Genomic DNA, 288,358 nt, shown 5'->3' with positions numbered 1-288,358 from the left:
GAACCACTCTTAAAACCACTAGTAAAAAGAACGTCATGCCTGAGATGCAACGGTCATGGTCCCTAGTGTTAAACACTAAAGAGAACATTTGCACCTTTGATGATTCAGTCTTAATAAACCAGTTACTTGAAATAGAGCACAATACGTTGCTATATTTCTAATAGCTCACTTATTATTATTCCACCATGTAAATGTCATGATTCTGATTCTGTCTTTTTCCATGATCATGTTTTGAGTTTCCTGTTTTATTTTGTTAGGTTCCTTGGTTTCCCGTTTCGTGCTTCTCCCTCTGTTCTTCACTCTTGATTGCTCCATTGGTTTCTCCTTGTGCGCTCTGCCCTCATTAGTTTCACCTGTGTCTCGTCACCTCTGCCCATGTGTGTACACATCCCCGCCTTTCCCTTTGTTCCCAGTTGTGTTGTTTTTGTTACCAAGCCAACTTTTTTTGTCCTCCCGCCTTGTTTTTAGACTCCTTGTGTATTTTTCTGTTTAGATTTGGAGCACCTGCCTATCTCTGCGGCGCTTTTAGTTAGATATTGTTATTGGATCCTTTTTGTCTCCATATTTTGCCTCATCACCTACTGTCCTGCATCTGGGTCCTATCACAACCCTACCCTTTTCTCAGTTAAACATCCACCTAGATTAAAGAAAAAATAATTAAAAAAAAAAAAACTTTGCTTGTGGTGAATTTTCCTCCCAAGAATGTTTATGTAGACAAACAAATTTCTACTTGAATGTTTAAGATTGCAGACTCTCCCTCCTCTCTCCCTCTCTTTCTGGCGGAGATTTATATTCCCACAGTGTGTTCTCCCCCGCTACCCCAGTGACTGCAAGACCACCAGTTTTTCACACACGGAGACGCACACATGCCCAATGACAATGTGACATTGACATAGTGCAGTTGAATACCTTATGTGAGGGTGAGCGATGGCCCACTCACCCTGATGGCTGCTGTCATAAGGTGTGTGCGTGCGTGCACACTGTATCTGAGCAGCAGTGGAAATAGAATTATATCCCAGCTCACATGAAACCTCGACAGAACAGAAAGACGGGTCAAACACCAGGGGACCGAGAGAATAATAAGCAGGAATACTGACATGCACACACCCTTCAGGGAAGCAGGTCTTCGCTGCTCCATCACTTACATTCATGAAAGATACTCACACATGACTTTGTGAGGCTGAGCTGGGCTGACACACACACACACACACTCACGCACACACACGTGAACATGAGAACTGGGCAGGGATTCAGAGACACAGATTGAAGGTGATTATAATTCACAGTGAAGTCTGGCTGGTTTACTTATCTCCAGCTCATCCATCTATTTGTGTGTGTGCACGTGTGGTTGAGCACTCATCAAGGTAGCAGTAGGAAAAAATACACGGTGGACATATAAATCACAAAGATAGGGGAAGTTGGAAAGGGAGAAAGGGGAGGAAATAACGCCTAACCAGCGAGGAAGAGGTGAAAGAAGAATGAATGATGGGAATAAAAGGGAATATTGGAAGATAATTAAAGAGGTCTAGTAAAATGCCAGTTTCATGTTTTGTTAAATGGCAGGTTAGAAAAGTGAGTTTGATTCATTCGCGAACGTTATTCTCAAATTTTGCCACTAAATCTTGTATGCTATAGGTGGCTGTCACTCAACTTCCTGCCTCAGTGAACACTGTTCAGGAAAGGTGACATATATTTTTCTTGTGTAAACAAAAGCAGGGCTTCTGGAGACACTTGGACTAGTCAGGAACCTATATGTCCAATCATTTTGACATCACATGAATATACAATGACCAACAAAGCTGTTCTATTGAGACTGAAAGTATCAAAATATCAAGAATTATCAAGACTTTGTGGCAACTAGCGTCTGTATGTTTGAGATTATAAAGAACCGTAGGCGGTGCAACCTGATTTCAAAATCAGCCAGCAGTCAAAAACTCATACATAAGGGATCTATTTTATTAGAGTCTTCTAGTGATGCCAGTCACTGACTATAGGTTAAACCAGGGTCCTTCAATGTTTTTCAGGCCAAGGACCCCAAACTGATGGGGAGATTAAGTAGGGACCCCCTACCTACTATATGTGTTCTATATAAGACTCAGCCTAGCGCTATTTAAAAGATGATAATAATAATGTATATTTATAAAGTCATTCATTTCAATATTAAGCTGAATGAGTGAAGTGCTGACTGAAAGATAACATCATCTGCCTTCATTTATCCCTTTACTGAAATATGTTGGATTCATATATATATATATATATATTCAAAAAAATTAAATTAATGGGGGAAAATTAAAAAATATATGAAAACATTTCCCCTGCAGTACCTCCATGGACACCCTAGGGGTTGACTGACTACATGCAAACTGACCAAGGTAAATTTTGTACAGAGCATACAGGATACAAACCAAATTAACCACAAAACTCCCTTTCAAGTTTACTTACAAAGCTTTCAAGTGTGGGTGGTTATTTGCATCTTCAAAATTTAGAATTACTATTATTTTTATTATTCAAGTCATAATGATGCCGGGACATTGTTGGGGAGTCAGCGTAGAAGTCGGAAAGGGCAGAATTCCTGAGAAAGAAATGATTGTTGCGTGTTTACTCCCCAGAGACGGACGCTGGCTTCCAAACATGTTAGAACAAAAGAAGACCAATCATGTTTAAACTTTCTAACACGTCTCTGAGAACTTTCCAGAGAGTTTTACTACGGATGCTCATTTGCAAGCTTTGAGGGTTCCATGGAGCTTTTCATCTTCCTTCACGTGCCACATGTGTACCACACACACTCAAATGATGAATGGAGGTGTGTGCGAAAGGGCTCCTCTGCTGCACACCAGTGACACATCGTCGCGGCATACTTTTATCACTAATCGATGTAGATGACACCATTTTTTTTACACACTGTCACCAATGATCAATGAGAATTATGCCATGCTTTTTAACTGTCACCGGTAATCAATGAGGGTGGCGCCATCATCTGCATCTCCTGATCATTACAACCAGCAATCAATAAAAATGCTGGCTCGGGATGACACATGATTATCATATACTAGCGGTTCATGATGATAGGTTGATACGTGCGTGCGTGCATGTGTGTGTGTGTGTGTGTGTGTGCAGACGACTGACTGCAGGAGGGAGCTCGCGACAACAAAAATACAGATGAACGCAGCTGGAAAGAATTTGACACAGAAAGAGAGATCAGGAAGTGGAGCGGCCATATTTCAAACCATCAATCTGTCAAGATTATTAAAACAGTACACTAGACACAACAACACAACACCTCCCTTCCTTCCTTCCTTCCTCTTCTTTAATGAAGCACTGCAGGTTATGAAAAGTTGACGAGTTCATCGCTGCGCGTTGGCACTTCCACAGCAGTTTGTAGCAGCTTGTGTTTAAACAAACGACACTGGAAGATGAAACTGATGCATAAGTATCAAAAAGTGTAGTTCCTCAAACGGCCACTTAATGCCCAAAAGTGTGAAAACCTGGAAAAAATGGTTTGGTCTCTTTAACAAACGTGAACCCTTTTATAACAAACAGATTGATTAAACACCATGATGTCGCCTGAGTTTCAAGTTGCACTTGAACGTAACTCAAAGACTACTGCCAGGCAGGTAGTGCACATGAAAAGAAATTCCTCCTCTGAGAAACCTTAAGAGCTACTATTAACTCAGAGTCTGCCCATGTGAGCTGTTGAACAGAACTGGCCTCTGCTGAATCGTGCTGATAATGATTCTAATTAAAATAATACATTTATTTATCACACTGATCACTACACTTTCTTCATTCTAGATGATCCTGGGGTTGTGAAAATATTAGTTAAAAGCAAGAAACACTCTGTGTACGGCCTTTTTAACTTTTTCATTTGGTTTAATTTCTTTTCATAAACTGGTTCGCTGGGCTGAACAGCCAATCAGAGGGATCTGAACTCTTTCCACGGCCAATTCAACACACCAGCCTGAATGAAAATCCGGTGACAACTTGTGCTGGTGGTGCATGAAAGAGCAGAAAAATTCAGGTGCGTGACACAGGTTGTTAGTTGTCTGTCTTGGCACCACCTGCCCACCTTAGCTCCACTCAGGATCCACTACTTTGACCATTTCTGATTAGCTGGGAGGCAGGTGGAGTCATAAACTGACAAGGTGGCGATGGCCAGAGCGCCCGTGCTGGGCTTCAAAGTTCTGTTGGTGTCTGAGTGGGTCCATTATCCATCATCCGTATGCCGCCTTCAAATGGGGCTGTGTTCAGGAGAAACAAGAGGGCATGTTCCTCTGGAGGCCTAGCATGAGGAAAACGTTGTTATTCCTAATGGGTTTTAATGGTCTTTTTTTTGTTGTTGTTATTAAATACTGACACTACCACTTGGATCCCAAGCATATTGTGCCAAGTGTTTCGTTTTAAGGCAGCATTAAATTTGCCTGTATTTTTAGCTGCAGATGTCCAATTTCTGACATTTCTGACGTAGTGTGGTGGTGGTGGACATGATGTTCATTATTCTTGCAATGAATAAATCTGAGCTGAAGTCATCGTTTCAGCCGCCCTCAAAGATCTTGTGCTTTTTTTTGCATTTACATCCTCACTTTTCTGACATCATCATCATCGCGGGTCGCTGATAAGAGGATGGGAGTTTCATCTGTGGTGGAGCGCATAATAATTAATGTTTCCTTTGCAACTGTTATCTTAGAAGCAGACGTGTACTGGGTGTGGTGCTCCTGTAAAAACATGAAAAATGCACTGTTTCCCTGGACCCCTCATCTCATCGCTGTGTGAGAACACGTGTTATTTATTTCATTTACTTAACCGGGATGAACTTTGCAGCCAAGGCCAGTCTCTTCCCAGGGGTTTTACAAATGCAGAAATGTGATGAAAATCTCCGAAAGAGATTATTTTCTCATTCATTTTGCTTTACATCTCTTCAGAAAACTTTCCCATCCCATTTAACAGCCAACAAGCTTCTTAGAGTTGTTATTTTAACCTCTGTCACTGACGGCCCTTTTTCACCCATGAACAATTGCGTCTTCTTGAACCTTGAAACGAGACGGGGCTTATTCCCCCGTCTTCCTGCGTGGCGCGCTCGCTCCAGCAGTTGACCCCACATTCTCCACATGAGATAACTATGAAAATAACTCACTGTCTCTTTTTCTAGCTCGTGCAACAACGGAGGCACAGACAGAGCAGAAAACTAGACACAGGAAGTGGACTGATAGAGAGTGAATGAGGGACACCGCGGTGGGACGGAAAGAGGCAGGCAAACTAACGGAGACCACACAGCAATCATGCCAGTCACAGACCATCACCAAAAGGTGAGCAGGCCATCTGTGACTCTGTCTGCCTGGAAAGTGACTAGCCTTCAAAACAGGAAATAGCCAATATCGCACTAATACACTCGGGGAACACACTGAAAGCTCTGCTGGGCATTTATTTTTGGACATGACCTGTGTGTGTGTGTGTGTTTGTGGGTTTGTTTGAATGTCTGTGTGTGTCTCTGTCCATGTTTTCCCTGGTGTATGCGTTTGAATGTCACAGTTGATCATGAATAATGATCGGAAACAACAATTTTCCAAATTACTCTGACCACTGTGGATGGGTGGAGGTGATTGACAAGACTTAAACACTCACACATATTATCTTTATGAGGACCTTCCATTGACACGATGGGACACAATTCCCAGCCCCTTACCCTCACCTCAATTATCTCAGCTAAGTAGCTAACCCTGAACTCTTCCCCTAACCTCAACCTAAGTGTCACCTTAACTTTAAAACATTGTAAGGACCAGCCGAAATGTCTCCACAACATTAGTTTTACATGAAAAGAGTCAGTTTCAGAAGAACCCTGGCTGGAAACGTGACTCTGGAGGGATAACCCAGAAAAAATAAATAAATAAATAAATCAGGTCAGTGGACACCTTTAAATCTCTCCATAAAACCTACTTTTGTTGAAGAGCCTTTTCTGGTTTTAACTGAGTTCCAACTGAGATTTCATTTTATTTTTTAATTCTATTTTTATCCATTAATTATGTTATTGTGCCTGTCCTTAAAATCCCAGAACCAGTCTTCGTTAAGGACATTTGTAAAGTCCTAGAAAAAAATATTATTAATAATAATATTAACAGTTACCCCTCACAAGTTAATAAAGCCAGGGACACACACATCTTCTTCCTTCCAGAATCAGAAAATTCCCTCTTTGCAGAGAAATCACTGAAGTCTGATTTTTCATTTTGTTTGTTTTGAAGAATAAAAGCTTATGTTAAACTTCTACACTGGTTTAGTAGGAGATTCGCTCAGTGTTCGCTGCTGTCACTGTATTTGAATCTACCTCTAGGTGGCACTGTTGCACAGCACAGACACACTGAAGAGCACGAAGAGGGGCTGCCAGCTGGGAGCTGTTTGTCTGCTGCACTTTTTGCAACTAAAGTGCATGATTAGTAGCAGCAAATGGTAAGCTGTAAACTAACTGTGCATCTACACGTACTGCATGTTATACACTTGCGAGCCAATATGAATCTGTGTGTAAATCTACTATGAAGTTTTAGGTATTAAATGTTTACAGTAAAAGAACTGACCTTTCCTTTTAGATTTGAATTGGTCCCAATATGCAATATGTCTACACAGATCACATCACATAATAATTGGTATAAAATAACAAGTACATTTCAGGATTTGTATAAGGCTAAAAAAACTGTGCTTGTTCAGATGGATGCTTCTCGAATAATGAAAGCTAAATATCAAAGGTCTTTTCTCAGTCTGACTCTTTCTCACCCACTCTTTGCGCACATGTGTGTGGGCGAGTGTGGGTGGTGGTTCACACAAATGAGCATGCAACTGTGAACTCAAGCTGGATTTCTTTTACCAGCAGTTCCAATGAAAGGCTGCTTCCTCTCTGGCTCCTAATGAAAAAGTGAGTCTCTTTTGTTTTTCCCTGTCCTTTTTCACTCTCATTACATGAGTTGGTCTTTATTATCAAAACTTGTTTAACCTGCGGACAGCCCATCCTTGAGACATAGCGTACACGTACAAAAATGGCTCCCCCCAGTAGAAGATGGATCAGTCTGAGGAGTAATCGTGCATGGACGTGCACATGCAGTAGCCATGACATGCGTTAGGCCCCTTCCTGACTGTCCTCTAAGGAGACAGTGCCCTTTAGCCTCTAATATCCCCGCGTCTGTCTGGGTGTCATCATTTCTCATGCCGCTGAGCTGTTAGTGGCAGACAGTCAGGGTCAGACCACACCAAGACATCAGTCTGCTTGCTTGGTGATAGTTGATGTCATTCCGTTATTAACAGCATTAACAGTGCAACAATGCAGCATTGACACTGGACAAGAATAAACACTGATATTGTAAATTAACACACGACAATGACTTTATCATCTAACCCAGAGAAACAGTGTGATTTGGAGACTTCTTTTCTAATGCAAAAGCTCACAAAATTACAAGCAATCACACTTGTCTATTTCTCTCCATTCAATTTTGCCATATTCAGTCACGCACAAAGACACAGAAAAGAACACATCCATAAGTAAGTCCTCGATTTCTCCGTTTGAGACCCCATCACCCTTGAACTTTCTCAAGTATTCTCACAGTTGCCACTGCTCTTCTTCTTCATCACCAAGGAGGCCAGGACAGTGGCCAGAGCAGTTTTGGTCTCAAATACCGCATTTGTAGATTATTTTTTTATTTTTATTTTTTTTTTGGAATCACAGCCTGCTGCTGGCTAAAAGGTTTTTCGATTTAATCCCATCCAGCCCATTTTATGGCGTGTATAGGGAATTCTATGTGACCAGAATTGTGAATTAACACGGGTTGGCTGTAGTGGGGCCATTTCCACAGATGCCACTAAATATATATATATATATATTTCATTAATTGCAGCTATACTGGGGATGTTTGTAATACAACTGCAAGCTGGAAAAATGTCATGCTCTGCTAGAACACTTTCAAGGCCATAGGTATAAGTGCGCAAGCACGCGGGTAAAAGTTTCATTTAATACTATTATACTGGTTTTCTTTAGATGGCCTTGCGTACCCTGGGAATGGTCAGGTTTTTTAAGCATCCCGTCTTTGTGATTGTGTATGTATACATCAAAAACCTGGGTATAGGGGCATATTGTGTGGTTTTGTTTTTTTTTTTTTTTTTTCAGAAATCTCTTTATGCCAGCTGTAGTACTCTGAAGCTGACAGCTGGCGACTACTTGCCATGATGCAGTTTTAGCCAAGCGTCACGTAAAAAGAAACAAAGGCGTTTTTTTAGCAATTAGGAAACTGAAATTTGTCTTTCCCTGATTATAAGGGGGGAAAAGCATGCATGAAATAACCACCTGGAGATAAAGAAGACGGCTAAAGAATGTGTGGTGACATGGCCATGAGCAACAGATGCTGACACATCAAGCTGATTTGCTAACGTTAGCTTGTATAATATACAGCAGGTAAAATAAGTATGGAACTCACCAACATTTTTCATGCAAAGAAATCAAACCTTAGATATCCATATTGTGTAATATAATAGAATGACACAGGGAAAAGTGACTTCTATACGCCTCCCGTATAAATCCTTTCATGGCCTACGTCACTATGATGTCATGGCATTAGCTGGAGGCAGAACAGGTGAACGCTTGAGGTGAACACTGTCACTTTCAACAATGAAAATGTTGTCTTGTTGTAGTTTTTGGTGCCAAAACTGACAAACTTGAAGTTTTATCACATACCAGCTACTACCAGTCATAGATAACTTTGGTTTGGCTTTGGCAAAGTCCTGAGGATTTTGTCCTCAAATCGTCAAATCATCCATCCAGTGAGTGAGAGTGTAGGGGTCAGTGAATATAGTTCCATCATTCAGTGTCAACTTTTTAAAATAACACTCACAGTCTCAGGGAGTGAGAGTATCAGTATATTCTCTAAAATATTTTTCCCTCGTCCATTCTTGCCAAAACAGTCCATTGAAATATGCAAACCACCACTTACAAGCTATAGTGCTTGAGATGTTTTGCCTCCAGTTAAGCCCCGCCCCTCAAAAAAGCATTACTTCCCTTAGCAAAAAGTAATTTATTCAAGTGTACTACGAGTTTACTTATGTTATACTAAAACAGAGCTAGTGTACTTGAAGTTTACTTTTTATGTACTATATTTTATATACTTAAGAAACGTATAGTGAAGTACACTTGGCTGTTTCAGTTTTTTTTAACCTCATATAAGTAGTTTGTACATTGATCTGTGAATCTTTACATACGGGTCTGTCTGATTTAGTAAGTACTTCAACTAAAACACAACATAGTTTGGCACGTGAACAAAACACAGACATTTGATGGGAACACGTTTGTTTAAAAATAATCAAGTCATTAATTAAAGGAAGTGTACCATCTTTCAAGCATACAGCACTGTTGTATCTCTCGTTTAGTCTGTCATAGTTTTTTGACTGTGATACAGAAATCCATCGACCAAAAAACGGTTGTAAGACCAGAAGCAGTTAGATTTTCACACATATTTGCAATGGCAAGCCTATGATATTATATATATGTAAAAATTCTGTGTATTCGTGTTGTCTCGCAGCCGATCTTGCAGGCCGAGCCAAATGAAAACGAACATGGTTGAATTTTCTTGAACATGCATTTGACCAGAAGTGACGTCATCCGGAAGCGCCGGATACTAGGGGCGAGCATATCTGGTACCGACAGAGGAAAGGAGAAGGAGGAAAAGACAAACAGTACCTAAAATGTAATTTTCAGCATTAGGATACCACAATGGCATTTGCCATTTATTATTTCAAAGACAAGACTGTGGAAGTTGGGAAGATTTCATGGATGAGTCCTGACAACTAGCAACAATGTCCAAAATGAATCACCCAGTGCCCTTATCTAGAAGATGAAGATGGATGGATGGAGGTAAAGTGGGACAATTAAGGCAGGAAAAAAGTCAGACCGTCCAGCCCTTTTTCCCAGCAAAAGTTTTAATGTTTGTTGCCTTTTTCAAAAGTGCTGATGTGTAAAGCATTTGACCTACATGATTAGCCTGTGGTAGTTTCTCTCGTGGTTTTTCCATAGGTTTGAATAATCCTGATAAACTATCCTTCATGTCTCTTCGACATGTGTGTTAACTGTGGATGGTGAATAAAAATAACATTGAAGTAATGTTTTGTTTTGTGTGTGTGTTTTTTTCACTCACAGTCCATGCTCAGACGAAGATCCCTGACACCACCATGCAAGGTGTGAGACGAATCATAAGAAAGAAATGCAACATATAAGCTATGCCAAGCACGTAACGGAAAACAAGTCATAAAAGTAGCGTTTCAGTTTCTATCGAGTTTTTTTAATCTTTTGTTCCAAAGATGTGTACTTTTCTTTTACCTTTTTTTTGACAAGGAAGGAAGAATATTTCACGTATATAAATAATATGCTACAAGTAATATGCTAAGCAAACTTACAAGTACACTTGAAGTATAACAAATAAACTAGTAAAAAATTCTAAGTTTATTAAAGTATACTTCAATAAACTAAAATGTGGACTAGAAGTATATACCTAGTACACTAGTAGTATATAGTTGTACTTTTGTAAACATAAAATGATACTTAAAGTATACTTTAACAAACTAAAAGTGTTCCAATGTAGTCCAAAAAAGTATTAAATTAATACACTTTCTAGTACACTACAAGTACATGGTCCATATTATACTTGATACACTTACACTCACACTCAAGAACTTAATAAAATGAACTTCAAGTATAGTACTTTTTGCTAAGGGTTATCGTTTTCTTGGAAACAATTTTACCTCCTAATTCCAGGTCTTTTGAAACTTTCCACAAGTGGCCCTTGGCTCTTGGACAACTGTTCTGATAATTGTTTTTACTCCTCTGTCACAAATCTTGCAAGGAGCACCTGTTCGTGCACAGTTTATGGTGAAATGATGTTGTTTCCACTTTCAGATTGGAGCTTCTGTAATCAGCATATTTTGCAACAATAAGGCTGTGCGGCTCTTGAGAAAGCTCTTTGGCTTTACCCATCATGAGATATTTCTTGTGTGACACCTTAGCAATGAGACACTTTTTTATAGACCAGCACTTGGAACTGAACCAGCTGATATTAATTTGCAGTGACACTGCTGATAGATTTCAGCTGGTGCCTTGGCTTTCTGTGCTTTTTTGCATCTCCATTTCTTTATGTGTTCAATATTTTTCCCATTCCATTTCATTCCATTGCCAACATCCAATGAAAATTTCATGTCAGTAGCACCTTTAGAAATATATTTAGTGATAAAAATGCTGACATGTTCAATACTTATTTTACCCACTGTATATCCTCACTATTTCTCATTCAGCTCCCGGATATGATCAAAAACTACAATAAGCCTCCTAACTGGTCACGTGGATTTTCATGGAAACATCATAAATGAGTGACAGATTAACAGTGATGTGAAATCAAAATGCTAGATAGAGGAAGACTGCTAGCTGTGAGATATAAATCAAAATGTTCAAAAATGCGGCTTTGCAAATTATTGAGGAAATGTCGATTACTGCGGAAGGAAATTCTTCCAACACATTGTGTACACCTCCTCAAGGATAAATCTAATGTGTTGACCAGTGTAGTAGTTATTGTATGTAAGTGAATCGATTCATCAATCACTTTTTGTCTGCACGTCGTCATCATTCCGCTTGGTAATGCTATAAAGACTCCACAGACTCAAGCCAAGACGGCAGAGGGTCGACACACAAATACACACACCATTAGTAGAGTTTGGTGAGCCTCCCTGCATACAGACTACCTGATTAAACCAATCATTGCCTTGCCGCTGGCTCATATGTAACACTAAGGAGAAGAAGGGTAGATGGATGGATGGAGGGAGCAATGCAGGGTGGGGTCAGTGGAGGGGGGGATTGGGGAAGACAGATTGACTGAGAGGAGCTGACTTATATCTAAATTTGGCGTAAGCATCCAATGATACCGGTGTACATTGTCCTAACATCATTTACAACAGAATATCAGGCTGCAAAGACAGTCAAAGACAGTATGTGGGATGCCAGCGTGGAGGGGGCAGACAAAGAAGAGAGAAAAAGAAGGTTTGATTTAACTTCCAAAACAGGATGACGCTTTTTATTAGAGCGGAGGACGAGTAAATAAACTGTGAGAGTGGGACGTGGAGGAGGACAGGAGAATGGATGAAGGAGGAGATTGATAAATGGGGGGAATATGTGCAGGGATGGCAGGGTGTGGTACTGCGGAGAGGGATAAGGCTAGGATAAAGAGGGATGAAAAAGGGTAAGAGTGGGAGGGATCAAAGCGGCTTGTGTGGGGAATAATATGTTGCAGGGGAGGAGAAAGGGAAGGTAAGCACACAGCACGGTGGAAGCAGTGCAGGATGCTGGGTGATAAATGATGATGAAGGGAAGCTGGATGAGGGATGTGCCAAGAAAAACAATGATCAGTGGTTATCCACACACTTAAATGATACCATTCTTAAATGTTGCATCTTATCATCACAATATCAAGAGTTCTAATCAGTATTGCTTGATGAAGCAACACTGTGGTTTGTTGTGGGAGCACATGATGTGGTGCAATACTGCAGATCCAACCATCAGTTGACGCTTGTTCATTTAAATGTGGCAACACTGCAATGTCGGTTGTATGTCCTGTCCCTTTGGTCTGTTTTCCTCATTTGTTGGCTATTCTTTTAATCCTGTCTCTATTTATCTACTAATTAGTTCATCTTTTTGGATCCTTGAACGGGTGTTATCACTTTCTTTAGCGTGTGCATTCTACTTGCCTTTCAGTGCTGAGTGGCCAGATTGTTTTTTCGACTTCCAGTAGTTTTGCTTTCCAGCCACTCCTTCAGTTGACATTTAGCTCATTTTTCATGTGCTTTCAAGTGCTTGGCACCTAGACTTTTTGTCTGTTGCCTTAGTTTTTGCCTTTTGCCTGCTCCCTGGAGTTTGCCAATCGCTTGGACTTTCGAACACTGTATCATCTTGTAAAAAAATAAAAACGCTCACTTTTTGTTTACCTGATGTTTGGGACCTATATTATGAGATGGTTTACTCAAATCTTTTTGCATTTTTGACATTTGGGCAGATATAAACGAGCAGCAACTCTCTGCTAAGCTGTAGGGACCTGAGGGATCTAAATTTGCCTACTAAACTGTATGCACCTTTACATACCTCCCTCCTTCATTCTCCCTCCTTGTCTCTCTTAGTATTAATATCATAATCATTGTTATTATCTGTATAGTTATTATTGTTACTATTTTTGCAATCACTGAAGTTACTGTTATTACTGCCACAAGACTTATCACTGGAATTACCATTATTACTACTCACTGGCGTTTTTGGCTTGGAAATTCTGGTCGGACCATCCAGGAAAATCTTATAATGCAATCCAAGTGAGAGAGGTGACCTCTGCACTTGACAACAACTGGTGATGACAAAATTGCAGCTGAATAATGCCATCACACAAACAATGCCAATCTGACGTCATATATTTTCATATCAATAGCGCCGCCAAACGTCAGTGTTCAAGATCTCATTATATTGAATACAATAAAAAACACAATGCATGGCTCATAGCGTGAATGGCACACACCAATACACATCAACCATAATACATAGTCACGATAAACAGACATTTCACCTCCACAGACAGGTAAACAGCTCCATGAGGTTGTGTCCCCCCACATACACACTCACACACCTATCGCCAGTTATGCTTTACACAAATTCCACTATAATTCAAATGATATGTAAACTACATTATTAATTCCATTTAGATTAAAAATGAATTAGACTCAGAAAGTGCCTTTTTGACGAGCTCCCGGTTAACTACGTTTCCGTTTTGAACCACTCCTGGTTAAATTACCTTGTTTTGTCTTTTCCTTCTTGAGAAATAATTAACTCCTCAGGTCGATGTGGTCCCAAACCTTTTATCTCCAACTTCTGCTCAAAAGGTAAAGTCCCTTCTCATCATGCAATGAATGAAATGTGAATTAGCCACTAGTATGTTACATGCTACGTTAGCCAAGCTAGCAAGATCTGTGCAGTCCCCGTCCCTTGCTTCAAATCAGCCAATGAGAAGCACTACTATTGGACACGACTACTTTTACTCACCACTACTATTACTATTACTATATTATCATTGTTTTAATCGTTATAATAGAAATGGTATAATTGTAGTGTGCTTAACGTTGTTATCATTACTACAGACACACACACAGACTTACACAGCCACCAAATTTTGATTACAATCAGTATGTTGTTTGATGTGTGTATGCAATTTTATCTAAGAGTAAGTTTCAAGCGATGAAAAAGATACAAACAAGAATTTTAGGCAAATAAAATAGAAAGTGAACAATATTGCAGACAACAAACACCCTCTGAGGAGTAAGTTCAACTGCTCTTCATAGCACACTTTAAATAGTCATTAGTTTGTCAGTAACTGGACACCCAGCAGCAGTACAATATGTAAACACATTGTGCCAAGGTATTGTACAATATCTCTTTACAATACTTCGAGGTGCAGCTATTTCAAATAGCCCTCACTTTATTTGAGTGTTTTTGGTGAACGACAGAAGAACTAAGCTTAGAAACAAGAAAAACAAAAAACTGCATTGCACTTTTACAGTGCTTTTCTACATTAGAGGCACCCATTCACACACAGTTATGGCAGAGCTACCATGCAAGGGGTCATTTTTACTGTCTTGGCCAAGGTCACTTTGGCATGCGGAGGAACCAGGGATCAAACTTCCAGCGGACCAATTAGTGGACAATCTACTCTACCACCTGAGCCACAGCCACCCTGATTCTCATGTTGAGGTTGGCAATACTTATCTAATACATGTATTGAGAACTTTGCCACTGAACATAGCATACTATATAGAAATAGAATAGCTGAATTTGTTGACAAATTTTAAAAAGTTAGATAATTTGATCACTTGTGCAGAAAGGAAGATAAAATAGGGTAAAACGTGGGCAGCAGAGACACTTTTAAAACAAGTTGTGGAGTGGAAAGAGTGGCGAATGGAGGGAGGAAACAATGGATTGATAGATGGTCCAGACACGACATGGGGTCTGACTAATGGTAAACCGAGGTGGCAGAATGGACAGAAAGAGCTGGAAGGGAGGACGGTGAGCCACAGATGGATGGGCAGAGTGTCACGCTGCTTAACTAATGTTTCCCAGGCCTGTAGTTCAATTCCTTCTCAGAATTAAAGCCCCATCGATCACCCCTGTGCGCCTCGTTAGCAGCGAAGCCCTAACCAATCCCAACACAACCATTTACAATTTAAGTAAGATGGAAGACGAAGCTTTTATCTGCCTGTGCTCCTCACTGTCCACCTATCGGTCATTCTCTGTCTGATTCTTCCTTACACCAAGGTCTCTGCCTTGCACAATCACATGCACACAGAATGTATGAAATGCATGATCACATCCAAAAACCATCCGGGGTGCAGTCAACTTAGAGTCTGCTGCAGAGAAACATGTAACAGAGCCCAAGACTGTGTATTATCTTTCCACTGAATTGTCACACAGTTAACCAGAGCTGTGTGATTTAATAAGACTTACCTGGCCATTAAACTCTATATCCCTGCTTGGTCCTGGGTAGACTCTATCAAGGCACACGTGATTACATGGTATATAGCTGTAGCCTAATTAAAATTGTGCTATTCGTTTCCCCCGCTTTTCTCCATTATTTGTAATATATACATATATCTCAGTGTCGGGCAATGGCCCAGCAGCCAGCTAATAATGACTGGGTTGTATTTCACGCAATTCAATTTCAGTGATGAACTGCAGAAGGTCTTAATTGCCTTTGGGTTTGCTTTCTACAGAGCTGAGTCATATTCTGCAGACCATGAAGGAAATTGGAACATTTTTCTTCAACCGTTTGATATTTACAGCATAATTATCCATATGGCACCAACTCTTTAACGGACGAACGTAACCCTTTTAGTATAATTATATGTTTAAGTTGCTTTGGCCATGCCATTTAAAGAAAAAGACAGGGGAGTAAAGAGTTCATAGTACATCTGCATATGTACTGACACAAACTACAGTGCATCAAAATGTCCAACAATATAAAAAAATAGACCTGTTTCATGGCACTTACAGGAAAGTACAGGTAGGTGTGTTAATGTTGAGTGTCCCAGCATACCCTAAAAGTGAACCAGCATACATTAAAATGGGTTAATGCAGCCGTCAGTGGTGCGTCTCGGTGTTCAAAATGCCAAAATGTCTTGCATTTGCATCACGTATCTTCATACATTTCAACTTTATTCGACCTTTTTCCTCTTGGGCTGCTTCGCTGACTTCACTCCTAACGAAACAAAAAAAGCTAACGAATCTCCACGAACCTCAATTGTTAAACTTAATCGTCATGGCTGTATAGCAATGTTTGAATTTTACAAAAGCTTAATTGAGGGCCTCACTCTTTAAGTGAGAGGTTTGTGTGCAAGTCCCAGCCTGGTAGCGTTTGCCTCGCCATCACCCACCCCCTCACTCTTAACCTCTTTGTCCATTTTTTAAGTGGCTACCAAGATGGTGACGCCCAGAGCCTCCGCACTGAGCTTCAAACCGCCCTTTGAGGTCGCAAAGGTTTCATCCATCTTTATGTACAGTCAGTGGTTTGTACTGGGAGCATTTCTGCCTGATAAGAATAAGATAACCAACTCTCCCTCCCTTATTACTTACACTCCCCTAATCTTTGTCACCTAGCCTGCTCCCTTTCTTTACCGCTCCATCTTTACTTTGCATCACTTTCTCTTTCCATCCGCCTGTTGGCCTTTGCTGACGGTGGCCATTATTAAAAGCCGTCCTGTCAGATCTGACGGTTGTGTCTTTTATTGATGTCCCTTCATTACTTATTATCATTGAGTGTCTGTATTAGTGCTGACTGGCCAGAAACTGACTGGTACTCACATGCGTACATGGATATACTGCACCAAGCTATATATATATATACATACATATGTGTGTGTGTGTGTGTGTGTGTATAGTGAGGGTCAGAAGAAAGATGCAGGTTGTAAAGTTGCAGAAGCTTGCGACTGCCTCTTTCCCAAACCTTTGCTATATGGTGTTAATCGAAATGGATTTCATAGTTGAAAGGCTGGATTGTGATGTGATGTTTTTTTACAACAGTTAATATAAATTATCCTCTACACACGCACACACCCTTTACCCAGCCGTTACTGTTAACACAAGACTGATTTATAGGTCACAGGGTACGGCTGCTGTTTATGCTACAGCTACCTCCCACGTTCTCACGTGAGAATACCATACAGCGTCAAAGTTATCCGACAGATGCCTTTTATGAGTCCAACACTTGTTCTTCTGTTCCTTTTATCGGATCTCACACACACACACACGGAAGTGCTCCCCCTTTGTTTGTGTATGTACTTGTCTGTGTTGTCTTAGTGTTTGGTTACGTGCCTCAGGAAGCCATGTTGGATGTCCTCATAGATCTCAGAGTGCGAAGTTGAAAAGATAACACAGCGCGCTAGCTCAATGGACTCGAACACTGAATTCAATTCCACTAGGGAAAGGGTACGATAAAGTAAATTAAACTTTATTTTTTTTAAATTAAAAAGTCTTTCGACACACCACCTAACATAACTGCTGGACAATTTATTTTCATGGGACTTTCGATTTTATCTGCAGCTTATTCTACACACAAACAATGCCCTGCGGAACATGTGGGTATTTATATTGCAAATTTCTCACAGATGTACCATAACAGGCACACAATGAGCCCTCGTGAGGTTTCTGCAAATTCACAACCACAAAGCTTGTGGGAGTGCCTGCATTTACCTTTTTTGGTTATGTGTCTAGACAACTCGAATTTAATTTGAACACAGAACAGGGTGCGGCGGCCATTCCCCATAACGGCAGACACTCAGTATTTAAGTATACAAACTTTCCATTAAATGACCTAACCATCTGCAAAGCTACAAATATTCTCACGTCAGTCCATATCGTAACACTTCCATCTCTGTGTCCCGTGCATATTCACGTGTAACATCCTGGAACTCTTCTAATCGATACTGGTTTTGTTTGGTTTTATTACCCCAAAGAATACACTACTCCAATGTTTCTCATCACTTGCTCCTTGAAAATCCACAATTCATTCTCTTTTTCTTAAACTTGTTTCAACTCTTAGGGGAAACATCTGACCCTGTTAGCTGCTAAATGTTCCAGGGGAGGTAGCGGCACAGGAAGTCAAAATAATTTGTTAAATAACGCTTTAAAGCTCCACAGATGGTTCTCTATGGAGATCTGTGGAGTCGGATAATGTTTTTTTTTGGTCAATACAAACAACATCTTTTACATCAGTTAATACACATTCATGTGAGTTATGGACAAATGATTATGTATGATCCATAAAAATATTAATCTATGCAGCTTTGAAGCAGATCCCTTTTGGGAGTGCACAGTACAAATCTTCAGCGTTTTTATATTCAGGTTGCAACCTTGGATTTTATGTGACTAGATGACTACAAAGCATCCTGATCTTCCTTTAATGGGACAGAGGCTCCATTGACAAACACCACAGGTTCAGCGCTTGTGGGGTTGCACCAGTAAAATAATAAAAAGGCTGTGGGTTTGAAGTCTTGCAAACTAATTACAGTGTGATGAATTTGTCCTGGAACAACAAGCAGCATCTGAATGCTGCCTTGTCTACTTGACTGATTACGCTGAACAACCTCCTCCTTCATCCATCATACATCTTTATGGCTTCTGTGGGGAATGGCTTGCGGATGTGCTCAGCTCTTGAACGGTTTGTGTGTCTCTTTGTTGCAGATCGGTACACACACATAGGCAGGGCAATGGGCCGGTGAGAGCATGCATGGCTTTGTGTGTCGGGAGAGGTGTGGTCAGGCAATTAACCAGCTGTGCTAACGATCATCTCACTGCAGAATCACACGATGTTTTACAGCACCATACAGCACTTTACTGCCTTTGTTGTCACGGTGATATAGTATTCTCCACCATAAAGTGCTGATACTGGGTGATTGTTTTGGCCTCTCCAGACGCGCTCCTTTTCTTTTTTTCTTGCACACACACACACACACACACACACACAATGCAAATGTATTCTCTTTGCTTTGCTCACACACATATACACACATTATTTTATAGCTTGTGTATTTTTTATGGCCAGAGTCTACTGGTCTGCCCTGGGACCAATCTCAAGCCGTAGATCTCCCTTATCATAAAATGAGTGTGGCGTGGTGTAAGGCTGTGGTAGCCATGCTGGAAATCCCCCATCTCCTCTGCAGATACCCTTCATTAATCCCAACCACGGCAACTCATTCTTTCAACTGTCAGCAGGATCAACTCAAAATGGACCGAGGTCCAGCTGTGGCAAACTGGGGTTTCTAATGTTCTTGATAGTTGCTAGAGAAATAAAGGAAATATATTGAGGCTTAATTGTTTACAGCGCTGTTTTTACATTTTGTTTTAGCGCAGCAGTGGTTAGGACGTGTCTACGCAGCATTGCACAGGAAACTGGCCGAATAAATGCTTCTCACTTGATACTGGGGTTATCAATGGAAACTGGTGTTTTAGATTGTATGAACAGGCCAGGTATCTACCTATATCCTTTGACCTGGATCTCATGGAATACTGTTGGAAACTTTTTGGAAGATAAATAAAAAATAAATTGTAGGAGCCAAATTGTAAATTTTTTGTTTCTTGTGGGTGTTCGCTGTCTATATAATCAGGTGGGTTAACTGGCGCAGGTGCGCACACTGGGGAAGCGACACGGTTTTTGACCGTTTGATGTTTTTCTTGGGGTTGGTACACTTACACCTGCACTTATAGCCAGTGCGCAGATGGTGACAAGGAAGCCACCATATTGTCTTTATTTATTTTAGTTAAATTCTCATTAATCATGTTATTCGGGGAGAGGCAAATGGAACAAGGAAGAATTGCTGTTGACTTGGTGATGGGTTGTTACCTCACAGGTGAAAATAGGTGAAAAATACGTTTCAAAAAAGAAGAAGATGCGAATGAGTGTGGTTTTGCTTTCAATACACTGATCTCCCAGAATCACATTGCATCCGCCTCATCGTGCAGATCATCGTGAATCTTGGTGCCATTTCTTCCCCAGGTCATTTTGCACATGCACCTGGCCACCCACGCAACGTAAAAGAAAACATAAGTCAACGGACCAGGCCATTAATGTCTTCAACAGTTTGAACCGCAGCAGCTGTTGGCTCAGACCACACAGGCCAGTCTTCGCTCTCCATGTGCATTAATGGCCGCCACCTTTCTTTCCTGGGATCACTTTGGATTGCAGAATGGAAACAGTAGCATTGTTCTGGAGATGCTCTGACCCAGCTGTAAAGCCAGTTTGGCTCTTGTCAAAGTCACTCTTATCCTGCATCAGCTTTGAGAAGAAAATGCTCACTTGCTGCCTAAAATATCCAACTCACTTACATGCGCCATGTCGACCAGATAAGTAGTGTTATTCACTTAACCTGTAAGTGGTCATAATCTTATGACTGATAAGTGTACATGGTTGTAAACTCTGTATTTAGCGATATTAGTGTGGTGTTAACCCTTTAAAGCCTGAATGTACTGCTGGTGACACGATAAAGCACGCGGAAGTACCGTAACTCTCAGTGGTCTGCTCTATTGACAAAATTCAAAGTGTGGCTGAACACTGGGAAGTTGTGCTTTTGTCTGGAAGACCTTTGTGACATCTCAAGGGTGTTAGCAACAAATTCCTTTGAATTTTGTCCTTTGGTGAGTTATGGTAATTCAAATACCGCAACCTTTTTTTTTAATGCGGAGGCGGATGTTCAGGTCTTAAAATAAATAATAAAATAATGACATTTTGGAATTTTGGGGGAATTTCTCGGAATTTAAAATCTTCAAAGTATCATCCCATCTTTAAATTAGTGCAGGGATTTTGTGTCTGAGTTCACTCTGATTCCTCTCACACAGAACTATCCTCACACACAAGCACACCAGCAGGGGAGAGGGCGACAGCAACAGATGCTGCCCCTGACAAACCATTACGTCGGCATAAGCACCACCATAAACAAACCCTTGAGGTAATATCAAGAAAAGTTTGCTGACAAGATGCTCGTTAACGCTGTTTGTCGACTTCCCGTTGCCGCTGTTTACTCTTTAAGCTGCTGGCTAATTCCTTCACCGTCCGCTGTACCTGCTGCACATATGTAAAGTTACACATCGGCATTTCTCATTTCTCAACTCCTTCTTCTCTGGAGTGGCAGGGGATATTGTTGTGTATCTATGCGTGCTGCTGTGTGTGAAAAGCACGAAATAAAGTAGCGGCATGTTTGTCTATATATGTGTGTGTGTGTGTTTTAGCCTCTTGCTGGTGTATGGATTTATCTGCAAGTGCCTTACAGGCTGCCTTTGGACGTGTATTTATTCAGTGTGTGTGTGTGTGTGTGTGTGTGCTGCCTGCACGGTGTCTTAATTAATCTCTGTCATTAATAATTTAATCATGGCTTTTTGTTTAATAAACAGTTTGGCAGTGATGTATTGCGGCTGGGTCAGGTAATTTGATTGGCGGTGGAAATGAGCTGGGTATGCATATGCCTCTCTCTCTCCCCCTCTCTCCCTCTCTCTCTCTCTTTCTCTCTCTCTCTCTCTCCCTCCCAGAGATATTACTGTTGGCATTCAGGACCGGCGAGTGTGCACACACCACAGGGGGAGGGCAATTACGCTAAGATGCCATAATGATCAGTGATGGATGTAGAGAGAGCACATTTCAGCTAATGGAATAACACTGCAGGAAAAAAAAAAAAAGAAAAAAAATCAGCGAAGAAAATTTTCAGAATTACTTTATATTACAAAGTACATTTCCATCAGTGTCTCTTCAGCTTTCATTAAGGGACCCAAAATGGGGTTATATGCTTTTTTTCCCCCTCCCTGTTCTGCCCCACTACATTTAAACAACCTGGGTCCTAGGTCGATGTAGAATTCACTCGGCGGTTCCGACTATCAACACTAGATGGCACTCTTTAATAGTCTGCTTTAAACTACTTCAGACTTGCTTCTTTTACTTCTTTTTCTGCCATCATACCTCTCTTCTTACTTAAATGTCACCTACCTGCATGAAAAGTGCCTGTTCATAAACAGCACACACTGTGCATCACAAGGTTTACTGGACAGTTTCATTTGATTAATGGTAAAGTGACATGTTCTTCGTCAAATGAACACATACACACAATGAAGAGAGTAATGTGGATGGATTTGCTTTTGGGCCGTTCAAATACTGTAGATTATTTCAGCAAAGAATAGTGTTTTGTAAAAATCCTGATGGAAAATCACAGTGAGAGGAGAGTAGTAATGGTTTTATTCCATCAGAAGGACATAAATCAGGTTTCTTTTGAGCTCCTGTGTGAGTGTGTAACAGGCCACTGCCGTCTTGTGTAACTGGCCTACTGCAGTGGGCCGGCTCAAGGCGAGGGAGGCATGCTGTTTGGTCCATTTGACTCGCTAAGGCTGCAGCACTGTAGAGACTGTAACCCTCTGTGCGGATTTTGTGCGTGACCTTTTGACAGCGGCATACAGCCTATACTGTACATGAGCGTCTAAAGGCAAAGATGACAGTGAAGAACCCTGTATGTAAAAAGACTGGGATTTAAGAGGACAGCTGTTTTTGTGTACTGTATGTGCACAGACAGAATTCCCACATGTTTGGGGTATGTCTACTACAACTTAAGGAGTTTGCACAACACGTCAACCATGAAACTTCCATCTGTGAATAAAGTTTTTTGAAGACGCTGAATATTCTTCGTTTTCAGATGCCTTTTTGACTACTTAGAGCCACCATACGTCTAAAAAAGCTTGTGCATTCCTGCATTAAACCTCCAGGAGCTCTTTTGGGATTGTGAAATTATGATCCACTTTTCAATGAGCGGTTCCAGTTGTGCTTGCAGCTTGTGAATTTCACATATTTTCTTTATCAGCATGTGAAGCTCTCCGTGTTGGACAGGTTTCAAATTTTCATTTTCCTTTTCCCCTAGAATTGAGAGAACAAGCAAAATCACCCCAGACATTTTGAATTGTCATTATGGAGTCCACGTTGAAGGTTTCCGTGGTCCTTTATTCGTCGAAAAGAGTTTGGAACCTGACTGCAATGGCGCAGTCTGACAATTAGAGAGGATGACCCCCAAATGGTGGGTCCCAAAGGTGCTGGGTGGAGTTCATAGACGTTCTTCCATGAACGACTCAACTGTAAAAACCATTTCAGACAAGTTTTCAACCGTTATTTCCTTCACTCTCTAATACTAGCGTGCAGCCATCACTCACATGTACTGTTACATGCAGTCCAGAGCTGTAAGCTTTTGGACAGATTCACATTTTTGTTCTTCAGGCTGAGTGCTTCGCCACATTCAAGTTGAAATGTGGTTAATGGATACTCTAATGGATACCACACTAAAGTGGCATGTGCATGGTTTTCAAAGTGCGAGGGTTCACACATAACTCGCAGATGACTGAGAGCCGAGAGCTGCCATTTAGACCGAGCCGGCGCCGAGCTGTTAATATGAGAAATTAAAGAACCGTACGGAGATTATAATCAACATCTGGGTGGAAGCAGGTGAGCACAAGCAAATGACAGACTCAGGAGTAAGACTTCGCGGATAAGTGGAAAATCGTTTGCACAAGATAAAACCTCTTCGCATCAAATTGAGAAGTTCGGAAGGCTCTGCAGGAGGTAGGGGAAACTTTATGGCTGCCTCAGAAAACTCACCGGAAGATTCAAACAATCAATAAGCCTACAAAAAAAAAAAAAAAACAGAAAGGCAGGTTTTAAGTTCTCCAAATATACAAAAAGAAACTTGTAAAGTTCTGGAACAAGGTATGGACTGATGAAATATATATCGAAATGATGGAAAGAGTGGTAAAAAAATGTATACAGCTTATTGCTAAAGGACGCTACCTCATCTGTGTTCACCCATCTCCGTTCTTATAACCCCCTCTCAGACGCTGCGGTGCATGAATTTAATATCCTCCATTGCATCAGTTATATTTCACAGATGAAAACAATATATGCGCTGCCATCCATGGGGGAAAAAAATGTGAAATTTAAAATATGTTCTTTGGCATGTGTCTGCAGATAGTGGTGGGGAGGCAGATGTTTTTGTTGGCCAGAAAGAAGTTCCTGATACTGATTAGCCAGTTAATTCCACACTACTAAAGGAAAAAAAAGGAAGAGACGAACACAGTTGTTGACGGTCAAACATGTGAATAAGTGGTGGTTAAAGTCCCATATGCTACATTTCTTCTCTGTCTGTTTCACGCCTCTGTAATATTCTGGTTAACAACGCTTTGTAAGACTCGAGACGATTCAACTGAGACCATGAAAGTATGTGTGGGGGGTAGGTGGGGGGGGGGGACCAGTGCCTGCAGATGTTGCAGAGTTGTTGCCATGCCCAAACTCACTTTGTCTGCATTTTATTAATTCCTTTTGATGCTTGCAAGAATCTGGATTTCCAAAAATAATTAAGGCTGAGAGGAGTGGGGGGAAAAGGAGAGAGAAGGAATATGGTTACCTGGGGCCATGCTGGGAGCCTGCAGTTTGAAGCGCAGCTTCAGGGTAAAGACAAGTGGAAATAAGTGAGAAAATGAGCGCGAGAGTGAAATAAGAGCCGGAGCTGTCTCTAAGGCTCTGTGTGGAGCGTGCCATTCAGTTTATACTGTGCCAAAGATGAATTGCACAACGGAATTTTGGAGTAGTCTTTCACTTTGCCTTATGTGTGATATTTCTTTGTTGTGAACCAGTGTTGCAAGTGTTGCATAAATACAATCAGGGCCTATACGATATAAGATTGTCTGACAATGACAATGAATAAAGCGGTTGTTTCATTCAAATGGCCAAGCCTCCATGTTAATTCCATAGGTTATTTCATTTCCATGCACATAGAATAGCTTTGATTTTAAATACACTGTTCTAGTGTGTGATTTTTGAAGTAGTTTCAGTACATATGACATAATATGGGTCAAAATACGATAATTTGAAAGCGACGGTATGGTGTTTCTTCATTTCCCATATGGCAACACCGCTGTGTTGCCATAGGGGAAATGCTCTCTAACGTTCTTTCTTTGTCCATTATACTGCCACAACAAATACAGGCATTATTAACTTCTAATATCAGGTTTTCCTTTTGTTTTGAGGAAAAAGCCATCTGATGTGGGAGCTATTAAGCAGTCGTGCCTGGAGTCGATAAATTGGTAATACTGTGGTTAAGAATTCTTCAATGTCGCCTTGCTCCATCAAACACGCAGACCACGTGGTGTTTCTCTCAGACACTTTAATTCTTTATTTAACATCCTGAGATCCTGCGTCCTCATATGGGGACATTAAGTTTTAGGTTTGTGGCAGCTTATTCTGCTTCATTTAAACTTTTATCCTTAAATAGATACTAGTCAGTGTAAAAACACGATTTCAGCAGATTCATCCTGCAGTCGATCATGTAACAAAAGTGAAAAAATGTGCAAAACCTCATCAAATTTTACAGTTTAATACTTTAATATGCTTTAATATAATATTGAGTGAAATACTCCTTGTTTTTCCCCCCAAAAAACTACTTCCTAATCAAAGACGATGTTTAGTTATTACAATTCTTAGGTCCTAACAATCCTAAATAAAGAGAAATTGAGAAATTAAAAATAATAGCAAACAAATGCTCTGGTCTCAGGAAGTTAAGGTCAGAAACAGTAAGTTTGGAAGTGCAAAATGTTACATTTTGTCTACGTCTTGGAACGTCGGTTGTCAGATTGTTCCCACAGACATTTGCTTCACTTTGCACAAGGATTCATTGGAAAAATAAATGTTTCCAAGAGTAGGGGGAGAAGCATCAGGGGGCCAGTGATTTTTCTCCACTGTTGAAGCCAGAACAAAGATCTTTGTTATATTCCCCATTTTTCAGTCCATATAGAAGATTTCATGGCTACGTTCAGAAAACATGAAATTTTTTTTAGTAAGCACATTGATATTTTTATTGATATTGTAACAGTATGTCAAAAATACTGTAGGCAATTATGCTATTAGGCTAGAAGTGCATTTACAATAGCATGAGTGCTGATATTTTTAGTGTGAACTGATCTGCATGAACTGAACCATGCGCCATAGCTCTGTTTATATGCTGCTCTTACTTTAGATTAGAAAAATTAGAAGTTGGTGTGTTCATCGTTTACTGAGCCCACTAGCTGTGGTCAACAGTTTATAGATGCATGTACCTTGGGTCTCTTTATGTCATCAGTCCATTTTCATCCAGATTGGGGTGTCACTTGCAGCTAATCAGAGTAAATCTACCATCAATTTCTCAGCAACATCTTCCAGCTCCTCTTGAGGGCACCCCGATGCATTTCCAGGTCAAATGGGATGTGAAATTCCTGAGGTGTGATCTGGGTCTGCTTCTGGATCTTGTTGTCATTGCCCAGACTGCCTCCGCAGGGAGGTGTCTGCACAGGCATAGTATCAAATGCTTGTCCCTACTAACTTGCTTTTAACCCAAATATGACTTTGGCACTGCTATGTCATTATATTGTAGTGGCCACCATATGTCTGAAGGTTTCGTCACTCACCCAAGTAGCTTCTTCAACTCCAGTGGACTGGTGGGAAGTTGAGTTTAACATAGGATATTTGGATACTTGGGTTTGTTTGTCCCTTGACCACATTCTCGAGGTGTGAATGGGGTTTGAAACTTCATTGGGACAGAAGTTAAGAATGTATTGTAAATTCAATTAAAAATACCAAAAAAAGGCCAAAACTCAAAAAACAAGAAGTCATGTGGAGCTGAACCGAAACGCAGAGTTACATGAACATGTTCATGGGTACGTGGATAAAGAGGACTTATTAAAGAACAGGGTAGAGGGTGTGCTTGTGTTACTGTTTGAGTTTTTGTTCAGGAAATAAAAGTTTATCCACAGTTTTCTGACTTTTTTCTTCTTTCTTTCTTTTTTCCTCTTTCGCATTGTACTTTCCCAAGAAAGCAAGACACAAACAGGAAACAAAACGGGATTATGGAAAAAATTTAAAGTTCAATCTTATGTGAAAACAAAAGGTTCTAAAGTCAATACCATGACTCATATATTGCAAGTATACTGAGTTGCTGTCTATACATGAGAATACAATTAAAAGTTAAAGTGTCAATCTGAGATATTTTCCTTTAATGACATGTCTGACTGTCCCCATCTACTCCCATGTGAGGTGATGGTAATTGGATGTTTGGGGTGTGGCCTTGTTCCTGAACCTAAGTTATCATTTGTTGGCAAATCAACCAGAACTGAAATGTAAAAAAATGTGTGTGCAGATTATATTGAAAGACTACGGGAAAGACAGCTCCTTGCTAATAACACCATTATACTAGTCACATGTCTAAATAAAAACAAAACAGTGACAAGGGCAAGAGTTGTTTTTCTTTTTGTACTCGTCACAGCTGAACAGATTAAGTGACACATTCTTCCCTCGAGATTTGACTGCTTTGTTGAACATGTGATTAATGAGACTAACAGCATGCTGCTAGTTTCAGTTTGACGGTGCGGATGATGCAGAACATACTGTACTGATACATGTCAGTATACTGCAATTTCCCCCCATGAACTACGCTTTATTAATCCTTACAGAAATTAGAAATGCATGCAATTCTTTTGAAATGCGAGACACGCTGTGTGCGTAGCATGTAGTGTTGCGTGAGATTTTCGTTTGTATACGCTCATTTATGTGCGTCCAGGACTATACGTGTGCAAGCGCCTGTGCTTGACTGTCAGGAAGGCTCATTAGCTGGTGGAATCACAGCGGTAGGTATACAGAGAGGGTCCACTGTCCCTCTGGAGAGAAAGAATGAACAGATGTTTACTGGGGAAGAAAGTGTAAAATAATGGAGGACAGGGGCCACAGCAGAAAATCACACACAAAGACACACTGTACACGTGAGACAGCCTTAACACAAGCAGGCGGAAACACATGTACTGAGAGGTAAAACATGAAGCCAGTGAGCAGAGTGGTATGGACTCAACGAGGAAATGACTTAACAAACATTTTCATCCACATTTCAGTGCTTTGGTTTAAATTCACATGGATCTGAAATGTTAACCTCTATATCATAGGTCTTCAACAGGGGGTCCGTGACCCCTGGGGGGTTTGCGAAGGTACAAATTTAAAGAGAGCCTATTCAGTCCTCAGGTGAAATCCCATGTATGTATGTATGAATGTATATTTTAGGTATGTTTATGGCAGTTGCATGGCCACCTACTGTTGCACATGTTTGAAATAAAAAACAAATGAATATTTGAACATGTGCAATGTTTGAATAGCTTAATACTGAGTGCAAAATGAAAATAATAATGTATATTTATAAATAGCACTAGGTCGAGTTTAATATAGAACACATATAGTAGGTGGGGCGTCCCTACTTAATCTCTCCATCAGTGTGGGGGTCCGTGGCCTGAAGAACCTTGCTCTCTATGCAAGAAGAGGATGTTCCCCATCAGAATAATTATGATAAGAAGGGAGTCATTTAGCTGCAGAGATTCAGTCATCTTTCAGTATGTTATCTCGTATATTTACTCAGTCAGATGGTGCTTTCACACCTACATTTTGATGGCAGTAATACGATATGCTGATATGATATGTTTCAATGTCAATGCCCAAATGAATCCAACTGTTTCAGAAAACAAACTAAGTATAAAAGCACCCTAAGAAATCTGGAGAAACTGGTTTAAACCTATTTTTTTCCCACTTGGGGTCTGAGCTTCCATCAAATGTCACCCAGTCGTCTCAGGTTGGCGAAAGGCTTTGTCTGTTTCTGCATTATGAACGTTATCTACAAAAAAAAAAAATCTAAAATAACGGCTATCTTCTGGCAGCTGGGGCGCTGACAAAATACTGTGAAATAACAGAAAATTACTTTCTCATAAAAATATGGTTATTTTCCATAATTAAAATACAGTTTAGAGATTTTGTTTATTTTTACATTGTTTTTAATGTTTAATTAAAAACATTTTGACATTTTAAAACAAAACTATAAATATGGTCAATAAATGTTGTAATACAAATAATAAGCTTAAATTTACATAAATGTAAATGTGTTGCTGAAGCCTATCCCAGTTGTCATTGGGCGATGTACACCCTGGCTAAGGAGAGACAAACTACCATTCGCTTAGTGCAGGGGATGGCAACCTGCAGCAGCTCTTTCATCCCTCTGCTGTGGATTTATCCAGAATAGAATAGCAACAACTATTCATTCTGCATTTAATGAGCAAGAGCTCAACAACTAAATGACATTGAATGCCACACCACTCATGCTCATGGTTGTACCATCAACCAAAAACACCAAACTAGCACAGTACATTTTCAGCACATCGAGTATTTAATTCAAATGTATTTGATTTTAGTTTGTTTGGTTTTTTAAATAAAATTCTAAAATTCTATTTTAAATAAAATACTTTTAAAGTTCAATTTAACAGTTTAATTTCTTAAATAACAGACAAATAATTGTCAAAACAGTACATCTGTAGATATATTTTAACAATGTTTATATATATGTGTGTGTATTTTTAAATGTTTGTTTTGTAAAAGAACAGAAACATCGCATTTTTTCATAGTTACAATTATATTATGTTGTTTTACATTTTACATGCAAAATCAGTCTATTTTTGTCATGGTATTTTAAAAATACAGATTTTTTTTTAATTATACAGTAAAATTATATTATATTACATTTTTTTTTTTTTTTTACAGTGTAGTATCTTGTAGAAGGTTCCAGGTGAGAGAAAGGCTGGTTACACCATGGACATGCAGGTTGTCAGTCCATTTCAGGTTAACACAGAGACAAACAGCCTTTTTAAACACATGCATGCACACTAAAAGGCTATTTTAGAATCAGTATTGACACCCACGTCTTTGGACTGTTGGAGGAAGACCTGGAGAAAACCTACTCAGGCACGGGGAGAACGCGTACACTCCACACATAAAGGCCTTCTTGTTGTGGGGTGTTTCGGGTGCCCCCAAGGTAACGCCAATAAAATATAGATTGGGATATGTGAAATAACAATGACACACTTGCCAGATAATTAAATATTTAGAGAGATCATTCAACTGGTTCAACTGTTGAAAATGTGATTGGGAACCGGCCACAGCCGGTTCCCAATCACATTTTCCAGGTCAGCAGGTCATCACTATTACTATGACATAACAGCATACTGTATGAAAGACATAAAAGTGAGGATAGATCATTAGTATCAAATAGAAAGTAAGGCATATTCAGTATCTCAGGGGTAACCTTAGCTTAGGTTTTGTTGAAAGCCATGACTAGACTTGACTGGAATCTGTGATATCTAGCTAGAATTCCAAATGGACTCAAGTATTCAGCTAGTACCCAGAATAAGAAGCACCGTAGTTAAAGAGTGGATGGTTGGTGTAAACTTTAGATGATATTACTGCATAATTTACCTAATTTAACCATTTCAACTTTTTTTTTTTCTGGTTTCTGATTCTAATAAAGACATTTTTTCTGCACATATTTGCCCTGCATGGCATGAACATGACAAGTTCCCCAAGACAGAAGCACGGTGGTATTACACGTTTGAAAGCACGAACAGAGCTGGGATCGATGTCGGCAGCCATGTTGAAAAAGGGGTCCATCTCAGCCTGTCTTGGTCACATCTGTTTATTGAATTAATTCATTGCTTTCAATGACTGAAAAAGATCTATTCTGACTGGTGTTTCTGGGCATTGTGTAGCTGACTTAATTCAGTAATTCATAGTAATCTGCAATTGTACTACACCACTACACTGTAATCAAAGCATCAAGATTCATTGCAAGGCACATGCTGGACTTTATTAAATGCATTATCGGGGCACAAAACTATGAAGCACATCACAAAGAGAAGACGAGAGAATTAAAAGTTTGTTCGCAATTTTAGGTAATTAAACGTCATGCATGCTGGGTCATGGCAAGAGCCAGTCCTTTGTGCTCTGATTGGCTTAATCAGCTTTTGAAGTAGGAAATTACTCCTTCAGTGAGATTGTGTAATTTCTTAGAGTGCGAGGAGAATGGCTTAATCAAATATAATCAGAATGGAATAATAAGGACTTATCTGCGGCATAACGATACAATGGAATATTCTTTACAATGAGAAATGGCAGCTTATGGGACTGCACATAGATCTACAGCATAATATTACCCATAACCTGCCTATTGGATTTACATTTAGTGTTTGTTTTTCAGTATTAACGGGAAGAATGACTTCACAACAGCGGCAACCTGTTCCGCCTTAAACCAGCTGATTATGGAAGCAGCTGCAGCGGAGGAGCAGATCGAACCGACTTGCGCACACCTCTGAATCCCTCAGTTGTCATGGGTACCTAGGTGATTAAAATAACCACAGTTATTTGTTCACCCACTTCTACTTCCTTTCCTGTACTTTTTCTTTTGCAGTTTTACATCTTTTTATTCTAATACCATGCATTTATTCAGATTTTTGCCTCTTCTGTCTGTTTATCTGTCTTCAGATGGACTCACAAACCCATAAGTGCCTGCCTCCCCTCTTTTCCTTGGCCAATCCGGCAAACTTATTGAACTGGACGTCTTTTTGAGCACACACCCATAGGGACACACAAGCTGTCAGGTTTAAACACAGAAACCGGCGCAAGGGACAAGCAGCGCGCTCGCAACAAAGAACACACGCACAAAGAGCACACACAGAGCCCACACAGTGCCAATCCACTTAACCAAACCACTCTCTTCCTGAAAACGGCTGATTTGAGCCCCCGCAGCCCCTAATCATCCAATCAGGGACAGAGCAATCTCCTCCCCACTGGGCCCTATCTGAGCCTTTCGTTCAGGTTCCTCTGTTCCCGTGGCGATGGCAAGGCTGAGTCGTGTTCAGAGCGTCCTGCCACTCATTCCGGGCACGTTCAGAGGGGCTTTCCCTGGCCAGTTCATTTATATGGTTCTCTGTGGTGCACCGGGCTGCTGTGAGAAGTGAACAACGCCCGTCAAGATCACACATCTTCAATTTTGCTTCAATTTTTTTCCCACCTTTATTTATATTTTTGCTGTAACTGACGGCTACAGTCACCTTCCAAATCCACACAAATTAAATGCATATATAATAGATGGATAGAGGACTTAATCATCTGGACTGAAAGGGAAAAGAGAATGACAATTAAACTTTGTTAGCTATTTTGGATTGTTAAATGCAGTGCCTGCTGGGTCACGGCTACAGCCAGTCCTTTGTGCTCTGATTGGCTTAATTAGCTTTTGAAGTAGGAAATTACCCCTTCAATGAGATCGTGTGATTTCTGAGGGTGTGGAGAGAAAGTCTTAATCAAATATAATCAGACTGGAGTAATTAGGACTTTTATCAGTAGCAAAGAGTGACTATATAATGTGCTTTTGAATAACAACTGTCCCAATAATGGGACTGCTGATGTATGGTGGTAAGATTATTTTTCACACTTTATTCAAGCAAAATGAATGGAAATGACTCCGAGTGCATTTACAGTTGCAGCCTTGCCTTTATTCTTCTCATTAATCATTGTTTTTACATAATTGGTATTCTGGGGTAATTTGTAAAGATCTACGACTATATGAAGGTGGCACACTGTAGAGAATGCAAGTTCACAGGCTTTAAATACTGTTGTAGCAGCGACTGGATATTTTCCGTCATCAAAAACTGAAAATCTGAAGGCCTTGTGTCATTTTGACTGACTGCATTGAGGGCAACGTGATCTGAGTCACTGAGTCATAATTCTAAGTAGTACAGAACAAGACATACGGTCTAGCAGATGACTCTAATCTCCACCACAAGTAGACCACCTGTAGATTTACTCTGTTCCAGATGATGGCAAGTGTATATTAAAGGGACATGTCACCCCTATGTGAAATGGGTAAGAGTAGGATAAGTGAGAAAAGTGTTAAATTAGTCCAGGCATTGTTCTAATCCAGTAGTGCAGCTGTTAGTTTTAGCTTAGCATAGGCACTGTAATGTAGTGTTGCCAATTAGCAAGTCGTTAGCAAAACTGATAAATGAACAAGATTTTTCCAAATTACTTCTTGTGACCTGCACATTCACATCCAGTACAAACGCCAATACACAAATGGATTGTCTTGGGCAGATATAGACTTGGAACTATATTTCGGCAAAGCACCGGTAAAGCACTACTGCACCTGAAAACCACTCACACCGGTATGTTGACGGAAATTGGCGGTTTTCAGGTGCTGTGTATTTGCAGCTGGCACTGGTACAGATCACAAAAATAATTAGAAAAACAAAATCTTGAGGTAATTTATCACTTTTGCGAACGACTGGCTAATTGGCAACACTAGATTTCACTGCCGATGCTGAGTTAAAAGCTAAGAGATGCACTACCGGATGACGACAATAACTGGGGTGAAACCAACTCTGGGGGATACAGATGAATGAATCATCTTGTCTTCTCAATCACAGCCTTATTGTCTTGCTAGCTTTAGACATTGCATCAGTAGGCCATTTTAGTGTCTGGAGTTTTGTTTAAAAGCCTAACAGTTGTACTTTAGCCATATGGATTTCATCCATGTCTCAACTCAATACAGAGAAAATAAGTGACCTCTATTGTACCAAGTCATTTCGGCTACTCCACGGTCCTCAGATGATGTACATGTCTACGATGCTGTTACTCTTAAGTCCATTACTTCATAAAGCCTACTAGAAATGATTTGATTAGCCCGGCAGGTCTTTGCCAAGGCACAACTTTCCATCACAAAAAAGAAGAAAAAAAAAAAAACAGAGAGCTGGGAAGTTAGTCTGTCTTCCAGGCTTCCACACATGAAATGAATATATTAGGGATTAATGTATCTGAGGGCAAAAACCAAGAATAAACAGTGATAGCATTTACCAGACATTTACCAGACCATGGCTGCTAAGGCGAGTGGTAGCAAACGGACACAGCACCTGGGAGCACTAATCGAGGAAAGCAAGGTGGTCAGCAATACAGCTGCACTGAGTCTGCAAATTCTCTTCTGTTTTATTCATTCTTGTCGTGGTTGAGCTTTTTGGAAAATGAATAAATGGCATGAAATAATTAAATGAATGTGAAAATGACAGGCTTTGAGATTTGGAAATTATAATTTTTGCAACCTTGTCCCTCAAAATGACAGACGAAATGAAAGTGTAGTGCAGCATTCAGGATTATATCATCTTTTGCTGAAGTAAAACTGGAAACACAGCACTGTAACAACCCTCGGTTAAGAGTAAGTGTCACGAGAGAAAGTGTCACAGTTTATAACATGAATAAATGTTGTGTTCATGTAATCAAAATCTCAAATGTCATCAGTAACTATGAATGCGAAGTTAATTTAGTAGAGTGTAAAGTACAGTTCTCCCCTCAGCTCATTTACAAATGCATCAAATTTATGCTTAAGCTGATACTAAGGTTGAGTCAATTAGTTCCTTTTGGCATTCAAGCTACCAGCAAATACATCTGGGTGAACGAGTGGACAGGTAGAGGTAAACCATGCACCACAGAAGAAGATCAAGCTCTGCCCTGGACGGAGCAGAAGCAAAGTGCATTGTGCAGGTGGTCAGGGGTTGGTGTCAGGGTGTTCGCAACCGCAAAATGTCGCTTTTGTTTGGACTGATATTGCCATCTGTTCATTTCAGTGTCACGAAAACAGCCTCTAACGCGCTCCGTGTGAAAGGGGGTAAAGAAAACCAGGACGAGCTTTTAGAAATAAAAGGGAGCGGGGGGGAGGCGGGGAAGGAGGGCAGGTGGAATTAGCTTTATATCCTCTGACAGTGAAAAGGGATGTAATTAGAGAGGAGCAATCTCCCTTCCATATCTCTCTGTCTTTCTCTACCTGTACTCTCACTCGGCCCCCATCTCAATCACCCTCTCTCTCTCTCTCACTCTTTCTTTTTGCCCATCTCTGAAATGTTTTGCCCATTTGATTTTCTCCTTTTCATGCTCCATAATGGCACATTGAGAAACCTCCATCCACCCTCATCCCCATCCTCCTCTTTTCTTCCATTATCCCCCCCTTTGTCCTCTACTTTTTCCTCCACGTCCACCTCCTTCCTGCCTGCCCCGTCTCCCACTTTCCACCTCACTCTATCTCATTACTCCGGAGGGGCCACCATGCTGTGATCCTGGCCATCAGTAATGGCTCATGGCCTCGGTGGATGGGAGATTGCAAATGTAGCACAGATGAAATATTAGGTGGTGACTGAGATTGTGTAAATCAATGGCTTATGAAGGCTGACCGGGCTCCTTCATCCCCTCACGCAAGCACATCCGAGGCTCGGCCCGTCCTCCCTATTATCCCTCACTCCATGGGCCAGCCTCCCTTTTCTTTTGTTGGTAAATCACTCGCTCTCTGTTCTTTCAGTTCATCATTAACATCCCACTATTTTCTCTATGGCTCATTTTATAAATACACCCCATCTCTCCCTTTTCTCTCTCGGCTCTCAGTTTGTTTCTCCCACCTCCCTCCCATTGATGGGATTTGATAATGAGGGCCACGACTTGGTCGTCATTTTTAGCCTCTTCCCTCTTTTCCTCCCCCCCTGCTCTTCCTCTTATCTGCCTCTCTTTGCAGCAGAAGGTAGATAATGGGGATCAGAGAGTGTGTGTTGCTTCCATTAAAGCCCCTGAAGGTTCATAAACCAAATCACAAATCAAACAAAAGTGCAAAGCCGGAGCAGAAAGGACTCCGGATTATAGCAGCCGGAGTCTCCAAGCAGGGTTTAGTAATGTCTCGATGAAATTAGCGAGGGAACCATCATTTAAATAATAACTATAAGGGTTGGAAAATTACTTTAATGTGGCCGCCTGAGCCAAATTTTGCACAAGTTGTACATGTACAAGCCCACAGGTGTACGCTAAAGTCAGCAAACAGGAACGCACCGAGCCGGCACGCATATTCTACATCATGAATGTGATTCACCAGCAGTTCATCAATACTGCTGCCACTGTCAGACTTTTGAAACCCTACCTGCTGATCCGTGAACATTCACTTTCACATTTTAATCTGTTACATTTGTTCCTTCTTTATCTGTTCCTCTCATCTATTCCCATCACGTTCTATTGTCTGTCTCCCTTTTTCAGTTGCTGTTTTTCAGTGCTCCTCCATCTCGCCACTCAATCTTGAGTCCGGCATCGCAGTAAGATCATGATTTTCAGAGCAAATCTGCGAGGACCACAGGGGAAAACGCAGACATACAAGCTGCCCTTAAAGTATGTAAAAACATTCATTTGGCAATTAGTTTGGATTGCTTACGTTATTGAAGGCCCTGTTTGATATTAATTGAAGGTTCATTTTAATGGACGAATTATTAACTGGTCGTTTCTCTCAGTCTTTGTTCTGCTTGTTTTTGAGAAACCATGCTTCCACGGTTAATTACACAGTAAACTGGCCTTTGCATAATAACCTGTAATTGTAAATAAATACATGAATTGCTTTCACCATCAGTTCTCGCTATTCAGAGGCAGAATTAGTTGTTCAAAGATTTAAATGCACACTTGAAATGTGCAACGATCAGCCACAACATTATGACAGGCAAAGTAAATAACATTGACCATCTTGTGACAATACAGTGTTCTGCTGGGAAACCTTTGGACCTGGCGTTCATGTGGATGCTACTTATACACAGCTGTTTTGGAGGCACAAGGGAGACCGACACAAAATTAGGAAGGTGGTCATAATGTTGTGGCTGGTTGGTGTCGTTTACGGTAATGACAAAGTATTGGATGTCGACATATAACACATCACCCTGGTAGTTCATGCAGGTGACAGAGAAGAGTGTATAATCGCTTGGGTTGTAAGTGTAATGCAGGGTTTGCTTTTGTTTACTCGTGACATTAGCACTAAAGGAAAGTGTTAATTTCCTGTTAAATCAACCTTAACACCTTTTGCAGCTCGCTCACAGTTTGAGCTTGACACTGGCAAAACACTGACACCACTTAAATGCCTCACTTTAAATGTTGGAATTATACAAAAAAAGCTGCAGCTCCAAATGAGCTCATTAGAAGAGGATGTGCAGCCAAGATGATGGAATTTTATCTAAGCTCATTCAGTGAACCACTGTGTGTACGTGTGGTTTCTCTGAACTAATGTTAACTAATCTAAATATATCTTGACATTTTGGCCAAAATGCCCCCAGTCCATTTCCTTCCTAAGAATCAATATGTTCTTATTCCACAGTAATAAATATGTAAAAGTGAAATACCATTGGACAAAAATAACTTTGACTGCTTTCCCAAATGTCACCATATATTTGTATTAGTATTGTTCTGTAGTTCGAATCAAGCTAAACAGCCTGAGTGCTTTTTGTAGATGATTACTGAGCACCTCCTTGTTGTTGTGGGGAGTGTTGTACTTCAATTTACAAAAATTCCAAGCACACATAGTTATTGATTGCCCGCAAATGCCAAGGAGGGGCTGTTATGATTTTATTCGATGCTTCAGCAAAATGCAAAGAGGTTGTGTGTAGGGCGAAACTTTCAAGTCATATTGCGCTTCTCCACACTTTTGGGTAGAACTGTTCAAGAGGAAGTGCGTCTTTTTATGTGGCGTCGCCTATAATGTGGCCAATCTTATCACTCAGTGAAATCCTTGTAGCTCCATACACGGAGGCAAAACATAATCTTTCTGGCCTGGTGAATGTCTAGTTCAGTGTTTTCTAACATTTCTTCTCTGGAGACTTTTACTTGTATCTAAGAAAAGCCAATTTCTCACCTCAAGTGACATATTGTGACAAGGCTGGTCTTGTCCTACATAAACAAACAGAGCTAAGGATTCTGATGGGTCATCTGTACATCTTCCTTTTTCATAAAGTACATGTTTTTCCATAAAATAATGATGTTCCAATGTAGGAGAAGAGGGGTTTCGGGGACTTCTGATTATCAAGTAAGTGTTGTCATGACTTAACACTGCAATCCGAAGAAAGGAGAATGTCTTGCCCAAGACCCTGAACTAGAAATAACATATCTGAAGACACTTCAGCATGTGGACCTGATCCACAGTGAGAAATTGTTTAATTCCCTGCAAGCTGGCTGAGTCACTCATGAGAGAATTCTCAAATGTAGGACTGGGACAAATTTGGGTGCTCTCAGATCGAACAGTTTAAGGGATTGTCTGAGGGTAACTACCAACTAGGGATCTCCTTTAAGAACTATATCCCTTTGAGGGCTTTTATGGGTTTGCATTTGCACCTCCAATAGGAGCCCAGTGTACACTTACATCAGAACACCTTGTATTCTTATGTCGCTAAAGGTTCCTTGAGTACTGAAAAGGTAGACTCCGTAGCCTGGAATATGAGCAAAAATGGACTTGTGAAGACTAAAATACAGACTCACAAAAAAGAAATCGCTTTCCTCAACAATTGCAGGAACAATGAAGAAGTTCCAGTAGTCTGAAAGCACCCACTTTTTACATAAATATTAGAACTCTACAGACAGAAATTCACCCTAACCTCTCTTTGGGTACCATGAAGAAAATACAAAAGTTCTAAAAGTTAAACATTTGTCCTGTCTTAATCCATTTTCATATTATTTTTTTTTCATATTATTTCTTTATGCACCACATTCTTCGTTCCTTCTGCTTATTCAAACCTGTTTTGACAACAAGACACATTTGAGAGTGGTCTGGACACATTCCTTTAGTAGTAGTGGTATTAGTAGTAATAGTAATAGTAGTCCTTACACGGTACTAACAGCCCAGCTGCAGTTAAAAGGACCAAGGAGTTTAATGAGCAAAAGTTTACACCAGCTAGAGTGGAGTTCTTCAAAGAAACCCATGAGTCTACAGAGGCCGGCTGGCAAACACTGGTAAATGCCTGCTAATGACGTCTACATCAACGTCACGATGACGTTGATGTACCTGCCTGCTACATTCTGATTTTGTCACTGGACTTCCTGTCAGACTGTGTCATTGTAAAAGCTCCAGGGCTGCGAGCTGCTTAAAAACAGAGCAAAGTTTTGGTCTACTCCCATAAGAGACCGATCTCTGAAGGGCAGACGTTTTTGTCCATGTTCTCAATCAAACAAATCAAATGTGTTGTTGCATGATCATTAATAGAAGCACATAGGTGAATAGGTCCTATGGCATGTTTGGGAATTCGCACGATTGTGCATGTGCAGCTGTGTTTATATACAGCTTGTATAGCGATATGGCGCACTTTTTTATCCATCATGGTTGCGATCTGGCAAGACCGTGAGATCTGCAAGCTGTTCTGCATCTGTGGAGAAGAGGAGATTCAGCGCATTTAAATGTGTAATAATTAAACGACGTTGATGATGTATGAAAAGAGACTGCACTCAATGCGAAACAAGACCAAAGGCGAGTCGACCCGGGTCTGAAAATCCCATGTGAACCCGGTATTTTCGATGTGAAAGGGGTAATAGACAGCAGCTGTTACAATGTTGTACTGCGCCCCAAATGATGTCGGTGTTTGCACACATAGCGTTAAACTGATCTGTGGTGGCTCCAGATGCACATGGAGATCCATTTTAAGTTTGTGTGACCACAGGTGCTTTAACCTGGATACTTCTGATCAGCTCATTGAGGAAATGTGTTGATAGAAGGTCTGAGCAAGGCCAAAGGTCCCTACGTGGACTTGACTCCGTGGTCTCAGGAATCCTATCAGGCTGCCAATCCACAGTGTTTATATTGTCCTCTGAATAATCAAGAAGTTTCATGTAGAATGTAGAAAAGGCTATACTATGACATTGAGGACCATCATTAAAGTCATTGTGATCACAGTCAGACATCTGTCACCATTTTAGTTTTGCAGCCTTGGTGTTGCTGCTGCTGAGCTTCTCCAATCCCAGGAGGATGTAACATCTTCACAAGGTTGTGCCTGTGTTTTTGGAGCAAACTCATATTAGCAGTTTATCAGAGGACAGAGTTTTCTTTCTGCCACACACACCCCCAACACACTCCCACTTTATCTACCTCCATCATCATCTTTCCTGCTTTCTCCATTTCTCATCTATCATTCTCTCACTCGCCTCCCCCCACCCCTCCATCTCTTCCTGTCCCCAGTGTTCATTGCCACATTGAGTTTTCACAGGAATTTGAGCATGAATCTTTAATTAGCAACAGCTGCTGTTCTTGTGTGTTCACGAGTGTGTCTGCGGGTGAGTTTGTGCGAGTCTGGTGGATGCTAACTATTCTCACAGGCTCACTGTCACCTCAATCACAGTCTCACACGCCAAGCCGCCTGCCAAACAGCGCGACGAACACGCCAATAATGCACACATGTGTGCGCGGGCAACGTTAAGCGTCCAAATTCACTTATATATGCACGTCCACACTTGAATGCACATGACACTTGCATCCATCACTTGCCACGCGCGCACACACATTGTCTATGTACATTTTTCAGTCTCCTTGGCCCTCTTCCTCTCGGTATTTTTCGTCTCTTCTCCTTGTTCTCTGTTTCTCTCTCTTTTTGTCCTCATTTGCTCAGCTGTTAGCTATGAATTATGTATAATATCCTTATGGAGTGAGAAAAGTTAGCTCGGGGCTATCATTCCCCACTTAAGGATCATTAGTTGTGTCTTTGCACCAATTAGAGCTTGGTGGCAAATCAGGTTCTTTGTGCAGCCATCTAACTCCTGCATAATGCAGCTCAATGCACCTGTTACTGTCACTGATTTTGTTGTGCTTCTTCTACAAACAGTATGTTAAAGATGAACGGGGGCTAACAAACTAAATTGCCCCTGCTTTTCATTTTTGTTGTCAAGGTCCAGGCCAAGGAAACGATAATAGCCTCGTATAAAAATGCAGCTCGGAACAGACCTAAAGATTTAACTGTGATAAATAACATAAAAGTTTGAGAATATGTATACACTGTATTGTTGCTTTTTAATTCTCGTCACAGAGCTGTAACACACACGGCAGACAGCGTACCTCCGTGCTCCGTCTTCTTTCGTCAGTGCAACCATCTTTTTTTTTCAGGTGCGTCAGCCGAATGTCATGCTCAGTAGAGATCACAACTTAACTTTGATAGTCATGCATCATCCCAACATTACTGTAGCAAATGTTGGCATAATCATAAACACAGGTCAACAACTGACATTTTTGATCCCACTGACTCATGTCACGCATTGACACTGACAGTAGCTGCATTTCTGTTACAGTTTTTTGTGAAATAAAAGTGATATTTCTAAAATTTCAATAAAGCACAATTGCGCTTTTTTACGTGTTTCCATTGAAAGGTGTTTTGCAAACTCTTGTAAAGTCTCGTCTCCCAATATCCCTTCACTTTGAGGAAGATAGACTTCAAATGAACTGGTCACATGACCCCCTGCGTCATCTCCGGGGGCGCCGGTGACGGTGAAGTGAGAAAAAAGTTTTTCCATTGAGCTTTTGCAGTGAACTTTTATATCGATATGTCTGTAGGTGTAGGTGTTTTCATTACCAGTTTTTTATTGTGATATTTAGATTCTGCGCATTTCTAGGGGTAAAGGAAACACAGCAACTAATGTTTTAGGTTCTTTGTCTTTTTGTTTTATTTTCAAGACAGGGCATGAAGAAAGGGTGCCAGGCGGACTGCAAATCACTACTATAACTTGTTTTATTTCATTATTTTATTTATTGTTCACAGCAGTGCCCCCTCCAGCAGGGACCGCCTATATCTGGAGCTGGCCCTGCGGTGACGTAATTGTTATTCATAAAAACTCAAGGAGACCTTTAGACTTTTAACTTTTTAAAATCCACTACACACACATATAGCAGCCCTTCCATCAGATGTGATGTGCATCTAGCTGTGATGCTAAACATCTGCATCTTAACATTGTTATCTTAAGCTTTTCACCTCTTAAGTACAGCTACTTCCACGGCACTAGACTCTGTCCTGTTGGTACTTCACTGATGTGTCTCGTATCCATACCCAGCTGTGGTTACGTTTTGCCTTACATGGGAAAAGGATGAGAACCATCGTATCAGCGTCCTCTACAAATGAAAGGGTGGTTAAAACAAAAGCAGTGATCTGTGATCAACGCAGGCCAAAAGCAACTGGGGCGGAGCGTAAATTAACTATTGCTCTTTCTGCTTCATTGATAAGTAGCCACTGATTGGTTCGATCCGTGGCTGTTGCCAGGATCAGACCCTTAACTTTTCAGTCACAAGGCGGTTGTTTTTCTAACCACGGTGCCACCTTGCCATGTGAGAAAACAAGTTGTTCTATTTACGCCACTAGGTTCTGTCTCTTCTTCGGGTTCTTCTCCCCTCCCTTATTCCCTTATTCTCTTTCACCAGTCTTGCCAGGACTGGATTTTATTTTGCTGACTTCAAGGCAATTTATGGGATAAATGTCATCCTTTCTATTATGCTAACACGACTGCCCTTCATGCTTTACACACACACACACACACACACACACACACACACACACACAAACACACACACACACACACACATCCAGATTCAGAATTTGTGCAAGCCTGTCCCCCGTTAGCACCTCGGCCACATGTACGCTGGGTGTCATTTTGTTGCCACGGTAACGGACCATAAACTCATGTCTTGCCAGCCCTTTGATGGTCACACAGCAGCCAGTTATTTTCTCTGTTAATCGTGACTCACGGAAGAAAACAATAGGCGCATCTGAGGCACGGCTGCAGCCGTGTGATATTGCTTGACATGCTACATTTGAAGCATTGATTGCAGTTGGGAATCCCCACTGAGATTTACATAAAATGTGCTTTATGTTGCATAAAACTAGAATGCATCATGATGCAAGCCAGCCAGCATGACCCCCCATGTACCTTCCCCACCAAAACCTAGAGTTACAAAGGCAGTGAAGCTCAGAATTTAATGGAGAAGTTGTTTAAAAAGTGTCCGACGAGAGGGTAACAAAGGACAAGGTGCTATTATTACAAGAGGACAAGCTCAAAAGTGGTAGTTGATGGAGGGGGGGATATGGAGGGAAGGATGGGTAGAGAAAAATGGTGGGAGGTAATGATTGGGAAAGAGAAGCAGAGAAAAGGTAGGAGGTGTAAAAGAAGATGAAACCTGTTAAAGGTCAAAGAAGGGCCCGGCCTCTCCAAAGACAAATGGGAACAAACCCTCCTCAAAGGAAGAGAACTGATACTAAAATAACACGCTCTTCCTTTGTTCTGCTCTGTCAAAGCTTTCCATCAGGCTACCATTGCTCTGCTCAGCGGAAACTAACGAACACATTGTTTATCTCTCATCTTCACTTCTCCTTTATTTATCGCCTCTGTATTATCTCCCTTTTCACAGGAGGTAAGGATTTGTTTTACCAGGCTTATATAAGCCCTTAGACTCCAAGAGGAAGTTCATCTCTGACAGAGGATATGCGAAACACTAATATTTTCAAAGTTATAAATTCAGATTAACTGCGCGGGGAGAGTTTTACACGGAGATAGAAGGGGAGAGGTGCCGGCCACGGAGAGCTTCCTCTTGTTTTGTTCTCTTCGGAAGTTTGCACAGGTCATGTGGTCACGTGTTTTCTGCTTTACAGAAAAAAAAAGAACAAAAATAAAAAATAAAAACAGTGCCATCTATATCTCCTGGAAGGTTAAAGGGTCAGACTCCGAGAAGCACTATTGATCCGATGTAGCATTAACATTCCTGCTGACGCCTTCAAAATGCAGTGGCTGTCAGTGAAGTGCGCCCGATGCCACAAGGCCAGGCCGAGACGCAGGCATGGGCAGAGAATTACAATAGATGATTAGGACGTTTTCTGTGGTAATACATCACAGCTTTCTCTGCTCCATGCTGGTTCAGTAAGGCTGCTACTCTGTTGCTTTCGTTTTGGCCGAGGGGCGTTTTTCCAAAATTGCACCTGAAAGTACAGTAATGAAAAAAGGAGAGAAAGAAAGAAAGAAAGAAAGAAAGAAAGAAAGAAAGAAAGAAAGAAAGAAAGAAAGAAAGAAAGAAAGAAATCAAAAATGTGAAAGCTCTAAAAGGTCAGTGTGTGTGTGTGTGTCTATGAGCTCAGCCAACAATCATGCTCGAATGCCAAACGAAACACACTTTTCTTGTTTCTTTCATTCTGTAACCACTTAAACCGTTCTCTGCTACTTCTTTGTCTCAGTTTCTGTTCTGCCTCTTCTCTGACCTGTTCAAACCATGACCCGTTGACACCACCACCCCCCTAACCCCAGCAATAACCTTTAAAAAAAAAAAAAAAAAAAAAGTTGACTGGCCAGCTCCCAACTCGCAAACAGCAGCAGAGGAGGAAGAAAGAAATGCGGTGTGAAAAAAGAAGGATATGATTTCCTGCGGTTGCAGGAGCGCCACACTCTCGGGCCAATCATATATTATTCATTTTGACGAGGCACACAGTAATATCTCACACACTGTGGACGCAAGGCTTCTGTTTCATCCGAGGGAACAGAGGAATGGAACTGTATATGAGGGGACTATGGAAATATTGTTCCTAACAAATAGATCTGTTGGTGTTTTCAGAGCTCGCTTCAGCCACGTGGAATCGCGTACGAAGTTGAATATACATTATTCCTCTAAAATAAATTCACTTCTCCTCACAGCCAGGTTTGAATATTTTCAGTTTGCCTTCTTTGGGCCATAGCTCTTCAGCGTTTACCATTTGTATTTTTCCCCTCGATCCTCTCTACGCGCAGGACAAATTTTGTCCCTCACTGGGAGATAGAGAAATAACAACATCATGTGCACTTTGCACTGGCAGACCCGGGCCTGATTTACACAGTTAATTACAGTGTAATCTGGTGTGCACAAAGACATGCAGGACACACTGTATCTTGTTGCCTCCCTGGTTGTCTTGAAAACATGTGTTTGAGGTGGAGGACGGGAAAAAGAACAGCGTGTGAGAGAAAGTGTAATTGGAGGAAACAGACTGACATTAAAGCCCAACATTTTCTACAAAATACAAAGATCTAATAGGACTTTTTCTTTTTCTCTCCAAGGATTACTGCTCTGTAAGGAGCAGGCATCTCGTCAGAGTGAACTCTAGGGGGAGCACTTACCTCAGTCCACCAAGTCTGATTGAATGGCTGTTGTTAATTTTTTTACTACCCTGTCTTTGCTGAAAAGAAATGGATAAAAGAAGGATGTCATATAGTGAGCTGTTAGAGTTTTTTTTATTATTACATTTGTGCACCCTCCCCACACAGAGCTTACACTTGTTCTTTTAATTTTAAAACGAATGACATTTCTTGCTTTGAAAGATCCCCATTTACTGCTCTTTTCATCCATTAAAGTGAATCACAGCCCATTTTAGTGAGTCTCATAAATTGGCCGAGCTCAAACATGAGAGCTTTCATTTTACATTTTACAATTTAGCCAAATTTAGCAATGTTTTGGCCTATATTTGAGATGTGCCGATGTAAATCACTTCAATCATTCGTTGTAATCATACAAACTCTTGTGTAGAACATTTTGTCCTCTGTCCTTGTCGTTTATCTGTCATCACACGTGATTGGTTGAACAGTGTGCACGTCAACACAACATTCAGTCAGAGCATGAAGTCCCCATAGACAAGCAGCCGCTGGTTTCTTAGCTATGGGAGTTGGCTCCCATCATTCTCTTTCTGGCGAATCAAAAAGTTACGTGCACACAAATAGAGTACATAAAAATACTTAAATGAGAGTTAGTAACTCAATGGATATCACAGTGATAATGGTGTTACGCTGAACCATAGTGATCTCTGTAACCCACTAAGCAAAGAATAAATATGAGAAGATGGTCTGTAGGAGGCGGAGGTAAGGAGGATGTTCTTGGACACCCAGAGAAGTCAACGGAGAAATGAAGTTTGGACCAATCGCAGTTGTCACTAGGGCTGGGCGTTTCAATCCAAATATTGATAGCATCAAAACCAAGGCCAGTATCGGTATCGGACCAATACTAGCGTGATGAGAGCGATACTTTGGTTACAGTTTCTCTCCTATACGTCCAGTGAATCACTCCTCACAGAGTTCATATGAGTGCAGCTTCTCTCCAAGTCATGGCAGGAGCTTCTACATCCTCACCTGTAGCAAAAACCAGCAGCATCATACAGCTGGCACCAAAGCTGTTACTGAAATGCGGTGGTATTCCAAAGAGAAGACAATTACGCGGGATGCAGACCCACTTCTGTGCAGAAAATGAATGAGCCAACATTTCCCTCTCCAAGCATGTATTATTACATTGTTGTTTTTATTTACTTTTTTGTTTGCTTGCTATCGGATCGATACCAAAATTCCCAGTATCGCCCAACACTGGTTGTCACAGTCGGTGCCACCACAGCATGTAGTTGCATTTTTTGGGGTGAACATGTTAGGCATGAACACGTCAGACAGGGTAGGGTATGGAACCTGATAAACAGGAAGCAGAGAAGTTCAGTCTAAAGTTTGGTGCAGCAGAACGAGGGAAACACGGGGTCGACCCGGAGGCAGGCCGCAGGAATCCACTCCAGAATTGACACGAAGGTCAACAGGTGGCAATTCTCTTGTAGTCGAGCAGGATTCCAGCAGCGAGGATGATGACCCTCGGGAGATATAGATGGAGTACGACCGTAAAGGTGGAGACCCCTCAAAGCTGGGCAGGATGCTGGTGCAGAAGACCCTCCAGGGCTGGAGCACGGGAGCAGGGAGGCAGGGAAATCGTCAGCCTCATGCGAAGATGAGCAGAGTCGTCATCAGGAACAGAAAAAGAGAGGTCTGCAGCAACAGGAACAGCGACATCTGCGGGATCAGGAACAGGATCAGAGGGCTCAGGAGGATCAGGAACTGGAACGAGACGACACGGAACGACATGAAAGGGAACAGAGTTGTAAGATAAGATAAGATAATCCTTTATTTATCCCACAGTGGGGGTCTCAGGGAAGGAGGAGGTTGAGGAGGTGCCAGCTGGGTTGGACAGCAAACGTCCAGCTCTGCACATGAAGTAAACTACAGCACAAATGGCAAGAGATGGTTGGGGTGGATGGAAGGCATACAGGGCACATAGCTGGAGCTACACAGAACGCTGATTACCCATCAACTTGCAACTTAGTTGAATGGAAATAAAATTTCTATGAACAGTTTTACCTGAACCTAAGGTTGCATTTTTTTATTGCATTAATACTCGAAAAGGATCGAACCATTTGCATACAGGAAGCACACAATAAATGATTCCTTACCATTGGTGCCATTTCCAGGACAGCTTAAGAGTTTTCACACTTACAGTAGGTGGATCTCTAGAAGTGCATATAAATATTATCCTCCAGCTTAAGGGCATCAACGCATTGCATTCAGTGGAAATTTCTTTGAACTGCTTTGGGATTAATCCAAAGCAAGAGTCTGTGTCAATCTCTGCTATTATTCACGACGACAATGTTGGGATGAATGGAGCAGGCCAAGACATTTGCAGTAAGATGGTGTGCTTAACATAACAAAGGGATGTTTTTCCCCGCATCTTATTCTGTTTTTCTGAAAAACCCTGATTTTATTCAGGCCGTCACTCAGTTAGCTATCATCTCTTGTTTCCATTGCCTTGTTGTTAAAGCCCCCAAAAGCCAGGATCTACGTACCCTTCACATCATCTTTCTTTCTTTCTTTCTTTCTTTCTTGCTTTTTCCTGCCCATCTATCTATTTGCCTTTCTCTTTGTTTCTCCCTTTCCTCTCTGAGGATTTGCCCCAGACATAAATGTTTAGCATATGCACTTATTTATTTATTTGTTTTTCATTTGCATGAGAGCAGAGGGTGTGTGTGTGCGTGTGTGGACGAGGGAGGGGGGGTGCGGCCCGAATAAGAGAGGTCAAAGTATAAGGATGATGTGGTTATGGGTTTGCAATTAATGAATTTCCATACGGTAATAGGGAGTGTTTGGCAGGCAAAATGCTGCTCCCAGATGGGAAGACGGCTGACCTCTGACAAATGGACTGATCACAGAAGCAGGCAGAGGAGGCGAAAGAGAGGCTGACCTTAGAGAAAACAGGCCGTTCTCCCACTTAATTTCACAGACACTCATTTACAGACGTTTTCATAAGAGAGACCGCGAAGGGAAAGAGATTAAATTGCTTCATGCATTGATAATATCGTATATTTTGTATTAGACGGAGGCAGGACGGAGCCGGAGACAGGGAGAGGGAGCGAGATCAACACGCTGACCAATCTCTGGGCGATCTCCTTAATTTCACAGGCGCTCATTTACAGCCGTTTTCAGGAGAGAGAGAGAGATTAAATTGCTTCATGCATCGAAAATGTCATATTTTTTGTAAAAGAGTGAGGAGGGAGATAGAGGGCGTGAACCCGCTGGTCTTTTGGTCTGCAATTCCTCTGAATCCAATGCAGAGTTGGACTGCTCCCCGTTCCACTGCGCTATTCATCAGCTCGCATCAAATTCTTATTGCAGTGAAAAGGCCGCATTGATTTAAATGACCAGGCTGGTGAAATTACATTTTTCTTATCATCTACAAATCCCATGAAAATATCAAAACCAACAATGAATTGATTCTGCGCCTGCGACTGTGGTCATATTTGGTTGCAAATGTTTATGTTTTTCTCTGTCACAGTTAAAGAGTCCGTGTCTCCAAGTGTGTTTGTGTGGAGACAGCAGTATATGCTGGGACAATTGGTTGATCTGCTGACTGTAAAATGATCCGAGATGGAATCACTGCTGTTCAGGGACACATCTGAATCCCTGTATGTAGGTCTTCATTTGTGTAGATGTAACTTTGCCACAGGTAAAGTGTCACTTATTTTCTGTTGTTTCTTTCATTTACAGAACAACATTTATTTTCCTTGTCTATGTGCACCTTCCTGTCTTGGTCTACCGGTCTACACGGAGCCTACAATGCTATAGAGGGCTACATCACTGAAAGCATTTATCCTCCTGAGACCCTGCGTCCTCATGTGGGGACGTTTAGTTTGAGGTTTGAGGCAGATTATTCTGCTTCATTTAAACTGTTATCCTCATAACTAGATACTAGTTGGTGTAAAAAAAAAAGACAGCAGTCATTTCAGGAGATTCATTCTGCAGCTGATCACATAACAAAAGTCGACAAAGGTGGAAAACCTCATTAAATATAGTTGAAAGTTATAAATTCACTAATTAGCAAGTACTTGATTGAGGACGTTGGGACTTCACTATTTGCAATTCTGCAATGTTCAGACATTTTGTCAAATATTGGCGACTTCATTGTAAGACTGAGTGAAATAATCCACACGTGAGGACATCGTGTTTTTCCAAAAAACACTTCCGGTTCAAAGACGATGCTTAGTTTTTGCAGTTCTTAATGAAATTAAAAATGCATACCAAACTAAAAAGCTCAGGACTCAGGAGGTTATACCTGTCTGTTGGTCTGCAATTAAGCCATGAAAACACTAGGCAGAAACAAGTCAGCTGTGTTGAGTTTCACTTTGTACCTCCCAAAGTGGGGACCACAGCTGAGGTCTTGGAGCTTAGGGTAATAAATGTGGATCAGCAGTTACTTTCACAGAAATGACAGCAACTCAGAACACACACGAGTAGATGGTTTGTAGGAGGCTGAACAAGGCCGGAGAACTTTCCGAGCTTGACACACGTGAACAAGGAAATGCCTTTTGGACCAATCACAGCTGCCAGTTGCTGGAACGTGTGATTATATTTCGTGGGAGGTGCACGTCAGGTTATGCCATAGAAGTGACATTGATGTGATGTTAACATTATTAAGCTTCAGCCCAATCTAAAGGTAATTCCTCTGCTGTTGTGCTGCTATTTTTAAAGGTTGTTCAGATCATGTGTATTCAGTCTGTGGAGCATAATGCCTCCAGGTTAGTTGGTTAGTTAGCACGGATGACCCAGCACCTCTGTTAGGTCTACCCAGTAACCCAACTATAAAAAGTCCCCAGTCAATAATACCACGCATTGTGGTATCAATGCTTGTAAACCGACCAAAGCGTTTAATGCCCTAGGTGAGTGCACTATCATGCTGTGCTAGCTATAGTAGGCCCAGATACAAGTCAGTGAAACGGAAGGTGATACTAACTTTCTTAGCTGGCAGTCCTGTCTATTGTTGACGAGTTAGACAGATGTCAAATCTGATCTTTTCTGTGGTGTGTTTCTACAGGTCCTATTTTGCAGATTGGAGGATACCTGCCACTTTTTGCTTCTCCTTTCAGAAGAGCGCTCCATTTCCTGGCAGACTTTGTGCCTTAGCTGTGGGATAAATAACATGTAAAGCGTGTTCTTGGCCAGCGAGAAATCCGGAGGGTCTCGCTACTCATGCCGTGAAACCGAACTTTTGTTCATCTGTGGGCCTCAGTTGGGGTGACCTCAGTTGTGAGGTCAGAGAGCCACCAAGAGCAAGAAAGTAAGAAGCAAACAAGAGAGAGGTAAACAGGGGAGCTGAGATTTATTTAATCCAATCAGAGACAAAGGCCATGACATTGCATTATTTCCCAACCGTGGGAATCTGAATGCAAGGGGGCAGTACTTGTATCACACCTAGAATTAAAATGGGTCTCCAGCCAGCTGTTCTGCTGTTTCAGAACCAAGAACAGACACTTGCTGTGTGTGCTTTTTCTTGCTTTTAATGTGAACATGGCTGTGGTTGTGTGTGTGTGTGTGTGTGTTCTTTCTCAATGAATGTAGCAGAATTCATTCTTACACTTACAGCAGAGAACCCCTTTGAGTAGGTGGTGCTTTAATGTGACCCAGGACACATTGTGTGTTCACAGTACCAAAGGAATTTGGTCAAATATGACCCAGACCACCTTCACATGAGATCGGATCATTCAAATGCGTCCTGGGTGTGCTCACACCTGTATGTTAAGCTGCCCGCTTGAGATCGGATTCCCCAGGATGGATATTGATGCAGGGTCTGACTGGGGTCATAGTCTAGACGGACTGGGGTTAATTCCCACAATTCAATTTAGATAATTCGCAGTGTGATAGGTAAAACTACACATTATTTGCTGATATTTAACTGAGGAAAACTTTCAAAATATACAGTATATCTATTCAGTATACTCTGAATGTAAGCATTCTGCTTGTGATCCGAAAAGCAGATTTTGTTGTTTTCCTCAGTTTTATGCTTTTATTTTACCCTAGCTGTAATTTCCTGTCTGTTTTGACACGCTTGATCAACCCGCAGCTCTTTGGATTCAAACACAAGCATTCACCGAAGCCAACTTCTCCCCAAACATGCCTTAAAAAACATCTTGATTCAATCCTGATCCAATTTTCAAGTTAAATGTCTATTTCTCTGGCATAAATGAAGTTAAGTCATCTTTCCAATTTGTATTTTCCCACTGCAGTCACAGTCGGGCTTGGCGTATTGCTACTTTTTGCTACTTTTTTTTTTCTTTCTGTGACATCAGCGGTTAAAGGAGCACAGTCACATGATAAAAATACACACATGAGAACACACACACATTCGCACAAACTAATAGGTTTCTGGAGCTGTCGGAATAATTCTCTGCTTGTTATACACACATAATTAGTTTTGAAAGTAGCTTTCCATGAATATAGTATCAATTACTTCCTCGCGCTTCGTTATCCTCCTCGGAGACAGGTGGATTTAGTTGGCTCACATTTTCTGATGTGACAGTGTGTTAATTGAGCTATTAGGCAAAGGTGCGTGCGTGAGTGTGTTCTCGCGAAAGAGAAGGAGAGAGAGAGAGACGCAAGGTGCATTCAGTTTGTGTGTGCGGGTGCATGTTCACAGGTGTTTGGTCATATTTTCCCTCTTTCTTGTCTAATTAACACCTGCTAACCAACCAGACTGGTAGGTGTGTAATTCAGGTGTATTTGTTCAAATTTTCTGAAACATTAGGTAACACAAATCATTCCAGTCATTTTGATAGTGATCTTCTTTAAAAACACACAAAAGACACAAAGCTAAAATACACTTCACATCCATGGCAGCCTAATATAAAATAAAACATTTATGAGAATGTGCCTCATTATGGGCATTTGCAGTTTAAGCTACCTGTGGCATAAGTAAAAGGGTACTCATGTCATCTTTGGTAGTATTTAATACTTCCAATTAGCAGTTTTGCCACCACGTATACAGTACATGCACAAACATGCAAGGACTTTGTGAGCACACTTTGAGCAGTGAGCAGACTTTAGGTGTTTGCATAAGGACGTGGGAATCGAACTAGACCTGCTTCCACTCTGCCATGTTACTGGAAAGGACGGAACGACTCTAAAGAGGACTTGTCACATTGAAGCGGTGGCCGCCAAAGCTTCTCTGACATGGGAAAGGATTGGAAAGGGGTGAGAGAGTGGTATTCAGTCGGTTGCAATGAGCAACCTCTCAACTAGATGCCAGTAAATCCCGCACCCTGGACCTTTAAGTAGCAATTCCAAATTCAGTTTATTTAGTCAGATTCAGAGCTTTTATTTCGGTCCACAGGACCCAGTGAAAGCCTAACCCATATCTACCTTCATCTGGCCGGAGAAATGGTTGTGACATCTATAATTTGCTAACACTGTTGTCCAGTGATCTGCAATTTCTTTTCAAATCTGGCTCTGGGGTGGCTTGATAGCAATAGAAAGCAGTGTTCTACGACAAACTAATTCTCCTATTCACTAATGAACTCAATTAAAATTTCCTTATTTTCCTAAGATTGTATTAATCATTATCGAGTCACATAAGAACTCATGAACTTAAATCACTTCTATTTATAAAATAGCAAAATTCCAATTAATTCTGCTAAACATGCAAACCGCTTCTTTAGGGTGGAAGCCAGACTAACTTTCTTGCTCACAGCTTTGCTGTGGAGTAACAGCAATCTGTGTGCCATGCAGTTGAATTTGTTTACAACAAAATGGCTCTGATTGGTTGTACGACTATCCAAACGCGTGTATGGTAATTTCTTCTCTTTACAAGCTGAAAACATGTCCCATAATGAAATCCAAATGGCGTGTTGCTACACCTTTATTCTGATAAGTTCTGAGTCAGGCTGCGCCTGACTACACCGGCTCAGTAATTCAGTTGTGATTGATGCTAATTTGGGGGAGGGGGGGGTGGAATAGAAAAAAAAAAAAAAAAAAAAGAGGTTAAACGAAAAGCCACCGAATTTTCTACACATTTTTCTCTCATGGAGATGCTTATTCTGCTGCTGAATATTCAGTGGTATCTGCCTGGACTGAGACCTTATTTGGATGCAGTCAATCAAATCTTGCACAGAGCAGCAATGTCAGCAGACGGCAGAGCACACTGTCACTGAGCCAAAGAGCAGCCTGCTACACATGAGCCACAGACTTTGAACAACACACTGGCTTTTTGGCTGAAGTCTCCTCTCTATCTGCTGGAACTCACACTCACAAACACACATTATGTCCTGCACAGTGAACAAAACAAGAGCTCTCTTACGTTAGATAGCTAATTAGTTCCCCAGTCACGGGTTAAAAAGAACGGTTTACTTTGGGGCAGATTTCCACAACATTTTCAACAATTTCATCCACCCATGCGTTCATCCATCCATCACATGTTCTGGATTCCCAGTGATGCTAGAAATGGTTTTTATTCTGCTCTTGATAGAAGCAAGGTTCAGATGTGACACATTGAAGATCTCTGCAGGGACACCGGGTGATCGATGTGGCTACTATTACTAGTGTGTGTGTCAGAGCATGTAGTGGAGGGCTCTATTGACAGCGTGCTATTCTTTCCACTGTGCAGTGGGATATGGGGTTTGACCATTTGTGTGTGCGAATGCGTGTGTATGGGACTCGGGTTTAGGGGGTTGTGGACCGATCGAAATCTCCCTGCTGACAAGTTCTAATATCGACCTGTCTGTATCTGTGCCCTCGCCCCACACACAGACATCTTACAGCAGACTATAAGAAGCAGGAAGTGTCTTTCAGTAACGCATTGAGCTCCAAGGAAGGGCATTTATACTGTTAATATAACTTATTGATTAGAGCTGGGGATTTAGAATGCATCACAGAGCAGGCAGAGTAATGTGAACAGAAAATTAATAATGTGCAGACAAGAAGTCATTATTGAAGACACTGATATTGATATTTCAGTATTTGACGTGCATTCTTTATTGCACAAAATTGCAGTTTACAATTTAAGTTCACTCATTTGTCAGCTAACATTATTTAATGCACCCAGTTTCGGTAATGGATTTTACGGCTGCGGATGTGCTGTGCTGTGCAAATGCAACCAAGTCCAAATCCATCCTTCTCCACTGAGCTGTCCAAATGCACAAACAAGGCAAATTAAATTCATGTTATTTGATTTTTTAGCACATTTTACATTGTCACTGGTGGGCAGAAAACAGGCTGTTAAAATGATCCTGACAAATATCCCTGTAGAAGGCTGAGGGTGGTCGTGATGATGGTAAGCGACTTATTTACAGATCCAGGAGAGAATGTTAGCATTTATTTAGGGTCTAATTTAGAGTCATAGTCTATTCACCATCTGTTATGGAGGTCAGCATACGCATCAAAATGCCCTTTGACCTCCATGATCAGACCTTCATGTGAACAGTCCCAGCTTCACAGTAAATATAATTGGACAATGGCTGAAGTTAATTTCCTCATTCATGGAAGCTGTCGCCTTTGCCGTTGTTTGACCTGTAACATCTCCACCCATGCTTCACGTCTTTGCCCATTTTTGAAATAGCTCAGGACGTAGAGAGGCCGTAGGCGGAGGTTGGGTGCCACATTTCAGTCAGGAAATTTACCACCACCAGGGTGTGACTGTGCGAGCGGAAGCATCTTTGAGTATTTAGAAAACCGAAGCATTATTATTATTATATGTGATCAACTGTATTTAAAGAGCACATGATTTTAAAGGTAATTTCTTTTTAGGAGCTTTGTGACTGTAAATGGTCTGTCGTCCAGCACAGAAGATATATAGTCTTGTTATATCCAGCCTATTTTTATTCAATTCAATTCAATAAATCATTTACAGCCATAGTAGTTTGACTATGGTCATTTTCAATGGTCAAGTCAGTCACACAGATTATCTCATTATAATGGCACCTGTCAGTGGGTGGGATATCACACAGTAGGTGCACCTTTTCCTTTCAAATTTTGACATGCTAGAAGCATGTACAATTCACACATGGAAGGATCTGAGCATCTCTGACTAGGGCCAAATTGTGATGGCTGGATGACTGGGTAAGAGCTTGTCCAAAATTGCAGCTTTAGTGAGGTGTTCCCAATCCACAGTGATCAATGGCTATCAAAAGAGGACAGGAAAGGGAAAACTCTCTGAATTCTGAGAACACATGTATGGTCTAGTAGCACAAAGTGTATTCCATCAACATTAAGCCACACGGCTTGCCTTAAACTACAGCTCAGTTAAATTGTGCTGTGTTTGTGGGTGGTACAGCGTAGTGTATCTCACTCCAGATGCGGCTACCACTCCTCCTCACCTTTCAGAGCTTTCTGATGATACATTTGAGGCTAGTAACATGATGGATGATGAACATTGATATTCAGTGTTCTTTTGGTGGCAGTAGGGGGTGATGGAGAAACTGAACAAAGGAAAAAATATGATGTGTCCACATAATCAAGCGCTTTCATGTCCAGTGCGTAGTGCGCGTGCACCTTGATGTGTGTGTGCGCGTTTCCATCCTACATGCATTGCGCCAGCATCTCATAATGCTCTCATCTCCCCCACTGTGCTCTTTCATTTCCTTTTTTTTTTTTTTTTTTTAAACCATGTTCTACCACAGTGATTTGTTTGCCAGGGACTGGATGCACCTGGCCCAACAGCAGGGAAGCATTCACATCCTAGCGCGTTCACTGTAGTTCCTAACAGTTCATAATGGAGGAGGCACGACACAGAACACTGCTGAGGTTAGGACTCTAACATATGGGGTGAGGAGGGGGAATGAACAGCCATATGGATCAACTGAGCTGGGTTTGAAAATGGACTGCGTGTGTGTCTCTGAATAAAACATGAAATCGAAATCTTGTTTTGGTGGATAGCGGATAAAAAGATTACTTAAAATGGTGAAATACTGTGTATAGAATGTGTATGAATCAGTTTCAAAATGTGAAGCCGAGGTCTGTTAGTTCTGTTTTTCCCCTGACGTTGCACAGCTGTAGTTACTGTATATATAGCTGTTGTTAGCCACTTTCTTCAGCTTCTGTCTGATGAGAAATGTGCATGTAACTAATTATTATTTACCCACACTTGTTTGTGTTGGTTTGTTTCTTGATTATAAGGCATCGTCTTTCCCACGTTGAGGGCTTTGTCTTCCTTGACTTTGTAAGAATAGGCTGCCGGTTTAGTTAATTATGTTTTTTCTTGTTTATGTTAGCCAAGAGTTGAGTGGATACTTTCCTGGTTACATTTGCTTTGTTTGTTGTGTTGATTGTTGCCCACCCTTGTATTTCAACAAATTGATGTCAAGTTTCATTAATCTTTCAGTATTCTCCATGTCTGCTTAGACGACAGGAAGGGTTGGTTTGTTCCTTTTGTGTGTTTTGGTTGGTCTTTGCTTCCTTCAACCTCTACAAGAAGCTTGGGAGCTTGAAGACTCTGTGTAGCATCTCAGCTGTTGTCTTTGGACAGCATGCTTCTGAACAGAGATCACAGATGTTGTTACTGGATTCTGCTGGAGCCAGTTCTTCCTGACGTTGCTATCACTGCAGCCTTCTTCTTTGCTCTTTGCCCACTGTTACAATGTCTGGTTGGTGAGCCATCACCAGTTTGTTAGTCTGTATCTGGAAGTCCTGCGGGATCTTGGTCCGCCCTTCTAAGGTGTCTCCCATTTTGACCTATGGTCATCCAGTCCATACTCTGCACAGATCTTTCTATAAACTATTCAAGCACCTGGGTAATGGCGTTCCATGCATGTCTTACCTGCTACTTACATCTAACTGCTGTAAATGTACCTGTTTGTTTCAGGGCCATCTTTGCCCTAGGGAGCACCTAAGGACTCCTAATGTGGTATCTTGCTCTGTTGCCATGATGAGTGCTCCTGTGCTATCTTTTCAGCACAGGCTTTTCCAGGCACTGGGGTATATATATATCCTCCACTTCTGTTACCAAGCAGGGGTTTATCCTCCCATGTTAGTTCCTGCTCTTCATTTCTTCATTCTTCCCATTTGGTAAGTGTCTGGTTATGGCTGCTTTCCTCTTAATAATTTGTCCTTTTTATCCTTGCTGGTCTCCAAGGCACTTGCAGTTGTCAACATCTACAACGTTCTCCATGCAGCTTGTTCTACAGATATCCTTGGCCTTTTACTCACCAGACCTATCACAGCGATGACAGCAGAAGCCTAATAACGTTAACAATGGTTCCGTTCACTGTCCCATTAAGCCACGGCAGTGGCTATGTTTGCATAATCACAATTACACTAACAATCAGAACAAAAGACGTCTCATCTAACCACCTCAGTCAGAACACTCCTGATTGCCTGATTGAGCCGGTTCAAAATGAAAATATTACCCCCTAACAATCATGTAAACACTTGATCCAGTCAGTTCTCTCTGGTGGAATAAGTAAATTCTCTCTGTGCGTATGTGGTGACACATTAGAACATTAGATGGTGTAAAGGGAGTTTCTGGGAGGAACAGAAACAGGGTGGAGACAATGTGCACAGTTACTGTGTGTTTGAAAAGATGAACATCGGCAGATTTGAAGCTGAAGCTGAGCCACCAAAAAAGTGTTTATGTAAATCTGACAACAATCTTAGACAACACTTGGTCCCTGAAGTTGAAAATGGAATTAAACCATTGTGACATAAAGGGTACAACCTTGACAACATTAAATATCTTCCATGAAAATGACAACGGGCAGAGTTGTATTAAATTTAAATGGATGGGAACAAAAAAAAGAGGAAAATAAAAAAGGAAAATAAAAATGTATTTTTCTGTAATTCCTCTGGATGAAAAAGAATGCAAGTGAGTCTTGTACTTTCATGTTTTATTTTATTTTAATTAGCCCTGTATGTTTAATGTGTGTGACTATAAATAATAATATATTCATCTGTAATGTGTTCTACAGTTATCATACAACAAAGAAACAAAGAAAATAAAAGTGCTCATCCATGAACTTCTCAGTCAGTTTATACAGTACATTTCAGAATTCATATCCAAGAAGATTATTCTAGCGTACTTCCAACTTTCAACCTTGCATTTCAGAAAGAAAGAAGAAAAATGCACGCAGGCACAATGCTCCTCCTCCCCAGGGGTTGATTAACAGCAATGGAATTCAGTGACCCAGAAACTAAATCTAGCCCAAATCAATTAGCAGACATACACAGGAATACATTTGAGCTGCTAATTACAAAGTCCAACTCCTCCTCACAGGGAGGGGCTTCCCTTTGAAGATGTACCAAACCCTGAAAGGCCAAAATCTTTTGTAAACACAGTATTTTTTTTTTTTTTTTGGCTTCACATTATGATGCTAAACCGGTGTCGGACACTAGAAGATGTTCAAGGACTTGCTAAGGTTTCAAGGTCCGTCAAATGCAAATCTGAAGTCTGCTGTATTAATGTGGATTAGAGCTTTGACTTTAAATATACCCCAAAATTACAAATTATAATTACTCTCACTTAATGTATGCCATTTCTATGTTTTATTTAAAGGTGAAATATAATCACCACATATTACTAAGAACATTTAAAACAACATTCTGTTATATTTCAGTCAAGCTGGCAGAAATTGTGTTTTTAGTTTTCTCACAATATTTGACTTAACTCTAAGGTTACTAACCATATTCCCAGAGTGTTTTGGTTATTGTAATTTTGCTTTTTTTGTTGCACAATTTGCAATGAATACTTCAATCAAGCAACAGAATCCAGTCATAATACACCAAATAAAAGACACAAGATTAATGAACTATTGTTTCAGTTTTATCGACCTTTGAGGAAAATAAAGAGAACGCTGTGGGTCTTTTCACTGCAGACTCTTTTGATTTGTGTTATTGGAAAAGGCACAGATGTTACAAACAACCTTAATGGGGACGCTGTGGTGTGATCAGATCCAGGACCCTGAAAACAAACGTTGATTTCATTAACAGCACCAGTGCTTCTAATGCGCCGTGCAAGAATGTATTCCATTACAAAAGATCTGCAGTAAACCAGTTTTCAGAAAATATCATGTCCAAAAATAAGCTATACTTTTACTTCACTGATCAATATTTTGAACTCAGAAGAAAATGAGGCCACTTGTCCCTTTAGTGCTTTAGCATCTTTCATGTCATTGTTTTGGAGAATAAAACAAGATACATTTATTGGCTTTGACCTCCATCAAGCAGCAAGGAACATAGGTCCAAAAGAAAGTTAATGATGCTTCATGTCTGCAAAAGATGTAGACTTGTAATGGATTTTTTTTCCCACAGTGGACACATTGACTTGTTTTTTTTTTCATGAAAAGAGTATGAGAGACAAATTTCATTGCATTAAGTATTACCGTAATCCATGAGAATGACTAATACAGTACAATACTGCACCTAGAATTACCTGACTTAAACTGAAGAGTATAACTGATACTACCTAAATCACACGTGAACACATTTGCAACTTGTTGAGGTGAAATACATTAATTGTGGTCTGGTCTAGGTGGGTGGTACATGTCTAAGTAACATCCACATGAATGCCAGGTCCTAAAAGTTTCCCAGCAGAACATTTGCTATGTCGCATGATGGTCAATGTTATCAATTTCTCCTGTCAGTGGTTTTAATGTTGTGGCTGACCTTCACCACCTTGAAGTTGAGGAAACACTGGAGACATAACAATAACTGCAATACAACTATAAATATAATAAATAAAATTCAGTTAATAAAATACGTCAAAATTTGTTAAAAGTCGGACTATAAGTAAATAAAATAAAATAACCAGATTAAAATGTAATATATACAACATTATAGAACAAATTAAATTCAATAAATAACCAGACTAAAAGGAAAATAAAATTCAGTTGAAAGCAAGACTACTCTTCTTGTCATCTATCCAACACTGTATATGAGTGCAGATGAAACAACAGTCTATCGTTAGTTAACACTGACAACAGTTTTATAATCATTTACCTTATGACATAATTTCTTCCTATTTTGTCAGTGATAGTCTACACTACTTGATATTTTGACGCTAAATACCATAACATTTAGTACAGGAACCCTATATTAGAGTGCATTTTCACTAGTGTACCTAATGAACTGGAGATGACCGTCACTGTCCGCTCCAGCTCGCTGCTGTGAGTCCCAGCTGAGACTAGTGGCTCCATGAGTTGAGCGTTAATTGGAGCGCTTCCCCTTTAAGAAAGTGACAGCGAGCGGCGGCGGAGGAGCTGGGTCGGGAACTGGACAGGAACTGGTCAGGAACTCGGGAACTGGACGGGAACTGGTGAGGACGCCAGTGAAGGAATCCCAAAACTTTTTTCCAAGCACACAGTGCAGCGGTCTGCTCACTCTTTCAGTTTTATCACCGAACGTGAAAACAACACCCCCGCCTCTGTCCCGTATCTGCCCGCGGTGAAGTAAATGCAAACGACCGCCTGGAGGTAAACAAAAAAAAAAAAAAAAAAAGGAAAAAAAGAGGAAACTTCCGGGAGGGGGAAACTTAGGGAAGGATGAGCTGCATCCCTCCCTCCAAACTTCAGCTAAGGTGGCTAACGTTAGCTTGCTAGCTTTGAAGTGGAAGTTTGGACAAACTTTTGTGTGGCGTTAATGAACTAACTTAGCTGTTCCGTGCCGTGCCGTGCCGTGGCGGAGAGAGGTGTGCAGGGAGCAGGGAGGGAATAGTCGCAGCGAGCCGCTCTCATCCTCGGCTCGGTGGCGTTGTAGCCGGGGCAGGTCACAGAGTCCAGCTAGTGGGGTTTTTTTTAGCCAGGCGGTGCTAGCTGAGTGAGGTGAAGCACAAGTTAAGAGAAATGACACGACACACTTCTCGTTTAGCTCCACCATGAACGGGCTGCGGTGCTTTAAGGGAACCCCGTGTGAGATTTGACCCGCCGAGGTGCTCCAGGAGACGAGAAGAGACGAGGGGGGACGAGCAGCTACGACCATGGTTTCCATCTCACGAGGAGGTAAAAATATGAGAGCTGGATGAACTGCTGCTCACTGACACTGCTGACCTGGTGACTCTGTCTTGGACAACTTTTAAAATCGCTTTGGCTTTCAAAGAAGCTGGGTTTGGATCACTTTGGATGTTAAAGCCACTCATCATCAGTATCACCATTTTTTTTTGTTTACTTTTTGAATTCATCCTTTTTTTCTGTCCCTGCACTTTTTTTTTTTTTTTTTTATCATCAAGTCTTTCTCGGGGAGCATCTTTCACTTTGTTATGATCGTTTATCATCGACCGCGACCAGAGGGCCCGCGTCTTGGGTGAAGTCGAGGGTGCTATGATGAAAGTGACGGTGACTTTTGGGCAGACGGGCGTGGTGGTGCCCTGCAAGGAGGGGTGGACGGTGAGGGACCTCATCCAGCAAGCCACGCAGAGATACAGGAAACTCCTGGAGCAGGTATGGCCCACAAGTTTGTAAAGCAGGGGGTGTCAAAGTCATTTCAGTTCAGGGGTCACGTACCCCGTTTGATCTCAAGGGGGCCTGGACCAATAACACGAGAGCTTATTAACCTGTGAACAATCATAACACCTGTGTTTGGATTTAGTTACTAAACAAGCATTGCATTTTCTGTGTAGTCCTTGGTCATCATTAGCAGTGTTTCCATTACAGTTTTTCGCAAAATAAAAGCGACATCTCTGAAATTTCAATAAAGTTTGGTACGCGTTTCCATTGAAAGGTGTTTTGCAAATGACCTGCAAATCTTGTCTCAAAGTCTTGTCTCGTGATATCCCATAATTCTTCACTTTGATTAAGAATGAAAGAATTCAAATGGTCACATGACCCCCGTGTCATCTCCAGTGGTCGGGGAATGTGTCCATACGTCTGAAGGGCCACCTCATGAGAGAGTAGACGTGTTTTAGCGATATTTGATACATTTTTCAAAATGTAGGCGTTTCCATTACCATTTTTTTATTGCGATATTTAGGCTTTGTGCATTTCTAGGGGGGATGGAAATGCAACAGATGTCTTTCTTTCGAATTCTTCAAAAGTTTTGTGCCTACAGTCATCTTCATGTCCGCAATTCAAAACTGTGTGAAACCTTGGAATAGGAGTTACTTTCATTGGAAGAATTGCAGTTAATGTCTTCAGTGTAATTTTTTGTGCTTTCGCTGGCCGTTTTTGGCCCACGGGCCGAACCCCATCTTTGCTGCTGGCGCTCACTGTTCTCCTCCTGGGATAAGAAATGGTGCGACGCAGAACCGCATTGGTATTTTTTTTTTTGTGTGCGACTGATCCCTCTAGCACCGCTTTTCATTTCTTACATGGTCTGTAATTGTAACTGTAGAATAGCATGCCATTGCCAGCGACACCAGAAAGACCAGTGCGCTCAAGAAAATGAACAAAAAGCAGTTTTCTCTCCCTCGGAGTCTGTCTGACCTTCGAGCTGTCGGCTGGCTGCATTATTCATGGGGAGGAGCAGTTTTGCAATAATGTGCTAAGGTTTTCATGAACTCCAGAAAGACGGAGAAGGTGGTGAGATAAGTTTTTATGAAGCTGCGCTTTCATAACATTTTGAGGTTTTCCCTGAAGTCATAAAAGAATAATTTTGAGCTCTGTCATTTTTATATCATGAAAGGAGCATATGATTTTCACGTTCCAAAGTCTTGGGAAATTACACGAAGCCGCGGAGGTCCAGTTCTCCATAATTGCTGTATGAAAAATTAAAAGCATATCTGATATGAATTGTGATGGTCCAGACAGGAGCAGGGGGCCCGAGTCATTTCCAATTTAGTTGTGAGTGTAAAATGCAAATGACTCCTGTCTTGTGATTCCTTTATGGCTGCTGTTGATTCCCAGCGCTGCTCTAAGGGCAGGAACCCCATGACCCCCATCACACAACCAAATCTTCTCAGTGACTTGCTTCATATTGGGTCCATTATTCAAAAGGCACAGCAGTCATATGGATAGATAGCCTCTGTTGTGATTGAGGAAGAGATTCTGAAGCCGTGTGTGTGTGTGTGTGTGCGCGCTTATGTGAGACAGCACTTGAAGATGCACTCATTTTTTTCTACCTTTCTATTTTCCTTGCTCCCTGCACCCTTTCTCCCTTTTAATCTGCTTTCACCTATCCACACACAGAAGCTCTCCTCCCAGCGCATCTGTGCCCCCCCCCCTTCATCTTATTTATCTTTGTCATCTTTTGCGTGATGCTCGTCCCCTCCTCACCTTCCTCAATGCTGTGCACACAGCCAAAACTCGCTTCCCCTTTTTTTTTTTTGAACCTTCCTCTTTGAATACTTCCTCCTCCAACTCCTCCGTCTTCACGTGTTGCCGTGTGTCACTGGGAAGCAGAGATTCATAACCCACATCGGAAAGTAGCGAAGCTGACTGAATGGACAGACGGATAGAGACAGGCAGGAGGAGTGATATACGCAAAAGTGCTGTTTATCATCGATTGAAGTGGTATGTTTACAATGTTTTGTATAAAGGGCCCATTGTGCTGTCCAGTCGCATGCCGGTCAAGCCTGGTTAACTATCTCTACAAGTTTCTTTTTGTTCAGCTTATAAGTCACAAATCTGAACCATTCATGCCACTTGGATAATTCTGCTGTCTGCTGCAGAAGATTAATTCAATTTTGAAATTGAGTTTATATGCAATTTCAGCTGAATCAGTGCAAAATTCAAATCTGAGGAGTTTCAGAACGACAAAGAAAATGTTAATACGCAGTGTGGTACGCTGCACTTCATCTTTGGCGTCATACGGGAGCGACCAAATTTTAGGCAGTAATGTTCACTGTGAAGCAGAGTGTTTGATCCATACATGTTTTCCTGTGTAATTATCCGCCTCCCACCCCCCTCCTCTATTGATTTGTTAAGGCTGAGCGATAGGTCCAAAATAAAACATCGATTTCTTTTCTCCCCCCAGTGTTACTGGCGATTCACGTTGTTATTAGCTTAACTTTTTCTTTCTGTATGATTCAACACAAAATGCGTTTTACAAATGTTTGTATCTATTCAAGCTATGTGGCATAGGTAGTATTCAAAATCAAGGAAATATAAGTAAAGTAAAGCGCTCCTGCTATGGAAATGATTTTCACACTGCAAACTAAAGTTACATTTAGTATTTTTGGTAATCAAAAATGACCTCAATGTGAGTGAGTATTCATCAACAGTAAAGTGACGTTGCTGAGCGGAAGAACAAGATAAGAACAGCATCCCTGACAGTCATAAATAAATGGACGCTCAGGCAGCGTCCTTTGTTCTGTTGGTCCAGAGGTCTGGTTGTTGAACACAACAACGCTTATAACAGAAACGTCCGCAAAACATTTCTGGAAACCATAATTGTTGCTCTTGTAAACGAGTAACCCAACCATCCTGTGATGAAATGTCATCGTTTCTGTAATTTGCTGCTATTGGTGCGTCGTCTGGTTTTGTTAGAAGTGACACTGTAAAATGTGTTGCTAAAGTCTGTTGCTTCTTAGTTGTGGTTTTCCAAAGGAAACATCCCTTCTTCACCACAGAGAAGTGGGCAGCGTTTAGGTGACAAAGAGAAAAAATTTAGTTATTTTGATTCCCTCTATGTGTCAATGAAATTCTTTCTTTCGTCTGTTTTCTTTCTCTGCTCTCCCACAGGTCTCCCACACCTTTGTCAGCGTTTCTTGGCCTTTCCCTCTCTTACTACCCTGGTATTTCACTTCCTACGTCTGGCTAGCTGTTTTCGTCTTTGCTTCTTTGGTATTTTAAATATTCTGCTCTTGTTTGTTTTCAGTTTTTTCATACTACCTTTTCACGACTTGCGGTTGCCAACTCCTGCAATTCCTCCTCCTCCCCCTCTTGTTCCTCCTCTCTGGGAGCCTCCTTAGTTTTTCCCTCATCTTCCCTACTGTTAGTTTTGTGTCTGTTTTCCTTGCTTTCTTCTTGTCACTCAGACATTTTTCTGCAACACTAATCTGTTGTAGCTGTATAATTATGGCTGTTAATGTGTTTCAGGATCAGAAAGCCAGGATGTGTTTGTGTTGTAGATCAGTCCAGTCCCTAATCCTCCTCCCAGTGCTTGGCAAATCATATTTTGAAGCCGTCACAAAGACAGCTTGCTTTCTGCCTCTCTCTCCCTCTCTCCCTCCTCCCTATCAGCCTCATCCTACTTAGAGAGTACACTGCTTGTATTTAAACATTTTATTATCTCGTGTGTTCCTGCATACAACCCATACAGTTAAGTGCAGTCCTGCCTATCAGCCGCGTTGTTAGGAGTTCCCACAGCGAGGCTTAAGAGGAGCTAATGCTTAGTCAAAGCTATGTTTTGGTGATCTTGAAAAGAGTTGGTAAATCCTCGAGATTTAGTTCAAAGTGGAGTTTCAGAGAGGATTTATTCTGTGTTTTAGTTTCGCGTTGATCAGAGCCCAATAATTTGAATTTGTGTGCACCTTTGTGTTCCTCAGTACGAAACCAGAAACTCAGAGGAGAAACAAGTAGGATTACAAAGTAGAAGGCAACAAGAAAGGGCTGATTTTTTTCTGTGTGTGGCACACAGGAGATTATACTGTTCTACTGCAATGAAGTCTTCTCTAAGTATGCACTTTTGAGCTGAATGTTTGGAGGTAAAGCTCAAAATAAAGAGCTCACAAGGAATACAAGGAGTACAACTTTATCGTGATACTATTCCCTGTTCCAGTTTGAGTAGTGCAAATGTGGGCGAAAGCAACGCAACTTAATTAAGATTTCCTCTGACTATTAATTATCTTTTCATCAAAAGACATTTTAGCTACCTCGTAATAAGGGTCTGTAAAATTCATCTCACTCACTTTTGTATGGTCTCATCTTGACGTCACTTGCTTACCTCGTTACTTTTGGTGCCACCGGTTTAAGAAACGCTCCCAGAGTTGTTTGTAGGTCTGTCATTTTCCATGACATCCGTTTATCAATGCCATAAAAAATTGGGCTTCATGTAGACGCTCCAGGCGCTGAGATGTAGCCTGTCAATGGAGTGGCTAATGGTGCGTTCTGTCACCGTGATTGACAGCTTTGACATTGTTTCAAAAAGATATCATGGAAAATATTTGGTTAACGCACAACTTGGTACAGCTTACGGATATATTACAGAATTTATTTGTATAGACTATTTAAAACTGCTAGGAGAGAAACAAAAAACTCTTGAAAGAAATGCGTGTATTGGATCGTATGTAGCCAGTATGAATGTACTGAAATCAGGCCATCGCATCCACTCAGTAATGTAAGTTAAACTATGTAAAGCTGAAGGTTTGAGAGTTAGAAGTGCAGATAAGTCTGCCAATAACCTGAAATTAAGAAGTATGTTATTATTAGGTTGTCATCAACCCCACTTAATACATCAGTGAGCTAAGTGCACAATGAACCGTAATTATTTGTTACAAAACCAGGAAGAAAATAGGTCCCGCTGACAGGAACAGTATAATGTAGAGCTATCACTCTGGATAGAGGAACAAAGTCGCGGCGGTAACAGACATTGACTGGGTCAAGAAAAAAAATAACACTCTGGTCTTGTTGGGAGGAGGCTGTAGGGAAATGTGCAAAAGTTTTGAAGAATTCAAAACAAAGACAATGAATACAAGCAGAAAGATAGCTTAGATAACAGAGAGGAGGGGAAGAGCTGCCCAGAATGATTTTCATTTGGGTGTAGCCAGGAAGTAATCCTCTTGTTGTTGACTTGACTTCTCAAATCTCTGGCCAAATCGACAAGTGTGGCTGTTTGTTATAAACCGACTCCTGTGGTTAAGTGAAATGCTGTATTATGAATACCCAAGCGCATTACAAATAAAATAGGCCTTTTTTTTTTTTTGCCTAAACACTGAAAATAAAATTAAAAACAGATCATATCACCATTCCAAATACATTAAATTACCATTTTAGAGGTTTCCAGATTAGAGGCCAGTGATTAGAATGTGTACATAAAGGGTCTCGTGTTCTCTTTGCTGTTGTCCATCCTTCTAAGATCTGAAAAGCTGTTTAAGGGCTTCAAGAGTCTGGCAAAGAAATAATTGGAACTTTTCAAATGATTGAAAACAATTCATTGGAAAATTAATAACTATACAGATTTACACAGATTTGACCTGTATTTCTTGGCAAACCAAAAAACATAATTTGAGCAGAACTGCAGCTTGTGCTCTGGAGTCTTGAACCAAAGTTGTGCTGGCTTGGACACAGTGGCGTTAAACAGACAAAAGACAGCTTTTCAGGAGAAGAACCCTGGATAAATCGAGTAGCACATAAATTGCCCATCATATCAAAGAGGTCCTGAAGATGAGATACTGTGAGGCCATCTGTCCGAAAGCTGCAGCTGAAGTTGAACTGTGAGTTTGAACTCTGAGTGGACCTGTTAACAAGACAATGATCACCAGCGAATCCACCAAGTCCTGGCTCGAGAATAGAGAAATAAAGGGGTGTGGAAAACTAGAATCCTACCAAAGTGCTTTAGGGGGATTTGAAATGGGCAGTACAAGCATGTACTCATACAAGAAGTTGGACTGGTTACACGTTGCTCTCAGTGTGCCTAAATAGAGTATATAAGGAGGAAAAAGAGTGACAAAGGGATGATAAATAAAGCTGATGTGGACAAGTTTGACTGTACTTACAGAAAGAACTATTTGTAGTAAGCTAAAAAAAAAAAAAACATCTCTGCTGTTCATCTACAGTTCAAATATGAGTAGATGTGTTGGTGATGTGCTGTTGTGGGCGGATTGTCTCTGATTGTTAAGGGCTCATCAAAGCGATGACCTGTGGGAAGGAGCTGCTTCTGTATCTGGTTCTTTTGACCCACTTTGTTCTGTAGCACCTACCAGAGAGGAGGCGCTGGAACAAGTTATGCTCCGGGTGCGATAGATCTACAGTGATGCGTCCTGCCCATTTCCTGACTCTGGATGTTTATACATCCTGCGTAGAGTGCAGCCAGGCCCCGGTGATTTTTTTACTTATTTATTTATTTGTATATCTGTTGACCTGATGGTCCTTTGCAGTCTGTTCCTGTCCAGTTTGGCGCCCGATCCAAACCAGACGGTGATGGACGTGCAGAGAGCAGGCTGGATTATTGCTGCGTGGAACGGGATCAGCCGCTGCCGAGGCAGGTTTAGCTTCCTGAGCTGGCGCAAGGAGCACATCCTCTGCTGGGCATTTTTGTCGATGCCGTCTGCGTTGGGTGCCAGCTCGTCACTGCCTCAAATAGACCTATGACCGATGTGTTGTCTGCATGCCTAAGGACTTTTATAGAGGGGTCTTTTTGTTAATGTTCCTTGCGTTGTTCCAGTATTCAGACACTGTTTCAAAGAAGGTCAAATGTTTGTCTAAATCTGTAAAACTTCCACTCATTTCGCCATTTTCCTGCATATTTTCCACAAAACTATACTCATCTTTTGACTTCACACTCTTTATCTAAGGAATAAAAGCATGAAAGCGCTGCCCTTTGTGAGTCGGTGGATGGCTTACAGCATTCCTGTGGATACTTTTGTGCACATACAGTCTGTAAGGTGGATGTGCATGAAAGGGCTCCAGCCTCTCTGGGTGTGTACTGTAGTTCTAGCAGCCAGGGGAGGAATGCTGAAGAGGCGTGGCCAAACAAGCTGATAAAATCGTAAAACATCCTGGCCCCGTGCCCGAGCGCAGGCAATTATTTGTGAGTGCGAGGGAGAGCCGGGGAGGAGACGCGTGCCCCCTTCTATGCAGACACACCGCAGGAATGTGTTAATTGAGCTTGACGTCCGTTGTATTTTATCCCATTCTGTCCTTTTCGAGAACCGTCTCTTACGTTGTGCTGTTTGACATTAGAAATAGAAAGCGTGTTGCCTGAAATTAGATGCGACGGAACTAAAGGGGCGCACGCTCAGGACCGAGCCTCAGCTGCTCGATGGCTGTGATGATTCCAGGTCTCTGGATTAGAATGACAAATGTGACTTTTTCTAGTGGAACTGCTTTTGTCCGCCACGGATTGTAGTATTTATCTGAACGTGTGCGGAATAAATGCCTTACACATTTGTATGTACAGAGCGAGCAACAGAGTTTACTTATAGTGAGCCTTGGATCAGTTTTTTTTTTTTTTTTCGGTGTACCAAAGTCTACTTGTTTGCACCACCCCCAGGTTTGACAGCAGCATGCATACCAAACTCTTGTGTCAACGGACCAACTAGAAAGGCTTTCTGTTCTGAGATAACAGATGGAGGTGACCTGGGGAGTTTTACCACATACCTAAAAATAATAAATATTCTACAGTGTTTTCACTCCGGTGGGACTTTACTCCATCGTCTATTAATCATCTCCAGATCATGCCATGAGAATCAAAAAGCCTTGCTTATCTGAAATGTTATCAGGCACAACACTGTATTAAGTGCTAATCCCCCTGCTTTTTGGATTAGATCAGCGTGTTTACAACTCTTAGTTTTAATCTTGTCATATCTGGATGTCCCTCCAGGTTTTTAAACCACTAGACTTGGAGGGACAAAATTTCTGAAGAACACGTTATCAGATCAGATGAGTTTCCTCACAGCTCTTATCTCTCTAAGCCTCTTTTTTTTTTTTTTTTTTTTTTTTTTTTTGTCTTTTTAGCTGCGTGGCTTGGCTACTGTAATAAATGACCCAAAGCCGGCAGCAGGTCACCAAAGGAATGGGGCTCTTGGATGTGGATATTTGTATCATTATCATGGGCTGATTCCTGCTGTAGTTAAAACACAATAATCACTAAGGATTCTGTTGCCTTAGTTTACAACTGCAGCCATCTGTTTAAACAGAGAGGCAGGAACATCTTTTCTCTGTGCTAACATAAAACGTGGTGATTAAAGTAGGGCTACAACTAGCTTTCACTTAACCTCTGATTGTTTTATTATTTTTCAGGTGGTTTATAAAATGAAAAAAACTCTATTAGGTTCTTTGTTTTGTTGAAGCTGCTGTAATTTATCAGATAGCCGGTTTAGAATGAAATGAAGAAAAGCATGCAGGTTTGCATTTGTGATTGTTCACAAACTTTGAAATTATTTCAGTTGCTTGATATGTGATACTACACTGTATTGATTAAATAATGAATCATTAAAATGATGTGATTATTGTTAATTGATGAATTGTTTCAGCACTATAGTGGTAATACAGGAAGAAAGGAACAGACCAGATGAAATGAGTTAAAAAGCACCTGTGTCAAACGGTCCGTCTAAAGCTAGTTTTTGGCCCATGAACCCCTGAGGCTTTAATTTGGACCTGACATCCATAGCTTGGCTTTGTTCTCCTTACATTTGAGTTCACTGAAACAACTGTTAAGCCTAATGTTCGTTTGTCGTCTTTCCTATTAAGAATTGTGGTAGGCGTCTCTTGTGAAGGCATAGCCTTGCTTGTGCTTTATTTGGCTAGCACTTGAATTGGTGAGACGTTATACGCAATGACTAAGATCAAAAAGATCCTAAATAATCTTTACCTTTACCTAACACTTCTCATGTGTTTTCCCAGAGTTAGAGACATAGATGTCCTAATACTTTGACTGATGGTGCCAGAGAAGGTCAAGCCTATGTAAAGAAGATTAATAAAACATTGCAAATTGCACCGTTTGATGTTTTTTTCTCTTATGCTTTGCATGTGGCCCGCGTTGCAATCAAGTCCGTGTTACGACTGAGTCATGCTGTGAATTCCAGCAGGAAGGGTGGGAGCAGGAGAGAGGGACAGTTCATCGCCATGAACGGTCACATTGTCAGAGTCTTGTGTAACAGGGACATCCTTGCATTCAACACAATAGAAAAACATGTTGGTTATATTTAAATGCGTGGGCTATATTTAACGCATGCATGTTTGTTAGTGACTCGTATACATGTCAGCTGTCATGTCAGGTTTTATGTTGATGTCAGAGATCCCTGAGAAAAACATACAAGTGGACCACATCTCCATTGATTAATTAAAAAACAATGATGAACGAATGTTTTCCTGTTACTTCCTGTGTTACTGTTGCTAGGTTGGACATGCGGGCATCCATTCCCGTAGAAAAATGTTGAAAACCTGACTCTGGAGGAGGCTAACGCTAACAACTGTGCTAACATTTGGTAGAAACCGTCTGATTGGTGGTCAGCAGACGAGTTGGAAGGCCAACACAGGGCCAGTCGAAAAGGACTTGTTTTATTTTTACAACTTACCGCTTAACGTTTATGAAAATAGATGTTTAGTTATAGGTCTATACTGTAGGTATTTATGTAGTAAATGTAAATGTAGTGGAAATGAGTATTGTCATAGCAACCATTAGCATCTGCTAAAGGAAGTCAGCAGAAATTGTGATGCTGCCCAACACAAAGCACTGTAACAGTCTAATTTACTGGTTTCCAAATCAGTGTGAACTGAAAACGTTTGATATAAAGGAATTCTACAACCATCACTTACTAAAACACTTTTTATGTGGAAAAGCCTTCACGCATATATTCATGGAACACACCGTTCCTCGTCCCATCTTACACTCTCACTAATGCGACTTGTTGAAAGGCGCTGACGGTCACCTGACCCTGAAGGAGTGATTTAATGTGACACCGCTCTGTAATGTTCTCAGTCGTACCCTTCCTTAGGCTGTGTGTGGCTTTTGTGTAGCTGCGTGTGTGTGTATGCAATTGTGCATCGTCTCAATGTTTTGTTCAACAACCAGCTCTATGTAGTCAGCTGTCCAGTACAGTGTTGGTGTCATTAATCACAGGCCCAACACAGCGGGGAAAGGGAGTGAGGGGAGAGCGAGAGAGGGAGAGAGCGTGGGCCATACTGGAGTTATAATCCGTACGTGGCAGCTATGGAAAGATGTGGACGAAAGGAACAAAGTAGGGAGCAGAGATGAGAGAGAAGTGGAACGTAAAAGACAGGGGTACATGAATGAGAAGCACAAAGAGGGAGGTGGTGAGCAGCAGAGAAGGCACTCGTTACTGTCTACTCATGCTCAGTGTCTCTAGGAAACAAAAATGTACTTTCTGTCATTTGTGGTAATGGCTACCTTTAGTCAGAACTAGTCAGCCCTCTCTGCACCTGTCATTACATTTCACTGTTTTGTTTCTGCTGCTATCGCTTTGTTCCGACTCCGCTCTACAGATTTAGATTTTCAGCTTGAGTTAGAATTATAGGAAGCTCAACCGACTGAGCAGGCACCCCACCGACTGAGGCTCTAGCCCCAACTGCAGTGGCACTTTTTCAATTCCCGCCTGTGCATGTAGTCCAGTCTCTTTGGTCACTTTTCTGCCTGTGTCTTTCTACTGATGACTATCCAGGCGATGCAAAGAAGGCTTGGTGTTTGGTGGTAGGGGGGTCTGTTTTTCTGGTCACCTTTTAACAGCAAGACATTACAAAGTGCTTAATACCAAGTCAAGACATTGAAACCAAGTCACAAGTCATTACCAAAAAGAAAATACAAATTTAAAGCTGATCAGTGCAGTGTTAGATATTGTCCAAACATTTTTGCGTTTTTTTAATGCAGCAGCAAAGGAAGATAGATATGTGAAGCATAACAAACGAGTGTATTTAGTTGTGCAGGGTTGCACAGTTCTTAACTGGGAACCAAATCAGAAATATATTATCCCTTTAAAGCCTGATCATATCGCTGGTGATTCATTAAAGTACCAAGGTTTTGAATTACCGCCCTATTGACACACAGGGAAGTTGTGCTTTTGTCTGGAGGACCTTCATGACATCCCAAGGATATAACTAACTTCACTTTTACTAACAAATTCCTCCAAATAACTCTGTCTTCCTTAGGCTCCCTGGTCCTCCCTTCCCAACCTGTAGCCAACAGCAGCGTAAACTGTAAAAAATGTTTATGTGCAGGTGAATGTTCAGGTCTTAAAGGGTTATCACCTTAAACCATTCAATGCTTTACAAACCCATAGCAGTACTTTTGCAATCAGTTGTGCCATTGCATTGGACTGGTTTCATCCACTCTCTGGTCTTAGTACGGACCTTAGTAGTAGATATCTAGATCAATCATCTAATTTCAACGCCCTGTGAAGTTTTTTTCTTTATCTTGCTTTCTAATATAGTGTTAAAGCATGTAGGAGTTGAACAAAAGACCTGTGTGAACTCATACTTTCAGATTCTGTCATTTCCCATCAACACAAATCAGGCCCTGTCCTTTAAAGTAGAAGTGAAACTAGTTTGGCACTGAGCAGGCAAATGCCACCTAGCCTGTGTAGTATTATGTTCCTGTCTACAATGTTAAACGCAGCAGAGATCCACTAATACCAAGACTTTACCTATATTTGTTTTCACTGTATTGAAGATAGTAATACAACCAGTCAGTGTTTGTAGTATCGAAGGGGACAACCTCTAAACTATTGTTGATATCCACAAATGTGTTCAGATGTTGAAATACACATGGACATTCACTGTAGGGATAGTGATGACTCTGTTCACAGATTTCTAATGTTTGTGTCCTGTGTTACAGGAAGGAGATTTCCTGGTTCGCACTCATCACGTTGAATACTGTGACGGGGGGATTCTGGACCCGGATGATGTACTCAGTGATCTGGTGGAAGACAAGGACAAGGTAGGAACTTCCAAGGCAGAATGTGGTGTTGTATTTCTGCTTTTGATTTGCAGTGTCTCTGCTTCCTTTTATGTAAAATGCTGCCAGGGGTTGAGTTTTGGCTTAAAGCTGTAGAGCAAATCTTTACCTAAATCTTTAACTTAAATGACGTGTTTCCTCAGTGGCCATTAATAAACAAACTACACAGATATGTTTGTTACTGGATAGCTCTTGTTTTCATAGTGATATTGTATTGTGTTTAAGTATTGTCTTTATCCCTGAAATCATTTTATACATATAATGCATGCACTAGTTTTTGGTAAGTAGTGTATCACTGTGCGTGTGTGCAGAATGTGTCTGTATTTTTACTGATGTTTGAGCAGGTATTGTTGTGCAGTGTGTGAATGTGTGTGTTAAGAGTATTGAGCTGCAGTGGCCTGTAGATATTGCATCTTGAGCAAAATTCAAAGGTAAAGGTTTTAACTTGTCATTAGCATTAGACAACGTCATTAACAATCCACTTGAGGGGAAACCCGATCCATACAGTCCTTATCCTCCCCTGATGAATGTGTCATTTTTCATTTCACCTCTCGGGCAACTCTGTGATATTCATGCTCTCTCATAGACTCAGGCATTATTAGAATCTGATCAATTTGCTTAGATTAAGAACTTTTTGAACCGTGGCTTAGCACCTTATGAATCTTGAACTCTCTTGGTGGCTCTGCACATTAAAACAGTGTTAACACATATATTATAATGAGCCTCTGTTCCTTGGTGAACTGAATCTTTCATTTAGGTCACCGCTAGACAAAGTGGGGAAAAACCTGCTGGCTAGAAAGTGTAATGTACAGTGTATTTCCCTGTCCTCGGCTCATATATGTGCCTTGAAGGATATATGAATACTGCAGGATTTGTTAGAAATTTTCTGAACTAATTAAGAACAAAGTTGCTGTAGTTGGCAATTTCTCTCGAGGCTCTGAGAACCTTTGGGAAGAACCACCCTTTCTCTTTAACTGGGCCTCTGTTCCTCTGATCTTCTCAAAAATAATCACTCTTTTTTTGATTTTTTTGAGCAACATATTTCTCTTATTGAGAGTGTAGCTGCAGCCAAATGAAAACAATTTATAATTTTGTTTTATAATAATTCTGTGCGTGAGCTCTCCATTAGAAATATGTGTAACGAGGACTTCCTGTACTGTAAAGAAATAATATTCACACTTGACAGTTTTAGAAGCACTTATAGTTTAGATTGTTCTCTGCGCTGAATGAATTTTCCTGATGAGCCCTCATGCTCTCAGAATGGATCATTACATGACACACTAAGCCGCCATATGAGTCAGGCATTACTATTATGAGAGCCTGTTGCCATGGTTTTGGAAAGATTCAGAGAGCCACATGTGCTGGTCCCGCTGTTAGCTAGTTGTCACTTGTCCTGTGCTACTGTGATCGTGTTTGCAGGACTTTTTCATGTGGAGGTGTTAGAGTCTCCAATTGCACCCAAGAGTCAGTGAGTGTGAGCTGTGCTGGCTTTACAGTTACCAGATTATTATGAAGGCTTTAAAGTATGTTATTAGTGTGGATCTATAGGTTAGGGCTGTTTTTTTTTTTTTTTTAAACCAGACCCAAAAAGGTATGTTCAAACCATAGCCTGTATAAATATGGACAGTGCATCCCCACTTCCTCACATTGGTCAAACTGACGCTATTTTCGCGTAGATATGGGCAGCGGCCATCTTGTGACTTTGGAGTCTAATCAGTATAATTCATGAATGGAGCCACTTGGAGCCGTGGTATTGACGGCCTGGCCACATTACCTCCAGACTGACTTGCGTTTCTATTAATTAATACTACGCCCTGCCCAACCTCCACCACTTACAAGGAAATGTTGGATTATACACTGCGCTTTTAAAAAATTGTTTTCACATCTCTTTGTCCCACTGGACTGCTTTACGGAGCAGTTGGCATGACAACTAGTGGTTGCCATCGTGGCGACGTTAAGGTATAGAAACATCCTACGTCTATAGTGTCAAATAACTTACTAAAACAAGACTTATCCTAAAATTTACACTTGAACATGCATCAACATTATATTAACTACCTAAAGGAGGTATGACCTATACTGCAACCAGTCACCAGGGGGAGCTATACTTGCTTTGGTTTCAGTTTTGAGGCGCTGTTCCGCCGTCCATATTTATACTGTGTATGATTTAAACCCATTTTTTGAGTGTCTGAATTAATGTGTTGTATAGTGTAGCTACACAAATGAGCAGTTCACTTCCTCCTGCTGATTCCTGCTGTCAAGGGGCTAGACTACCAATGAGTCATTTCAGGTTTTCTTTCTGGCTGGAGGCATTATGTTTTTGGGTTCTAATGAACCCTATTTCTCAAGAACTACTACAAGGGATATCTTGACACAGCCTTTCATTCAAAGTCAAAACGTTCACACATTCAAAGTCACAAAATGTTACATGACTGTCTAATAGTATGAAGTGTGATGGAATATCAAAGGTTAACATTACTAAGACATCATTATATTCTGCATAGAAAACGTTTCAGCTTGAGTGGTTGCTGGAACCGTACTGCTCTGAAGTCATAATTGTAGTTTCCTCCTAGAAAAACGGGCACATGCAATGACATTTCAGAGTTATAATAAAAAAACGTGCTAGCAAACTATTTCCTCTTTACACATTCAGAAAGTTCAACTTCACTTTTAATTAATCTTGGTCTCCATCAACTCCTGTGGTTCATATGTGGCTGAGGGGGAAAGATAACCTACCACTGAAATGTTGGTCTGCCCTTTCATTGCGGACAGGACAGAGGAACCATTAAGCTTTGATGCCGTGAGAGTAGGAGTATCAGTCTTAGTTAAAGTTAAGTTTCAGATAAGCGCTTAATGATTTGAATAGATGTCTTTGTCAAAGCCAGTCTAACAGGTTTCAGTTTGAACATTATCAAGCTAAATGAGACTGTCGTAGAGCAACTACTGAACATTTTTGGCTCAATTCCGCACTGAACGCTCTTTCCTCTCACGCAGAAATGATAGCAACGCTTTTTGGTTACATCCCTAGAGCTGCAAAACTATACAAACTGTACAAATATCACCTTTCTGTACTAGTACACAAATAAAGACCTGCACACTTATTCCCCCAAAATACACGTATTGTTAGTCAGACAGAGACACACACACACACACACATAAAAAAATAAACTGTACAGAATGATACCCAGCAATACAGCCTTCTGAGCAGCAGAGATTGCATATGAAATGAAAGTGTGAAATATTCATTGGATTCTGAAGCGAGGCTCTCATAGTATTACTGAGCTGAGCTGAATAAATGGCTCCTAATCCCAGATGAGTGTTTTACTGTAGGCAGCCTCAGACTGTGTGGCTTTAGGTTTATAACCACAAAGAAAACAGACGATATTTGAGGTCTGCTGGAGATGGAGGTCAAAAACACAGTTTAAAAAAAACCTCGGCTGCTACACATCCAAGCTGCAGATAGAGCGCTCACATTTTTGAATGTTTGAAGTGGTTTTCATGTAGCAGCTGTGGACAAATGTGGGCGTGTTTTCTTTAGGGCTCATTTCCATCTGCTACGAACACTTGGTCTGTATCTAGATAACGGCATCGGATCCATCAGCCTATTCATTTATACCTCGTGTTAAAATACGTTCTAATCATCTAGATTCTCCCTCTACTGTAATCAGATCTCTGTATGCAGATGAGTTGGAGTGCCTAGATAACAAACATGGCAGATCTCAGGTCAAGTGAAGCAATTAGCTAATGGTACTGCTGACATTTGCATGTATTATCTACCTCCGTGCGACTAGGCAGTAAACCGTTCCAAAGGCCGGGATTAGTGGGTGGTTCCTCAACCCCATCCCATCCTCTAAGAAAATGATACAGGTGGAAGTAGTTGAGGGTAATGTGGGATGACTTTTTGTGTGTCGTTTTCCTTTGTAGCACCACCCAACACCCTCACAACCTCCCACCCCCACCTTTTTTCTCCATTACCCTAATGTCTTTCTTGCACGTTGTTTTTCAAGCCCACTCACAGCTTTATGCCAAAGAAAATGAAAAGTAAGCAGAAAATATGGATTCCCATCAGCATTTTCTATGTTGCTGGAAGTGTAATTCCTAATGTACTTTTGCCGTCTTGGAAGTATGCAGAAACTGACTCGGAGGCACCGGAGTTTGTTTTAAAAGGTTAGCTGGTAATGGAGAGATGGGGGAGAAGCACTGTTGCCTTGTGTGATATTGATGTTTGCTCGGGGACATTAATGTCACATACACTTGATCAGACGGGCCCACACATACTGTACCCACACCCACACCCATACACAAACCCGTGTTTCTGTCTTTGTGAGGACCTTGCATTGACATATTCTATTCCCTGGCCCTTTACCATCCCAACTAATTGCCTAACCCTAAACCTAACTGTGACCTAATCTTGACCTTTTACCCTAAAACTATGTCTTAAGAGGTTCAAACCCGCAATTAGTTGAGGAGCCCAGCAACAAAAGCCTCGCAATAACAAAATGTACCCACAACATTAGTATTCCATGAAAAATCCACCTCCACAACTTGATAAAATAAGACCGCACATGTCCAGATAAAGGCGTACATCAAGCTTCACTGATAACATTAATGAGAGAAAGCCTTCTCTGACCACAACACAGCTGTGGTTATTATATCTATTCAAATGGATCCACATTAAACCCCCATTCATTAACATGTACCATTTTACATTATCAAAAAAACGAAGATTTATTATCGAGTTTCTGTCTAAATCACTGCAAGAGATGTAACATGGCAATTCTGGTATCTCTGCAAACTTGTAGTTCAGCTACACTCGTACATGTCATATGCAGATACAGTAAAGACTGGTCTGTTAATACACGCTGACTGTCAGTGCAGACTGATATATGTGTTAGTGTCCTGCAATTTACCAATGAGGCCGTAGCCTCATCAAATATAATTTACAATTTGGCTAATGGCTGATTCCTAGGTTTATGGTCCCTCTACCCTTCTCAAGGACCTGTCACGCATACAAAAGTCAGCTCATCAAAGAAAACAAACACGAGACTCATGTGTATGATTAAAAAATGATTTAATTAATGTTTATTCCATTCTGAAGGACTAAGAAAGGCAAGATTGCACCTAGATTGCACCTAGATTGCACCTAGATTGCTCGTACCAATGCACACAATGCACACACATGCACACACATGCAAACATACAACACACAGGCTGACATTTACTTGTACATTGTGGTTTTACATGGATCATTATGTCATGGTATCCACTAGCTGGTCCAAGTGTCAGCAAATGTGGATTTAATGAAAAAGGATGATGTGATGTCAAAAGGCTTGTTTTTGAATCATGCTGGTTGACGATCCTCTACAATGTCACGTCACGCTTGACCTGACTACAACTTGTGTGTCCTCAGTGACGCTTTAGATATCTTCAAGGAAAGTCTCCATGCCTTTGTGGCACAGCTTTCCTATTATATATGATTTTTTATTTCTGTTTCTGTGCAGTCTCCGACACCCATCATTGTAGCTAATGTGATAATTTAGTTGCCCTGAACGACTTGTATTTTTCCAAGACGCAATTCAGTTGCTTCGAGTGACTTCAAATGACACACACACAGCGGGATACCCAGTGAATGAAAGCAGTTCATTGTGCGAAAGCAATAAGACGCGATGCTTTCTTTGGAGGGAGGTCAATATTATTCTCGTCGGTTGGCGACTTCTTAATGCCTATGGAGAGCTGACGGGGCAAAGGTGGCTAGGGTACTGTTATTTAATGTGTGTGTGTGTGTGTGTGTGTGTGAGAGAGTGAGAGAGCGACAGGGAGATAGACAAGTGTGTTTATCCATCCTGTTCATTCACTTAACCTTTGTAAGCTGACATCACACTTGGAAAGGAAAATATATTTGAACTCAGTTGCCCTAAAAGATCTATTGATAAATATGATTAGGACAGGCTGGAAAAACAGCAAGAAGAGGAGAAAAATGCTGCGTTCCGCCATTATTCATTTCAGTAGGTCAAATGAAATTCTATATCTTTTAAAAGTTTAATAATAAATAGAAATAAATGCATGGGCAAATGAACTTTGAGCCGATACATGGCTCATACATTTTAAAGAAAAGTAGCATGGCTGAATGAAAGGATTATTTTGTTTAATGCCAGCTATTTTTTATTTATTTTATTTTAAACTTAATTCAGTTTCAGCCAAGCAGTCAGACACAAAGTCTGGTACAAATACAAACAACATTACCAGACATATTGGGAGTGATTGACATGTGTTTTCATTGGTTGAAATAATCTAATCTATAATCTACAACCGCTGCAAAGTTGAGATGCAGGCCTAGTAAAACATCATCAGGAACACAGCACATCGTGAATATAAAAGCTTTTCATTAGACGGACTGAGTCTGGGGTTAAGCCCAGTCAGCCCTGCGAGCCAGAGATAACACAACAGCCGTGGTCTTAAGGTGAGGGGTGACTTGTGTGTGGTGCACGAAGACGTTCATCGAGGAGGGAGCAAAGAGCAGACGGCAGATATGTGGTGAAACAGTTCGGTTTATTGGTGAAAAACAAAAGGTTCCACTTCCACCGCATGGAATTAACACTGCTCGACCTTGCAGCGAGGCTCAACAATAACATGTGGAGGCAGAAAGTTAAACTTCTACACACGGAAATGTTGCTTCTCTGGGTTGAAATGAAGACAAACTGTTCCAACGCATCTATTCTATGTCAGTGTAGAAATGACTTATTTTATGAATTTTAGTAAAGTGGCTGCACATTGTTCAAAATCTGTTTGAATATGACATGTGTAGATACAATAATTGGTCCTCTTTCTGACATTTAACAATGATTGCAGATATATCACTGCGATTCTGCGACAGATATGTGCGATAAATTTGTGGCACAGTCCCATGCAGCCATACGTGATGGTCACATGTAGGGACAGTTTGTACAGCTATTTATTGGTAATCGTGGGAATGGGAATGAATCATCAATCTGGCATGTGTGTGATGTAGTTTTATACATCTGGCCCCAAGTCTGCTCACACTGCGCACAGCTGGAGATTCAATAGTGTTTATTCGTTTTAGCTCGGCTGATTATTTTGATAAAAGGTATTTCTAACAACAGATGTGGGCTTACTGCGAGCTAGCTCCCCCACCCCGCCTCTAGTCAGCTGTGTTTGTAACTTTTCTAATCTCAGAATGCCTAGTCTCTGAGAATGTCACCATTCTCTTGGTTGGTTCTTATCTAATGTTATCTTTACAGCCTGCGCTGATGTGTATAGTGATGTGTATGATACACAAGTGAATAACACCGCTGCTAAAGCTATTGTGCTGCCATTACTTCTTAGACAAGATGGGCTGGGTTTCACTCCCAACAATGCATCAAGTCAAATTTATCTCCATACTCTATCTTGTACATGCTGCAGAATCTGAAGTAAATCGCTACCATTGTTCACCAGAGGTCAGATGTTGAATTGTGAACATTTCCTCTTGTGGAATATTTGGAGTTGGATGTAATGGGGGGAAGAATAAAAGTTCCTTCATTGTTATGTGACAAGTGAATTGAAATTGGAAATTCCCTCTTTAATAAAACTTGAATTAGAAGTCGTTCAGCGAGCCTTAATGATACTGGCACAGCTACAGAAAAAAGTCCTCATTTATTAATGCGTGACACAATACCAATATGATTATTAAGCTGAACATGAAGGTGCGGTGTCAACAGTGAGATTTGTTGGATGTCTGTGTGTTTTAAGCTCGGGGTTTGTGTTACATTGGCTGGGATTAAAATGTTGTGATTAAATGTGGACTGTGTCAGAGGCCACCGGCACAAATTAATGCTTCTCAATATGTCATGTCATATTGCAGGTTTTTCTAATCCCTTTCAAGTCCCGTTGTGCTGATTTGGGTCATGGCTCAATAAATGTTGTCAACGCGCGGCACGCGCACACGCATATGAACCGCCTATCTTAACACATATGAGTCCAGTCAAACACTGCCTGACTGTCTATTGTTTTCATTATCTTGTCACGCCAGAACAAGCAGCTGCGAATAATCACATTGCAACTGCATTGTATTTACTAAACAACGCTCAATCAAGTTTCTGTCTGCGCATATATACTGTACGGACTTAATGTTCAAGTAATTTATGATGGAAACGGGAGAGGAGGATTATGGGGCATTGTGCATAATAACCCTTCCAACAGGGTCATAATTGCCTCATTTTCACTGGCTTGTGTTTTGTTCATCAGAATGACAGAACTAAGCTGGTGAGAAAGAAGAGGGATGGAAAGGGAATGGGGAAGGGAAATGAGATGGGACAGATATGTGCAGCAGTGGAAGAGCTGGATGGAGAGTTGAGGAGACGGCAAGAAAGAGAAACCCTGAAACGGACAAAAAGGGCAATGTGAATGATAAAAAATGCACAACATGGTATCAGCTTTTTGCATGACATTGATATAGTACCAAAAGTTGTTCTACCTGCTTCTAAGTTTTCTGTTGTACGTAGCGCCATGTTAGCTTAGCAGTATTCCATTCGTTCATCTCCACGAATGGACACATTCTACAGTTTACATACATACATACGTAATCAGGCATAACATTATGACCACCTTCCTAATATTGTGTAGGTCTCCCTTGTGCCTCCAAAACAGTTGTGACTCATCAGAGAATGGACATGGGTCTTCTGAGGGTGTCCTGTCTTAGTGTCTAGTAACAGGATGTTGCTAGTGGGGGCCTTTGGATCCTATGGGTTGTCGTTCCTAAAGCGTGTTTGAGTGTGTGTGTGTGTGTGTGTGTGTGTGTGTGTGTGTGTGTGTGTGTCAGGCTGCATCCTGCCTGGGATGGCTACTGCCATTGCTATGGAGTGGGGATGTCTGGTCTGGTCTAGGTGAGTGATACATATCTAAGTAACATCCACATGAATGCCACAAGATGATCAGATGTAATTAATTTCTCCTTTCAGTGGTCATAATGTTATGCCTGATAGGTTTATGTCATACACACATGGACAGATGACAATGTAACAGCATCCAAAATATTAAATTATATTATACCCAAACAAAACAACAGCTATATTTGGACGTAAAACGCATGCTTTCAACTAAACACAGCTATTATTTCCACTAAGTCCCACAGCCAAACTATTTATCATAGGGATTAATGTCTAAATGTTCATATTCCACATACTGTAAATGCTATTATGAGCTCACACAATAAGTGATGACAGCAATCAGTCTGGAAATGATGCAGCACATGCATTAGCTAAGCTGTGTGTTTATTTCTGTCTGCCTATGTGCACTTCCACATAAACTCTGCAGCATCTTCACATTAGAATGTCTCACTCACGATAGTGAAAAATTGAGAAGCATCACGTCCAGTAAAAGCAGCCTTAATGCCCTTGCATGTGTAAGTTAGAAAGGCTGTGCTTACGCTGAAAGACAGAAATAAACGGCCGCATTCTGCAGAGTTATGTGCCAGAAGTAGAAGCTGGATATTACCACTGATAAGCACAGTTTTCACATTCTGTGTTGGAAAACTGTAGAGAAGAAGCAAAGAATATAAAAGCGAGGGAACAGTTTGCTATGAAAAAGGAACCTGATCTCAATAATTTCCTCCTTAGTGCAGACAATCTTTTGAATTTCATTCATGTCAATTCTTAAAATCTAACTAGCGGATACATCACATTTCAGTAGCCGACACAGGATAAAAAGGATAAATGCCTGTAAATGAGTAAAACCTAAAATAATAATATTCATACTTTGTTACAGTTGTTAATTTTAGTCGGTCGCTGACTTCTGACACCAGACTGGAGTACAGTTCAAATGAGGAAACGAACACAAGGCAGCAAACAAAACCAAACAATTAAAACAGAAGTAAGCTTCCCATTTAAAAGCAAACAATGACTCAACGCAGGTTATATTTCACTTCCTCCGCCTCAGATACTTCCTCACATTCGCTAATTTACTGTTATCTGTTTAGATAGTGCAGTGGTGGAACTGCTTTACACTTTGCCCTGATGCATGTGAGGTTTCTTCTGGACCCACTCTTCTTGTTTTGTTGTTTGTTTTTTAATGAAAACTTTGTTTCCTCAACTTTTAGTTGAGAAAATAAAGTAGAAAGTTAATCTTGCCTGCAAATTGTAAAGCCATCTATCTCACTATACAAACACTGCAGAAGCTGTCTCTATGAATGTTTGTCTGTCCCTGCTCTGCTCCTACCACCCACCGCGCCGTGAAATGCCAACGTGGGCCAAGAAAACAGAAAGCAAACCGCACTAACAAAAGAGAGAGTTGGAAAAAAAACAAAAAAAGGGTATAACCAGATCATTATTTAAATATTAAAGGAACTGGGATGTGAACTGCTAACCTTATTATCTTCTTGAGCAAATTGCTTTGGCTGCCTGGAAAACTGACACACATGGGGGGAATCGCACACTATGTGCTCCCCATTGAGTTGTCAGGAGTCCACCAACTGTCCATCTCCACGTCTCCAAGTCAGGCTGAGTTAACTCAACAGCCAGCCAGTATAATCACCAGACATGCTTCAAGTTTCATCAGTTGCAATTTAGACACATTTTCCTTGAAAACTAAACCGTTGTGGCATTGTACTCCTGATTGAACTGAGTTTCTTTGAGAAGTTGCCCACTGGAGAACCCCAAGAATACCAAAGAGCCTCACAGGGCCTTCTGTCTTCTGATGCCAAGTGTCTGTTCCAGCATAATCTGGTGTGACGTTATTCAAGTGCAGATCAGTGGAAGGATACAAGATATTCAAATGCACTGAATATGAAATTTGTTGCCCATTACTGAACAAGAAATAGAAACATACTGGGAATGTCCAAATGATATTAAATGATTGACTTGAGCACATAGACACAGACAAAAAAGTACCTGCATGAACCCGGTACTGCTGTCCATAATCTGGGACATTGTTTAATGTTCATAAAAGTTAGACGTTGTTGACCTCACTTCTTTTTCCTCACTGTAGAATTTTGTCTGGACCAAAAAGCTAACAGCAACAACTTAGGCTAGAGAAGAAGCAGCTAGCCTAAAACCCGACGTATGGTACAGATCTGATAATGACTGGAAAATAAAGATAGTCATACAAGGATATGTAAAAATTTGTACACTGGATGTTTCATGAGGTCATAACAAAGTAGAGTATCTGCAGTAGATGTTAATGAGGTTCACAGGTCTTGTACAACTCGTTATAGCTTAAAGTTAATATACACCATAGGGTTATTTATAAAGGTGCATGAGTTTGCAAATTGGTTACTTATTTTGGTCAAACCATCCAGTTAAGCGTTTTTGTGATACAAAACAAAATAGAAATCTTTAGGGAAGAGCTTAGATGAATTATTATTCTTTTAATTCTTGATTAGAGATTGACCGATATGGATTTTTTTTAGGGCCGATACTTTTATTTTTTATTTTTATTTTTTACATCAGCATTGGCTGATCCGTTATTTGGAGCCACTACCGCTTATTCTCCCTCTACTTACAAGATAAAAAAAAATGACACAGTGGTAACAAATGTTACATCTAAACACAGACATTTATTGACAACAACTCATACTTAACAACAACAATAAAAGTTTCCAAAAAATAAATAAATAAAAAAATAATCAAAAGAAAAAGTTTTATTTTTATTTCCATCTCTTATTTTTAGGGGTGCTCGACGCGCCGTCAGTATGAGCGTTTTCCAGCTTTCAGCTGCACGCACTCGGCTAGCGGGGGAGGTTCAATGTATGGGCTGTCCGGGTCCTCAGCGTCTCCAGCAACACAGGGCTGCCTGTGGATGCGCCTGTCTGTAAATCTTACCAGGAAAAAAAAAATATATACATATATGTATCAGTGAACGCACCGTGTATTGTCCGATACTGATACCAGTTAAAAAACGGAAATATCGGCCCCATATAACGGCCGACCGATATATATCAGTCAATCTCTATTCTTAATTAACTGCAGAGCTATTTAACTTCTCCTACTTCTTTCTTCCAAGTAGGAGATACTACTGGCTGATACTAAATATTAAATATTAAAATGAGCATGACTAGAACTAGAAATGGGTCCCGCAGTGCATGTTTGTGTGTGCACATCCTTAAAACTCACATTTGTGTTAACTGGTGCATATAGGGATGCCAGTGCCTATATCAACAAAGTGTCTTTCATTATCAATGTACTTGAAATAGTGTGTACCTTAAATGCATTTGATTTGTAGTGGCGAAGTGTGCTCTTTGTGTGTGCAAATCACCTCCTAAAATGCAATGCCCTTCCTTGTCTCACACACACACGCACACACACACAAACACACACAAACACCACTTAACCCATCAGGAGCACAATGAGTGCAAACCTTTAATGTCATATATCCTCATATGCTACATGCACGTCATGTTCCGCTTGACGACATACACAGATGGGTAATATTATATTACTTGTGTGGCACATTTTGAATAGGTCTGTAATGTTCCATTAGTTTGATTGCTTACAACCCGCCACACATGACGGACACAAACAATAAAAGCAGAACAGAGGAAAAATTAAATGGCTGTTTTAATGCTTTAATTTAATGGTTTAAATTTAATGTCGCTCATTTACGAACCAAGTGACGTGATTAGATCGTTCTGCGTAGGCACAGATACACTTCTGCTTTACACACACGCGCGCACGCAGACTGACACTCTTCAAAAGCGGTGGAGTGGAATAATGGACAAGGCAACGGAATAGTGGGCAGATTTTATCATTCACACTCTCTTAACTACCAGCCATCTGCTAAATGCACGCGTTCTTGTCTTACTGTTTGCGAGAGTGTGCACGCGTGTTTACGAGTGCACACGCACACTGATGGATGGATGGGTCGTGTAGTAAGTCACCGAGGAAGTTTCATTCAAACAGAACTGCATATTGTGTTCAAATCAATAAAGAAAAACAGAAAACAACACGCATGGTTTAGAGTGTATTTCACTGGATTGTTATAAAATATCAGCCTATACCTTGTTACCAATGCAAATGCATGCTAAAGAGTATGTCTAGTATCTTGTGGCTGTAGAGTTAGCACAGCAATGCACCTGGTTTGTGCTGTTGATTTAGTACTTTCTTTTTTCTAATTTTGGTCTAAATTTGCTCATACAAAGGTTTAAATTTACAGAAGTGCGAAATGAAAAACGCCTGCTACTATGGTAGCCTTAAACATTAATATTAACTGATATTTTAATATAGATGCGCCTTAGCCTCAATCCTCTCCCAATTAATGGTCATTTTTCCTAAAGGTCACCCAGGCTCTGCTCATGTATCATTATCTCCGTGTTACACTGAGAGGTTGCTCATTATGACGGGATAAAGAGGAGACAACAGTGGGATCTCACCATAATGAGCCTAAATGCTCCCTCTCACATGTCCGCTCCTCGCCACCTCTTTGTGCCGCCTTTCAGTCCGTCCTCAATTTGTCCCGGCTTTTTGTCCCTGCGCACTCTTTCTCTGTCTTAGTTAACAGTACCCGTCAATCTGTTAAATCATCTAGTTAATGCCAAGCTGTTTCTTTTCCTGGCTCCCTTTGTTCTGTCTTTGTTCCTCGAACATGGCTCTCCCCTCGCCGTGTCCTGAGTTCTCCTCGAGTATTTAGTACTTCTCTGGCCTCCCCCCTTTCCTCTCACCCCCTTACTTCCCATTCGCCGCATACCTCTTTCTTTCACCCTTTCCCTCTAATGAATCCAATCATTTTTGAGTCACACCTTAGTGTGCGGGCATGTGTGTGTGCGTGGGCCCTTCATTTGTCAAAGGCACATACAGATGGGATCCAGACCTGGTACATATGTTGACCCTTAGCCAGAAACCAAGGGGGTTAATTGAGTAATGGCATTTGTGAGAGAGGGAGAGGATACTAGGAGGGAGGATTCATCAGAAAGACAGAAAAGAGATGACGAGAATGAAGGCATTAGGAGAGTGAGGGAGACGGATAGGGGCAATTTGTGAAAGCATATGAAAGGAGAAGCTAGAGGTTTCGGTAGAGAAAGGGGTTAATTGCTAGAATGAATAAATTGTAACACAGAAGGAGGCTGGTAATTAAAGAGCTGTGGACGAGACAGGGAAATAAAGACAAATGTGAGGTTAATGGTGACAGTTTGTGAGATGGGCATGAGGTGACAGCGTGAGGCAGCTCACCAGCAGGACTTGAAAGATTGACTCTAACTGATAGTGAAAGGGTTAACACAGTGACTGTAATGAAACGGGGAGGGTGGAAGTGAAAGGGTTAATTACCAGCGTAATAAATGATGGAGCCTTTAGACTTCATGAACCTTAATTAAGAAAACACTGCTGCACCTGGGACCCACCTAGAATAGATGGATGCACGGTACTGCATGAAATTGTGTGTTTGCGTTACTAATTATTATTGTCCACATAATCATCGACTCATTGTGATGAAGAATTATCCTAATGAAGTGAATATGGGCTCTGTGGCGTTGGACAAACTAAATGATCAAATCGCCAAGAACAGGTCCAGGTCGGCGAAATTGAATGAATAAATCTTTTTAATGTCTGGTTGTTCTTTTTCTCTGTCTCGAGTCGTAAAGACATTTAGATTTAATTTTAGATTTGACGACAAAGCCACACATGATACTTTATCCATTCAAATTAATTGAGCACTTTTTGGTCTTCTGATTGGTCTGCTTACCAGCAGTTGCAGGTCTCAGACCCTTTGTCAAGCCTTGACTTCCTAGATTACTGTTGCTAGGGTTATACACACAGTAGCCATGCGGGTGTACATTCCCATAGAAAAGGCTGAGAGATAATTTGGTGTGTTGCAACGATGCTAATGTTGGAAAAAATCTCTTTTTTTTTTTTTCACCACCTTTAAGTTTTTATGTGTAGTTACTCCTTTCGCTGAACCTGTAGTTTCTGCTTGTACATATTTGCCATTTTTGAAGAATCACATTCATGAGTTTTGACACTAACAGTTTTTCACAGTTCCCACATGCCGACGCGACACATGACTTTGCATCAGTTTTTCACCTCCATGGATGGAAGTTGGGATGGTCACCGATAAGATCTTATTGATACTGATGCCATTATCGATTCTGCTTATCGATTCCCTTACCAGTTCTTCCTGTGAATTTTTGGTTCAGAAAAAGTAGGTGTTTGTGGTTTTGTGTAAACAACAGAAATTTTATTGAGTTTCTAAACAAGGGACGCCTCGAATTTGATTAAACATCTGACGACGCATAACATTTTTGTTTTAAAAGCCGGGAAGTGTATCATCTTTGGTAGCCTGCCAGACCCCAAACCAGTGGAGTTGGCAGCATCGCTGAAGAGGAGAGCAGTTGATACACTGCTGCTTTTATTGTGATAATTATGACGGTTTGTTGTGAATTTTATTTTATATTGGTTAATTTTCTTTCTTAATTGTATTTATATTATTTTAATTAAATTTAGTTCTTTTCAACTTGTACCTCGCAAAATGCCATAAAAATAAAAGGCACCATTTTTTGGAAAGTTCGTATGTTTTCCATTCTTTAAGCACCAGTATCAGATAAAACCTTAACGCTCCTCATCCCAAGTCTTCACTTACAACTTCAGTCCAAACTTCCTCATGAACTTCTTTCCACCAAGTCATCAAAAAACACAACAGCGTTTACAAGATGTTGCCTTTCAAAATAACTCCCTGAAATGTCGGCGCATAAGAAATAATTGAATTACTTTTTAGTGCATGAGAACAGTCAAGTCAGCTGAGGTGATGACAGCGCGCAGATTTGTGGAAATGCATCCTGAAGCCTGGAAGCTCTGAAGTCCTGCCAGCTCATTCAGTAGCTCATTATTGTTACGGCGTAACAGTAGAGACGGTAAAATTTGCTGCCTGATCTAATGACTTAAAAGCCTCCAGTCGTAGTCGTCTGAGGGTGTTATGCTTTGTGCTCCGGGAAGCCTCGAGTTATTTCAGAGAACGTTTTGAAATCGACCAGTAGGATTGGACGAGGTGCGGGCTAATCTGAAACTTCATTTCGAGACTTCTGCTCCTGTTCTCTTGGCAGTCCGTAATCTCTATTAACGTAGATTGTGCCTTTAAGTACACATCATTTAATGTCAAAGTGGACGGGATTTATGGTCTCGCGAATAGACGATACGATCTGTTTGAAGGACTAATGTAATCAGTGTGTTGACCACAAGCTTTACTCTTCACCTCAATCATAGAGATGTTAGAAGGAGCAGCTCGCGTGTCGGCCCCTTTCGGAGGGAACTGCAGCCTGCGTGATGTGTGTGTGATATGTGGCTAATGTGCGTGCGGACGCTGAGATTTATTTTGTGTATCTCATGTGTTATCGCTCGCACGTCGGTGTGCACGCGCGCTAATCTACCGGCAGTTAGCAGAAAGATTTAAATACATTGACAGAGTAATGCGCTGGGCGGTGAGAGCTTTACAAAGAGTGAACCTGCCTCTGAATGTGTGAGTGATGATAACAGGCTCATTTAATTGCCTAACCCCACACACACACACACACACACGCTCACACACTCACACAAAGTCGTGTATCCATGGCTTCAGAGGACGTTGAATTGACTTAAATTCATTTTCGGCAGACCTAATCTTTCCCATTGCTTCCGTGAGCCCAAACCTTATTTGTCCTATGGGGGGTTTGCTTTTTGTCCACATAATCTGACCGATTAAACAGATTTAGATTAGATTTAACTTGAGTAACACTGGACCATTCGCACACATCATCAGCGTCCTAAGTAGGCGTCGCATCATTTTTGTCATGAGCAGTGAGCACATAGGGGTAACTGTAATGGAGCTGGTGGGAGAAAGGAAATAAATGAGCAGTCAGGGAGAGAAATACTTCCATAGCTAATAGGAGTTGAGAGGTCAGGGGTATGTGCATTGATCTGGGCAGAATCATACTTCACCAAAATCCCTCATTTTTTTTCCCTCTCCTCCTACAGTTAGTGTTGACTTCGGCTTTCAAAAACTGTTCCAAAGTCATTTTCCTTTGAGAAAAGCCAATCCATTGATCCAGTAGCTTCTTGTTACTTGAAGTTAAGTTCAGTGCAGCTGCCAAGTTAGAGATAATATTTGAAAGTTTGAAGTAGAAGACAGGAGCCTTTTTATTTTCGGCTGCTCAGCAGATGCTTTGTAGAAGACCTGGTCATCTCGCATGCCGTTGCTATGAGACTGGTCACATGTCTGGGCGCCTGCTGTTAAAAGTCTGCCTGACACTGCTGTCAGGTACATCCAAAGGCTCCATAATTTAATTGGAAATATAATTTGATGTTGACCACCTGTTGATTGTGCTTTTTTTTTTTATAGACTTGTGGGCTGGGTTTACCAAAAAAATGTGAATGAGGCTTTACATTAGAAGCTTATAGACATGTTTGATAGTCAGAGCATAGTCTAAGGTCAAAACAATGTTTTTATGTTACATATTAATTATAGATCAGGTCAGTTTGGACTATAAAGCATTTACATACATGTAACATTGTTAATTTGACATAGTGAAAGAATCGCCTTGTTGTGTAGGATTGGTGGAAGTATTTTCTTTGCGTGTTTTGAAGCCAAGATTGATTGTTCTCCTTCAGCTCTAAAGCAGATAAGCTGCCTGGGGGTCAGGAGACAACCTTTCTACACTTAACCCCATAATCCCCAAAGTGGTTCCAGATTATATACATGTGAATTGGTTATAGCAGCTGTCCGCCATTGTATAAAACAGCATAGCAACCCTCCATCAAATGTGTTTAAATCTTAGCAGTTAACTTCCAAGCTACACGGTAGTAAAGGCAGATGACCTAAATATCCAACTCCTAAAATAAAAAAAAAAATTAAACTTAAACGATGACATCATGTTTTCCACTCATTTTATCAGTCCTCTTACCTTTTACTAGTAGCAGGTTTGATTTAATCTATGAGTGTGTTTGCAGCAATGTGTGTGTACAGCACTGATCTGGGTTTAGGACTGTTGGCTGATGGTTATTACTACTTAGCATTTTGACATGTTAATCGTCAGATAACAACGCTCTTTGTGTACGCGACTGTGAAACTGTGTCTTCGAGAACACGACGTGTACGGGTGTGTCCGTGACCTAATCGGTCACATCTGACAGACGGCAAATCCTGCTTCAAAAGCCACTCAGACATGCATTGTTGTGTGGAGAGGCAATTGAATGAGATAAGATGTTGAGGGGGGAAGGAAGGAAGGCTGAGGGAAAGAAGGTTGGATGAATGAGCTATCGGTAGGTGGTCAGTGGACTAAACCTTGACACTGATTTGACGACTTCTGAGGGTTCTATGTGCGGTGGTTTTAACATCAGTAAGTCCTTTGGACATCTATGGTATACAAGTTCCAATGTGATTGTACCACATGGACAAAGTAAGGTCCTTAAAAGAAAGGTGTCGGGTTTTCGAGGGAGATATTTAAAAATTGTTTGTCATGTTTTGACTGATCAAACTGAACCAGTTCATACACAGAACACTGGAACGTCCAGTCACACTCTTTGCTGTTACTCCATTTTTGATTCAGTTGTTTCCTGGTTTTCTAAAATCAAAATTTACCACAGTTTTTACCAATAACAAAACAGTTTCAATCAATGTGAGATACTTTAAATATTGGATCATATTACATGTTACATATTACAAAAGGGACATTCACTTTCAGCCCTACCCTCTCTTTTTTTGGAAATGTGCATTAAAAACAATGCACCTTTGTGACCTGAGTTGGTATTTTAAAGCAACAATGATGAGTTTTTGATTAGACATTGATTCATCTTAATGATAGTCTTGTTAGTGCGAAGGCTTTTCCGAGATGCCCAAATTCAATGTCAAGAATCTGCATTGGGGTTAATGCGGGATATTTTATTAACCCTAAACTAATGTCATTCTTTTTTCCAGTTCGACTCTATTTTATTCAGAGCTAAATCCCACAGTGCAAACATTTCACTGCATAATAAACTGCAAATCAGTGAGAGAGATCTGACACTTCAATGGGCAAAAATACACAGATTTGCTCAGCTCAAACAATTATGACTCACTTATCTCAGTTGAGGGAGCAGTCTCTCATTTTTAGCCAACCCTGACCGCTGCTTTCACCTGTCAGAATCACAAAGAGCTGCTGACAGATGGCTGACTGACGTTAATTCTGTGAGTTAACTTCTCTCCTGGGGTTTGTGCGCTCCCCGCAGACTCACAACCCAACCGAAATGACTCTAGTTCGGATTGGGGCCAGAAAACTTGACCAGCATATCTATATCAAAGAGGGAAGATTAAGTATTAAAAACACCTCAGGCATGATATGAACTGTAACGAGGGAACTGCTGAAACGCGCAGTCATCCCCCTTATCAGATGTCAGCTTTAAGTTGCCTCAGACTTCGTCACCTCTTGCAAACACCAATTAATGTTTAGAGTAACCTTCATGAAATCTTTATCAGACAGTGTCTCATATTTAATATGCAATAACTTATTTACTTCCTTGTGTTCAGAATGTTTCGTGCGTTTTTCTCTGGTTAATAGGCTCTTCTGGTTTGCGACTGCTGTCATGTAGACTGCTACTGGTAGATCATTGAGAATATGGCTTGCACAGAATGTGTCCATCTGTGCCACTGTGTCTCTCCATAATGCCGTTCCATATGGCCAAGTGTGGTCTACACACAGCCTCAGGGAGATGGTGGTAGATGGTTAACACACACACACACACACGGACACTCATGCTCACACACAGATATTGCTTACCAGCATAAATGCATATATGTCGGGGCACAAACGATCACGCGGGCCCGTGCAAATTCGGATGCAGACAAGCACACGCGCCATCTGCAAAACTGCGGAAACAGAAGTTGTCATTATATTTTGGCTTTGTGACAGACACCGAAGTTCTGCCTGTCTGAAGTTCACAAAGTCACTGAATATTTGTACTGCCGCTGCCGATGGAAGTCGCTATAGTTTTGATGGTTTAAATCTCTCTCCTTTGTGTGTCTCTAACAATACATCTGTAGAATGCCTTTCCGGTATTTTTGTTCTGGCTATCTGCTGTCTGCATCTAACAGTTGGTACTGTATGTCGACGACCCCACTCTCTACGTCTTTATGTCTGTGTCTCTCATTCTTCACAGTATTTTTGTCCCCATTCATCTTTTTCTCTCTGTCTGTTTTGTCTGCATTTCTCATTCTCTGCTGAGAGGTAAGGTGACTGGAGATCAATAGAGGGTGAGCGCACACATGCTCTGAGACCTACACATGCACAGACTTTAAACTGCTGAGCAGGAGAATTTCATTCATCCATATTCTCCATACAGAGACAGCACCATCCTAATTATCGATTACCACTGCAATATATATCGATTGGAGAAGAGAGGTCATACTCAGATGTGTGTGCTCGTGTGTGTGTGTAGACATTTCGGTCCCTGTCAGTTTGTGCGCAGTGTATGTGTATGTAATGCTTTTTTTATATCATGGTTGGGATGAGTATGTAGACAGGCTGCAGTGTGTCTATTAGTCCCTGACAAAGGACACTTCTCAGTGAAACTGTACTATAGCAACAAGGATTTTCTGAATCAGTTTGATTCCAATTTGTTTTATTAAGAGATTTTTCAGTTTTGAAATATATTTGCTGGCTATGAAAGAGATTTGCCATTAGTTTTGTATATACACATTATTGCCAAAAGTATTCGCTCACCTGCTTTTACATGCATATGAACTTAAGTGACATCCCATTCAGGGAGGTCAGGAATCCCTGAAGGCCAGTCAAGTTCTTCCACACCATACTCACTTATGGACCTTGGTTTGTGCACTGGTACACAGTCATGTTGGAACAGGGAGGGGTCGTCCCCAAACTGTTCCCACAAAGTTGGGAGCAAGGCTTGTCCAAAATCTCTTGGTATGCTGAAGCATTCAGGGTTCCTGTCACTGAAACTAAGAGGCCAAGTTCATCTCCTGAAAAACAACCCCACACCATAACCGCCCCTCCACCGATCTTCACACTTGGCACAATGCAGTCAGACCAGTACCGTTCCCCTGGCAACCTCCAAACCCAGATTGGTCCATCAGATTGGCAGATGGAGAAGAGTGATTGGTAATTCTAGAGAACGTGTCCACTGCTCTAGAGTCCAGTGGCGGCGTGCACCACCACTGCATCTGACTCTTTGCATTGCACTTGGTGATGTATGGTCATCGAAACCCATTCCATGCAGCTCTCATCATACTGTTCTTGAGCTAATCTGAAGGCCACATGAAGTTTGGAGGTCTGTAGTGACTGACTATGCAAAACGTTGGTGACCTCTGCGCACTATGCGCCTCAGAATCCACTGACCACACTCATTTTACGTGACCTGCCACTTCGTGTTTGAGTTGCTGTCGTTCCCAATCACTTTCCAGTCACTTCCACTTTATTATAATACCACTCACAGTTGACTGTGGAATATTTAGTAGTGAGGACATTTCACAACTGGAATTCACTGAGCTCCTTAGAGTGACCCATTCGTTCACAAATGTTTGTAGAAGCATGCCTAGATTTTATACACCTGTGGCCATGGAAGTGATTGGAACACCTATTTACTCGAATAATGAGCATTGTTTCCATTGCATTAAAATCCCGTGGGATCAGGGCAACAGATTAGTTTCATTATAAGTTCATTTTGTCAGCAGCAAAACTCAGTTAATTCCTGTGTAAAACTTTGATTTCAGAGCATGTGAAATGCATGAATGTTTTTTTGGTCCATAATTGGACCATTGCCAGCTCAGTTGGACGGTTCTGACCTCCAAGTTGTCCATTAATTCCTCATTATGAATACCTCAAAGGACATTATCCCACTGCCATGGCCGCTTTCCTGGGGAGTAAAATGAAGAGCATTAATTTAATATTCTCTGGTCCTGCCCTCGTCACGGATTGTCCCTTCTATAAATTACTATATGTATATCCTCTTGCACATGTTTCTGACCTGTTCTTTCGCTCTCCGTACTTAAAATAGTTAAATAGTAGCATGAGAGAATACATCAAGGGACATGGGAGACAAAAAAAAAATCTGAAATAATAAACTAGTTGTCTCAAACAGAGCATCGAGTTTGACAGAGTAAGCGCGGGTGTATCAGATTCATGTGTTAATCAATAAGCTCTTTGTTGCTGTGTGGGTGTATCCAATAGAGCAAAGTGCTGGAACATGATGATTTACATCAGCTGATTTGTAAGGAACCACTAAAACTCAGACAGGGGAGAGAGGCTCAGCTTGAAGAGAGAAGAAATACAGAGAAGCTGCGGAGAAGGAGTGAGGAAAAAGAAGCAAAAGCAGGCAGGGTATATGGGAGGAAGCAAAAATAATAAAGAAAAGAGAAGGAACCGGAGAAGAGCAAAGGCAAGATGTGGGAGGGAAACGACGGGAAAGTGAAGCCAGAGGGGAAAACAGGGCTAAGCAGGAATATCTGCTGATGAAAGACGAAAAGGCTAACTTGTACATAGCCTAGTAAAGAAGAGCTGATCTGCCTCGGGGTTCATTCAAATTCTCTTTGTGATCTGCACAATTATTTTTTATGGTCATCACACAGACCCATGGTAGGCTTGAACAGTATTATTCCTCATCCTAGCTGCTAGAAGAGGGCGCCTTCTCGTCTGTCCAAGTGTCCTTTGGTTGCTACAATAGCACCTCATCTTCTTTGTGTCATGGTGGGGGACCAGGGTGCTATTCTGTACATGTCTGCTTCAGGACACATGCACAGAGCTGCACCAGGGACTGAAAGCTCGATTCATTTTCAAAGGCTTAAGTATCCGACGTTCTAGATACACAACCTCTGGCATGCAGCCATTTCTCTTCCACACAGTTTCCACGTCTTTGAGCTGAGACAGGCACAAAGCTGTACAGACAAATAAGCGTAATTCTTCTGTTGAGATAGGAAACACGCTATGACAGGACGTAAAGGACAGAAGTGTGTGCGCGTGGGTGGAGGTTGGGGAGTGCGTCGCTCTCTTTAGATGCAGTTGCTGTTGTGCAGAGCTAGGTGGTGCTGTCAGTCTGTCCTCTGTTATTGTGTGTGCGTGTGTGTGTGTTTTGTGTGTCGCTGAGTGATCAGACTTGGTTTCTTTCTTATGAGAAACGTCTGCGTCTAAATAAGAGCTCTGTGATTTTGGACCTGGAAGATACATTTATTATCCTCCATTCATTGCTGTATTTGGATCATTAATAGCAGCTCTTTTAATGAAAAAGCGCTATTAAAAAAATGAAATGGCACAGTCGTCAAGTCAATTAGCATATTCGCAGGGAGCAAAATAGAAAATAGTTATTTTGGTGCTTTTCTTATTTCTCCGAAAAACACAAAAAAGGCTCAAGTATGTAAACGAGTTGATAAAGTGATGAGTATAAGGCAGCATGTCCTGAGTATTCAAAAATTGTACATTGCCACATATAATAGCTCTGTTGACTTACATTATATATATATGCCAAAGTGATGTAGTGGCCATTGCTAAGGATATTGCTGATTGTATAAGATGCACACACACATACACACTTGAACATGATAGATTTCCTTTATTTTTTTTTAACGGTAAGTGGTTGTGAGTGGAAATCAAAGCTGGGTGGTGTACAGATAGCATATTTAAAGATTGTTTTCAGTGTGTGTGCGAGAGAGAGTGCATGTAGGGAGACTTTGAGCTGTGTCAATGCTCCAGCGTTCTGCTGATTGTAGCAATGCATTGATCCATACTAAACTAATCAATTAGGCCACGAGTGACCCGATTAAAAAAAGAAAAGAAAACATGTAACGTGTAAGGTAATGTACAGTAAGTGCATATGCTTGTGCTCTGATGCCACTGCTATTAATCTACTTTCAAATGCTTTTCATTTTAGCATAAGCAACAATCTCTGCAACCCTTCATCCCCTCTCCTCTGCGCGATACGATGCTGAGCTGTCTACGTAATAACATGCAAATTGTATGTCACATAACATTTATGTTTCAGTGATATTACTTTTTATTAGTGAGTTTGCCAAGAAATCGGGAAGAAAAGTGATTTTGATTTATCACTTCCTGTGGTATAAATTATGTTCCAGTTCCTGTTTGTAGTCTGCTTACATAGGTTGCCATCTGTAAATACACAGATATGTTTCCATCTGTAAATATTGCTGTGAAAACAACCTGTACTGTACCGCTTATATATCACACTATTTATGCTACATGCTGCATTTCGGTGCTCTGTACCTGTATATGGGGAATCACAATAAAGTTGAGTCTAATCTAAGATAAATGTCCAAACTCCTCCCATTGTCAAAGAGACTGACCGAAGCAGATAAAAGTGTGACATGTGTGTGTGTGTGTGCAGCCACTAATAAGTATTCTGATGTTCACTTATAGTTAGCTTTACCAGCTAGGCTTCTTTCATGCTTGCTGCTAACTTCTTTGTGAGGTGGCTGCACATGGGCTAACTCTGTAGAGTTGACAGGGAAACATCAGTTTAGACAAATTTGCTCAGAGGTGTCTGTGAGTCAGGAATTCAGCCGGCCGTCTCCTCTCTGAGGAGCAGCCAACAACAACAACAAGCCTTCCTCCTGCGCGTGATCGTGTTTTGATTCTCGGTGTTTATGAGAAGAGAGGAGGGGCTTTTCACAAAGACACTGTTGTCAGTGTGTTTGTGAAAAGAGAAAGAAAGTTTGTGAAAGAGAGAGAGAGAGAGAGAGCAGGACACGATATTTCACGGCGTTATGAGAAGTGTAAAAATATTTTAATTTTTAGTTATGAAACTGTGACGGGGCAATTTAGAACGCGGTGGGCTGACACAGACTATGAGATTCATGGGAAACACTGTCTCCTTCAGTCTCCAGCTTTGTAGCATCTGTGTGATGGGACAAATTGGGCCATTATTTAGACCATAATTCTTGCCTTCTTCCTCTATTTAATTGTGTTTTGCCTTTACATAGAACATGGTATCCTGCACTGTGACAGTATAAAATGTTGTTGAGTACCTTGGGTTGTCAGCACCCCTTTTATTAACACTGATGGACATTAATATATTAGAAATGAATATCCAAGCTTAAGCTATTCATTTCTTTGTTTGGGCTGTAAACAGTAGTTCATGTTTTTACTGTCAAAACTGATTATGGTGCATGGAGGGAAGGAGGAGTTTGGTACTGACCAGTGGTGTTGAATTAGACATCAAACAACCTTTGGAAGTCATGTGATTCTCTCAGTGACGATAATTTGTCAAGAGCACATATTTCTCACAAACTGTTTGGCATATTTTTCTTTAAATGAAAAAACATTGCTGTCAAAGAAAGACTTGTTCTCTGAAAGGCAGGACAAGTTCTTATTGTTTACCAGTTCTCCCTCCTTTTCAAAGTTGCTATAGTTCATCTGAGAAGCGTCTGAACATGGCTGCAAGATCCTACAAGACAGATTTTTTGACATTTAAAATGATTTATTTATTTAATAATATTGTGTGTGTTAGTAGAAAAGAGAGCTATTATGCCTGGTAGAAGATTAAAAACAGGTGATTTTGAGTGAGTGTTTACGTCGTTGCACTCGTTTCCTAGAATGAAGTGTTTGACTGTGGTGTCAGGCCTTTGACTGAACCGAGCTCTCAGGTCAAGCAGCCCAAAGCTCATTTTCCCACACACACACACACACAGATACATCTCATAATGGAGTCCACTTATCCTTTGTTAACCTTGTCTTGACCACACACACTGTATTGATAAACATGGTGAGAGGAGAGAACCTTAATGCACGGACACATCAGACCAACTTAAGAGTACTATTAGTGAAATCGCATTACCCGTGTCTGGGTCAGAAAAGTTGCAGTGAGGACACAATAAAGACCTAAAAATAGCCGGGAGGTTAGGGTGCTCAGAAGAGCTATAAAAACCATTGTGCAGAGCTGGCCTTTCCTTAATTGTGGACGGGATGTTGATCAGCTGAACTACATTTTATTCATTCTTCAATAATTTCATCATGAAAATATTCATATATTTGATTGTTCTCAACAAGGAGACCCTTCTCTTTCTCCTTTCTCTCGCCATCGCTCCGCCATATATTCCACGAGCTGAATCATCTCTAAAGCGACCACAGGAGTCTGACCCGTGCGTGTAATATGTTCACAGATGTTCACTGATGGCCACAGGAAAATGGCCGGCCATCGGCAAATCAAGCTGAACTAAAGATTTAAGCCGAGCTAAATTATTCTGTTGCCGAGAACTAAAAATTTGTGTTGTCAGATTAGTCACAGTGTTGCTGTGGATTAATTTTGATCAGTCACAATTAAATTTCATTCATTTTAATCTATATTAATCGCGATTCATTCACTAACTCGTTGACATCGTCCTTGAGGAGAGCCGACCGCTTCTTATTCAAGATGTTGCCTGCAGCTGACATGGGACAGTGATTGTAGGTGTGGAGAGATGATTGCAAGGCAGCGTTGCCAGCTTGTCTTTGTCTGCCTTGGTTTGTGGTTTGCTTCGTTTGAAGTGCGCGTTAATGTGGTGAGCTGGAAGTGCTTTGGTGAAAAGAAAACTGCAGAGTGTACACAATACACATTTTTTTCCCCCTCTGTACTCAAATTTCCCATGGAGAAGACCAACCTGCTGTTTAGTGTCTTCTTCAGCTGCTTTTTTGCCTTTTACTACTGAATCAACTACCCATTTGTTCACGCGCGACGGTAACTCCGCTTGGACAAACTGCCCGAAATGCATAGCCAGAGACGTTCAGTCGAGTCATCATGCGCAGCAGACGGGTTAATTGCGTTAACATTTTAATGAGATTTTAATCGGATCCATGATAATGGATTAATCGGCGTTAACGCATTCATTTTCACAGCCGTACTAGTGCTCTGTAATGAGCGCAAGGGCTCTGGGCACAGAACAGTTTTCCCTCGAACAAACCACACGCTCAAATCATCTGTGCCGTAGTCTTCCCAAATAAAAACAATATTAAAACCATATTTCTTGCTCGGGTAGCATTTTCGAGATCAACAATTCACGCTCACAGATGGATAAAGGCATTTCTGTGAGAGCGTGTCAGCAACGCGATGAAAGTAAAACACGTGTTTTGACAGAATGCTGACTTACAAGAAAAAAAAGAAAAAAAAAACAGCCTGAACAGAATTTCACAAGCGTCTCGGAGGTTGTTGACAGGATAGCTCATGGAAAGGTTAAATGTTATATATAACAACATGATGGAGACGCGCAGTGGTGGTGATAATTAACTTAGCATTCAGATGCTAAAAACGGGAGCTGTCTGCTGCGTCTGGAAGTGTTTCGTGAACTTTCAATGAGACATGAGTCCACTAGTTTTGAGTTGGGTCTGGTTTATGAGAACATACAATATCTGGGCTTTAGAAGCTTATGTTCACTAGTGAGCAAATTCAAGCATTTATCGATAAAAGGTGAAACGTACGTGCTGCCTAGGAAGTCTGCAGCTGGGCTTTCTATGCGCTGCAAAGTAAACAGCTGAAGACAATGTCTCAGGCAAGTGCCTGGCTGGAGTCAGAGGAACAGAGAGAGTTTGCAGCATGTAACTTTTCATTTAGCTGAAAATGGGCACATCACTGCACTAGCTCTTGACACAGTGTCACTCTCAGACAGCCTCAAGCTTCGGGTTTGCTTTTTGCTCTTACTCCCTGACACCCCAAAGGTTTTTACAGTACAGCACATCTGTCAGTCTCCCTCATTATTATCATTATAATTCTCTCTCAGTTTCTGCCTCTCATGTTCTACGTGCCCACTCTCCCACATTTTTTTTTTTTTCTTCACTCTGTGCAGCCTCACCTCTCCATCTCTCTCACCCCCTCTCTCCCTGGCACGCTCGGGCTGCGGTGTCATTTTGTTTGGCAGGTCTTTGAGTCCCCCTGTCGAACAGAACAGAGGCAAAGTCCTCCCGTGTCTCGTCTGCTTGTCTTCCCTCCTTTTCACCTCTGCTTTTAAAGAGGCTTGGGAAGGCTCCGTTGAATTTGTCGACACATTTTCCTCGCAGCCATTCTTTCAGATGTTCTTTTTTAAGAATCTCAGCCACCCCTCTGTGTGTGTTTCTGTCTGGAAGCTATTAGTCTTGTTCTAGTCTCTCTAAGAGACAGATTTACGGAAACTGGTTAAGAATGTGAACTCTTAAAAACACATATCTGTGGTGACCCTAAAAACATTATCTCCACCCCTGTATTTTCTTTTTCTTCTTCTTCTTCATGTTCATTATCTTAATTGTCATCTTTGAAAATAGCTGCCAGAAGACTTGTAACATCTTGACCGAAAAGATGATGGAATAATCATTATGAAATAAAAAGCACTGTAGTGACATTAGTAAAACAATGTTTTGTATGAACATGACAGAGTGGTGTAAATAAAGAGCAGACAGAAGAGTTGGTAGGGGATGAAGCAAGAAGGGCTGGAGGAAGAGGGAAAATGATAAACAAGTAGCACGATGGAGAGAGAGCTGAAAGTAGTCAGATGAGTCCTGTTATAAGAGGATCGATGGAGCAAGACAATGAGAGAAATCTGTGTTAGACAGATGGAAGTGGGGCGTGTGACAGAACATGAATGTGTGAGAGACTGAGAAGCCCTCGGTTGGGCTGAATAGCTGGTGAGATATGGATGGGAAGATGGCGAATAAGGTGTGATATTGTGTAACTCAATACTATTCTGCTCTCCTCTTGTTGAGGTTAGGCTGGAAAAAAAAAAAGCATATCTATATCTGTCTTTATATACATTCACGGCCAGTTCATTAGATGCACCAGGTTAGTGCCAGGTGGGACTCCTTTTGTCTCGAGAGCTGCTTTAATTATTCATGGCATAGATTCGTCAAAGCGTTTCTTAGAGAGTTGGTCCATATTGACATGACAGCATTGATGCTTGAGTCTCCTGTTCCAACACATCACAAGGACGTTCCGTCGGATTGAGATTTGTTGACTGCAGAGGACGTTTTAGTAAAGCGTGCTCAATGTTGTCGTCAAGACACCAGTTTGAAGATGTTTCAGCTTTGTGACATACAGGAAGGAGCCATCAATAGATGGGAACACTGTGTTCTTAGAGTGATGGACATGGTCACTGGCAATTCTCAATCAGGCTGTGGCATTTAAATGATACTGTATTGGCTCTAGGGTACTAGTTCCAAAGTGTGCTCAGAAAATACACATCCCCCACATCATTACATCATCACTACCGGCCCCAACCATGAATGAATGCATACGTTCATGTTGTTTGTGCCAAATTGTAACCCTCCCGTCTGAATGTTGCAGCAGATCAGGAAACATTGTTCCCAATCTTTAGACTAGTTTTGGTGAGCACTTGTGGTGCCTGGTCTTATGAGGTCTTCAACTTTTGTACCTTTTCAAGGTTTGAGCATGTTTTGCATTCACAGATGCTCTACTGCATATCGTGACCATTACAAGACACATGGTTATTTTCGATACTATTCCCATTCAGTCAGCTGGAACCAGACTGGGTATTCTCTTCCAAAACTCTGGCAGTAATGGGACATTTTTGCTTAGAGAAATTGCCCCGGAGATGGTTGTGTATGGAAATCCCAGTAGATCAGAAGTTTCAGAAATAGTCAAACCAAATTCACTTAAATCACCCTTCTTCCGTATTCCGAACTTCAATGTTCTTATCTACATGCCTGTATTTCTTGAGTTGTTGCCATGTTGCCATGTGATTGGCTGATTAGGTATTTGCAGTAACGAGCAGTTGAACAGGTATACCTAATGAACTGGCTGCTGATTGTACATTGTCCCTTTCCTAAATAATCAAAAAAGAAAGTAAAGGGTTGGCTTTCAAAATCAGTTTTATTGTGTTCACCTTGAAAAGTTTAGCGTTGCTGGAATTCCGCCTCGTAGCGCCTGCCTGAGCTTTTAGCATAAACGGTTGCCGTAGGTAGCTTTGTGTTGGAGAATTACGTTTTCTGCGCTGGCTTATTTGCTTTTTGCCTTCTTGTGCAGAAGAGACAATCGACTAACGCTAGTACAGTCACTCATGATGCATGTGATAGAGAGAGAGAGAGAGTATGATGCACACTTGTAGGTTCCAGTGAGGCAGGAAGCCTCTGGCTTTGCTGGCAAAGTCCCCTTTCTTTACTCTTGGACACTATAGACATGACACGCACACTCACACCGTACAGACACACTCACACAGGTCTATTCAGCTTCTGCCTGGAGGCCCCTAGAACACTGTGTTGACAAGCTCTGTGCTATGTTAGGCTAAACGCAGACTCAGTGCAATACTCAATGGACCTGGATTCCACTATATAACAGAGTTAGAGCTAGCAGAGTATCGCACACACGCTAAAAGGACACGAATGGATTGGTTTGGTTATCAGTAGGGACACACTCTTGTCACAGTGATGCTGGGCTCCTTGGATGTCCTCTATAGGGTCCTCATACACAAGGTAACGTATTACTTGCGTGCATGCACATGCACTAAACAAAACACGGTTTTCAGTTCTTTTTGATTACTTGAAGAAGTGCGACCGCTGTCGTGTTTACGTACAGGATGTTTGTCAGGTATCACCTTCACACCTGTTGACGGCTGCAGATTGTCATCAAAGCTGAACAGACACAGTGGTTTGTGCTTGTCTTCTTGTCAGAAATTTCACTTGAGTTATGGGTTACAAGTATTCTGGCAATGTGCCGGATCTCCGGCGTGTGATGATGATTAAAAAAAAAAAAACATTTCGAATTTTTTTTGATGAAGGATATTGTCATGTTGGATCAGTCAGTTGAGTTCGTCTACCAATGGAATGACAGTAACGCAGCATTCCCTCTCTAAACTAACATCACTAGCCAATCAGAAGTAGGATGGGGGGTGGGGGTGGGTCTTGGAAAGCTTGGACGAGATCCGGCTGCAGCTGATGCTGCATTCAAGACTCTGACTTGTCAAATTCAGAAATCACTGCTACACACATTTTAATGTTCAGCAAACAGTGACAATAAACTAAACTTAACCTGATATCAGAAGCCTGAAATTCCCGACTGTGAATATAGAATTTTTGAGTTTCCGTGAAGGCATCATCTAAGCCAGCGTTTTGTCATTGAAGCCACCGTCACTGGTTGGAAAGATGGAGAGTAAATTTATGAAGCAAGGAGAATGTGTCCTAACTGCAAACAAAACACTTAGTAAAACAAATAGTAAAAATAATACATTTTGCAGTTTAGAGTTAGAATGTGATCTGCGGTTGTTTTTGTATAATTTGAAACTGAATGAAATGGTTAAATTGCTAATTGAATAATTCCTCAAATTAATAAGCTTGAACACCCCCTCCGGACTTTTTTTTTTTTTTTTTTACTTTAAGCCCTATGAGTTTTAGCGATTTCATACTTCAGAATTGTCTTTTGCTTTGTGTAATGCAACTGAATTACAGCAATTATCACACTGGCTCTCAGTGTGAAAACTTGGAGAGACTGTGACTCCATGTTATCCACAAATCGTCCAACAGCTGCAGACTGCTTTCATAAATACTGCTTTCATAATAGATGAAAAAGTAGGATTAGATGGGAAAAAAAATCTATAAATAAATAAAAAAACATCTTTATTGTGTGTGTGTGTGTTTTTTTTTGTTGTAGCTCATGGCGGTGTATGAGGAGCAGGAAGCCCAGCAGAGGGGTGTGGCTAACACCAGCATGGCCCCCAGCCCTGACCTCTTCCAAGCTGAGCTCTCTGTTTTCCAGCCAATCACAGGAGGAGAGATTGAAGTCAATTCCTCAGCCCTCAAGTCCAGTGAGTCGTTTTTGTTTTTTTATTGTTTATATGTTGACAGTGATTTAGTTGGGCTGGTACGCAGAACACAGCCACTTCTAAATTTTAGTCTCTGGTGACTGTTACTTTACTCGTCGCACCTGCAGTTCTGAAGCAGCTGTCCACTCTCATTTTGATTCATAATAGCACTTAAACTACATTACCCAGGAAGGTGTTGCTCACCTTTTTGTGTTCTAAATGTCTTCCATAGACTCCTCCATTGTTCCATCCATAGTTTTTACAGCCCTTTAAAGAGTTTTGAACTTGTTCCCTAACAACCAGTCTGTTTTTGAGCTCCTTGTCTGACTGTTCTGGGCCTCAGAGGCTAAAAACTCTTAGTATTTCCCCATCTGTCGAACAGGCTGTAGCTTTGTAATCCATAAGTTTGGCGTGACATTATCTAAATTGTGTTTCAAAGGACCCTACTGACTTGGCAAAGGAAAAAGCTCCATTACTTTCTGCTTGTAACCTGTAGGTCAGTGTCAGAGCTGATGTTAAACATAAAAACATGCAATGTAGAAGTCCCACAACACCATTTTGGAAAGATAGGTAAACATATTAAATTAAGAAGAAGGAAAGAAAACATAATTTGCGTTTCATAATGGATTATTAGGTACAGACCCCCACCCCATATCAGTGACACAAAAAACACACACACACAAAAACGCTTTAGGAATAACTCAAAAAAACCTGGCCTCCAAATTCACTAGATCGCAAACTGATCGAGTATCTGATCAGTGTCCTCAACCCAGAGGACCCGAAGACCCCCACTAACCACATCCTGTTACCTGACACCACAGGACACCCTCAGAAGACTCATGTCCATTCTCTGATGAGTCACAGCTGTTTTGGAGGAACAATGGAGACCTACACACTATTAGGAAGGTGGCCATAATGTTGTGCCTCATTTGTGTATGTGTTTGTCCCCTCCAACTTCCACACATTTACTTTCACCATACTATTACATTTACCTTATGTCCCTATCTGACATGTAGTTAACAGCCACTGTAAGGAAACCCTGTTGCCTGCGAGGTCCAACTCTGAGCTTTAGCCACTTCGTGTTGTTACATAGAGGTCCAGGATTATCTCAGATCTGAAATAATGCGTGAGTTTAGCGTTCTGTAATGTAGATCGACCGTTTTCATGGTCAAGTGTCTTGCTTCCACATGGTGACATGACTGGGTGATGGCGCCACAAGCGTACATTCATGTTTTCTATTGTCTAGGTGACACATGTAAAACAATGTGTGCATGCAGTCACCATTACACTCAACACAGAAACTGGCCGTGTCCAAGTAACGTGTGATACATGACACCAGGATTGTCCGGTCCCAGACTGTGGATGCACAGACATGGTGCAGGGAAACTAGTCATAGCCAAAAGTTACTGAAACGCACATGCAGGTGTTGAACCATGGACGCTATATGGAGTGGTTCAGTGTTATAGTGGGAATTGTAGCATCCGCAATAAAAAAAACACATGTTGCATCTGTCCTGCTAGTTCTGCTTCTACCACTAATAACAGAACTGACATTTTAGCTATTATGATATTATATGATGGTGCAGGAGCTTTACTGTATGATACAGACACAGTTAAGGCAGGAAGTTTAGATTGTTTCAGTATGGTCTTCTGTCAGAGGAGATTAGAGGTAATGTGTGTCTGTCAGAGGAGATTAGAGGTAACGGAGCTCTGGAGACTATCATGGTCTGTGTTAGAAGGTCAAAGTTAGGCATCTGTCGCTGTCTAATGTTTTTTGCGTCTCAGTCCAAACGCTCGTCTTCCTCTCACTGTCTTTAACGGCTTCTTCTCCGTATCTCTCTCTCTCTCTCGCTCCCTTTTGTCCTGATTGTGTTGCTCCGTCTCGTCTTTGTATCCACGCCACTGTTCTTTGTGTTGCTCACCTCCATTTTCTGAAGAGACTTGCGTAGCCTTTTATCTATCTTTCCTTTGTGCTCGCTGTCTGTCTTTTCCCGGACCATTGTTGTACTTGATAGTTAATAGTGACATTATGTTTCATTCAGTGACACGAGGCACCCATAAACAGCGGTAAAGCGATGTTGATGAGCACCACTGCTTAAAATCAAGAAGCAAAGTGCTGAAATGATTTAACTAGGAAACATAATCAGCAGCAGAAAGCCTTCCCATTAGAGTCAAAAACCACTGATTGTAGTGGTTTTTTGAGTGGCACAATTGCCGCGATCCGTGCAGCTTTCTTCACGTCTCCCCTGGACTTTAGCACAGTGAAAGGTATGCAGAAATGTCAAGAGCCACGTACTCGATTTATATGTACATTAGCTTTGTGATAATCAGTGTCCAAAATAGGTGCTCTTTGCAGAAGACTCTGTGAAATGTCAGGAGAAAAGGTACATGTATAGATAATAGGGGTGTACAGGCTAGTGGACTGGTCTGTTTGTCGACTTCACTTCTATACCACGACGCTTTAAGCATCATGTTGACCAGCCACTGATCATGTCACAATAACAACATGGACGCCTCCGAGAAGACAGGTGATAAACCCAGTGGGTCCCTACTGGGGAGGGGCATTGGTAACATTTTATTGATACCGATGTCATTATCGATTGTGCTTATCGATCCAATTCTTTATCGATTCCTCCTGTGAATTTTTGGTTTAGAAAAAAGAAGACGTTTGTGGTTCCGTGTAAACAATGGCGATTTTATTGCGTTTCTAAACAAGAGATAAGAGCTTGTGTAAGTAAACAAATAGGAAATTAGTCCCTGGATCCTTGCTAGTGCTGCTCTGCTGAGACTTAGCGATAGCTTCACTTGTTGACCAGAGATTGTCAAACACATGGCACTCTCTGTATTTAATACCGTCCGTCGTTGACAAATTCCTCAGCATGTCGTTGCCGTTTCCGCCCTTGCTAGAAATGACGTTTTGCTTTTCCAGTCCCTTCTGGTGAAGTGAAGACACACGGTGGACCGTTTAGTCTTCCTTGTCAGCACGTGAGTGTCACGTGGTGTGAATGATGTGCTTCAATGTAAAGATTAATCAATAAGGGGAATCGACAAGGACGAAGGTTAATTCAATGAATTGAACCAGTTGGAACTGGTTCTTCTAAAGGACCGGTTCTCGGTGCCCATCCCTAAACACTGCAGCAAACTAGCAGCGGTTCATTCATGTGTGTGGAAGTACTTTACCTAAAATGAAGCCCATACTACCGTGACATGCAAAATATGTAAGTCAGTCCTAAAATGCAACTAAAATACTACTGCAAAACACACTCTGAAAGGCATCCGCTAACGGTGGCAGAGTGCCCGTGCAAACAGCTTCTCCAAATGCCCTGCAGTAACAGAGAGAATGAGACTGAAAATCAACAATTTATTGTCAAAAGTATTAGACATGTAGCTGCAGTACGTGGAGTACGCTAGAGTACACATATATGCAGAGCACAGTATGTAGCGCATGATCAGCCTGTTCTCAGATTAGTTTGGATCTCATTGTTGCAAAGCATTACTTTCTACTGTGTCTGTATGTCTGACATCGCCTGCGACTAGTCGACGTTGACTTGATCTTGATCACATAATAGTCGACGTTCTAAACTTGATGGTTAAATCCGTTTTTAGCAGAATTCACATTGTTCATGCTGTCACACCAGATTACCAGACTCTAATGGAGCCACTGTTGCTCTTATTAGAAATGTTTGTGGTTTTATTAACTCTTCTACAACAATGTGCTAATGATTCATTTCTAAACATCGTTAAGTAAAGTTAAGATTTTATAGTAAAAGATCAAATCACTTATGAGTAAGTGACAAAGATTCAAGGCGACGCACATTCCCATGCCGTGCTGTGAGTAAAGGTAGTGACTATTAATAGTAAAAATAAAATTCCTTCATATTTATTGGTGTATTGTAATCTCAAAAAACATTTTTGTCTTTGTTCTGTTATCTTCTTTACATTTTTTTTTTTTAGTGTGGCGTCTCATAATAACATTCCTATTGTACCCTTTACATCGTCAGGCCTTTTATTTTCTTTTTCGGCCTCCTTCGACCGCCTCTCATTTTTCCCTCTTTTGTCCTCCGTCCGTTCGTCCCTATTTCATTGCCTTTCTTAGAAGAGATGAATTGATTAGAGGTTTGATGTAATCCATATTACATCTGCCCGTCTTAAGAGCACCGAGGGTCCATTTTGTGACGATCAATACGTGACCCTACAAATATCATTTGGCGTGTCGTCTGAGCAGTCCAGCCGCGTGGAGTCCTCTCCACTCCTACCACCACCTTTTGCCATCCTATTCCCAGCTGAACTATAGACTCTAACATGACAGGGTTCTTAATGTATATATATGGATTGATGGTCCCTGTGAGCGGGGATGGTAGTTTTGAGGTTGTGCCACGCAGATTGTAGTAATACCTCCGCTTATAAATCTTATTTATTTGCTTAGCTTTTCGCCGTGTTGCCTTCCCCCTCAATTTCACTATTCCTCCCAGCACCAGCCTCAGCAGCAGCAGCAGCAGCAGCAGCAGCAGTACAGGCAATAATGTGGTGTGTTTCATTTATCAATTTCTGTTAAATGATGATTTTATGCAGAGGGGTGATGAGATGCAAAAGAAGGAGACACTATCATATTTTAGCTACTCGCACACACAAATCTGCAAAATCAGCCACTTATTGGCCATTTGGATGCATGAACACCAGTGATGGGATATGTAGGGAAAGGGTCATACATTACCTTCTCACGCTCACACATTTCCAGATCTTTTCCTCGCAGACCTGTCTAGGAGCGCATGCCCACATCTCCAGGACTGAGATTTACTCATGTCTGCTGAATACACAATTCAGCAGACACGGAGAGTTTGGTTGATTAAAACAAGTGTGAGGGAAAACGCGTAGATGTCATTCGATGCTGAATACCGATACGTCTTTCTCTGGATTTTATCTTCTAGTCTTCTTTTTCTCAGGTTCACTCTAGAGAAAATCCTCTGAAATCAAAGAACTGCAGGTAACAGAGGCAGACCAGTTCCACCAATTCAACCTGCCGAACCGTCTGAAAAGCTGGTGACAAGGGTCCAACTGGCGCCAGCGATGCTGGACACACCAGGAAAACTAGGTCCACTGTCGACTCGTCATACCGTCAATTTCAAATATCAGTGCGTGGGTGCTGGGGGTTTTTAAAACTTTTTGGAAACGGCGGTTCGTCTCGTGTAGGGTGGATTTCACGGGAATGCTGCAGAGACGGAGTGAAAAATTCATTTTGGCAACCTAACAACATAAAAATGTTTGTCTCCGCTCTCATCCTGCTTTGACACTCGTGAAGAAATGCAGACAGACCCCTTTGTGTCGCGCGGCATAAGTAGCTTAGGCTCTGTATCCTGTCAACTAAAGAAATATTATTAGACGTGAGTTTTGCTGAACTGTGACTCCATCAAAATAGCATTAGCAATTTTAAGACAGTCACATTTGCGCGAGTGTGTGTGCGCGCGTGTGCGCGTTTATTAGAGGAACTGGCTGAGGAGTTTGTGTGTAGATGTGCAGGCGTTCTCTGCTCTCACCATATTTCCCCCCTCTGTCATATCTCTTGTTCAATTTGCGCTGTGATCAGAGCTAGTCACACAGTGTTCCGTTGGGCTGACAGAGAGATAGGCTATCAGAGCAGAGGGAAGAGCGCAGAGTGGCAAAAAAAAAAAGTCATGAAGTAATGCTTTTTAGAATTGGGAGATTTGTCACACAATTATTGTCTTGTATTTTTCTTCCTGTGTTTTCTAGTTGTGGTTGATGGTTAGTTTTTAGACTCCTTCTGCAGAGGCCTTGTTCAAACATAGGAATGAGGGAAAAAAATGGTTTGTTTACAGACTGCCTGTCATCTTTAAACATTTTCAACAGCTATCCAGCATGTACAGTCGCACTATATAAACACACACAGGTGAATCTCTTCCTAATCTCACTTTTGTGCCGCTGTAGATATTTGTGTCACATATTAAATATCCACCCGAACCTTTAAGGGACATTTATGGAAAAAAAAAACATATTGTTTATCTGTGTGTGTCTTTCTTCATGCTCTCCATAGACACGCCCCTACTGGTGAGAAGCAGCAGTGACTCAGCCCTGAGCCCCCAGACGACAGAGGCCGAGTCCTCGTTCAACGAAGACGCCACTGTAATGGTAAGACCCCGAGGCAACTGCTTAAAAAATGATTAAGTAAGCACACATACATGATGCCTGTGTGACAAACACAGCTAGGGTTAAAAGTAGGCAATATATAAAGTTATGAAATTATCATTAAAATTATTAAAGATGAACGAGGTTTGGAACAAAGATGGATGACAAGCAGAGGAAGAGTCCGAACGCACCAGGGAGACAAACAATCCTCAACCAAGTGGATATAAATACACACAAGTGTCTGTGGTTGTTACAACCGACCTTTTAACACTTGTCTTAAAACAGTGCAGATGAGCTCATACGTACAGAAAATGTGCTGTTCGATGTGACTGGTTTTCCATTCCAACCTGGGCCTGAACATTTTCCATTGGGGACACAACTACACTGTATCAAATGTGTCCAAAATTCAAACTCCTTGTTCTAAGCAGTTGAAAAAATGTAAGTTTGTCTGAAACTTAAGTCGTTCCACTCAGCTAAATCTAGTTATATCTTTAAATGTTGCCGTCTGTTTTGTGCAAATGTACCCGTCTTTGTTCCTAAGACATCAGTTATTTATAGATCTGCAGAGGATGTGTTCTCGCATACTTTTCCATGACTTCTGGCTTTTTTATTAACATTAATCACATCATATTCTTTCAAGGAGTCTAAAAGGCCACATTACAATTTCCTCATGAAGCCGTATACCAACTTTTGTATAGATTCTTAGGTTTTAGTAAGATATTGATTTACTTTGTTGAGTCATTATGCACACCATGAGCTCTCCTCTAGTGCAGTTGTAATCTAATAAGTAGATTGCCATTAAATATGCAAAGTACATTAAGACGCCCGAGGGAATAAACACTTTGATTTTAACGACCCAGTGGCCTTTCTTTTAGCCGCATACCCGGGACAAGTGCAAAATTTGCTCTCTGAGAATAACAAGTTGTTCGTGCAATGTTGTATAATGCTAATGCTGCCAGAATAATCCGATTTTGCCCCGAGGATTGCTGTTTATTTAATTTTGAAGCATCCAAGTGTTCAACCTAAATCCAATCTAGAAATGTTGCTCTGCAATTTTCTTTTTCTAAAATATCATGCTTGTTTATATTTGTAGGAAACCCTCAAACACGGAGTATGATGTGCGTACGCGCTGTGCTCTCATGTTTTTATTGATACGAGCATGCAGAGTATTGTAATTACATGTCCTGTGAACAGTGCTCTGATTTATTCATTAAACTGTGCTGCTCTCGTTTGACATGCGCAGTGCCTGCAAAAGCAAAAGCAGAAAATAGTTTACGCGTTCACATCAGCGAACCTGCACAAAAGGAAGCAAATATCAACATGTATTCTGGGAAAGCAAATTTCTTTCTATGGGTGTGCGTTCATTTTTTATTTTGCCGACATGTGTCAGCGGTGTTTATGTGCATGTGTGCGGTAGGTACATGTGTTTAAGTGCTCGGGGTGAACGGCTCCTTAAGTGTCTTCATGTCCTTTCCAGTCCAGACACACTTTGTCACATCAGGCTCCATTAACTAAGACGGATGACTCGAGGTTCACCCCCTCTCTTTTCATATTTTCCGTCTCTTTCTCCAAAGGGCATAGGGCGCGCTCCTTTCTCCTTTCGCCTCATCTGCTCCTTCCTCCCCCTCTTTCTCCGCCTTCTCCTCCCTCTTTCTTGATCTGTTGATCTCAATTTTCAACCGCTTTCATTTTTAACATTTTTGATGTAAAATAACTACAAAATGTTCAAGCTTTGTTTTCTCCCATGTGAAGACTTTTGTACATCTCATATCATTTTACTAAAATGATTTGGTCCCTCAAAGTGTGTAAAATGAAAGTGTTCTCTTCCATTCTCGGCCTTCGTGTCCGCTTAGAGCCTGATGTTTGGCCTTTGGATCCATTTTGTCTGTTCTTTCTCTTTAGAAGTTAATCTTAAACCGTCTACACTCTGTGTCTACACACATATTTATGCTCTGTTGAGAGTCTAAATGAACATGCTTACGCCACGACCCATCTCAGCGCGAGTAAGAGGACGCAACATAACATCTTATCCAAGATAAATAAATGAACTCCAAGATAAATAAATGCATTGCTTATAAATTCCCTGCTATGCTAACATAGCGTGATTTAACATAACATCCACAAGGGACGATGGCGAGTGTGAGGCGCATTACTTTAGTGAAAGGACAAAAGCGCATACAAACATTTTAATTGTCAGTGATATAAATGTATAGATAGACTCTGAGCGGAGAATGAGCTGCTCCATCTTCAAAAGTTTACTTTCCGTTCTCCATTTGCATATTTTGATAACATCACAGTTTATTAAGTATGTCTTTCTGTCCAAATGGAACTATAAATACCTTCTTTTTTCCCTTAGCCTAGTTCCCCCATCTATTAGTTATGCACATAATTATAAAAAAAAACACGCCTTTTCGCTAATTACGCAACTGCATTTTTATCCAACACCATAGTAAATAAATATGATGAGTGTGCCGGTTTCAAACGGAGATGCAGTTTTGATTACTCGTGCTGCTGTTACAGTTTCATATTCTCCGTAGTTTGTTGGACGTAGAAAATCCCTGAAGTTCGCTGGTTAAGGAAACTGCACGCTTGATTGGACTCTTGAGTAGTGAGCATTGAACCCTTGAGGCTTCTTACTGGACAAACATCCTTTTTTAATCGCACCGTATTCCCCCTAGAAGAACCTGTTTGTAAGGTTCATTTCCTTTGAGGAACGTGATTGGTTCTCAGAGGTGGTCAGTCTCCCAGCTTATTGTTGCTGAGGACGACCTAAAATGTTTGTTGGTAGTCGCCCCTGCTACGTTTAACAACAGGAGGCTGTATTAGTTGTTGATGATGATTTGATTTGATCTGATCATGCTGTATGCACAGAGGACTTTTGCTGTAAACCGCAAATGGACCTGCAGTTAGTTTGAATATCTAAGTTACGGCTTCATGAAGAAAAGATAATCTATTTATTGTTCAAAGTGAAATGTAAGTTGAGGCTTAGGAACGCGGGGTGCTTTGTTCTGAGCTCAAGTTCCAGCCCTTACATCTCAGCTCTGTTTTCACTGCACCCTGTCACATTTGCGGCTGTCAATATGAAATATGACTGGGTGTCAGTTACGCGGTAGGCCTGGCCAGACTGTGCGCATCTGGCTGTTTATATAGGGTTGCAATAACATGCGCACACCGATTAGACATAACATTATGACCACCCTCCTAACATATTGTGAAGATCTGTCTCCCTTCTTCCTCCAAAACAGGATGGACATTTGCCTTCTGAGGGTGTCCTGTGGTGTCTGGTAACAGATTGTTGTTAGTACTGCTGCCATCAAGCAGTGTCATTGCTATAGAAAGGGGGTGTCTGGTCTGGTCTGGTCTAGGTGGGTGGTACGTGTCAAAGTAACATCCACACAAATACCAGGTCCAAATGTTTGAAAGGAAAACTTTGCATTGTCACAACATGGTTAATCTTATTCACTTTTCCTGGCATTGGTTGTAATGTTGTGGCTGATTGGTGTATATGTAACCTCTTTTTAATTGCAGTTAATGCTAGCTCCATTGTTTCCTTTACTTTTTTATTTTATTTTACAACTGTAGTCACTCATGTCCGATCACAGCAGCAGTTCTCAAACCTTAACTGACTTGCTGAGGTAAACCTGCTGAAGAAAGATGATTTAGGTGACTTTGATTGTGTAACAGTTGTTGGTGCCAGACAGACTGGTGTAAATATTTTAGAATCTCCTGATCTACTGGGGCCACACTATGCGACGAAGCTGAAATAATCTCAAACTGAGCTTCTTGAACATGACGAAGCGTTCATTGTACCAACATGGCCTCCACAGTCACTAGATTTCAGTCAAATACAGAACTGTTGGGATGTGGCCAGAGTCTCTAAAGCTGTTTGCCACACTTTGTTGAAGCAGGTGTAAAGAAACAACTAACAACGTGTAGCTAAGAAGATGGACAGTGAGTGTATATTACCCTTAATACTTTAACGTTTACATTTGAGGTATTTAAAGCTACACAGCGTTTTGTTAAAGGCCGATTACTCTTGACTGAAGCTCACACTTCTAATGCCTACAGAACAGACCAGCTGTGTCCAGAGTGTAAATTAATGCAAGTTATGGTGAACTTTGATATATTGATGTTTTAATGGCTCATTTCATATCTGGCTAGCAGACAACCGTTGCACGCTAGCCAATTGTCTGACTGTCCGGTACATTTACAGGACTACTCGTTAATCTGCACCGAGGGACAAAACATATTTTTTAGCACTGACCACCAAACCATCTTAGTTAACCTAAGCTTTCCATGAACAGATCTTAAAGATGACACAGTCACATCAGCCTAGCTACACAACCAATGTTCATGTACTACAGTATGCAGATGTATGGACTGTGAATATGTTCTTTAGGAAAATAATCTCAAAACTATGGACTTTTTTTGCTTAATTTATTTTACTATAAAAGAAGTACTTCTCTTAAGGAAAAGACATCTGTGTGCTGAGTTTGTCCTGCAGTTAGATTGGATGGATGGATGGATGGATGGATGGATGGATGGATGGATACGTAGGTAGGTAGGGAGGTAGGTAGGTATAAAAAAGGAAATTGCTGTGAAATAAAATGGATTAACCACCAATAATTGCGTGGTTTGGTCCAGTCATTGAAACATGAGTGTACCAAAAAAATCCCCCTCTACAGTTTTTCCCCTCGCCTGTTTTCTTTCTGCTTGATGGCCTCCAGAGCCGCACGTTTCCTCTGTCCATTCTTTTCTGTCTCACACCTGCTGTACTGCACTAACCACCACATAAGTGTTGGAGTGGTAAATGACTCTGTGGTTAGGGTCTACTGTAAATAAAGAGTTTCTCTCTCAGGTTTTTTTTCTCTCTCAATCACTGTCACTATTTTTTTTTTTGTATTCTTCCCTGTCCGTCGCTTTTTAGCAGACATACCCCCATAGGCACACGTGAACGCACACACACACACTCAGTCACTCGCTCATCTGTCTCTTCTCAACCAGCCAGGTTCAGACAGAGGTAATGGCTCCGGGTAATTGTTCAAATTGTCACTTGGCCTTTTGGTGAGAGCGATGAGGGGATGAAAGTACTCTTCTTGCAGTAATTCTCTGTCTTTCTTCTGTCTCTGCCTTTTCTCCTACTCCCTGTCCACTCTCTTTATTTAATTTCAACCCAGTACAGTAAGCCACAGAAATGACTCTCTTTTTCTCTCCTTCATTTTCTGTCATGTTCACAGCGCACACACTCGGCCATCTATGCACACGCAAGGTTGCAGGTTAGTTAAAACGTGTTAATCACGCTGGGAGCACCTATTCCTGTCTTGAATACTACTGGGGCTAATAAGGCACTAGAGCTCTTAGTTATCATGCTACACTGGGGTGTGTGCGCACCATGACTGACTGTTGTGCCTCCTACCTTCATATTTGTTGTTTGTTGATCCTGTTCATGTTCATACAGATGAATATATATATTAATCCGAATCTTTCCGGTTCCTTTTTAGAGCTTTCCCCAGTATATATGTATATAATTCGATGATTAGACATCAGATCCATGCAAAGTTCATCTGACATGGAAAATAGCAGTAGTAGATTTCACTGAGTGAGGGGCTGAGGATGCTTGAGAGAATGAAATGAATGTTCCTGTGTCATTCATTTATTTTCCACTATTTCGACAGGCAAACACAAACTTAAAATATGACATTGTTATTGTTTTCATTCAAAGTTTACCTAATGCAGTGTCCTGTTAAGATTTTAAGAGATTTTTATTTTAAGATTTTGTCTGTTATAGGCATATAAAAGAATAGAATCAACCCTTGTGTACTGCACATTTGTGCATTTCAAAACTAGGCACACGCAGACAGTACGTGCCAGTAGCTAGCATTGACCTAAGCCAACATATTATATGCCACAACTACAAGCACCAAATATGCAACTACTGTGGACACAAATAGTCTATGTTACATTTTGGTTTTCCACAGTCTCCCAATGGGGAGATGGGGTACACTGTGACTGCCAGTCTTCCACTTAAAGAGTCTCACAAGTTTTGAGCGAGTAGTAAGGGCTTGACTTGTCAACTTGACTTTTTGGAGGTCAAGGTAACATCTTGTAGCTCGAGTCTCATGTCACTGGAAACTTAAAAATGTGTTGTAGCTCGTCTCTCCCTCACTGCTACCGCCAACGTAGCATTACAATGAACACCGGTGGTTTTAAAGTCGACCTTGTGTAGATGACCGACTATGTTGAACTTGAGTTGATTGAATAGAAAAAATTATTGATATGTTACATTTTTAATATATTTTTGTTGACTTCCCCGTTCAGCCCTCTGGCTGTTTGACGGGACATTAAGACACACTCATCTTCATTCATCATACACGTTCCCTAAGGGACGTTCCAAGATATGTTGCCTTAGGTTTATCACTTTCATACAGATGAACACACATGCATACACAAAATGCCCACCATGCATTACTACTAATTTATCATACTCACTCTGGGAGCGTTTTCAGGGAACACTTAGCCTGATTGGTCATTCACTAATTAGTAATATCACTAATAGTTGGCTCTTTTTATCCGCTTTTAGCAGTTATTAGATTGAACCAAGAAGACTTGCAGCCCATTTATTACAAGTGTAGTTTTTCAAGGTAGGATTATCCATCACTGAGTTAAAATGGAAATCCTGCTTTTCCATTCCCTAGTTTTTGGAAAGCCACTATTGATTAAACTGTCCAATGTCGACAGACTGATATATTAATATTTCTCCCTGCAGTGGCCCTCAACATATTTCTAATAAATCTTGGTCATTTAATAAATATATTTCAGATAACTTCTCGAAGCATCAACTCTTCCCGTCATTATTTTTAATAAATTTCAACTTCTTGAGTGAATAAACTCTAGTTATTTATGGGGCTGTTTATGTTTTAATATAATTATAAATTACTGAAAGCCGTGGTTTGCTGACACTGCTGGTCACTCCCACTGGGGTGTTTTTTTTTTTTTTTCCTCTTACAGTGAGTTTTCAGCTTTTTATTACTTTACTAATATGCACCACTGATAATCAAATATAGGGCAAAACTATTGGTATAATAAAATGAAGCTTTCCAAATCTACGAGCTGTAACTGTGATATTGCCGGCGGCAGGTTCCAAACTAGCGTTCAGTTGATTGCCCAAATGTTAATATGAATAATGAGACGCGTTTGTTCGTTCAGATTCATTTACTTGTTCTAAATTAGCCTTTGATAAGCAACATACATTGCTGGCCTTTGTAATTAATATGGTGCTCTTCCAAACAGAGAGAGAGGAAGAGAGAGAGACTGTTTCTACATGCACTTATTAAATGAGACATACAATCAAGCAGCAAAGGCTTTGCAATTATTTTATGAGGAGCTGTTATGACAAAGAGGTTAGTGTAATTAATGTTACCTGTCATCCTTTTACTAATTAAGCTCGCACGACAGCATCAACAGTTAGGCCAGACTAATTGATTTCCAAGCCAGCAGCCCCCAAACATATGTTCACGGCATCGCCGATCTGTCATTCACCGTTGACTCACTCCTGCTTCCATCCTATCGTCCGTCGGCCCTGATTTTAGGTGTTATTATCCGACACCTTTCTCATAGTTCCACTCTCCGTTCTCATTCGTCTTCCACCCGGCTCCTTTTCTTTCGGTCGTCTCTCTCCCCTCCTCTGACAGGTGGAGCAGGTCTAATGGTAGCATGGGGGCTGGTGGGGGTCAAAGGTGGGAGGTCACGTAAAGAGTCCATTAGTGCCTACTGCTAACGCAGAGCTTTATTGACCTGTGTGTTTGTGTCCATATGTTCTCCCTAACACTTAAGCTCAGATGTCCACTCATGACATCCACATATGCTCATATATGTGTATTTCTAAATACAATTTCTGAATGTGTATTTGTAAGTACAAACCTAATTGACATTCAGTTTAAAATACGTTGTGGTGGAGGTGAAATGTGTAAGCAGTGGAGTGGGCCTTAGAACATTCAGAATCCTTTAAAAGGATGATGGAGTTCACCGTAAAAAAATAAATAAATAAATAACTTGGCCTTACTCTTTATAGACTGTGTAGTGTGGCTCACTCTAAATGCCTTGATAAGGATGCTAACCTTTTTAAAATGGTACGATGTTGTTGTTTTGCTAATATTCTCCGCTCTAGCTGCATTTAAAGAGCATCATTATCCGCATGCTCGAGACCTTGCGTTAAGTTTGACAGAGGGCACGCGCCAGAGCGAGATGGCCGACTTTTTAAAACAACCGCAATTTCATCAATCACGGCTATGGGAGAGAACAACAGTTATGAAGTATTCATGAAGTATCAAACGTGCTGTCGTGCAAGCGAAGTAACTTGCGCGCCAAACCGACATCAATGAGACAACTGTGACGCTTCCTGTGTCTGGTTGAAAATGCTGCAGTTTAACACACCTAACAAATTACAGCCGCGGACGAGCTGTCACATTAGACCTCCGTGAAAAGAAATGACTCTCTCTCTCTGTCAAAGGGGAAGAAGGAAGAGCTAATATTAGCTCAGAGGCTTAAGTTTGTTACGTACTTCACGGAGAAACTCAAGACCAGAACTCCGGGGAATTCTCATGCGATCTTCCCATTGCAGCATACGCCACAAGCGTTAAAAATTGTGGGAAATGCGGCGAGATGGACGGCGAAAGGCACTTTTCGGGTGTCGCCCAGTGTTTTTGACGACCTTTTTCGTCGGATCACGGCGGTCACGCAGTACGCCGATCTCCACCCAGGAGTGATTAGCGAATGTTAGCATCCCCTCGTTTGTGTAGTCTCTGGAAGCTCTTTTCCGCATTAAACGCGCCCACTTCCCATTGCTGAGCCATCATGGAATACTTGTCGGACACTTCGTGAGAAAAACAGTTCTGCCTGGTTGATGTATTGAGAACAAGCTTGAGAACTCCCAAACGCAAGAACAAAATTATGTATTTGTTGTATTTCATCTCGCAGGAGCTAAAACTAATTTCTTCCTTCTTGTGGAGTATGTAACAGCCTTAAGAAGCTCTGAAGAGCTACAAACCGTCTTACAGTGTAGGGCTGGTCCTGAATCATGCTGCTCTGCTGGTTGAAAAGCTGTCAGTGATGCAAAACACATCAATAAAACAAGGTTCACATTATACACTCATCAAAGTACCAGCACACTCAAGCAAATGGCCAAACATTAGCGCGGTATGTCATGTGTGCCATCGAGTGGTCGTTGTTTAAATTTAGAAAAACGACCAAAGCTTTGAACTGTAGTTTGTAGAAATAAATAAATCCGTTTTTCTTTGTACACCAACTAAATCAATACTCCTTATTCACATTATCTAAAAAATATGAATTATGTAGCAGTAATAGGTGGTGGCTGAAGTGCTTGCTTGTGATCATATACATAAAAATGAGTATCGCATTATTTATCACTGCCTCAGTTTTGGATTCCTAGCGACTGTACGACTCGCTTCTCTTTGACTCCGAGACAAAACGTGCGCACATCGGCAGCCAAACCCTTTGCCGCCGTATAAAGTAATGATTACTTCTCCCTTGGCTCACATCTACTCTTTTCTTTCTTGCGCCTCTCCCCTTTTCTCTCGGTTGCCATGCCCAGTGACAGTGTTATTTATTACTGCTTGACAGCGCTGTCTTCTTGCCTTCAAATATTAATTGCTATTTGTACACCATCCATCCATCAAATTAGCAGCTCCTTCACTCATCACTTCACTCATTTATTCATTCATCCCCTTTGTGTTCCCTTGTCTTTCAAATTGCAAAGACTAAGTTGTTGCAGCTCAGGATTTCAGACTGGGTGTAGTCCATTAAAAGCAAAAATCAAAACACAAGCGCTTCCTTAATTCCTCCACCTAATTACTCATTCAGATTTTTTTTTTTTTGTTGTTGTTTATTTACAGTGTTAATTCATCCACATGTCCCCCAGTATCCACATTATCTCTGTGTTTCTTTAGTCAACCCATTAATCCTTCCTTTTCCTGACAGATTTAATGTGTCGTTGTAGCCTGTTATTTTCGTACTATTATTGTCGTATCTCCAAATGCCAATCACTGACTAACAGGACGGATGTTCGGTGTCTGTTCTCTGCAGGCGGCCGGTCCCGCTGTGGAGAGGCCGGCAGGGGTGGACCGAGCCCAAGGCAAACACAACTTCAATGGCAGGTCAGTGCATTCGTGTGTAAGGGTTTAACCCTTGTTCCAAAGTCCACCTTTGATTTGAATTAACTAAGTTTTTTTTAACAATACTTCATACAGTGTTATTTGTTTTTTTGCGTCTGATCGCACGTTTTTAATAAATTAGCCTATCTGTCTCTCCGCTCGGACTCATGGAGGCTGCGGGTGTTGTGCAGCCGAGCGTGCGCGTGTGTGTATGTTCTTGTTTACTGATATTTATGTGTGTTTCTGTCCTACTTTCCCGTCATTAAAGCTGTATCCTAAACCAGATCAAGGCCCTCGCAGACGTAGCCAGTGTACAGAAGCGCCATCATTAGCTCCCTACAAAAGACTTCCAAAACAGGGTCACACCACACACAGACCCGCACAGACCCCCCCACACACACGGGCTCAAAAATAAACCGCTACAAACGCGCTTGCATCTTTTCTTTTCCCCACTTTTTTTTTTTTTTTCGTTTGGGTAAACAGACAAACACACAAGTGAACACAGAAGACACATGCATACACTAATGAGTGTTGCTTAATTATGTGTTAGGGTGCAGAATGCCCTGTGTTTCCTGTGGGATTCTTAGGCCTGTGTGCGTGCGCGTGAGTCCATGTGTGTGCGTGTGCACGTCTAAGAAAGGGAGACACTAGACATACAGTAAGTATGCTGTATACACCCAGTATGTATATACTGGGTGTATACAATTATGTACCAATAGTATACTACTAGGAATCAGTTAAGGAGTAAACAGAGTAAGTAAGAGTAAAGAATTTTATCTTGTACTCTTTTATCAGTTTCGTAAATAATTCAATGTCCCCGTTAGTGTATTCACTGGTCAATGTTCAAATTTAATCTATGATTTTGATTCAAACCTTTGACAGCACGTTAATATGTGATCTGTTCCATAAATATTTAAAAATGAATATTAACCTTCAAAAGATGTTTTCCCAGTACAAGAGCAACCTTTAGTGATGCAACATAAAGTAGAGAAGTGGACAGACAGCATGTAGCTTAGCTTTAGCTGAGCAATGGAGCCCATTAGGAAAACAATAACCGTGGTTAAATGCTTTTAAATGCCTTGAATTGCTTAAAAAATATACAAAGCAAAATAGTTTTAAACCTGGAATCAGCTGTGCTTTTATGTTTATGTCATGCATAATAATTTCAGTGTTCAGTTTTTTTTTTTTTTTTTAAACTTATAAAGCTATATAAAGTTTTGATAAATGGCTAAAATTTCAATTCGTTTTTAACGTTCCTTATTGTGTGAGCAGTTGTGTTTCTCACCGTGTTGCAGTGTCACTCGGTAATTGAGACGTGACCTTAAAGAGTTATGTTCATAATATTTTCTCAAATTTTCCATTAGTGGCTGTTGCACAAATGAAAATTACTAACTGTACTTGGCAGTTTTCCCATTAACTTGATTTAACCCAGAGGTCTGCCTCGGACAGGATACCATGACTAACATGAAAGCAAGACAGTAAAGGAGTCAGTCGTAAATTTGAAAGTGTGGCTGTTGCATCAGTGATCAACATGCGCCCGTCTGACAACACTGACCTCTGTTAATGGACCAGTTACAAATGTGTATTTTAGACCAGGTCAGTACGGCCAAACAATTAATATATATATATATATACACACACACACTGATCAGCCACAACATTAAAACCACTAACCGGTCCTGCTGGGAAACTTTAGGACCTGGAATTCATTTATGTGGATGTTACTTATACATGTAGCATCCACCTAGACCAGACCAGACACCCCCACCCCATAGCAATGACACTCCATGATGGCAGCAGCCATCCACAGCAGGATGCAGCCTGACACAAAAACGCTTTAGGACCAACTCAAAAACACATGAAGAACACCACAAGGTGTTGACCTGACCTCCAAATTTTCTAGATACCAAACTGATCAAGTGTATGGGCAATGATCCACAGAGGACCCTCCCCAAAGGCCCCCACTAACCACATTCTGTTACCAGACACCCTCAGAAGACCCGTGTCCATTGTCCAATGAGTCACAACTGTTTCGGAGGCACAAGGGAGACCTACACAATATTAGGGAGGTGGTCGTAATGTTATGCCTGGTCAGTGTATATATGTGTATTCAACTTGTAGATTGGAAATCCAGGAGGAGAGAATTGGAGCTATGTGGTGAGAATAATGTGTGACCTCTGGCTGCTCAGCCCACAGTTGTGTTGTCCGGTCATGTACTGCACAGACAGAGGCACTCTACATAAAAAAGTTTACAGAGGAGCAGAATTTTTCCTTGGTGTTCTGTTGGGTCATTATCAATTTATTAGTCACCGTGATACACAACTCTGTCACTTGAATGTATGGACAATCAATCTGAACTGGAACTATTTCAGTTTGATGACTTCTTATAGTACCATACACCTCGGTGCAGTGAATGTAAAGGGAATTACTTAAGACACCCACTCGCATTTATTTCAGCATGTCTTTACTCACTCTCACACAAAACACCTCAACTGTGAGTAATGTAAAAGTGATGTAATGGTTTTTGCGGTCGTCGGGGAAACGATCCTTGAAATTGCGAAAAAGTCCAAAATGAGTCGAAGAACGCGGCCATAAATACTGGAATGGCAAAGCATACGTTAGATGGATGCGCGTGTTTGGTCGGCGGCGCACGGGTTTGGGCCGCTGTTTATGCTTTTTTACGCCCGTATCGGCCCTCCCGGTGTGTTTCCGCCTGAGTATTTGTGCGCCTTCCAATGTGAGGCTACCTCCTATAAATACAGTGATGGCTCATCATCATTTTAACCGCATGGCATTCACACCAGAAAACTCATTACGCTTGAACGTCCTTTTTATACGGGGGAAAACAGATTTACTGTAAATGGCTTTATTGAAATAGCATTTCCAGTATATTATACGTCTTTGTGAATAAGTCAGTGTATTAGAGGTGTTTAGAAGCACGGAGGTGAAAAGGTAAAAACAGACTGAATGTGAACGGGGTGTTCTTGGTTAAACAGCTCTATACATTCCTGTTGTTCAGGTGCTATGATACTGATATGTCTGGGTTTGCCTGTCTCCCTATCCCTACCCATTTCATTTTGCCTTTGCTATTTTCTGTCCTTCCTTTTCTCTCTTTTCGTATTTACATTTTCATAAAAATAGTGAAAATACAAATGGTATTTTGTGCTGAGCTTTTTCTGAATACAGAGATTCTGGACAGAACATCAATCAGGATGGAAGTGGTTCCACATTCTATCTGCTGGAAATATAATAGTAGAAGAAGAAGACACTTCATTTTCCCCAGATTTATTGATGACATTTGACTCATTCAGTGGAAGAAGATGATCCAGTTTGGATGTTTTAACAGTGCTGCCTACTTGGATTCATCTGTCCTCTTGTTTGAACACCACGTTGTTTTGAGCCATCCACCATCAACTGTTTTATTTTTTTTTGTAGTGCCCGATTTACGAAAATACTTATGTTGTCACCATTAAGTTACAAAAGTATCCTCAAAAACACCCCAGCATGTTAAGATTTTTTTTTCTACTTTCTTCTACTTTTTTTTTTTTAACATAAATCCTTAATCCACTTCATTACTAATCACAAATTCCAATGTTTCTTTAATTTCTGGCTTCTCATCCTTAATATTGCAGTGTTTCGGATGGCATCGTTTATATTATTATAAACTTCTTTTAGGGCGTTTTTGAAGAGGACACTTTTCACTGTGTAAAAATGCAGTTCGAAATATGGTTAAAAATACACACCTTTGCCAAATATGATGCAAAAAGCTACCATTAAGTTATCCAAAGAAAAAAAGGACACTTTTGTCCTTATCAGGCCATTATGATCTCATAGCAGTGGTTTTACATTTATTATTAACTCTTTTTAATTCTTTTTTTTCTCTCAATTTTTGGAAGAAACACTAGAGTTGTTTATTTTCACACATTAACCTTCAGTAACATTGCGTGTACTTACTGGTTTGTATTCCCTTTACTCTGCATCTCTCCCCTGCACTTAAAAGAGTAGCTTAGAGGAAAGAAAGGAGTATGAGAATGATAAATAAGAGGGATGAGAGAGTGAAATGCATTGAGGAAGAGAGTGGTCTGGTAATGCATATCCACCTTTTTTGTTATTTCTCCACTGTGTTTCTGTCTTTCATAGCGAGGATCAGTGAAGTGGCAGGTGGATAAAGAGAACACCTGCTCTCTTCATCTCTCTCCCTCTGCCTCGCTCTTTCTCCCTCTCCCCGCGTTTGGCTTTTTTTCCCCCGTTTCTTGTTCTCTCGTTGCTCTCCCTCTCTCTTTTCTCAAGTCTCACCCATTTTGTCTCCCTCTCACCCCTCCACTCCATTTCTTTTTTTTTTGCATTGATGCAGCCTGTCAAACATCTCTCAGAGAGAAAAAAAATGAAAAAAGGAAATGCAAATGGATCTCAAGTGCTTGTGTGTATGTGCGTGTGTATTTGTGTGTTGTAGCTGGAGTGTTAGAGATCAGAAGCGCGGCATCAGGAAGGAATAGGGGGAGGGCTGGATGCTCTTTCCTCTCTCATATTAATTCTATTCATTAGCTCTGTCTAATTAATTCAGTGCCTCCTCCCTGTTTGATTTCTCTATGTTACCTTCAGACCGGCCTTGCTTCCCTGTCATCTCTTCTCCCTTTATCCCTACCCCCGTTTTCTTCTTTTCTTCTCCATTTCTTTCTCTTTCCATCGTTCCTGAGTTCATTGTTATCTCCCATTTCCTACTCTTGGCGTCCTCGTATTGATTCTCCGATCTGAAGATGGCAGTGTTGGATGTTCAGGTTGTAGTTAAGACCAGAATGTCTCAAGTTACTGTTTGAGACACGGACAATAAACATCTCCAGAGGATGGATCCACTTGACTTTGGTGATAACCTGGGATCTGGGATGCCAGACATTCAGTGCATTCACTCAACCATTCCTGTGTATTATGGAAACAGCGACTGTCTCAAAACAATGGATCACTATCTACAGCTGTCCTGTTTGTTGTGTGTGCATGGTAACAGGACAGTTACACTGTTGTATATTTATACATATACTCTACGCCTGATGTTAGTTATTTTGGAGATCCTCACAAAGCATCCAGACTCACATTAATGTCTCTACTGTGCTGTGAGCAGCAATGATCAACCACATGCTGATGCCTTTTTTTTAAAGCTGATAATGTGGCCATCATTGGTAATAGCTGCAGTGCCTTTTCTCTGAATGAAAGAGGCAAAACTCTGCGTATCCAAAGGCTGTCATCAGTAGTTCATCAGTGGGGCTGGGACCTATTTGTGTTCTTACTGCTGTCCCCACCTCCCATTATGGTCCAGATATTTGGATCTGAAGTGAATTCTCTATGAGTTTTGGGTGTGTTTACACCTGGTCTGAACAGTCCCTACTTCTAAAGTGTATTCTGGGTCCAACCAGTGGTCTCTGTCTAGTTGGACTTGCCAGGAAGGCTTCCCTAGAAAGTGTCCAGTAGGCAATCTAATCAGATGAACGTCTTTTTATTCAAAGTACAGATAGTTCTGTACTGAATCCATTTCTGGGCGCTCAGTTCGTGACCATGTGAGCTTAAATAGACTGACCAATCATGTCCCAGTACAGTGAACTGTAGGAAGACACTGTGTGTTGACCATTATAAAAAGAAACTGAAATGATTTCTTTCAGTTTTCAAAAGAGTACAGGGATTTTTTTTTTTTTTAACCACCATTTACAATTTTTTGTTTCTCTCTAGCTCTCTAGTTTCCTGAAGATGAAGAATACTGTGTCAACAGCTCTCTGTGTAGAATTTTGAATGATATTTCCTCTTTAAACACAGACTTTGATGAGTCACATCTGTATTTAAGACACAAGGGAGGCCAGCACGACGTTAGGAAGGTGGTCATAATGTTATGCCTGATCGGTGTATATATACAGAATGTGTGTGAGAGATGGGCAGAGATGGAGAGAGAGGCAGCACCTGCTCTGCACTTTGCGTCTCCCCCCATTACCACCCACCGTCATCAGTAACCCTCTCCGTGGAGTTTATCAGCATCCGCGCCGCTATCAGTGGACGGGGGTTTAGGGATGGATGGATGGTCTAGAGAGAGGGAAACAAAACGCCAGGCAGAGTTAGAGATGGCGAGAGAGGGGAGAGGGCGGAACAAAAGAGTACGAAACAAAGTTCAGACGAACTCACTTCGGAAAAACACACACTCATAGGGAGCAGAGAGAAGGTCAGGAGAGGATTAATGGCTGTGCTCTGATAGATAAACTAATCAAACAAACAAAGACTACAGCACGCACACGCATTAAAACACACACGGAATGTAAAGCAGACGCACACACTTGAATAACCCAAACTAGACAGAGACATTGAATGCAGGGAAGAAACCCGTAGAGAAGAATGGCACAAAAAAAAAAAAAAAAGTTGTGACAAACAAACACGGAGCAGCCTGCACTTTTACTGACTTTGAATGGAGCGTCGACATTCGCTTCTCCCAGGGCTCCGTTTGCAGGGCTGGATTAAGTTTATTTCGCACAATGAATTCATTTGTTGAAAATGATGTGTCAATCTAAGATAGCACTTTTCCCAAACTCTTCCTCAGGAGACACTTGTTTGGAGACGGTTGTTATTCTCTGTTTGTTTGTTTGTTTTTTGTGCCACCACATGTGTGATCTCTCCTTCATCTATCTGTTTTTTATTTTATGTGGATATGTGTATGAGGCGAGTGACACACTGAGATGATGCTTGACCGTTGCCTGTTGCAGCCTTACTGGTCAGACTCTATTGAATAATCTGGATGATTTGTTTGAAGCCATCGTTTCATGATGGTTTGTAGTTCTTCCTAAGTTCCCAGCCTCTAGAAAACTATTAAGAGCTACTACTACTTCTTAACTAGTTTCCTAGAAGAGCAAATTGTTTGGTAGTTCTTTTATGCTGATTTGGTGTCACTACCTTATAGATGGTTTGATTGTTGTCACGTTTGCAGGTTGTTGTTACTAATCTCCTGACTCATTCAGATTTATCAGGTCCTGATTCCATTTGAAATGAATTCATTTAAACATAGTTAAGTTTGGAAACAACTTTTTTTAATTAATTAATTTATTTTTACCATTAAGAAAGACTTTTAATGTCATTGTTTTCAGGGACTTGTGGTTTTTCCACAAAATATTAACTGAGAAATGCAATGAGACGATTGGGGAAATGTGCGTATACTTACAAATATCGGTCTAAGGACTGAATGAATCGATCCCACATCTTTCAAATGAAGACAGGTTGGAAATGACACGTTTGTTTTACAGTTATTGTTAACTCGTATCTCACAAGATTATCACTTAAACAGATTTGTCCTGCACATCTGCACAATAAATGAAGTAGCTGTTTCTTCATCATGCCTTAGTTTATCAGATTGTATTATTACGGGGATCACCACTTTCCACAATTTAAATAAGTACTAAAATGAGTTTGTTTTTTTTAAAATATACAGTTCTTCCTTTTCTTTTGCCATTTGCAGGAGTTTGCTGTTCCAGTGGATGTGCAGCCTTTTATTGGAATGTAACAAAATATACGTTATGTTTTAATACTTTTTCTCCTCTTCCTCGCTGTCTGTGTAGCCTGACCAGGACGGTGGAGATCCTGGGAGAGGGCAGCCCCTTGGGTATCCATGTGGTTCCCTACAGCTCATCGCTCAGTGGACGGTGAGTTGTGTGCACAGGTTTACAAAAATCCATTCACATGCTCACTCAGTCACTCTGTGCACACAAAAAACAACATACATCTAAACATATACAACTTATAGGTCATATTTTCCACTTTATCCTTAAAAGTCCTTTCCTGTTTACCAGCCGTGGTACATTTTAGTCATAGTCTTATGACTGTTCCTGTTCTTTTCTGGTAAGGAACCTGGACACTCATGCTACAGTACATGAACAGGTCATGCACACACACACACACACAGTGGGAAAAAAAAGAAGAAAAGGAAGACAAAATTGCCCGGCCAGGGCAGCACTTGTCTTTGGGTGTGTGACAGTCAGACAGTGGATGGGGGATTTCCTAAATGAAAGCAGGATGACTTTTTTATGACTGTTCTCATGACACACCTGACCCCACCAATCTCCTTAAATTCCTCTCACTCTGTCTCTGTCCTCCTCTTCCTCTCTTTCTCTTTTTTCTCGACCCTCTCCTCCCTCTTCCCTGAATGCCAACATGTTTCCACCCTTTTTACGAGCGTCTCTGTGATCGAGTTTTTTTTTTTTTTTGTTGGCCTCAGTGTCATCCTCTCTGTTTTGTTAAGATCAGTTTATGTCAAAGAATGAAGGAATAAGGATGGAAGAGTTTCTATGTATGTCTCTTTGTTATCTTAAATGTGTGGTTGATTACTTGCCGCTGTGACTGCCTTCTACCTGGTTTGTCAGTCTGTGCTGGCATTTCACCGGCTGCTTGTGAATGAAATGAATGCTTTCACATCTGCTCCTTTATTGCATGTTAATCCGCTCCTCTGCTCAGCTTTATTTCTTCTTTATGTGTGTGTTTGTCTGCAGTGTTGTCCTCGTTAATCTGCAGCTTCCTCTTGTTATTTGCTAGATAATTAGCTTTTCTTTCAATTAATGGGGAAAATGAGACTGTGAAAAATAGTTGGGGTGAGTGTCTGACATCACTGTGTGTAAGTAAACTGTCCCATCGGAGACCTCTTCTGGGAAATGCTGATGAAAAGTTAGTCAAAAAAGTGTGTGCTTGCTAATCTATGAGAGATGCATCCTTGAATGCCCTTCTCTCTCTCCTGTCAGGTCTCTTGGTCTGTATATCCGCGGAGTGGAGGAAGAGAGTCGGTCCCGAAAAGAGGGCCTGTTTCAAGAGGATGAGTGCATTGTGAGAATCAACAACACCGACCTGATGGACAAGACGTTCAGCCAGTGAGTACAAAGCCCTTCATCTCTGCTGGGACTTGGAGGTAGAAAAATGCATCGGACAATAGTTGCAAATGCACATCCCAAGGATATGGAGGAACAAAGTAGATGAAGGTGTCTCTACAGAAATGTTAGGAGTACTGAGTACACATCGTGAGAACCATTGGAACCATTGAAACCATTGGAAGTGTCCATCATAATTGTTTAACTTTTGGTTAATGCAGTGAGAGAGAAAAATTATCTTTGCATGCAACTGGATAGTCCTACAACCAGTCAGAGTAGTTTTGGTAATTTGTTGACCCTGTGCACTTCAGATCCCAGAATGCATCCCATGGGCGTCATCAAATATGCTGCTGTTCCAATTCCAGAATGAATACTGCGTCTTCTTGTCCTCTAGAGTTTGGATTTCAGATTTTTCTGAGCTATCAAGTACACAAGTCCGAAGTTCTGAAGTAAACTCCACTGCGCTCAGATGATGTGTATCTTTAATTCACTGCTATTCCTCCGCCCATCACCCCATAAAGTCCGCCCCAAACACCCTGGCGGATCTTGGCCGGAATATAATCATTTACCAAGGGAGCGACTCCAGTCACCGATTTTTCCACCCCGAAGGTTTGGTTGTTGAAAGTCAGGCTGACTTCCTGACTATACAGTTATTATTAGACGTGTCACCCAAGATCTTTGTGTTCAACATAATCAGCAAAAGAGAAGTCAAGGTCCAAATCCGTCCCGTTTCCTTTTCTTTTCCCTTCCAACGCTCAGAGAACAATATCTGCAACAATAATGCAACTATATATAGAGACATTTTAAAACTCCTATAATCTGGGCACAGCATTACTTTTACTTTTTTTTTCTTTGCTTTTCCATTGTCAGAGGACTTGCATCACTGTGGTGCTTCCGTCACAAAGAACGGCAGAAAAGACAAATTAAACCATGAATACGTGCACGTCTGTTAGAGCTGCCGTTCTGTGGATTCTCCATCCATCTGATTCCCTGAAGGGAAGAACTGTCTCAGATTTCCTCTACTGTACCACAGAATCACCTGAAAAGAAGTACATTAACATGAGAGTATTTGAGGATGTAACGTGACTACAGAGCGTTATAATGAGAAAAAGACACACCTGTAAAGCCGATTGCCGCAGATTACAGAGACTGATGCGGATGTTGTCACGATTACACCACATTACAGCATCTATGTAGTCTGCACAACCAGCTCTTGTCCAGTGTTCAGTGTGGTAATAAGATTATATGTGAGGTATTTTATGCCGTACTGTAGGTAAATGGATTATCATCGGAGAGGTTTGCACCTATTGTTCGAAGACAGGTGTACAGTCCCGTGGGCTCGCTCTCCCAAACACCACTTCACGCACACATGCCAACACACGGACAGTTTCCCCCCCCTTACACGTTCAGTTTTAAGCACATATCCTCAAACAAGCAAACAAAGGGTGACACATTTCAATAACAACGAAACAAGCCGGGTTTAATCTCGCGTGAAATGTATCCGAGCAAATTTGAGTGGGATCTTACGCTCAGAAACTCTCTTGCCCTTATTGTTCCGTCATGTCAAGTGAATTGTGATATGTGGCTTGAACCGGGGAAATACGTCTAAGTAGGTCACTGAAAGTCCACCGGTCGCTGCGAATGCTGCGCCGACACACAGACGCACACGCGGCCATTGTCTCTGCTCGGCAGCTGCATTGAGGGAAGCTGCTTGATTAGAATATCATTTTTACACAACGGCGCCTGCACACGTCGTCCAATCGGGAGCGACAATGATATCATCTGTCCACAATGATCTCAATACGCGCATCAACACGCAGCGCGGCCTCCGTATCTGCTCTCGGGCTATTGTGTTGTGTTCTCAATAGAATAAAATCACCTCAAGTGTGATCACTGAGCAAGGTGTGACAGTAACACTTGCTCAGGCGGCCCTCTGTGTCGAATGCTTTCAGTATGCAAATCCTGCGCGAGGAGACTGGAGAAGAGATGACCACCCATCTACTCGCACACCCACTCACAGAGACCACTCTCTCCCTGTGGATCATTCACAGATGCTGGCTGTCAGAGTTACATACAGAATATAATCGCTTTGTACCTTGGTGCTCAGTGAGGCTGGCAGGCATGAGGAGTAAAATAGTTTACACTCTGTGCGCAAAATGGTCAATCATTTTTACTTGGGAATTAATGATTGGGATCATATTGGAGGTTGGTGTATTAAATTACAGTGGAGTCCTCCTTAACTATGACTCCTCTGTACAAAATATATATATTTGCAACAGAGCAGCATGTCGGGAATCTCAAGGTCTTTACGGTATTATCTACATTAAGATACAGTACATTAGTTAATCTAAACAGTAGTTAATCTAACACACTCATCTAATGTTAATTTAATGTGATTAATTGGGACAGTCAAGAAGAAGTTGTAATTTCTTTGTTATAACCTGTTTAAACCAGATCCTCCTTTCTTCAGCTGGGCTCAGGCTTCAGTAGTTTTGAACCTGTTCATCTCCGAATTCACTTCTTGACGATCCAGAAGCCATGTCCTGGAATCGTGGTTCGTTCTCCTAGGAAATCTCCATGACTCTCTATATTCTGAGTTCTTGGAGTCACGGTTTCCACCAGGTGCTGGAAACTATGTGGGAGGCCACTGAAGTCGTCTGAAGTCATTGTCATGTCAGTGAAGCCAGTCTGACAGGAGTTAAGTTGAGGCAGAAGCTACAGCGACCGCAACAGCTGTGATTGATCTGCTTGGCAGTAGCGTGTTTTCACTTTATGACTTATTTTTGAACTTGATTGTTTTTGATCGATGAAGATGGAACACATTGAGGAAATTTTAACTGAGGAGATTGGGAGACAGAAACATTTGTATGAATCGTGTTTGGCGAACACCATTGTTGAAAGTGAAGCAGGAAGTAGAAACAAAAATGAACCCAACTGGCAGAAAAGACACAGCGCCGACTAGTGTTTGGGTGGTGTTGTTACTGAGCGAGCCAGGCTGATATAAATGGTCTTATGGTTTAAGGGGCCAGAAATGTGCCAAGAAACACTCCTCACACAATTGCACCAGCGCAGGGCAGGAAGGATACTTGGATTCATGCTATTAATGTCAGATTTTGACATTCATCGTATCATTTGATTGCCGACCTTGGAAAAGAAGTTTTTCGGAGCGTTGCACTGCACTGCTGCCCTGTGACTGTTTGATTGGTTGATTGTTAAATTGCATGAATAAGCAGGTGTTCTTAATAAAGTGCCCTGTGAGCGTACTGTAAGCAAAGTTGATTGTTTTAAACTTCCCTACAATAAAATTCTATCAGGAGAAACTGCCAGTCAGTCTTAAGTTTAAATTTTTAGTTATCATTCCATATTTCATCTATTAAAACACGTATATATTTTATACATGAGTTTCTAAACATAGTCTCCAGTTACGGACAGCTCTAATCATTATTCATGTAATAATAATCTTGGTGGGAAACAATAGGGGAGTAATCCAATAAAATTTAAATAAACTGGATTTGCTCTGCCGGTTATCTGAGGTGAATGATGGTGTGTGCCGATCGCTGCTGACACAGTGGTCCCTCTAACTTACTTAGCGTGATCTGATCTAAACTAATTCTCTGCTAAATTAGATATTTTTTTATAGATCATGAGACGATAATGGCCTCCTGCACAGGTGTCACGGCTCCGTGTCTCCTGTTCTGTGTTGTCTTGAGCTCATCGAAGGATAATAACGACGGCGGATGCAGCAGGCCACCAGAAGGAGTCACTGACAATTAGAAATGGACGCAAATATACAGATTAAAGTTACAGTGACCCGTATGATGCAATTTGGGAGATAATGAATTACAATTAACAGATTTCCGCACCATACATCTCAGTACTTTTTTTTTTTTTATCATCTTATCATCAGCTCAGTTTCGAAAATGAAACGCAAAGATATATGATGAAACTTTAGGTATATATCCTTTTAGTTGGGGTGAGGGTGAACCCTAACCCCATCTCTCCATTCATCCCTCTTCCCTTCATCCTTCCAGAGCCCAGGACGTGTTTCGTGTGGCGATGCGTTCCCCGGTCGTGCGTTTGGAAGTGGTGCCCTCCTCCAACAGAGAGCGCTATGAGAAGACTCTGATCGGTCAGCTCCTTTGCAACAACGCCGGTCCTAACAGCAGCCCCCGAATGGCGAAGACCAAAGAGCCGCCTCCTCCTGTCAAAGCCAAACCTGTATTTAAGCCCTCGGAGAATCTAACCACGCGAGCGGCGGAGGAAGCTGAACCTGCTGTCGGTGTAAGTGGCTCCGCTCCATGTCCGCAAATGGAGTTATCTCACTTAGGTAGCTGCAAGAACAGGAAGTTAAAGGCTGTACGTCCAAATATAGTTGTGACAATCCACCACAGTTTGACTGGATTTAACGAAATAAAATTACCTAAGTTACTTTGTCACATTAATTTACAGCAGGTCTCAGTTTCAGGTCCAGTGCTGGATTTTAAGGCATCAAATGCCACGATTTCAAGTTTTTGGGCCAAGAATTTCCCCTGATCTTTACAGTCTTTCCAAACTCTGCACAGGCTGTATTTTTATTTTATACTTATTTTTACGACTTTGAGGACATGTTAAGTGTTTTTTTTTTTTTTTTTTTCTTTGCCAGAACCGTCAAGTCTTTTTAAAACACGACCACGCAACTGTGCCGTCAACATCGCCATGGTGACATGGCTGACATTTGAGAAACAGCTGGCATGGAGACATCAGTTACTAAGCAACTGCCGATTTTTATTTTATTTTATTAAAAAGAAGTTTCTGTCTTTCTGCAAAGCCGATGCACATTCCTGTTATGTGCCTCTATACCCACATATAGACTCATAAGGTTCAGTGCAACTTACACGGTCATTACATTAGATCATTTCAAGATGGTTTCAGATATGATGAGTTAGTTATTAATCTCTAATTAAGTATCCACACTAAAATCTACTTTTCAAAATTAAAAACACTTGAGTCAATATTTTAACCTCTAAAAGCATTGCTCTATGAATGGATGGCATTGGCAGTGACTCATGTATCTATTTATATGTAATAGGCCATTACTTTGCTTTAACAAATATATGACATGATTTCTCTCTGTTTATGATGATAAATAAACTGAAGTGAGTCATTTAAATCCAGAGTGCAGTGGTATAATATTTCCTTTTAAATTGCAATGTTTCCATTGACATTTTCTCACGTAGCTTTACTTTAATGCGTCTTAACCTGACTTTGATTGTTGCGTGTTCCCCAAACAGACCCACAAGGGGAGGAGCGAGAGCCCCCACCTTAAGAAGAACCCTCCCCTCACCAGCTTGGTGGCCAATAAGAAAGGAGGACGGAGGCTGAAGATTGACTTAAAGAAAGGTGGGGAACCTAGTCTCGCTCTAACTATACAGAGTTCAGCTTCTTCACAGCTGATATTCCTGTTTCTGTATTTGCTTCTTGTCCCAGATTTTTCTTTTTGATGCAGCCTTGTCGTTTTCTGAACGGACTCGCCCACAGCTGAATCCTGTAGCGCTTCCTCTCTCAGCCCTCTGGCTGAGCCTCCTTCCTCTCACCTCTTCCTCTCTCCATCTCCCTGATTCCCTCTCTTCAGGGTCTATTAAGTCTTTATTGATCTGTTCATTTCTGCTGATATGAATTCATACTGGATCAAACTGCTGACTCGGCTATGCTAAAGAGACCAGGCTTAATGAGGTCTATAAAACTAGCAGAACCCCCTGTCTGTGCGTGGCCTTTTTGTTCTGGCAGGCAGGCGTCTGAGTGCTTTCATGCACGTTTGTGCGTTATGTGTTTCTCACCGATTAGCTTTTTAATCTCCATCACCTCCTCTTTCTGGAATATCCGCTCTCCGTTTCGTCGCACTCGTTCCTCGCTTCGTGTGTCTTCGACATTTCCTCTCCCTGCTCTCTGCCCTACACCTGAACCCATTTCTAAAACCCTCTCACCTGCAGATACTGCAGCTGCAGCTAAAGGGTTTAAGCGACACACACACACACACACACACACACACATGCACACTCGCAATCTCTTAAGGCTTTATATTCTCCCTCTTATATTATGTAGCCGGGAGCTGAGTCAACAACGTTTCGTTGAAGTCCTCCAGAATAGTTTTGGGAGGACGGATGTGTGATAGAGAAGACAAATATAGTGCAGCAGGGAGTAAACACCCGTACGGGTTATTTGTGCGGTGAGACAGAACCGGAGTTACTATTTTTTTCCTGCACGCTGAGCCGCTCTCACCTGTATATTTTCATGTTTGTGTGTCTAGGTTCAGAGGGCCTTGGATTTACCGTAGTAACCAGGGATTCTTCAGTACACGGCCCCGGTCCCATTCTCGTCAAAAACATTCTGCCGCGTGGAGCCGCCGTCAAAGATGGACGCCTGCAGTCCGGAGACCGCATACTGGAGGTGCTGACTGTTACTAGAGTCGTTTAAATGTGACCTAGGTTGAGTTTATTAACATAAAAAAAATGAATCATATTCGGTAATGATAGGGATTTTACATGGTTTTTGTGTGTGTGTGTAGGTGAATGGCGTGGATATCACAGGCGTGGGCCAAGAGGAGCTGGTGTGCATGCTCCGCAGCACGCGGCAGGGAGAGAGCGTGTGTCTCGTGGTCCTGCGACAGGAAGACATGTTCCTGCCCAGAGAAATGGTAAGAACCAGTCGCAGCGTTGCGTTGGCGGCGGGGACAGAAGGTCGTCGGGCTTTTTGGAGAGTCACAAGTCACAAGTTTTATTGTCGTTGTTCTGTGCAAAACAAGAAAATACAGCTGTTCAGTTCGGGGGCAATAAAAATAGAAACTATAGCAGCAGAAGGATATAAAAACTGCAGCAACTAAACACAATAAAATGCAACATATTCAATAAAAGCACACAGCACAGTGAGGAATAGCAGCATTTTAAAACGGTAAACTTAAAGTAATAGTGCCAATGGTGTCCATGTTAGTGCAGATATGACTTGGTGGACTGGGGAATAAACATGGAGAGGCTGAAAGTGTGAGGGATTTGACGACTTCAGGGCAAAAGCTGTTTTTTAATCTATTAGTTCTGGATTTAAAATCTCTATCTCTTCCAAAGAGCATGATTTCTTTATTCAGTTGTGTATTGGCCAAGAAATCTCAACGCAACTAAACAAAACATGCAGACAAAATGTGCGCAGCGCAATGCCAGCAGATACAGAAACATACAGCAAATATTCCTTCGAAGACTAGTAATCTCAAAATATACCCGATCCATTTGCAGATTGACGACATTAATAATAATTCAACACTTCCGAAGCTTTTAATCACGTTTTTGCCGCCCTGAGGAAATGATTGTGTTGTCCTTTGTGCTACTTGCAGCGTGTGTCTGTGTTTGAGGATGATGTGAGTATTTGCACTGAGTTCCTGTATTCGTCTGTGCCGTATTTGCAGCACGAGTGTTGTCACATCGATTAAAAGCCTTTTGCTTTTTTAGTCTATTTGCATGTGTTTTCTTCAGCTGCGGCGCTCTGAGCTCTTCTCAGCAGCTGAACAATGAAGACTGTGCTCTCGGTGTTCGAATTTCAACTCCCACTAATTTTGCAGTTTTTTGGTCCAATCAACAGACTTGCCCGGACGGTGCAGAGCTCAGCGCCTCTTTTTTATAGACATATATTTACCCCAGATGTTTCTGAATGACCATGACTCACTTCCCTGTACAATAATAATCTCTTTTTTCGACTTTGTTTTTGAGAACTCCATTTGGGTTGAATCAGCTGAGCTCATTGTAAAGCTTTACACTCCTAAATAACATACTCTTTTGTCTTCCCCTTCCACATGCAATGTCTACGCTGTATGCCTCCACTGTTTTTAATAATAAACGCTCTTCAATTCAGCCTGTTTCTACTTTTCCATTCTTTTGCATGATCTGCTGTTGTGCACGCACTTACGATAACTGTACCTATTCTCCTGTTTTTCTGCGTTTCCCAGTATTGGCAGTAGTTCTTCGCAATCTCCACAACATCCAACTGTCTAATCATTATCATCTGTCTGTTTCCACCTGCTTTTCTTTTGCATCACCACCACTGTCACATCTGCTGATCACGATCACTTCTCTCCACAATGTTTAGGTGTCAGCTGTTGTTTAGCTGCACAGCCAATCCATGCTAGCACAAACACAAAGGGAATAATAGCAGAAATTGCTTTTTTTTTTTTAAAAAAAAATAAATAAAAAATATTACCAGCCACTTTGGGTGTAATGCGCGCTTGTCTCCTCTCTACACGCCGCTTACGTCTTTGCTTAATGTTTTCCTTTCTCGCACAATATCTTGTTTTCCTTTTATCTTGCGTTTTTTGTGCCTCTCTTCCCTCCGCGTCTCTTTTCCGCTCCTGTCGACTGATGTTTCCTCAGCGGCTGCCAGGAGGTTCCACTTTCAGACATGTGCATGCGACCCTGAGCCCCATAGGAAATTGTGCTCCTGCAGGCAGGAAAAGGAGCGATGTGTTAACATTTAGAAGCGTTTGCGAGTTTTCTATTCGAGCTTCGGCCGTGTGCGCATGTCTGAACTCGATGGCAGTGTCGTTCTTGTGAGGGCCAAGGCTACCATTTTGAGTTGTGTTTCCAAATAATCGCTTTTTTTCATCCTGTTATGTGTCCACTCAGAGCCTCTTTATTCCAAACGGTACGCCCAACGCTTCTACCGCCGCCGTACTATTACACAGCAACCTATGCCAGAAAGCTCCTCTGGTAGCCAGAAGGAGTGATTTATAATGTTCTGTAGCTCCCAGATGGGCTGTTGATGTAAACGGTCTACCTTTATAAAGTGTTCAGCTGCAGTAACAGCATGTGTTTCAAGGACACTTTCCAAACTCTTTCTTGTGTAGACTTTTAAAAAACTTAAGAGGAGACGGAACTTTATCAGTCTCAAAGGTAAAGGATGCAGAGGAAGCAAAGTATATATAGCTGACAAACTATACACAGTTTGTGTACATGAATACAAACTCTGAACACTCCAGAAATTCCCAGTGCAGACACATGGTGCCATGGTTCTAACATGATTTGCATACAGCGTGCGTCACAGATTACTGACCACAAGGTCTCTTCCTGGACAGAACAGTCAGAAGATGGAATAAAAAGTTAACCAGCTTTTGAAGTCAGATCAGTTTTAAATCTATTAAGGCTGGAAATACAATGAAATTTACCTTGATAATTTAGACAGCTCTACTTTACTAACTTTGAATTTCTCAGAGTTCAACATGCGCACGTTAGAACCAGACTAAAATATGGCTCGCCCGGTCAGGAAACTGGACTCCCATTGGTCCTGTGTTGTTCCTGCACACGCTCGCTCGGAAAAAACAAATGTCTGTAAACAGAAAAGCACGATGTCTCCCACAGGTGAAGTATTGTTGTCTCCGTTCTCTTTGTGTAATTGGAGGGCTGTTTAAACCCATGATTCAAGGACACTGCTGATATTTAAGTGACTTGCGTGCGTGTGCGGATTGTTAATGAAGGTTCTGACCTTTTACATGCTTTGAAAAAACTGTTTTAAATGGATAGTAGTCTCTCATGCACTGTGTATTTGTGTATCTTAATTATGCGAGAACCACATGTTTGTTGACCGACTTGGAAAACGAGAACCAGAAGAGAAATCAGAAACAGAACGTTAATGCGAGGCCATTGTTGGAACCCAATGAGGACGTCATGAAACCTGATTAAAGTTACGTAATTAGAACGTTTCATTTTTTTTTTTTTTGCTCCACTGTGAAAATGTACTGTTGTTTCAAGTCAAGTCACTTTCAATAAACATTTTAACGTGCAAAATAGATTTTGATTTGGATGTTGAGTGAAATTAATGAGACTGCAGATCGTGTTTGGGTAACTTAAGACAGATGTGGTGGAAAATGAAGAGTGAGCGTGAAACCTCGATCGGACGGAGCTGACTTTGTGCCGCAGTTCGGTTTGTGAACAGATTCGTTGCACGGTGCAGTTCAGGGGCCCCTTGGTCAGCGGAAATCATTTTGACGAAGTAATTCTGAAGCAGATGAAATTTTGTGTGTTTGGATGGATTTTGACGCAATCTGGTACATTTATTTCCACCAAGGATACAAAACATATCCACTCCAGTGCTGGAGTTTCCATGTGTTTATGTAGGCATGGTGGATGTGGGTGCAAACTTTTTGCATGTGCAGTCATCAGACTTTCTTCTTTCCTCCTGCCTTTCTAAAAGTCTCCATCTCTTGGCCTCGCCCCCCTCTTCCTGACAGACAGTGCGCCCCGATAGAAGTCACCTCTGTCTAATTAACAGCTGGTGGTGGATTTTACTCAGCAAATGCAATTACAGTTTTGTGTGGTGGAGCTGTGAAATCACTCCCTGGTTGAAGTTTAAATGTGTCAGTAGCGAAGTACAATAAGTCAACGTGTGTATATGTTGGATGTGAGGTTTCAGGATGGTGGTAATGAACGATCCAGAGTTACATACAGTGACAAGGGAGGGTTTTTTTTTTTTTGCTTTGTATGCAGAGGAGAGATGGATGCAACAGACAGTGAAGGGAAGAGGACAGAAATGTATTCAGGGAAAAAGAAAGGTGAGCGTCAGAGGTTAGTTGGGCCCGAAAACCTGGTGGATGTATTTCATCTGAAAATATGGCAACTACCATCAGACAATTTATGCTCTGCTGTTATGTTGGCTGGTGAGCAGCAGTTTCCCCCAAGTTAAGGGTTAAGGGTGTTACATAAACACCACCGGCATAAACTTTCATACGAGCCTCATGTTTGTTGTGCACCTTTTCCTGCTTCTATAGAGGGTTTTCACGGCACGTCATCAGCTCATCATATTTTTCTAGTGTACTAATAATAATTCATATCAAGCTACCACATGTGGCATTATTGACTTATATCTGATCCTGACCACTCTTAATAACCTGCTACAGTAGCAACACCGGCCTTAAAATGTAGAGATAAAATCTGATGTATTTCTCATCGTATTCCAGATAAAAAGTCTTGAAGAGAATGACCCAGATGGGGTGAAATCTGATGCAATGACACCTTACTGAGTGCCTCCAACATGGCGACTTCCAGATTGATGGCGCGCCGTGAAAACCCTCTATACTCTTGCACACTGGATTGTAAAATTAAAGTATGTAGTGTGTTACGATTAATAGATTTTATCGATTCTTTTGACAGTTTGTTCCCCCGAAAGAAAGGCTGGATGATGGCAGTAGTTTGAAGCTAGTTTGGTTTTTCCACCCTCCTACCTCAGATTATTCAGTGTAAGATGATGCAGCAGGCAGCAGCAGTACCCAAAACCCAGATAAAAAGCAGCCAACATTAGCACAGTCACTTTCAAATTGTATCCCGTATGACAAGAAATGAAACTGGTGAAAAACTATACAGTCCTGATGCTAATGACTAATGCTGTGGTTCACATTTTTTATACATGACGCAGCCAGGGTTTTTCCATAATTTTCAAAACTTTCAATGTGTGAAGAAAGTTCTGGAGAGCTTGAGGTGATGCACCTGTACACAAGGTTATTAATTATTCTTCATTTACCTCATTTACCATCATTGACCTCGATGACAATTTGTCTCTGACCACAGTCAACAGAAAAAGCTAAGAGACACAGCTTTGAAATCACCATCTGTACATGCTGACTTTAAGTCAATATCCTGTAGAGAGGTCTCACTTAGCTAGGGTGACTTCTAGTCCTACTGTATTGTGAATTGTTAGTATGTTTTTGCTAGCATGTGCCTTGGTCTTAAGGTCTTACAATAGTTCAAAGAGGTTCCTTAAGTACAAAGGAACAAGGTTTTACCACCTTCCAAAGCAGAAAAGCAACTTGTGACATTTTAAAGTTTCGTGGGATTGGCTGTGAGCACTCATAAGATTTTATTTCTAACAATATGTGTGTTTTTTTTTAAAACAAATCATTGTGTTCAGTTTTTGTGGCACGCTCCACTGGTGATACAGCTACACTCCTTTTGGTTCGCTCCCGTCTGTTTGTGTTTACGGTGAGGAAACAGAAGAAGGATGGTGATGAAATGATGGAAGGATCTTGTCTATCTTCTCCTCCTCCCCCTCTTCCGTTGTCTCATTTTAGCCCGCCATCTGTTGTTGTCTGCTAATGTGTGCGCTCGCTGTAGAACAAAGACATTACACCACCTCTGCGCGCTCGCACGCTCTCGCTCAAAGTCACTTTTCTGTGACATACAATCATATTCGTACGTATCCCACAATATAGCCGGGATACATCCTGCTGCGCTGGCTCTCTGCAGAAGCACTTTACGCCGTGCGCTCACACAATCACTCACACGTACAACATAAAGCATTTCTTCTTTTCCCAGCAATTTTCTTCGCACACGAACAAGCATACGCCTGCTGAGTTGGCAAGAGTCTTGAAACTAATGTTTGAGACAAAGATGCTCTTTTTCTGCTTAGAGACATTTCACACCTCCGTTTCTCCACCCGTCCTCCCCCTCCTCATTCTTTTGTTCTTCCTTACAGTTTGCTTTTTCTTCCATGTCATGATGACTCACTTGACCACCCTTCCAGCAAACTGGCAAATAAGGAAGGAGCTCGGAAAATTTCCAGTCAGAATAAAATTAAATGTGACATGGCATTAAATGAAATAAGCAAATGATAAACTATTTTGAAGAATCCACCACACAAGCATTATAAATGAATATTCATGAAGTATACAAAGTTTGTACGTCTGTGTCTGAAAAAATTATTTCCCAGATGTGAAAAATGTAATGTTTAATGAAGAAACGAAGACTTACCCAAAGGCTGTTTGAAAGAATAGTTGGTCTAATCACGACATTTCAACAGTTTCATTAAAGCTCATAAATGATTAGTGGCACACGTCTCTTAAATGAAAAAATAAAAATAAAATAAAAAAAATATCTATTACTATGCAAATATCTGTTTTGTCACTAGTGTGTAACGGCAAGACACTAAACTCAAAAGCCAGTTTTTTAGTTAAGTTAAATATTAGTAAGTTAAAAATAGATTCAGTTAAGTTTTATGAAACAAAAAGTTTTTTAGTTTCAACAAAATGTTGAATTTTTTCACGTTTACATGCATACGAAAAAATTATTGCCCTAATTCGACTTTAACTCGACAAGTTCTCCTTATCTGATTAAGACACCCATAGATGCGATTGGAAAGCGATTTTCACCGGCATGTACACGCCTTAATCAGACTTCAACTGGACAATGTGTGTGCGCTTGCTCCACAACTGCTGCGCTGGCGTATGACCGCGGAAGAAAAACATCTGAGAAAGCCGGTTGTAGAAGAAGAAGGTAAACAGAGCATGTAGCAGAACCACCTGCTTATCTGCACCAGAAGTAGCGTGTGCATTATGTATGATAAAATAATAATAATAAAAAAAAAGCTCAACTATTATCTTGAACTTCTTTTGAAATGCCGGTCTGCCGCATGAACTACACTTGGTTATTATGTGGCATAATAGGTCAACCAGAAAGAGGGCTGGATTAACCCGCTGACAAGATGCATATCGCTCCCTACTGTGGAGGGGGAGGACATTGTCCTTTCAGTTATTCGATTTTCTCTGTTGCATATAAACACGGGACAAGGGCCACATTCAGAAAGTTGTATTTTGAGCTTAGCTCGAGTGAGCTGTGCATGTAAACCCACTGAGTCAAACAGTAGGCAAAACTTATTTGTTAGTGGGATGAATGTTAAACTTGTGCAAAGACTAGAGTAGATGAAAACAGAAGAAATGGGTGTAGTAGGATTTATATTCCTATATGTCGGTGTAAACCCAAAAGCATGAATATTAAAATAAATGTTTGCTGCTAATTCACAGACTGAATAAAAGACTGAATAAAATCTCTCAGTTGTGATTCCAGCTGGCTTTACGTGCAGCTCCTCTTTTGCTATCTGCTGAGCTGTAAGACAGTCTTCTGTGTCCTTTTCCTGCTTTTCTCTTCACAACAGGAAACGCGCTTTTTAGCGCCAGATGCTCCTCACGCACACGCCGACATTAAATCGGTAAACGGTTTGCAAATGGTGACGGAGCACATTCACAACAAAGCAACTTTATTGAACTCTTGTTTCGTTCAGACTGTCCCTCATCCATCACCACCGCAGCCTCTCTGTGTGTATGTGGGTGTGAGAGAGGGAGACTGTGCGTGTGGGTGCGGTCTCTCGTCTTTTCTTTGTGTGTGCGTGTGTGTTACAACTCACTGATATTGTCACCAATGTGACCTCACAGAGTCACTACAGTAGATCCCCCATCTGTTACGCCCTCTGAGACCTGTGTGCGCACACGCTCGCACACACACACACACACGCTCGCACACACACAAACTCCTTGGCAGCTTGGTGTCTCTGCAGGAGCTGCCATCATCCCAGTGGAGAGCAGCCGAGAAGGCTATCACGTCTCTCTCGTCTTCCTCTCTGGCTCTCCGTCTCATCTCCCGTCTCTCCGTTGTTTATCGAAAGGTTTATCAGTTCCTTCGCCTCCTTATCGTCCAACGCTGCTGCCGCGTCGTAAAAAGCCGTAGGCGACGTGGGTGTCACGCGCGTCAGTTGTTGGTCCAAACCACCGGGGATCGACACGGGCTTGCAGGACACTGCTCTTACTCTCATCTGTAAATCTCTTCCAGTATCCTCCCCTTGTTTGTGAACGTTGTCAGTCATCCGGGTCGTGGTAATCTAAAAGGTGTTTTAAAAAAAAAAAATCTTAGCCAGAGAACATGGATGGTTTGAGTAAAGGAAGTCATCTATGTCGGATTGAAAGAACTTGGACATGAGGAATTTGCAACTACCCTAATTTCTATATGCTCAGTGCTTCAGCCAGTGGTTTGGACTGTGACATCAAATTCCAACAGGTCGTCCTGTTCAAAGATGCATCCCACACTTGGGAAAATCCCATAGCTAATAGCTTATTAACTTATTATCATATTGTGTTAGGTTGTGTTAGGTTATTGGCATAGGGCTGAGCGGACTTGAAATATCTCCTTTTTCCAACTTGTGTCTTGGGTGAATCCTATTTATTGGGGAATCCTTAGTATTACAAACTTATTGGATGTTAATGAGTGTTCCAGGCATTAGTCGGCTCCCAACAGAGGAACCAAGTTATGTTTCGTATAGAAATATTAACTTTGTCCCTAATATTTCTCCCTGGCAGTGACCATGGTTTACATGGGATGATGCCCTCTGAGAGGTTCCATTATCAGTAATTAATAGCAGCTGCATCATCCGGTATTTCCTGAAAATTCTTACGTAGCAAGTGAATAAAGGTCATAGTTTGGTTAGCGGAAATAATACCGCAGCCCAAAAACTGAAATGTATGAAGGATTAGATGAAGGAAGTAGCCATTTAAGTGTCAGGAAGAGATAGGTGCCCATGCCAGCACTGGCAGAGTTCTATGTCAAATATATGTTATAAAAGGATATAAATACAGTAAAAGAAAAAAGAAAAGATGCAGGTATTCTGTGGAGCCAGGAAATCAGTGTCTCGCCGATCAATATAGAGAACAATTTATGCTCTCTTCTTCCTCTCTTTGCAGCACAGCCCCCTGCTCTTTTGAACGTTTTTTTTTTTTTTTTGCTCCTGCTCCCAGAAACTCATTGCTGCCACACCCCTTTTCCCTTTTAACAATCAGATTTTCAACTTCAGCCTGACATTTCTCTGCAAACGGTTCTCTTGTGTGTAGTTGGGTGTGCTGTTGCCAAGGAGCAATTCGGTGTTCGTGTGGGGATCTTGGGCGCATGAACAGACGGCCGCGCGGTCCGCACCGTGAGCCCACACTATAACGTGATGGCCCATGACCGCTCGGAAACTTGGAAAACGAACCGTGTGCCGCGAACACCTGCTGTGGGTTTTTGCGGGACCTGCAGGCCGGCTTACTCTGCGTGTGCGGACCTTTAATGTACAGCTCCAGCGGAGGCTGCCTGCTGTCAGTATTAGTGCCGTAGTCGGGTAACAAAGGCCTATAGACGGCATCGAATGCCAACATGTTCATGTATCCCTTCTTACAGCTGGCCCCCAGACATTTTACAGTTGATGTGAAGTTACAGAAGTTAACCAGTTCATATTAAAAAAAAAAAAATTCCATAGATATATTTATCTCCTATCGAAATATTCTCTCATATACATCATCCTCTTCTTTTGTTTCATGTCTTTATTTTTCTAAGATTTCAAACTGGGTTTCTTTTTATCACCTTTACTCTGACCAGTAGGCAAGAAAAATGTGACTGCAGGGAGCCACCCTTAGTGGTCACTGATGGGACGGACATTTCCAGAAGTCAGGAGCGTTGTTTATCATGTCAGCTGTGGTCCCTGGGAAGTCTTATCCTCAGTCATTTGTGTGTAAATGTGCGCGCGCTTGTGATCTCCTCCGCATTTAAAGCACAGCGGCTACTGTTGTTTGGCCTTGTAAAATGGATCCTTGGACAGCCATTCCCACAGCATGGGGGCAGTCCACACACACACTTGCACACAATGTCAGCATGGCGGCGCTGGAAGGGCAAACTGGTCTCATTAAATAGCAGGTGAAAGCAGGTGTCCTCACGCACAAACGCATGAAATACAGGACAGTTTATAGCACGAAATTGTCCAATTACACTGTAATTATGATTGTTGTTTATTTTATATCAACCGTAGTGTTGGTTCAGGCAGGCCAAGCTCTGCTCACACGCCAAGCTACAGTACATCAGCTGATGCAGGACTTTTTTCACTCGGACCACCGTGGCCCTTGCCTTGACATTTAAGGAGCTAAATTTTCCACAAATTTAGGGACACACCTTAAGTCCACCAGCAAAACAGTAATTCACATTTTATACCGTTTTTCTTCCGTTATTGAAAAATACTTAAATAAACGTACAGAAATTATGAAGTACCATTTTATTCTAGGTTCACAGGGATATGTCATCACAGTAGAACAACCACATGCAAACAAAATATGTGGTCATTAACAAAAAATAAATAAATAAAATAAACAAAAAACACAACTTTATTGATCATGCTGCTGTTAGACTTTACTAGAGTTCCATATTTAAACTTCACAGTGTTTGGTCCTTGACTGACTTGGTTTTCCCAATGTTTAGAACTACAGAAATATCCACAAAATTATTATTAACTATTTACGTTTTGGATTTCCAGTATTCTTCCCAAAATCATGTGCTGATGTTTTTAGCTTTATCCCTAGCCTGGCCCGTAGACATCGGCATTTTTGTGCATCAAGCAGCTGATATATGGTCTCCTCGACCATATATCGAGGAGGCACTGCTCTCTTCTGTGCCCCACGTTGACCTACAGCGTGGGGCATTAGCGGCCGTGAAGTTAAACGAATTTAATATAATTTAAACATTAGACATTTACAAATGGGTTGAATGGGGCAACTGTATTTTTTTTCGTTAGATGTGGAATTATTCTGAATTTACATAATGTAAAAAAGGACATTACACTCATGTCAGGCTTGTGTGTGTTGTATTGGTGGTTTCAAACGCGTAAGATATTAATTACATTAAAAGGTACCGTTGTCCTGAAAAGATCCCCCTTGTATCTATGGTGAATTGTTACAAACGGAAGCCTGTTTAATCCAAAAAAGGCGTTCAGATCTTGCATTTGGTTAGGAAACGGTTTGGATTGCATTCACAGGACAAACAAAGTGGACCAGGGTTTGTTACGGGCTCTGTTGCGGACCAAGCAAGTGAACCGAGTCCCATCTGCAGAGGTGGTCTCGGTTCACTTGTTTGGTTCGCACCAGAGTCTGCTGATTTGTATTCACAAAAAGTCCGGACCAGAGAAAATGTCCGTTTCAAGCGGACTAAACGAGCCTGGTGTGAATACGCCCTTGGTATATTTCTGGGGCAGTTCACATTAAATACATTAGTACAGCGATTAGCAGACTTTTCCCCATAACTTTCCACAACAAAACAAAGTTATCGACACAGAGATCTCCTCTAATGGGCTACTCTGAAGATGACAAATCAGGTAGCTTCCTCTGGTTCAGTGTCACTAAAAACTTTAACTTTAGCTCAGTTTTGCTGCTGATGTTTATCAGACTGGTTTAGCTTCACTGGTACACTCATTCCCTACTAATTTTTCCACATGAAAAATAAAATCCAAACTCAAAGGCACGAGCAGTTGTAAGAAAAAAAAATTAAAAATCTCAAAGTGCCGAAAAATGCTCGCAAAAACAAAAGTGTTTGGTCGCAGTCTGGACCCTTGTCATAGTTAATCTATTATCAAATCTTGTTCAGGCTGCCTTACTCAAAGCTTGTTTAGTCTGCTTACCCTTACCGTTTCCTCTTCATTTCACTTTGAAACCCACATTCAACACTTTATGCCATTTGGTTCTTAATCATTGTCGTTTCTCTTCTATTTCTGAGGCATAGAGTGTATATAAATATGGATGGCACGTCCCCACCAGTAATGGGAGTAACGGCGTTAAAATAAACAGCATTACTAACGGCGTTACTTTTTTCAGTAACGGGGTAATCTAACTAAGTACCGTTTCCATCTTTATAACGCCGTTTCCGTTACTGAAAATTAAATGGGGCGCGTTACTTGGTTCTCAGCCACGGGAGCCGCGAGGCTGTTTTTTGCGAGGAGAGGAAGGAGGGGCGAAACAACCGCATAGGTGATGATGATGAAAACTTTTAGGAGGGGCAGAGCTTATGACCTATACTGCACCCACTCACTAGGGGGAGGTCTACTTGCTTAGGCTTCACTTTTGAGGGGCAGATCCCATCCACCTTTATACAATCTGTGGTCTGGGGGTTCTCTGCTGCTGCTTCTCCTGTTTTAAACACAGGAAACAGTTATACTGCCCAAAAAATGACTGCTACTACAGTAGTTATTTGACTGAAGTGATCCTGACTGAATTGATTGTTTTTTATCTTCCTTGCTCTGGATCACAGTTCATCTGTCCTTCAGAGGGGATATAGGAGATGTAGTTCTCGCTCGTTTTCAGATAATGCGTTTCTATGTCAGTATCCCTCACTCACTTTTCTAATAAAACCCCCACACCAACTCAGCCGCCTTTTCTTAATAGCGTGTCCTCTCGTTGATCCGTCATTGTGGCGACCCATTTAAATGTTAAACTACCACCACGACGAGGTTCATCTGTGAGGACACGTTTTTTCTGTAACCGGATGGATTTAACATGTAAAAAAAAATAAAAAATAAAAAAAGAGACTCAAGCACATTTTTATAGCCACAAACAGAAAAGGGAAAAGGCGCAGGCATAACCACCTATCGCAGCAACGAGGGTGAAAGAAAATAAATTTACTGTAGAATTGTACAGTGCGTTGCCAATTTGTATGTGCTCGTGTCTACTCCTGTATTTTTTAAAGCAATTCCAGGTAATGAAAAGAAAAGGCTTTATTTAATCTAACCCTTTGAGTTCAGCTGCTGAATAGAAGCAGATTCTTTCTCCATTCAATTTGTTGTAAATAGCCACAGAACAGTCAGTTTTGACATCAAACGATGATTATTTTATTTCCTCACGGGCCGTTTGTTTATGTGGTAAATTATCGAAAGCTCCGAAGCCGTGTTTATTCTCCGTATTATGGGGAAATTGAATACATCACCCAGAAAAACAACTTTCCATACATTAGCATATTTTTGTCAGATTCCATAAAACATCTCGCAGCACTGTGGGTGGTCCTGACCCCCAAGCGGAGAACTGCTGCTTCACACTTTTCTACAGTACAACAACACACGTACTGTGCTCTAAATTCATTGTGGCATCGGTTCTGTGCTGTGCAGGAAGAAAAAATCATAAATAACAAAGGAAAGGAGTTGAATCAGATAAATTAAAAAAAAAAAAAACGCGGCGGTGGCAGGAAAAAAAAAAGAAAAATTGCCAAATCACCGGGATTGCTTTGGGCAGAATTTTCAAGACTTAAAAAAATTCTCAATCTAATTATGCAGAGAACGTGGCGAACGTTTCTCTTGTGGGCGTTTTGAAGTTCTCTCCCAAGGTCGGAGAGCTTCCTATCAGGTCTGGACAGTCAGTCTGATGCGGGGAGTTTTCATCCAGCAGGGAAAACAGTTTTCTGCCGAGTAGAGGACTTTGTGTCGGCTTAACGCTGTTAAACCTACAATCCCCACAGACAAACAGTGTCTAAACCTGACACTGCTGACCCACGCAAACACACACACACACACATACACAGACTGAATTCATTCATGTACATAGACAGCCACATAAACCCAGACACGGTAAAGTATGTGAAAATATACACAGTGACGGAGAGAGACGGACAAAAATGTAACCACTGAAAATTTGATGAGATGTATACAGAGCGTCATTCATTATTAAACACCATCGCCCCGTATCTTCTGAGATCACAATGGACAACACTAAGGCCTCAGTGGAAGTAGCCGTGGTCCCTTGTCGTATTGTGCTGCACAATATGAGGGATCGCAAAACTAAATTCTTGGGGGTAAAAAAAAAATCCTTAGTTTCCTTTTTTGAGTGTGAGACACTTCACTTAATGGGAAATTAAAAGACCTTTTTCCAAATAGGTTGTGATTCGCGTGGCATCATATGGTCCTACCATAATTATTCAATCCTTCTCTCTGTTTTATTCTCGTACTACCCAGGGGGTGTTTCTTATTCACTGAGAGAGCATCAAGCTACAATACCTTTTAAATTTAGTTTTTTATTTAGTCAGCATGTTAAGGTTCGGGACAGTCGGGTATCCCCAAATGCATTTTGTGTGCAGCTCCAACCCATTCCTCTGTTACAGTTACAGATTGTACCCTCCCTTCATCCTGAGTACTAACAAGTACTACTACCAAGCCAAAGTTTCCATGTTGAGAAATGTTCTTCAAGGTTTTCTGTTCACCACGTCTACTTCCTCCACTCTGCTCCAAGTCAGTGGATGGAATTTTTATTTTTTTTAATTTTTGCAACATTTAAAATGTTTTCTTTAGATTTACTTGAGAATTATACACGGATCAGGCATACTCAGGAGAGTTTGGATCTAGTGTATTTGCAGGACAGGTCAAAACCTTGTTCTGTTTTGACCTGTTGTTCAGTTTTTGTGTGTGTGTCTGTGGGGCTGCATCCTGCTGGGGATGGCTCCTGCCCTCAAGGAGTGTCATAGCTGTGGGGTGGGGGTGTCTGGTCTGGTCTAGGTGGGTGGTACATGTCTAAGTAACATCCACATGAATGTCAGATGGAAATGTTTCCCGTCAGAACATTGTATTGTTCCAAGATGTTCAGTGGTTTTAATGTTGTGGCTGATCTGTGTATGTAAAAATCCTTCTGATTGGTCTGATGACCACCAACCAGGTGACTCCTACCCTTTATCAAAGCTGACTTCCTGTCTTACTGTTGCTAGGTTGAACCATAGTCATGTAGGGGTCCAGTACCATAGAGACAAAAACTATAATAACAGACTCTAGACATAACGTGGAGGACAGTAAATGTTAGAAACCATGGTAATGTTGACAGAAAAATAGGGGAAAAAAAAGCAGAAAAATACTAGTCTTCTGTACCCACACTAGTTTTCTATATGTTTTTTAAGAGTCACAATTACAAGTTTGGCTGCTAGCTACGCCTACAGAGGTTTCATTGTGTGAATGAACCCCTCATTGCTATTGTTTGTCTAACCTAGCAACAGTAACGCAGAAAGATGGGACTTGTCAGCAGACCAATCAGAGGTGCAACAAAAGGTCCATTTCTATGCTTGGACATAACACGGATGGATAATATTTTACAGTCCCTACATATTGTTTGTTTCCCAGGTTTTGTTACAATTTCTAATTTTAACTCATGTAAGTGTCGGTGTTTTTAGGTACATTTTACAACATTTCTCACGCAGTCTTCCTCCTCGCTCTTTTTTTGCCAGATAACTAGTAAATTGGTCGTCTTGATAATTTTTTTTTAGAAATCTGGACTATTACAGGTTTGAGAAATAAGCTTTTGTGGGTGCCGAGTGTTTAGAGTGAAGGGTATTCTTTGATAAATACTGTTTTCCTGTCAGTACATTCCAGATAATGCGGATCTCATAATGCGTACATGGTGCTCTCCCACTGAGCGATCACTGGCTTCAAACACTCACTTTGGTCTGGCAGGATCTACGTGCTTTCTTTGTTTACACTATTTTTCTCACCAACTCTGCCTCAGACTTGGTTATTACTGCCAAACCTCTATCTTGATATTACGCCCCCCCCCCCCCCCCTTTCTAGGTCTATGATAGTCATTTGTTTCTATACAGCTGGTCTTTCTTCCTTGTGTCTGTCTGTGCTCTCTCTATTCCCTCTGCTCTTCCTACTTTTTGTCTCCCTGGCTGTCTGCGGTTGCTGTATTCTCCAATTACCACTTGAAAATGCACGGGTCATTTTAGTGATATGGCAGAGCTGAGAGAGGGAAAAAAGGCAGGCATATAAAGGCAGACAGCCCAAATGGCTTTTTTCCCCCCCTCTTTTTTTTTTTTTTTTTTAGAGTCTGAAAACAGTTTTTCAGTCATACAGAAATTTTGCTGAAAAGCACCTTGTGATGGTTTCTCTCAAATGGAAAAGCTTTTAGTTTTAGCTTTGGGAGAGACAATTCAAGCCCAATGAGCTGACCTCTGTCTCATCACCCTCCCTGTTTCCACCCCCCCCCTCCATTACTCTTCCCCCGCTCCCAGAAGGAAGAGGTGTCCCGTGCGATGGGCGTCGTCGCGGAGAACGGGAAGGAGCAGCTCATGTTTGAGGTGCCCCTGAACGACACGGGCTCAGCGGGTCTTGGCATCAGCCTCAAAGGGAACAAGTCCAGAGAGACGGGGGAGGATCTGGGAATCTTCATCAAATCCATCATACACGGAGGCGCCGCGTACAAGGTGACACAACATGCTCCCGCACACCCAAATGAGCAAAAGTTCTGCAAAATCACTCACCCTGATGGCTCCAGGCTGAAGTTCCCCCACCCTTTAAAGTTTGGTTCATGTATTTCTATCTGTTAGCATTCTATGTAGAAATGGAGAGCAGCGCCGTGTTTTATTTTGGATACCTGTTAGTCCTCACCATGGTAAAGACTATTCATCCTGGGGTCCAAACACTCAGACATTACAGTGAAATCTAAGCAATTTTGTTTGAGAGAAGCAAGATGCTTCATTGTAAAACACACTGACAGCGTAATAAATAAGAGGACAAACAGCGATTAACGCGTTTGTCACTTATAACGGAGTACATCGCATAATTCCCGGCTCTGATTGGCTTTAGGACTATCCACCTCAGTGCAGACGCACTTTTTCTGCGCTATCGGTTCAAACATGCCCCGTAATGAAATCCAAATGGAGTGTTACCACACTCAAATTAATAATTGAGTCTGGTTACACACGCGGATTTAAAGCATCCTACCGGTTAAACGTTAGCGCTCCCGCTTCCCTGTGGTGGGAATGAAATGTCTATTCCTGTAAGTGTCACAACAAAAGAGTTCGCCTCTTTAATTAAAGGACGAAAACGGTTCATTACCGAACTTAATATAACTACCATTAGATCAAACCTTTTCTGTATAACTGGGAGTCTTGTGAGGGCCGCTTCAGCTGCCTGCGCTGCTCCGCTGCTCTGTTAACCTCTGACCTCCTGTTCACCAGGACACGCTTGACGTGTCAGAGGCGGCAGAGAGACAGACCGGCGAGCAGATACGCTCACACACGCCCACGCACCGGGTGCAGCTGTTAGCGTCGGTGTGCGGACTGACAGAAATAGATGGAAAAAGGGTGCGCTGTTGAAGCTTTGCAAATAACCCAACGGGGGAAGTCAGGCAGACGGAGCTGACGGTCGTCTCCGTCGATGCGGTTTGAGACCGAGTCGAGTCAGACAGTCATGGGAATGTGTGTCATTTAAGGCTCTGTTATTCTGGATTTTTGGTGGTTTGGCTTGAGAGAGATGCTGAGTGAAGGCCACAGGTGTGTGTGTGTGAGTGTGTGTGTGTGGGACTCTCTATGATTAGCTCAGTAATTCATTCCGTTGTCATAAAGAGAGAATATCCACAGCATGTGGAAATGAGTGGAACCATTTCGGCATTCGACATCCAGATATCATTTATGGATTTACTGTATACAAGGTTACACGTTTTTGAAATTTACCTCAGTAATTTACGAGCAGGCGTGGAAAACAGACATACGTTATAAATGGAATCCAGCACACACGCCGTGCGCACGTATTTTGATTGAGCTGTGTGCGTTTCACAGGATGGGCGTCTGCACGTCAACGACCAGCTGGTAGCCGTGAACGGGGAGTCGCTGCTGGGACGCTCCAATCACGTGGCCATGGAGACGCTCCGCCGCTCTATGTCTCAGGAGGGGAACGTCAGGGGCATGATCCAGCTAGTGGTGCTGAGGGCCTTGAAGGTACGCTCACCGTCTCTGTTCTTATGTTAATGAGCATTTAAATAAGCCTTTTAGAACGACACACATTTTATTTTATTTTTTTTACACCTACAACCACGATTTCACTGTCCTCTGTAGTCAGAACATCAGCTAAAGACAACAGACATAAATAATTGAATTGTTTCAAGATGTACACGTATGGATAGATGGGTAGGTACGTAGGTCATGATTACTGTGACCAAAAGTATCACGGGTATCATTATTGTCATTGTTGTCATTATTGTTGAAATGTGCTCAAAATGTTCCAAACGTACTTATGCACACACTGAAATCATTTGATGAAATTCTATTTAAAACAAATATAAAAAACTAATAAAAACACAAGCACAATGAACTTGAAGATGCAGCAGCCATAGCATCACTGGGTGTGTCTGCTGCACACCCACTCTGTAATTAATGGAAAAGCATATGTGTTATTATTATTATGTGATTATTATTAATGTGGAACGTTTTCTCGTCAAAATTGACCGGATCTGTATCAGACTTCCTATTTGTTTATTTTTTGTTATGATGAAACTGGTAATCTTTACATCCCCAGTAAGTAGGTAGATAGATGACATTTATAAATTTAACCACTTTACAGCATAATTGATTAAATAAACTGAATCTGATGCTCACGCGCCCAAAGTAAAACAAATACTGTCTTATATCAGTTCACAGTACACTATTTTATTGTCAAAGAAAGTCAGTAAACAGTTTCCGTTATCTTCATCTCTCGACTCTCCACAGAGAAGGCATCTTTTATCCTATGCTCTGCTGCCTCTGCTTCACTCAGCTCACGACTTCTAAGCCCTCCCATCCATTCTTTGCATTCTCAACTCCAGTCTCCCCTCTCTCTCTCTCTCTCTCTCTCCCCTGCTCTTACCGGCAGCAGCAAAAGAGCAGTTACACTTCAGCTATTCAGATTTTATGCGCATCTCTGTTCTTCTTTGTGCGCGTTTGCGACAGAGTGTTCTTCACTCAGCTGTATCGCTCTTCTTTATGAGTGAGAAAGGGAAAAGAAAAAGGAAAAAAAGAAAAAGACGCTTTTCATCTCGACTGCTTTTCAGCTGATGGCTTTTTACGTGGCTCTGCAGTCTGTTTGTGCAAACCCTTGCGCTCACAAAGCCGGGTTGGTGGCTCAAGTGCGAGTGGCCCTTTGGGTGACCTTCTGGTAGGTGGGGAAAAAAACCTTCATATGCAACATGCATAATAACACATAACACCCTCACACACAAGCACAGCAAACACAGATACGTGAATTACCACAGAGTAGATCAAAGCTTACGGCCTTAAGGTGTGCACTTTTAGAGTTATCACCACCTCTAATGCAATATAAGTGTGGGATACATCATATTAAGACTCTTAAATAGAATAACAAAAAACATATTGTGAAGTTGACTCAACATCTGAACCAGAATAACCTTCTCTCAGGTAGGATTTCATTGCATTAGGCTGCTATTTTAGTGTTCCATGTAAACTGAAAGCCGGACGCATATACGCGTGTGTTTATGTGCTTGCAGAGTTCAGGGCATCCCTCGTCAATAGCTTGATGGTGAAAGCAGTTAGTAACATCAAAGAGGCGCATCCATGTTTCCCCTCTTTGTCTTAGGAGTGGTAAAGGAAGGAAAAAAGAAAGGAAAATATAGTCAGACAGATAAGAGACTGCACCTTAAAAGCCTTTTTTTCGGCTTCGGTATTGATGCTTTTCAGAAGTGGACCACTCTACGGTTTTCCCCTCTGATCCCTTTTTTCTTTTCTTTTTTTTTTTTTTTTTCTTCTGTATGCGCTCTACTCCCTGGCCAACTCATTTTACTGTATTCATCCTGTGCCAGTTCTCGCTAATCTCTTACTTTATCCAACTGCTCCTTTTATTGAGGGCCTATTAAACGAGCTCTACCTTGAAGCTGTTTAGCGTTGCACTGGTTCAGGGTAGGGCTGGGCAACATAGTCAAAAAACTAAATCTGAATATTTTTCAGTGTTGATTTGCTATTTCAATCTTGTTTTTCTGAGTACATGAACCAAATACAATACATTACATACATACTTTAAATATGGCTTCTTCATTAATACAATATGTTGCATATGTAATATTCTGGTTCAACGAAAATACAGCACAAGAGTGTCAGTGTGCATTATGTTCCTCTTCTTGGTACTCTGTCTGAAAACGTGGCAGCTAAAGTTTAGTTGCTTTTATTTGGTTGTGGTTTTGGAGCGGGGACGGGAGCTAGCATCAAAACAGCGTGTTCATTTTAGTTTTGTGTTCAAACTTGACACAGCATGATGGTCTGTTTCACATTGGCCATTGTAAAACAGACCCATTCCCATGGTTCCATCCAATAAATAAAAGCTCATCCAGCCCTAGTTTTCTGGCTGTAATCTCATGTTGTTGCTAATGATACTCATGATTTTGTTTTCCTCTTAAGGCAAATGCAGAACCCTTTCCATAAAAGATTGGCAAAAGCTTTGAAATCATGTCTAAACCAAACTTATTTGAGTTTCCGTGAGGACCTTTCATGGCTGTCAACAGACCATAGTCATGTGAGTTTCAAATGGGTACCACCCTCAGATGTTCTGAAACCTAAACTTCCCACCAGTTACTTAGAACTGGAGAAGTACATAGATGAGTGGTCAAATGTCTTCAAGAAAACCTGCCTTTGTTTTCCCGTCGTGTTAGATGTCCAGTGACCTGGATGACTGAGAATCCTCCCTTTTCAAATTATGGATTTAAGCTGAAAACGCAGCTAACTAGAAATGAGGTGCGACATTTACATGGACCCGTGCGTTTCCTTAACCACATTTCCAATCAGTCTCCCACTTTGAATGAAAAGCCCTTCCTTCAGCATGTCGACATCCAGGCATGAACCTCAAACTGTTCTCAAGTACGTCTAATGATCTATAAGAGCTTGAAAAACACCTCTGGAAATGAAACCCAGTGGGGCTTGTCTAAAAGCATGCCGGCAAGCTGAGTCTTGATTTTCTCCTTTCCTTTTGAATAAAGTGGACAAAGTCACGGATGCTTTCATGTGATTCGGATGAGAAAATATTTTTCAGAAAGCAATTTTGCAAAAGTGTAATGCAGACATGTTTTGACTGTATTTAAAAGGAGTTTTTTTTTTTTTTTTTTTTTTTTTTTACCTGACCAACTTTTACTTTTTTAGGGTCTGTGTCGCGTTTATCTTGTGAGAAATCGGATTGCACTATGACACCATCTGATGGGATGGAATTGGGGAGCAGCTGATGGGAGGGGCGGGAGCTGGTGCTCAGTGCGAGGTCAAGAGTAGGATGACGAGAAGGATTTATGACACACACACACACACACACACACACAGCACTGTTATGTTATGTCTTTGTTGTTTGAGTGGAGGGATTATCTGACGCAGAGACACAAAGACACAATGAATCACAGCCGAAATGTCATCCATATGCATGTGTGTTAATGAATACGTACAGTCTTCTGCACAGAAATGACAAATAAATGCAAATGATATTCCTAAAGAAATAATACGTGCACAAAGAGGACACATCAACAACGTAATTAATGCTTTGTTTGGACGTTACATAGATGTCAGTATGACTGTCAGTGCCACACACACAGGAAAGTGAAGCGGTGCTGAAGGGGCTCCTAACCTTATGGAGCATGGGAAACCGTGTCTCCTCCTGTCACCTTGATCCTCCACTGTATTTTGAGTGTCAGCCTCTCATTCATTTCATTGTGTTGGAGCAGTCGGATAAAAAGGCCTCATTTCCTCCTTTTGTCATCACTCAGTTTAAATGCAATGCACACACTGTATGTGCTATAAAATATTAAAGGTAAATAACAAAAAAAAATAAAAAATGTCATGATTTTATGTCATTTTGCTTTCTTTGCATTGTGTAAAATTGCATGTATTACTTCAGGTAAGCGTTACTGTTCTCTATTTGTTAGCCTGACATGTGCCTTGTGAGTGCTCAATAACATTTGTTTCATGTCTGTTTTAGGATCAACATGGGGTGTCACCGAATCGCTCATTTGACGGCTCCTCGGGCCTTTCAGGAGTTGTGAGCCCAGTCAACGGTCAGACAGGATTATACAGTCAAGGCATGGACCACACTCACCCTCCCTTAGTGACCAACAGTATCTACGCATCTAATGGTGAGAGCCTTTTTTTTATACATATAACATATGGCATCTATTATATCATTGTATCTAAAAAGGAAAGAAGCAAAAACAACTTCTGTGCAATGTCAGTAGTATTGTGAACTGCTGTGAATTAAAACTTGTTAAAGAAAAGAAAAGCAACTTGAGACTCCATATTAAACATTTTACAAGATATGTAAATATTTCACTTATTTAGTCTTTCCTTCTTCTTATGTCCTCCTGACTATAATATTTCCGTTACAGCCAGCTTTAGAAACTCATTGCAACAACTACTCATCTTTTTGTTCCATATGTAAGGCAACAAATCAGGAAGCTTTGCAGAGATGTTCTTTTTTAGCCATAGCCTGGTATGTGTTTCAGCTCTGCTTAAAATTGAATAGGCCTACAGCCAATCAGAGCTATTTTGTTGTAAAAAGTAATTGGTAAATTCAGGCATATTTAAATGCTCTTTATGTCCCTGAAGCTAATATCAGCCAGTTGACATTTTTAAGTTCTGTTGCCAGACAATTCACCAATAGTATTTGTAGCTAAAATCAAGGGCTGACTGAGTAAACTTTGCTGGGAGACAATATGAAGTCCAAAACAAAAACTAACCTGGTCTACTACTACTAACTAACTACTGGTCTAACGGTGGTAATCCACAGTGACCACCCCCCTGACTTGCCAGTTAATTAGGTACACTAATGAAAACAAATGCATTCTAGTGCATTTGTCCTGCACTAACTCCTCCTTCATGACTCTTTTAATGTTGAACCAGCATCAGAAAGGTGGTAATTAAACAGGGTGATGTAGTTTGTGAAGCTCTTAAAGTGGATTGAATTAACAACTAAGTGCTTCTGTTGTTTAGCCTGGCCCACTTACTGCCATGGAGTTGTCAAAATAATAGAAACGAGTCAGTGCAACACAATAGTTCAATAATACTAGAAAATGAAAAGTTGAATCAACAGCTCTCTATTATTTTAAATGACTGCTGAATACCATAACCTTCATGAAGCTAGTGCAGGATTAGAATGCATCTTTCTTTTTTTTTAGTAAGTATATTTTCTCCTGTTAGTAACGTTTATATTGATTAATGTCTTTTGGAGAAAGGTCATTTAGAGTTTTTGCACAAATGTACACCCAGATTGTACACCCAGATGCTTTTATCGTTCCTCCTTTGACAACTGTATGTCCCCACCACATGAGTGACACAAGGACACACACACACACACACACACACACACACACACACACACACACACCTTAAAGTGTAGAGATTCTACGTGAGCACATTTTTTAACAAGCAAAACCACTTCCTAAATTTTCGAAAATTCAAAAACACCATTGTGGTTTTTCTTCCTGAAACTTGGTACCAGCCCATTCTGACCTTTTTCCATTCCTCTTTTGAGATGAACTCGGTGCACTGTTCCCTTCTGTAGCGTTCCTGTTTTATTTTCGCCCTCAAAGCAGCATCAAAGGTGGGCATATCATTTGCAGCAAGTTCGGTAAAGCACAGAATAGACTTAATAATCATGAAATTTAAACAGTGTCTCCGAGATAAAACAAACTAAATACAAACATGAACATAAAAAGGGATATTGCCATAAACAGTACCGGCTTAATTAGAGAGCTTCCTGCCCCTATTATGTCTCCTATTTCTTCTGTGCTTTTATTTTCTCTTGTTTTCAAGGTTGTTGTGTTTGTTATTGTGGGGTTTTGGCCTTGTGAGTTATTTTAGTTTTGTGTGCAGTTTAACTCTTTCTGCCTCCATCTCATATTATTTATGTATCTGTTTGGAATACAACAACCTAGTCAGCCTCTTATCAGTTTCAATACTTACCTCATTTTTTTAGTCCTGACTGTTGCAGTTGTTGTTGTTTTTTGGTATTCCAGTCAAGACATAGTGGTCTGTGGTGCTTTTATAGTCCGGTGCTCCATTTATATTTTGTTATGGGGTCAGTTTCAAGGTAACGGCAACTCTTCCTCTTCTGTTTGCCCCACACTAATGATTTATTTTGCCCAGCAGATCTTTGCGAGAGCACAATCAGTTCACACCAACTTCCAACCGCATAACCGCATAACTTGCCCGCGAGGTCCAGCTGTTTGTAGTGACAGCAAGGTTCTGTGCTTTACCCAGTTAGTTTTCAATACATTTGTGTGTTGTCCTTTAGAGGTCGAGAAGTATCTCAGTGCACAAAAATATATTAGGGTAGTCAATTTACCAGGGATTGAGTGGTTTCATAAGTTGACGAAAGCGTCCTCAACCACAGCTCAACGAAATACGGCAAATACACAAGCGCGTATTGAATGGTGGATTCTGTATGAATGGTAGGTAGGTAGGTAGGTAGGTAGGTAGGTAGGTACACGTAAGTAGGAAGTGGTAGGTGGAAGGTACTTGTGTGTAGGTAGGTACTGGTAGGTGCTAGGTACTTGTTCGTATGTAGGTACTGGTAGGCGTAGGTAGTGGTAGGTGGAAGGTACTTGTATGTAGGTAGGTACTGGTAGGTGCTAGGTACTTGTTCATAGGTAGGTACTGGTAGGCACAGGTAAGTGTAGGTAGATAGGTAGGTATGGACAGGTAGGTAGGCAAGTAGGTACTGGTAGAAAGGTGTAGGTAGGTAAGTACAGGTAGGTAGGTACAGGTAGATACTGGTAGTTACTTGTAGGTTGGCAGGTAGGTAGGTAGGTAGGTAGGTAGGTACTGATGTACACTGTTAGGTAGGTAGGTAGGTAGGTAGGTAGGTAGGTAGGTAGGTACTGGTATATACTGGTAGGTAGGTAGGTAGGTAGGTAGGTAGGTAGGTAGGTAGGTAGGTAGGTAGGTAGGTAGGTAGGGACTGGTATATACTGATAGGTAGGTAGGTAGGTAGGTAGGTAGGTAGGTACTGGTGTATACTGGTAGGTAGGTAGGTAGGTAGGTAGGTAGGTAGGTAGGTAGGTACTGGTGTATACTGGTAGGTAGGTAGGAAGGTAGGTAGGTACTGGTATATACTGGTAGGTAGGAAGGTAGGTAGGTACTGGTATATACTGGTATATACTGGTAGGTAGGTAGGTACTGGTATATACTGGTAGGTAGGTTGGTAGGTAGGTAGGTAGGTAGGTACTGGTATATACTGGTATATACTGGTAGGTAGGTTGGTAGGTAGGTAGGTAGGTAGGTACTGGTATATACTGGTATATACTGGTAGGTAGGTTGGTAGGTAGGTAGGTAGGTAGGTAGGTACTGGTATATACTGGTATATACTGGTAGGTAGGTAGGTAGGTAGGTAGGTAGGTAGGTAGTGGTATGTACTGACATGTACAGGGAAGTGGGTGCTCATGGTGTTTTGACTGACCTAATTGTGCCAATAATGATATTTCTCATTTTGTGACGATGTACCTCGGTTTAACTTATAGTGGTTTGTCTCAATGTTGGCAACAAAAAGCAAATGTTCATAAAAATCGTTCAGTTTTAGTGACTTTCAAGTTTGAGACTTGGAAACGTTCAGTTTAGGGATAAATAGATGTAATCATTAGTGAATCCTCATTATCAGAAGTAACAGAAACACAACCATGTATTTCTGTCTGTCTGGCTGTACGCATGCCAGTGTTGGTATCTGCCTGTATGAATGCTTGTTTGTTAGTGTGTTTGTGTGTTTGTGTGTGTGTGTGTGTGTGTGTGTGTGTGTGTGTGTGTGTGTGTGTGTGTGTGTGTGTGTGTGTGTGTGTGTGTGCTCGTGCGTTTCTGCATAATATCTCTGTTTGTTTCGAAGTGTGTTAATGGCTGTGTGCATGTGCGTGCATGTGGGTGTGTTGGCTCAGGGATTTTTGGCCGCTGTCTAACAGTTGTGTGTTTATATTGAATCTGGCAAACAGCTCTGACCTTGAATACACTGCTGTTCAAATTCACCTCCTCTACAGTGTCATTTACATTACTCACATTGAGCGTGTGTCTGCGTGTGTGTCTGCGTGTGTGTGTGTGTATACAGTAAGCACATTTCTCTCTCTCTCTCTGTGTTGTCAGTTCTTTTGTATGCTACTGTTGGTTGGTGTGCGATTGTGTGTGTGCGCGCCTCTGGGTCTGCCAGTATTTTACTCTCATAATGAACTATTTCACACAATGAATCAGTTTATTTGGCATTGAGGTCCAAATTGAAATTATTTGTTTCTGCACGAGTGTGTGCTTTTTCAGAATGATAAATTGAGCGCCATAATTCCTTACACATGTATTTATGCAGAATTGAGGGTATCCGTCAATGTATCTTATTCCATCTTCTCTTTTCTCTGCAGTCTTTCTGTAGTGTTAAGCTACTTGTGCAAAAATAAATATAGTTTCAAAAAGTATGCAAGTTTTCCAAATCAGATTGGGTGGTTTTGTGATGGAACATTTGAATTTCCTAATGAGCAGACGGTTTATGTGTCTTTACTGAAGGAACGTTGGTTTACACATAAACATCAGTCTATGAGCTGTTCATTGTCCTGTTGTTCAGAAGGAGAAAATAGCTTTACTGATGACATCTGGGTGATATCGCCTTGAGATTTGATGCTATAAATTTTGATTGAAAACCCCTGTTAGAGCGTGGTGATATAGTAACACAGGTTGAAATCTTTACATTGTGCTATCAAGTGACATAATGGGTCATACGGGGTCCAGTGAGTCAAGGTATCTTCTCCTCTGCTGTATCACCTCATTTGTCTGTGCAGCCATGATTGTGTATTAAAATGATAGATCTCGTCGGTTTGAACACTGTGATGGTCAAGGTAACTTCTGTAAAACCAGTGTTTTTATGATACATTGATAGTCACCTTATTTTTGTCACCATTTTTCTCGAAGTGACTTATATTCTTCTCTTTTTTGAAACTTTTTTTGAAGTTCATTTCAGCTGGTTTCAGCTTCAAGAGAAAAAGAGTCTCTCCAGTGTTCATTGCTTCCATAACTGTAGTATTGTCCTGTAGTGATTGAATTTTATTTGCAGTTGACGTGAAGGAATAATTATAATTTATCCTCTACTACTTCTACTCCTTCCCTTCCCCATCTTTTAGTTTAAATGTCTGACAATTACATGTCAACGTTACTTTTGAAAACTTGTTTAATCATTTTTTATAACATTTATTTTATAATATATATATAAAATATACAACCTAATGATCAAAGGCCATAGCAGTTACAGTCCAATTACAATTATATATTATTGCAACAGACATTGCAACTACTAAGTGAGTGAAAAACATTTTAGATTCTTCTAAAGTATCCAACTTTTACTTAACTGCAGTAGGTCTTACACAGAATGGCTGATTGGCTCATTTGTTACAGCTTCAGCCTGCTTAAGAATTTTCCACGCAGGCTGAGTCCGTATTGGCTCATCCCAGACCATCTCCATTGGGTTTAGGTGTGGTGATTGTGGAGGCCAGATCATCTGATGCATTCTTGTTCAGATTCCATAGCCTGGAGTTTCGTTTAGCGTCATTGCCTTGTTGGAAAAACAAATGGTGGTCCTGCTAATTGCAAACCAGATGTCGCTCCGGAATGTAGCAGCTATTTTTTTTCTATAACAACAGGACTTAACGTAACACAACTGATGGCCTCCAGTGTATTAAATGAAACCAAATCCTTCCCCTTGACAGCCTCTTGAAATTAATTAACGTGTTGCCCAAAGGATGCAAAGCTGCCCTCAGTATATAAGGAGGAATCTAAAATGTGAAACATATAGTTTATAGTGGTACTGTATGTGGGTAGTAAATACACGAGCAAGCTGGGAAGGTATGGGCGATCTGAAGACAAATACAAATGACAGGAGGGAAAAGTCGAGTACAGAAGAAGAGGTTTCATCTATCTGCTGGCAGCCTGCTATTGATCTATCATCCACGCAACAAATGCCTTTATCACTTCAAATAGCGGCTAGTCGGTGAGAACAGATTTGGGTGTGCGAGGTGAAACAAGAATCCATTTTTGACAGTTGGGCTGATTAAGGTGCTGGCAGTGAGGAGGAGGGAGGAAGTTTAGAAGAAAAAAAAAAAAAAAAGACCTGCAAACTGAGAGGGAGATAAAATGATTTATGAGAGATCTGTAAGGAGAGATAAATGACAGCCAAAATATCAGATTGCAAAAAACGGGAGCAGGAGAAAAATAAAGCGGGTGATTAGTGGAGAAGGGAGGGATGGAGATGAGAGGAGGCGATATCTTCAGACGCCGCCGTTTTCCCCTCCGCTCCCGGACGTCTCTGCTTTCAGCCGCACGTGCGCGAGCGCATGAAGGACAGTCTGCGACGGCTGAGCGGTACCTCCAGCTAGTGCGTGCGCTCCGAGAAGTGATGACTGTATGTAAATTCCGCCCGGGCGGATTGTGTGTCTGTGTATCGAGTTGTCATAAACTCGTTTGTCAAGCAGACACGGCCGTATCGCTGCCGCACATCTGCAGCTACTTCGGCTGCGGTTTTCATCCTCTTTGGGGTTTTTTTCCTCGCATTCTTTTCCCTCGTCCGGCGGCTTATCTTTCTCGTGTCTTTCGCTCACTTTAGTTTTTTATTCTTAGACCTTTTGTCAGTGAAGTACTTAAAAGTGAAACTTTAACCCCACTTTCCAGTCTTTTGCTAATGTCTGGCCTTCTAAATATTTGTAGAATGAGTTTATATTAAAAGTAGAACAGAGTCGGGTGTGTTTACGTAAGTAAGGTAGGTGAGTCTTCCTTTACAAATATTTTAGAGTCCTAAGTAATCCCCTCATGAACTTCAAAGGTAGGTGTTAGACATTTGTTTTGTGCTTTTCCACATGTCACAGCTCGTTGGGTGCCTTTTAACTGATGGAACTTCTTCCAGATAGTCACTTTGCAACTTTCAAACAGACAAGCAGCACAATCCTGTTTTCGTTTTAGGCATAATCTCACTGCATTTGGCTCAAACTGTGTAGATCGTCTCTTCCCTTTCTTGGGACTCAAGTTTGTGTGTTGCTCTTGCCTGGTAGACTGCCCGACACCCCCCCCGCTCAGAGTCGGTCCGGACCAGCTCCGTTACAGGGAACTGATAATGTCCTGGCAAAGATATGTCAATCAAATCACATCGTCTGGATTGGCTTGAGTTGAATTTGTTTACAAAAAGTGTCACTTGCTGTGTTTCTATTACCCCTAGCAATGCATAAAACCCAAACATGGCACTAAAAAATTGCTGAACAGCTGAAACACTTTCACGCTCTCATGAGGTGGTTTTTCAGACGTATCAGTAGTTAATCAACAGTTTATCGCAATAGTGCCATGGAAACACTTATTCCGTGTTTCCCCATCACTGGAGATGACGCAGGGGGTCATGTGACCAGTTCTTCTGAAGTCCATTTCCTCAAAGTGAAGTCTTACGTGACTCTCTTCATGAGAGTTATGGCTCTTTCACAAAACACCTTTCAATGGAAACACATACAATGTGCAATTGTACTTTAGCGTAATATTCAGATATGTTGCATTTATTTTTGCAAAAAAGTGGAAACGTAGCTAATGGTTGGTTGTGGTTGTGACTACTCAGTTGCATGTAGTGGTATTTTTCTTTCTGCGTTAGTTGAACATGCCCCATAATGAAATCTAAATGGCATGTTGCTAAACTTATACTGTGATAAGAATTGAGTCTGTCTACAAGGCCACCAACTGCCCCAAACATGACTGAATAAGGCCTCTGTATTTGATTGCCACGTGATTGTCCCATTGCATTTCTGACAAGAACTGACAGTCAAAGCTTAATTGTAATAGTAAAAAGCAATAAAGTTTTTAACTATCACTGCAAACACCATTATATAGATTCATGTGAGTAAGATCTAATTGAGGTAAACTTCAAATGCACAACTGTCCATGTGTCAGCAAGGAAGTGTCATTGATCGGTCAAAAGACAACTGGCTAAAAGTCACTTTCAGTAGAAGCCGGTGATCTGAAGCCTCACACTAATGCCTACACTATCGGTTATTATTTTTTTTATTTTTTTTCACAGAGTGAAGTTGTAACAATTTACACTATTTATTGTAACCAAAATGAATAAGCCGCACCACAGAAAACACGACCAGTTCTTTTCATTGATTATATCCCCACTACAGTTTTCTCGAAGCAGATTGATGTTTCTTCTTTTTTTCTTTTCAGTGACCAATGGAAGTTACTCTCACATGGACGAGGAAGAGGAAGGGGTGATGTATGGATACGACACCGAGTACAACAGCTCCATCCAACACTCCTATCTACAGGAAAGGTGTGTGATAGAGTATATAGTTGACATACTTCAGAAATGAATGGCATCTCAAGACAAATGATGACTATCTTCTTTACAAACTGGTCTGCATCTGCAGCAAACTTAAGGCAACTTTGTGGCAACAGTGACTTTAAAGACACTGTGTAGTGGATGCTAGCATTCATTTTATATCCCGTCTGGATGAAGGTCACACAAAATAAATGAATTCAGGAGAATCGGGCCGCCTGGATTCTAATTTTAAAGCGATGAAGGAAGAATTGAAGTGTGCTAGAATGTCGTTTCCATATGAATTATCTTAGTCGTGACTCTCTGCGTTTCAGGGAAAGCTCTCACATCTCATGCCCGGCCCAGCCCCAGTCTCCCTCCCAGAGCCAGAGCCAGAGCCAGAGCCAGAGCCAGAACCAGCGTCAGTTCCAGCACGTCAAAGCCTCCAAGAGCATGGACCTGGGTACGACTCAGAGCCAGCATCACACTGGTGGGGAGGTTTTTTTCAGTTTATCTTCTCTGCATGGCGGCTGCATGCATCTTGGCCCCCCGTACGAATTTAAACATTCCTGCTGATGCATGGCTGCTGCACTGCCGGCACGCTCCTTAAAGCCACGTGCAGACTGACACCGAAGCAAGCGCACAGGTAGACGCAGCAACACGTGCAGGTGTTGAGGGTGGGTTTGCATGGTTTATGCGATTATGAAAATTAATACATTTTTCGTTGCTTGTGAATTGGAGAATGTCATCTGGCTGATCATTCTCGGCAAGGTGTTGCGTATTTATTTTGTTCATCTGTTAAACCACGCATGTTTCTGTGTGCACTGACTCTATGAATGCATGTATTTGCAATGCACGAAAAAATGAATCATCAGTTTTTTATACAATAACTAATTTGCTCCCTAAATACTGCAGGAGTTCTTACCAGAGAAGTGTTTGTACTGCAGAATAAGTGGGACGTAGATGAGAGGTGACACAGAGGAAGTTAACAAGCTGTGGGAGGCAGTGAAGTGGGGAGACACTTGATCGTTGTGTTGCCTTGCAGAGAATTTCCTCACGACTGCCAGAAAGATCAGAATATTCTCGGTGGCTACGGAACAGCCTGACGTGACTCTAGAACAGATGCGCTGCGGTGCTTCTCCACGCGTGACCCTTATCCTCTTTTTTTTTTTTTTTTTTCCATTCTCACCTTTCACACTTCTGACAAAGACAACAGCAAATTAGTCATATTTTGTTGCGCGGGTTTAAATTCATTCCTTTGTTATCGCGTTTTATTTCTGCAGACAAATGTCAGAAGGGCGGCTCTCGCAGCCGTTGCGGTGCCGCTCCGGCTGGCATCTTTGTTACCTGTTGCTCTCTGATCGCTGATATCCTGGTGCGAGGGTTAAGTGACATTTCGGCGACTGTTTAAAAAGTCAACTTTACAAATACGGGTGCGTACTTATGTCTGTCTCTGCGCACACGTCAGTGTAATATGACAGTGGATGCAGCCGCGTAACAAAAGCGTATTGTTTCAAATGTCACTTCCCTCAGTCCTCCTACTCTAGCTGACTCCACTGCTACATGTGTGCGAGTGTTTGAGACAGAGAGAAGGAGACAAAAGAGACTATTTGAACAGCATAAACATGTATTTCCACAGGATTAAGTGCCTGATGCTATATGCTGTATCTCTGTATGTCACCTCCTTTGTATTTTTTACACACGTGATCGTCGCTGAATGCATGACAGCCATACCAGGACTTAATTAAACTTGAATGGTACATTTACACTGTCAAACTGTCAGACAGCAGTAGTAACATCTTATTAACAAATGTCTGTCTTTTTTTTTCTTTCTTTTTTTTTTTACCTTAGTGACAGGACGGGACTAGATTTAACAAAGATTAGAATATCTTTTATATGTATATCCAAGGATACTGTAGAGGAGAGGGCCGTACATCCTCAGAGACTAGCTGGAAATCCTTTCTGATCCTTTCGATTGTTTTTCTTATTTTTCAGCTTTTTTTTTTTGTAAAGTTCAAGAAAACAGATCGCACAAACACCACAAACGAAACCAGAATGCTGAAGCTAAGGGGATGCACATGGACATATGTGATGGTACTTGGATGAAAAAGTACACAAAACTAGTTTTCAGTGAAAAATTTCAAAGTTCCAGTTTAATTACAGCAGTTCTGAGTTCATTTGGAAGTTACTGTAGCAACTAATACACTCATCAGCCACAACATTAAAACCACCCCTGGTTGTTCCTTATATCCTGGTGCCATGTCTTCCCCAAAAAGGCCTACTATCTGTACGATACAAACACCAAGGTGATTCATCACGCTAGCTCCCATCTTCTTCCATTTTTCTGTGGTCCAATTCTGATCCTCTTGTGCCCCTGTCCGGACAGGGGTCAACATAGATTTCCAGATTGGTGTGTAGCTACACAGCTCCAACTAAACAATCCGTGCTTCACTGTGTGCCTTGACAACTTTTTGTCAGAACCAGCGTAGACCACTTATCCACCCATTATCATTTGGAGATGCTCTGAACTGGCTGTCCGTAACCAATCAAAGTCGCTCAAATCCTTCCACTTGCTCATTTTCTCCTGCTTTTAACATCCACTTCCTGCTTCTGACGTTAACAGCAAAATGCTCACTTCATCCCTAACATGTCCACTCCCTGCCCTGTGCCATGATAACCAGATAATCAGTGTCTCAAACTTGACCAGGTAGCCATAATGTTGTGGCTGATTAAGCTGCGTAGTACACCCATAAAATCTGCTTCCTAATCCCGCCGCAATCACCACACACATGAACCGTAACCACAGCGTCTAATGAATTCATTAAAAGCAGCGAACTTAAGCATCAGTTAGCAAATATGTCTTTGTCAGCGCACATCCCTCAGCATTACCATATGTAAATCTGATTGGGCTCGTTAGCACTGTACGGGAAAACGCTTGCGGTTAATCTTTCAAAATCACGAACTCGCCGATCGTGAACTTCTGCCGTGTGCTTCTCAAACACGGCTCAAACAATATGTATCGCTTACAGAGGCACTCACGCATGTCAGCATAATATGTGTGATACATTTAGCCTCATATCACAGTGGCGTATGGAGAGATTTCTGGTAGAGTCGCTTTAAAACTTTAATTATTAGCAGTCTATTTAACTTGCCACTTTTTAATTAAAGTGATGACTCAAAATCAAGACGCCTTTGAATAGCGGGTGACTGTTCCGCCGCAGTGAGTGTACTGTAACACAGCCACTTAAAGAAGGATAGAGCAGGATGTAAATGGCTACAGCTTCATTGATTGTAGCCGTTGTTAATATTTATCTTTGCCGGAGACATATTCATTAAAAATGTATCTGTATTAGTTTAAATTAGTAAAGATAGGCTAGCAGCAAGTAGATTTAATTGTAATACATTAGTTTCTATAGTTGTTACCTTCTTAACCTAAACAAGAAAACTCTTTATGTTGTGTCTTAATAGCAGTCAGTGTCGCAGAAGTGCTTTTGGTCGTGATGGCAACTTCATTCTGGCAACATTAAATGACCACTTTCCCTACACTGGCTTTATCCCGTGGTGCGGCTGTTGTGTTTGTGTTAGAAAAGAAAGAAGGACAGATATTCATGGGTCAGTTACATAATTTCATTTTTATTTCATTTGTCCTCATTTCATTTTCTACCCCAGCCCAATTAAAAATTAAAGACTGATTTAAGATTATGAACTCCCCTGATACTCAGAGTTCTCCATCCCTGTCGCTGTCACTTCTCTTTTTCCTTCTCCTCTGTCTTTGTATGGCCCTCTCCTAGTCCTTAGGTTACCTTTGTAGCTCAATGATCTTGATTAGTATTATTATTAAGTGGCAACCATACTAGGTAAAAGAAGTGGACGTAGCCACCCAGGCCTTGAGTCCTCCTTTGAAGAGATGGAGGGGCTATGGAGGGAAAAGCTAAGTAGCCAGCTAGTGCTAGGTAGTTAGCTTGTTTAGGAAGATACAGGCTGAGTTCATGCTAATGTTGTCCAGCAGAAAATGGACATAGAAGTAAATTAACAGCCAACATCTCTGACTGAGTTATTACAGACAAAAGCTGAACCAGAATTGAAATCGAAGCTTAATGTGAGTGACTCCGGTCGTCGCCATCTTGGTAGAACCCGACTCCACCGCCCCAAATTTATGAGGAATAAGAAAATTAGCTACAGAGACCTAAACTTTCTGCTGTAACTTGGGGGTCTATGAGGATTGACTTGCTTTCACGTCAAACAAGTGCACTCTTTTAGGAACCTTTCATCTTGGCTTCGTTGTTCGACCCCCGGAGGTGATACAAACTTTACTTTATCTTGGCAGGCATGTTCTCATAGTAGCGCCTTGTCACTCATAAGATAGTCATGCCTTAAAGCTCCCTCAGGTTTATCGTCTACTGTACTCATAAAATAGAGCGTACTTCACCAATTGAACATAATGCCGTATTGAAAAAGACTTTTAAAAAGGAACTGAGACCATAAACTCGTGAAGGGATTTTTTTTCAATGAGGTAATAAATCAAATGAGAAGTAGAATCCTTAAGACTTCCTTAAAAGTAGACTTATTTTTGGAATGAGTGCCGTTGACCTGTGCTACTCAGGAAGGAGGGACGTTTAAAACTCCTTTTTACTGACTTTTCCTCGTCAGACTTTGAGGCAGCATCCACTTCTTCTTCTGTACGGTCTATGGTGACAATCTGGGCGCGTGCGTATATGTCTGAGACGCCTTCTTAATAATTAAAAAATAAATAAATAAAAGCCTGAACGTGTCCCCCATCTTACCCACAGACTACTGGGCTGCAGAAGCAGTCGTGCTAATTCATTGCAGACAGATGCTGTCAGACGCACACAGATGAAGTTACACTTCATGCTTGGTTTTCATTAGAAAAATATTTGCTCGGAGAAGTGACGTTGCTGGTTGGTTTTTGTGGTTTCGTGTGTGTGTCTTTGTGTGTGTGTGTATGCGGCCCGGTGCTACGAGTCAGTGTGTTCCCTGTTGACTTTAGCAAGGACAGAGAAAAAGCCAAAGGACTGGGGTAGAGGTAGAGAGTGAAAGGAGGATTAACAATCAGAATATGATCAAAGGAGGGAAAGCGGGAGGAGAGCCGAGCTGGATGGAGCGAGTGTAACTTAAGAAAAAATGAAAACAGTGAAGGAGAGACGCGAGGGTAAAGGGCAGAAGGTGGAAGGGGATAGATGAGGGCCAGTGACAAAATGAGAAAGTGGATGAGAGACTGAAGGGGAGAAGGGAGAGAAGGGAGGGGGGGGGGTGATAAATGAAGTGAGAAAGAAGGGAGGAAGGGGGATGACTTCAGTAGCAGTGAAGCAACATCGCGGGGAAAAGAAAAAGCGGCCGCCCGCCATCTTGTAAAATGAGACAGAAAGAATAATGGTGGGGTAGGGAGTGATTGCGAGAGCAGGCGAGCTGGTGACTAAGGCAGAAAGGAGAAAATCAGAACGATAAGAACAGGTTCTGAGGTTCTCAACGTTTTTTTTTGTACATTCGGCGAGTCAGAAAAGTGGGGAATGGCGAGGGAGTTAGCCGGTCAACGCCAGCTGAAAGTGTGTGAGTGTATCTAAGTTGGTTTTCTTGTGTTTCAGTGGCAGACGAGAGCAACGTCGGGTCCCTGGTTGAGAACACCGCAGGTGAGACGAACACACTTTCGCACGATCGGAGCCACGGACGCGGAGCAACGCAACACAAATGTCTCCAAATCTGCTTGTAAATTTTAAAAGCGTGCATCCAGATTTTACCTGTGCTTTGATGTCCACATAATTTCTAAATCAAATGAGCTGCATCTTGATAAGTGCTCCCGTAGCCCTGTGTTCTGCCACTACAATAAAACAAAATGAACGTATGGAGAGGCACAAAGAGGCTGTATGCACCGTGGTATACGCTCATTTCCCCCTCCCACCCTCCACTTTCATTCATATGCCACTTGATTTTTGCTCTTGCTGCCTCTGCACACCTGCTCCTCCAGACAAATTGAGGGGGCATTTCTAGAGAGGCATGAAGTACGTATGGAAGTGGAATTTGCAGAAGGGCTGGAGACGGGAGGAAAGCAGCACTGCGGCCACTGCTTAAAGACAGACACAGGCGGGATTGTTCTTAAGGGGTGAGGGAGAGGAACATGGACACATTGATGCAGAGGGAAATCTCAAGCACATGGAAACAGATGGCTGATTCATCAAAAGCCCTCACCTTTAGTAGCCTACAAACAAGTCTTTTTAGAAGTTTGATGGCAAACTTTTCTCTTTCTTGTTGCCTTGAAGTCTCCCCCATTTCATTTGTAGCTACTTCAGCGTAAGAGCACTCTTCGTTCCACTCTATACGAGTCCGCCTTGCTGCTTGCCACTTTATTCTTGCCAATCAGTCCGTGCTCTTTCCACGATTCTGATGCGCCTCGGGTTTTATACATGGTGGTGCGGCCTTTTATTCACAAGGTAAAGCGAGGTGAGAGACATAAAACACAAGATATAGATAGAATGCACGGCAGGCTTCTCGAATTTATTTTATTACAGTTAAGCCCTAATAAAACAAGGGCCGACTTTCCTCTTTCTCCAACAGCTGAAAAGATTTGGCAAACGGCCTTTTTCCTTTTCGGTTCCTCATCTTGTTTTTGGAGCTCAAGCGTGTCTGTAGTCCAGGAAGCAGGCTGTACGAGCCAGGAGTTAGGACAGTGGTTAAATATGTTCCGGACTGGTGGAACATGTTGTCGGTTGGGAGAAAAAAAAAAAGTTTGATAAAGATAGATATTTGCGTAACCTTCTCTGATTGGCCCGAGCAGTCACCAGCCTCATTAGCTCCATTGCCTCCAGTGAAGCTACCGTAGCTACTAGTAGCAAACTCCTTTATTCTCCCACAACCTTGGCTGGATATTTTACAGGCTACATCACACGAGGACGGAAATCTAGAACAATTGAGAAAGAAGATGACCATAGTGTGCTTTTGTTGTTGCGTAAGACCATGCGTGTTTGAGCCCAGATCCCATAGCTGACAGTCCAAAAATAGTACACGCCCCTTAGTGCAAGATGTGTCATCAACATTTTTTTTTAACCATTTTCTAGGAAATGAGATTAAGTGGAATATCATTTAGGGGACAGGACTTTTTTTGCGATTGATTTCAAAGTGGAGCTTACTTACTTTGCAATAAGTATCATATGAAGACAGTTGAACTTCAAATTAGATTTTATGGTTAATTATGAACTTTTAAATGGCGTAAAATTAAATTAAATATGTTATCTTGCACATAGCTTGTGATTTAAGACCGAACAATATGCTACAATTATGGAGATTGGACAAATTTAGTCGTTTGTGTCCCATCTCTTGTAAAATGCTGAATGGTTGACAGCAGCTAGTTTCCCAAATGCCTTTCTATAACATGAGCCTCACTACTAAGGTTTGTTAAGTTGATCTCATCCTCCATTTCCAAATCTTTAACATGTACGGACAACCTGGAAATTACAGAATTTTAACTGTCGCCTTTTCATTTAACGTTGCCTTGATAATAGGTTTCAGTCATATTTGAAATATCATATATCTGGTCATAGCCTCCACCCTCTCCAGCCTTAGCCGTTTTTATTGTTTGTTTGTTTCTTTTTCCAATAGTAATGAGCCTGTTCATTGTCCAGTAAAGCCTCCAGGGCCCCCTATCTTTTTCCTTTGGTTGGGTTCCAGACATCTTTTACCAAAGCCTATTTACACGGTCCCCTTCACCTGTTGCTTGTCAACGTGTCTCCTGTTTTATAATGCCACACAGACCAGGGAGCTGTTAAACAGAGTGTGTGCCTGGCAAGCACGTCCGTTTTTTCTTTTTTTTTTTTTTTTTTATTTCCAACCCACTTTCCTTTGCTCTAATGTATTTTTTATAACTGAAAAGCTTCCAACAACCCTGGGCTGGGAAGTCAGGCAGCTGCACGGACCTCGGTTGGTGAGGCTGGAGTTGCGGGGCGGGGTCCTGGGAAATGAGCAAGTTTAAAGACAATGACTTCTGGGAACGCGGCGTTTCAGTTCCAGCGACGGCCTGTCCCCCCGCGCTCCGACGAACCGCCCGGGCAGCCGCGCCACAAGTACACACGCACTAAAAAACTTCTGCCATTATGGTAATGTCATGGTAATGGAAAATTCTCCAGCGCCCTGCGGAAAATGTTGACGTCGGGGGATTTCGTATTATATTGTAATTCTGCGGAATCTGAGATGCAAAACGATGGAAATGGGGACACAGTATTAAAAAAAAAATAATAATAATGTGCGTGTGCATTTGTAGAACCCTTTCCAGAAAGTGTGTAATGGAGAGTGTGTTTGTGACTAAATACATTCCCCATGTGTTGAGGCTGCAGCTGAGCAACGTCTTTTATGAAACTCACTGTAGTACACTTTTGATAAAGAGATACTCTTGTGCATAGAAAACTCCATTGTAACTACTTGTGTCTGTGTGTGTCTAGGTTTGTGTCTCTTAAAAAAAAGAGCTCTATTATTTCCAATAATAAATCAAATCAGCTGTGGAAGCGGAAACACGTGAAACACAGTTAAAGTGACAAAAGAGATGCTTCAAGGTAAATTCTGAGCCGATCATTTAGCGCGGAGTAGCTGTGCGTGTCAGTCGCTATCGTTCCCCGGTGTGGAATGATTCTCTACTTAAACCACTTTAAATAGGACAGCACAGTCACACACACACACACACACACACACATAAGAAAACTGCTGACAGGACACAAAAGATCTGCAGCTGTGTTTCTTTCTCTGTGTTTTCCTTGGGCGATGAATGCAGCCTGGAGCTCCGTGTGTGCGCCTCTCTCATGCTTCAGAGTACGAGACTTTTCTCTGTAGCTGTAAATGTTTTTCGCCATGAATAGCCGCCACAACGATGAAAACGTTTGTCAGTGAGAAACGTGTGTCTATTTGTGCACACTTGTCCTCTTCATGAGCTAGTTAACAGACCTGACTAAGAGTGATCTGTCCTTCGTACTCGGAGGACACTCAGTTTTTCCCGCGACGGACTGGAGTGAAACTACCACACTGCTTGTCTACTTGTCTTTGTGTTGCCTGGTTTTTACTTCTTCCACCCGCAACCAGCTCCCTCTGTTTCTCTCTATCTCTTCTTGCCAACGTCATTCAGGCTTAGAGAGGCTGGCAAACGGGCAGAGGAGCTTACGACGGACAACATCTCTGAGAAAATGCCTGTGTGTGAGTGTGTGTGTGTGTGTGTGTGTGTGTGTGTGTGTGTGTGTGTGTGTGTGTGTGTGTGTGTGTGTCAGGGGGCCAGCATGATGCTGAGGGACACTGGTGCAGTCCATTGTCTGAATCTCTCCCTGGTGGAACTTTGACTTTGACAACAGTCGCACACTGAGCGGGCTGCCAAAACTACGTCTTTAGAGAGCCACATCTCTATATCCCCTTCTGTCTCCTCCTCTCTGTGATTTTCCCTTCATTTCTCTCTTCATCTTTTTTTTCCCGGGGATTTCTTCCTATCATCCGTTTTTCATTGTTCCCCAGTCTCGCCGGCTCTCGCAAAGACTTTGCGTTGGATTTAACCTGAAAGCCACCTTGTTAGGCTGATGAGAATTGATGGATTCATTTGTCACAGGGAGAGCGGCTCAATCTGTGTGTGTGTGTGTGTGTGTGTGTGTGTGTGTCTGCGCGGATTGTTCGGGATGCCGCCACATGTTGCCTCCGTGCAGATGTTCTTCAAACAGCTGAACTAAGCAGTCCCCGCCTTTCCATCTTTTCAATCATTTTACTTGACGTGAGCTCCATGCTGGATGCGCTTTCCCTGTGCTGCTTGTGTCACACACGCCTGCGCGCCGTGCCTTTCGTTGTCTTTGTGTGTACTCCTGCCTGCTTCTCTGTATATTGAAGGGCCTTTGACCCCCTTCCATCTCCGCCGGTAAGCCAATAAAGGTGAGCAGTAATCAGGAGATGGTCAGCGCTGTCGCTTCTTGCCGGCGCGGCCATTCATCTCTATCAGGCCCTACACAATGATCACTGGCATGTGCCGCACTGTATGTGTTACATGATGCTTGAGACAGAGGCAGGCCATTTCTTCCCCCCTTCACTGTCATAGAAAATAATCCGTGAAAAATGCTGGGACTAAGACCCAGCCCACAAAAAATCGTAGCGACTGATATTTTGGTTTATATAGATTAAAGGTTGTTAAAGGTTTACGTCTTACACACACTTCTTACACAATCTGCAGCAACTTGCATTTTCCAACAACAAGCCCTAACAGAATATTAAATAGTGCCAACGGTTAATTGTAAAAGCTATTTCTGATCCTCTCCACCAGACGACTCACTGTAATGGTGTTAAAATCTTTAAAGTAACACATTGGCTTTTGTTGGCCCGCGACCATCTGCTCATGGGGTGTTGTTTGTGGAAATCCACCATGTCACATATTTGCATTATTACTTCAAGCGATTTCTTAGTCTACGGTTCCTTTTCGGTCGCGTCTATATTGAGCTCAGTGCGCTCCAGTAAATAAATGCTAAGACGTGAGGGCGAGAATGATATCGCATGTTTTTACGGCTTCTGATGCCCGTTCAATTATTACGGAGCCCTGTGGGATAGCGAAACCTCATTTCGTCTGCTAGGAGACGGGAACCACATTACACACGCGCGCACATGTGATATACAAAGAACTGTGGCTTACATGAAGGATCTTCCCTCCACAGCATGGGATATCTCAGAGCGCATGCACACATGTGCAATAGCAAATAGTGTCACTAGCTACTTCTTACATAAGCAGGCAATTACACATACATCATTTGGCAAGTCAACACTTCACAGCCATGCTGGGTTCAATGGATTCCTTTCGTATCTAAGGAATTGGTGCGCACAGTATGCTTTTCAACACGTTCCACGGGGCTGTGAGCATTTGGGCTGTGATGTAACGATTTTTGTGATTTGAAACGGTGACGGATTTTTTCTTTTTTTTTTTTTTTTTTTTTTTCTGTATGCAAAAGTAGGACGCAAAAATAGAGCCGCGTCTTCTCGTTTGAGCTTCAAAAGCGTGATTCGGGTCCACCAGAAGTTGGGGGTGTTGTTAAGTCTGCTGGCTTTGTTAGCGCCGCCTGCTTCTAAGCTGCTCCTCTGTGTAATTTTGACTTTGAAAGTAGCCCGTTGCCTTCCTGCCAACAAAATAGCCCAGGGATAGCTTGGCATTCTCTCTCTTTGTTTTTGTTTTTAATTTTTAATTTTAGTATATTTTTTTTTCTCTCTCTCTCTCTCTCTCCCGTTTTCACTCCCGTCGTTTTCGGTTTTCCGTTCGCGAGCTCGCCGCCTTTGTTTCTCTTTACGCGGCGTCCTCTGCGTCTGCCCCCTCCGCTCAACTGCCACATCCTCCCCCTCAAACCATTTTGATATGCTTGTCTTGCTTGTCATCTCTCTCTCTCTCTCTCTCTCCCTCTCTCTCTCTCTCTCTCTCTCTCTCTCTCTAGAAGCAGCTTAATTCTATCATCTTACAGTTGGACAGCAGTAATTACATTTTTGACACAAATCCTGCAACTCACAGCAAAAAGAAAATGGGTGCGAGAGACCGAGCGGATGCGGATGCATGCTCATCACCCTGCGCTTGTGTGTGTGTGTGTGTGTGTATCCATATATCTGGATATGTGATTGTGTGTAGCGTACGTGGCCTGATTACCCCGGCCAAACACCACAAAGCTATTTATAAAAGTATTTAGTCCACTCCCCGGTGCTTTGCAGAGAGACGAGTTTTGCTCAAAGGGTCGGGGTCAGCGTACATTCTGGATGCTCTTCTGTGGTAAACTGACTGCAGCTCCCCTCAGATTTTCTAGTTCCTCAACGAAGACTGAATCTTGGTTTAAATCAACGTCTCATGCACATTTCTTATCAGATGAATCAATCTCCTTAAGTATGATGGATTATGAATTGGTTGAAATTGTTGAAATAAAAAATGTCTGCCATTTAACTTAAATGGCGCTTGACTTTTGAGGATGTTTTTGGCTGCTGCAAATGATCTGGCTTGAAGATTATAAAGGATCTTTTAGGGGACTGCGGGACATGAGCCGTCTACACTTGTTTGTGCTCTCCTAAGTCCGGCTCGCCTTGTAAAAACACCACCCAAACACCAGTCTGCGCTGTGTCTTTTTTTTTTTACTAGTTAATTTTAATTCCTGTTTTATTTTAACAATGGCGTCTGAAACTGTTGCAGTACAAGTATTTGTATCTCCGAATCGAAGCAGTCAATTTGAAAAATGCTGAGATGAAGCAGCCGGAAATATTAAAGTGGAAAGACGCTACTATCGCCGGTGTGGAGCGTAGTTGCATTTCTGGGGAGGTGCACATCAGTTACAGTGTCAGGGTCTGTGCTGTCGACCTAGCTCCCGTATCACACTGCGTCTGATTAGAGGGTGAAAAGTCAAAATACGACTCCAAAACTTTTATTCATGAATTTAGTGATGAAGGCAGATGTTAATGGCTCTAATCTGCTCTACTTACTGTTTCTGAACTGTGTTTGTGATTATGCATCGAAATGCGTGTATAAGAACCAACGCCACACACCAGGCCTCAGCCGGAGGTCTAGAGATTTGCTGAATGCTGTTTGTTTCATTATTTTTCCTTGGACTTTATTTAGATGATAAAAGGAAAAGCTCTCCCTACGGTTCGCTCCTGGCTGGTAGGCATGTACGGAAACGCGGAGCGAAGAGAAAAGTGAGTCATTGCAGAGGCTCGGAGGTTCATTAGGGCATAAACTCCACCATTGACCTACAAAGATGGTTAGTCACGCGCCTGGCATTTCTAACGAATATAATTTAATTTGTTCCAACGCGATATTTCACAGTGAGTGGTACAGTGCCACAGCTGTCACGCTGCCAGTCTATTTGAACTGCGGAGGCTTCAGTAGATACTGCGGTTGAATTTGATTGCATCGCCTTTTTTGCATGCAGTGGGAGGCTGTTGTGCGCTGGAGTTTTTCGCGAGGCATGAGCGAAGGAGTCGGCACCTCCGAGTCAGGGGCCGCGGCGCTCTGGTGGAAAGCGGCGGGTTGCTCTCTCCAAGTTGGCGGTGGGTTCGCTGCCCCAAGCGAAGGAGTTCAAGCATCTCGCGGTTCTGTTCATGTCTGACTGTAACATGAGTGAGAGATGGATAAGTGGTTTGGTGCGACTGCAGCAGTTAGGCTGGCGCTTGACCCAAACGGTTGCGGTGAAGACGGAGCTGAGCTGTAAGGCGAAGCTCCCGATTTACCGCCGAGCTGTTTTCTGGTGTTGTCGGAAAGAATGGCATCGTGGATAGAAGCCGTAGGGTTGCTGGGCTCTAGCTTTCCGATAGAGTGAGGAGCTCAGACATGCGGAGGGTCGGAGCAGAGCCGTTGCTCCTTCACGTCAGAAGGGGCCAGTTGAGGTGGTTGGGGGCATCTGGTGAGGACGCCTCATGGGCGCATCGCTTTGGAGGTCTGCTGAGCACAGCCAGCTGGGAGTAGACTCGGCGGTAGACCCAGAATTCACTGGAGGGATTACATATCTCATTTGGCCTGGGAACGTCTTGGGATGCCTCTGGATGATGTAGAATGTGTTTCTTGGGAGAGGGGCATCTGGAATATCGTTCTCAGCCTGTGGCCGCCGTGACTCAACTCTTAGGAGAAAACGAATAAAGATGAATTAATACAGTGTTTTATACTGTCACAGTATCAAGTGTTGAGAAGAAAACTTTTATCTTCTGTAGGTTTCTATTTGTTGAGTTGTAGTGAAGAGACGCAGTGTCATTCCAGAGCTGACTAGCTGTGGATTAATCACGTTGATATTTATTAATCTAGAATGTCATGTGGGCTGTGTTTATGGATGAGAGAGCGACGTATTGCTCTCCTCCTAGCGGACTCCTTACATTATGCATGCCCGTACATCGCATTATTGCTCTTTGTGTGTTTGGTTAATGGTTGTTTAAATACAGGAGATGTCGGAGTGGCATCCGGCCTCTCATCTTCTTTTACTCGGAGAAAACACATGTGCGCACACACCAGCACATTCACGAAGGGCAGCAGTGCGCATAAGAAATCATTAGCTAAAGTGATGCAAGTTTAGCTATCATGAATCACAGTGGCATCGTATCGACAAGCCGGAGCCAGCCAGGAATTGAAAATGTGTGTGCCTCAGTGTGTGTGTGTAAGGATTACCAGTATTTTGAGCTGGCAGCACGCCCAGCCTCCATCCCTTCTTCCCCATTTTTCTCTGTCCTCCTCTCTGCCACCAGGGTTTTCCCTGGTGTGTGTTGTCTGGAGGGAACTTAATTTCTCTCCCTTTCTCTCTTCCTCCTGCCCATTTTCTCCCCATCTTGCCCACCATCAGTGCCTTCCTGTGTTTAAGGCAGGGCACAGTGACAAACACATTACCTTCTCTCCCTCTTTTGTTTTACAAACAGCAATCTCCACAAGCGCTGGCCAAATCACAGAGGGGGTTGAGGCTAAACTCGATCCAGCTTCGGCAGTCAGCATGCCATTAGCTTTGGCTGGGTTTGTGCAGCAGGGTAGCAACAATCATTGGGTTGTCTGTTTAATGCAGAGCATACAAGGCAGCCTTGTTTTTTTTGTGTGTGTGTGTGTGTACACTTGAAAACGTGAAGCTTCCCTACATGTCTGATCTCTATTTTACTCCCCCATGAGTACTTCCACCATTGCTATGTCTCCTCTTCCTCGTCCTTCCTGCTACATCCCTCCCTTCCTCCCTCAGTAATATCGCTCACAGTGTGCTTGTGATGATGGATGAAGAACTAGTTACAATGAAGCAGACTTCACATCCATCACAAACTCAACGACAGCCTAGATAACTGGATCACAGTTTTTTTTCCCCCCGTGCTCTCTAGAGTTTAGCCATGCAACAGTCTTTCTGGCTCCTAGTCAGCGTCCCCAGAGGCTTCGTAACCCAATCAGAGCCAGGGCACGGCAGGAATAAACCTATTTGACATTTCCTTCTTATACATGCTATTCAGATGCTCTGTTGTTTCATTGCGGCAGTTTTTCTATTTCAGCACATTCGTATGCGCTTTGGCCAAACTGGTTACGTTCCTCTGCCTTCCTGTGTTTTTCTCAGCTCCGCCGACCCCTGTGGAACTCGGCCCTACCCTCGGCTTGAAGAAGTCCAGTTCGTTGGAGAGCCTCCAGACGGCCATGTCGGAGGTCAACAAGAAAAACGAACTCCTCCCGTTCCACCGCCCTCGCCCAAATATGGTCAGGGGAAGAGGCTGCAACGAGAGCTTCAGAGCAGCTATTGATAAATCCTATGATGGGCCAGCTGAAGATGATGACGGTAAGCGACGTCAGGGAGGTGTCAGTGTGTTCTCTCAGTCTCGGTTTTGGGCCATTCAAGGATCAGAAGGAAAATATGGTCCACAACCAGTAGCTGGGTTTGCGTAGAGACTTTTTTCTCATTCCGATTGAAGGTTTCAGGTGAACTGTTTACATGTGAGGGGATCTATTCCAATCTGATGTTTACATGTACCACTACTTTTAAATGGAATGGCTTTCAACTTTCAGGTCCATGACCACCACCTACTGAAATGAAGTGTGGATCTGGATAATCTCATATAAAATAATCCTGTGACTTCTCTCTTGTCTAATCAGCAGTAGTTGCTATTGTTCTTGTACATATGTAATTCCTAAAGCAACAGCTTCTTTCGGAAAGTTTCGGGGTTCCGAAATTGTTCCACGCTTCGTTCTTCTTCTTCCATTAATTTTTGATGGACCTTTTTAAACAGTTAGATATATTTATTGTTTCTGCCATTTCAAGCCGTTTCTGCTTGTTATAATGTCTAGTTCTTTCAGAGCTTTACTGCAGCTGTCTCCATGTAAGCCCAGCTATTGTTAGGGTTCGGTCCAGATTCTTTGTGAGGGCTTGTAGGTCAATTTATACTCCTGCTAATCTGGACCACCCCAATTAATATCCTCCATGTTTGCTTTTTATGATTTAAAATCTAGAGGATTACATCAATAGTTACAGAGCCAGCAGCGTCCTTCTTCTAGTGTCGCTTGGCAAAAATGTATGAAATGAAATATCAGTGTGAAACCAACTAGGCCCAATATCTGTAACATCTCAAGGTTTAGTCTTCGCTTTACAACAAGACGTCAAATTGGCCGAGTACTTTACAATTACGTCAAGTTATGATCCTGAGCACAGAAGACTTTGAATGTTTAAACAGCGGAGCAGGAGGCAGGTGGCTCACACAAAATCCCAGCCACGCTGAATGACATCAGAAGCACCATTAAATAGTGTGATGAAAGTACAGATTAGGGAGAAGAATCGGGCCTCACGCCACTCAGCATCGGGTCAAGTCAGCAACCGAAGCCAGTCACGTACGAGGGACTGCGACGGGTTACCGACATAGAACTTACGTACAAATTAAACAACTTTTCATCCAGTTCTCCCTTAAGAATAGACTTCCAATGCTGGCTGAAGCTTCCCAAGTGTTTTGGCGTCTTCAATCGATAGCCTTTTGATTTAGCTCGTTTTTCCTCAGAGTTGCAGCAACGTGTTGCACAGCGGGCCTCATTGGTTTACATCAACTTCCCCATGAGATCATGTGGTCATGTGGTGTGTGCAGGTTCGAAGAATATCTCTGATGTTTGTCCTTTAGTGTGTGACGCCATCTAATTTTCAAAACTGAAGTATGTTTCACTTCTGGTTGCGCCCAAGTCACTGATTTCACCGACTAAAGTTTGTCAACTCTAAGAAGATACAGATGTAGCGTTGATGTATGAATCGATGCACTTACTGTTTTCCTCCATCTACCATCCATATGTTACCATTTCTAAAATGACAGAGACTTTCATCTTGAAATCTCAAGTGTAATCACCGGCATATATCTTCCGCACCTTCAGATGGATTTTTCTAACTCGGTGATTGATGCAAACTCAGCTCACTTCCATCTGCTAGGTGTTTTTTCAATTACATTTTCTCCGGCAAAGTCAGACAAGAACTTTGCAGCCACCTCATTCCTCAAAATATCAACACAGCCAATTCCCAGCTGCGTTATTAGCAGCAAACTCTTATCAGTCACCACCAGAGTAATGAGTCGGCCTGTTTCAGATCAGTAGGCTCGCACAGGAAAGGACTAATAGGGCATGTCAACACCACACACACGCGGCGGCCACATCTGTCACCGTCTTTCTAAATGTCCGACACGTTCAGAGCTGCTGTTAATTGACAGAGAACAGTTCTATCAAGTGCACAAGTGCGGTATCTATCTGTCATTCTTCCCATGAGTCTCTCCTCTTAAGCTAAGTTTTATGCAGTTAAGTTTGAAATGGAATGCTTGAATGGCTGTAGAAGTTTTTGAGAGGTGGAGTTTTACTCACAGCCCACTGGCTGTTAGGAAGACGAAGGGAAACACTCGTATTTTGTCAGTGTTTTAATTAAATGTACAAAGACTTTCTTTGGTGATTTTGAACCCATGCGGAGAGGATTCCTTTTATTTTATTAATTAATTAATAGATTATTAGTTGAATACCAGTGTCCTGAAATAGCAATTGTTGCCTCAGCCTGTTCCTAATTTGGCAAAAACTGTGGTTATGAACATTTTTGATGAACTTCAAACATCAGTTTGTACTGTTTTACAAGGTGTGACATTTGTGTCTATTTTACCAGCAAACTTAAGATTGTGATAGAGGCTCGCTGTTTTAAGAAGTGTTTAAAACTTTATAGACGTCGCAGCTCTTTTAGAGATTTTAAATTCTAATGGGAGGGATAACAAGGACCAGGACAAATGCAGCTGTGGATCTGCAGCAGGGCAAACACACACTCCGTCTCTCTCTCTCACGCACACACACACACACTCACACAATTCCGTCCTGCCGTCAGACAGTGTTTGTAATTAAGGTCGAAGTGAATATCTACACGAAATTAAATCTCCACTGAGGGAACTGGTTATCTTATCAAATCTGACAAGAAGTCTCTGTGCCTGCGTGTGTGTCACATCATTGTTATTCGAGTCCAGGCCTCGAGTCTGTCGAAGGAGACGTCACGGTTTGCACTTTTGAGCGTTTTTACTTCATCGTTCCTAAAAGTTAATGAATTCACTGTAAAGTTGATGAATGTGCCATGGAGACGTAAAGTAAAGCTGTTTGAACTCTATGTGCCAGATTGCGTCTTGGCTTGTCTCGTGTCTGCATTCATGTGGTACCTGATATGTGGTCTGTTACACTGTTTGCTTCAGCAAATCTTATTTGATATTACAGCTGTGACATACTTAGCACTCTCTTGAAGCAACACGCTGGTAATCCATCTTACAAAGTGTTTATTCCTTTGACTAAACGTCAGGTCCTACATCAGCTTTATGTTAAAGCTTCGGATTCTCTGCTTTCATCGATCTAAACAAAATGAGCAACATGGAAAAATACCCGATGTAGTTTATTTTTCTTTTACTGCTACTTTTACAGCTCTTGCAAACATCCTTCTCCCCGAGTCACCCTAATCCCCAATCTTTCTCCTGTGCCTCTCCCGTTCCCTCCAGATGACTCGGAACCGAGCTCGGGCCGGGACACCCCCGCGAGCAGCTCCTCCCGGCAGGGTGTCGGCGATCAGCCGGGGGAGAAAGGCAAGAAAGACAAGAAAAAGAAAGCGATAACGAAGAAGAAAGAGAAGAACAAGGGGAAAGCGAAAGAAAAAGAGAAGAAGAAAGCAGAGGAGCCCGAGGAGACGGAAAAGAAGAGCAAAAAGATAGGCTTCGGGCTGCTGAGGTGAGTGCAGGTGGTTTTAAATTTGTCAGCGTTGGTCCTCTTTAAGGCTCCAGAGCTTTGTAGGTGAATGTCTACCTGTTGTAGCTGTCTGCTGATTCTGCGATTGCAGGGTGCTCTTGTCTATGTCCGAGCAGCTGTTGGTCCGTGAGCTTTGCTCCTTTTGGGAAAGCTGATGGACAACGAACATCTTTGTAGTGGAACCAGGTTTTGGTATATTGCTGTGGTCTTTGCCTCTCATGTTCATGTTTTCTTTCAGTGTGTTCAAAGCCCCCCCGACGAGCCGAATCTCTATTAGCTAGTTGGAGGGCGGCACGTAAGGGCGCGCTCACACTAGGTGACCAAGCACGCTTTCTATGTCTAGTGTGAGCCGTACCCAAGTGTACCGTACATGCTTCCCTGGCATGGTACTGTTGGAAAAGGTGGACTTCAACAAGGAACAATTGGCATAGCATGTGTATAGTGCTTAAACATAAACACGACGTAAAAAGCAAGAGACCATCCTTCCATCACAACAACAAAGGGTTCACACTGGTCAGAGGAAGAGTTGTGGCTGTTTTAAAGATAAGTGATAAAGAGCAAGAAAGTCACATGGTCGGGTTCGCTCTCCATCGCGCTGCTCTAACTGTGTACTTCATGATGACGTGATGACGACGCGCCATGGTTATGTCGTTTATCAACGTGATGACGTATGTGTCGGAGGTTACCATGCCTCGGCCCGCTTGGTTTGGGGTGATGTGAGCGTGGGCCAGCTGGGGACGGGGGAAGGGGGCGTCATTCGTGCCTCGCCACGGTGAATTCCACCACACCTTCACTCTGTATCAATGATCCACTACACAAAATTAGAGCATTAGAATAAGGCGCTTCAGCCACATTGTCGAGCCAGACTCTGGTGACTTCCACCACGGCCTCAGACCTCAGACCGAATTAAACACTAGCTTAGTTTCTCACTGACTGGTTCACTCATCCAACGACCAGCGTTATCTATTTTTAACTATATTGTCCTAATAGAGAGGATGTTATAATGTAGTACACCCCTTGACCGTGAACACATGAGAACAATGTGTGGAAAAAGTCTTATCATGAGTCCAGGAAGCGGGGAACGCATGATCCAAGCCAACTCCACACTAAAGTACTTATCAGGGCCTAGATTCAGCGGTTAAGAGGATAATAAGTCTAATAAAAATACCGAGAAGTCTTTCTAGAGAGGAGCTGACGTTGAACAGGAGTCAGATGGAGCCAGAAATGTTTTTCAGCCAGCATCTAGTAGCAGTTTATGGTACTTGCGCTAAATTAGTTGTTGCTTGGATCCTCTCGTGCCTCAACTGAAGCAGAGAGAAAGATCTCTATGTTCAGCTCCCAGAGCTTCAGGCAGACGTTTTCCTGTTCGTAGGTTTTTACAGCCATAATGAAACTATGTGAAATCTCGGTTCGGCAGACCAAATATTTTCTGCTCCTCGTGCCGAGTGATACGTCCCAGCCGAGAAGGAACCCTGTCACAACCTGAAAAGAAACTCTCCTCTTTCCGTCTCATCAACCACCAGCAACAGAGTTTAGACTTTCAAACTTTAAAGGTCCAAAATGCAGCCTCTCACACTTGATGTATTCATATGAAATCAGATGAAACGTGAACACTCAGGTCTTTATTTTTCCTCATGAAACGCTGTCACATGCTCCCAGACGCACAAAGATCGGTCTAAGAGTGGTGCCCCAATTTCCTTAAGAGGTGCTGAAAATTATCTGTCAGAACAATTTTGTGTGATTACCTTTAACCCTCTGTCTGCCGGTGTGAACGCTAAATACGCGATGAATGGAGCAAAGTGTTTCAATGAACAATTTGTACTTTGTGCCTTAATTACTACCTAATATAATTTTTTTTATTTTTTTTATTTTTTGTGGCCACGGTTGCTTGTGAAGTACGATTTCACATGACCATTACATAGATAAGAAATCTAAAGTAAAACACTTGCGTGCAATTTGATCTCCATAATGCAACCGGGGCCGCTCAGAGTACGCTTGCTGAAGCCGCCTGTGTGAACCAGAACACAGGAAAACACTTCCAGATTTCAAAGCCTCCTTTTATCACAGCGATTATATCGCAAAATTGCGTGTTATTTAAAGAGAAATATTAGGCAGTTAGACTAATACGCCTTAATTTACTTAATTGAATAGGTTTTGAAAGCCACCACCTTTTTCTTCACCTCCCGTCCACCTCCTCATTCTAGGTTTTTGAGCTTTCTCTCTCTCCAGTATTTAGTCATTAGTGAGAAATGTTCTTACAGCGAACACATATTCTTTTTTATGATGTTAAATGTGGTGTATGCTGTTCATTGATCTCTGTTAATGACTTTATAATTAAACCTGTACATGCTTATGTTAAATCAGTTTTCTTCACAGGAAGGGAAACAGAATAATGTGAGGGTGGATACACAGAGTTCTGCAGTGTATACGTGTACAGTTGGTTCTTTTTCTACAGCCTCTTATTTTTATTGTTAGTCTACTTACCTGTTTACACACCTGTCTGTCTGTGTCAGTTCCTCCTGTGGCGTCAAACCTTTATCCGCTCCTACTCATCATTACACAAAAATGAAACTTGGTCGCATGAAAATGGTAATAATCATAATAGTAGTAATGAATCGAATCAAATCAGTGGCGGTTTCACTATGTGACAGAGGCTACACATAAATTTTTAGTGGCAGTTCGCCAATCCACAAAAGACGGTTCAACCTTGCACCATGAAGCAAAGTTCCCAGTGATTCAGCAGCCAAATTTTTAAAAGACCTTCCCGGTCCTCATCAATAATGTGATTCATTGTTTGATTCAAATGCGCCAAAGAAAAAAAAAATATCTTGGAAGCTCTGTGATTTATTGTGATATATTTTTTGTTTTCTCTGAAGAAAACTTTGCTTTTGAGTTTTCAAATTAAAGTTCTGAGATAAGAATCCCAGAACACAAAAACAAAAACTGTGTTGCACTGCAAAATCACGAAAAATCTTTTTCTAAATTTGCTCTGATCTTTTAATTCATTGTAAATAAATGTGCTCTATTTTCATCTTTTCCACAGACCCTTTTTTTAAAAAAAATAAATAAAATAAAGATATACTAAAACAAGTGACTCACCGATAGAAAAAAAGTATTTTTGTCATCTGTTCCACGGAGGGAGAAGTTACTCATCCCACGGCTGGAGCAGTTCGAGTTTGGATGTTGCATAATCTGTGGAAATGACCAAAATATTTGCACTTCTGAAGTGGTTTCACTGATTGTCATTCATCCGAAGTAATCCTAAAACCTCATTCTTTTTATGATCCTGTAAAATTGTCAGATATCGTGCTTTCAATTCATTTACTCTCTTAAATTACATTAGCCCTTTTAACAAGGACGAGACAAATGCTAACATCGCTGTCTGATGAATACAGTTTATGTTTCAATTATGACTTGTTTTCACATTGTCTGCATTCATTGTCCATCTGTCAGTCTCATCTAAAGTGTAACCAATAGACGCCACCGCCTCCTGCTTTTGCCAAAAGTCGCTTCACACGAAAGCTCATAACTCTGTGGTCAAACCCCTGAAAAGTGGTTACTGTAAAGCCAGCTCAGAAACAACAGTGGAATATGAAAGAAAAGTTTCAAGCCTTCAAAACTTTTGTTTTTCAAACACAGCAGTTTTCAGATCTCCATTGGACGAGGTTTTAAACCTGGAAAGCAAACTAATGCACAGGGAAGATGAAAAAAATATATATTTAGAGTGAAATTTAAGCCTAAATCTGTCCTACAGTGTACATGATGTTAATCCCTGAGAATGGGAAGAGATGTTGCCTTGTCGTGCACCATTTAATTATGCCTTGCTACTCTACCTGGGCTAATTGAAGAGCACCCAGTGTCATTACCTGGCATTGCAGCTTTTCAAGCTAACTTTGCATTAGGTGTGGCCCCATTGGAAGAGGGGCACTTGGATCATAATGGGTTGATAAGAGTCAACTCTCCTGTATGTATTAAGGGTGTCTTGATAACATTTTTTTGCCCCCGTCCTATCCCAGTCATTTAATATTGATTACCTTCCAATCGGATTGCCGATCCGAGCTGGACGATCCAAGTCTCCTACCCCGGAGATCTATAAAGACTTCCTTATCCTGCTTGTATTCCCCTAGATTATATATGCGCCACGCGACTCCGCTAAGTCCAATAAATAGATCTGTCAAAGTTAATGTAGTGTCGAGAGTGTAGCTTATACCTCGGCTCTAAAAGCTCCAGCAGATTGTGAAAACCTGTGCTCCGTGCTACAGAAATAGGCACCAACACAATAAACTTAATAACCCTCTCTTATTTTTCCATTTTTCCCGTTGACACTCTCTCAAGGAAACTTTTCTCTTCTTTTAAACGCCGTTTCTTCGGTTTTGTTATAATTTGGGTGTGTTTTTGCCTGAGTGTACTCGATGTGCGCCCTTTTTGGGGGTGGCCAATAAAGTTGGTAGCATTAAATGACGTTTTGACGCCTCAGAGGCGTGGTTTTGTTTTGTGGCAGAGCTAAAATAATTAACTACAAATTAATCCGATGCTATTTATGCTATTAAATGCCTGGGTCGGCCCCAATACCAATGTCCTGAGGACATCCCTGGTATGTGTGACATACATGACATCCTGACCTGGGTGCAGCCCTAATGGATAGAAGCTAATTGTGGAGGTTAGATGCATTTTACTGTCTTTTCTAAATTAGTTTGGTTTGTTTTACGGTTTGTATAACCAATGGATAATTGGTGACAAAATCCAATATATTCTGATGTATAATCTTCAGTCCGCCGCTTGTGTCTTACCACGTTACCATCTTAGCAACGTTCCAACTGCGTCACAGTTGACGGGAGGTTGCAACTAATACCTTCTTTCTGTGTCCATGCATCCATCCATGCATCCATCCATCCATCCATCCATCTCTCTCCCACCCATCCACCGCTCTGTTTGATTATGGTCTGGAAAGCACACCCGAGAACATCTCCGGTTTAATCTGACCGAGCCTTCCCCGCTACGCACCCATCCCTCCGTCCATCCTTTCATCCGACCGCCGGCCTCCTCATCACATCTTGCCACGAGTGCTTTAAGAAACCATATGATACACCCGAGGATATTTTTAGAGCTTTCCTGCTACACCTCATCGCTCATCACCATAAGAGGGTCTTGATTAGAGTCCAGCGATAATCCCAACCTCTCTCTCTCCTTCTTCATCTTTCCAGCCACATTTCTGCCACACACCCCCCCCCCCCCCTCCCAGCCGTCCGTGCCCACCCCCCTAATCTTTGCATCATTCCAATTTTTTCCTCTCCCGTCTGCTCCCTCCAGCTCCTGCTCCCTATCTGCATTTGATTGCGTGTAATGGTGGTAGACTGAGAAGGCAAATTGGTGCTATTCAGTACAGTTCAATCCGGGCCGAGCTGCTGATTTGTCATATTCATCTAAGGGCACCTTTGATTGGCCTAATGGTCCGGAGGAGAGGCAGTAGGCCTATGGTTTTATCGCCGGTAATGCTCATGTTTATCATTCGTTGGTTTGCACCTTTGATACACAGGAACTCTTTGCCAACTGTTAACATTATTCTTACATTCATGCATCAGCTGCAGAGACTCACACTGCTGTTACTAATATAATCGTCCAGCAGTAAATTTTTCTTTTCGCAATTTTTTTTTTCTACTAGGAAACTTCCATTTTTCAAAGGGCCACATTATAATTGAGTTCTTAATGTGGGCGATGAGAGGGTGTAATGTAATTTATCACACTAATTGTTAACCCAGGCATTAAAGTCAGGCTCTAAATGTTTGTTTAAAATGCCCTTTAAAGTGGACAGCTGGCTCTGTCATCTGAACCGCTACCACCTGCCAATCAGAGATGCCAGTCATCTGTGTGGGTCTGTGTGTATGTGTGTGTGTGTGTGTGTGCGTGCGTGTGTGCGTGCGTGTGTGCGCGCGCCGTGGTAACCGTCCCACCGCCATGAATATTCATGCGGTGATAAAACATGATTGGTCACACAGTCAGATGGTTGTCATATAGTTGGCACATGGTGCCCGCGAATCTTCCAGAGAGCGTGCTTGAGTGCGCGCGTCTGTCCGTGTGGTCTCCGCAATTTGTCTGCAATTGTGCGACCCTTTCTTTTTCGTCTGAACCATATTTTTTTTTCTTTTTTTTTTTCTTTTTTTTTTTTACACACTTTCTTGCTCAGACTGTTTAGGTTGATGCGCGAAACAAATCGGGCGTCTCTCTGGACGGTCATATTGTGCGCGCATACATGCAGCCGTAACTTACTATACTCGTAATTAACGCGCTTGGAGAGTATGGCTCTCGAGCTGTTCCGTCGTCTGTGTGCCTGTTTGCGTCTGTGGCTGGCTGCGGAAAAGGAAGAGGGAGAGACGGTCCGTACGAATAAAAAAATATGGCAATCTATTAGGTGGGAACTGGAAAGGACAAGGTCTACCAGAACGAGAGGGGGACAGGCTCTGCTGCCGCTGCCAGCGCGCCGTGTTTATGTGATTGTTGCTGTGTGCTGTGTGTGTGCGTGCTGTTCATTTGCAGGTTTAAAGTAGTGTGAATTTATGAGAATCTATGATAATGAATGCATGGTTGCCTGCTGGCTTGTAATCATGCACTGCTGTACTCACATCCAGCTCTGGGGCTGTGTTTTCTGTGAGGTTTTATGTGTCCTCACTGTGGGTTAAATAACCCATTTTATCGACCGTATTCATAACCAAAACTTTTTATTTAAAAAGGTAGTACCTTAGCAAGACCTACAACCCGAATGGCAGTCACCAACCAGGAGCGCCTCCGAGCCTGGAGTCTGTTCCTTTTCTTTACCTCTCATTGATATCTGTAATTATACTCTACCCCTATATTGTCCTATTTTCTTCCCTTTTTGTGGTTCTTTTTGTGCGCTCTCTCCAGCTATTTATAATGCAGCCCCTCTGTTAGACTTAAAGTGCTCCAACGTAGGGACTATTAGCCCATCTCCACGGTGGGGCCCATTAGGGCTGGCTAGCTTCATTGTGAGCTGTGTAATGGTTGAGCTTCATGCTAGGCCTGTTAGCCCGAGTCTGTACGTACTGTATGGCAGTGTGTTTTTTTGAATGTCTGCTCATGGCGTGTACATGAAAAGGCTGATGGTAGAAAATGGACCTACTTTGAAGCTGCAGTGCCTGACATTTACAGGGCATTTTCTGATTGGTGAGTTTGGGCTGTGCTGCATATAACAGGTGTTGCACTTAAGTAACCTTAAGGCTGCAAACAACTGACATGTTTTAATGTAGTTTCCACTCAGCTGGCGCGTCAAGCATGGAGACCGCTGGGGTGTCTTCACGCATTTTGTTTGAATCGTGTACAAATCTCAAAAAATAAGGTCTGATGGTAAAATTTACATAAACATCCGCTGTTTAAGTTGAACAGTTTGGTTACCCAATTTGCTGAGCTGTACATTTCATATACGCAGAAACATGGCGGTCGTAATTAAATGAGACTTGACCGATTTTCCAGTTTGGTCACTTGAAAACTTTATACGTATTAGAAATCGACGGCCGATATTTGTGTCTTCCTTTGCTGCCATCGGCATCAGCCGATATGTTGGTGCATTCACCGGAAACGCTGCAGACCGTGCAGCCCATACATTGAATGACAGAGTGCGTGCAAATACAGGCTTGTGCTCTACCTCTTTTTACCTGTTCATTTTGTATGCATAAGTGTGTGTCATTTTTATCATGTAAACGGAGGGAATAAAAATCAATACCCGTTTGGTTTTAGCTACGTTGCGTCAGATAAACTGGTAGACACCCTTTTTTTTTTTTTTTTTTTTTGAAAGGAAGATGACTCCAAAGTCTTCATGCAGGAGCAAGCCTGACCAGACGTTGAATGCCATTGTTTCATAATTAGAGAGCACATGCTTGAAACAGAGGAAGGACTCTGCCAATCAAACATCATGACAGGAAGTCATTGGGGTGTCGCTGACTGATGTCACGCCTGCCAATCAACTGTGTGTGTGTGTGTGTGTGTGTGTGTGTGTGTGTGTGTGTGTGTGTGTGTGTGTGTGTGTGTGTGCACACATGCCTGATGTCTGTGTGCGCTTGTTACGGAAGCGCACTTGTCAATCTCCTGCTCCCTCAGGGATCTGTTTGCCAATGATAGAAAAGGGAGGTGTGTCTGAAGTGTGGCAGAGGGATGGAGTGAGGGAAGAGGAGGAGAATAGAAGTGGGAGTCACAGATGTTTCCACAGATTTTCTCCTCGTTTGTCAGTGGGTTTGATCCACGTGGACTATTCAGAGGCGCAAGTATAGAACGGTCCTCTGAATAGTCATCTTATGTGAACAGGATTTTGTATTAGTTGATCATAGTTCTAAGTAATGCCATATTCTGCTGTGGGGGTCAAGATAATTGATTGTACTGTTTGAAGTATATTTGTCATCCTGCGCCAGTAAAGCCAATTTGAAATTGAGCTTTATTGATATGGGTGCTAATGTGGGTAGGTTAGGCGTAGGGTCGGAGGTAGAAAGTCACACTAAATATGATAACCTGCTTCTGTTTTTGGCAAACTGAACTGAAAGCTAAACCTAAACTAACACAGCAGTTCAAAAAGTCCTTCTCACCCTCTGCTTTGACAGCAGGTGGCATGAAGCTCGTGAAACCTCTGAAACGTTGACACAGTAACAGCGTTGTACTGTTAAAGAAGTGTTTCCTTCAATATGGTATTTAAAAATACATTTAAGGAGACGGGCTAAGACCAGCGCGAGGAAAGTTTAATCATCTTTTCATGTAGATTTTCCTATTTATTTTAATCAGCAAACAGAAAACAAGCCACAATTCCCACGGATGCCTCCCCCCTCCCCTCGGTAAGACATCAGACTTTGAAACGAATGCCGTTTTCTGTTTGTTTTTCATCCTTCCCCTACACAGATGGAAGCTTTAAGGTACCAGGGTGTATATTTCTAATTAAATCTTTCTCACATGCAAATGAGTAGCCATACACTTTCCATACAGATCGTGGTGTTAGCTGATGAATATTCACGAGTCATCGTTCTGTTCTCACTAATGACACAACAAGAGGTAATGTATTCATCCCAACTGGATGCTAATCAGCTGTTAATCTTACTCTGATATTCCTTGTCAAACGATGCTCAAGCGATCACATCGTGGCTGTGACATTAAAAAAAAAAAAAAATGTGTTCTGGACTATCAGGCTGTGCCTGTTAGGATTGGTTCGTTGGCATTAAGGGGTCTAAAGTGCGCCAAGAAAATATTCCCCTCACCAAGAAAACCCCACAACGCCGGATTTATGCTATTGATGACCCATTGTGACTCTGAAAACCGATCATTAATCAGTCCAGGCTACGCTTTCCCCAAACTCCAGCTTGTGTCCTCCGCAGCCTCGAGTGTTTGTTCTCGGCCGACGTAAGTGGAACCCGATGTGGTCGGCTGCTGTTGTAGCTCGGCCACCTCAAGGGTCAACGTGCTGCGCAATCTGAGAGGCTTCTCTGCTCTCTCACTTGTAAAGAGTGGTAACAGTGTTAGCGTGGCCTGTCAGCTCAAACAATGAAGGCCATTCTCTTCTGAGCTCTGTTGTACACTGTTTTTTTGTCTCCTCTAGATCCTCTTGTGTGTAAAACAAACACAAAAAACTGTGTAAAGAAAAAAACACTGCACCAGCCCACATTGCTCCAAGAACCACGCCGGCCACAGAGATGACATTTTAGAAAAGTCCCTGACCTGTCACTACATGGTTTTATACATGGCACAGCTGCCAGATGATTAGCTGATTGGAAAATAACATGAACATGAAGTGTTTCACTTGGCCAGACGTTACTTTTGTCACAATTTTCAAATGCAACTTTCACTTCCTATTTTCACTGTTACTTAGGGCATCACACCTATGGGCTTAAAGTAGCTAAATGGAGATGACCTCCTTACTTTTTACTTTCGTTTTCATCGAGGTTCAAGAGGTCTGAGGTCGAAACACGTGTTTTACTCTACGCATGTTTAGTTGTCTCTATCTACATCTATGTCATTTTCCGCTCTGAGCTGACACGGGAAAGGAAACGGGGGTGACGTGGATCGCGGAAGAGAAGAGAGATTAAATTATGACAGACGAGTGTTTGATAGGGAGCGGAGGGGAGCAAAGCATCAAACGAGATGGCAAGATGAAGGGGTGAAGGCGAGGTAAGCCGCCACCGGGAAGAAACGAGAAACGAGGGTAATGAGAGAAAAGAGAGTGCTGAGGAAAAGGTAAAAAGGGATAGAGGTGAAAGAGGGGTAAGTGAGGGTAAGAGAAGGAGGGAGTTGAAGGAAAGGGTAAGCCTCTGTAGGTAGCGGTAATTAGAGCAAGGCTTGTCCCCTGTGAGTCAGATACACACACACATGCTGTTAATGCGCACAGATGATTGTAGCCCTTCATTGCCCGGCCGGTCCCCCTCTATGGGCGATAAATAGGCTGCCCCCCCCCATTCACATTAGGCGTTTCAAAGAAACCTATTACCTCAGAGCTCACACTACACCTTTATTTTTTTTTTTTATTACAGCTTGAATTCACACTTGAAAGTTACCATGAATGCTGCTTTAAATAATACACTAACGGGTACAGTGATACTTCAAAAACACAGCGGAGGTGTAGACATAAGGACTATACATCAAAAACTTGACGAGATAAATAAAACATGAGAGGTGTTATGAGGTCACAGTTTCCATGTTGGAGATGTTAACTATCTACTCACCGTCTCCTGCTCACTGCAAAGCTTCTGTGTGTGTTTAGTCTAATCAGCTTCCTTGACTTGCATTTATTTTCTTTTTACCCATCGCATCCCCATGTCTTTGTTTGGTTTTTAAGCTTAAATCCACCTTCTTGGGTTACAAAGAGACCGAGAAGACTTCTGGCTAACACTCACAGTATGGATTAGGCAGTGGACATTAGTTGCCAACAGATGTGCCATCGGTATTCTCCTTGAATGATCCGACTGCAAGTGGCCGGCTTAAACAACAGCTGCGAACACACCGAAGGTGCATTTTAGATCCGATCACTCTCACCACATCTGGAGATGGTCTAGGCTGCTTCCGACCACATTCTTTAGGCAGTGTGAACTCACCAGAAGAGATTTTTTTCTTTTTCTTTTTTTTGTCTGCATTTGTCTGCATAGTCAAACACCACATGGTGTCAACATCATGAGATTGGTGCATATTATATTCTTGCAGCTGAATATTTTATTGTTTCAGTGTGTGTGTGTGTGTGTGACCATCACTGCCCCCCCCTGGGAGCTAGTTTTGATCTTTATTGAGTGGAGAGACCTTGTGTGGCAGGGAGGACAGTGTTACACCTCAGTGAGTAGAGGGGGAGAACGAAGGACAGAGAAGATGTGGATGGATGGACAGAGGAGGGGAGGCATGTGGTGCTGGTAGGAACTGGTGGAGTGAAGGATCCCGTGCTCTCCAAGTCATCTCACTCAGGATTAAGAGAGTCCCGAGGGTTACTGTGTAGATCTCTGGAGAGATGGGAGAGACCAGGAGGGTGAGCCAAGTCAATGATAGGGCACATAGTGATAGAATGAAAGAACAGTCCAGCCCTTCTTACTTGGGACTCACCCTTTTCTCTTGAAGTGACCCAATACAAGCTGACAGGTGACACCACACATGCATGTGAGCATTCCTTAAGTATAAGTGAGACCATCACCAGGGCCCAGAGTAGAGTCTTCAAACAGCACAGCAGTGATATTACTCAGTCTATAGTAGTCTAGTAGCAGCTCACAGTCTGATCTTTGTGCAGGCTTCTAAAATAGCTAATGTCAGCCAGGCAATAAATAAATACTAGCTTAATGTTTGCTCTTTGTGAGCAAAGAGAAAGAGAATTCCCAGCTCATTATGTTCAACATTTTGTACCGTTTAGCCCCATACTGTATAACATACAGAGCTGTTCGTGGTTCTGAAGCAGCAGTAATAATACACTGGAAACGACAACTATTTTCACAACAATCTGCTACGGCCCAAATGCCATAAATGCTTATTTGAACTTATTGGATTTTAAGTTGTGGCTCGAGACACATGTGAAAACTGTTTTTTACACCAGATGTGAACAAACATACTGGTCACTGATTCAGGGCCATTGATTCAGTCTGGGATACGTACACTCAGGTCATCTTTCACATTTTCAGTTAACCTTAGGTCTCCCTCCAAACTGTGACACATCAAACCTGATTCATTTGTTACTCCGCAGTCTGCCTCATGAATGAAACATAATCACTGGAACTTCGCCAAATCAATACACCAACTTCCTAGATGTAAGAGATGATATCACTTTGCCACAGTCGTCACCTCCTTCATTTACCAGAAAATGTTGTGTGTGTCCACGAAGTCTGAAGCAGCCATTTAAACTGTTATGACTGTCAGTCAGGTGTGTGTGTGTGTGTGTGTGTGTGTGTGTGTGTGTGTGTGTGTGTGTGTTTGTGCGTCTTCTCTAGGTAATGACCAGAGCAATGTCCAGTAGTGCTGAGTACAGTGCGCTGTTGATGCTGACCACACACAAACAGTATTGACTGGTGTGGTTTGACTATTGATATGCGGCCACTTAAAAGGGGCCTCCAAGTCTATTGCATGCATGCCATCTTTTAATTTAGATTAGGCTGGATAGAGTACATTCCTATTGAACAATTCCTTTGTAAATACACCCTTTCGATTTAAGTAATTGAATTAACAGAGCTCAGTTTATTCTTGCACTTCTTTGTATTTGCAATAACTGATTTAACATATACATGACAGCAGCCATTAAGCCATGCACATAGAGCTCTATGCAGATATTTTACCTTTGTTTGGCTAATTCAACTACTTAATACTATTGATTTTCCTGACATGTTTATCTTATATGTATTTATAGAGTAGTTTTGGATGTTTTAAATATTAATATTTTAGACATTGTATCATTTACCTGTGTGATTTTGTAATTATCTGTGTGTACCTGTGATTCACGCCAGCCGTTATGTAACACAGTGTGTGTGTTTGCATGTGCACAACTGTGTGTTTTTCTGTAAGGTTGGTGCTGTCGTGGTGTTTGTCCTCGATTGTACTTCCGTAATGTCCCATTATGCCAAAGACTGTAGAAATCTCCACGTTACATTGGCCTCTGTTTTCCTTTTGTTTCTCATGCCACCTTTCTGTCTGTGCTCCTCTCTGTCCAGGTTCGGAAAGAAAAAGGAGGAGAAGAAGGAGGCAAAGGCGGCTCTGCAGCGCCAGAAGTCGGACCTTCTCAGCGATGTCGAGTTTGAGCGGATGAGGGAGGAAAGAGAAAGGTTTGGAGCTCTCCCTGAGATTGTGTTTTTGTGGTCTAAATGTGCTGACAAATGCAAATACTGTATGCATTTCATATTGAGGACATTTTTGTAAACCTCACAGTTTTGATGGAATGGACTAAAACCGCTGTATTAACGTCTCTGCCATTCCTAACTAATATTTCTATGAATCTTTACCGTGCATGTCATTCAGTCCCTCTTTGGGCATGTTGCCCCTGTGGGTGTTTCATTTGAAGACGTTTCTCTGTTCATTGCTCCTCTATTTCCATTTCAGAATTGAAGCAGGGCATCCTGAACTGCGAGAGCAGAAATCCAGAGACCAGCAGGGCGGCGGGTCAGCGTATCCAGATTTCGAGGATGACGACGACCCCAACTACGCCCGCATACAGTCCTTCAGGGATCGAGATGTGGGCTCACCGCCGCAGCTGCCGTCTCAGTCGCCGCCCTACAGTACGGTTCAGCGCACCCACGTCCGCACACCTTCCCCTCAACGCCCCTCTGGCTTTCCAGGACACGGAAATCACACCAACGAACCAGGAGCGCTCCCTGACGACGACCCCCTGGACAGGCTGTACGCCAAAGTCAACAAGCCGAGAGGAGCTGGCGCCACATCTCCCTCTGGTCCTCCTCCTGCTAATGACAGGTAAGGCACGTGGGCCTTATCAGGGTATAGCTATAAAAAGTTTTTGGTTTAGTTTGAGAGCTTTTTTTTTTCTTCAAGAGTACACACACGTAGTTTCACATTATCAGAATAGAGATGGTTTGCGTCCCCTTGGGTCCTTCAGGTTAGCACCAGTGTAGGGGTTGTCACTGTGTGGGCTTCCCTCCCCACACATGCTGGTGTAGTGAAACTTTATGTGGATACATAAAACCCATCCAACAAACTGATAAATATTCCCCCACCGTTTCCCCTTTAAATCCCCCTTCTTTTCCCCTGCTCCTCTCCCCTCTCACTTTCACGGTGCAGTATTATCTTGCTGATGCTTCATATTCTCCCCTCTCTCTCCCTCCCTCCCTCTCTCCCGTCTATTTACCTGCCACAGGCCAGCGTGTGTAAAACAATAGAGGAAGAAATGGACAGACGGAAAGAAAAAACGGAATAGTTTGTGCTCGCTTTAAGCTGTGAGAGCTGTGTGTATTCCAGAAAAGAAAAAAAAAAGAAAAATGCCGCCGGGCTCAGTGTGTCCCTCTCAGCCTCGCAATTGTTACTCTTTACCTTTATTATGTCAGTCACAGCTCACTTACCTCTGAATATATCTGCCATGCAGCCATTTCCAGGCACAGCCACACACACACACACACACACACACACACACACACACACACACACACTGCATCCACTTTATTTCTAAATCTGTTTTCAGGTGAGGAAGTAAACCTGAATGATGAACAGATCCAGGGTTTATAGAGATGTTGTCTCATGCTGTCTTTCTTTTATTGTTTCTTTTATTGCTGTTGTAAATATATGATAAGGCATGAGTATGCAAAGTCAAGACTCCCTTGACCTTGCAGCATAAACCCCCTTAAGATTATCAGAACAGAAAACTATATATATGTTTGAGGTGGAACAAACACAGTCGATTCACTATGTTATTTTTTAAAATTAACTATTTGGTTACCTTACGCTAAAATACAAACTTTAATTCTACCATTAAATTATATATTTTTTTCATTTTCAGTACAATATTCTCATAATTCCATATTTAAACATGGGATCTATGAGTGAAGAAACCATTGCATATTTTAACAAAAGATATCATTCAACACATAAATTCAGATTTATGCGGTCTGGACCTAATTAGGAAAGCTTTCGTATGCTATGTACTGCCATTAATAACTGTAGATAGTGTTGAGTGTGACCTAACTGGAAATGTGGCTGTATTATTTATCCTCTGAAGGTTGCTTACAACCACTGTGTAAAAGGTACAAGTGCGCAGGAAGGGAATGTTGATATACCGGCAATTAGCAAGTGCCTTTGTTTAGTTCTCTGAAAATCAAAAGATTAGGACAAAACGATTATTCCCAGGAACTGACCACCAACCAAGAGTAAAGAGTGAGGCCAGAAAGCTGGAGAATCAGTTATTTAAATTAGGCTGGACAGAGTGCATTCATATTGGAGCAATTCCTTCACACATATACTGATAGGTAGATCAGTGTTCTTCATATTTTAAGGATTTTACATCAAATGTGGCTTTGCTGTTTTGTAGCAGCGTTTACCTTTGTGTGTGTTTCTTGTATTTGTCTGAAGCAGGCTTGCGTGTAGCCTCAGTGATGCTGTGGTTGGGGGGGTTTAATTTATCGTAGCAGTCCTTCCGTCAGCCAATCAAATAGATGTAAATACAGTGCTTTGGTCTTGTTCATGAAGGTCAAGGGCTAGACATGAGTGTCTGTATGTAAATGATGCTTAATTAGTCAGCTGTGTGATACCAGTGTGTATCATGCTGTTGTGAGAATGTACCTCTTCAAACGGTTCAGCTCAGCTCCAGTATCACACATGTTCCATAATTACTTCCTACTAGTATAGAATCCTGTTCCGGCCCTTATACAGATGTAACGTATTAGGAAGCAAATGGATGTCCCTGTTTCACATCAGTTGGAAAATGCGTTGTTGTATAGTGTGTCATCAACAAAGCTTGAAATAATTCCTTTAATCATACAAACCCACCATTTACTCTTGAGTAAATATTTCTCCTCCACCAGTTTTACTTGATTTCACTTGCTGACACTGTTCTTTTCTGATTTTGTAGTTTAATATAGCCACTATCTATTTAATGGGACCTTCCCAAGTCTCCCTTTCCTTGGAAGAAGTAACGCGAGTCTTAAAATGTCTTGATTTTGGATACCTATATCCACTGCCAGTGGTCCTGGCAGATAGTGGCATTCATTTATCATCACTTCCTGAAACCTGATGATGCAGACAGAATGAAGTCCAGGTATTGGCTGACGGTAATCGATGGTGCCAAAAAAAGAAGGCAGTGGTGTCAGCGGTGGCTGTGTGTGCGCTTGTGCCACGGTGCGTCGAGGGAGGCCAGTGCCGCTGTATGGATGTGGGAGACGGAGATAAACAAAATCGCTAAAAGACTTCCATTCCATCAGCACCTCAGCAAAGCGATAGTCGCGCACACAAACACACACACACACAGTCACACACTCACACAGAGGATGATGCAGAGACGGAAACGCCAGCCACACAGCTCACAAATGTACATACAGTTGTTGATAACACATGTATCTGTGTGTGTATATAAATTAGTTTTAGGTATTTGTATTATACTTTAATTAGTAGTAGCCTGTTGTTTGTTAAAATATCATAAAAAAACAGAGAAACTGCCGTTGCTTAATCCTTGATAATATTGGGTAGTGGTAATAATTTAAGTGATAGGACATCTGCCGAAATTCCACGTGCATGTCCGTTTCCCTGTTTTTTCATTTAGTTCCACAAAGGTGCTGTTCAGGATATAACAAGTGAGTGGGAGTGACAATAATTTTTGTTCATCTTGGTATTTATATCTTGTTTATTTGTTGATCAGGACATGACACTTTCTAAAAGGTGCTGTTAGCGTACTCTTTGTTGAATGGTGTTGTTGGTTGGTTGGTTGATCTGAACCTCTGTGACTGTTAAGCTCTTTGAGTACCAATAGTTAAAAAAGCACAATATAAGAGCAAGACCATTTACCATTACCAAAAGACAATAGTTTGACTGACTGAGCTAACGAATGCTAACTAAGGTGAATTCTAACATGAGAGAACCTGACTGCAAACGTCTCAATACTGTTGTGAGGTAATGGATTAATCTCAGTGTTCTTTGTGATACATGTGCAGAAAAGGCTACGTCATCAGTCAACAGGCACACACTGTTGGCCGTAACTGAACATACAACTTGTTCTGGTGTAGGCTGTTGCAAACTCCATGGCAGAAGAGCAGCAGATTATGAGATTTCAGTGAGTTCATTTCATGATGATTAGTCCCCATCACATGCACCATTCAGGCATAACCTTATGACCGCCTATCTACTGTTGTATAGGTCTCCCTTGTGCCTCCAGAAACAGTTGTGACTCATCAGAGAATGGACATGGGTCTTCTGAGGGTGTCTAACGTTGTCCAGCTGCCTTTGTTTTAGTTAAACTGTGCATCTTCATGGCTGAGAATCACAGACAACTCTTTTTTGAATTGTTCCATCATTTTTGCAGTTGAGCTGAAACACCATATCAGTTCCTTTGTGTCTTTTTATGCTGTATGTATTTTATTTGTTGTTATTTCTACCAGTGATTTCCATTAAACTGTTTTATTAAACAGTTGCTTAACCACAGACCACAGTGATGTATCACACTGTCTTCTTGGTTCCAAAGGGCGCAACCAGCTCAACACCTTACACATGGCACAGTTTAATGTAGACTAATTTAGTAAACCCAGTGGACGCACACACATATTAACACATACTGACACACATACACACACAACTCATTGGATAAGGGTTAAACATACACAAAGCAAAGACGTAGAAGCACAAACAAATTATGTCTTGAACACATTTTTATAAACATTAATTGCATCAAATATTAGTTTCTTAATGTTCTGTCTATTTCTATGTCTCTTACATACTGAAGGGCATTCATTTCTATAATATATTGCCTAGCCCCTTAACTCAACCTTAACCATCCTAAATCAAACCTTTTCAACATTAAAAACAAGATCTGTCCCCTCAAAAATCCCTTTTGAATTTCTGTAGACTGGCCATAATGTCATCGCAATGCAGAAATGCCCTCACTACAGTGGTTTCCAACCAAGCGCATGCATACGCACAAACTCTCACACAGTCCATTTTTTGAAGTGACCACCTAAGCCTTGAATGAGAGCTGCCCTCAGTTTTCTTGAGTGGGTGCCCCCTCCCACCCTCGCCCAGCTAGCACCACCACCTAACCCCTCCAAGAGCCCCTTGCAGGTTACCATAACAACCACAACCTCTGGCACTATACCAATTAGAAAACAATCAGCCTTGAGAGAGCAGAGTGGAGTGAGCTTCGAGTGAGAGAGGGGGGTACTGTAGCACATGAGTAAAAGATGAGTGGAGAGCAGTGATGGACAGAAATAAAGAAGAAACATAAAGGGGAAGAAGATGCAGGGTGCTTTCGGTTCACATTTTCACATTTTACAGTGGCATGGCTGATTGCGTATAATTGCGATTTCTGAGCACATAATGTACATGTATTATCTTCTAGGTGTACGTGCAGCCACGGACAATGTTTGTACTGAAAATTGCCAAAAAAATATGGAATACCACTACTATTTCATATGACTTTCAGACAGTTTCTATGACCAAATAGCTCTGATTACCGAAACATCATCTTTATTGATAACATCTTGCCAGTTGCTGAAGAGACGAAGAATGACACTTCCCTTTGGCGGTGCACCTCTTGAATCTGTTTTTGAACGACCATGACACCCTGGGCCTGTGGTCCGCTGTTTTCCAGAACTGAGCATTGTTTTTTTTTATGTCCCACAACATCTGTACTGATTGGACTCCTCCTAATAGCTTTGCAACCAATTCAACCCTAACCTCATCAAAGTGGTTCAGGATAGATCAGTTGGTTTGTATCTCTTCCTAGCCTCCCAGCTAATAGTTCATTTTCTTTGAATGTATGTCTAAAAACTTTCTCCTTTTGTTTTTTTTTTCATATTGTAGTTTTGTTTCCTCTCAGAAAACAGTGCTTCTTGTTAGCCTGGAGTAGCCAGATTTAATTCTTTTCAGAATATGAGTCTGGTAACACGCCAGTTGGATTTCATTATGGGGCGTGTTTCAATTGACACAGAAAAATGAAAAACCTCATAATCCTGGAACCAATCAGAGCCTTTTTGTTGTAAACAAATTCAACTCTCATTAAGCCTGCGTAAATTATTTAAATAGTGCAGCAGATCTTTGTCAGGGCATAATAGATGAACAAACAGAGCCACTCCAGACCAAAAAAAAAAATTGCTCAGTACTTGGGACACAATGCTAGAGTACACAGCTCATAAAGTATACAGTAATCTCCCAACAAAAAGTAGTGGATGTCCCATCTCCTCCTCTTGTGTCTCTCTACGTGGCTGGCTTCAAACATACGAGCTGTGTTCTGCTCAAGGTTGCTTCCAGTCAAAAGGGAGTTTTTTTCTCCGCCGCTGAGATTCAGGCTCTCGGTTCTGCAAAGCGTCTTGAGGCAGGCTTGCTTCTCTGGTACATAAATAAAATAAAATTGAATTTTATTGAAGGAAACATACACTGTCGGCGTGTGCATTGTAAGTTGGAATGGTGAAGCGGAGACCAAAAGAGACTCGTACAGGGGGAAAAAAAAAAAGAGATGAGCTTTTAGCATTGCTTGGTTGGTCACTGGAGAGGCTTTCTTGCCTCCGTGTTAATTAATCAGACATTCTCTCAGCTCGTCGAGTGTTGCGAACGCACACGCAGACACTTGTACATACTCACTATCTTGCACACTCTGTTTCTCAGACACACATACACGTCTACGCACTGTGGAGCTTTTAGGGGGTGCCAGGTTGGTCTGTAGAGTGCTGTTTTCCACATCAATCTCTCCTTGTAGGTAATTAGCCTTTACAGGGAAGGGGGCTCGTGTGGGTATGTGTGTGTGTTAAGCGGTGTGTGTTTTGCTAGCTTTGGGTAGTTGTATGGCTTCGACTCAAAATCACTTTCCAGGCTGGTTGGTAAAGAATTGTATTACATGTGCAGACAGTTCTGAAAAACTCATAGTCCCTTGTTTGTGGAATTTGAAACAATCTACACTCAATGTTTAAGTTTAGCACCACAGCCGACTACTTCACGACACTTCAGCAGGTGTGTGTTTGTTCCTCAGATGGAGGTGGAAGTTCAACGTGAAGAAATAAGGAATTTTCAAGTAACTTAAAAACTGACACAAGCAAGTGAATTCAAGGGCCGCGTGTTTTGGGACTAAAGGGAGGTCAAGAGGGAAGGTGAAGTGGGATTAGGGGCGAAGGAGAAGAGAAAAAATGCAGAAGGGAGGTGTAGAGGAGAAAGTATACAATGACTGTTTGTAGCAAAAGAATGGAAGAAATTGGGCAATTCAGTTTTGGAAGCAGGGAGAGTAAATATATCGAGAAGGCGTGGGGTAAAGGTTGGGGAGGGAGAATGGGAAAGTGAACTGAAAGGGAAGTTCGGAGAGGATGGTTGAGGGTCGGCGCAGATTTCGAGCGAAAAATGAATGAATTAGAAGAGAGAATAGGCAGCCCAAATTTTATGCTGAGAGCAGAGGTGAGTGGACCCAAATAATTGCAGGAATGAGAAAAGTGGATCAACTATTGGAGAGAGAAGGAGAAAAGAAGTGGTAGCAGGGGATTCAGAGGGGAAGAGAGGCTAAATGGGTGTTTTGGGATAATTCCACAGATGAGATGGAGAGCGAGGTGGACGGAGTGAGGAGGGGACACTGATGTCCAGAGCCACAGGAGCAAACCAGACTGAGAACAGCTGATGGGAAAATAGAAAACAGAATGAATTGAAGCAAGATGCTGGGAATAACAAAAAAAAAAAAAAAGGTGAATGTGAAGAGGTCTAAAAGATGGGAATGAGAAGAGGCTGAGGGGTGACGGGGAGCAGCCAAAAAAAAAAAGGGCCAGAGTGTGTGTTTTCCGGACTCAAAGCATGTGATTCAGCCCGGCTAATAAGGAAAAGCTCTCGAGAGGCACTCGTGTGCTCCATCCGTTCCTCCCTCTTGCTCTCTTCCCTTCAATAGACCCTTTCTAGGTCCCCCCACCCCACCCCCGTTGCACTCTTCCTCTCATTTATGATTTCCGCCTCTCGTATTTGCACAAGTAGTTCTCAATGAAAAATAAATTCCATGCAAAGGACATCCGCCCGCAGTGGAGCACGTACATGGTGGCACATGCACTCAGGCCCTTAAAAGGACACACAAAAACAAATGAACACTTCAAAAGTCTCAAGACACAATAGGTATACAATATTGGACTGGGTATAGCAGAGTCCACCTTTCATGTTATTGGCCATATGTAGATGTTACTGCTGGTATCTTTAGTAGTGGCAACCACTAGTTGTAGGGTTTTACAGTCCGTATTATACATTACTAGAAACCAAGAAAGAAATGTCTATAGACCATGCACCATGTATGTGTTTCTGCCTTCATATGTTCTAGGATTTTTTGTCCTATGTCCAGCCAATGGTTGGAGTCCTTTCTGTGCCAATCATTCAGATTGGCTCCAATTTAGCAAAACACTTCTCAACAATAGAAATTAAACTAACCAATATAAGTAAATGACTGAGAGACCTGCTCTGTACAACCGTTTGTAGTAGCAGTCCTAGCTCAAACAGTTTCCTCATACAGTATGAATCTCAAATACCGACTACTGCCCACTGTCGGTGTGGAGAATTATTTCCCCTCTTCCTCTACAGCTGTTGCCTGTAAACTTTTGGATGTGTTCAACTGAGGTCTCAAGAAGAGGTAACGTGGTGTGACGCCGTTTTCATCACTGCCAGGGCTTTGATGTCAGTTTGGGGTGTCTCGGCTTTTACCCATACTGGCCATTCTCAACAAGGTTAACTTATAAAACTACATTCCACCTCACCAGAAAACTGTTTTTATAGTAAGGATACTTTTATAGACAAGTGGCTACCAAGTTTGAATAGCCTAAGACTGGTGAAGACTGACCTTTACAAGTTAGTCAATCGATATATCAGTCATTTTTTTATTTTTTTAATATCCTGAAACTGATGTTTTACCGTAGATGTTGTTGTTTTTCCTGTCCTTCTGTATGATTAATATTAGTCTTATACTTTCCCTAACTGGAAGCGAGTTTATTTTGAGCACATAATTGTACAGGATTTGAGATACATTGAGATGAATGATCTTATTAGTATTTTTTAGTATTAGAAAACATTTATCCATTTGGAGGTAGAAGACTATAAAAGACTGAGTGCCTTCAAAGATACCATCTAGAGCTTGGAATGTCTACAAGTTTCCAATGCCAGTGAAGATTGTTGATTGTGTAGACTACATAAAGGATGGTGAAGGGTCAGGTGGGGTCTTTTTTTGCTTCACCATACATCTTCAACTGGCTGCAGCCATCACCCTTTATCACAATGAAAACCCCAAGTGCATAACTAGGTTTGTGTAACCTTGGTAATACACCATTTAGATTGGATTTCATTTTGGTGGCCTTACAGACACAGAAAACACAGTATGAATAGTTCTATAATCAATCAGAGCTTCTTCAGGGCTTCTCGACAAATGCCTTAGCTGCTGTTAACTTTTTGTCCTTTTATGGATGTTTACAAAATCCACCCAAGTCCACCCAAATGAACCAATCTGTCTGTCTGTCAAAATTCCCAGACTAAAGTTTTGAACTTAGCTCCAGGAAATTGCAGATTGATAATTAGAGATAGCAAACTGTCCTATCTTGTTCTTTGTCACCTAACTTGTCAATTCTAATGGGAACTGTAATTACAGCACAACCTGATCAGATCATGTGCTGTGGAGTAAAATCAAAAAGTTCAATACAACACTTTGCTACCAAAGGTATCAATAGGTCTATGTAAGCCATCCCCTACATCATATATTTAGCACAGTAGGCCAGTAGACCTCCCACCACTCACATGTCTGGTAAAGTCATAGGGGATTGTTGGGCCAAAGAGGCTGTCTCCATGATTTTATACCGGCCACTTTACCACCTGCAGCACCTGCTATTTGTCTTCTGAACATACAGAAGCCTTGACTGAATAATGTTATGCCAGACACTATTCCGTCTTTACAATACGCACACATACACCGATTGTCGACGTGATAGGATGCCAGCCCCCTCTGCCACCGCGAGCGTGACTCCTGCACACTGCGGCATTTAGACAGCCAGTCTGATTGATGTCATGGCAGTCGATAGAGCGCTAATTACTCTCGGCGCGTAGACAGTGCCATATAAGAAGCAGTGTCATATCCTGTCAGCTGCGTTTTAAAAACATGTGTCACTTCCTGTTAGCCTGTGGAGGAAAAGGAAGAAACGGAGGAACCCGACAGGCCGTATATGTGCCCACAGCACACACACACACACGCACTCACACACACACACAACCACGCCATTGTTACAGAGTCTTTCTTCCACTCGCCCCCCTCTCCCTGTCTTCTTGCCCCTCTCCTTTTTCTTTTCCCTCTGACCCACCTGCCAGCATTGGTGATCTTTTGTTGTCAAACTTCATTACTGGGAGCATAATTGCAGCTGAATTGGAAGATTAGGAGCGGAAGAAGTGAGAAGAGCGAGGGAGGCGAGGCGAGGGAGGGAGACGGAGGCAGGGCAGAGGAGATGGAGATGAGCAGATGATGAAGAGATTAAGATGGAGTGGGAGGGAGGCAGAGATGGATGGTATCAAGGTAGAGATGGAAACGACAGCAGAGATGATTACCTGCATAAACTGGGGAGGGAGGAAAGGAGGAGAAGGAAGCGTGAACGGGCGGAGGTGGGAGAAATTGAAAATAGATTGTGGAGAGAGAGTGGCAGAATTGTGACTATTCAGCGCGCTAAATTAGTCGTAGCGAAGGACAATGTGAAAGGAAAATTAAATATGTCAAGCAAATGTCAGAAATGATACCAGATATGGAAAGTCTGTCATCCTTGTAAACAGATGATGGACAATAACTCACACTGATTAAGTTGAAAGTAATCCTCTGAGAGATAGAGAGGGAGAAGCAGAGTGAAAGTTATAGATACAAGATACGGGGAGACTGCACTAATGCATTGACCTGTGTCCGTTGTTGTGGTCTAGTTGATCCTTGTAAGACACAGCTGATAACGATCCTCTACTCTATAACTAGGCACCGGGGACAACACACTAACACACATTTGTGGATGTGTGGAAAGAAAGAAATCTGCAACTCCGTCTCATCATCTTCAGTCAATATAAAACTATATTTTCCCCTATTGTGCTCCCTCACTGCTATCGACTGTGGTTGGTGTCCTGTCATTGCCAAGAGATGATACCAGGATAAAAATTACAAAATTGGACTCCCGTAGTTAAAACAGATTTATTTTGTAACAACACAAAGAATCTTCCTCATATTCAGCTTTAAGCAAGTGACCATGTATGTAAGTCAATTCATGTAATTTGTACCAGTCCCTGCATTGTTACCAGAGCTTGAAGCCAATGGTCATTTACTGTTGCTTTGAACAGGGCGACATGGTCATCTCTAACTGTGGCGTCGATTTATAGCATTGATTGTCACAAATTTACCACTTTCTTTCTTTAAAACTAATACTAAAGAGACATGTATACACAATGTGAACCATCACTTAAGCTTTTGACCCAATTAAAGCTCATGTTCTCAAGGTTTATTGATTTTTCCAAGTGGCTATAATCACTTTACGCTTGCGCTAATGAAAGAAAATTCTACCAGAGAGATTAGCATCTCTGAAGTTGTGCATTTGCAGGGTTGTTTCTTCCAAGATGGTAAGACAGACACACAATCTGCTTCCCACTCTATCTCACAAATGCACAATTTTATAATTGACCCATTGCTGGCCTTCAGATTGGTCTCCTGGCCACCTAGCTTTTGTCAAGTCCTGACTTCCTATTGTTGCTAGGTTGGGCAAACAACAGCGTTGTGAGGGTTCATTCTGATTTTAATCTTTGAAAGGGGGAGACCACCCATCTCATTGTTTAGCCGAAGTTTCCTGTGTTTTAGGCCTTTTCCATTGCCAAATGAATCTTGAAGTCATTTTTGCGTAGTTTTTGAAGATTTTTATAGGGAAATGAACAGGAGTGGTTTGGAATAAATTTGAAAGTTTCAGTGGTGTTGATTTTTATTGCTCTCACTCCCTGTGCTAATTCAGACTTAATTTTGGAAATCAGTGGATTGTAATTGATTGGTACAGGTTCTTTGGAATATATTTTAGCACTTCATTGATTCAGATTTCCAGTTTATTCTCAATTTATCTCTCATACTTGGCACATATGGATATGGCATTAAGATTCTATACCATTATGGAAAGGAGGTTGATCCAAATAAAGATTTATGTTCACTCTGCACCTTTTCAGTTCCAAAGCAGAAAACAGGTTGTACACATTTTTCTATGGGAATGGACGTCCACGTCGCTATTGTTTGTCTATTTATTGTTAAACCTTTATTTATACAGATAAATCTCATTAAGATATGAGGACTCATTTTCAAGAGAGACCTGTTCTAAAACATCACAAAAATGTTGATATGGATCTCGATTTTCGTGTCTAACCTAATATTATTAATATAGGAAGTCAGGTTGGTGATCAACACATCAATTAGAAGGCACAAAGAGTCAATAAAGTTTTATCCTTGCTAACGCTGTCTTAAAAATGGTTAAAACAACATCTCTCACATATTTTTCTTTTGTTCGGCTTCTCATTTTTTCTACGCTAACACACACTCCCACATGCACATGTGTATAAATCAGACTGAGCCAAGAATCAGAGTGACATATTTCCCCTGCGTCGGACATAAGAGGAGAACATAAATCACCTCTGTGTTTGTCCATTCCTGTATGTGTGCAACTGGGGCCTTATATGTACGTGTTGCTTCTACACCACAGTCCTCTGGCCATTTTAGTCAGATTTATGACACCTTTCAGCTCAGAGTCATCTGTTAGAGAGCACTAAAACATTACCTCGACTTGTCATTTCTCTTTGTCTTTGTGTCACCCTTTTCCCGTCCAATCCATCTCTTTTTCTGTCTTTCTCTGTATGTATCCATTACCAAACACAGAGAAAATACCAATAGCTCATGAGATGGATAAGACTCCTTAGATACCGGTGTTGGTAATAGATTTGTCACATCTGTCGGTGTGTTTTTAAAGATTATTTACAATGCTATTAAGAGTAGCTTTAGGTCAGGCCGGCGTCAACGTATTTACAATTACTGTGAACATTAAAGGTTAAATGAATAAATCATTTCTCAGAGAATGCGAGCCTGGGCGCACTGTGTTGTTCATGAATGGATTGTGTTACTGCAGGACTTGACAAATCCCATATTATGTTATTAAAAATTAATGTTAAATATACATTATGATGCCATGTCAGATCCAAAAAAACTGATTTAAAGGGTTGAACGCTACAAAAAGAAAAGGAAATCTTTTATAATCAGTCTTGTAAATATTTATAGATGTTAATGGAAAGGTCTTACTCCTTTACAGTATGGATACTGATATTTTTAGGCCGTGTCTCACCATGTTATTAATGGAACAGAAGTCTTAATTATTAATAGCAGCGTTATTAACAGCTCTGCCGAGTTTCCGATTCTGATTTTAAACATTTATGGAATTATTATTGGTGTGACAGAGCCAGAGAAAGAGATTGATCTCCCTGTATTTATGTGGACGTTCATGGGTGTATGGTGTGTTTTAAAGAGGAGAAGGAAAAGACGAGTCTGCTTGAAATTATATAGTCAGGCCAAGGACCCCCAAACTGATGGATAGAGAGACCCCCTACCTACTATATGTATTCTATATTATACAATATATATGTGCAACAGTAGGGTGGTCGTGCTGGAAAATTGTGAGGGAAAATGTACCTCCACACAGATGTTTTAGACATACACTTCTTGCCTTATTAGGTACACCTGTCCAGTTGCCAATCACATGTCGGGAACATTTAAGTGACATGGTTGTTGGTGCCAAACAGACTGGCCTGAGTATTTCAGAAACTACTGATCTTACTGGGTTCACAGATAATTGTCTGAAAACGAGTACATGTCTAGTGAGCAGCCAAAATGTCTCGTTGATGTCAGAGGAGAATGGTCAGAATGGTTCAAACTGATAGAAAGACAACAGTGTCTTAAATAACCACTTGTTACAATCACGGTACATAGAAGAACATCCCTGGCCAAGTGCCAACGGTTCAGGCTGGCGGCGGTGGTGGTGGTGTACACTTCGTACCACTTTGCTTCATCGTTTTCATTTAAATGCCGCAGCCTGCCTGAATATTGTTGCTGACCATGTCCATCCCTTGATAGTTGGATAACACGCCCAGCCGAAAAGCTAAAACCACCTCAAACTGGTTTCTTTAACGGGACGATGAGTTCCCTGTGCTCCAATGGCCTCCACAGTCACCAGATCTCAATCCAATAGAGCACCTTTGGGATGTGGTGGAACGGGAGATTCTCATCATGGATGTGCAGTCGAATAATCTGAAGTAACTGTGTGATGCTGTCATGTCAATATGGACCAAAGCCTCTAAGAAATGTTTCCATCAGATTGTTGAATCTATGCCATAAAAAATTAAGGCATCTCTGAAGACAAAAAGGTTCTGCAGGTCCGGTACTAGTGAGGTGTGGCTGAAGCACTGGCTGGTGAGTGTGTAGAATGTTAGCTATAGACTCTATAGGGTAGTTGTGAACTAGTGGTTATAGAAGTAGACTTGGGAGTGTTGAAAAGCCATGGCTGAAGTCCACATGTCTGTCCAAGTGCCTTCACTACTCTGCGATGAAATTCCCTATAACCTCCATTTGTTTTTACAGTGTCATGCGCAAGCATAGGGTGATGCCACTGACTGAGCTGTTGTCACATGAACCGCAGCACTGTTTGTTGTAATGAGCAGAAGGTTGTTAAAAAGTGAAGTCATACCAGCCTGCCTCTTTTATGGCTTTCTTGTTTCTCCAAGGCTAATCAATAGCTTCCTCCGCTTCCTCAGTCTGTGGTCGTGGAAGTGTTTGCATGTGCGTGTGTGTGAGATGCTTAATGCCTGTGTTTATCACATTTATTTATTCTTGAGCTTACCCTCTTTCTTTCATGTGGGGTCATAAATCATATAAAGTACCCTTTGTGTGCGTGTGTGTGTGTGTATTGGTGGATAGAAACGGAGTGCTTGCTCTTTTTCTGTCAATAAAACAGAGCAGAGTGTGTGGTGTGTATCATCCGACTGACATTAGCTGTAGCTGGTTAGCTGTCTGTTTACTAAACGCATGTCTACAGAGTGTGCCTGTTCACGATGGCAGAAACTCCAGCCCGCTATCGTGATTTCCCTCCAGATCCGTCGCTTTTTTCCCCGTTTGTTTGTGCGTTCATGAACTGAAGCTTGGGGACAAATGCACGTTTTTAGTCGAAAATGTGCCTGCATCTTTCTGAATTCGTCTTCCGCCTTTTCCACTGCCTCCATATGCAATCACACCACTCCTAAGCCTTTCCAGGAGCTCGTGCAATCAGTTTTTTTTATTATTATTATTTATTTTTATTTTTTTTCAGAGGGCGGAGGCAGGAGGGAGGGGAAGATATGAAATATAGCATTGATTGCCAATAAATGTTTATTTTTGTCTTTCTCTCTGCTCCGTGTTATGAGCTGCCAACTTGCCTCAGGTGTTTCACTGCTGTTTTGTTTGTTTTTTTTCATCCTGGGATACTTTAGATTCCGAATAATGTGGTTTAAAAAAAAAAAAAAGGGAAAATAAAAAAATGGGGATTTGGACATTTTGGATGAACTCGTTTATAAAATGAGTAAATAAAACGGCAAATGTGGTGCAGTGTAAAATTGTAGCTAGAAGAGAAATGCTTGTAATACAACAAATACAGGAAAAACAGTGCTTTAGTGGGACAATCAGGACTAAAGCATGTGTTTTGCATAGTCATCGAGTAAAGCTCAGCATCTGATTTCACTCTGCTCCATCTACTGTTTTCTCAGTGGATGTGTTACTGCTGACACAGCTCTGTTTTGCTTCCAGGCTAGAATGTGAAGCACGGATATATTCATACACACACACACTAGATGTGTGTGTGAGCATAGTATTATACTGTATATACTGTACATAAGTGCAGTATCTCAGGAATGTCACCTCCATGCCTCCAGTGAAAAGTGTAAATGGGAAAATATGCTGGAATGTACACTATAGTACAATTTTCCGGCACTGTAAGCTCCATCTACGCAAAATATTTTCACCAGAAATTCCAAACAATATATAAAGTGACAAAACTGCCGCTCTTCAGTTTCCTTTCAGCTAGACCATAGGTCTTCAACAGGGGGTCCGTGACCCCTAGGGGGTCCGTGGAGGTACTGCACGGAGGTCGCAAAATCACATACGCACACAAATTTCTTTTAATACACATTAACATGAAACCAACATATGTAAAGGATTGTTTTTTTGGGATTTATTCCATATTAAAATACCCATTTATGTAGAAAATGTATTTCATCAGCAAATCTACTTTATATTTTGACTGATTTTGTACTTTTGGCTGTGGCACCTGTATGCGTAATCAGCTGTTTAAACATTTGCCAACCAACATACTTGCTTCTGCATTAGTTGGGTGCAGGTGTGCCTTCAGAACAGTGCCTCTGCTTTGTGCTGTGTAATTCTGTTTTTCCCCACTCCACCATCATCCTTGTGGAATTCTGTTTGTCTCGCTGTGGCTGGACATATATGGGCATAAGTGGGCTTTCCCTTTCTTAGTTAATCCACTTTCCGTTTGCTTTTGTGTGAGAACACACTGACTCATTGAGCGGCCTGTCTGTGAGAAGAAGTGTTTCCAAAAGAGACACGGAAAACGAGGTTAAAGAGGGCCTTCATTCACCTGGCAGTTCATTAGGTACACTCGTGAAAATGAATGCACTGAGTCTTATCTTCATGGATGTTACAGTATTCAGCTTTTGTTTCAAATAACTGAGGGGGATGTTGATTCAACTGTGATTGGATCGTTTAAAAGGAGACATATTAGAAAGCACCTAATGTACCTAATGTTTTGGCAACTGATTGGGCTTTTCCTTTTTTCTGACACATTTTTATGTTACAGCGTTGGAGGTTTTTTTTTTTTTAAGTGGGCAAAGTTTCAGCTAAAGAGGTAAATTTATGTAAAACCGTTCCCTTAGAGACAAAAATATCTTTGTCTCACTTTTACACTCACTTGATATCAACTCGTAAGCACAACCAGAAAGTCAAACTACGGTCTTCTTAGTAAAAGCATGCACACGGCCTCACAAAAAACAGTCTGAGTGCATTTAGAGGACTCCATGCTATCACTTACCACACGTAGACACTTGGCTGTAGCCTTTGTTGCTGCGGACGTTCGTGCTGCCTGCTCTCATATTTACAGATGATGTTTCTGTTTTCAGCTCATGAATGAGAAGTTTTCTTTTTGTGTTTTATTTTGTAACTGTACATCACGTAACGATTCCCTCGTGTCCCAGAATAGAAAATATACCAGAGGAAATGAGTGTACTCGCTTCAGCCACGATGACATCACAGTCAGAGAGAAGACTGTCTGTACAAGTCTCATACAGAGTGTGCGCTTACTTCTATTGTTTGTTTGTCCGTTGTTTGAATCTTCTGGATTTCTCTCCTCAGCTGACACCTTCAGAATGGAGAATTTGAAGCAGTCATCTAGGGTTTACTAACTCCCACGCCAGAGGAGAGTTGTCTTTGATTTAACAGTGTGAGACACAGTTAGATTTCATACAAGATTTTTCACTTCTTAAAATGACTATTTTTGACTAAGGATTTCCACAGAAATAAATCCCAAACAGACCGATATTTATGCATGAAGTCTCAGAAGGCCTTGAAGTAAACGACCGTGTTGCTGCTTCTGTCTTTTATGAAACGCCTGATGTTGCATCGGTGTGATTTCCTCCCTTGCACAAACTCAGCTCATGAAATTGCAAACTGCAGCCTAATGGTGCACGAGGGAACATACAGTATACGTGTGATATAACTTTGCGTATTTACATTACGTGTGGGCGGGCGGCTGTGCGCGCGTGTGTGCGCGACTCACAGGGGTGCCCAGAGTTCAGCGTTGATGTGCTGCGTATTTCCTGTGTTGACAGAGGGAAAGAATATTCATAAAATGATTGATGTTTTTGTTTTCTCGCCGGCTGCATGAGGGGGAAAAAAAAAAATATGGAAGAAAACAGATATAGATGTAGGCAGTCAGAATGATCGAGAGATTGGATCGTGTGTGTGTGTAAAGTGTGTGTGTGTGCGTGAATGCAGGTGGGTCTGTCTGGTCTTTATCTCTGCAATCAAACTTCTGTAGGCTGATGTCGGGAAAATTACTGTTTGAATAAACAGATGGCTCGTGTTGGCTGGTTCATCATCGGGACAGCTGTCTGCCGGTGACGTCTCAAAGTCTTTTATATTAAATACTGACGCGGGTGGATTAAGTTGTGAGCTGGGACAAAACGTATACCTATCTAAAGCTGCTCTCTTATTCCTTTGATATTTGATTGAATACGCTTGCTCTCAACAACCCCAACTCCCAAAGTCACAGAGTTTTCATCTTGTAGTCACTCATTTAAATCAGTGGGCCAGGCTAAATAACACCATGGTGTCTAATTCGATCTGGTTTAACAGAGAATGCCTGCAGTACATCCTATACTGGGCGCCATGTTATAGATTCTACAGTGTTACCCTATGGGGTGGATGTACTGTGTTGACATAAATGTCTTATTTTCACCATTAACAGGCCTGTAAATGTTATCGCCAGCATGTGTCAATATGTAAAAGATCCTCAGCTAATTATCCCAGTGTCTACTTACTTTAAATATCTTAAATGAGCCTGCAAAATTCTTTGTAGTCCAATCGCCTCATCAGTCATGGAGCTGTGTTTACCTTCTCCTCGGTCTCCCGTGTTCATCCATCACCGTTAAAAGTTTGAAATTACTCTGAGAAATTATAAATACTCAGAAAGAGTGAAAATTAAACTAGTCGTACAGTTATAATCCAGTTTTATCCTCTGTTATTGCTGCTTCTGTATTAATGTATCTATATGTATGTGTTAGATGTATCTAACATGGCGCCCATGAAACACGTGACCAGCTCAGAACTAATCAGCATAGCGGGATAGCTCAGACAGTCCTTAGTTGGCCAGACTCTCTATAAGTAGAGAGTAGAGCCCTGCTTAAGTCTCCAGTACTTTACTGGTACAATCTGATAAATCTCCAAACTGGCATCTGTTTTTAAGAACTCTTCTCTCTTTTCTTTCTCCACATTTCTTCCACCGTGTGTGTTTATCAGCATGGACAGGATCCAGCAGCTAAGAAGAGAGTACCAGCAAGCACGGAGAGAAGGGATAGTCCCTCCTTATGAAGACCTGGACCCACGACGCAGAGGCCATGAAAACGACCCGCACAGGGTAAGAAATGTAGACCCATTAAACACACGCACATACACAGACATATAAAGATGACCAAAGGTTCCACAGAAGTGCAGGGAGGGTAAATGACCTCATGTTCTCCTCAGTCTGAGCTCTCTCCTTACACCTTTCATCAGTTTGTCCATCGTCGCCTTCTATTTCCATATGATAATCCTGTGAATGCTGCGTGAATGCGCTCACGTCTTACCACACAGTAATCGCAGCGTTGTGCAGCTTCTTATTCCCTATCAGCTGTCAGAGCGATGATTGCTTTTATTGCGTCCGTCGAGTGATCAAGGCCCTTTAGCTGTCAGTCGCGGGGCGCTCTCTGACGTGAATGGCTCCTGTAGGCAGCGAGCTGATAGGACTGATATGATCCACTTCCCACCGAGGGTGAGACACAGAGGCGATAAGTAGAGGTTTAGCTGGCTTGTCATCCCGCAGGTCCTGTTTTTCAAATCACAGAATCATAACCGCATCCGCTTCAGAGGGGAGACTGCCTGAGTCACGCTGGAAGAAGGTGGAAAACGCGTCCGTGATGGCGCATCGATGTTAAATTATTAATGTGCTAACAAGAAAACACCTCCCACACTGGTACCAGGTGTCACCCTGTAATGACTGTGTCCTCCGCTGTCGCTAATGAAGCGCGAGTGCATGTCGCTTGATTTTATTCCGGGAAAAAGACATTGTTTTGCCGCACCGCTTCATCACAGGCATCGCCATATGTTGCTACTTTCTCACCACGTTTTCATTGTTTCAACACTGTACTGTTGATTATGTTAACGCCGTGTCTCCTTTGAGCTTTAAGTCTGTGAAGGTGTTTCGCGTCGAAGCAGTCACAGTTCAAAACGAGCTGCACTGCTCAAGTCCACGAATCCTCTCCTCTCTTTGTCAGGAAGAGATGGAGATGCAGGTTAAATGCAGAGGAACGTCTGGTTGTCAGCGTCTAGATGGGGGTTAGGGGCCAGATGCCCGGGAAAGAAGAGCTTTCACCCGGGGATGACAGCGCATTATAAGAGGGGAGAAGTGGACCAGGTGCCTCCGACTCCAGTGATGAACAGCAGCAGGAAAACACTGAATAACAAGCCCGAGGACTGTCACGCTGACATTTAAGCCTCCGTGGCTATGTAAAGAAAAAGAAAAGGAGAAGCAACAAATTTAGCGGCGCTTACATTTATCTGCTGTGACAAACACAGACAGGTTCGCCGCAGTGCATCGCACCTTTACCACTGTGTGCCGTGAGCTCGTCAAGGCAGCTCCTTTTCAAGAAGATGCTGAAAGATGATGAAACATCATTACTGTGAGATTACAAGCTGAAGTCAAAACAAATATATATGTCAGGCCTCAACGATACCTCTGGTTAGGGTGACTACCTATGGGAAAGAAATCTGAAGAGTTAGCAATTAGTATTGATTAAATATCTAATATATACTGTGTGTAGGTCTACAAATGACAATTGAACTCGTATTTGTTTTGTTGAAGACGTTTCACCATCATCAAGTGGCCTCTTCACTTTTAAATGACTCGTGTGGTCTTTAGGTTTTAGTTTAGAACAAATGGAGGTGGAGCCCACATGAAGTAATAATAATAAGCTGCTTTTACCTGGGTGTGTTTTTCACCCCAAGGACAGAACACAGAGAAGCAGAGCACTGTTGTTTATGCACTTCGCTGCAGTGAGGAATGGACGGACTTATACATTGGGGAAGCAATCAACCCGTGGCTCAACACATGAGAGACTCTCAGCAGTCCACCAACACCTGAAGGACAAGGGACACTCTTTTTAAGGACAACAACGTGCACATTTTAGCCAGACAAAGACTAGTAAAAGACGGGATCTAAAGCCTTCTCCCCAGGCCAAGTGTGCGACACCCCAACCTGGCGGGTTCGGGTGAGTGATGAAACGTCTTTAAGAAAACTCAAAACAGCTCAGTGACTGTAACGCAATAGAAATAACGCAATAACGAAATTTACATTTAAATGATTCGGAATTGTATCACTCCAGTCTGTGCATCCGAACGGTGTGCTTATCCAAAGTTATGCGTGGCCCCCTTTAACTCAGTTCTAAAAGTCATTTGGTTTGTGACCAGCCAGGGGCAATCTTCTTCCCCCTGTGATCGATCGCCTCGCATTACACCTCGCCTCTGAGTAAGAAAACTTTGTTGTTGTTGTTTATAAAGCGGAGAGCGAGAGCAATTAGCATGCTTCAGAGGTGTAAATTAAGTTCGAAGTTTGAAAGTGGGAAGAAAAAAAAAAGCAAAGGGGGAGGGTGGATATCAAAAGAAAAACAGACCAGTAGCAGTTACCGCAGCGCCTAACAAGCCCCCCTCATTAAGGATGATGCATTTATTAATTAAAGCGAAAGCGATTATTTAGGTGACTGGCTTTCTGTGGTAGTGGGAGACCTAATGATTATGGAGGTGAGCTGATGGCTAACTAATTCAATTTCAGTTTTATCGGCTTGTTTTCTTCTCCTTAAGACGTTTTTCTTTCGGTATAGGATTTGCCGAATGGCTATGAAAAGTAAAAGCAATGGAAACTAAAGTGTAGAGAGAGAGGGTGACACCAAGAGAGATGAAGGCAGCCACAGAGAGAGAGAGAGAGAGAGAGAGAGAGAGAGAGAGAGAGAGAGCTCGTCATCCAGTGTTGCCACATAAAGTGAATGTGTTGTTTTTTTCCTCTATGGTTCCATTACCATTTCATTGATTCATGGTTATGGCTTTGCTGTCTCCGCTAGCAAAATTATGTTTGCCTAAAAACAATTATCAAGCAACAAAAGCCACAACCACAACTTTCCAAGTGAGTGCATTGTGTGCTACCGGGTGGGTGGGTGGGTGTGTGTATTTTTGAAGACAACAACAGACTTTCTCCCTAAGGAGAGGGGAACTAAATCAACAGGGCGCTGTGCTGTTGTCACACACACACACACACACGTTTACACACTGTCCTACACAGAGTGTACTGTATGGAAGCCAATTGCTATGGTGGGCGGTGTGACACAGCCTTTATTATAGGATTTAATTCTAATGAATAGCTTTCATTTAGTTTTCCCTCTACTTTAGCCTTCAATGTGTGTGTTCATTTACAGTCAGTCATTTCATCACTAATACCATTTTGTAACGTGATGCACAGTGAAATGGCACAGGAAGCTCTGATTTGGACTGTACTGAAGTAGTACTCTATTACTCTTGTACACCTTGAGTCTTGGCTTATACTGTCACAATTTTTCATCCTGAAAATAGTGCTCAGCTGAAGTGTTTCAACATCGTCACAGTCATAGTCCAGTGCTACAGTCACCGGAACAGTTGGAGACTAAATGCTTTGCTCCGGGCTATCTTGATGGTCTCAGTTGAAGGCACTTGAAGGAGAGGTGCACATTTACTGTCCTTAGTAAGAATAAACCTGACCTTCCACGTCTTTCATGTGTGTTTGAAATAAGGCCACATCGACCGTCCTTCGCAAAATAGTCGGAATTTAACATGAAATTTCAGAAGTTTGATGGCTCAAAAACTGTGGACTGACCAAGTTATCTGATCCTAATTTATCAGAGTGGGCCCCAGTGGGCCTGGGATGTTTTCACAGATTAGTTCTTTGAGGCTGTCATTCGCTTGTGTTAAAGTGGATGATATACGGTATGTTGAAAAGTTTAATATTTTGCGGAATCCAAGATGATCTCAGCCAGATGACGCACTGGAGCCGCCTGAAAGCGTGGATCGTGGTTTACACATGGCACTTCAATCTTCTACCCATATATGGGTTTATTTTTTGGGCGTGTCCATATCGTTAGCATAATAGCATAATTGCCTAAGTCATATTTGAACATCGCAAAACAAGGATAAAAACACAATTTGTGGTAAACTCATTGGTATTTTTGTTGATATTGGTACAATAACTTTTTTCTTATCAGTCACACTGGATAATATAATTGATTCACACTTTCAGGAGTTTGTTTTCTCAGTGACAACTCATCAAGCATAACTTTATAGACACTTAAGTGATAATGGTCTATAATGAGAAAAAATGTCGTCTAGTACAAGACAATGTCTCATTTTATTTGTCCGTGTCTAACCTGTGGGAAGGTAACTAATCTTTTTCATTCCTATTATGTTATTTTAGTCCAGTTTCTGTATGTCACCTGTAAATACTGACTAACATGTCTCTCCTAACATAGGAAAACAATAGTAGTGTTCACATTTTTAAGTCCACTGAAATGACTGGTGTAGCTAAGCACCCTGCATGAATAATTGCAGGTGGTATCTCCCAGCTGTGACGTGGGCTCATCACCATGGTAGCCAAGAAAATACTGGAGATCGCTGTTTCAGATCAAAGAAGATGGCCACGTACCAGTGGATTTTTGGTGGTGAAAGGATCTCTTTTAAACCTAACCCGAGCAGTTTAATTACCTAAATTGAATCAAACAGCGACTGAAAGAGAGAATATCTGGTCCCAGTGAAAATCTACACAAACTCTAAACTCATGTAACTTACATTCTACATGTTTACAGTTTCTCAACTCAGAGGGCAGTGACTGTGTGCTGTGAGTCAGTGGTTTTAGTTTGGCTCACGGCTAAAAACACATGTCTCTTAAGTTATTGAGATGGACAGTCTTCTGCTTTGATCTGGTTATTTTTTCCAAGTGTATCCAAAGTGGTCCTTGACCTTCAACGCTCAGCATGAGAAGAGGTTTTCCATGGAGACCTCTAAACTCCTTTGTCGTGACTTCCAGTATAGTGTCACTTTGCAGCCATTTCCATCCTTACACCGTTTGGCATTTGGCGATATTGCTTCCTGAAGCTTGACAGATGCAGGGGTTTGTGCTGAATTTGACAAAGTTCTCTATTTCCTGCGCTCCCTGAAACTGCCTGTCAAATCCTGCAGCTGCTCAGCTCGTTCAGCTCTCTGATGATGGCTCTATCCTCTTCGTCACAGTTGGTAGGCCAAGTGGTTCTCCGGGATTTGCCTTTCTAATGCAGTGTTTGTTGTGCCACCTCGACAAGCTCTTCACTGGTAAATGGTTTATAACGAAGCAGGCCTCTGTTGTCTGTGAGTAAAGAGTAACTGTTTGAACTATGACATCGACATCAGCACTGAATACATTTTAATTTATTTTTGGTACTTTCTTTTGTTACTTTCGTACATTGTGGTGCAGTGATGGTGTTTGATTAGAACTTTTTCCATTCAGATTTTCCTGTTAAAAAATGTCTGTGAAATATATTTTTAGTTTTCTGAATGGTAAAATGATGCAGTGTCAATTATTTACTGTTGACTGTTTTATTCAGTCATCTGCTGACACCAGTCAATGTCAGAGCGACTCAAGACAAAACCATCAGGCATTTGGTATAAGGTGAGCCACAGACTGGCCTTGTTACCAGTCTGTCTCAGGGCTAAGTAAACACCTTTAGACATTTACACTTCTATTCTTACCTGCAAGGAATATTTATTCAGTCTAATCTGCAAATCTCTGAAACTACAACCCCCTCACAGAAAGCTCCAAGTTGGGCTGGCCAGTTCTTTCTATAAATGCCTCCTTATCGGGAGTAGTAAAACTAAACAACTTGGCTTATTTACTTGTTTTCTACATGAATATTCACTTTATGATTCACCAACAAAGACATTCACACATGCAGTGCTTGTGAGGGAAGTAAAGGAGGTGTGGCATATTGACTAATGTCATTTGAGTGTCAAACAAGTTCAGATTTTTCGGACTTAGAGATTCGCAAATGCACTGAAACCTGGAACAGAGGCTCCCATGACATTTCAGTGGTGAAAGCACCAGAAGATTGAGGCGTCTTTAGGCCAGAAATGCTTGAATTCAAGCTTGGTAAAGCATGGAAATGCCTTTCAACTTTGGGGGTGCTACTGAGAGCGGTTGACTTTGGTGCTTCCATCTTTCTGGTATAATCTGGTGTAGGAAACACTTAGGCCACGTCCGCACGTACGAAAACGATCCGGTTTTCCTTGGCATTGCGTCAAGTATTTCTACGTAAATGTCGATCCATTGCTAGACCGCATGCAGTTGTAGAAAGGCTGTAGTACATATCCCAGGCCTATGCATGGTGCTGTTTCTGCTTGAGACCTCAGCCAAAAAAAGAAGAAGAAGATGTGCATCAACCCTGCGCCCCATATACATACAAAACATTCAGTCTGGATTACAGTCCAGTTGTAGTGGTGAAGCAATAGTATATATTGGACCTAGCCACCCAACAAGGGCCGGTATCTGATGCAGCCCCGTCACAAGTCTGTCGTCCACCATTGACGTTGTTGTTATGAGACGCTGGGGGCTAGAGAGTCGAGGGGTGACAGTGGGGTGATTACATCATTGCGTTCATATCAGGTTGTTCACGCGAATGGGAAATAAAAGCAACTGCACAGGCTCCGTATTTTTCCTTTTCACCCTGGGACCTGAATTCAAATGGGTGCGGTTCCAGTCTCAGGAAGATTCGGCGCCGTCATTTACGGCAGCCACAGTCGTGCAGCACCAATGTGGCTTTGTGTAAACGTAGCCTTAAAAGAAGATGTCCCTATAACCCTGAACAAGTCTAGGGAAACATGTATGGAATAGATTCAGTTTTGAAATTACTGGCAGTGAGGAATGCTCCTGAGCAAACAGCAACACTGGCGGAATTGTTCATCCGTGCTGCCTCCAAATATTGCCCATGCACAGCTTTAGGAGGATCTTGTATCATATCCTGTTGATCAAGTCTGAATTCCCTTGTCTGTCAGAACCATGTCCGGCCCTGCCCTGTATGTAGACAGCCTTATGTGCTTGCACTTGTATGTCTGCCTCCATGTTTTTAGATATTTGGAGAGTGTGTGTTTCTGGTATTGTTTCCCCTTTGTCTTTTGGTTCAAGGTTCCAGTCCTCTGAACTGTGTCCAATATTCTCTCTGACCTTGTCACTGTTGCCATCCAGAAACAGGCACACCATTGTGTGATTCACAATACAGGAAAATCCCAGCACGCTATTCCCATAACCTTCTTATTTTTGCTATTCCTTTTTTAGTTTTTTTTGCCCGTTGTACATACACCACTTCTGTCCATTCCAGATTGTGTTCAGTAACTTTTGATAGCAATTTGGTCCGTACTGCATTTAAAATCATTCCAAAAGATTTTAACAAAAGTGTATTTCCACATGTAGTGGAGAGCCTGATCCTCTTAAAGTTCATTTCATCACCATCTCTGAAAAACACAGCCAAAAAGAACTTTTAAATAGGTCATAAACGCTGGGATGCTGACAAAAAATATTGACCTGGGTAAAGACAGAGAGCCTTTTCACAGTGATAACACAATTTAGGGCCATGATCTCTGTGTATGTGAGTACATTAGTCACGAGTATCACCCACTGAGACCCATGACTAGCCATGGACACACTTTTTCCATCCTGTACGAGCAGAATAAAATGGTGGCAGTGTACCCAATATTTCTTTGAATTAAATGATATATCTTCCCAAAGGTGTGCTTTTTTCCCACCACTTCTCAGTAAAAGCAGAAGCTGTATCATGTAATCATATTGGGCTGCTTAGTTTTGACTGCATTCAGTTAAATTTTCATCTTTTCATGCAGCCTTCTCAGGAAGAATGCTCTTACAACCCGTCTGCTGATGTCTGTGGGTTGTACACTTCAGTCCTCACAACAAGGAACCGAAGTTAATTCAAGTGCCTATAACTGTTAAGTTGCTTCTTATTCTGCGTTGAAGAAAGGCTCAAGGACTGAAGCCAAGACTTAGTGTTGAAATATAAATCCTAACACAGCAAAAAGTGCATTCTGACCCGGCTGGTGGTAGTCGGTAGTGCATATAAATCTGCCTTTACGGGTAATACTTTGGTTTACAAGTTCTGCTTGAATAAAAAAATAAAAAATAAAAAAATCTCACGTCAGAATACTACTATAAATTCCGGCCTTATAAATATGCCACAGCTGTCTAAAATGTGATATTTTTTTCCAAACCGTGGACATGTAGACCTTTCTGTTTGTCATTTTACAGTCTTTCCTGGGCAAACAAAACCTCTTTTCCCTCCCTCTGTCCACACATGTACACACACACACACACACACAGACACACAAGCCTTTCCGTCATGACCTCGAAACGGTTCGTGTGATTTCAGCCATTAAAAAAATAGAAATAGCCATGTTACCTTGGGTGTTTTAAATGTGGACAGACAGGGGGTTAAACCCCCAACTCCCTGTTAGTGGAAATGGACTGCAGTAAACCTTGTAGCTGAGTGTGTCTCTTTGTTATAACGGCCAGGGTTAAGAGAGCTGTTTGTGATGTACATGACAAAAATGTTATTCAGCTCGCTCTCCATCCATTCTCTCGCTCTCGCTTTCCCAGTCTTAATATAGTTTTCCATCATATTCAGTTTTGTTCATGGTCTTTCCAGCAATATTTTTCTCTCTCAACTACTCCTGCTTCCATTTCTCCCTCTTCAGTAAGAGGTGCACCATCTTTTTGTACATCATCTCTTTCTATGAAATGTGACATTGGGGAATAAATTGCTGTTGTTGGTTGCCCGCGGTGATTGATAGGTCGATCCATTTATACATATGCTGATCTCAAAGTGCTTGAACAGGCTGGAGGATGGAACATACATGTTCCCACTCCAATCCTTCCTTTTAATCACCGAAGACAAACCAAATCCAGTGGTTGCTATGTGATAAAACTTCAGTTTAGTGTTTTGGATTTTTCGCTTTTACAGCGGAACGACATTTTCACGATTGAAAGTGTGCCTTCAGAAGATTTGAAGGTGATGCAATTCACATGGAATCTAATATTTTTTGCTAACTCTACGTGAGTAAACGCACTTACGCAGACAGTGTGTAAGACAGTGTGCAGATGTGGCAAGTGACAGGGATTAACACATGCAAGCGGTCTTAGTCAGCTAATACATGCACTACACAAACACACACATACGCAGCCGAGTGCCTGCACTAAACCACAGGTAGTTTCCTCATGGAAAAACACATAGGTACTGTTACTAGATCGTATTCTCTGCGGCACCATCATTATTATGAACTTAAATATGACTGCAGCTCAGTTGTGTAACAGAGACTTTTTTTTTTGCTGCCAGGACTTTTCCTATGCTATGCATTTTTTTTTTTTTGCAGAAACAGCCCTTAATTTACTTTGCTGACAAAGTGGACCAGGAATTGAACCCCATTATAAATTTTACCCATTGCTCAAATTGGATAAAGTTTAGTGTTTGGCAATCTTTGGAGACCACCAATGTAAATTTATCATCTGACACATCAGCATTATTCCAGAAACAGCCGTGTAAGACTTGCAGTTCCTTGTTGGCTTCTATAAATGCGAGAATGACTTGCTAAATTAAAAAAAGAATGCTAACATATACACAATAAATATTCTGCATGTCAGAGGTTGTGTGGGAAGGTAGGAGCGACACACACACACACACACACACACACACACAGACAGACAGCGTCTTCAGCCAGAAACACGCGTGCGTTCATGATTTCCAGCTCATGATCACACATGGACACGGGGAATATGCAGACGAATGGACACATTGCAGTTAGACAGTGGTGTTTCTTGTGTGATCATGGGTTTGAGCCTGGTGCTGTTACCCACTAATGCCTTATAAGGACAAGAGGAGAATTGGAACTGCACAAATGTGCTGAATCCAATGGAACAGAAAGGAAACCGGGCTTATATTGATGATCCAGAACAAATGTCAGGCGGTGAAAAGGAAGAAACAAGGCACGGGGAAGAAAGCAGGAGGAAAAGGAAAATAGAAAGCTGATGTTCTACATTTGACATAGTTTAAATTCTATTTTACAGCGTTTGAGCATACGCAGCATGAAAAATTAGGGTAGAAGTAATTTGCTACTGTTCTGAAATGTCTCTCCTTAAAAAAAAAAAAAAAAATCATCTTTTCTGTTTACTTCCTCACTTACTCTTTTACCAGGGTCTGTTTGTCTGTCTGTCTGTCTGTGTGTCTGTCTGTGTAGATTTATGTGAGCACACCCAGCAGCAGGTCATGAGGTTGCAAGTCAGACAAGATGGGATCAGTGCCGACTCAGTGGACCCAGACACACAGCTCCGACTACTGCAACGACCATAGATGCGCTCACGCTCACATACACACATACAGATAATGATGTACATCCTCTCGCTGTCTCAGTAAATAATAGAGGTACTTTCATGTTCAGACATTTATTGTTCCTCTGTCTCTCCTACGAACCCTTTCCGTGTCTTTTCGGTCCCCACGGGCCGCTGTGCCGCTGAGCTAAAACTCTCTCGTGCACTCTGAGTCATGAGGTAATCTTCTGCAAGGTTTGGTGGCTATGACTGACCGGAGCAATTAACTACTGACTTATTGTCGGAGGTTTGGAGCCATTAACGGTTAAGTCATTCACGCGGGCTAACCGAGTAAGAAAGCGCGTGCTTGGAAGGGGGTTGGTGTAATGGCACGTGGAAGCTGAAATGTGTCTCGAGTTTGAGGAATATCCAGAATCACAAAAAGATGCGCATGCTTGTATTATTAAAGTTGCGTGGACTACAGTTGGCTCTAACTTTGATGGTACCAGGCACAAAAAAACGAGGCCTTAAAGACCAGTCATTTCATTTGACAGAGAAGATTTGGTTTAAGGTTAGGGTAGCGGTTGGTGTTAGGCTCATTTAAAATCAGCATAATATCCCCTGACGAGATGGGAACAGGACTGTGTGTGTGCGCATACACAACAAGGAGTTAAGTGCATGATGAAAACCACTGCGGAACATCAAGCCAAATGCATACCCATTTTGAGTCAGACCGGTCCAAGCCAAGGCACACACAGCCTCCATTTGATTTGGCAGGGAAACAGTAGAACCAAACCTGGTGTTGATACAGATCCCCTTACACGCACACACATTATCTAAGCGAGAAAAAATGCCTATAACAACACAGAACTGACCTCCAGTGAGCACACTTGTGTCACTCTTTCACAAAAACAGCTTTTCTGTTACATCTCCGAATGAAAGCGAATCGATAATAATCAGTTTACGGAGGTGATGTCTTGAAATGTCTTGTTTGGTTTGATTCAACAGTCCAAAACCGAAGGAGATGAGGCATACTGTCATATGGAATAAAGAAAAGCAGAGAGCATTGCTCAAACATTTAATAGTTACCAGCTTTTTTTCCAGTGCTGCGGCTCCTCAATTATCTTAGAAATTGTTCAGATGTCATGTGACCTACGGTTTGTTCGACTTATTTTGAATGATGCAATCTGACACGAGCTCTTCAGATGGAGGTGGACAGAAAGAAAGATGGTACAATGCTTCTGGGTGAGGAGAACATCGGAAAGAATTAGGAGAAACGAAGGAGGAGCAGAGCGTATCAAACAGCAGAGGTGCTGGGGTTCGTGGACAGACAGAATAGTTAATAATGGGAAGAAACAATGATCAAGGAAAAATGCAGACAGAATGGAAAGAGCGTAAGTGAGGCAGATGGATGGAGGAAGAGAGAAAATGACTGAAAAGGGAGAGTTACGCATTGGGTCATTATGGAGGAATGTTAATATGATTAGTGAATGACTGACCTCGCTGTCTGGGACTGGTGCCTGGCTGGTCTGATGACTGCTGAATGTCCGCTACACACACACACACACATTCACATACACACAAAGAATACAAAGATGAAAAACATATACCAGACATACATGCCAGAACAGACACAGACTGTACATGCAAGAATGAAGGCTCGCTTTCACATGAGCTGAACAGCGCGGAAACGTGTACGAAAACACGTATTTTCTCTTAAAAGCAGACTCCCTCCCCGGCCTGTGATTGCCATCTCCTTTCTGCCAGCACGGCAGAATGAGTCAACATGTCATGACTTATTATCTGTTTTTAACATGCATGATTCCCTACAGTCTGGCCTCATAAAGTTTGGGTCAGAATCCAGAGCGATTCGTGAGTCTGCGGTTGCTGAGTCCCTACATGACTACCTTTTGTAATTTGTCCCAGGATGAGAAACAGAATTTATAATGCAGACCGTGGATGTGAAAATGAAAGAAGTCCTAATTCCATGATTTAATTCCCCGTATATCAGTCAGCAGCCTCCATCGAGTTTAATGTGGCTTAGTAGCAATGGAAACATGAAATTACAGTTGCACAGTTACACCACATGAACAAATAATTGCTTCTTTTTTTCTTTTCTTTTTTTTTTTTTTTTCCGGTAAGAAGCAACAGCATCTGCCAAATTTCCGTGCTACTTCTATAGTTCCTCCCCTGTTCTATTTCACCTGATCCACAGATCAAAAAGAAGCAAAATTGCTCATAATGATCACATTAATTAAGGTAATTGGTTTCCCCGGGTGACGCAGCTTAGTTTGGGGATGAGGCTTTGTGTCGTGGCCTCAATGAAGTCATGAAGTCAGGGTGTGCTGCGAGTGCACAGTGGAAATGTTAATGGTGACAGAATATTCATGGTATGCAGGGTAGATTATATTGCAACTTTAAACCGCCACTAGGTCTGAATGTGACTATATACATTAGCCCTGTGATAGACTGGAAACCTGTCCGGGATGTACCCTGCCTCGGCTCTAACCAGCCGCAACCCCTTACAGCGCAGGTGTCAAAGATCCGGCCTGCAGGCCAAAAGCGGCCCGCCACGGGGTTTAGTCTGGCCCACAGCGTGAATTTGCAAAGTGGGAAAATTACATAGAAGACTGCAAAATTTCAGTGAAAATAACTGTTAGCCTGTTGGCAATTTGAAAGATTAACAGACAGCAATGTGCCCAAATTGCACTTATTTTTGTTGTTACTTCTAGGTTATTGTACTGTTATATAACTGGTCCACTGCACTTGAGATCAAATTGGGCTGTATATGGCCCCCGAACTAAAATGAGTTTGACGCCCCTGCTCTACAGGGTCGATGAGTGATATTAAATAATAGATGGATGGATTCTATAGCAATTTTAAATTGCCAGTTGATGTAGATGTGAATAGCTGCCTGGGATATATTATATATGGTATTGTATATGATGGACTGGCATCCTGTCCAGGTTGTCATAGGCGTCAGCTCATAAACAATCTTTCACGTAAACAAAGTGACGTTAACCTGGAAGCCAGCCCAAAGAAGTTGGTCTGGAGTCACTTCACTGGGAGCTAATTGTGTTCTGACAAATATCTGCCAGAAGAGTCATGGAGTTGGTCATGGAGTTGGTTTTGTTTAAAGCAAAATGCCTCTCATTGGTTGTCGCACTGTTAAATCGCCTGCAGAGGTAGAGGTATATTTTTTTTCTTTTTAAATAGGTTGAAACACGCACAGACTCGTATTCTGATAAGGACTGACTCTGGCTCACCTGCATCCTTTTCCATTGGCCTCCTAGGCATATTCGGTAAAAGGCTATATCAATAACACATGCAGAAATAGAAATGATCCTTTAATCTAGTGTGAAAGCCTCTCTTGTCACAGCGCTGTTGGCAGAAACGGTTGGAATAATACAGTTTACATAGTTGGTGTAGAGGTCACATTCTTGGAAAACCTCTCTGCAGTTGTGGCCTCGGCTTTTTAGTTCGGTATGTGTTTGCATGCGCTCGTTTCCTTTCAGGTGTGTCTCAAAGGTCTTGTTGACGTCGTTGCACGTTATCAAGTTTAGATTTCTATTTAGCTCTCATGACTTGCATTCAGCCCTTGTGAAAGATGCCAACAGGCAAATGTTTAGACACACACATACACACAAAGCCTGGGCTGGGCATGTGTGTATAGAATGATGAGTTTTGGTCCAGTGGAGAGTGTTATCACCACTGGCCACTGCACTGTGGACAGGACAGATAGCCAAATGGCATGCATGTAGGTGCGCGGATGTGTTTGTTCGCGCGCGCATGTGCCTTTTTCGAGCTTGTTGGCTCAGCTGTGTTGTCGAGGACATACACACCTGTCTAAGTATCAGATATGTGTACCTTTTTGTACGCCGCATCAACACTTTTGTCAATGTGTGAGCAAGCAAAGATAAAGTGTGCGTGTGTGTGTGTGTTTGGAGATTTTCTGCAACTCTTAAAGCAGCGTGCAGCTCTTGAGCTTCTGAGAGGGAAATATCTGATGCTGAAATATGGCGAGTCATGTGATAGATAAGAAATACTGGGAGACTGGAGGAGGGAAAGAGAGCGGGGGATACTGTAGTAATAGTCAGTGAGTTTCACAATAAAAGCAGGTTTAAGAGATGTCAAGAGAGACTGAGCGAGGAAAATGTCACCTGGAAGTCACACCGAGAAACTGAAAGAGCCGGGGAGACCAAGAGGAACATCGGGAACACTTTTAACCATGAGTTCTTTAAAGCTGCAGTATGTGTCCCTTTTAAATGTGGTATACCAGCTACCCTTTCACAAAGACACTGAATGTGTTATTATTATAGGCATGTTATCATCTGTGGAGGTTCTAAGTCCTACAGGCCATGGTGTATGTACAAAAACAAAAATCATTCACCATCATCCAAACAGCTTCATCGGATGGAAAGTTTAGGTGGTGGGTGGTGCCTACCTGAAACTCACATGACTAGGTTAACTAAAGCCCCCCTGAAGACCCGGCATTTCCACCCGGGTCAAATGACCCAGCAATCGACCCAGGATTGATCGGCTCGGCTCAACTTCGGTGTGAACACGCATCCCACATTGACCCACTAATTTACACCATGACGCTGATTTACCAGCTCAAAAACAGAGCAAAGATTTCGTCTACTCCCATAAGATCAGTCTTCCTGTTGGTCTCCCCCAGAACCGATCTCTGTAGGGCAAACATTTTAGTCAGTTTTTTCAAACAAATTTAATGAGTTATTACGCAATTGCTAATGGAAGCACATAGGTGCATAGCTTCGGGAAATGGCATCAATCGGGGGTATGCACGTCCGAGTTTATATACAGCTTGTATAGCGAACTGCTCTGCATCCAAGGAGAAGAGGAGATTCTCCGGCAGATATCATCCACTTTGCAGGACACAGTGATTTACTGGAACAGCTCTCACAACGGGAGGTCAGACCGGAAGTGCTGGTGATGTGAAAGGTTGAAACATTTGAATTTGACATTCATGCCAACATTACTTAGACATGTATCATCTATAGCAATGCACACCCCCTGATAGAAGCAGCAAGGACAATGCGCCATGTCAGAAAATGTTTAAGAATAGAATATATATTAAAAAAAAAAAAAGCATTAAAAAATAAGAAACTGAAAAGATGAAAACTGTTTTTAAGGTACAAGGGAGAGGTACACATTATGAGTCAAGTGTTTTTACACAAACCTTGATAGACACACAGCTAACTTACAGTAGATATACAATAGTGATGTGAACATCACAGACAGACAGACTTTTAGATTCCTTCTGTAATAATCATAGCCTCTGTTCATCTTTGTTGTATTTGTTATTGTTTTTTGTACTTTTCTTTCAGCATAGATGACTTTCCAAGAGTTCAGTGAGCAATTCAGGGACATTTGTACAGAAACAGAGGAAATTCAAGTCACATGCTGAGATAATGGTGTGGGGGGGCAGCTGGCATTTCAATACAAAATGCTGACTGAAAGACAGCCAGGTTCTCTCAATATTTAGTGTGTGTGTGTGTGTGTGATAAGAAAAAAAAAACGGACATTGTTTAAATGCTGGGGGAATTTTTATTCCAAGTCAATGTTAACTGAGCCAGAGAAAGCCTTTTCCACTCCCTTTTGCTCTTAGCTGTCTGACTCACTGGATGTTTTACAACTTGATAATATTTACGATTTTATACTCACATTTTCAGAACTCACTTTTCTCTAAAGAGTTCTTTATTAAATTGTGTTTAATAGACAGTAGTTTTTTTTTAATTATTTTTTTTTATTTTACAATACAGTAGATATGGTCCGAAAAGACAAAGTTAAAATTGCATGTACATTCATAACTAAGTTATACCGTGGAAAAAAACAACATGTCATGAGCTGAAAAAGGTGGTTGTTAGGAAACGATTTAAGCCATGTGAGGTTTTGCATCTTCCAGTTCTAAGGAATCAAGGGACTCTTCTTGTTAAATATGACATGTTTCAGCCTAGCAGTTTGGGTTCCATTTTATTACTTCTACAGGAAATGTAGAAACTCTCCCATCGGCCCCTTTTAAACAGAGAGATTTGTTTCCAACTGCTAACTCAAAACTAGCCAGCCTCTTCAGTGAAGATGTCTCAATAGTGTTTGGGAATTCGGGCCAAGTCCCTCACACCCTCTGTCTCACTCACTCGCTCACACACACACACACACACACACACACACACACACACACACACACACACACCTCCCTCTCCCTCTGCTCTCCCTCTCTGTCCTCCCATCTGTGAGTTCAGATGAACAGAAGTCTCCTGGGGCTTTTCATTGGCTGAGCTCCACGCTAAGAGGCGAGCTAATTGGCCAGCTGGGGCCCAGCCGGTTGTTGGAGACAGGGCATTGGCCGAGAGAAGGGTCAAGTGACATGTCATTGGTCAGATTGGCCCGTAACCTGGCAACTCTTCAGGCTCTCCCTCTTGAGAAAAGCCTTGCTAGAAGGAAAAAAAAAATCTTCAAAAGGCCGTTGAGCATAATTTGGCAACAGCTTTTCCTGAAAATTTGATGGTTAATTTGCAGCTTTTTGGTGATGGTGATAGTGTATGTGTGTGCACGTTGCAGATCCTTCCAGGCCTTGTGTGAATTTGCAAATAACCCTTGAATCATGAGGTCCTAAATTGTTGGAAGCACCGCGTCACCTTCAGCTTAACCAATTTATCAATCCAAACAGGCTAGAAGTCACAGCCAACCGGTTTCCATGGCAAATACAAGTGTGTGTGGCTTTGATTTTAATGTTTTTTTTTTTTGTTAATCCTTCTCCACTTATTGTCCTTGGCTCTTTACTTTCTTGATCCTCACATTTATCATATTTCTCCCCCTCTCTCAGTCCATACAGCTCTTGTATCCATTTCTCTTTCAAAAGACAAACACCAGAGGGGACGCAACAAGTCGTCCAACATTACCAGCGGCCCTCGTGAGCGTGCTGTGATGTCACATCCCTGTCAGAAGCATTACATTGTTTGTCAGTGGCCTCCAGTTTCATTACATTTCTCTACGTTAACTTTGGATTATTTTAAAGCAACAAAAAATAATGAGTTTCTTAGTCCAGAGTTGCCACTGATTTCCTGATTAACAGTTGTATTTAACAAAGCAACACCTCATATTTAAAGTGACTGTAAGCATGACCTCATGAGTATCTCCACGTCTGCTCGTCTGGTTTTCCCCGTTTTGCATCAGTGATGAGAACAACGATATCACAGATTGCTGACAGAGTCTTATCAAGCTGATCAACACCAAACATTAGTTTCCTGCAGGTACGTCATACCTTTTGTCTGCCTCAGTCTTCTCCGTCCAAGGTTTTTCTGCCAATGTAACATCACACTACTTCTGAGTTTTTGCTTCTCAGAGAGTATATGTTATTTAAAGATTATTAGGAAACATAAACAGGGGATTTGATCAATGGGCCGTACTGTTTTGGTGAGGACAGTCTCCACATTCACAACAAGTGAAACCCAATCTTTCTCCTACTTTCTCTCCTTCACTTCAGGTTAATATTTATCCACCTCAAACTTTTTTATTAAGTAGCAGAGTAAGCTAATCCAGAGGAAATGAGAGGTGGAGGTTAGTCACCGAGGATTAGTCTGGTCCCAGGACATCAAACGTTCCATTCCCACCCAGGAGATAATCATAGCCACGTTAGCCAGGAAATTAAGTGGCTGGCTTTGAGAGGGTCTCTAATCCCCGTCTTGCTCTCCTCTTACATTTCTCTTTCTTTCCCATCCGTCTTGCCTTCTCTAATTCTCTTCTCCTCCTCTGCCCATCCCCCCAACCCCCCCGTCTGACCCCACCTAGACTATAGCTAAGCCCACGTTCTCGACGATCTGCGGCAGATTGCTTGTGTCTGCAAGAAAACGTCCATCTTGGACGTCTAGGGTGGTATTAGATGGAGGACATTTATCTTTTTTCTTGTACTGAAAGTAATATCAGACCCTTTCAGACAAAAGAGCGCTCAGGCAAATGGAAGACTTCTCTGAGCTACGTTTCAACATGTGCGTCAGAGTTTTAAGAATCTGGAGTTATCAATGTGCAGTCATAAAGCTGAAAAATCTAGGCTTGTTATCAAATCTAACAAAGCTAAGCCAATACATTATGAAAAGGACAAAACATGTGTTTCTTTAGGACAGGGGTCTTCAATGTTTTTCAGGCCCCCAAACTGATGGAGAGATTAAGTATAATATAGAACACCTATTATATATGTTCTATATTAAACTCAGGCAATAGCATGTACGTACATACATTATTAGTATTATCATTTTGCATTCAATATTAAGCTATCCCCTATCCCTTTACTAAAATATGTTATTTGAAGAAATGAATATATATATATATATATATATATATATATATATATATATATATATATATATATATACATATATATATATAGATTTATTGATCTTTGATTTTAGCAATTGGCTGTTAGAAAAGAGATGTTTTCAAGAAGTCAGATAATAAACAGAAGGTTACGAAAGACTTCAAGAATTCCCGGTTGTGCGTATTTGTGATTTCTTTTCATCTAACATCCAGCGGAAAGAACTGCTCGCCATATGCTCTGTGTGTTTATGCGCCTGTGCATATGTACAATATCTGTCCATGTGTCGTGGTCCACATTCTGAACAAAAGCGCAGCACAGCAAGGGGATTGCTTCCTCTTTCCTGAGCATGTCATCTGGCACAAAAGTAAACGTTGCCTTCATTTTTCACACTTCTTTCTCCGTTTTTTTTTTATTTTTTCTCTCTCGTGCTGAGACCATATCATCCTGTCACATGTACCCAGTCACACATATCATATACACACTAATACTCAATATTGGGTTTGTACAGATATTAGTTGTTTTCATTACATTACAATGAAAATGTTGGTATTTTCATTATGTTTGGACAAGATGGAGTAAGTTGGAGATCAGTGTTTCCCATTTAATCTAAATCCAGGAGAACCTTAAATGTAGTTTTAGTTATATGATTGTACAGGTTTAGATCCTTTTTATTTCAAAATTTTAGAGATAATATCACTTATTCACTTGCACTGGTGAAAGGACACTGGGCTTCTTACAGGAAATTTTATACTGGATGGAAATAGGTGGGTTCCAAAAAAAAAGCAAGACAGAAACTGTGGAGATGAAAAAGAAAGCGAGCAGTGTAAAAAGACAAACAACACAATCTAAAATATGTAGAGACGAGAGCGGCACGACAGCGGGGACAGCGGGCCAAGACTTTCATGAAATTAAAATGAAGGAAAAAAACACAAGAAATAAAGGGAAAACCGAAAAGACTCGGCGGCCAACGCTACCCCTGACTGGAGCCAATCATCTGAAAGAGGAACCGAGTGTGTGCGAGGGGCTGAAGGAAATGTGCCACTTTCATCCTATTACAGCTCCATCATACCTGCCGCTGTAGCCACCTGCTCCCACCGTCACACCATCAGAATCGCGCACACACACGCGACTTATATTTCCAGTCTAGTGCTCGGGCTCCGTACGTGCACGCGCGCGAGTTCTCCCGTGCGCGTGGTAGAAATGTGGCTGTGCCGCTCTTATGTGCTTATGCTCTTATGCTAAGTCTTCAGAGATATCATAGAGAAATAAATAAATAATGGGAAAATCCACAAACACAAACCCAGCAGAGATTTTCCTGCCTGGAGCACTGATATTATAAAAATGGCAGAGCAGGTAAAAAAAAAAAAAATGTACCCAACTCTCATCTCTGTCTTCTCTCCCGTCACGTGTGTGTGTCTCTGTCAGGTAAGTTGTCTCCCCTTTAACCCCTACCTTCCTCTGCTTCTCTGCCCTCCTCTACGCTCTTCCTTGGAATTCACCTGTCTTTGTTCCCCGTAATCCTCAAAGGGGGGAACTTTTTTTAAGTCGGGAAGTTTGAGTTAGTGAAAAGGAGACACAGATAGGGGGTGTGGGGGTGTGGGGCTGAAGGATATAGTATCTGGGTGGCAGGGAGGAGGCTTAGAGGGAGCCAAATTATCCACCTTCACTTTTTTTTTTAAGGCTCCCCATCTCCTCATCCTTCTCCCTGTCCCCCTGTATATTGCATCACCCCTGACTCGATTCCTCACTCTTTCTGTCCGCTTATCAACTCCACACCTTGCACTTTCAAGGACGAGCTTAACAGTTAAGAACACTAAGGATTGGATAAACCTGTGTGTGTGTGTGTGTGTGTGTGTTGGTGGCTCTAAATGTGTGTGATTTTGTGTCTGTTCTAGCTATTATTTTTTCTCTGCATGTTTAATATCTATGCTGCTGCATATGCGTGTGCTTGGTATAGTGTGCGCCCAAACCAGTATTGTGTATGTGTGTGAGTTCTGTGTGTATTTCTCCTGTGGCTTTGCTGCAGAGACTAATCCTATCCTCTCTGCTATCGCCTTACCTTCCCTCTTACTATCATGTATTTATCCCCATCTCTCTCTCTCTTTCTCCCCACCACAGTCACAGTTTCCCCTTTCTCTCACTTTCATATCCACCCCATGCATTCCTCACCTTCACTTCCTAGAGTATGAACTTATATATAAAATATACACACACTTGCAAAAATAGCTGCATTTCCAAGTGGAAAAGTGCACAGCCAACTCCTATTTCACCGTTTGCGTTGCTTAGACACAGCTCAGACTGTTAACAGATACACATAATGTGGACTCGGCTCCTATTTAGGGACAGAAAGATGGCTCCCAAAAAGAAAACCATTCTTGGAGCTTTCACACCTAACCAGTTTGTTTGGTCCATGTGCATGTGTCTTTCTAGTTTGATAAGGTTATATAAAGTGTGAAAAATGTGTCTAAAAGCTGTCGATTGAACTCTGAGGTGGAATAAACAGCCCAAAGAAATCGTAGACATAAGTGTTTATGGAAAACATGTGTGACTTTAGCATGTACCACTACCAATAAATCAATCTCTTGTCTCATAAACACTTGTAAACGTATTCTAATCTAACACTCCTGACCTAAATCTTAGCTTCGTGATGGTTATGAAATTCAACATTTGTTTCAAATAAGCGAGTTGTTGGTTCAAATGGGTTTTCATTTTGGAGGCTGTGATTTGTAGTGCTATTAAATTGTACCAACGCATGTTTGTTTTTTGTTCTTTTTTTATTTTGACAACCCGTTTTGAGTCTTTGGGACAGACTAAATAACAAAAACACTTTAGTGTTTAATTCAATACAGTTTAACAGAACCACTAACTACATCCTCCAGAATGATCATCCAGTTCATTTACCAACTTCTTGACGTCAATTCAACATAATGTGAACATTATAACAGTCATGAAGCTGAGGTTTAGTGCAGGACTGTTATATTTTCTCAATTTCACACGTTTACCCAATGAACTGGCAAGTGAGTGGTTAACAGGTACCGATGTTAAGCCTCATTACATGAATATGGGGATTTTCCCTGATACATAAAGAATAAAATATGTATACAAAGTTAAATATATGTCACTATTCATGATATGAGTTCCTGTAGCAATCTCAACCAACATGCACCAAGTTTACTACTGCTGGTTTGTTGGTACTGATATCAAAAGCAGATTGGTCCAGTAAAAAAGGCAGCACTGTATCATTTATTTTTTCCCCATGACTCTTTACTGTGTACAGCTGACTCTTTGTTGGACTTTTGATTGGTCTGCTTACCACCAACCACGTGGCTGTTTAGTCAAGTCCTGATTTTTACTGTTTCTAGGCTGGGCAAATAATAATAATAATGTAAAACCTTGAAACTCTGTAATTAAAGAGTCCAATAGAGTCTTCAAGTTAATCTGGAGGGAAGACGGCTAATATAAGTAATGGTACTAATTTTGCCAAACATTATAGACATTACACACACTCAGTCCACAGGTTTTTAACTGTGAGTCCGCACCTGGGAAAAGGTGGGAGCCATTGATTGGTCTCCATTTGTGTAAGCAACCATACTTTTAGTGGTTAGTCCAGGCCCTGGCTCATGTTATGGTTATAGTTATAGTTAAAGCATTGTATCTCCTGTTTTTGTTCTTTTCATTTATTTTTTTGGTTGTCCAATCTATGGCCTCCTCAGGCCTCGCACCAACTGCGGCCTGGTTCATTATTAATTGATGTACAGCAAATTCCAATAATACAATGGAATACGGCCCACACACCGAGGTTGTGCTTAGCTGTGTTATACTTTTTAGTGTTAAAAGTAGGTGAAACTCCCGCAATGAGCAAGTTACCTTCCCCACAAAATGTTAAAGAAAACTTTTGCCACATGTAATTAAAAATGACAGAACCAAAGGTAAAATTCAATGGGAAAATGAATATCCCTCTATTGAAAACAAGTGGAAGTGAGTCCTACATTTGCCTACATACATTTATTTCATTCTGCTTACTTTAATATGCTGGAGGTCACTCGGTAAATCTGACCTGAGTGGCCCAGTCGATACTTCGTATAGTCTTCTGTATTTGGCTCTAAATAATAATTTAAAAAAAAAGTTCGGACGACCCTTCCTAAAGGGACTGTAAACTACTAAAAGATTGTAAATTACTGCCATGTCCTATGTAGCAACAACAACAACAACGAAAATCTGCTTCTGTGTCTGCTGAAAGGTTGTTTTGATGCCCCCATCTAGATAACTTTTAAATGCCATCTAAAAAAAAGAGAGAATTTAATTTGATTGATAGGTCTTCGTACTGATATGCACACAACGCGCACACAGTCTCTGCCACTCCCTCCCACATCTAGACTAAATAAATGGGATGTGCTTTGCATTAAGTGGTATTAATAGCCGTATTCATGTGAGAAGCTCTAAACTGCATGCTTTGGGGAAAATTGACCTTCTGTGGTCTTAATTGTACGAGAGGCTCAACAATGCTGTGACATTTAACTGTGCTCCAGTCTTAATTCTTAGCCCTTTATTCTAGAGCTTTGCTGACATTTCAGTGGGAAGAGGTTTGAGAATAAAGATGCTTGGTGCTTCTTTGGTGTCGCAAACAAATAAACACATTTGCCCTGCTTATTTTATTCTTTCCACTATCTTGCTCTGCCTCGCTTACAGTTTTGGCGGAGACGTTAGACCTTTGCTGTCTATCACCATCACTCTTTTTGCCGCCACTCTGTGTGTCTCTCAGCGAAGCAGAGTGAGATTTTACAGCCCAGTAGAACAGAGTGATCCAAATGGTGTACTGCGTCTGGAAGAGGTTTCATAGGGTTTGTGATCAATAGCAGTGACTCAGCAATTACTTTGCCAGGTGCAAGTTCTGGTTGTGAAACTTTACTCTAAAGCCCACATGCTGTAGGATGAATCGTAAGGCATCATGATACTCTGATCGGGTTTGTTGTAAGAGATGGGGAAATAAAAAAAAAAATAATAATAACAATTAAAAAAGTAGAGCTATAAGTTGAAACTTAACATGTCCATTCTGAGCCGGATTACTCAAGTAGTATACAGATACTACTGCACAGTTTATTTCTTAAGATATTTCTTAAACATTTTACCCAGAGTTCTTATCATAATGGTATCGATCTTTTTAATAATGAAAGTTTTGCTTAGTGCTGTACAAAAGAAACAAAACAAATACAATGTCTATGTCAGCACGTCTTAAAGCTCACTAATTAACACACTGTGTCACTTTCAATTAGTGGGTTTTGAAGTTCCTTGTTTGTGGATTGTGGTTCCTTTGTACAGAGTAGGAGTTGAACAACTTCCACTTATTTAAAGTCGACTATTATGTCGATGACATCACACATAAAAACAGTAGAGACTATTGTTTTGCAGCAATGAAATCTTGACCTGAATACATATTGAAGCGTGTCACCCAAAGAAGCTACAGATGCTTTTCTGCAAGGTAGCTGAAACTTGAACACGAGCTGTTGTCGGCCGTAGCCCAGTAGCCCACATCAACACCATAAGCACCGTCAGACTGACACTTGTTATAAACTCTCAGCCCTACCATTACTTCGGTCTCCCACGTGGTCCATTCACTGACATCAAGGAAAAAAACACGCTCTACCACCACAACGTCAACACCAAAGATGTCACACACAACACAACAGAACTGAACATAAGCACAGGAGATTATCAGTACTGTGAGCTGCAGATATGTATAGTCAATAGTACTTTTTTAAATCTAGCCAGGATGAAGAATAATTATAATAAAAACTGTATATCGCCGAAGCCTTTACCAGTAAATGGTAGATTTGCAGCCACCTTCTCTCTGTTACCGTGAGACGTTTTGTGAGGTTGTTAACTGACTCATGTCCGAAGGTTTTCGACCGTTCTTCTGTTCCTTGCACCGTGTTAGCGCATGCCTTTTCAGATGAGTTTCACATGAGTGTGCACTGCCTTAGTACTTTTGCTGTATGTCACGGTGGAATGTGGTTCATCATTGTTTCCGCACATTTAATGAACCGCTGCTAGTTTACTGCAATGACCCACTGGACTCTCCGAGGTGTCCGTGTGGTCATGCGATTGAGAACTAGTCGTCGAGCAGCAAAATCGACTAGTCGTTTTACTAGTCAGGACCCCTAGTCCTGACTAGTAAAATAAACCCCTAGTTTAGCGGACGCAGCTCCTCTTGTTGAAGTCGTATTGTTCTGTTCTTCTAACAAGCAAATAAGCATATTTCCCAAAGTATTTTACTTCACACGAAAGAGAGACGAGCTCAGAGTAATTCTTTTGAAAATATAAAAAATATTTCTTTCTCATACACTGCAATTGACACTTGCAGGGTGAGTGTCTACTGTGTGGTCAACATGGAAATAATGATAAACTCCAGGAAGACCTCATTTGAATAGCTGTTTGCATGTGCAGAGGTGAGCCGCGCGTTCTTCTGAGTGTGCTTGTCGACTCTCTTTCCTTTAGTGCTACTTTGTTAAGAGGCCGCAGTAATTAGCCTTAGAAAATGGATGGCTTTTCGCCAGCAGCTGCAATTACTGCTTTCTCTAGAATGAATGGAAGGATAAATGGATGGGGGTAGGGCATGTATACAGTATTGAATGAAGGGATGGAGAATAGATAAAGACTGGGATACTGTGATGGAGGTTAGCGATGATTGACCAGAAGGAAGGATCAGCAGACTGTTAGGGGATATGGAGTGTGTGGAAGATCGGGATGCATGATAATTAACTACCTGCCAGCTTTAGCTGTTGTTCATGTGGTCAATACTTTCCAGCTAAAGCCTAAAAATTGAACAGAAATGCATGTTTAGTTAAGGCTCTTGAGAAATCACCAATGAACAGAAAGACCCCAGTTGTCCAATGGATTCGAACCAGGACGTGTTTACTAGTTTTCTACATATAATCCAAATAATGAGCCCAATCAGAATAAAAATGCCTCACAAAGCCATCTCACTGGCCCAATCTGACCAAATCAAAAAGAACTTTCAGTGTCATTGAGGGCGATGGTGTAAACCTTTCATAATCCATTCATTAGGAAATATTAGTGCCTATTAACCACGTAGACACTTGGATCTGGATGTTTTGAAATAAGATGAAGAAATGTTGCCCATGTACATGTAGCCACACACAATGTACGTACAGTATGCAGACACGCAGGCATTGGGTATTTCACACACCGTGTATTATGCGACACACACATTCGCGCACACACACACGCACACAGGAACTGCAGAGAGATGTGTTTTAATTGAGTCAGGCCAAAGTGCTGGCTGAGCAGAATGATATGACTGATACGGATTAGAACCAGCCTTCCCTTATTCATCGATTTCCACAAGGGTGGGAGGCAGAGTGGGGGGGCGAGATGGGCAGAGGACAAAGAGGGAGCAAAATCTTTTCTCTATTGATTTACAGAAGGAGAAAATGACATTGGATGTGAAAGAATCCCACAAGCCCTTTCCGCACGTCCGAGTTTCTAGATGCACATGAATCCGCGTGTTTTCCTGGTAAAAGGGCGGTTAGGGAGGAAACGCTAAAGAGGGACGGAGCAGGAGGAAAGAGTTGCAAATTTAGTGATAAGTGATGGATGGAATGGAGAGTGGGAGGTGGGGAAAGACGCAGGGTGTAGGAGGAAGAACAGCCGTCTTAAGTAAGAGTTAGGGAAGGAGATCTAATAGTACTCAGAGGAAGCCTTTATTTCACTTAGGGAGGGTTGGTTAATGAAGGGAGAAGGTGAGGTGTTGACAGGGGGAGGATGAGGGGGGGTGGAAGAGTCTGATGGGGACGATGAGGATGGAGATGATGACGGACTGTACGCGAAGATAACACAAAGTGAAGAAAGAGGCACTTCACATTTGGACTAAGTGGTCTCATTTAGGCAGCATGCATGTACCAAATACTCCATGTCGATCTAAATCCCTTTGAAATCCTTGAAACAGCTTGAGTGAAAAGGATGGGACGCTGGAGCCGTTGTGTGTGTGTGTATGCGTGTGCGCGTGCGTGTCAGCGCCGAAAGTGATGGGGTGCTGTGTTTTATGGGGAAATTGAAGGGTCTGTTAAAATGAGAGAGATGAGTCCCTCTTGCAGTGTGTGTGTGCGTGTGTGTCCCTGTGTCGGTCTGTGAGTGTGTGTCTGCTCCTTCTCCCCTCAGTATCGGTCTCTTCTGCTTGATTTCCGCGCTCCCCTCTCTGCCTCTCCTCTGCTTGCTATGCCGTGAAATGGTTTTTCACTAGACCATTACCCCGACCAGTGCGCTACACTACTGCCACCGCCCTCTGCGAGTGAGAGGGAGTCTGTTTAAGTGTGTGTGTGTGTGTGTGTGTGTGTGCGCGCCTAGAGAGAAGGAGCGGGGTGTGTCTGGCTCCGTACAGTAGCTGCATTTGAAAGGGAAAAATTGTGCATGTTTAGTTTATGTGTGGGAATGATGGATTGTGTGCGCGAGCGAGAGGGGGGGGGGTAGAGGGTGTATCCACGCAGGCTGAGCTGTCATAGTGTTTGCCCTGCCCCGTAGTCCTGTCACAGTTGTCTACTAACATCTAACATCTCCCCTCTCTCTCTGCCTCTGTCTCTCTGAGACACACCAGCAGTTACAGTATAAGCAGCTATAGCTGTAGCCGGTGGATTACTGAGCTCACTGCCTACCAGGGAATCTCCTAGCTCTGTCTAAATGGTTTTTGGAACTGTCAGTTTTTCAATCATAAGCACATTTCAAGGTGTTGTTGCAAAATGAGCATTTCAAAGCATACAACATACACACAAAATACTGTGGACTCACTCATCACCACTTATAATTGCAATGTTATTAAGTCACTTGTCTAAAACAACAGTTTAGTTGGTCATCTTTATTGTGACTTTTTTTTTTACCGTGTGATGTGTTCAGAGCTCTCAGATTTGTTAACAAACTAACATGTTCTCGTATTTATTCCAATGTTGCTCCATTCATGAACACAACTACAGTATCAGTGTTAACTCGTGTTAACACTGTTGAAGGGAAGCAAAGGGAAATCCAGTTGCATGTGCCCAGCTTATAGTATTGTCGTGAACATACCTAGAACAGATGTGAGTGAGCCGATCTCAAACTTTTCAAATTTTATTATTGCATTGAAATTATGGTGCGTGTTTTCATTTACAGTTATAATTAGAGTTTAGCGCTGGTCTCTAAAACAACTATCAGTACAGAGGTCAATTAATTAATAATGAGTTAATAAACATATCTGCTTTCATTCAGTGTGTTTACACGCACAGCTTAATGGAGCTGTGCTTGAAATTCGACTTTTTGAATGTGGCCCTTGTTCCAGTTTCCATACAATGGAGAAAATCGAATAACTGACAGGAAAAAAAAATGTATCTTGTATTTAATGTGCACGCTACTTTTGCTGCAGATAAGATATACGCTATCCCTCAGACGGTTCATCTACCAGCTGTATTTACCTTCTTCTTCTTCTTCTGCGACAGGCTTTCTTGGATGTTTTCGTTCCGGGGTGAAACGCCAGCGCAGTGGTTGAGGAGAACGCACACACACGTTATCTTGTTGCAGTCCGATTAAGCGTACACATGGAGAAATCCAAATTCCAAACGCATTGTCTGGGAGTCTTATTCGGTTAAGGAGAAATCCCATTTTAGTCGTAGTAATGTGTTTACCTGCACTTAAGTTATCCAGTTAGTCTGATTAAGGCAATAATTTGTTTGAGAAAAAGACTTCACAGCTTGTTCCAAGATATTTATCATTTCCCCACGTCCTGGCGCACACCCAACAAACAGCTCTTCACAGTTCTGATGCAGAAGTTCCTCTGCGCAGCAAATGGTTTTGATGTTTATTTGCATACAGAGCGTGAAATTGAGATTGGACTTCTGGTGCTAGTTAGGGACGCCTGTGGAGACACATTTTGATGCCAGGTGTGACCACAGACACTTAAAGCTGAGGTAGCCACTTGTAATTGGAATATGAGGAGACGCCGAGAAACACTCCAAAACTGGGAGTGTTTCCCTCCCAGGTCAGTTTTTGTGGGCTGGTTTGAACTCAGTTATGACTCTGTTCTGGATTAAATCAACTGATTAGGTCGCTGTGAGTCACCGGATAACACAATATGACTGTTTGTAGGCTTATAATTGTATAATCAAGTAGTTTACCTGATGCATCTGTGGAAGAGTAACTGTTGCATGAAGATTTCGTCACTTGCTTCCAGAGGGTGTCTTCTAAAGTGAACTTGTTGCTTGGAGACCGTACACTGGCGTACGTATGCCAGTGTCCACATCTGTTGCTAATGCTAATTGCTAATTTCCCCCTAAATTACAGCCAATCACAAAAGTGTTTGCTAGCACAGCATTGAAGATGTATCAGGACTTTCTCCGTTTCCCTTTGCACATAATTAGAACATATTTGCCTGCTCTCCACACACTCCCTAGCTTGCGCACACGTCCGTTCATTATGCTCTCGAATGTTTGTGTTGACTCAGTCTGTGGCATCACACACTAATCGGCTCCTGATCTGTATGTACAGAAACGCGGGAAGACACACATTTGAGCGAAGCGGGACCAAATCATATACTCACTCTACCACAGAGAGGTGGACGCTTTTGGTTTTTCCATTATCTTTGGCGTGTGTGATTATCTTTCGTAATCCCGTAAAGAAGTCTCTATGAAAGCTATCTTCCCGCCACATTCTTTCCCCCCATCTCCGACACCTGCCTCCCTCTTTCATTTATTTTCTCATCACTCCTCCACTCATGACTCTGCTTTACCCCCCTTCCCCCCTCTGATGATGCAGTTATTCGCCCTCTCATCTCTCACCCCTCTCGCCGCCTCTAGTCCCCTCTTTTAACATCTTGTTTAAGTCGTGACGTTAACGTCCCTTTCACCTCCCCACTCCGTCGCCCTCGCCTTCACCCCATTCACTCCCTTGTTTTATAATTCACCTCTCATCTCTTTTCTCTCCCTCTGCCGCTCCTCAATGGCTCCGTAATATCCCTCCTCCTCTCCTCGTCTCCCTCACCTACTCTCTCTAACTCATTTACTTCACATTCATTCTGTCTCTCTTTCCTCCTTTCTTCTCCACCTAATGCCTTTTCATTCTTTTGCTCCACCTCTCTATTCCCTCTTAATATCCCGCCGTCTCTCTACCTGAGAGATTGAAGCTATAAAGACAGGTGTTCAAAAGAAAGCAGGGCCAGCAAATCTGTTTTATATGCCTGCTGGCATTATTCCCTGGAATACAGAGAGACAGAGAAACAGAAGTGGTCTGTAATATCTTCTTCTCAGCACTTCAAGGAGAGAAAAAGAACCTAGATTCCTATAAAACCTTTGTCTCCACCACTTTGAACACACGTGATTTAACACCATTTCAGTCTTTTCTTTGTGAGAGCACCCTACTTTTACGGGACATTATAGCCGCAAAATGTTTCAGACGACATATAGTAACATCCTTTCTCTCCGACCACAATGTACTTAAAGAAATAGTTATGCGTTAGGCAATATTACCCAGTAGGAATGGGAATTATCAACAAAAGCACCATTTCACGGTGGCAAAGGTGCGATAGGCTTCATTCAGCGGGCCGATTCACGGCCCCGACATTACGCCGCGCCCCGAAGAGATTGTTTAATGCCGCGCGCAAGTTTTATTTTTATTGTTAAACTTCTGCGTGCGCCCAGAGTCACCCAGTCACCTGAATCATATCTCACTTCCTCAGCCCGCGGCAAACTAAAACGACTCTCATTTACAGTTTTTCAATGTGCCTCGCGGAAGGAGAATGGCTCCGTGTATACGTCTGCGCGTGTGCCGCTTAATGGAGCGCGTTGACGTCTGGGGTTTAGCCGGCTTCTTTTAGGAGCGCCGCGGCAGCTGGAATCTCCCCTCTGAATAGGCCGGGATAATCTGTGAGAGGGAGAACGCGTGCGCGCGAGCTTGTGTGTGGAGGAGGCAAATAAAGAGGAATGGGAAGAAGGGGGGGATGTGAGGGTTAAAAGCAGAACCAGTTAGAGGAGGAAGTAGGAGAGACTGAACTGTCAGCAGCTTGCCTTAATCTCATTTTTTATATATATAAATGAAGATGAGACATGAAACTGTAACTCTGTTTGTATGTTTCAGAGAAACACGACTCCATCCTGTTTTTAAGTGACCTAATCTGGGAATGAGACCCGTCTACCTCCAAAAAACTTTCTTAACACTCTGAGTCCGTCATAACTAACCTTTGTCAATTCAAAATTAGCCCCGTATCACAAACTCGAATGCTTATGGGTGTGTATTACACATGCTTGAGCCCACGGTTTAGCAGTTTATACACACTTAAAGCAGGGAAATACACCGTGTTACTTAGGCTGACTAACTTTTATGTGCCCCCACGTACTCACGTTTGTTTTTTTCCATTACCAGATGCCAGGCAGAGGGCCAGACCATCGGCTGACGCCGCGCTACGAAGAGGTGGAGCGTCAGTACGCCTCCTTACCAAGGTACCGCGTCCTGTCCTTTTTCCATCGCCTGCCTCGTTCAGACCGAGCATTAACATCTGACCTTGGCAGTCTTATCTCCCCATCACAAGTGGCCAGCTTTAAATGCCCGCGGTCACACCTGACATTAAAATGCGTCTCGCCTGCCAGCGCTCAGTTTCGTGCACTGTGTGTGAATATACAAACTGCTCCATCTGGTATCTCGGAAACACTGTATCAAAACCACGTAGAGCGCTGTTTGTTGTGCCTCATGACTTGGGGGCATGATATATCAATCAACCAATATATATATATATATAATAAATGACCAGTCATTTTTTTAGGAAATACAAAACTTAGCTACACACTCCTTAATCATTAACGTTTTTAACAACAGAATTAAAAGTAGTCTACACATATTAAATCCTTTTATTGGTTGATTCGTGTTTAGATTTATTTAACATTTATGGGACAGAACATTTTAAAAGCCTCTCATTGCTAATGAACAGACATCACTTATGGTTCTTTCTCCTTTTCTGGCAATCACTTACAATAGCGTTTTTTTTGTCTCTCTTCTTTTCTCTTCTCTTCTTTTCTCTTCTCTTCTTCTTTCTCCACATGTCTAATTAAATCTGCTTAATCTGTCTTTCTTCCTGAGTGTCTCCCGAGGCCTCTGTCTCAGCCAGGAACTCACCTTACCCCCTCCCAGGAGAACTCACACTGAGACGGGATTGAAATCTGATCCCTCAATCCCGGATCTGCTTCCCCCACCAAAACCTTCTTTGCCGTATGCTCCATCAGAAGTTTTTTAAAGTCTCTGTTTCGTGTCTTAACTCGGCAACTAAGTGAGCGGCGCCACTAAAACGCTTAATTCCAGGAGCCGCTCGCCTTTTGAACCCGAACCTCTGTATTTTCTTGTCCAGTGAAATATAGTTGGCCAGCTTCTTTGTGAGAAAGTATTTTCAGACTGTTGAGAAAACCAACACAGAAGAGATACGGTAGGTCTGGATTTGACGTAACGACTATTACTATTGCTATTTCTGGGCCGCCTGCGTCCGCCTGCTGCCCAGTACATGGTTTTTGTTATCCTCCCTGGGCAGCCATGAAATATTGCTAACATTATCCAACGCAAGAACAATAACAGCTTTCTGAGTTTATTAATCAATTCTTGAAACATTCTTCCCATTTATTTCTCGTTGCGTGTTTCGTGACGTAGGCGGATAAATACCCCTGTTTCTGAACGGCCACAGTTGTATAAACGTTAGGAACGTGTACAGAACCACAGCTGTTCGCTGACCATTTAAGCACGTTGGCCTCAAAGTGGAGCACAGCCGCAGACACACTATATTCTCCGACCGTCGGCCTCTCCCAGGCTCTCAGCATCTCATTTTTCATTTGCGCCGTTGCCACTTTCTCATCCTGGAAGGCCTCAAACTCAACCTTCCACTCTTCCGCGATCTTTACGTCTCAACATTTTTCTTTTTTTTCTGTGCGATGTCTCACTCCGTCCTGTTTCCTTTTTCTTGGTCACTTTTTAACTTTCCACACAGTCCTGCAGTAACATGCTCTAAGAACAGGTTAGATATCAGTGTCTCGTCTCGTCCTGTCTAAAAATATAACTTTTTTGGGTGAAAACAAAGGTGTTAACTTTAGCACTAAGAGCACAAAGTAGTTGTTACTCGCCAGCTCCTTAATGCCGACACCTCTTCAGACTAACAAATGTTTGTGTGCTTGTGTCACTGGCAGGAGATTGAGTAGGTAAGTTAAGTGGAATGGCAGACAGAAGTTTAGAACGTAAGAAAGTTTATAGCCAGGTTCCCACCCTTGTTAAAATGGTGAGGGATGGCTATTTCACACCTCCTTTGTTTTTGTGTGTGTGTGTGACAGAGACGGAGAGAGGGAGAGGGAGATGGAGAGTGTCTCTCTGTGTGTGTGTGGGTGATGACTTTGGCAGATGGGAGCAAGAACAGTGATGATAGTTTTGAGGTCTGGCCGTGGTATCTGAAAAGCCTTGGGAAATTGGACACACACACACAGACTCTCGCATACAGTACACCCTGTCTCTGTTTCCACTTACAGACGTGCACTGTAATCCGTGAACGCCGTGCCAATTTTACATGTACGCGTCACGTTTCGAGAAGGGCCGCCTGCTGCGCCCGCTCGCGGCGTGCTAACAGCTCGCAAACCGTACAAACGAGGAAGTGGCGTTTTTTAATTCCGTCGCTTTCGAAAAGAGGATCTGATTCCGAAGGGACACCTCGCTGTGTTAAACGGGCTGGAAGCTGCCGTGACCTTTTAAATTAGAGAACCGCTTTCCGTTCGCGAACGACATAAACAGCCTTCTACTGTATGTACTGTACTGTAATGCTGGAGGTGCCAAGTCTTACGTGACAGATGCCAAACATTATGCAAGCGTCGCGCTCCTCTCCGTGACAGCTGCTCATGTCTCCGTCAACGTTTTTTCACAATGAGCGCACAAGCAAATGCGCAAACTAATTACGAAACAGACTTATAAGCTCTCCGCTTTTCAGTGGTTCTGTCAGGAAGGGGAATTCTGTCCTTACTTGCCGTCCTCCCTCCCTCCCTCTGTAGCTCTCCCCGCTCTCTTTTCTCTCTCTGTCAGTTAACTGCGGAGATATTTCAGCATCTAGAGAAAGAGATCATGTTTGGAAACCACATCCAGGCTGTTGACCTTATGAAAACATATTATTTTGCCACTGGCCCAGAAATAGCTGGCAGGCTGTGTGTATCTAGTGTCTGCGTGCCTTGTACACCTGTATGTGCGCTTGTAGGCGCTTCCGTCAGGTTTTTCGGGCGTGCGCGCGGGTATTGGTGAGCGTGCGTCAATATTATTTCGGAGCAAGGCTAGAAATAGCTGTGGGGCTGCTTAATCAGGTGCTGTACGTTTGACTCAACGTGGGCTAACTGGAGTACATTGGGTGTGTGTGTGTGTGTGTGTGTGTGTGTGTGTGTGTGTGTGTGTGTGTGTGTGTATGTGTCCTGTGAGACAAGATTTTGATGGCTCTAAAATTAAAACATGACCCAGCAGTGGATGATGTTTCCCTGCCTAAAGCACCAACACTTTACCAAACAAACCGTCAGCAAATGTCACCGCCTGAAATAGAGAGGATTCTCTTCGGCTAGACTGTATGGGGTATTTTGCTAAATAATAAATACAGTGTTGCAAATGAACGCACAGGCGCTACAGTTCTTTTTGCCAGAGGAATTAAATATAATTTCACATTACGTATATTTCACACCGTTATTAATTTTTAGTTACGCTATAATGATATAAATCAACATATTTAAATGAATCTCACAGATTCCTCACAGTTTAAAGGTTTCTAAAAGTAAATATTCAACTCATTTATTCAGCATCTTTCAACCTGTTCAAACACTCATCTCTTCACTTGCTCATGCATCTACTTCTTAATCATCATAATCATCTGTGGTAAGAATTCCAAACCAAAGGTTGTCAACAGGAGGTCCGTGACCCCTAGTGGTTCCGCAGAGGAACTGCAGCCAGGTCGCTAAATCTTTGGTTGATTGGACATTTTTTATATATGTACATACGTTTTTTGTTAGTTTTTTTTCTTCATATTTACACATTAGTCCAACATATTTTAGTAAAGAGATGAAGGATAGCTTAATATTGAATGCAAAATGATCATAATAATAATGTATATTTATAAACAGCATTAGACTGAGTTTAATATAGAACACATACAGTAGGTAGGGGGTCCCTACTTAATCTCTCCATCAGTTTTGGGTCCTTGGCCTGAAAAACATTGAAGACCCCTGCTCTAAACTTACTTAACAAAGAGGTTTACAGAAGTTTGTTTGGGACCGAGACTGGACTGAGATTTCCACAGATTTTATTGATTCACAAAATGCACATGAAAAAAAAAAAAAAAAAAAAAAACGCTCTCAAGAACCAGAATTAAAAAGAAAGATAAAATAAAAGACTAAAATAAAATAGTTTAAGCAGAAAAAAAAACAAAAAAAACAAAAACAAAGAGGGTACTTTTTTTTGATTGAATTGAAATGTTAGGTCAAAGTGCGTGTACAAATGACAAGAAACATGAAAATCTGGGCTGGAATGAAACCTCAAAGTTGTAGTTGTAGCTACTCTCTAATTTTGAGTTGGTGTATCAGAGTGAATGTACATGTGTTTGAAAGAACTGAAAAGTGATTTGTCCTGTATGCATGTACAGTGTGTATGTGTGTGTGTGTGTGTGTGTGTGTGTGTGTGTGTGTGTGTGTGTGTGTGTGTGTGTGTCGGTCGGTCGGTCGGTCACTCTGAGGTCAGTAGATAGCTATCAGAGTTTGTGTATGGTCAACATTAGCAGGTTGCGCCCCTACCATATGTGCACCATTACTAAACCATTTACACATTCTTTCTCTCTCTCTGCGTCGGATACTCACACAGGGGGAGTGGAGCTGTCATGTTATTCTTTACGTTAGAAAGAATAGCAAAAGCAAAGGAAAAGTGGGAAATAAACACACTAAGAATTACTTTTGTGCTTGAGGATATTTTTCACCATTAGCATAAAAAATACCTCTCATTTTTTAATGTCCACTGCTGGAATTAAGAACGATCGTACGTGTTTGGCTCTTGTTTTTTAAGGTTGTTACTATCACGTGAGGAACCTTGATTGGCCGACTTAAGGATACGCATGTAATCACATAATTGCAGCTGTTGCATTTAACGAACACCTTGTAATGGAAAGGAAACATTACACCGAGACGGCGACCGATAGTGAAATCCAAGCCTTATTGAGCCTGTGTGCAGAACTAATTAATGTTGTAGCAACCGTCACTTGGAATACTTTGAAGGTATAGTTAACTGCAGCAGGGCCCCAGAGCCGAGTCTGAAACCACAGAGGGTCAAGAAAAGAAAGAACGTGATAGTGCTGTAGTGCGTATCAGCTCATATCCATAAAATAAATCTATCTATATTTCTGTTCATATCTGCGTTTGAATAATTTCAAAGCACGTAAAACTAGGTACAATGGGAATACTTCATTGTGCTCTCAGAGGGGGATGCTGCTGATAACAGCGTTCAGTTGTTCAAAACACAGCCTTGACCCAATTGGATTAGCCAAACACCCTTTCCGATTTGTCCTTGTTATTGCCCTTATAAGATTAAAAAGGGCCAATCAGAATTGCCGTTCAGGTTTCTGAAGAGACTGTCACTTCCTCATGATAATGCTAATTAGATAATTAGTAATTAGAAAGCAGATGTTGTACTGTGCCTTGTTTTCTGTCTCCCCATTTATTTGCCTCGACTTCCTGCCATTCTTTGAATCTTTCTTTCTGCCCCTGGACTTTTCTTTCTCTCTCTCTCTCTCTCTCTCTGAATTTGAAGTGAAAAAAGACATTGTTGAATGACATTTCGCAGAGAGAAGTGAAATGAGAATGCCTCGCACTTCTCCCTCTGTTTCTTTCTCCCTCCGTCTCTCTTGAGGAGACCTCCCAACCAGGCCTGAGAGTTTCCCAGACCACTTTACAACTGCTGCACAATCCGACCCATTGTCCAGTTGTTTTTCGGTGTTTCTCTGGACCCGTCGAGGCTCCGCTTGTTTGTCAGCCATGCAGGGAGCCCAAAGAAAGGCCCTGCCTCTTATGGACTGCCTCCCCTTGTCCCCCCCTCCTCCCATTCACTCCTTTCCCTTGACCCTATCTTGTTCCTTGCTTGTCGCGTTTCTGACGAGTTCACTCGTTGGCACTTTAAAGAGTTTTGGTGCGAGCTTTGATCATGGGCTCTAAAATGTTGGGTTGGAGTTAGAGCAGAACCAGCAGGTGGGCATGACAAGAGTATGATATGCTTTCTCATGTATGGGCCCCGGGGTGAGGGAGGAAGTCTTTCTTTCAGGTCCCGGTCGGTAAATGTTAACAGGTTTTTTTGAGGTGTCCTGCGGCTGAACCGATGTTAAGTGATACTTTGCTGTATCGCGAATGATTTGGGGTCAGTAAATGTTGCAAAATTCACACGTATCGTGCATATTTCAAATCGTGGCACATTACAATTTGTTTAATGATTAGCAAGAAAGAGAGAAAATGTGGCAGCATACATGTTACGTTAAAATTTCCATGCATTATTCATTTAGTACTTATTTGATCATTGGGATCACATCTTCCATTCTGCATTCAGGGCAGTCGTTTGCCCGCACTTTACCGCAGTTTATCAATCATCAGTGGGAGAGAAATACATTACGGCATAATTACACTTTGTTATTTACATGTGTCTGAAGAACAAGAAGATGGACTGTACTTGGTACATTTCAACAGTTGCAGCTGTGAAACGTTAACATCTGGCAGCGGTCTAATGACCATCTGTCGTCCCCGTGTGGCTCAAGAAATTCTCCACTTTCAAACTTGCGTCGCGCAGTTAAATGATAATGAAACGTGTTTGCGTACGCATCCAAAGTTCCCGTTCCCCGTTACGTAAACCGTCGCACGCCGCGCCGCGAGTGCGTGCGGACTTTGAACTCGTCACTTATTTGATGCAACGCGAGGAAGGCGGCATAAATTATCGCGATGATGAATGAATCGGTCGAAACAGGAAACGGTTCGCATTACGCCAGCGGGCAGTAAAAGGAGGCAGTGAGGCTGCGGAGGTCACGTTTGAATTGATGTGCGCGTTCACCTCCAGTTCCGTCCGCGGCCACGCTCGTGTGTGTGTGCGCTGGGGTTTGTCCCAATTCCCTTTTACAACTGCTGATTCAAAACTCCTCTTCATGTTCCAAATTAGTGGCTTTTGAGGGATGGTAATTTTGTCAGCAATTTGTATGCTGTGGTCCTGCACGGAGCAAAAAAAAATGTCCCCAGCTTGAAGCCATTACATCTCGCTGAGGGGACCTTATTGGCTCAAGATGTGAACTAATGAAGGTTGTTTGAGTGGGATATAGTGTTATCAGTAATGGATTTCATTTTATTTCAGGAAGTCACCCACTATAGTGCCTATAAGTGCTAATGTATGACACTGCCATGTCATCCTTAGCGTGAAGAATTCCCGTTAGTATGGATGAGCACGGCCCATTCAGCTACTTAAAACGCACTGCCAGCGTGATCAATCTGTCTCTATGGCTGTTCCACAGGTACGTCTCTAAAAGTTTATATGGCCGGTGGCTTGGTTCGGACCGGTTAACATGACTTATGGTTTAATTTGATGTTATCGTTTTCTATACTCTGGGTTCTCTTAAGGCAAGGTTATCATTTCCTCAGATATTAAAGCGTAGAAGTATATATGGTTTACAGAGATTAATTCCAGGGAAGCCAAAAGTGACTAAGAACTTAACCTTCCATTACGCTGTTTTGACTTTAATCTTTTCTTTACTTGCTCATATTTTACGGTCGTCGAGGGAAGATTAAATGTGGCAAAAGTTTTTCTTCAAACTCATTTCTTTAATGTAGTTTGACTTGCTAAAACAAAAAAAAATGGTCCAATTATAAGAAATATTTAGTTACTTTACTCTAACCCGCATAGAGAGATTATTGCAGTGAATCACAAACGAGACACTATGTGTATACTCAGCTACAGGTGAAACAATGTTTGCAACAAAATGAAACCTCCGCTCCTATAGCATCGAAGTACAGAGCATGTTCCTCTCTCTGTCGATGCATGTTGCATGTCTCTCATTTGACTTGTTGATCAGATTTATTTATTTTTTTTCTTTTGAGGAGCTGCCTGCAGTAAATTGTCAGCCTCTGTCATTTTTGGCTGTTGCTTTGTCGTTTCATTTCCAAATGGCGCGGCCGTATTATGATGGGTTGCGAAACACCACTCCAAATCCCCATTGTTCTGCCCTCTCCATGTTTCCGAGGCAACAGTCTCCTACCATCTGGAAGGTCCTCATCCCTCAGTTCCTCTCATTTTCCTCTAATGGCTTTCTCCTCTGTCCTTTCCCGCATCTCATTTTCTTTTTCATCTCACTGACGTCTTTTTTTTTTAAAAAACTTTTTTGTGCTCAAATTTGATCTTCTGTCCTCTTCCCTTTCCTTTGTTCCCGTGCCTTTTTTCTTGTGCTTTTCGCTTTAAGTACTTACTGTATTACCATACTCTTCATTTGCGCTCCGTTGTCCTCGTTTCATCCTTCTGTGGTCATCTATTCTCACCCCCTTCCCGCCTCTGTGTTTTTCTCTATACACTTCAGCTGTTCTTTCGTATGAGGACTCTGAATTATGCAGCATCACACATTCATAGTCACATTTGACATTTTTCCAACTCTTTGTATACAAATGCTTACACAGGGGAATGTAATCACGTTGGTTTCCTATACTAGATTGTAATGCATGCGTGATATACCGGAGGATTGATTATGCTTGACACAACTTTATTGACAAAGACAGATAGGAGCCCCTGAAAGGTGTTTAGTTTCATTGAAACGCGGACAAGTAAGTGTGTGAATGTGTGTGTGTGCACCTCCAAAGTAGGGCCCATTATTCTCAGCAGATGCTGACCTTCAGCATGCCAGCTCTCTGGAGGGCAGCACTTGTTTCTCTGCATTTTCTCTTCTTCTGAATTTTCCTCCCCCTCCTTTTTTGTTACTTTTCCTTCTCTCCTCCTTCTTCTCATTTTCTGGCCCTTTCTTCCTCCCTGCGCTTTCATGTTTTTCTTCTCGGGCTTCACAAGACATCCATCTCTTGTTCTTCAGGTTTCTGATCTAAGCTCTCTTATTCCTTGTTCATTTTCTTTGTCACTTCTGTTTCTACCTATTGTGAAATATCAGACTTTTCTTTCCTTTGTGTCGTCTTGTATGTGACACCTTTTGCACTTGATGTCTGACTAAAGCATTTTTTTTTCCTACACATTCTCACCACCTTCTTCCTCCCTGACCTCTTTTCCCCGTCCTGCCTTGCTCAGCCCTCTGTTAGTTAGTCACTTTACGCTGTCTTTCTATCCTCTTTACATTCATCCACCTTCTCTCTGTCCTTTGCTCTCTGGCTGGTCCGTAGAATACAGATGAAGAATTGCGTCTTTAGTGATCTTTGTCCCTTAAACTGCTTGCTGGCTAGTCGTCCCCAACGCAGGTTTTCCTGTGCTGTGAAGTACCTTCCACAAAACACAAAATTAGTAGGCAGGTCAGAAAACAACAGCGTATTTTCAATTTAGTTGATAAAACAGTCCCCAGTGAAAACAATGTCTGATCCCTAGTTTTTTTTTTGCACACTCTCAAATCTCCATTCAGCTTCTCTTACAGGCGGGTCGTGATGACTAAAATGTGCTTTGTATTCCGGCCTGATTTTCCCCTTTATCAGTTGATTAATTGAAGAGTAGCTTCCATTTCAGACGACCAATATATTCTTTGGTTTACTACAGCTCCGGTGTCATTAAATGCATGTCATTACGTGAGCTTCTCCTCATCATTTTCATCTTTTTGCATTTCGCATTGACACAAACTTTTAATGCCAACACTGACTGAATTCATTTACTGAAAGTTAGGTTGCTTGAAGTCCATCTTAGTCCTCATCTTACTGCTGTTCTTCGGTCTGCAACATACTTATTTCAATGGACAAGAAACACTATTGATGTCATTAGGTAACTCATTATGCAGCAACATGTGAGAGTCCTAATTTTGTCTTAACCCAAGACATATTTATACTATAGGAATCAGAAAAATAAGTTTCTCTTTCCTTCTCCATAATTTCATCTGGGATGTACATGCTTCGAAAACCAAATCCCATCCTATATTTCTAGGAAACATTTAGAAACATTCAGAAGTCTGTTTTGTAGTGTTACCATTTACCCGTGCATTCATTAAACTAAACTCTTAACTTCTAGTTACTTTCGTAACTGTCTGCGACCCAGTCCCCGACCACATGGTTGTTAGCTTTAGCGACATTTGAATGTTATGTCTATGTATTTGGTATGCCCACTAATCTTGGTTGATAATACCCTTGCTTAGCCTTTGACCCCGTCTTCTAAGTGTTTGGTGGGAACTGATGGAGTGCCATGTGACTTCAAGAGGTCAGAAGTCGGGAGAGGCTTAGGAGTCACACACACACATACCACAGACACACACGGACCTTCTCCGATGCAAACCACACTGACAGCTGAAGCAACAGAACACCATCCCCGACACACACGTACACTCAGACACACAGTGTGTAACCACTTAACCATAAGTAGGAAAACAGCTTAGTGTCATACTGGGCTGCTCTTAATAAAGCAGAGAACCCTCTCTGCTGCTGCTTCAGGCCGCACTCTTAATGACTTGGCTCTTAGCTTTTTTCACTCCTCGTAGTCAATACAGCCCCAGATGCTTCATACTGTACCTGTGTAGTGCACTCACACAAGCAGCTTTGTGTGGTCCTACCCAGTCAAACACAGACAGCCGTCAATCAGTCTAAAAGCCTTTATTCTCAGCTTGATATGAACTTCCTTGAAAACTGTTTCCTGGAATATGTTTCACAGGTTTCTTACTCTTATGCACATGGTGCTACATCTTCATGTTGGCACCTGTGTTTCAGTTCACACACTAATGAACAGTGCATGGAATACGTCCATAATTACATCTCAGGACCTCCCTGAGGTGATACAATTGGATTTTGAAGCCCTTTATCAGAATGAATGTACATGTTAATGAGCAAAAACTGATAACAATAAACTAATTGAACCTTTCAAGGCGCTAACTTATTGCTTTGTAAAGTCAAATATATTTTCTAGATGTTTGACATGATATATCTTTATGAAAAGAAAATTAGTAGTGGAAAAACACTTGGCAGGTCCATCAGGCAAGGTCCAGTGTTCTTATTGGTCTCACATCTAGGGAGAGTAAGTGTTCTGATCACACTCAGTTACACAGGTACAACACGTGTTACGTACTTTCTTTTCTTGTTTTAATAAAAGTGTATAAAAGCAGTTTGGTGACTAATTCTGCAGTAACTTTAACACCCTGTAGACGAGAATGTTCAAAGGAGCTTGTAATTTTTAACATCTTGTGATGAGTGGCTCAACGCTTAAGTTCAAAGCGTCTTTCGCAGCTTTCGTAATGGTGCTGCTATTAGCAGACTGTGATGGAACAGGACAATTTAAAGCTACATCAACAGCATAGCTACGTAGTTAGCAACGCCTATGTCCTTACCACAGCAGCCAGTACAGTTGGTGGCTCGTTGTATTTAAAAGTACCTTTGCAGAGTATTTATTTCACACCTTGTGCAATAATAAAAATAAAAAAAGACTATTTAACCAGTGACTTGGTTGACCAGATGTGTTTTAAGACAACCAGCAAACATGATGCGCTTTTCCACTGGCTACTTAATGATGGTTTAATTTACAGTATATGGGTGTACTAAGCTTCATAGAGTTCACTAAACAGTTTAAAGCCATATTAAGATTAATCTGCAAAAACCTCATAATGTGAAGCAGTTTTTTTATCTTTTAATTCCAGTACAGTCTCCCAACAAATAGACTTAGCCGCCTTTTCCCACTCTTCCTTAGATAATAATAAGCTATATCTCCACCCTTCATTATTTCCCACTTAAGCTTTTATTGCCTCATAGTTTGGACTGAGCGTCTCCGTGATTAAAGCTTCATAATGAAGTATCACATTAGGAAGATGAAACTAAGTTAAAGTTAGTTGAACTCCAGGGATGTTATATCATGGCAATCTCCATTTTCACTGTGGCTCACAAAACAACATTACGACAGCAGTCATGGAACAATTTGCGCTATTAATCAGTTTTATTACCGGACTGTCAAAACATCACGACGCTCGTTGACAAAGAATCTGACACTGCTGAATGCAATTTGAATATATGAAATGCTTTCCCGGCTTTAAATCTAAAACCGTTTTTAAGTGGATATCAACACAAGGTGAGGATCTGGCTCTCTGTGAAGGCTCATAAAGCAGTAACTGGATTAAAGTTGCACTAGTTCATTTCCTCCTCTTCCCTCTGCTCCTCTTTCGCTCACTTTAAATATCACTCTTTACCCTCCCCTCACTCTCTTTCCTTCTTTCTTTTTTTTTGTTTGTCACCTTCTTCTTCTCGTGCTTTAGTGTTTGGTTATATTGCAACAATCCGTATGCGACGACGTTGGCTCTCGGGAGTCTTTTTAATGTGTTGTGTCACAGCGCTGTGTTTTGTCTCTCTTTCTTTAAGAGTGTTTGTGTTGCTCCGAGACAGGCTTGGCCCAGTGATGGCTGTGTATGTCGAAGTAAATGTGTGTGTGTGTGTTTCCACTGGTATAACAGCTGTATGCAGCCCTTCAGAAAGAGTAAGTGAAAGTGCGTGTGTTTATGAGAGAGAGTGGCAGGTGCAGGGGACATATAACAAGTCCTTGTTTCCTCTGAAATCCATCAGAAATCTCTTAAATACCAGGGAATTAGAGAGGCTCACATTACTCTCAATTACTGTCAAACCTGGAGAGAAATCCTTCCAATTATCCGTCCCGATATCTGACCTGTGTCCTCCGAGTGCGCTCTCTGCATAGCTACCAGCATTAAGGAAGTCACCCCTTAACAGGTATTGCGCAGTTGAGTTTCATTTAAAACTGAGAGTCCTCAACGGCTTTTCTGTTCCACTTGGACTGTTTTCATTTTTTTTCCCCCTTCTGGGTTGATGACTCTCTCAATTATGTTAAACTAGTTGTTGCATGAGCCAGGAAGCTGTTCTCATTCATTACATCTGTTTCTCTCATTCTATCTTTCTCTCTGTCTTTTTCGCATGCACGCACACACACACGTACACACACACACACACACACACACACACACACACAGACCACCAGCCTTCTCATTTGGTCTTAACTCCTCTCCAGCTGTGTGCCAATTTGCCTCCTCCAGAGTACGTGGTGTTTGGGAGGGTGTGATTATGAGCTAGCTCTACATTTAAGCAGTGTGTGCATGTTCTCCTTTGCGTGTTTATGCAAACTGTTCTCAGTGTGTTTGTCTACATAAGTGTTTTAGCTCACGTACTGCGCGCTCGCCTGTGTGTGTATGTGTGTGTGTGTGTGTATGTGTGCGCGCGTGCCAGTAATGGGTTCCATCCACATTACCCGGTAATCCCCAGCTGCTGTGCAGTGCTGACCGGGTTCCTGGAGGGAGAATTCCAAACTCGCCACCGGATTTACAGTGGATTCTCCGAAGATTACCACTGGATTTCTGCGGCATTCCCAATATGGAAACTCTCATAAAACAGCGGAGCTGTAATGGTTATTTTTATTGTCGATTAGCCTGTCAATTTGCCCCATCAAATGAACCAGTTAATGCCAAATAGAAAGCTCTCAAACCGTACTTTTAATTTTTTTTTAAAAAATAAATAAATAAATAATGTGTGCACATTCTGTATTCAACTAAATAAAAATAAATAAAAAAAAAGTCTCACTCCTCACTGAGAGCCAGTAAATGTTCAGTATTTTCCAGATGTTTTCCCACTGGACATCGAGCACATTAGTGGTTTATACTTCATTAAATCGTTGAATCTGAGCTGCAGCCATTTAACCTGCATCGTAGTTTAACGTGCGCCTCCCAAGAAACAGAACGACACACTGATGCGCCGGCGCCGGTCCTCTTGGCTGTGGTCGCTCATTAGTTTCATCTCCACTGACGTCTTCCCTCTGTGTGTTGTTGTAAATGTATGTGTTGTGCAACAGTTATTAGCGCCAGCTCCACCGTGATCTGCTCAGATTCACTCTCAATTGAGCTGGAAATACCATTTATATTCCTCCTCTCTAGATGTATTCTCTTTTCCATTTTTAACTTATTTCCGGTGACTCTGCTCCTTTATCTAATTTTCTCTCCGTTTGCTAGTTTGATATTTGCTGATACCAGTACAGTTACTGATAAAACCTGAAACTGAGTAATTTAATTTGACAAAGTGATTGAAAGCCTGTAACATACGGTATAATTAGATAATAGATCATGTCAGGCCTTGTTTTTCAGTGGCTGCTGATGACTCTTAATTATCTATGAATCTTACATGTGGTGATGTCTTTTTTCCTGCCGCAAAACCGTTCCTGTTTTTTTCTAACCTTCTTCTTATCCTCCCGTTCCATCTCCCTCATACCATCCACTCCACTTTGCTTTTTCTCCCCTGTTACTCTCCCTCTTATCTGTCTCCCTCTCCCCCTCCTGCCCTCTTCACCTCCACCACCACCTCTCCACAGCTCTTATCTCTGCCTCGCTGACATTATCGTGTCCGGGGGGCAAATGCTAAGTGACAGTTTGACTGACTGATACGGGGACAGGTATACAGGCTTAGAGGAGGATAGTGGGCTCCGCACATTGGCTGGCAGACAGGCTCGCAGTCATAAAATGTCTAAAACGAGAAAGAGACGTAGACGTGGACAGACAGAGCAGCTGGCAGGCCGACATGTTGGTTGGCTTTCCAGCAGAAGAGCAGACTAAACGGCTGCTGCCGTCGGGGAAAGAGACATTTGAGAGATGCAGCCGATACACTTATCCAGAGTGACTCACAATAAGTGAGAATAAGTCAGAAACTAGCAGGTGACACATCAGTTGACAGATAAATTGACAGGGAGGCAGAAATGTAGTGTGTGTGCGCGTGTGTGCGTGCTTACACGCACATAAACAGTGGATATGGAGCCAGGACGGGCAGAAGCAGACATCCCAAACATGACAGGCATGTAGTTAGTAAGACACTTTCCACTGCTGACCACCCAAAGTGACACACACAGGCGTCAGCGTGGAGACCACCAGCATGGGTGCAAGTATTCATAAACTAATCTGTTTAATTCAGTCCGTCTGACTCTTTAGAGCTTTAGTGCACATTAACATTATTTGTTGGCAATAGTCAGCAGGTCGACTGTGCGATTGGTCGGACGGTGTGGAACCCCTCCCACTCAGCTATGCATAACACTCACTGAGAGTAACATGATTCTGCTCTGAACACATTTTAACTGAAGTGCATGCTTCAACATGGACAGCGTTGTAGCATATAAAGGCAGTGTTTGATATGTTTAGGCAGAGTCATGTTATAGATGATGTTTTAGTCGGACATTTGCGTAGAAATACAAACAAGTATAGACATATTTGATGGAATGAGGCTGAAATAGAACTGAAAATGAATGGAAGGAGGGATGAAAATGGGTCAGATGGGTAGACCGAGAGAGTGTGACTGGAAAAAATGCAGACAAATGAAAGAGACAGAAAGACGGAGAGATAAAATCTAATACCTCATAATGTTTGCTATGTGGGTGACACATGTTTGTGTACTCGCTCTCCACTGGGCACAAGACATCAATATCTATTAACAGGACTAGACTGGATTACCACAGCTGCGCGTAGGTCTTTGCTTGCGTTAACTGAGCCCTAGCCTACTTAAAACTGTCACATGTCACTTATATTCTGTTGCTAAGTGATCTTTGGCTGGGACGAGCCGGGTCCACAGCGAACGGATTCCAGCAGCTTTTCATGAATGTTTCCACTTCGGCCGACAGATTTACCGGAAAAATAAGGGTGGCGTTAACATTTGCCGCTAATTTCTTGTTAGGACGCATAAAAAGTACACCAGCAACCAAACAAAAACAACAAACTTCAGCACGGTGTTGATAGTGCCAGCGGTAGGTTGATTATTTGTTGTATTGTCAGTGATTCGGGCCGAGTGGGAGGTTAAAAGTGTCTTTCTGTTCTGGTGTCATGCGGGCCAATTATCTTTGTTTCTCTGATTGCCTTCTAGAACATTGTCATTTTAATGGTTCACGTAGTGATGTTGCTGAAACTTTTTAGGCTGAAATTGAAATAATAACAAACCACCACGGCTTGTAGGTACCACTTCGCTGTGTATTTCCAATGAAAACCAGAACTCTGAAGAAGCTGCTTGGATGAGTGATGACACATCTTCAAGAAACACAACAAGTCCAGCTGCTGTTGTTTCAACATTTTCACACTGCAATTGCCAGACTTGGAATGAATGTATAAACACATTTTGCACTTTTCGTGCTAAATGGAAGCTTTTGTGTGATGCCATAATTCGGATAAACCTGGTTGTCACATTTCTTCGTTTCAATCCTCTACTCTGGTCTTTTCCAGACGGGGTCCGCCGGATCCGGCTGATTACCCCATGCAGCCGTGGTCGGGTCATTACCCCGGGCCGCCCCCTGCCCAGCATGGATACCCGCAGTCCCCGTCCTACCCCAACCCCAGCTCTCAGTCTGGCCCGTCTTACTCCAGCTACCCACCCGGCCAGCCGTACCCACGGCCAGGGGACCCTCGAGGCATCGACCCCGGCTACTACCCCCACCCAAGGTAAATACAGGAAGTTGCTTTATGTCTCGCGATCCAAATTATAACATGGAATCAAACTGTACAGTACCGGGGCTGCATCTCTTTGTGTGATAGCGATGAAGTATCTTCTTCCTTGTCGTACTTGTGTCACGTAGGATTTGTTCTCGCCTCCTTCTATTGCCCCACGGTTTAATCGAAACCTTTTGTTCTGCCCACAGCTCTCAGCAGAGAGGGCCCCTGCGGCAGGATGTGCCCCCATCCCCTACCCCTCCCCTTCGTGGACTGCGGTACGACACTATGACACGTGGAACCGGGGGTGGAGGGTACAGGTAGGGGCGAATGGTGGAGGAAGGCGATTCCAGGTAAATTCTAACTTCTAAAACTTTTTTTTGTTTTGTTTTGTTTTGTTTTTTTTCATCAAAAGCAGAGGGAACACTATAAATTACAAGTATTGAGTTTTTTTGGAATAGGATTCTGCATTCCTTCTAGCAGTACTGACCTAGCTGACATGTTTGATTACAGGCCCCCGGTGGAGCCCAGTACGGACCAGTATGTCTTTACTGGGCAGTGAAGAAGACAGCAACACCAAACCAACCCAAGACAGAATAATGGCTGGACTGCAGCTGTGTAGACAGAACAGGTCCAGAGATGAAACTGAGCAGAATATTTCCTGGTTCATATTGTGCATCTCTTCTGCTTTCAGTGCTCCACAGTCACAAAGAGTTGAAACCTCTTAATGGTGCAATTTGAATCACCGTCATTATCAACCACTGTCTGAAGTATATGATAACACGCAGACAAGCAAGGTAGAGGAGGTTAATTATACAGAGCCCAGCGTCATTTAAATTGTTTTGAATCTTCCCAGAGTGTAAAATTAGCAGAGTTTTTTACTTTTTCTCCACTCCCTGATTGTTCCCTCGGTGGATCAGTCAGAGCCACCAAGGTAATTGGCTCCATTTGAATTAAGCTCCTACAGACGTACGTACAGCTCAGCTCACTCTCATATCTGCTGCTACGGCAAGACAAAAAGTCAAATATCCATAAAATACAAAACACTATTATATTGTTGTAATAAAACCAAATTTATTCCCGCGGTTTATGTTTATAAAAATGTGACTGCAAGGCTTTCGAGACTCCTCTTGGGTGTTACTTGAGAGGGCGAGGGGAAGAGTGAGAATGATAATGTGCTCCAAAGCTGCCTGGATAACAGCAAATTAGCTGTAGCTATTTCTGTTGAAATGAGAGCCACCATAACGTTACCATTAACATTATGAAACAGTATATCTATCCACGTGTAATTGCTGGAAGACGTTGAGAGTTTGGGTGATATTTACAGTTTGTTAAATAAAGTACTCGTTATGAGTCTCAATTTGCCAAACGGGGAGAACGCCACTACACTGTACCAATGTAAATGTAAAGCAGCTCATGACTAATGATGTTTGACATATTGGTTTGTCAGTGAATTATCAACACTGAATGAATCTCCTTTCTGTGTAATGATGGGCTTTTAATGATTCCACGACTGCTAAACCAAAACAGCAGAAGAGTTGAGGCGAAACCACGTCTGGCTGTAGCACTTAGGAGTGACCCTGTGCGTTAAAGTCAACATTTCAAACCACTTAAGCAATACGTCTCAAACTGACCTTCGTCTAAACGTACATGTCAGGGTGTGTTAGCAATACTGGATTTACATTAGCTTTTGAATATTTTAAAAGGCCGCACGTCATCTGTGTTGTCAACCTGTTGAACCGGGTTCAAAGCGGACGAAGTTTTTAACCACTTTCTGGTTGTCAAACATTAAATTCAGCTGAAAACACAGGGCAACCACATTTAGTTCATATCAACGTAGAAACACCGACAATCTGGAAGAAGCTCCGTTATCAACAAGACGGACATTTTTAATAACGCCGACGCATGCTGTCAGATTACATCCCAGTCACAACAATGCACGTTTTTCCTTTGCTGAAGGCAATTTATACAGCAAATCATCTCTTTAACATGGCTACATAATGCAGGACAAGAACATGACAGATGAAAATAGCAAAAACCCAGTAATGGTGGGACATCTTACACCAGTGCCTGTACTAGAGTTGAACTTCCTAAGAGAACGCACTGGAGCAGATATACTGTGTTACTTGTGCCATACGCTGGCTGTGGTTCAGATGTGAAGGACATCTCTGTGACCTGACAGGCATCGAGCCCTGTTCAAACACGAAGTGAATATCAGAGGGCTGTCAGTGTTGTCAGTGCTGCACCATTTACGTAGTAGATCCATTAAGCCACTTACTGCAGCGTCTGTTAACTGTGGCTGAGTGTTTCTGTGTTTTACTCCACTAAGCTCTGCAGTATTAATGATATAATAACAGAGATTAAATGTTTAAAATGACATTTCAGGACTTAAAGTTGATGTGGCTGAGGATGAAATCCCACTGAAACAGGAGCAAACAAATGTAGAGTAGATTTGTTTTCTTGGACTTGGCTGGATTTTGATTGGAGACAGGAAGGAAGAAGGAAGGGAAGGGGGCATAGGAAGTTGTGCTTTAAAAAAATATTATAGGAGGCAAGAAAGAAAGAAAGAAGTGAGTGCATATAGAGAGGCAAAGAAGGGAAAAAGAAGAGAATGTTGATAGGAAAGAGGGATGAGAGAATCATGTAATGGAAGATATTATTATGACCGATAAATGCAGTGCAAAGGACCCAAAGTCTTTGTGGTCCTCAGCGGTTTGGTTGAAAGGATTTTCATAGCGAAAGAAAGAATGTTCATAAAAACGTGTGCAGCCTCAGTTCTTCAGTGGGAGGAGGGTTACAGGAGTGGGTTGTATCGACTGAATGTAGTGACTTCGAGAATTACTCATAAATATTTTTTTATACTGTTATCACTTTCAACACTAGGCTGGTGTTTCAAATCAAACGTGTTGTGTGTTTCTGAAATTGCAACAACACACTGACCTGATGGTCAACTCACTTGTCGAGAGGACACCAAAATCATTCACGTCCCTCCGCATCATTTACTCTTTGCTCAAAGCTCAGATTGTACCAGGCCAGAGCCTGCTGGCGTTAAAGAATTATTTTAATAGTGGCTGTTTGCTCAAACAACTTCACAAATTGCTTCATGTGTTTGGTCCACAAACAATACACCTACATAGTCATGTCCCCAACCTTGATAAACCATGGTCTTGCCCAAAGACTGTCCAACCAACAATTGCTGGACATATTCGCCACGGTAATAACCAGTAGCACAACTAATAGTTTAGGTTTTATCCAAACATACTTTACATCTAGTGGTAATAAGTTGCTGAACCTCCATGTATACACAGCACTGATACACCCAGTAGTAGCTGGAAGGAGGCCAGGAGTTAGATGTAGCTCTTTGACTCTGTCCCATACGATAGAGATTCCTTACATTGTTATTTAGATGTTACATCCTTACTGCAGGTCAAATGGTCAGTTTTAAAGTGGTAGTTGAAGTATTCCTAATATCCTAATAGTGTTGTAAATGGTAAAATGTGTACGTGCAATATAGAAAACAGCATGCCTTCTGTCTGCTTCAGTTATGAGTGACTTGTTCGATCATAGTTACCTGTTCGTTACAATATGCTTAGCTTTGAGCACAGAGCCCCAGAGGAAATGATTCCCCGGAGATGATGCGAATCGTTTTGGTGTCGTCGTTCCACACGAGCACGGAGGTTTCCTCAGCTGCTGGGTCACCAGACTGAGATGCGAGACCTTCCATGAACGTGTATTTCTGTTACTCTCTGATGCTACTTCACATTTCCCATGTATGTAACCCTTCACGAGCATTTATCGTTTATCTGTGTCTTTTAACGGTAGTCGTGGGTGTGGGTTGAGCGGGCCGAACCGGAGCTTCACAGTGTTTGGCCGGTGTTGCCGTGCTGCTGTTAGAACGAGGTACGAAGGCGTGAAAGTTGTTGATTTCTGTATGCAATCCACATTAAGCAAACTAACTGCACAAGCCATTTTTAACTTACTTTTTAAAAAAGGGCAAAAAAAAAAAAAAAAAAGTTATGAAAAAATAAATGCATAGTGAAACTGTGGCATGGTTAACCTGGCAAACAACCTGTAAGGCTCTTCGGTTTTTAACGGTATTAAATAAATTGCACAAGTTGAAGGTACTCACTAGAATTTTCTATATGAAGGGTTCTGTTACTCCTGGTTCTCCGTTTGAGACCAATGTATGAAGGAACCAGCTAAATAATCTCTCTTTCTTATAACTTTTTTATTTTACTACCACTACTTGTATCTAAAAAAAAAAAAAAAAAAAAATCAAATCTTTTATAATGTTGTAACAATTCTTTTATTGTTTTTCAGCATTTTATATTTATGTATATAACTTCTTTTTTTTTCTTTTTTTTGCATTAAATATCCATTTTCAAAGACGTGTGGCCCCACAAGTCGTACTTTGAATGTGAATTACTGTAACAAACATTTGCTGCTCCGTAAGTTTCAACGCATGCCCAGCACATCTGCTAAGGTTAATTAAATATGAGTCAGGAGAAATGATTTCCCTCATGTCCCCCATACGCTGCAAGGTGAATCATTAACATTGCCAACCCAATTTAGTTCATCATTTAAGCAGCTGATAAATTGTACCTTTGTGATAAGAGATAAATGTTGGCCTCCAGTTAATGTAAGACTAATTATCAATTAGAAAAAGTAGATAAGGAACGCTGATTGCGCCACAAAGTTTTCTTAGTTTTTTTCCTGGCGTGGTGCCGTGCTGGGTCGCACCCCGCGGATTAATAAGCATTTAGTCACAGTGTGTGGCTTGAGGTGCTTTCTTATTTGTCAGACACTACGGGTGCTGGACTGCAGTCAGAGGAGTTAGCTGTAATGAGACACAGAGGCCAAGGAAATGTTTTATCAGTCAAGACTTAATTAGCATATCCCAGACCTCCTGGCCAATGGGGAGAGGGAGAGGAAGTAATTAAATTCTCCTGAGTCACTGCCAAGGTTCAATATGGATCCATCTAGAAGAGTGTGTGTGTGTGCGTGTGTGTGTGTGTGTGTGTGTGTGTTCCCAACATTCTGATTATAATGTCTGTTTAGGTCCTGGCGTCTGTGTTAATGTGTTTTAGAACTTCAATTAGTTAAGAGATTCATTGCAGTGCTCCTCTGGACTCCTCTCACAAACATGTCATTGAGATGCAGCAGCCGAAACGAGTGCAAGGACCGAATCGGCTCGACGGATCGGTCGACTGGTTCAGCTCAACGATCCACTGCTTTTTTTTTTTTGCTTTTTTTTTAGCTGACAAGTAGGAAGAAAAAAAAAGAGCGGCCTTCACTGTTACTCCTAAATGATGACTCCCTCTGATTTTAGGGTCACGCTGAAACTTTGCAAAGTTTGCTGACGAGCCAACTGCACGGGGGATGAGGAGTTTAGCCGTCCCTACAGCTGGGTAATTTAGAGCGGGAAGTGATCCAGTGCCAGATGTCTTTTATTTTATCAGATTGAATCTTATTTAGTGCAAACAGAAAGATGCACTGTACGTGGAACGATCAAAAGTTCATCACAGCCTATTAGCTCCCACACTAAGAAATGCTTCACGTCAATCACAATTAAATATGATCTCTGATTGGCTGAGTGAAAACCACATGCTTCTAAACCTCACTGAGGGTCACAGTGATGCAATTAAAAGTGTGTGCCGAAGTCTTTACGATTTTTATTACGAATTACGATCTTATTGTCTGTCTTTTCGTCCTGTAACCCTTCGTTAGCTCGGCCCGGTCAGTCTCTGCTGAGGCTCGTAGATGTTGGTCAGTCTTTGAGTCACAATGCGACAGTGTTCCTGTGCTGGTAAATTCTTTTTTTATTTTATTTTTTTGACTAATGCTGTGTGTGTCACAGTGTCAGACAGGCCGGTGGACTCACTGACTGACTGTACGGAATAGTCATTGACTGACTGGGTGTGTAATTGCTCCAACCTCCTTCCCAGGGCAGGTTTGGCATGCTGTAATTATTACCGGTTATTATTAGTAGTTTTAATAAGCATTGTAAGCCATTGTAATTAGGATTCCCTATTATGAGTGGCTGCCAGCTTGTGGACGTGTGAGTGTGTGTGTCTGCCTGGCGAGGTATTGTTCAGTCGTAGCTATTATTGGAGGCCTGGCAGCTGCTTTTTGTTCCCTTGACTTCTGATTGTTCTTCGTGTACACACAGGGTTTGAAGGCCGTCCTTGGAACTGCCAGACCTCCAGAAATCCTCATTAATTATTGTCGACGCACGGTCTTGTTTTCTCCGTAACCGCCGACTCGGGAGTAAAACGTGACGAGCGCGGGTCGCATCAGAAGTCCCGTCGGTTATCCAGCGCTCCCTTCGCGCCGCTGGGACGTCGAGTTCGGAACGACGCTGAGCGCGACTGATGGTGAACCCGGTAAATCGGCACTGCTGTGCGGAAGTGATACACGAGATCAGATCTCAGTTTTTCCGTGTAGTCATCATATTTAATAATCCCATTCAGCACATTGTGTGCACTTGGGGGGGGGGGGATAGGAAATGCAGTAGTGAAGACGATGAGCGAAAAACAAACAACAAAAAAAAAAGGAACACAATTCTCTTGAAACACGTGGGAATTTCAAATATGTGTCAATGCAGTGTATTGTTGTTGTGCTCCGGGAAACCAATGTGCAGTGAGTCATTTTTGCATCCGCGTCCTGTTTGACTTGACACCCTTGAAAACAGCTACTTTGAAGTAGGTGTTCTTCCACTCTGCTCCGTTTGTACAGCAGTCATTAGTTGCTATCAGTTGTTATGCTTTCGCTTTTCGTCACTGGCCGCTCTTAAACAGGCCCTAATGCACTGGTTGCAACCAGCACAACCAAAACATAGATTTCCCCTTATTAGTCAGTTCTGTTGAATATAAATATTGCTGAAAGGGTTATTTACGGGAACAAAATTAGAAAGAATTCCGGTCTCATGAAGCTGGATGTCTGCTGGGGGAACCGCTGCTCCTGTGTAGATGAATCCTCTATATACAAATACAACTTAGGCCGCAGGAATGTGTGAACAAACCAGCGATCACGTCTGAAAGAACAAAAGCAGAGAGAGCGGGGGTTAACGTGTCGGCAAGCAGCGAATTGCGTTGCGTGTGCGCCCGTACATGTGTGTGAATCCTAAGTGCCACATCCTGACGGGGGTCATGGACAGTGTATTAAGAACGCAGAGTGTGTCCTATTAAGTGTCTGTGTAAAAATTACATTTCCTCCGTCCCCTCTGCACAGTAATGACTTGTGGTAAACTCCGCTGGCAGCTGTTTCCCCTTTTCCTGTTTCCCCCTCCCGCGCGCGCACACGCACTCCCAACAGTGGTAACATTGAGCTGAGTCCACGTACTCGCCGGGTCTCTGCTGCTGCAGGATCCTCCAGGCTGCTGAGAGGTCGGGGGGGTGGGAGGGGGGCGGAGGGGGGGGGTGACAGGCTTGTCTTTGTGTCCCGGGCTCGGTCCACGTTACTAGGCCGCACTGGGTGGGATTTGTGTGTGTGTGTGTGTGTGTGTGTGTGTGTGTGTGAGCACGCGCCTCTGTGTTTAGTTGCCTGCGAGCATTGTCTTGTGGTGCGAGTCCAAATTGAGACTTGGAGGACGGGGAGAGCGGGAGTCAGGAGTTCTAAACAAACAGAACTCGGGCATGCATGTTCAAACACACACTGTGGAGTCAACACGGCCGAGTTCGAGCTGGAGGAGCACTCAGGGGAAAACGCCGTTTGGCTTTCGTATGTCTGACTTGTGTTTGTGCGTATGTTTAATTCCTTGTCATTTTTTTTTTTTATTATTATTGTTAATATGCACCACTACCAACTGTTTAGAGATTCTACAACCAAATGTTTGAGCCGTACGCGTCACTATTGAACACAGATTCGTTCTAACAAACCTTTTATAGAACTTTACAATCAGGTGTTTTTTTTCCATATTTGCCATTGCATATTCATGCAGTATATTTAAATGTATAATATGCAACATTTCAAGATTGACATGTCCATCAAATGGTGTGATTCAAATTCAAATGTCCAAAAGTACTTGGTAGTAGAAGAACTAAAGTAGTTGATCTAACTAGTGTTTACAGTAACATTCCACGTTTTTCATTGCCTGTGATCGCGAAGACAACAAATCCCATAATAACTGGCATCCGTCATCGTTTCACGGAAGAGAAAAGCACCAGGTGAGAGAAAGGCAGATCTCTGGCAGACGCCTCGGTTTTCTTCCTCCTTTCACAGACGCCGGATCTGATTCGGGGTGCCCTTCACCCTGCAATGGTCCTTCCTCTTATTGTGTGAAGATATTGCGCGATATAACCTGTTCGTTTTATGAAATAATCTGCCGTTTTTGTAGTTTGACTGCGAGCAGCCAGGGAAGTCTCTCTGCGGTCACAGCACATTCAGAGCACAAGCTCATGTGAAATTTCAATTAGAGAATCTGGAACTGCAGCTGTGGCTGCTCTGGCATTGATTAGCCTGACAAATAACCTTTCATTTTCTAAGACGATTACAGCAGAAATAGCGCAAAATAAAAACAGATAGCCCCAAAATGAGCAACTTTCCTACTCGAACGAGGCATTAGTCGAGTTAGGGCAACTGTGCGGAAGATCTAAAACCAACAAATGGCCCAGGTGCTTTACGGAGATGACATTTCCTCAGATAACTAATACACTGCGTGGCGCAATCTGCCGTCCTGCCATCTGCACCGCCGACGATTCAACCAGCAGCCGTTAATGGGTGGCTTATATTCCGACTATGGACAGCTTGTTTTATGCTATGTCTCTACTGTCAGTGCTCTAGTAAAAAGAATTACCAGCATATATTAAGAAGGAGGATTCTCCCAGAAACGTCAAAAAGGTAACCGTTTTATTGGTGGACTGGACTATAAACCAATCCCCCTCATATTTTGGCAGATGTAAACCAGCGGCAGCAACCAGAGCTCCACACCAAACAAACTTGTGCTCGGCAGAGCGGTATTTTTCCGAGAGGCTGGAGCTGTGCGGTGTGTACATTACATAAACACATCTGAAATAAACACTTTGAGACTGCTGCAGACTCTTAGGCTTCGTCTCTAACCCACACGGCCCTGTGTGTTGGAAACGAAGAGGAAAAAAGAGAAAAAAAAACGTTAATGATGTGGCTTTTAAGAGTAATTTCATGGCACTTTGTGAACCGCCGAACACAGACCCGACTGACCCGAGTTTAATTCCTAAGTTGCGCCACAGTCAGGGGCACGGTTTCCATCAGTCAAATGGCTGTGTTACCTTTGAAGGCGGTCAAGGTCTGGTTCAGGGCTTTGAGGACCAACCAAAGGGATTCCGCAAACTTTGAGGAGAGGAAAAATACTTTAGTCATTAACTAAGTTTCAAAGTGTTTCTGTTAGGGTCACTACTGTGTCTGTGTCTCTGTCACTCTGTCCGTCACACGCGGTCTTTCATTGCGCCGTGGGGAGCTTTCAGCCTGTGTACACACTCTCAAATGTTACAGTCAGTCACAGGGATTGGACCAGCATGACATGAGCAATTATAATCTTCCCAAAATACATCCCCCTCTTTATTCCATCCCTGTCCAAGCTAATGGACTCCGCAGTCGAGGATTTGTGTTCAAATCGCTCGAGGGAAGGAAGCGGTGGAGGGAATAGTGAAATGGAGAGAGGGTGTAAACATACATGCACAAATATAGGCCTCTAATCCTGAGCTAGTGACACGCGGCGTCCCTCGGCTGTGGCGCTCTCCCGCTCTCTTTTCTTTGACGTTCAGGATGCAGATTGTTGAGCCACTGAGTTAATTTGGGCCTGACAGCCGTGTTTTGTTAGACGAATTTTTGCCCGAACCTCTCACAATGAGACGCAGCGGCTACAGAGGGAGGCCGAAGGGAAGAGGAGGAGAAAAAAAAAAAAAACTCCTCATAAGAGAAAGAAAACAAGGACGGGAACTTGAATGAGATACGAAGAAACTGGCGAGGAAAGGATACTGCACTCAGATGGCGACCGGTCCATTATCTTGTCTGCTTCTATTAGTTTTATGAAGAAATCGCGCAACAAGCGATAACAAATCACGTCGCGGAATTAATTTCGTGTCAATTCTGAAATCATGAACTGCTTCTCTCTGCTTCTTTAAGTGGCACCTAAATTCACTCTCTTTTATTATTATTATTATTATTAGTAGTATTATTTTAGCTGTCAGAACCGACATCCGCTGTTCTCTCCCACTGCTCCCCAAGAATAAAACGAATACATGAAATTCCAACCGTCATAAATCGATGGAGGGTTTTATTTGTCTTGTGTTTTTCAATCACTTTTATGTGGAGTTGATTGTTGCTGCTGAGAGCGCCTGGAACTCGCAAAGTATTGGACCATCCAGATAGTATTTTATATCATGGGGCTTCAACAGGGGGTCCGCCGAGGTACTACACATTTTTTTTGTATCAAAAAATTAAATATAAAGTCAACGTTTTAGACAAGATGACTGGATGTGACGTTCAGCAGAGGTCTCTGGTTAAAGCCGGGAACATTGCGGTCAGTGTTGTCTCACCAGAGGGATCTAGGGATCAGTGAGTCGAGTGAGACATATACTTCTACAGTCAATTTTAAACTTGACAGGGGATTTAAGATGCCACGGTGAAGGACTTCTCACGATTCTGAATCGTTGAAATGGCTGCAACCTGAAGAACGTAATGACGTAGATGAAGAACCGGTAGGAACGGCAACATGTGCAATTTCAAGTTCTCCTGCGTTCAAACGGAGGCCTTTATTTTGAAATGTTCACCGTGCGATCTTAAGCAGATTCGACCAACCATCTTTGCCGTCGTGATGTGAGTCAACTCGCGGTTCAGGTTCAGAGTTTGTAAATCCCGCTTAGTGCAACAGTCTCCTGTGCCGTCCCTCCAGTGCTCCTAATGCTCCAGATGGCCGGTCCGGCTCTGCTTACAGGACTCATTTGATACCAGTTTTGGCGCCGGTGTCGTAAGCTGATCTTCTCACGGCGACAAGTGCCATGTGCTGGCGTGGAGAAGTGGCGGACAGACTTTCTCCTAAAGTCCGTTTTATCCCCTGGAAGGCTGCAACTGAGCAGGAAGGGCAGAGAGGAGGAGATTGAGGGACTAAGAGAGGGCTTTATCAGGTCAGGACCCTCAGATGTCACCCTCCCCTGTCTGCCTCACTGCAGTCATCTACACTACCGCTTCTGAACGGCAAATCTTAGGAGCAGCAGCTGAAGCGGTTTTTGAGACGCTCGGATGATCCGTCTCATTGTATATCAGCCTGCATCGGGGTCACGCGATAAGAGCCTCGAAACGTCGTCCAGGAAACGGTTTGGAGAGCGAACGAGGGACGAGGGACGAGGGAAGGAAGGAAGAGTTAAATAAGGATGAGGGAGTTAGAAAGGATAACGGGTGCGACAGGATGAGGATTAGCCGTTGTTGTCTCGCTGGCTGATTCGGTTTGTCGCCGAGTGTCTGTGCGTGTTTGCTGTGCGTTTTCCTCAAAGACCGCGCGGTGACTCATCCGTGGCAGTGGGTGTGTAATAGTAGCAGTGTTCCGCGATTCGGTACCAAGTTTTCCTCAAGATGGTTTCGGGAGACTTTCTGAACATTTTGTTCCACATTGAATGTTGAGTTCTAACCAACTGCGGTCTCGCTGACCAGACGTGGGACGTCTCGTAGCCCTTAGCTCATGCTCCCTGCTGCCTCCGCCGCTGACATCACCGGGCCGCTCCGCTGACACTCACCATACCTCGCAGTCTGCTGCAGCCTCGGTGCTCTCTGTTTAAGGTCTGCCGTCGTAGCGCGACGTCGGAATCGTGAGCTGCGTTAATGGTTTATGTTCCGAGACGTTTGTAGTGTTCGTCGTGTGTAACGGATTTGGCGTAATGTCTGGCTCAGGCTGCAGGAGTTGCCCTTCAATTCACCCCAACTCCACAGAAATCTCGTTCAGACTTCAGAAAGAGTTTGGTTTTGTGCTAATGTGGAGTTTTATAGATTCACTTTTAAACCTCCCAGATTCATTGCTGTTGTACAGATTAATGCCAGCACACCGCAGTAGATGGGCGTTAAAAAACGAATCGATTTTTCAAAACCTGTAGTGGTGTTGATCTATGGATACATCTGGAGTCCATCTTTAATGCATCGTTAGGGCTTAGGACAGTGAGAGTACACCGCATGAAATAGCGTACAAAAATCCTGCAAAGGAAAAGACAACACACGAGATAATTTTGTATGTTACTCATACTTTGATAATAAAAGACAGACTGATCCCAAAACACGACACGGTGAAGATGTGGTTTTTGTCATTTTTTTCACGCAGGTTTGGTTTATTGATGGCACACAAAATTAGACAAAGAAATCATGCAACAAAAGTTTCAGTCCTTATTGACATGACAGCATCACACAGTTGCTGCGGATTTGTCAGCTGCACATCTGTGATGCCAATCTTGTTCAAGAAACCAGTTTGAGATGATATGAGCTTTGTGACATGGTGCATTGTCCTGCTGGAAGTAGCCGTCAGAAGATGGTGAACTGTGGTCATAAAGGGATGGATCATTTCTGCGTGGCTAAATGCACTGAATTGCAGCCATGTTATTGGCTGATTAGCTATTTGTGTTAGCAAGCAATTGAACAGGTGTACCTAATAAAGTGGCCAGTAAGTGTGTATATACATATATATAAATAAACATTTCATATTGAAATACTGCTGGGTGAAAAAGTAGTAAAATGCCAGGTTATTTGTGTTAATGTTGTATGTTCATTGGAGACCGTTGCCGTGTTGGAAGTATGGTGAGCGATTAACAGAGAAATAAACAAATGAAGAGGAAGAACACTCGAGATGTAGAGGCAAGATCAAAGTGCTGTTTGGGGTTGGAATGATGTTTTCGTAGACAGTCTCCACATGGATCGGCTGTAAAGCCCTTGGTGTGTTCTTTGGTATGAAGGGACTTAGTGATAAGGGGGTTTTTGGTGAATTTGGGTAAAACCGGCGACAAAGCCTCTCGACTCGTGCCAAACCACGTTTTGACGTGTGCTGCGATGAAAGGCCGCTGGCAGTGGCACCGGCTCCTTCTCATGGAAGCTGATATGGAACTAATCCACGGAGCCCAGAACCATTTGAAACCGGGACCAGAGAGCTTTTCAGTAGTGTTCAGCGGCGCACAACCACACACCGCATACATACACACACACACACACACACACACACACATATATACATATATATATATATATATATATATATATATATATATATATATACATACATACTCTTACAGATCATTGTTTCCATGGAGAAACGTTTTCACACGCTGCGGCCTCACAGGAGAATTGGAAGCACTAGATTTGCAACAAGCATTTAAGAGCACTGATGATACCAAGAAACGATTTTAAAGTCAACGGGGACTTAATTAATTTTCCAGCTTCCTGCTTTGTGAACCGAGTCTTAAATGCAAATAAGCTAATAAGCAAAGTGTGACATTATTCTCCTTGTCATTTCATTTTAAGCTCTGTGGCAACTGTGAATTGTTCATTATTCACGTCAATGAATATTGTAATGTGATAACAGTCTGGCTGGCCAAAACTTGATTACACTTTTTTCTTTGCAGCGTCATAGACTAGGCAAAATTACACGGAAAACGGGGTTTAAACGCATTTGTTGGGGTGCGTTTCTAATGCGTGTCGAACGTGCGTTTGCTGGCGGCTTACAGAAAACGTTTGCGTAGAGGCTGGAAGAGACGGAGCGGTTTGCGGCCTTGAGCGGACACCCATCCGTCTTCCGCAGGACACCTGCGTGAATCCGGAGCGCGCGCACGCATGTGCATCTGTTCCGACTTCTCGCACGTTCTCGCGGCAAACACGTGACGCGCAACGCACGCAGGCTCGCACCGCGCAGACGGAGTCCAGAGAGCGCGGGACGTCAGGGGGAAACGTAAACAGGCCTGACAGGTATGCTAACACCAGCTTCTCCAGTCGAGGCTGAACCCCCTTTTTCTCTTACACGCGTCACTCCTCCAACACTTGATAGGTTTTCATCCTCCGGAATAAAAATGAATAAATGTTTTTTTTTTTTTCCATTTGGCTAACCTGTGCAAACATTACCAGTTTGTGGAAAATGAAACATTCATAGTTGGTGGAATAAATAAAACAAACAGATTATTATTTTTTTTAATTATTATAGAAAATACTGATTTTTAGAAGACTAGAAGAGGTTTGCCATAATCGCTGGATGCCGTGCTTCCATTTCTAAGCAAGAAAAGCACGAATCTTTAACAGATACCGTTTTAATGTGCTCCTTGGCTAGTTCCAGGGCTAAAAAAAAATTCACGCATTACACCCCATTTTCTTTCTTTGAATCCTTTCTGTCTGCCCATATGCACAGGCTGAGAGAAAGTATTCCACGTGTGCAATTATGGAAGCTTTTCACAGCCTCTTACGTTCTGCTGAATTGATGTGCGTTTAATGGATCTTTTCAACGGGGGCCCTGCTCTGTGTTAAATCGCCAGACCCGCGGCCTGCGTGCTCGCGAAGATCCCCAGAGTATCTCGCTTTCATCCAGACACCTTCGCGCGGGAACGTTGCACGCGGAGGCGCGTGCGCACGCATTTACACGCCAAGAACGGGCGCGCGCACAGGGATCCGTGCGTGCGCTCACATCTGAACGCGGAAAGCGTGAGAAATGGCTCTCACCTGGCGCGGCTAGAGTTTCATCCCCTCAGCCATGAGAGTTTATTTGCTGCGTAAAACACCACTGCAGAGGGAGTTTCCCTACAACACACACACACACACACACGGAAACCAAACCTTTATTTTCCATCTCCATCTCTCTCTTCCCTTCTATAACACCACCTTCCTATCTCTCCCTCTCTCTCTCTCTCTCTTTTCTGCTTCTTTCACTTCTTCTTCTCCTTCTTCTTCTTCTCACTCCCTCAGTCACACTTGCAAACACCCACACGGTCCTGTTGGTGTAATGTTACGGCGCAGCCTGTTAACATTCCCGGGCCTGGCCGCTGAAGCTTTCCAGATTGTTCTGTTTAGACAAACGCTGCCACAGAGGAGCAGCAGAGAGGGAGGAGGTGACGGATGGAGCGCCGGTGCTGCACGATGGCAAAAAATATGAACGCACGCGTGCGGGCGCGCGGGCCGGCACGCAAAGAGTGTGTCCTTATACGCAAACAGATTGAATCACAAAAGCCTTTTCCTGGCCACGTTTGCAGGCAGATGCGCACGCACGAGCGCATTCACACACACACACACACACACACACACACACTCCTAGCCACAGTGGCCATACATCCTGCAGAAGGACCCTCGGCTTTCCGTATCTCATTACACCGTTGAAATGTCAGCCTCGTTAAAGTGGCCTATTTGACTTAATTGAGAAGCAGAGTGTAAATAAATGCTTCAGTCCAGTTTGTTTTCCCTCGTCTCTCCAGCACTCTCCTTCCAAACCAATTCATCAAAGGGAAAGAGTCTCTCAGCCTCTTTCATTTTTCTCTTTCTTTCCATCTTCTACCTTTAGTCTTTCTTTCCTTTTCACGTGTTATGAGTCACTCCCTATTTGTACTGTTTTAAAACCTGAATACTGAGTGACTCAGGTTTTTGTTGAAGCAGCTGTGTACGCTGCGTGATTTCCCTGTTTTTCAGATAACAGACTCGAAAGAATCGTGTGGATATTTTTGATGCTGGCTTTTTTCAGACGGTCCACGCGGAGCGCATGGTTTCACTCTCCACTCCGCACAACGACAAGTGGAGCCGAAGTTAACAAATGGCGTGGATCAACATTTAGTTTCACTGAAATCGCAGCGGCAAAGAACACAGAGGAGACGTCTGAGGAGATGCTTCACAGGAGGCTGAACAGAGCTCAACTCTCCGCGCTGTCAAACTGACGCCCGACCACAAATTAAGCGTTGGGCTGTGAAGGTGGTTCAGAGACGTCTGTTGTGACGGTGTTGTGACCAAAGACAAAATGCTGAGTCGGTAGTTTTGGCTTCACGCTGTGACTGCTCCGCCAGCGGCACTATCACTGTGCCGTGACAATGGTTTATCTTGTTTGTACACGCGCTGGTAAAACAGGGAAAGGGTGTGTTTGTAGAAACGTAGAGACGGTTTTGTACGCTAAAGAGGAAAAGCCTGACCTCCAACACGTATTGAAGCTCTTCCATCCACAGAAACTGCAGGTCTTGTGTCAGCCAGTGCGTTTACATGCACGTGAAAAAAAAAAACGAATTATCGCCTTAATCCGACTTTAACTGGACAATTTAAGTGCATGTAAACACGTTAGTCCAACTAAAATCAGAGTTCTGCTTATCTGATTAAGACACCCAGATAATGGGGTTGGAAGCGGATTTTACCCGGCATTTATACCTTTAATCGGACTTTTAGAACAAGCACCTGATGGATAGCACCGTATTAACTGCACCATAAATAGCCTGCACACTATGTATGAGATGTATGAGATTGCTGTTTGAAATGTCGGTCTCTTGCATGACTGACTCTTGTTTATTATATGACGTGATGGGTCAACCGGAAAGGGGGGCCGTATTAACATGGTATTAACCCGCTGAAAAGACACATATCGCCACCTAGTGTGGAGGAGGAGGACATGTTCCCGTCACTTATTTGATTTTCTCCGCTGCATGTAAACTGGGACAAGGACTGCATTCAGAAAGTTGAATTTCGAGCACAGCTCTATCAAGCTGTGCATGTAAATGCTGTTTACCGCGACAGATGGATGATGCAAGCTCCTGACATTTTACGGCGGTACATTTCTTTTGACTTGCGTCACGGCCTGCCAGGTGATATCATCAAACGGTCTACGTACATAAAAATGGATATCGTACCTGTTTTACCGTTTATTAAATCCTTGTTGAAAAAGCATGTCGGCATCTCACGGCCTGTAGCTGCCTTTAGACAAAAAAGCCCAGCAAATGGTTAAAAATGGTTTATTTCTGGAGCCCACACTTTCTGATCATGTCATAGCTCATATTTAGAGCAGAAAATGTAGTATAAGTCACAGTCTGTATCTCTTACGTAAGCGCTTTTTCTTTTTTTAATGAACTTTAGACTTCTTATATTGATAAATTGCAAATACAAGCCCCGCAGGCCATGTCACAGTACGCGTCGCTGTTGTATCAGACACTTCCAGACAGACAGATATGCTTCTTCTCAGCCTGTTCGCACCCTTTCTTCTTCCACTCAGTTAATTTCACCTACTACAGTTACTTGCTGCCACTCCGACTTACACTGAACCTTCTCTGTCCGACACAACACTTGCGGTGAAGCAAGGAGACAAGGCTGAATGCTTGATCGCTCGCTCATACCATATACAGAGCAGCTCATTGACCCGTGCAACCTCTGTGACTGACAAGGAAATGTGGGATACACACACACAAACACACACACACAGAGCCATGCGCTCTTTTAAATGCAGGCACGGATGTCACACTCTAAATCCTCTCATTTCCTCTTTCCTGTAGTCGGTCAGTCAGGCGTGCGCGACACTCGGAGGGTATCGATAGCAGGGGGCAGCTTTGGCCGGCCCTGTCGTGCGCACACACACACTGGAACCAGCAAGTCACACAAAGCACACACAGGCTCTCTTGCAAATATATGCGCACAAACCCACAGACTCACCCTGTGGTGGCTGGACCTGCGGTTCAAATCCTGCCTGCTAACCCTTAACGGATACCAGCGCCTGGACCAGGTGTGTGTGTGTGTGTGTGAATGAGTGTGTTTGTGTTTTTCCTGGATGGTCAGCGGTGCATTTCTGAGCCAGGTGATAATGAGGTCCTAGTTGACTGCGCTGCCATGTCACTACCGGGTTTTCTGTGCGTGTGTGTGTTTGTCCAGACAGGTCACGGACTGTTGCTCTTTACTGAACCCTGCGCCGCTCCCCAGACAGTCATCATCACCTGTGGAGCGTCTGTCTCCCTCTGTTGTTTTGCTTTCAGCTCGGTGTGTCCATGTCTGAATGTGTGTACTCATGTGCTTTACTGTATGTTTAGCCTCTGAAGATCAGAAATTAAAATCGAGTGCGATGCTTTCACAGCAGGTTTTGGAGTGAAAGAATAGATGTATACTTTATAAGCAGTTAAACAGGATGAACAGGCAAGATTTTTTAGTGTTAACTTTACAGCATGGGTCTTCAACAGGGGGTCCGCCACCCCTAGGGGTCCACGGAGGTATTGCAGGGGGGGTTGCAAAATATTTGGTTGATTGGACGTTTTATATATATATATATATATATATTATTATGTATTTATTTATTTATTTTTTTAAATTTTACCCCACAAATTTAAATTTCTTTAAATACACATTAACATGAAACCAACATATTTCAGTAAAGGGATGAATGCAGGCAGAAGCACTTCACTCATTCAGCGACACAGGAGCCATCTCAACAGCGCGCCATTTCACACAGAGCACCACACTAGAGCTGTCAATCTAAGCCTCCTGTAGACAGTAGGCCCCGCCCCCAGCACTGCTGAGCCAATCACAAGGCCACATATTGCACGCTGGCTCTGTCAGGTTGCCCACTATTGGCCGAAAGCCTTTTCAGTCCCCAGGTGAGATCCTGCTCCCTGATATTGGCAGGAGAGAAGCTAACCGTTCCATCAAGATGGAAATAACGGCCACATTTAAATCTGAAGCGAGCCGGAGAAAACAACAGTAATTCAGTAACATCATACAAACACAAGTGATGCAAACATGCTGCTCACTGACACAAAGCCTGATTTATACGATGCAGCGAACGGAGGCAATACATTGGGAACGCACATGCGCTCACAGTGTATAATATTGCACTGACCACCATATTGACTTACCTGGCCCCTCCACACTTTGCTGCAGGAAGACACATTGTACACATATGGTTTATTTTATAGGACACTGACAAACAACTCATTTAGTATGTCATCCTGTAAATTTTCATGAATTCTAACACACTATAAGGGTTAAGTAGATGTTAAGTAATGCTGTTTAATGCCACACTCTGCGCAGGAAGCTAATGGTTTGTGTGCGTTTGTGTTATCTTCTGCAGCGCGGTTAAGATGAACTAAGTTAAGGCCACATATGTATCTGGTGCTGTGTTGTTTTGTAGTTGGCATCCCTTCACTAGTGCTGTTTCAGATGCTGCGAGTAGGCGGAGAGGAAGTCCGCGTCCGTGAGCGGTAAACTGAATGTTAACATGATCGAGGTACAAGGCCTCACGTGTTGCTCCAGTAGATTGCTTATTTGTCTGATCCGTGTGTGTGTGTGTGTGTGTGCGTGCGTGAGTGAGTGAGTGTGTGCTCACTCCCTGCATGTGTGTTTAATAAATGAGGAAGGGCAATGGAGGTTGAGCGCAGCGCTTGCTCCCCAGCTGGCTTGGTTGTATCATAGCAACTCCACATGAATAATAATCATAAACACACACACAAACACAGTAATGAGCCATTCTTCTCCGCATACTCCGGTTAATCTCTCTCAGCTGTTTCTGCTATATGCTGAGATCCAGTAAATAGTAAGCATTCATTTACTTTAACCACGTCCAAATCAGGACGCACAATCGAGATGATTTGAGAGAAAGCCACTGCAACAAAAACAGAAGGCTGTAAATAATTGTATTTATCCCTGTTAATTAAGATTATATGACAGTGAACTGTGTGATTGTGTGTGTGTGTGTGAATTTTGAAACTGACCGGCCAATGAAATTTTTTTTTTTTTTTCTAACAGATTTTGTGATTGTGTCCTACATGTCTGTGCTTAAACTCTTCGATCATTACTGCAAGTGCATATTATTTATCTGTGCTGGTAATTCGAAGGTTTTGATCGAGCTCCTAGGTCAGTCCTTAGTCACAGCCTCTTGTAAACCGCTGTCTCTCGTGTTTTTTTTGTTTTGTTTTGTTTTGTTTTTTGTATCACTGACACATCCCTGCTCGGTTTGGATACGACAAAATTCACACACAAACTCTGAAAAAACTAATGAGCTGCCGTTTGTGTCTAGTGTTTGTGGAGCTTGGTCTGTCTGAGGCTGATCTTTACATTTGGACTTGATGGAAGTGTAACAATAGATTGGTGCTTGATCTCCTCCAGTGGGGCAGTTTGTAGTGACAACATGTCATTTTATTTTTTTAAAACTTTATTTGTATTGCAAAATTAATTACTTAAACGCTGCCTCTGGTCTACAGTTCATTGGCCCCTTCTCCTCTTTCAGTGCTCTCCAACAGGGGAAAAAAAAACACACGCCAGCAGAGATCTGTCTTTGTCCTCACCTTCGAAAGCCATGTTTATTTAGGTTCTGTAGCATCAGAGTCATTGTTTGGATGCTACTTCAGCTTTTCCACAGTTACACTCGTCCGTAGTCCCAGCTGCTGCAGATGTTTCTATCTGTACGGTCGTTCCCTTCTTCTCCTAAGTAACCACCTGGTGGATGTAAAACATACTGATACTGGTGCGGCTGATTGATAGTGATTCCACAGGCGCCAGGTTTAAAAACCGTCGTATAAGTACAGAGATTTAAACGATCAGCTTAGTGTCGTGTGAACTCTCACATCAAATTTTAGAATCAAATCAAATCAAAAAGGAGAAAAAACAGTCGAGCAATAGCTGATTTGAAAGTTGTTGTTTTGTTTTTGTATGTTTTTTTTTAGTAAAACTGCAGCTGGACCAAGTAAAAACTAAGATAAACATTCGTTAGAAAATGAACCAGACTTTGGGAATCTGCTGCCACTTTGTCTTATATTTAGGCCGACTTTGGTTTTGTTCTCAGTTAGTCCGCCGTGATTTGTGTCCCTACACATTTGTGTCCCATCATCCATTCCCACAGTCTCATGTCCTCCAACACACGCCTCTAATCCTCAGAGAATTCAGTGTGGTTACATGGCTCGGGAGACTCGAGATTTTCACTGTGTTTCTGGCTGACAAACACTCATTTTAAGCCGTTTAGCCGCTACAAAACTCTTAATATCTGCCCAGGGCGTCCTTCATTCATCTATTTCTGGATACAGCAGCATTGCCCACATGTAAACAGACCCAGAAATGTAAGGGCTTCTTCAAAAGCAATAAAGTGGAAGTCAATGAAAATCATATGGACAGTTGAACAGGACTGACGAGAGCCAGTCCAGCAGCCGGCACACTGTTACTGTTAACAGCGTTTCAATTGGTCTAACGCTGGTGAAAATAGCAATTTAACGGTGCGTGTCTGTATGTGTGTGTATGTGTGTGTGTGTGTACTGGAAAGAAAATAGTAGTTAAATGAAAAGTGTTCTCACATTGACCCCGCTGCCTATCTGTTTGGTTTTCTGCCAAAGTCTGTAAACACAGTTTGAAAGAAGCCCAACATTTATTTTTTTTATTTTTTTTAAACTCTTGCTTTTTTTTTTTTTTTTGCTTTTTTTTTTCAGAAGTCAAACCAGCAGCAGCGGCTGCAAAGTTCAGCCAGATCAGATTCTGCCAGAACAAATATAGCGCCCAACACTAAAGCAGGATATGCGGACGATGCTGCGTATCTTAGATCGTAACTTTTAATCTTCTGTGAGAATACGTTGAATTCTCCTAATGCGCGCTGACCTGATTGCACATTTTCCTCTCTGCTTTGCTGCCGTTCTTTTCCCACTTTCACTGCTTACCTTGCATTTTAAATCACTTATTCCCATGAGTAACTCCCCGCGGTAGATAACAGCTTTATCTTAGTTACGCGTGTGCTTGTGTGTGTGTGTTATAGTGAGTTTATCATAATGTGAATGATTAAATTGTGGGGTGTAGACCTGGCTTGCGGTAGTAAACAGGAGTAGATTAAGGTTGTGAAAATTGGCTAAATTTCCCAGAAATCTATGTATGTGACATGAAGTGAAAAGTGTGACCGAGCATTTGTCTCTGTCTGCAGTAGAAAGTTTGGGTCAGAGCGCTGGATATGAGGAGGGAGGGGCTCCAGGCATCAGCACGACAGAAAAACAGTTAGAGAAGTTGCGAAACACAGAAGGAGATCCAGGATTGTTTGTCACACACGTTTCCTTCCTCTTTCAAACGCTTGACCTTTGACCATCTACGGTTTCGCCTCCTCCCTCTCACCTGTCACGCCGACTCCCCCGGCTCTCCCCTCCTCGCTCGCGGAGTCACGCAAGTGCGACTGTGCCAGCACTGAAAAGTGACCCTGTTTAATAAACAAGCAACACAGTGTGCGCGGGTAAGGAAGCTTTTAGCGGCGCCTCTTATCTCGCTTCCTCTCAGCGCACGCGCGCGCACAAAAAGACGGAACGCCGCGCTGCCTCCAAGTCTGAATGTCGCCTTTGAGAGTCGCTCACCCCCTGACACACACGCACACACGCAGCTTGATCCTCTCCTCTCAGATACACACTCCATCTACCAACATTGACCGGCTGTTGTGTGAAGTGGCTTTAATGAAAGAACCCTCACAGTAGCCTTGGTTGCTCAGACACTCGTACGTGAATACACAAACTGTCCGTACAGCAGGATGAACTGAGGCGGCGGAAAAGAACTTTACATTCGAGAGTCAAGCTGAGATCTGCAAATAAAGCTTAGGATACTGGACCTGGGACCTGACTCAGACAAGATCCTAGATTCCATTCAGGCTGTTTGAAGTTAGATTTATGCTCCAGCATCAAGTCTACATTACTCCATCCCCTACGTCACAGTGTGACGCGCACCTCTTCACGCACCTCTGTGATGGCAACGCAGGCTGCTACAACCACGATAGCTTTGAAATGCATTTCGTCTCAGCGTTACAAGTAATGTTCAGCGTTTAAGAACTTCTCCTCCGACATGGACTACTCCGTTACAGTCGCCAATGTTCGACATACACAAAGAAACGTTCAGTGTTGTAGACAGAGATGTAATTAGAGAATGACGCTGATGCACCATCACACACGCTCAAGACTCGTCTTTTTAATCAGGCTTTTACATGATTTTATTTCTTCTTAATTCTGTTGTATCACATTTGACTTCATCCTGGTTTCATTTTTTCACAGTTGATTTACATTTACGTTATTCGTGCTTTACATGGCTTATTTTAACATGATTTATTTATTTACTTTTCTGAACTTTCAGCGTGTACATTGGTGTGAGTGTGGACGTGTGCACACCCACTGAGTGTGTTTATATGATTCCTGATTTTGTTTCTTGCTGTAACGGTTTACATTTTGGGTTGCATTTTTGTAGGAAAAGTGCTTTTTGAATAAAGTTTGATTTGATTTTATATAAACGATTACAACAGTGTGGACAACCTGCACAGGGGCTGCATCAGAAACCAAACTTCAGTCAGCCGATCAGTCTTTAAATGCCAGCGAGGTACTCGAGCTTTTTGTGATCATCCCCACCGCGTCACAGCATGGGAATTAATGCTAGCGTGCATGTATTATGTATGAGCCAGGCTCAGATCACTACTTATTTTCACAACAGAAATATAGGTGCGTGAGAACAAATAAATGTGGCTGTGCGAAAACAGCGTAAAGGGAGATGACGGCATGCTGGCTGTTTCTCTCCCACTACTTACCAGATGTTGTTTGTGTTTTCTTTTTTTCTTTTTTTATATTAT

The 288,358-nt window shown here is 42.0% G+C and overlaps 1 protein-coding gene across 4 annotated transcripts; it reads left to right on the top strand.

The window, feature by feature from the left end:
• Nucleotides 1-60,071: 60,071 nt before the first annotated feature.
• pard3bb (par-3 family cell polarity regulator beta b) lies at nt 60,072-268,987 on the top strand. 4 transcript variants are annotated; one of them, XM_047600652.1, is made up of 26 exons: nt 60,072-61,276; nt 73,224-73,325; nt 104,833-104,986; nt 111,032-111,126; nt 121,225-121,295; nt 128,873-128,956; nt 130,046-130,171; nt 134,200-134,449; nt 135,439-135,547; nt 136,455-136,594; nt 136,713-136,841; nt 152,764-152,955; nt 154,312-154,470; nt 158,471-158,624; nt 166,699-166,804; nt 167,125-167,252; nt 172,393-172,437; nt 181,837-182,052; nt 185,252-185,477; nt 198,650-198,760; nt 199,035-199,403; nt 217,729-217,846; nt 248,610-248,686; nt 264,658-264,873; nt 265,071-265,214; nt 265,375-268,987. In XM_047600652.1, exons 1-25 carry the CDS (start codon nt 61,157-61,159, stop codon nt 265,183-265,185), a joined length of 3,612 nt encoding a protein of 1,203 aa, XP_047456608.1. In that variant the 5' UTR covers nt 60,072-61,156; the 3' UTR covers nt 265,186-265,214; nt 265,375-268,987. The 4 variants fall into 4 exon arrangements, with proteins under 4 accessions (XP_047456608.1, XP_047456607.1, XP_047456609.1 ...); XM_047600651.1 differs by having other exon boundaries at nt 167,125-167,279; XM_047600653.1 differs by lacking the exon at nt 172,393-172,437 and having other exon boundaries at nt 167,125-167,279.
• The last annotated feature ends 19,371 nt before the right edge of the window (nt 268,988-288,358 follow it).

This window comes from Mugil cephalus, chromosome 12 (genome assembly GCF_022458985.1).
Source record: "Mugil cephalus isolate CIBA_MC_2020 chromosome 12, CIBA_Mcephalus_1.1, whole genome shotgun sequence".
NCBI classification, from domain to species: Eukaryota; Metazoa; Chordata; class Actinopteri; order Mugiliformes; family Mugilidae; genus Mugil; species Mugil cephalus.
The sequence above is the reverse complement of the archived record's forward strand: the minus strand, read 5'-3'. Positions and strand labels throughout refer to the sequence as shown.

Bases quoted from the DNA above. Each gene is read 5' to 3' on its own strand.
- pard3bb (XM_047600651.1), top strand. From the start codon at position 61,157: ATGATGAAAGTGACGGTGACTTTTGGGCAGACGGGCGTGGTGGTGCCC. The intron at 136,595-136,712 runs GTGCTGACTGTT...GTGTGTGTGTAG, and splicing joins CCGGAGACCGCATACTGGAG to GTGAATGGCGTGGATATCAC. The intron at 199,404-217,728 runs GTAAGGCACGTG...TGTGTTTATCAG, and splicing joins CCTCCTCCTGCTAATGACAG to CATGGACAGGATCCAGCAGC.